This window comes from Telopea speciosissima, chromosome 7 (genome assembly GCF_018873765.1).
Source record: "Telopea speciosissima isolate NSW1024214 ecotype Mountain lineage chromosome 7, Tspe_v1, whole genome shotgun sequence".
NCBI classification, from domain to species: domain Eukaryota; kingdom Viridiplantae; phylum Streptophyta; class Magnoliopsida; order Proteales; family Proteaceae; genus Telopea; species Telopea speciosissima.
Genome location: NC_057922.1, coordinates 8,515,887 through 8,734,299, shown reverse-complemented (window position 1 = coordinate 8,734,299; position 218,413 = coordinate 8,515,887). Strand labels below are relative to the sequence as shown.

General features: G+C 38.0%; 16 protein-coding genes and 1 long non-coding RNA gene across 22 annotated transcripts; 7 read left to right on the top strand and 10 right to left on the bottom strand.

Moving 5' to 3' along the window:
- Window positions 1-6,019: 6,019 nt before the first annotated feature.
- LOC122668176 (putative methyltransferase DDB_G0268948) lies at window positions 6,020-7,805 on the bottom strand. The gene is made up of 2 exons (XM_043864771.1): window positions 7,662-7,805; window positions 6,020-6,661 (listed from the first exon to the last, which is right to left on the bottom strand). The coding sequence occupies exons 1-2, from the start codon at window positions 7,803-7,805 to the stop codon at window positions 6,020-6,022; spliced, it is 786 nt and encodes a 261-aa protein (XP_043720706.1).
- Window positions 7,806-9,163: 1,358 nt separating this feature from the next.
- On the bottom strand, window positions 9,164-16,091 carry LOC122667781 (F-box protein SKP2A-like). The gene is made up of 6 exons (XM_043864207.1): window positions 16,001-16,091; window positions 15,019-15,288; window positions 10,091-10,439; window positions 9,851-9,992; window positions 9,363-9,754; window positions 9,164-9,312 (listed from the first exon to the last, which is right to left on the bottom strand). The coding sequence occupies exons 2-5, from the start codon at window positions 15,261-15,263 to the stop codon at window positions 9,384-9,386; spliced, it is 1,107 nt and encodes a 368-aa protein (XP_043720142.1). The 5' UTR covers window positions 15,264-15,288; window positions 16,001-16,091; the 3' UTR covers window positions 9,164-9,312; window positions 9,363-9,383.
- A 6,429-nt stretch (window positions 16,092-22,520) lies between these two features.
- On the bottom strand, window positions 22,521-29,803 carry LOC122669839 (ACT domain-containing protein ACR3-like). The gene is made up of 7 exons (XM_043866709.1): window positions 29,655-29,803; window positions 29,481-29,526; window positions 26,859-26,973; window positions 26,689-26,756; window positions 24,407-25,027; window positions 24,079-24,183; window positions 22,521-22,905 (listed from the first exon to the last, which is right to left on the bottom strand). Exons 1-7 carry the CDS (start codon window positions 29,723-29,725, stop codon window positions 22,582-22,584), a joined length of 1,350 nt encoding a protein of 449 aa, XP_043722644.1. The 5' UTR covers window positions 29,726-29,803; the 3' UTR covers window positions 22,521-22,581.
- Window positions 29,804-31,651: 1,848 nt separating this feature from the next.
- On the bottom strand, window positions 31,652-33,568 carry LOC122669835. Its single transcript, XR_006334085.1, has 2 exons — window positions 33,315-33,568; window positions 31,652-31,752 (listed from the first exon to the last, which is right to left on the bottom strand). It is a non-coding gene; the product is annotated as an uncharacterized LOC122669835 (long non-coding RNA).
- A 16,360-nt stretch (window positions 33,569-49,928) lies between these two features.
- LOC122669156 (SAL1 phosphatase-like) lies at window positions 49,929-61,716 on the top strand. Of its 2 annotated transcripts, none has more exons than XM_043865841.1 (9): window positions 49,929-50,156; window positions 51,787-51,862; window positions 54,591-54,664; window positions 54,779-54,984; window positions 57,227-57,437; window positions 57,525-57,623; window positions 58,735-58,888; window positions 61,161-61,389; window positions 61,425-61,716. In XM_043865841.1, the coding sequence occupies exons 1-8, from the start codon at window positions 49,962-49,964 to the stop codon at window positions 61,328-61,330; spliced, it is 1,185 nt and encodes a 394-aa protein (XP_043721776.1). In that variant the 5' UTR covers window positions 49,929-49,961; the 3' UTR covers window positions 61,331-61,389; window positions 61,425-61,716. The 2 variants fall into 2 exon arrangements, with proteins under 2 accessions (XP_043721776.1, XP_043721775.1); XM_043865840.1 differs by having other exon boundaries at window positions 61,161-61,395; window positions 61,431-61,716.
- A 3,663-nt stretch (window positions 61,717-65,379) lies between these two features.
- On the bottom strand, window positions 65,380-66,449 carry LOC122669157 (NAC domain-containing protein 104-like). Its single transcript, XM_043865842.1, has 3 exons — window positions 66,296-66,449; window positions 65,904-66,175; window positions 65,380-65,649 (listed from the first exon to the last, which is right to left on the bottom strand). Exons 1-3 carry the CDS (start codon window positions 66,447-66,449, stop codon window positions 65,494-65,496), a joined length of 582 nt encoding a protein of 193 aa, XP_043721777.1. The 3' UTR covers window positions 65,380-65,493.
- Window positions 66,450-78,354: 11,905 nt separating this feature from the next.
- LOC122669193 (histone deacetylase 14) lies at window positions 78,355-100,968 on the bottom strand. The gene is made up of 9 exons (XM_043865885.1): window positions 100,922-100,968; window positions 100,131-100,390; window positions 97,963-98,037; window positions 90,193-90,294; window positions 87,513-87,584; window positions 81,918-81,974; window positions 81,392-81,643; window positions 79,169-79,350; window positions 78,355-78,867 (listed from the first exon to the last, which is right to left on the bottom strand). The coding sequence occupies exons 1-9, from the start codon at window positions 100,956-100,958 to the stop codon at window positions 78,567-78,569; spliced, it is 1,338 nt and encodes a 445-aa protein (XP_043721820.1). The 5' UTR covers window positions 100,959-100,968; the 3' UTR covers window positions 78,355-78,566.
- Window positions 100,969-105,607: 4,639 nt separating this feature from the next.
- On the bottom strand, window positions 105,608-107,782 carry LOC122668174. Its single transcript, XM_043864770.1, has 2 exons — window positions 107,455-107,782; window positions 105,608-107,328 (listed from the first exon to the last, which is right to left on the bottom strand). Exons 1-2 carry the CDS (start codon window positions 107,780-107,782, stop codon window positions 105,608-105,610), a joined length of 2,049 nt encoding a protein of 682 aa, XP_043720705.1.
- A 632-nt stretch (window positions 107,783-108,414) lies between these two features.
- Window positions 108,415-111,635, top strand: LOC122668173 (disease resistance protein RPM1-like). The gene is made up of 4 exons (XM_043864769.1): window positions 108,415-109,584; window positions 109,736-111,243; window positions 111,451-111,503; window positions 111,622-111,635. Exons 1-4 carry the CDS (start codon window positions 108,415-108,417, stop codon window positions 111,633-111,635), a joined length of 2,745 nt encoding a protein of 914 aa, XP_043720704.1.
- A 3,430-nt stretch (window positions 111,636-115,065) lies between these two features.
- On the top strand, window positions 115,066-117,117 carry LOC122669191 (ABC transporter G family member 5-like). The gene has a single exon (XM_043865883.1). It carries the CDS (start codon window positions 115,085-115,087, stop codon window positions 116,990-116,992), a length of 1,908 nt encoding a protein of 635 aa, XP_043721818.1. The 5' UTR covers window positions 115,066-115,084; the 3' UTR covers window positions 116,993-117,117.
- Window positions 117,118-122,016: 4,899 nt separating this feature from the next.
- Window positions 122,017-124,264, bottom strand: LOC122669189 (putative pentatricopeptide repeat-containing protein At1g77010, mitochondrial). Its single transcript, XM_043865882.1, has one exon. It carries the CDS (start codon window positions 124,211-124,213, stop codon window positions 122,168-122,170), a length of 2,046 nt encoding a protein of 681 aa, XP_043721817.1. The 5' UTR covers window positions 124,214-124,264; the 3' UTR covers window positions 122,017-122,167.
- A 135-nt stretch (window positions 124,265-124,399) lies between these two features.
- On the top strand, window positions 124,400-126,292 carry LOC122669192 (pentatricopeptide repeat-containing protein At2g22070-like). The gene has a single exon (XM_043865884.1). The coding sequence runs from the start codon at window positions 124,439-124,441 to the stop codon at window positions 126,152-126,154; it is 1,716 nt and encodes a 571-aa protein (XP_043721819.1). The 5' UTR covers window positions 124,400-124,438; the 3' UTR covers window positions 126,155-126,292.
- Window positions 126,293-127,953: 1,661 nt separating this feature from the next.
- LOC122669188 (pentatricopeptide repeat-containing protein At3g26540) lies at window positions 127,954-130,368 on the bottom strand. Its single transcript, XM_043865881.1, has one exon. The coding sequence runs from the start codon at window positions 130,273-130,275 to the stop codon at window positions 128,140-128,142; it is 2,136 nt and encodes a 711-aa protein (XP_043721816.1). The 5' UTR covers window positions 130,276-130,368; the 3' UTR covers window positions 127,954-128,139.
- A 10,669-nt stretch (window positions 130,369-141,037) lies between these two features.
- On the top strand, window positions 141,038-142,643 carry LOC122669194. Its single transcript, XM_043865887.1, has 2 exons — window positions 141,038-141,847; window positions 142,410-142,643. Exons 1-2 carry the CDS (start codon window positions 141,108-141,110, stop codon window positions 142,468-142,470), a joined length of 801 nt encoding a protein of 266 aa, XP_043721822.1. The 5' UTR covers window positions 141,038-141,107; the 3' UTR covers window positions 142,471-142,643.
- Window positions 142,644-153,026: 10,383 nt separating this feature from the next.
- On the bottom strand, window positions 153,027-157,059 carry LOC122668172 (disease resistance protein RPS2-like). The gene is made up of 3 exons (XM_043864768.1): window positions 155,737-157,059; window positions 154,263-155,597; window positions 153,027-153,119 (listed from the first exon to the last, which is right to left on the bottom strand). Exons 1-3 carry the CDS (start codon window positions 157,054-157,056, stop codon window positions 153,027-153,029), a joined length of 2,748 nt encoding a protein of 915 aa, XP_043720703.1. The 5' UTR covers window positions 157,057-157,059.
- A 13,312-nt stretch (window positions 157,060-170,371) lies between these two features.
- LOC122666963 (TOM1-like protein 3) lies at window positions 170,372-198,097 on the top strand. The gene is made up of 10 exons (XM_043863101.1): window positions 170,372-170,396; window positions 171,072-171,221; window positions 173,598-173,676; window positions 189,452-189,550; window positions 189,646-189,759; window positions 190,370-190,518; window positions 195,424-195,505; window positions 196,866-196,951; window positions 197,035-197,226; window positions 197,323-198,097. Exons 2-10 carry the CDS (start codon window positions 171,112-171,114, stop codon window positions 197,963-197,965), a joined length of 1,554 nt encoding a protein of 517 aa, XP_043719036.1. The 5' UTR covers window positions 170,372-170,396; window positions 171,072-171,111; the 3' UTR covers window positions 197,966-198,097.
- Window positions 198,098-200,048: 1,951 nt separating this feature from the next.
- On the top strand, window positions 200,049-217,265 carry LOC122666962 (pre-mRNA-processing protein 40A-like). Of its 5 annotated transcripts, none has more exons than XM_043863098.1 (30): window positions 200,049-200,126; window positions 200,243-200,335; window positions 200,438-200,509; window positions 200,628-200,963; window positions 201,051-201,236; window positions 201,424-201,500; window positions 201,711-201,780; window positions 205,906-205,958; window positions 206,407-206,464; window positions 206,563-206,936; window positions 207,030-207,099; window positions 207,209-207,307; window positions 207,391-207,459; window positions 207,545-207,622; window positions 207,748-207,834; window positions 207,920-207,954; window positions 208,061-208,166; window positions 211,041-211,121; window positions 211,212-211,304; window positions 211,375-211,428; window positions 211,520-211,636; window positions 211,780-211,878; window positions 212,842-212,889; window positions 213,000-213,092; window positions 214,569-214,676; window positions 214,777-214,841; window positions 214,938-215,040; window positions 215,716-216,021; window positions 216,139-216,272; window positions 216,987-217,265. In XM_043863098.1, exons 2-30 carry the CDS (start codon window positions 200,303-200,305, stop codon window positions 217,015-217,017), a joined length of 3,135 nt encoding a protein of 1,044 aa, XP_043719033.1. In that variant the 5' UTR covers window positions 200,049-200,126; window positions 200,243-200,302; the 3' UTR covers window positions 217,018-217,265. The 5 variants fall into 5 exon arrangements, with proteins under 5 accessions (XP_043719033.1, XP_043719032.1, XP_043719031.1 ...); XM_043863097.1 differs by having other exon boundaries at window positions 201,051-201,252; window positions 201,419-201,500; XM_043863096.1 differs by having other exon boundaries at window positions 201,051-201,257.
- The last annotated feature ends 1,148 nt before the right edge of the window (window positions 217,266-218,413 follow it).

Here is a 218,413-nt window from a genome sequence, read left to right as displayed (position 1 = left end):
GTGTCAATCGTTTCGGTTCCATGCCGTGATGTTGTGATCCAAACCAAATCAAGAATCAATTCGGTTCTGGAAGTGGAAATTGAGTCCAAACCTGCTCGGTTTGGTTCGATTACGATTCTAATTCGATTTTTCAATACGGTTCCAATTTTGTTCTCCAATACAATTCCATTTTGCTAGGCTGTCAATTTTTGTTATCTTGCTATATTCTCAAGAAACTTCATTTGTATAAATAAAATGCTCACAAAACCTTTAAGGAACTAGAAATAGTAATAAATAAATAAGAATCCCAAGTGAGATCTCTATTTTCAAATCTTATCTTTTAGCTTACCCATCAATCAAGTGAGAGAAACACTTCAAAATTATAGTTGCAAAAGGAAAGGCAACACCATAAAAAAAAAAAGTTACAGGATTTTGGATTTAAGTGTGGTATTCGATTCGGTTTCGATTCAAATCGATAGTTTTTAAAGTGAAACTAAAACGAATCAAACTGAATTAAATGCTCATATACACGAACCGAAACCAAACCAATTTATTTGGTTTGATTCGATTACTTCGGCTCGTTTTTAGGTTCGGTATTCGATTTCGGTTTGATTTTGACAGTTTTAAGGCTCTTAAATTTGTAGGTACCCCCAAAACATCTATATAGTGACTTTATTTGGGAGACACTCTAAAATCTAACTATTGATATAATTGACTATGATGGTGTGTTGAAAATTGAGAAAAGGCTTATTCTTCTTCTTCTTTTGGCAAAACCGGACCCATCAACCTACAGATCTACCGTGTTTGTTTTCAGAACCCTAGTTTTTTCCTTCCAAAGTTCAATTCTTTAACTTATAGGATAGTGAAGAGAGTTAGCAGGTTGATCATTTATTTAACTTTCTTAGGTACTGGTTTCCACATCTATGTCTATTTTGTTTGGTGATGCTTAGCATGTTCTTCACATTCTCAAGTGAGGAGGGGACATTAAAATTTGAGCCACAAACAGCGCTAGGACCAGATCAGGATTGTCTTTAGGGAGCCCAACACCCAGGGGGCATCCAGCGGTTGAGTTATGTCGCACATATCTTGGTGTACGCCTAAGGATGTGTGCAGCATAGCCCAATAACTGACAACACCCTGGGTGTGCTGGACTCCCTGGAGATGAGCTAAATTCGCTAGGTCCTCCTAAAGAGACTATTTCTTTAATATTTGTGTAAGAGAACCATCAACCATATCCTTTATTATTATTATTTTTTTTTATTTTTTAATAATTTAGATTTTAAAAACTAAAAGGGCCAGGCCGGATCTAGATCCTCTCTAAGGAGTGTCAAGGGGAATGCAACAGCTGGACTGTGTCGTACACATCTCGGGGTCATATTACTCTGTCCACTACAATATGAAGTCGATCATAATCTCCCAATTATTCCCTATACCCAAGAAATCCAAATCTTTTGTTCAACGTGGGTGAAGGAACTGCCTACTTTATTTTTTTGGTTTTTGTCAAATACCCCTAAAAAATGTACATTTGTTCAAATGTACCTCTACAATTGTACAAATTGCAAACTTTCTCTTACCTTCAAAAATACTATAACACTTTGGTCCAGTCCGTTAGTTTATGTTCAAAGGCTGGATTTTTTTTACCATTCTTAAACCATTATGTTTTGGGTAAATTACGTCACCCTCCCCTGTACTTTGCCCTAATTACACGTTCCTCCCCTTGGTTTTCCCACCTTACGTTTTGACCCCTTATGGCTGACGGGGTTAGGGTGCTGTTAGTTAATGGTTTGAAAAGACAATGTTATCCTTTACTAACAAATTAAAACTGCATTTCCAATTCTACCCTTTTCATCATCTTCAACCTAAAATACTTCTTTCTTTCCTTCTCCACCGCCAGCACCACCACCACCGTCACCGTCACCGTCGATGGTGATATACATGGTGATATACGAGGGTCTAACCACCTACCAATGAAACTCAAATTTGATATTAACCAATTAATGGCCAAACAGAAAGCTCATATTTAAGGATCCCAAAAGATGGTTTCAAGAGAGCTTGCACCAGAAACCGGAAACACCTTCTACAGATCAAGCTCATTCCATGGTTTCAGATTGATTTATGAAATTATTAATTATCTGTCCAACAATTTTTTCTTCGTACTGTGTGTGATTATTGCCCTCCAAGGACACCTACATCGATCCAGTTTTGTGGCCCATCTGGGCTGTGGTCTGTTGGCAATAAGAAATCTCCATCTCAGTCTGGTGGTATCCTGTTTTTTTGGCCTAGTTCTCTTAAGAACAAAAATACATTTCAGAAATTCACAGGTGCATAGTTGAACCAATTGTATAAGTCTTGATTCAAGACCAAATGACAAGTACTTCTAAGTTACCGAACTGCTACAGAAAACCATCTATAAAAACCCCTCACCTGAAACCCCTTCCTAAAACACTCATTACTAGCTTAAACCCCTACCTGAAACACCTCCTTGAAACCCCCTGTCGATTTCTGAAACCCTGTTACTAGCTTCAAACCCCACCTGAAACATCTCCTTGAAACCCCCATTACTGCGCTGCTGATTCCTGAAACCCTAAAGGGTATCGGCAGTGCACTTCACCGAAATAGCTCCTCTCCCTGAACCCATACTTGCCAATCCACCTCCCTAAAACTCTGTGCTCGCATCCCACCTGACCTTGCGGGTCCATTGTGACCTGCAAATTCGGGAACTAAAAAAAATAAATAAAAAATAAAGCTGTTTCAGATGCGTTATGGGTGTTTGATTGAACAGAGCTTGAAGAAGACGAGAACTCCTCTCTTGTCAATGATGATATTTGTTTAAAAAACAAAAGAAACCCCTTGTTTTAGTCTTTCATATGCACAACAGGGGTCTTAGATGGGTTCTTTCAAGGGTTATTTTTTGGCCAGCTCTGGTATTAAATGAACAACAACAAAGGTGGGGGTGAGGCCGTGAGGGAGGGACAAGGATAAGTGGCGGGGGTGGGGAGTTGCAGAGGGCAGAGAGTGAGTACCTTCTGATCATCGACGATTTTAGGTTAGGAGGTTGCAAGAAAAGGGGTTGTAGGAGGAGGAGGAAGGAGGGTAAAAGGGTTGCCTGTGGTTAGGGTTTAGTGAAGCGGAGAGGAAGAGATGGAGGAACTCCATTTTTGTTCTCGCCGGAGTTTGCCGGAGAAGGGGTTGGACGAGGAGGAGGAAGAAGAAGAAGGGTAAAAGGGTCTATTTATATGAACCCAGGTTAGTTTGGGGATTAAATCATAAGGGTAAATGGGTCATCTCACAAGGATCCAAGGTTAGTTTGGGGATTATAAAAAATTTTAGTACGCCACATCAGCATTTAACAGACGGACGCTAACGACAGGGGTGTAATAGTAATTTTGTTCAAAATAGAGGGGAGGGGTATGTAAGGTGGGAAAATCAAGGGGAGGAACGTGTAATTAGGTCAAAATACAGGGGAGGGGGATGTAATTTTCCCTTATGTTTTTCTAAACGATAGAATGACCAAACTAGCCCTCACTAACCATTTTTGTGTTATCTCTTGCTCAGCTTCTACATTCTTTCCCTTCTCCGCTCCCCTAACCATCTCTCTTCTTTGTAAAAATTCGCTTCAGATTAAGAAGAGTTTTTAGAAGAAACCCAAGAAAACCTTTTTTTTCTTCTCTTCCAATTCTCTTTGGGTTTGTCTCCGCCTGCTTGTGCGGGGGGATTATTGTGTTTGTTTCGTCAATGGCTGTTCCTTCGAACGTCCCTGCACCTGCTTCGCTTTACGTTGGGGATTCGACAAGACCCTGTTTCTATTTTCATCACTACCCAAGACGGTATCCATTGATTCGACAAAACCTTGAAATTTCTTTGTTTTTTTTTTTTTTTTTTTTTAATTCTTTGTCTTCTTGAATTGAATTTGTTGGATTATAATATAATGCTGGTTCTTCTGAATGATTGTCGGGTGGGCGATTGTTCTGTTTCTTCTGTTTGTTTTCTTTCTCTTTCTTTTATACCTTTTTCTTCTGGTTCGTTTGGTTGAACTAGTTGCTGCTATGTAATTTATATTTTGGCCGAATTTGATTTATTTATTATCAATTAAGAAGAAGAAGATGGGGAATGAAAAAGGCTTTTACCTTTACCTTCGATTGGATTGTTCTTGTTTTATTCTGATAGTTCTCTTTATTAATTGTGATCTTCTGCTTCTCTTGGTTGCCTTCTTTCTGTTGATTAGCACACTATACTGTGCAAGTCCTTTTGTGGGTGCACTTGTGTTTTTTTTATTACTCATGGAAAGGGGGAAAAGAAGAGAAACAAAATTGAAAGATGTATCCACCTTTTCCAGTCTTCTTTGTCGGAAACCATTTCTTACTGTGCTTTTTTGTTTTGCTTCTTCTTCTTCTTCTTCTTCCCCTCCCTCTCGTGTTTTTAATAACTTAATTTAATTTTTTTTATTGACTTATGTTTTCGGTCCACCTGTGGTAATCAGCAATCCGTGCTATCGAAAAACTGAATCACACTCCGTTGAATGGGAAATCGATTAGAATTAAATTCAGTTGCAGCTCCTCTCAGTTACGTGGCATCGGCATCCTCTCAGTCACAGCTCCTCTCACAGCGAACATGGTGGTTAAGAAGGAAAAAGAGATAGCTAGGGTTCGGTGGATTATGAGTTGCAGAACAGACGTGTTCCTTCCCTCTTAGGCTGATTACCACCTCTCTAAAGGTCATATGTGGTTAATGAGGGCTAGTTTGATCATTCTACCCTTGCGGCAGAATGGTCTAAAAATGGTCAAAAAAATTCAACCGTTTGAACATAATGTTCCAGACTACCTGATGTTAGGGCCAATTAACCAATTGGATCCAAAATGTCTAAGCTAAAAGGGTAAAACTGCTAAGTTGTCATGGCTATCAGAATCAAACCACCTTCACAAAAAGGGAACCAAATCTCTATTGTCAAAAATCCCACCTACAGTGCTCATGGTTCTAAGTATCGATATCGTATCGTTCGAATCGGGTAATACGTATCGGTTTTGCTAGTCATCGATACTGTGTTGATACCATATTGGTAGCACGGTACGGACAAGGGGTAAAATGGTCAGAAAACTCATTTGTTAAGAAAATTTAGGGATATTTTTGTTCGATACAGTCGATCCAGGTTGATACCGTATCGATATTGTATCGATTTTGCAGATTGCTGATATCCGTTCCTATACCATGCACTAAAACCATGACAGTACCCCTTGCAACCCTTGAAGTAGTCCTTTGACCTCAATATACCCCAAAATAAAGTTATGCTCAAACAATATATCAGTAATAGTTATGCTCAAACAATATATCAGTAACCCACTAAACTGAGAAATAGAAGGATCAAAAAACCCAAGGGAGATTGATCTTGTATTGGTTGTGTAGCATCTAGGGATGCCGGAGGAGTAGAGGGTCCGAGCACCCACTATAGAAAAGAGGACACCCATCTGGTGTCAATTATCTAGCCAGAGGGAAGTAGAGGCCCCATTTGTAATTGTTACACTTCTTACTATTAGATGTGCCCATAAATCTCATGATAGGTACCCAAAGATTCATATTGAACTTTGATGGGAACTTCTCTTGATGCAATCATGCGTTGATTTAGTCGTCACTAGAGCCACAAAGGACTATCTAAATTGTAAGACAAGATATTTAACCTAAAAATTTAAATTGGGCAAGAGATCTGTACTTGGTCGCATGGTTTCTACACAAATGTCTGGGTCAATGGGTGAGCATGCCTGGGTATCTACCCAGGGGATAAAGGCATCATCTCACGTTATCCTGTGAGAGGGTGAAGGAAACACCACCACCAAGTAGAGATTTTTTTCTCAAATTTAAAATAGAAAACCACAAAAATGATAATGTGTATTATAACTTGCTAATTATTACAGATAACCAGCATAACAACCAATTAACGGGTTTGGGTTGATCCAAGGTAGTACACTTGATTGCATAAAAAACCCTCATAAAAATCCAACTGGGCCAACAACAATTATTTGACATTCAAGTAGTGGGCTTAATTGGCTTAAATCCTTGGTTTTCCTGCAATCATAAAAGCCTTGCGATTCACAGTTCTTGTCAAATTAGAATGATCATGACTACCCCATGCACTCTCAAACTCTTTAACCACATCTTCAGTTAACAAATCAACACCACGTTCTTTAGCTGTTTTGAGTGCAGACCATGAGCTTAACAATTTCAATAACCCATCAAATGACAACTCTTGAGGCAAGTCAAGCATCAATGGATTACCTTCTGATCCAAAACCCACACTCTCGAATGGAAAAGGAAGTGTTCTATAAGAATCTCTAATGTAAAGATAGTTTGGATTGAAGTAAGGCATAGCAGTCTCAATGAAACGATTCATGACTGAATCGAAAACCGGATTTAGGGTGAAGTGCTTGTAACCCCAAACAGCGATTATACCTTCGGGTTTTCTTAATACGCGATTAACAAGAGAATAAAAGCTTGGTAGATCGAACCAATGTACAGCTTCAGCCACAGTGACCAGATCAACTGACCCTTCACCTCCTATCAGTGATACCAATTCATCTTCAGACATGGAGAGTGGGGCATGAACATAACGAACCTTTGGGTGCGGCATTGCATGCTTTATTTGGCCTTCACTCACATCTGTTGCAATTACTTGTTCATAGTGCTCAGCGACCTATAAAGGCAAAGAAACAAAAATGAAAGGTAATCATTAATTTAGAATGGCTGAGAACGCTACTTGATTGCATGGCCCTTACGGGCCAGCACAAGGACAAATGGGAGCCAGCACCCAAGCATCCAATATGAAGGGCGGATATGGGCATAGATTCCATCCCATACCCTCTCACATGATGAGCTGTGAGGCCTATGTGAATTTCATGTGGATAATATTGTTCTTTGCAACACTATTGGTATGGGGTGTACCGTGTACTCCCCCATCCCCTCGCACACTCACTCCCAATGCGGAACTGAGTAATGTCTACCAGATCCCATGAGATATATATATATATATATATATGTGGTTGGGCCCAAGATTTTACCTTAATTTTTTTAATGTTGGATTGACTAAAGACCTGGTTTTCCAGGCTAAGGAATCAGCAACTTGGTTTTGATGTCTTGGAACAAGGAACATTCTTCAAAACAAAAAGCCAGATATATAGGATGTCTTGATATATTGGAAGGACCTCCAGCACTGATGGTCGCAATTGGAGTGATGAAATGATCTCCTTGTTATCAGACTCCTTGAAAGCAAAGCAGGGAGGGGGAGTATATGGCATGCTGCATGCAATGCAAGAGGATTGTCTCCAACGTGCGAGGTGGAACCTCAGGCAGCCACTTTCAACGAGTGGAGCCACATAAAATTAAAAATAAATGATTAAGACATGTGGGAGAATTCATGGTCTCTTTTTTCAATGTTATTGGACCACTTCAGCATGCCAATTCCGAATTGTTATCTCCTCCAATTCTTCCAACTCCTCACATGGGGCAAAAATGACCATCTTACACCCTGCCTGAAAACACTACCCAAGATGGGGTCAACTCCCCCACCCTATTAGAGGAATTGGAGGTGATAATTATTCGTCAAATCTACACTCAAGTTCTGCATATATAAGATTGATTGTAATCCTAGTTTATTTGAAGGAGGAAAGTAAGAATAAGAAAAATGAGGGGCTAACCCCAATTGCTGCTTGGCCATTGCCGGTGCCGGCATCCCAAACCAAGGTCCGATTAGGGGTAAGCGCTGCAAGCTTCGAGTACCATTCGCTGGGATACGTTGGCCTTGCGTTCACATATATCTCCGGCGCGAAAGAAACAGCCATCGATGGATCTCTTTGATTGCTTTCCCAACACCGGCTGGGGAGTGGGGAGAGGAAGTGAAGAGAGGTGTGGGTGGGTGGGAAGTGAGAAGTGGAATTTGATTAAATAAGTGAATCTACGAGATCAGAGCCCAATCAAGCTCAAGAAATGGCATGGAAACGGCCCTTGCTCTCTCTCTCTCTCTCTCTCTCTCTCTCTTCCAATTAATTCTTCCTTTCAGTAGGCATGAGAGGAAGTAGAAAAGTCTCTTCCTATAATATATAGTCTTAAAGAGTTAGAAAATTTACTTACGTATGCAATAACGTAAGTGAGGGAAGGTTAGGCGTCATTTTGCACACAATTTGAGCACGAGATGTGTGATCCATGAAGGTTTTACCAGTCTGAGTTCACTATTGACCAGAGCTTCAGAATATGGGCCTGGGCCAGGCCCTAACCCCCTAAAGAGAGGTCTATTATCCGATCCAAGTCTTGCTGAGCGGGCTATCCATGCAGCATTTTACTTGTTTTTGGGCCGCAAACTACAGAATAGTGACCGCACACAGACCCAATTAAGACCAAAACTGCAGATGTAATCTTCTACTGTTCCATAACTCCTCCATCCCCTTTGTATTAATGACTGAGTCAGTGTTGTCCATTCATGGACAAATTAAGACCAACCCATTATAGTCTGGAAAATTTCTTAATGTTGCTCTCTACTTTGTGCTAAGTCTTGTACTCTTTTAAGTTCAGATGTAAAATATTGTTGCCTCAAGAAGTTAAAACAGAAATTACTTCCACTAAAATGTAGTTCCTAAACATTTCCATTTTCTAATCTGTTTGTAATATTGAAGATTCATAATGACCTTTGTTCGATCGTGTGAGTCCCTTCCACGTTATACTAATGCTGGCTTCATCTTTGTTTCAAGTCATATATTCAGAATCTTAACTTTTTTTTTAAGGGGACAAAAAAAAAAACAGAAAACTACAAGGTTGCTTTCGCTGAATGGTCCATGACATGAGTTACACTTCTAATGCAAAATCGAAATCAAGTAAGAGTGAGATGACCAGGTGGGAACCTATGACCAACTAGAGTGTATAAATGGTATTAGGTTCAGCAGCCCTGATGGTTACTTCTATGGAGATGACTGACTCTCTTTACTGTCATTGGCTTGGATTGAACCAATATTTTAGGTGGTCAAGTTTGGTGCTGAAGAAACACCTGCGTTTCTGGTTTTCCCATGGCCCCTGATCATGGTGGGACTTTATAACAGGATTGAAACTGAACCATGACCTAATGTCATTGCCAAAAAATGTTAATATCCCCATTTAGGCAGATCACATCTTGGAAGCCTTATTGCATACAAAGGAACAAAGATTCAAAAAGGCAAGAGGGTAGTGTGATGTTCAAATAAAGTTTGTTAATGCAGAAGTTATAAACATAATTCCACAGTCCAACAATTGCTTTGAATGAAAAAACAACTATTCCTGGCCAAAACATCAAGCACGCCTCATTGTGAACCATATGTACAGGGATTGGATTTTTTTTTTGCTGGGGGGGGGGGGGGGGGAGGGAGAAATGTTCTTGAGATTGCTTGGTTCAATCAATGTGCAGGATGAGGGAGGCTCACCGCACGATGGGCTTGAATAGAACAGGCACAGTGCACAGATGCTAGGTTGAGACAACCGCTCTTTATGAGGGAATGCCTTCCGGGGCATGTGTGAAGTGCAGGGAATGAGTCGCACACAGCCTGAACAGCTGAAGGAGTCAGAGCCGTGCACTGGCTGATATTGAGGTTAATGAGCCCTTCATCCTCGTTGTACCCATTTTCCACAGATTCCCACAGCTCGTGCTTGCTCTTCACCCGACTGTTGGCCAGAGAATACATGGCTCTGTCTGTAATATACTGGCAGTAGTACAGGCAAAGAGATCTCAGATGGTGGCACCTATCTGCCAATGCTATTACACTCTCATCTGCAGCAAATCATGTAAACAGGTCAAGACTTCAAAGCCAACAAAGCAAACACTCGCCTGTACTAGCAAACAACATATCTGACAGGTTTTGCTCACCTGTTATGAGGATACAACCACACAAGTCCAGGGCCCTCATATCCGGGCATCCAAGTGCCAGGCTCATCACTCCTATATCAGTTACACCCTCACACCAACCCAGATTCAGAGACTGCAACTGATTGCAATTACAAGCGATGGCCTGCATAGGGAGCAGCAAGAGTAAATAAAGATCATCACACATACAGAGGCAAAAGCAACTAAAATATCATTCCCTGTTCAAAACAGAAGACCATTTACCTCCAGAGCTCTGTCAGATGCAGCTCTTACGCATCCACAAAGATTTAAGAATTTTAAGTTTCTGCAGAAGCCAGTAAGATATGCAAGGGCAGCATCACTCAAGGCTGAACAACCACTGATGTTGAGCTTTGTAATGTTAGGACATCCAAGAGCTAATGCATATAAGGAACGATCAGTGAGCTTGAAGCTTTTGCTGAGATCCAAGTCTTGTAGATCATGGCAGAAGTTTGCAATGCTCTCAACCACGTTATCCTGGAGCTGTGGTTTATTCTGGCGTAAAGTTAGAGTTTGCAGTTTGGTGAACTTGGGGGCAAGTGACAACAGAAGGTTGTTCATATTGTTATTGCACCTGAATAAATGATAAAATCATTACATGACTCAGAGAAATACGGCAAATCCACATGATGTGCATAATTAAAAAAATGTATGAAGCAATGCAAATGCTTAGCACTGGAAGAAACTTAAGACAAATAGTCTCTGCACAAAGAAAAGTCACATTGACATAACCAACTAGGAAAACAGATTCAAAGGGCACTCAAATAGTGTCCAAACTAGCATTACACCCCCCCCCCCCAAATTGCTACCTATCTTGTATAAAGCACAGAAGAAATTATCACTTGAAAAAATGATCCTATGCCTCCATAGTCCATGCTTATATTGGATGCTAACATAGAAAGGAGACGCAGCAAAATGGTGTTAAGTAAATCAATGGCCGCTAAAAGTTTAACTAGCTTAAACAGTATCTGAAATGAGTTTTTCAATCAAGAGCTACACACAAAAGTGAAACAGAAGTTCGGACAAGCAAAGGAAGGCAGAAGTTAGGAAGCTTCCCCTCCTTCAATTGCTCTACATGCTGAGGTTTTCCATATTTGATGAGAACATATTTACTTTAAGGAATGTAAGAAATTTCACGGTAGCAAAATCTCAAAAAATTAAGACATGCTCGAGGAAGGCCTCAGTTCCTCTTGATAATGCATCTTGAACATCAACAGTGTACTTATCTGCCTCAATTCTTCTTGTATCATACGCTCAAACATTGATGGATTAGACTGGACTGCGATCAGTGAGATGGAAATTGACCGCAATATACTTGATGGCAATGCTCAGCCCAAGTTTTAATATCACAAAACTTTATACCGTGTGACTTACTGGGACTTAATCTTAGCAAAGTTGCTTTATTCGGTTCTTCACCTCATTTCCACTTCAAGCAGCTAATGGAGAGTTTTAATAAAATCATAAAACCAAACAAAGCACCACCTATAAGTGGAGAATGGCTCACCTGTTGGATCATAATTACAAAATTAATTCAAATTTAGTACTGCACTCATGCAAGTATTATGTACGTGGCATGGTAACATCTGTTCAACCAATGAAACACCTGGATAGACCCAGTTTCTCTATCATCTATGCCCTACAAGAAGTAAAAAAGATGAGAACAAAATTCTCTCTAAATTTTAAAATCAGTACCATCCAAATATTTTGTTAGAATCACCACTGAAAGAATACAATATAACAATCATTATGTAAGCCACTCATTATAAGGATGCAATAGCCTTTCCTTTTCACCGTTTCTTTCTTTCTTCTTTTTTCTCCTCTTCTGTTAATAACTCATTAAGATTTGCTTTCACCCAAATTGCTAACCATCTTAACCTGCTTAGCTTCTATGTCTCATCTTCAGACTTCTATACTGAGGAGGTCCATAGCAAATGTGCATGATGAATGCAATCTTTTTGCTTGTTAATTTCCTAATCAGTAAAATCCAACTAGGATATCAAGCAACTGCAATTAAGTATGAGATTATTCGAGCTAACTTTATCCAGGCCTTACAATCAAGTAATAGTTGTGATAAAATAAAAAAGAAGTGTTGAAACTCCCAGTACACTAAATAGATAACAGTTTATCAGCTTTTCAGTTTTAACAAGGAGGGAAGCATTAGATATGAAAAGTTAAATCACAGAGTTTCCATCAAGAGTCAACAATGTTAATCACTCATGCGTCACTATTTCCAAAACATGAAATTAATGGAAAATTATTGGGACCTCGTAACCAACATGCAAACTTTTGGATTCAAGGAAGTACAAAACAGGGCTCCATGTTTTTCTTTATATATGCCTTGTCTCGAACAATATAGCATATGCAAATGCACAAAATTAATGTACTCAAATACAAACTATGCAAAGATTAACCTATCAGAGGTCACCTCAGCTGTAGGAGTACCTAAAATCTGCCCAAATCCAGTAATATCATGTCCTCTCTTCCACCATGTTCGGTAATAAAACAATTCAATTATGCAGAGACTAACCATTGGAGGTCAATGCATGTCCTTTCTTCCCTTTTCTTTTTTTTTTTTCCCCCTTCTAGGATGGGCGTAGGGGTAGCTCACCTATCGAGAACTAAACAAGAAATCGTCCACACAACAGTCTAGTAAGCAGAGTGACTCCAAATGTCCAGGATATCACCCTCTAATTTCATTCCAACTCCATGTGGCAAAACAGAGCTTTATGCTGTCCACGTTTGATGTAGGAATTTAAAACTTTAACTATTGGAATAATAGGGGAAAAACCCAAGAGATGGTGGACCATACAGTCAAGGTGGCTGTTATAGTGTTATATCTGACATAGTGACATGTCACCAATCCAGTGGGTCCCTTTCTAATGGACAGCCTGGATCAGCAATCATCATTCCACGTGGTTAATTTCAGGGATATTGAATAGGATACTCATCCATAACTGTCTCTTAACTTATAGAAAATTAAGAATTTAAGATCCAAATCAGTATTTTACATTTTCTCTTATCTTGTATCTGCCACTTCAGGAAAGTTTCCTTCCCAAGCAGCTTTTAAAATAGATCTAAAAATAATCCTCCTGTAAACTTCCAATCCATCAGCTTACTAATTAAAAATATATAACAAGTCCAATTACATTCATCAGTCATCACGACAGCTGAAACAAGGAAATTAATGATGCCACATTTCTTAATGTACTTGATTGAATCCCTTGATAACTAAGATGCACAGGTGCATAAACATGTGGAATAACCAGATGCACAATAGCATGTCTTAAGATGACTTTCAGTTTTTCAGCTAGATGATCATAATGATAGGAAATCAATTAACAGAATAAGCCTAATGTAAGAGCAAAGTGATACATAACCGTCACAATGAATAAGCAATTTTTAAGCACTAACAAGTAGACAATTATGCTCCAAAAAATAATAAATGCCAACAAGGCCTCCCAAATAATCGGCCTGGTCCAATAAGTCATTGACAAATTTTATCATGGAATTTTCACAGCTTCTACAAATAAAATGCCAACAAAGAGCAGTCTGACTTAAACCAAGATTAAAAAAAAAAGTGATCAGATCCGCAATAATAGACAACTTTTTTTTTGGGGGGGCGCCGGGGGGGGGGGGGGAGCAGTGGGGGAGGGTTTTTCCTGGTCCCCTCTGGGAAAAAAAAAACAGTTTACACAAATAACCTATTGTGATACTTAGGTCACACCCACCAGGAAGCGCAAACTAAAGAAATACAAAGAAAAAGATGGACACAGCTAAAATTTCCACGCAAATAAATGGGACATGTTCACTAGCGAAGAAGCGGTTCTGCACTCAAATGCTGATCAGTTTGCACAAAAGCAGCATTCTGCAAGACAAAGGGGTCAGAGCCACTCAGGGACCCAAGGCTCCATGATCCAGCTGACTCAAATAAATTTCTAATTACAAAGTTTCAGTATTAAGACTATTGAAACACAAAAGCATATAAATGGCATAGCAGAACCAATGTTACAAGATTGGCAACAGATATTGAAAGAGTGAAAAAAGGAAAGGGAACAGAGGATGCTGATAATAATAGAAATCCAAGTTACAGAAAACAATATAAATTTGCTCCAAATCACTGTCACAATCATATATGAGACAGTTCCAACCTCAGAAATTACGGCATGTACCCATGTCATAACTCATAACCCAGACCAATTTACCATTCATTAGTATAAAAAAATTTCACAAACACTAGCTTACTCTTCAAAAATAATTACGATTTTGTAAACACACAAATAGCATATCATACCCCCTAATGTTGGGGAAAAGGTTTATTGAGTTGGCAGGAATATGAACACCATGATTCTTAACAGTGCCTTGATGAGATCATAGTGACAAGTAAATGACACGGAGAAAATAAACTGAAGGTAGACCTACTCAAATAATATCCTACATTTATTTTGTGTGTGTGTGTGTAAGAGAGAGAGAGAGAGAGTGTGTGTCTATGTAGTGTTCGGGGGAAGGGGGAGAGGAAATAAACTCTCTAGAAAAAACATGACAGAAATCCAAATTGCAGATTGTTCACCATATCGATCTAAACTTTCATAGCGCAAAGATGAGATAAGTCCCTAAACAAGTCAAATTACTGGGAAAATTATCTTCCTTCCATAAGGTTTCAGGTTGCCCCTGGAGAAAAACAGCAAAAGGAAATAGAAAATAAATTACCTAACCATAAACTTATAAAAAAGAAGAAAAAGGGGGAAGGGGAAGGGGAAGTGGGAGGGGGAGGGGGGGGGGGTTGAAGAAAAATGACAAGCATTATGCGCCCATACGTAATTCTATTCACCATGAAAATAAGCAAACCGTAAAGAGTAACAAGAAAGATAACAATAGATTCCATCCAGAACACATCCCTCCGGGAATCTAAGAAAGTAGGAATACAATAACATGCATTACAAGAAAGAACAAGGAAGAAAACAACCAATACAACCAACAAAGTGCATCAATCTCTTCCAAAGGAAAAAAAAAAAAAGAAGTGCATCAATGGCATTAAACAAAAGAAAATGAAGACGTAGTGAGACGGAAAATTGCAATATCACCAACTAAAGGGGCATTCAAAACCACAAATGAACTGTAACAGGGGTTCAGGAAAAAGGGAGGAGGGGCTTTACCATGACAGGCAGAGTTGAGAGAGCCCTAAGCAAATAGCATCTCTCCAGCCAGTACAGACCCCAGAAGCTATGATCACAGTCCGATCATCAACAAGCGAAACAATTCGCAACAAAAGCTCCATGGGAAGGTCCTTCCACTCAGTCAACACTCCTCCTCCACTCATTTTGCCTTCTCTACCACCAAACACTACAAGCTTCTGAAAGCAAGATTCTAAATCACCAGTTTTTGACCCTTCCCCAAACATAATCACTTGTCAAAAGCTCCGCCTGCTGCAAAAAGACAAACAGAGAGAGGCGTGGAAAAGTGAGATAAAGACTGAGAGCACATGTTAACGAATTTCAATACATGAAATTCAGAAAAACTAGGAAAAACGAGCAGACCCATAAGTCTTCCAAATGTTATGAATAGAATTTATCACTGCCACCAAAAACCCTCAAGATCATAAATTTTAGATACCCCACAATATACTAACAGACAGACTCTTCATAAGTCATATAAAAAAAAATAAAAAAAAAATTACACGTATTTAATTCACAATTAACTTAAAAACCAGGGATTAAGGTTGCAAAATAAGATCAAATTCAACCCTTCTTGTGATTTAGGGAAATGGCACCTCCATTCGAGATATCAGCTCCTCAGCCTCTCAATTAGAAAGCAATTAAACATATATTTGAAAACGAAGAGAAACTAATAAAGATGAACAACGACAGTGGTGGGTAAAAGCGAAACACAGAACCACCAGATAAAACTGGGATCAACTGCAAAATCAGTAGTCCCAAACGCCACCCAAACAAGAGGAAGAAGAAACGGAAAACAAGCACAAAAATTCCGGAGAAATTCTTAAAAAGCAGAAGCTACTTTAGAAAGAAAGAAGAGATTTGAAGTCGAACTCAAAACGGAAAAGTAAAATGATCTTAAATCGAAGAAAAATGAAACTATTTGGACTAGAATAAAGGGTGAAGATAAGAAGAAATGAATTACCTTAGTTTTTTTCAGAGCTTCCAAAATCTTCTCAGGAATGAACGAAATGAAAGGGTGAAGAACGAAACAGGTGAGATGAATAAGAGAGAAAACTCTTCAGAACTGAGACATGAGAGAGAGAGAGAGAAAAAAGAAGAGAGGGAGAAGTAGGGTTTATAAAGAGAGATTGTGATTTTCTGAGCAGTTCTTTCTTACGTCTACGCTCTGCACAGCTCTGCTTGAGAAGAAAAAAAATTAGATAGAGAGAGAGAGGAGCGGGAGAAAGATGACGTGCACGTGAAAGGACGGAAAGGATGACGAGTGGATATCCACGTGTCGGTCTGTAGGAGGCTGATGAAATCGAATTTGGGTGGGACCCATTAAAATTGGGTTATTAAGAAAGAACGAGACCGGATTAGTGATGACGATGAAGGGAGAAAAAGGGTGGAAAACGATTAAAGTAATGAAAGGAAAGAAAGGGAAATGCAAAAAAGTTACAGAAATTAACGGGCTACAATGAGAGATGCAAATGATGGAGTGGAAGAAATTAATGGAATCAAAGGAAAAAGAAAGAGGCCAGATAAGATTGCTGTTTAAAATCGAAACCGCGACTTATGAGTGGTGGGTAGATGCGAAGAAACGAAGCATCAGTGCATAGAGCATTCTCTCCCTCACTTCCTTGTTTTCTCACAATTATTTTTTTTTTTCTTTTCTATAACCCTCTAGAGTGAGACCTTCAATTCATAATAATGATAAAGGAGAAAGAATGCTATCCGGTTGTGCACCCAGCATGGCAACCATATCTAGATACAGAAACTTTCTTGGGCACCTGGAAATGATCGTCTTACCCTCATGTAAAGGTGGAAATTCTAGGTGCTCACTAAATGCACGACTAGGGTTCTATTCTCCTAATGATAATACTATATATTGTCATTAGTATAGCATGGGAGATTCCTCTTACATTGACAGCACCGAGAATCCTCTCCCATCCCTTACTAACTTTAATTATCTAAATACTTTATTTGTTTTCATGTTATTTTACTCGAAAAGTTTGAAGTAGATTTAACCCTTTAACTGCAAAATACTCTCATCATGTTTGGTGTTAATTTTTCTTTCAAGGCACATCTACAATTCTCAGATTGAGGTCGCATTGATAAGTTACTTGTCAAGTTTGATGGACAATCTCAATTATATCATGTTGAGTTATGTTTGGGGGCAGGTACACGCCGCACCCAACGACCGATTAACGTTTCCATTATTAAAATTGCAATTTTTTGTGGTAATTGTACTTTTCACGGGTGGGTAGAATTGTGGCGTATTAAAATCCTCTGCAGTACCGGCGGGGTGGCAGTGCACATCCGGCAGCACAGCAGAGACTATGTGTGCCATGTGTGCCATGTGTTCCACCTGGCCTCTGCTGTGCCATTGGATGTTCACTGCTGCCCTGCCGGTACTGCAGAGGATCTTGATCCAATTGTGGTTGTATGACCTTATTCTTATAGTTAACTCTAAATTACCTAAATTGCTTTTTATTATTTAAGCTTTTTTTCTTTGAATACCAAGTAATTGACTTTGCTCCTCAACTATAGTTGATTCTTAATAAATGGCCTAGTTTTAGCTATAACTCAAAGGGTGCTGTGATAAAAGTCTTTAAGAAATTAACAAAAATAAGGCATCTTAAAATAATTGACATTGTGCTTTAACAAATAATTGGAGTAACCAACAAGGATTAGAAAAGTTATAACTAGAATGAGTTTTAAAAAAAAGGGGAAGGGTTCTTTGAGCCTAAGGTGTTTCTTACGTTATCTCAACATATAACTTGTATTCATTTAAGAGAGAGAGAGAGAGAGAGGGAAAAAAAAAAAAAATGAAAATGTATATATGAGAGCATAGGAAACGCCTTAGGCTCAGAGACACTTTTTTCTAAAAGAAATTATAACAATAGGAATTTATTTTATAATAACTTGCAAGACAAAATAACAAATGTACTAATATGAGTAAAAAAAAAGGGCAATAGATCGCTGCTTGATCGTGTATTACTATAATTTATTTTATAACAATATTTTTTTAAGTAGTAGAACTCCAAATTGGCAAGGTTGTTTGAATATATGATTCATACCAAGAGAGGGAGCTCCCCTCAAAATTTCAGCTCAATCAGCCAAGAATTGATGGAGATATGGAAAGGAGAAGTAGGTTGGGTTGGTTTCAACAAACAGGGGTTCAAAGACGAAATAAGGTTCTATACTTCAATTTTTGTTTCCTAAAGATTGGTTTTTAATCCGAATTGGATTGCCAGATCCTCCAATTCTGATCTCTAGCCCAGTCAAAACAATAAGAATCAAGATTGGTGATTGTTGATTCCGATCCGAATTGGCAGATTTATTGATCTGATTCACGATTCATGAAACCATGCGAACCTTCTCATGGCCGCTTAGAGAATTTTTTTCAAGGATTGTCTGGGATAGTGATCTTGTGTCAGACACAAGATGGGGGTGAAATGACCACCCACATCCCATGAAAGGCGAAATTATTGCCCTTATTGATGCTTGCACGCATGTTCCTACTGGCCCCCTCGCTGACGCTGCCCGCACTCTCAGATAGAGAACATATTCCCAAAGAAAAAGTAATGGATTTAATGTAGATCTCCATAGACTTGGCTGTGGACCCTGGTTGTTTCTATCAGGGCCCACAATACGATATGGGTGGCAACTGCCAAATAAGCATGTCTTCACTACCCACCTATTTGTTTGCATTTTGTTTTGTCTCTTACGTATTTGAGAATGTAGGAGCAGACCAACTTGACACTCAACAAGCCACAAGCCAAAAGGGTAAGGTTTTAAAAAGTTAGATAAAGATTGCCAATGAACTTGCTTGGGTTCCTAACCAGGTGCATCCTTCACCCACAATGAAAAAAGTTGCAGAAGTGACTGAGGAGATAGAAGATTATTGCTTATGAATTATTTGAAAAGCATGGTTCAGGCTCCAATAGGTGTTGAGTCCTAGATAAGCTAAGTTGCAATGTGGGCTCTTACAGAAAGAAACAAATAAGATATGTGTTAGTTCATGGTTTCAGATATTCTAGTTTACAGTTTAAATTAATGTTTTGGTTTTCTTTTTAAATTAAGTTGATAATGTATCTTATGCCAAATCTGGGTTACATACCTTATCATTACTTGGAACAATTAACACTAACAATCCAAACTGGTGCTCAAACTTTGTGTAAATGTGAATGTGATGATTTGATTGAATTTGTTAGAGGTGGTGGATGCTTTTAGGGAGATCCAAAACATGCATTATTGATATTTTATTCTATTTATCTTCTTTTTTTATTTTATGTAATAGGCAGATTTTACAATCTGTTCTTAGTTGTTTTAGTTATGTTTCTTCTTTCTATTGGCAAGAGGTTTTCCTTCCTTTACTTAATTATCTTTTCTTAGAATTTTAATTTTATGGTATAATATGTATTTATTTTAATAAAAAACTGCATTTATCTTATATTTATGTATTATATTATTTTATTTTTTGTTGAAAAGTGATTTTTCAGGTAATATATATTGGTAAGAATTCAATACATAGTGGACTATATGTTTGAGATGGATCATCAAACTTGATATGCAATCAACCACGTGTATTTCTATTCACGCAAAGTGAGTAAACAATTTTCACTCTGTTTATTTTTTTTTTAATATCATTCACACATGTTCATGTGGAGAAAGGGCCTTGTAACACCGATGTGAAAGGAAAGCGAATGGAAAGGCCCCCACCAGCCCAGAAAAAAACCACTCCCCAGTTGTCGAATGTTGATTATGTTAGGATCAATGACTTGTTCAACTTTCTGTGGTCGACAACCGGATCAGAGAAATGAGTACTAATCATCGATACACTCCTCTTTCTATCTTTCTCACGCCTTTGATCAATAGGAAAGCCAAGGGCCGTTCAGTGGTTCATTCCTGAAATGTATTCCATATGAATAATAGAGTGAACCATGTCACGTCAAAGATTTTTTTTTTAAGTGTTGTATGTCGAATTTACAATTAGTCTATCACTAATAATCTTTTTTTTTTTCTTTTTTTTTTCTTTTGTCATGTTTCAAAAATCTAGGTCACACCAACAAAACAAATGGGTCACTTTTTTCTTTATTTTTTTTCCTAGGAAAGAGGAGTGGAGTGGGAATCCACCATGCCTTTTAGTTGAATGTCCTTCCATCATTATATTTTTCATAATTGTCACATCACAATTCCATTATTCTTGAATTTTGATGGATATATTGTTGACATCATCATCTAGATAATTGTCGAATTTTAGGCTGATCCAATTTATCTACGTGTGGTTCTATAATTCATTTCAAAATTTCAATATTGTCTAAATATTGGTTGAACAATAGCGGTTGTTGAAAGACAAGAGAGAAAAGCCCCCCACATAGGGGGGTAGTTTCTTCGTAGAATCAGGGATGTGGAATATATATATATTTGATTTTTGTTGATTTGTAAGAAGATCATATCCACTATCAATACTTGTTTCATTTTCTTAAACTTTATTTAGTTACAAGGAAAATTAAGGGAAAAGGAAGTAAAAATTTTCAAACTTAAAAAATAAGCTTTTGTAATCATTACCCAACATTATTTTAATTTACTAGTATAACATAATTTAACTGGAGGAATCAAAACCTTTGAATAAATTTAAAATATTCTACAACCTAACCATATGAAGAATTGTATTAACTTGTAGTTGTATGTTACATCAAATTACGCTACATAATTAAACATTTTCACCATATTTTTAGAACATTAAAAAACTTATTATTATTATCCACACACCTCAATCCACTCTTTCACTTTTATTAGTAAGTTTTAGTTAATTATAGAGACTATTAAACACCAACAAAATAAGATCTTTAATTTAGGATATTGATGAGTAAATATTGAAAATTTGTTTACAAACCATATTGGGTAAAAGATTCTTTCACAACTATTGTGATTAACTTCTCTACATGATTGACCTTTTTGAGCCATTTGTCAAGTCAAATGGAGCCCCAATTTTGTGGCCAGGTAGACTATAGGCCTCATGGTCTGCTAATACAATCAGAATTGCCACATCATCACGGCATGTGATAGAAGTAGGTGGATCATCCAATGTTACAGCTAACACATCCAAATATGCCTGACTACGCTAAACCATGTAATGGACATTATAAATATCCAACCCAAAAGCTCAAATTATTGGGTGGAGGGACTCACAGGTATATGAGAGGACAGAAGGTCCCAGGGGTAACTAATGTGGGGCCAAAACAAAATTGCATACACGTGCATAGATGAACAATGGCAAATTCTGGAGACACCTACAGCAGGACTGGAGAAAACCCGCTTCAATACCATGTAAATATCCATTCAAAAAGCTCGAACTATTGGGTGGAGGAACTCACAGGTATATCAGGGGACAGAAGGTCTCAAGGATAATCAATGTAATACTATTCTCCCAAAAGACATCACACCAAATTGTAAACATTATGTAAAAGAAACTACATAAAAAGCAATTACATAAATGAGTGTTTAAATGATTGCTGACTAAAATTGAAGAGCCTCAATGCAATTTCTAAGCTAATCAGTATTATGAAAGATGAATTTTTCAAAATTATCATTTCTATTAAACCAGACATGCAATTGAAAATTGAGAGAGAGAAAGAGAGGATCAGTATAGGTAGCTGACCACCGAATTGAATTGTGACACTTGGATTTTTTGTCCCTGCTGTCCTAGACTGATTCCTAAAAACTTGATTATAATGATTCGTATTCATATGAACTTAGCCCTAGGGGTTCATATAGCCTTTGATTATAATGAAGAGGATTCCCCTTAAAAAAAGATTTGGAAAGTTAATTTCTATCACCATTCATCTCATGGTTACAGTGCTATGAAAGAGAATTCAAATGGCAGAGAATATCTTCAAAGCAAAGGCTATTTGTCCTCCCAAGTATGTGCCCCTCATTCAAATATTAAAACTTTTTGACCATCTTCAGATTCACTATCTTGTACAGAAGATTTGGTTGATCTTCATGCAGTAATTCAATATTACTCATAACTCTTAATTGTTCTCAGCCTATTCAACCCAAGGGCATATAAAAAAAATAGTATGGACTCTATGGATGGAGAGGTGTTCAAGAATTTTTGAAGATTAATTCAAGGATAATTTAGAGATTATCAATGACATTTGGTAGCTCATGACTGGTCCCAAGTTACTGGAGGTCTTTCGGAAGTTTCAGCTTTGTTTTTTAGCCAATAACTGCAGAACTATGATTAGCTATTAGTTCTACTGTTATGATTTTCTATCAGGTTGGTGCCTATTTGATGCACTGTAAGCTAGAATTCTCTCTCTCTCTCTCTGCCCACATCCTACATAAACTAATTACATATTTGTATCTGTTAATCGATGGAAGCAGCAAATAATCAATCAAGTTATTTACTCAAAAAAAAATTTAATCAAGTATTTAATGCTCCATTAGAACTATGCAAAAACATGGCCTTTTGGCTGTTTCCACATTTTCCCCCTGAAAAACTAGTATGTTTTGTACATTCAATGGAGTCTTATGTGAGCGAAGTGACCTGTTTCAAGCCAAGAATCGGTCAAACAAACTCCCAAAGAAGAAGCTTGTCTTGCCCCATCCCGTGGACTCAGGTGCCTCGGCACTGCCTGTAGGGAGTTTCTTCACATCGAGCATCATAGTGTGCCCAATTTCTTTACGGAGCGCATCGATAGTTTTCATATCTACAGGATTCCCAGAAGCGTCACTTACATAGAAGACATTCATGGCTTTCTCCCCAACTGTTGTGACACCTGCTCTTGTAACAGTCAATCCATTCTCGCGAAAAATCCTAGTTACTTCAGATAGCAACCCTACTCTATCCCTTGCACAAAGCTCTAAGCTTAGACCCTGCAATACATTCAACAAGGAGCTTATATCCCAGATTTTCAAATAGCATGGCCAAGGTTGAGTATATTTTACAATCTTAAACTATCAACACAATAAAATTGAAGTGGCATTGCAAGGTACAACAAGAAACTCGAGGATATTTTATTGTAGTCATTACTAAAACTTTTTTTTAAAGTAACAGACATAGCTGGAACTTTAATAAAGCATGAAGTTAAAAATAAAATGGCACTACTTATACATAGATCATATTAACAGTCATGAATGTCTTTAGGATTGGTAGAAATTGATAAGAAAGATATCTCAAGATCCAGCTAATATAGTTTCATCAGGAATTATGAAGCCAACCAGGATGAGGGAAGGGAGAAGAAAAGCACAAAGTTCTACAGTTAGAAATGGTAAGTAGACTGGTCCTAGCCTCTAATTATGCTAGACAATCCTGTTATTGGTACTATATACAAACAAGTAAATTATGAAGGGATGCAATTCCTACACTGGATCAATTGAAAATTCCAGTCTTAAGACTTGGAGTACAGAGGATGAGATAGTAAAACGCCTATAAACCTTCACAACTTGTAGACTTATCAATTCTTGGTTGAAAACAATTGCCAGGTAAGATGCTTAGGTTTGTAAACTTGGACCCATGAAGCAACTACAAAGCTAAGGAAAATGTATGTGATAGCCATGCCTGATGAAGAAATTGTATCATAACCGATGAGTGGAAGATTTCATCATTTAATCCTTGTTTATGGTGAGTATTCCACAGGGACCTTCAACATGAAGAAAATGACCCTTTATCTATATGTCCAATCAGCACAAATAGATCAATTTCAGATAACATACTAGACAAAAGGAACACCCAAGAGAGAAATGGCACTACATGGAGAAAACAAGTGGACAACTGCACTTGGTACCACCTACAGAATGTAATAACCATACAGGACTGAACCACCTTACACAAAATATGAAGAAAACATCTACCACACAGACATCAACAGACTACAACATAGCTTGAGACACTGAAAACATAAAACACATAATGGAACACAACACTTTATGCTACTAAATAAGAGACACTGAAAACATAAAACACATAATGGAACACAACACTTTATGCTACTAAATAAGCAAAAACAGAATGAAGGTTTTTTAGTTAAATTTGGAATTGTCCCTCACCTCACATACTCTTCGTTGAATTGCAGCTTCAAGACACTTGATAACCCTTTGCTTCTCTCCTTCAGTATCAAGTATACAACCATCCATATGACGTATATAATACTCCTATTAATTCCCATAAAAATGAATTTAATTAGTGACTCCACTCGAAATTCTTAAATCCAAGTGCCACCCCTTGGATGGACTATATCCTGAATTGCAACATCCTTTAGATTGAAAAGTAAGAATATAATACTTAAGAACACTTTAGACAAAGTGCATAAAGTTGGACATTGATCCAAAGATGGTTATTATTGTGGACAGTCATCTAGGAAAACTTCATGTGTACCTGTAGTGCATAGGGGCCACTGGATGAGATGGAGGCATGAAAAACAACATACTGCATGTCTGTTAGTGTACACACAATGTCAAACAACAGTTTTGGCCGATCTTTGCATCGAACATTCACCATTGAATACCCCTTGTCCTCACACCGGTCAACTGTGATAACTGGCTGGAATGTAGGTGCATAAGCCTTCTCTTCTGTGACCCCACCATCTTCATAGTCCCTTGCAGCAAACATCATTTGGTGGAGACGGCGGTCCATATGGGTGGAATCCATAGAGAAACTGGTGCGAGCTGCTTTTCCATCATCCTCTCGCCCACGTACAATGTTCTTGAGCTGCTCCTCCATTGCTGACAATCGGATTGGGTCTTCCACAGCGCAACCTGTGGTGTCATCGTTGATGTAAAGAACGCATGCTACATGCATGTTATGGGTCCATACTTCAGCGGCAACCACGTTGCAGTGGAGGTTAGTGAGTACAGCTGAGATCTCTGATAAGAGACCTGGGCGATCCCTGCCAATGAGCTCAATGGCTGTATGATCACCAATGGAGTGCACACCCACCCTCTTCCCTGGCCAAGCCTTCACCCCATTTGTCACAGTGTGACCCTTTGGTCCTAGAGCCTATACACACAAAATCACAGAAATTTACTCATCCACATAACATACAATGAACGAGTTAGTATTATTCTTGGCAATCAACAAAAACTGTGAATCATGCTGCATAAAGTCTAGTATACAGGTCCATTATCCATTGCAACTGAGTTTCTCCTCAGAAGTAGGTCCATAGCGCTGTTGATCCCTTGAACTAACCAACTGTGTTTTCAGGATTTGAGATGGCTGGGCATTCTGCCTCTCAAAACCCGGACTCAGTCTGACTGACTGACAGTATAACCATCATTGGATCCATTCGAGACCAATAGGTTGCTTGCCTGAGAGAATTCCATGCCACACCATTGCAAAGGATACGCAGGATGGCTCAAACAGAGCCAAGAAGGCTCTCATTTTCAGATTCCTGGATAGATGGGAGTGCTATAGAATGTTAGAAGAAGCACCCTATTTAGTTGGGATAAGGCTGAGTTGTTGTTGTTGAAGCACCCTATCACATGACGGCCCCCCATTGAATCAAAATCGTTATTAATTTCCTTTTGACAACTAGTTCTCTGAAGCCTGTGATAATGTGTCATGCTTTGGTTTCAATATATAGTCAGTAATAGTCCTAACATCTAGCCACATAATAACAAAAAATTGACCTGGAAACTAAAATTCACTTGCTCTGTATTTGTTTCTCTGTAAAATATTTTATGGAAATAGAATTATTATTTATAAATTTTATTTACATATGCCCACCATTTGACATTTTTTTTGTTGGATATGACTAATAAGCACATTTGAACATGATTAACTGAGGGAAATAATCCTGCCATATGATGAGGGTGGAATCCCATATAGGTGCCAAGAGTATCAATAATCAAACTGCCATCACTATTTTAGTAAAACAAAATCCTGAATTTTGAAATGGATGTTGTCTTACAACTTTTTGTATATTGCATAACAGTTCAACAGTTTCCATCTTTCTAATCCTTATATAATTTTGTATTGGTTTTCAACAAATCCTGTAAAGTATTTTACGGTTGAAACAAATGCAGCCTTTAAGTACATTTCCCAATTCTACTGATGAAGATTGCCTCATTAATAAAGCTGATGATTTAATCACTTCTATGGCCTTATTGGTACCCAACTAAACATAAAACTATTACCCCAGACTCACTCATTTTACTCTGAGCAGATTCTGACTAACAATCCAAGGTTCTGTGCATTAGTATAGATCTCATTTGTTAATATTTGCAGCTAGCCTCATGTATTTTGAGGATACAAAGAAGCAGCACTTGGGGGGCGAGGGGGTGAGGCTAATGCAGTTACCCTTGACCTCTGTATGTCAGCTGAGCTATAGAGTTTTTCCTTATTAGTAGGACTTATTATGTCCATATTATTTCCTTTGGCAATGAATCTAGCCCAAGACAATGACTGATTTACTTACAACAGAATAAAAAAGGTGTACCTAGTGCACAAGGCTCCCGCCACTGCTGGGTCTGGGAGGGTCAGTGTGTATGCAACCTTACCCCTACTTTTGTAGGGAGGCTGTTTCCAGACTCGAACCCATGACCACTTAGTCACAATGGAGTAACCATTACCATTGCACCAAGGCCCGCCCTATACTTACCAAAGAATGTCACCTACTATTCTCTTTTTGTAGAAAATTGGAAGAGATAAGGAAAACTTACATTCTCTATGTGTTCAATGGTTCTAGCATCTGTAACCTTATTCCCTTGCTGGTCGGTAACGTGAAACACTGTTGATCCAAAGACCACGAATAAGCATCAACCATACGTGTGTGTGTGTGTGTGTAAGAGAGAGAGAGAGAGAGAGAGAGAGAGAATGTTTTGCTATATACCGTCCATAAACCATCCACCATCGGAAGAGATGTAAGCTTTGGAGATAATGAGATCGAGATCTGTTAGAACTTGGACTACTTCCAGCAGTATGCCTGGTTTGTTCATGCTGTCCACCTGCAAAACCATTCCCATCCAGCCACCAATATCAATCATAATGTATCACATATATTAGAAAAAAGATTTTCTTATTGACAAATCTTAAAAATAAATAATTTATAACCTCGTTTTTTGATCCTACATCTTTTGATAATGAGAGAATGACAAGTTACTTTCAAATTATTTTGAACTCATACATTTAATTTTAAGGGATCAATACAAATAAAAACGAGTAACACAACTAAGATTTGGAATCCCAGTCCAACATGCCACATGGAATGCGAATGCATGCCGATACATGGAGAGACATATGATTGAATTAGACTTTAAATTCACAACATGTCTAATCTAAGCATATCATCTGTCCATGTACCAGGGCATGTTAGAACCTTTTTCCCCTAAGATTTTACCCAAGAAAGATGATTTGGGCACCACCCATATCTTATAAACAGGGCACCCTACCCACCACCCCTTCTGTGTGTGCTGCAATATTTTGTGGCTTTGGATCTTCAAATGACTAAATCGCCCCTCTTCTGTTCCAAATCTTTAATTAAAGATTGATTTAACACAAAACATTTGGATTCTCCACTTTCCTCTTGAAGCAAGCTCTTTCCATGTTCTTATCCGGCACTGACAACGGGTGCGGCGGTGACGGCTGCAACTCTACTGGCATGCTACCGACCAACGGACGGAACAATTGACCTATGATCAGATGTGAATGCTATGCTAAATCTGAACTTGAGGAAAAAGGTTCTCTAAGCCGGGAGGTATACTAGCATCCTCTCTCTCTCTACTTGAAATGATCTCTCTGCTCCCCCATATATGAAACTGTGTCATCGCTCAGTATTGGTGCGCTTCCATGCTACCGCCTTAATTCCCCTAATTCCTCTAATAAAGGGAGGTGGATCCCATCCGGGCAGTCCCCCCTCCCAAAAAATAGAACAGGTAAACGTCCCACCCAAATCACGGCTCCCCTCCTGAGGCTGTCTTCAGGCCGTACGAGAATGGTTCACTAAAAATGACTCCTAATAGTAATATGTATTGGATCTATCATATTAAGGTGAATCTCTTTTATACATACGTAATCCATTGACGCTTATCCCCATATGCAAATTTTCCATGTGTTTGGGCTATAAGCCCAATCCTCCCTAAGCTAGCCCAACTGACCTCAGGTTGGGATTTCTAGCCCTAGCCCGGCCCATGAGTCAAACATCCAAACCCAAATCAAAAAAATTAAGTTTTATTACATACTGTTTACCACTTTACCATTAAAAAACGACAAATGCATTTAAAACGCTTAGGGTGAGTTCGGTGAATTCCAACTGATGCCTGATCTAATCGTAGATGCTATAACTCGGAATCAAATTGATCCAGATCCTCTATTGCCGAGCTGTTCGGTAGGACCGTGCTACTTAGACACGGTGCTGCATGCAATGACTGCCTTACCTCTACTTGGGTAAGGCGTTTGGGCAGAGGTAAGGTGGACATTGCACGCAGCACCATGTCTAAACAGCATAGTCTTGTCGGGCAGCTCGGCAGTAGAGGATCCAAATTGAGTCAATAGAGCATGGTTTTAGTAACTAGTATTTTATCAACCAAATAAGCCAATTCGTTTCCATATCGGCGGAAATCAATGCCAATCCCTATTGGTATCGGCAACCACTTGTCACTAGCTCCAAATTTCCAGAAAGCCACGTTGGATCAAACAAAAGTACGAAACAAAAAACGTGTTAATCAGTAGAAGGATTTGCATTCTCGGCGAGACCTGAGATTGAGCAGCCATCGTGCTGCGCTCAACTCACAAGTTGCCACATTGGATTTCATGCTGATTCAATGATTGATAGACGAGCTCCTAGGTTTTTTAAATTTTGAATGACAATTTTGAATTTTGAATTGAGCTCATCTAACCATTGGGTTGATATAAAATCTACATGGTGGCCTGCGAATTGAGCGCAACACGATAACCACTCAATCCCAGGCCGCAGAGGATCTAAATCCTCATTAGAATGAGACAAGACCCATAGAAATTCCCAAACTAAAGGACAACCACTCATTATTACAGATAAAAGAATCGGAAGCCCATTTTGTCGGATTTACAAACATCGGTCAATGCCGAGCTCAATTCTGATTGATCCCACTCGGCTGATTCTTTTCCAAGTTTAGGGTTTGGGCATATTTTGGCTGATTACTCAAGACCCAATTCGGATCTGATCTTGATTCCGAATTTAGAATCCTTGCCTACAATGCATGATTATCGTCCAGTACTAGTTCTTTAGGGTAATGATCAAGCCTAGAGAATAAGAAAACAGATCCTCTCTAGTGCGTCCAGCCCGCATCGGACTGCTGTGCAATGCATTAGGATGCATGCTGGTGCGCCAGCCATCCGATGCACACTGGACGCGTTGGCGTGCTGGAGAGGATCCAAGTCCAGGGAATAGGACGATGTCACATATCAATTTTAGTGAGCATGAGCAACAATGAGTTTGATGTAATTTGTATCAATAGTGAATTAATAGGGATTTTACCTTAACCAGTGTACAATCCATGCAAGTCTCATTATCTATAGATACCCTGCATTATGAACGCACGTTAAGACAGAATGAAAGCTTAAGTTAGAGCAAAAGAATTACAGGAATTCATGGATTGTAATTTGAAGGGTTCAAGACATCAAAAGCAGATAAGAGTGAAGGAGGGCCAACCTTGGAGGATTTATGCGAAGGTTCAAGTTTTCGTACTCGGGATCGAAATAGGGCCAGCAAACTCTATCCATCTAAACACACCTCTTTGTTTCTTAGTTTCTCTTCTCCAAAGCCAATGCCACACTCTCCTAGTCTCTTGAAAAGTCTGTGAGCCACAAAAGGTTTATTGAGGCACATTATAAGGCTGAGCGTAGATCTTTCTAGACTTCTACATTAAAATTTCCGCACTCATGGAAGATGACGAAATTTTGCTGTTACACTAGTAGCAAGAATGTTCCTGCTACAAGGCTGGCAACCAAGGAACTGGGATCTTAAAGGGCATTTTAGAAAATACCAAAACCTAGAAGAATATTCATGAACCCAAAGGGGAAGTGAATTATTCCATTTCCTTGGCTACTAATCTTGTAGCAGGAACATTTCTGCTATGGGCATAGCAGCAAAAAATTTTCCCATGGAAGAAGGTTCACCCACTATGCTAGGGTCTTAATTACTCACTCCATAGTACAGCGTTGGAAATATTCCTTCCACTAATCACAATGCCCAATCAAAGAAGCTGACAGCTATCAGCTAAGGAACTTCTCGTGTCAGTATGCGTGGAAGGAAACACGATCTTTAAATTTTAAATTAATCGTATTAGCTGTCTTTCAAAATATTCCAAATTTCCAAATCTCAACTTGAAAACTAAAGGTCTTAATTACTCGCAACATAGTATGGGGTCGAAAATATCCCTCTCACTATTCTTGGTGCCCATTCAAAGGAGTTGACACCAATCAGCTAAGGAATTCCTCTTTGTTGTGGGTGAAAGGAAACTCGATCTTTAAATTTTGATTTGTTATCCTTGAAAATATTCCAAATTTCCAACTTCCAATTTGGATTCTTTTGTGTCTTTGGGCTCGAAATCAATGAAGCCAAATAAGAGCATTCAATATATGAATCATTCTTTCCTATAAAATAAAAATAAAATGAACATTCTCATTTTCAGCAACAACAAATGAATGGATTGCATCAAACTAATAAAAAAAGGAGAGAGTCTATAGACGACAGTCACGACACTCTAGTAAGGGCGCGAATTACAAATTAAATTTCTATAAAAAAAAAATTAAAAATTGAATCGAACCATATAAATCAAAATCAATAAATCATTTACTAATTAGTTCAATTTTAATTTTAAGAAGTGAAACCATTCATTAAACAATTTTATTTTGGTTTTGAAACCGTTTAACCTTTGGTTTTGAACTCCAGGATGCTAGCTGTTTCCCAGACCCTGTAGTGAAGGGAGTCTCGTGCACTAAGTTTGTCCTTTTTAGAACCATTATGCTGTTAAATCGATTAAACTAAACTAATTTAACAAAAAAAAAAGGTAACCCTAACATTTTATATACGCTCTCTAATGTTTTGTATTGGATTTACATCATATATAAACTGTTTTTATCTTAAGTCAAAAATTGGGCACAGATGCCATGGTTCAAGCTCAACAACATGAGAATTTTTTTTATAGGTCCTGAAAAATAGATTCGCTTCTAATTGGACCTAAAATGGTTAATTCAAACCGGCAAAAAATTGAAATCAGAATCATTTAGAACGCATTTAACCGAAACCTTTTTAATTGTCTCTGATTTGAAATATTGAAACCATTTTCGATTTTGATTTCTTCCCATTATACTATGAACCGAATCAGAACCAAACCAATTAACACCCTTCAGTTTAATGGGTGTGACTTACATTGGGCTCCACCATCCATCACTTAGTGGATGCCCTGTTTCCTTGGATCCTATGGTGACTTTTCCTGACGAAGTTTTGCTCTTCCAAAATTGCCACATCATCGTTCAATATGTGGGTCTATGCGATAGTGGAGCCCACACATGCAATGGCAAAATTTTAACCCGAAGTAATGGGAAACCGCTCAAAGTTGATCCAAGGAATAAAATTGAGGAACAATCAAAAGAAAGACGAATATAAGAATAAAATGTCATCTTTCATAGAGAGAGAGAGTAGTACCGTAGTTGGGTTAAAGGAGGCAAGGAGGCTAGGAGCAGTCGAATCCAACGGTCCTAAACCAATCTCTTAAATATGCTTATTACATGATGAACACAATATCCTGCAACAAAAAAGAAATCAGTGCAAAAAAAGGTGGTTTAGCATGTGATTCCCAATATAACCTGCTACATAATATCATTTTAACCATAAAAGAAAGAGACAAGACATATGCTACTTGTCCTTCCAACCATCTCTGTTCTCTGATTTTTCGCTCTGCCTAAAAGTTCCATATGGGCCTCCCAACCAACAACAAAGCCTTTTTGAAATGGACAACTAAGAAAGTGACACTATTGGGCTGGGCCAACTGGGTCAAGCCCACTCACCTGGTCCAAACCCAGATACTACAATTCGATTTTATCACAGCTTTTGAGGAATATTTGGAGAAAAGAATTTTAAAAGGAGAGGAGGAGAAGCACTGAAGCAGCCAAGGCTCTAAAGTGAGAGTGTCCAAATATGCTTAAAGAGCCAATAGAGACTTAGACAGTTAAAAAGGTAATGAATTAGAGAAGATCAAGATTGGGATTGGAAGTTGGAACTAAATATCACTTGAGATTGATTTGATTAATTGATAATGAGCAACATAATTAAAAAAAATTAAGACTGATTTGATTATTCTTCCTCAAAAAACTCAAAAGATTTTAAGTCTAATCTTCCTTTATTCTTGATCAATCTTGATCGTCTATTCAGTGTTCCATGGGGCCTACTTTCACTAAATTAAATGGTCAACAGCAAAAGTGCACAATCTATAGTGATTTCCACAGTTCACAAGAGTGTAGTGGGGGGAGAGTTGCTCTAGAGAAGTCGATTGATCTCATCATGAGATGATGAGGTATAACGCCTCCGGCTTACTTTAGAACTTCGACCAAAGGGAAAGCTGGTTTTCGCAGCAACAGAAGAGAGGAATTGGCGGAATCTTCAATTTTTCAAAGAAACAGAGTCAATGCCTTGTCTGTTTTACAGAAAAGACAGAGAGAAGGAAAATCGTCTTTTAAGACATAAGTTTCGGAGAGAAATAACAAAAGAGTTGTGTGCGTAAACAGGAGAAAACGTGAATTTTGACAAGAGAAACTTTTTGTTTGTTGATTTGGCATTTGGATTTTGGACTACAAAATACACTATCGAGATTTCAAAATTTTACTGACATTTCTTGGAGATTACATAACTTTGTGAGACAAATCTGCAGATTTCTCACGTCTGCAAAAATGGAAGCTTACTCACTCTCAGAACAAATACCACAGGAAGAAGAAAAATAATTCGAATTGTTGCGGAATAACCACGAGATTCCAGAGAAAACAAGGAGAATCTCAGAAGACAAACGAACTGCGAAAAGATTTCGTTTTCTTATTTAAAATCAAATTCAAAATCATCCACTTAATCGGACGAATTTCTCGTGTATGCGGAAGGCGACAGAAAGTTCAAAAACCACGAAACTCTTCAATTTGAACAAAAAAAAAAGCACCTGCAGAGCTTCGGAAACGAAGAAAACCGCTCAATCCTTCTTTGTCTCCTTTAGAAACGAAGGAATCCACGAAAAGATGAAGTTTTAAAGATGAAACGGAAAATAACACAGACAACACCTGAAAGAAGAAGCAGAAGAAGAAAGAAAGAAAGAAAGAAACTCACCTTTAAAGCTTTACAACCTTGCCTCGATTGCTACTCCCGAAACATCATCAACAAGAGAATTTAAATATATATCGCTTTCGAACTAGTTTCAGGCGTAATTCTGCTTTCGACGTCGGAAGAGCACTTGCAGAGAAAATGCTCTATTGTCTCTCTGGTTCAGAGAAGCTTTAAGGGATAAAAAAAATCCAAAATAAAAATTAAACAAAGAGGCGCTAACACAAGTGATGACTCGACACGATGTCGGAAAGCCTTTAAATAATTCACGGCCAAAATTAAAAGAACCAAAAATTAAAGGATTTTAATTTTTTCTTTTTGGTTTTTTCGTAATTTTACAAGTAAGCCATGACGCGGCTACCGAAAGCCTGACTCTGTAGAACAGTTGTAAAAAGGACAGATTTCTGATATTTTTAGTTCAGGCTTTGTCGTTCTTGTTGTCTTGAGTAATTTCTTGATCCTATACAGCTGGGTTCACGTAGGCTTGCCCTTTCGATAACTAATGCCGGTAGGACTTGGGACCTGGTGTGGGACCATTGGTGGGTTACCATAGTGTACGCGTGCCGACGTGTGAATCAAATGGTTCTTTTGTTGGAGTGAATTTACGAAGATGCCCATGATGTGTATAAAGTGATGAGTCGAATGAAAAATATCCTACTGTGAAATACGCTGACGTGTTGATGAGTGGGATTAATAGTGTGGACTTCTGGCTTTGCACAAGTGGCCTTATGAAATTCATATTAATATTTTTCTAGTGCCCCTATGATTGAATGTATTGGTGGTGATGATGATGATTTTATAATAATAATATTTTTTTGACCCACTTCAACAACAACAACCAAAAAAGAAAAAAAAAAACTTTTGTTTGACTTTGAACTCCATAAGTTTGGAGAAAGTTTTATTCACCCGTAGGAAAGAGATCCTCTCCAGTGCATCGGATGGTTAGAGGCATTCGTGGTCCATCCTGGAATACCCACCACATCCTAGGTCCACAAAACCTCTAAAGGAATTTATTATTTTTCCCCAAATACCCATCCACAGTTGTGTAGTTAATGGATTCTCATTTATTATTTTGTTTTGGGTAGCAAGATTGTCATTCACCATGAGTGTAAGAAAACTCGATCCCCTAAGTTCTCGATGTTAACCCTCTTTCCAAAAGGAGAAAGTTTTCTTTCACTAGACCATCTTAAAGGTCACAAACCCCTATAGTGTTTTAGCATGTTCTTTAAATTACCCTTTTGATACCTTTCAATGCGTATCCAAAGTTTCAATTAATGGATTCCTATTCACGAGGCTTAAGGAAAACTTTGTTCATATTTTATAATAGAAATCACCTAAACAGTGGGAAAAAAAAATTATTTTTAAATGGAAAAAGAACATTGCTTAGCTGTGTGGGTCATGCATAAATGAACTCGCAAAATTATCACCTAGCTTTTCTTAAAATTTAAAAAAAAATCCATCTGTGTTAATGATCCTATGTGTGCTCTAATTGATCCTGCAATAGGGGCAAGTGCTACTTGATCAAGCAACAATCTCTTTCCTATCACCCCACCTTTTTTTTTTTGGAGAAAGTTTTCAACCCTCGTGTGTAAAGGAAAAATACACCCATCTACAATCATGGTTTGGTCTCTCTCTCTCTCTCTCTCTCTCTCTCTCTCTTAACTCCCTCTTTTCCCCACCCCTTCCAACTCCCCTCCCCTTGAGCCCTCATCGTCCTTGCTTCTTCTTTCCCACCCCCCCCCCCTACCTTTTCTTTTGGAAAAAGTTTTCAACCCTCGTGTGTAAAGGAAAAATACACCCATCTACAATCATGGTTTGGTCTCTCTCTCTCTCTCTCTCTCTAACTCCCTCTTTTCCCCACCCCTTCCAACTCCCCTCCCCTTGAGCCCTCATCATCCTTGCTTCTTCTTCTGCACTCTCATGTTATCTTGATTGATCTACTCATAGGGTGTGTATCGCGGTTGGGTGATATATACGTAGACCAGCTTGCCCATCTCCCATTGGAGCTGGTTGAGCATGTCGATCAAAGCAAACCCCAAGCTAGTGGCCTCAAGGCGGCCAATCGTAAGAAAGATCTGGACTCCTACATAATTTGGGCCCACGGCTAATGTTGATTTTTTCCTTTTTTTTTCTTTCAAGATGCCCTTTTCGTATGGTCAAGAGTCATATCATATGACATCATCAGTGGACTGAAGTTCTTCTTCTATTGGTGAAGAAAACTTTTGCTTAAAAATATAATGAAATTTGTATTAAGGTCTTTTTGGTAGAAGTCATAGTTTACAATTTGTTGGCGGTAAAAGATTCGGAATAGACAATGTTTGCATAAAGATAACCAACCTCGATGTACGGTATCATTTATCTTATCATTTCCAACCACTAAAAAGATTCCAAAGTACACATGAGAATGATGCCAAAAGGTACTAATTGACAGGTGCTTCTCAACCAAAGATTGATTGGAAACATATATGCCCAATGAACTGGGATTTCCCTGTTGGGTCCAGGTATTTGGGAATCCGAAACGGATACAATATCGGTCTTGGTTAAATCAATACCGATTTGGATATGTTTGTACCGATTTATATCGGCCTGTAAATCTGTAACAGTGAATAGGTCAATCCAATCGATACTAATACTGATTCAAATCGATCGATCCAATACCAATTCTTCAAACCATGGTTGGGTCAGGTTATTTGGGGAGATTAGAGCATCTATCGTTTAAAAAGGATAATTAGCTTCTTCTTTTTTTTGATAATAAAATGATTTATTGAGAATGAATTCGTGAGCAACCTAAAATATACTGATCACAAAACTCATGGAGCCAAGGAGAGGAATTTGGCCATTCTATCTTACTAACTTCTTCAATAGAATAATTTAGAACTTTTGCGGATGTTGGTAGAATAATCTCACTTTTAATTACACTTAAAATTATTCGTTTCCTTGTACAATTGTGAGTCTCTTTTTACCCAATAATTTGTTATTTTTGGTAGATATTTACATATTTTCAGAGTAAGTCTTGATCTTGCTTCGTCCCGTTTTGTAAGTCTGTGCATCCGTGAATGTGTACACAGTTATGTCCTACCTACATGTAAAAAAAGTGTTGGAAGCTTTTGGGTTAAATATTTACAAATGGAACAATGTAGAAATATTGGGGAGAGGGTTGGGCTCAGCCACTAACTTTCCTGGAGCTAGCAGTTGTGTCCCATGAAGAGGGTGAAATAGGGGAAGACAAGGGATCATTTCCATAAGGGGTGTGAGAGAGACAGACTCAGTTGGGCACAGTGAGAGGCTGCGAACAAGTCCAGCCTTTACCCAAAATATTTAAATGAAATTAATTGAAAAAAAAAACATAAATAAATTATTTATATTCTTTTACACTTTTGTACAATATTTCTCTTTGTTTAGAATTAGTGCAGTGATTTCAATAGTATCTCTTTTTCGTCCGAATTTATATTCTTTATTCTTGATCACGTGGGGGCCAGTGAAAATACACGCAGAAGTATCAACATAGTGGGTATTTTTGTCTTTCTTACAAGGTGAGGCGGTTATTTCACTTCCCTATGTGTCTGGGCACAAGGGCCACACTTCCCCCCCCCCCAAAGCACACACACACACACACACACACACACAAAATCTTTTAACAAAGTACTTGTGTATGAACTTCATACACTCAATTTTCATCCTCTTACATGTAGAAGACCAAGAGTCTCACTATGTCCAACAATATAAGATCGTTTCAAGCACTAGTCCACTTTATGATTGATTATACTAGATGTTGTATGGTTGAAATTTATCAATTAAAAGATACATTATATTTTAGGATTAAGTTTCCCTCCATATATAGAAGACGGTTTACCCGCCATCCTAGGGTTCACAAATCCCTCCTAGGATTTTATTATGTTTCAAAATACTCTTCTGATATCCTTTCCCGCTCTCTCCCGCCTACTGTGAATGGAATTTCATTCATCATGGATGGAGGAAAACTCGATCCTATAGTTTATTGATCTCATTCACCGTGACTAGAGGAATACTCGAGCCTATATTTTATTGGATATTTTTTTGACACATCAAAATGCCTTTAAAAGTTTAATTTTGTTAGGGGCTTAGGTCTCATCCTCAAAAGCTAGCTGTTAAGGAGAGGGTGTCCAAGTACTTATTAACCCACCCACATCCCCTTTCGTATCCGATGTGGGACTATTTTTTTTTTTTTTTTTTGTTTTATGCGTGGATATCCCAACAATCTCCTCCTCCACGCGGATGACAAACACGTGGAGTCTGAGATTTCGATCTCCCCCTCCACGCGGGAGCTGATGTGGAGCCTGAGATCAAACCCCGAGAACCCTCGGTCAAACGAAAATTTTCACGGGCCGACTTTGATACCACTTGTTAGGGGCTTGGGTCTCATCCTTCAAAACTAGTTGTTAAGAAGAGGGTGCCCAAATACCTATTAACCCACCCACATCTCCTTTCATATCTGATGTTGAATTTTTTTTATTTTTTATTTTTTATTTTTTACCTTATACATGGATATCCCAACAAATTTCATAAACAGCACCTTTGAAACAACAAAAATGTAGACCAATAGAGTGAAGCTTATAAATTCTAGATTCAAGGTATGCAAGGATTGAAAATGCCGGGCATGATGGTTCCACACTTTTCATTCTCCCACTCCCACTCCCACACCCACTTAGAGGCTGAGATATTGAAGCAGATCAATGCTAGAGCATTTGAAGAATCTGGCTCAAGATGACAAATGGGAGGCACCACAGACTAAGGTCGAATATGTGTGGTATGACGTAAATGTCGCATAAATTTGCCTAGAGCCATTACAAGAAAAGCGGGATAATGCTGCGCTTTGACTAGATTTTTACGATACTATTGTTTTACTGACGATAAAAGTGAGTTTTCTGTACTCATAGGAAAAAATACCTCTAGATGTTCCTACCTCAAGGACGGAAAATCGAGTGCTGCCTTATTTCTTCTCTTTTTCCAATGCTTTTTCTGAAGAGATGCTAGTAAGTTTCAACGGTGGCGTTTGTTTTTGGAAGCTTAAGTTACATCTTAAATTTAAATTATTTTTTTGATATATTTTATATGTAGGGATTTCAGTCAAAATTGTTCTCTCCAGATGGATCTCGAGAGACCCCACTTGTGTTCTTTGTGGATCATGTGTTAAGTCTATTTGGTCTTCTTTTTTTCTTTTTTTTTTGTGAATAATCAAAACGGATTTGTATTATAGGTCCTCTGATATTTCAATTGCTGCTTTTTATGTTTCCTTCCTAAATGATAATTTTCTTGATAAACAATCTCTTGGTTAGTTAGATTCTGTTTTCATTGTCACTTGCTATATTATTTGGGATTTAAGAAACGAAGTTAGGTGTGGGCAGGTCATCTAAACTTGACCCTTCTCAAGATCTCCGCAAAATTCTTTCCTTTCTCTTCCTTCATCCCCATATAATGTCCAAAATCTTGATAATGTCCAAAATCTTGATATGTGCTCCAATTTGCAGTGTCTCTACATCTTTTCGTGTTATGAAGTTTCCTACTTTTAAATAGTTCTTAGCTCTCCTTCACTTTTGCTTGTAGTTGTACCATATCTAATGTTCGGAGAATATCAATAAAGCTTTGTAGTATCTCAATATTTTGTTATACAAAGCGAAAATGTCAAATGTGTCTAATCAAAAGATTATTATATAAAAAGTTTTTGAAGATAACTTGTTACTTGTTAGGGACTTGAGTAGAACTCATCCTCAAAAGCTAGCCGTTAAGAAGAGGGTACCCAAGTATCTATTAACACACTCACAATCCAATTTATATCCGATGTGAAACTATTTTTTCCGCTGAAGATAACTTGTTAGGGACTTGGGTAGAACTCATCCTCAAAAGCCTTCAGCGTGAAACTCCAAAGATCTTTCCTTCCATGCAGGAGCTGCAGAGATCTTTTGACTTTCCCCAAAGTTTGGCCCTGCCATATCCTGACTGTGCCACAACCTTGGTTCTGATACCACTCGTTAGGGACTTGGATAGAACTCATTATCAAAAGCTAGCCGTTAAGGTGAGAGTACCCAAGTACCTATTAACTCACCCATACTCCAATTTATATCCAATGTGGGACTATTTTTTTCGCTTTCTGCGTGGAATCCCAACATAACTTTCATGCATGGAATTTGTTTTTCTTTTGATAATAAAATCTAATCATTCTTGGTAGGGAGTACCATGTACATTTGATACTAAACTAAATTCACAATTCTTAAAAAATCATGTTGAGGAATAAGATTTTATATATTAAGTGTAAGGGAAAAGGAACGCTAACTAGTGTTGTGTGGGCATGTACCTGTGCCCAGTCACAACCTGGCACGAAAAGACCATCGCACTCTTGGATCTTTCCACCTTTCTAGGGGATATAGCGATGTCTAGGCGTAGGTACACGCTTAACGTTCTTTCTTCCTAATTGAAATGAAGTAAATAATCTCGCTTGTACGTATTAATGGGGAAAGTAATTATTTCACTAATATATAAAAAGAAAAAATTAATCAATTTGAAAAAGACAGCTCGAGAATTGATGTAATTAATTAAAGGGGAAAAGTTCTTTGTCCGGGAGTGTGGCCTACGCCAGCACTCCCATGAGTCTATCTCTCTCCTCTCCATGTGAAAAGACATCTCTGCCCCTTGTTTTAAGGAGGAGAGAGATAGACACATGGGAGTACTGGCGTAGGCCACACTCCCGTACAGAAAACTGCTTCCCTTAATTAAAAAAGTTTAATTGCAAGATAAACAAGGATAAATAATTAGAAAGAGAATTAGGGCACGACAGAGAAAGACAAATATGAACAGGAGGAATGGGGACCTAATTAAACACAGCTGCTCAAAGTGGTGCAGTGGGATCTGCTCTTTTTTTATTTTTTTGGTGGGGGGGGATGTTTGGCCCCAAGATTAAAGGGGATCCACAGATAAAGGAACTAAGTTTCCTAAATAGCTGGAACTTGGTTCGCTAATGGAGTAATGGTCCCGCTTTTGAACCATTAATAAAGCATACACCAAAGTAAAAAGTAGCTCTATGTGTGATTACTAAGATTTTAAAAAAATCGAAAAAAAGCCACCAACAAAGAGTTAGAAGTATATTAATAAAAGGGGAAAAGAGAACACCACTCGGTTGCGTAGCGGACGCTACCCCTGCACCTTGACAAAGGGGTGTGCAAAATAACCGCTACACTCCCTGAAACCCTGGAATGATCAGGAGTGAGGTGGTCATTTCGCACACCCTTGTGTCAGGGCATAGGGATAGCATGTCTGGCACGACCCGATGGCGTTCTTTCTCCCTAATAAAATTTAGTTTTGTAGATTATTTTTATGGATAGATACAACATGATTTTTTTTTAAAAAAAATACATTAGAAACTATTTTTAAAATTTTAATGAATTTGAGTAAAATACTTTATTTTTTTCTATGCAATTTCTATTGCCTTTAAAACAAGGACTGAGTTTTTCTTCACCCACGATTAAAAGAGACCGTGGGATTCGGATGGTGTTGTAGAGAGTGTCAGAGAACAATGGAAGATATTGGTAGTAGGCAGAGCATTTACGATCCTAGATGGATTTATTTTTGCCTTAAAACAAAAACATATAATATATTGGGAAAGTTAGTTTTATGTTGAAATTGCATGCGGATTGTGGGCACTTCCCTTCCCACCGAGACTACTGTTCACTTCTCTCAAAATGTCCAAATTACCGCACCCCTATTTTCAGGGTTCCCTTAATACCATCTCCAATGCCCTAAACGGCAAAACTGCAAAAGGTGATGTGCACCAATGGAGAAAGGTTATGTGTACCTGTGCTTAAAATCTGGATCCATATTGTATATTGAAACAATGGAGAATTATTGTTTCCCATCTACCAATGGACTTGGTTCCTGTGCATCCGGTCAGTGGGGCTGCATGTGCAATGCCAGACTCAAGGCAGTGCATTTTAACCATTTTACCCGTATCCAAACGTCTTGTCCGAGCAGGGGTAAGGCGATCAAAACGCACCGCCTTGAGCCTGGCGCTGCACATGCAGCCCGGATGCATAGGATCTTTTTCGTCTCCCAATACTCTTTATTAAGTAGAATCCATTTGGTTTTAAATTTGTAGGGAGATTTTGAGCGTTTCAATTCTTTGAAAACTTCAAGGGCAAAAGTTCTTTGGAGGACGTCCCTCCTCTCATAATAGGGGTTGAAATGACTTCATACCAATCAAGTCTTTACCTTTGTAAAAGGTTTCAAAAAATGGAAACGAGAATCAAATCGACCAGTGGTGATTTTGATTTGAATTGGTCAGAACTAGTTGGAATCGGTCAAAAACAAAGTAAAATCGACGGGAATCGGTTGGATTGACCATGACTAACTTCGACCTAAATTGGCTCGAATTAATCTTAGCCAGCCAGAACTGATAGAATATAGAGTAAAATAAGTAGGAAAAGGAATTGCATTACCAAAAAAAAAAACAGTAGGAATTGTTAGGAATCGGCTGGATCGGTCTCGGCTAATTCTTATTTGAATCAGTCGATTCACCAATTTTTAAAACCGTGCTTTTACATCTAAAATCTTAAACTTTTAGAATTTTCCACTTATTTGTTTTAATGTAAAATACAAATAAAATAAGAAATGGAAACAATTTATATAAAATATCATTTGCACATACAATTTTACAATGACACAAACAAAATCTAATTTTTTTTTTAAAAAAACAATCATCTTAGAATCACTTCCTCATTTCCAAATGGTTGACCACAAAAAATCAATTAGAAGAATTAAATAAATGTTTCTAACAAGAGATATTCTATTAAATCTTGTTAGGTATTTAATCGGTACGTCAAAAAGCTTCAGAACTAATGGAACACGTTAAATCAAACCCTTTAATCCAATTTAACATCCATACACTAGAGTGGGCCCCTATTAAACATAGACTACCACGTTTCTGTAACCGTCGTCCTCGACGGTTCTCACTCTAAGTAACTTTCACTCTAGCGATAGATAGTCTTTTTTAAGCGGTTCCACTCTGCTCCATAGTTTTTGTCTAGCAGTAAGTAATCTTTTTTTGACGGCTTTCACTCTACTCCAGATAGGCCTCTCCTATGTAGTCATTTCCGTGAGTCGAACCCGTGACATGGTGACTGACTCTGATATCAAATGATAAGTGCAAGATAATCTAAAAATAAAAAAATAATAAAGAGAGAGAGAGAGAGGAAATAGGGACTTGGGGTTTGCTTTACAGGCAAAGCAAGGGCGTCAACCTAGGTGAAGAAGCCTACCTCATTTCTAAGAAATATATTAAAGATTCAAAAACTTCCTTCTTCCATTTGATCCTACTAATAACTAGGGCTGCTAAAGGTAACCGTTACACAATTTCTACGGTTTAATTACCACTTCCATTACAATTCCTCCCACGAATTACAACTCACTTCTAAAATAACCCCACCTATTACCAAATAACTAAGTAAAATATACCCAAACCATAATCTAACCATGATGCACGTAACAGTTCTATCCCCTTAAATTTGGTCTTGTCTTGAAGACCAATTTTTTAAGAATTGAAATAACGAATAAAATTAAAATTATTCCACCGGGTCCCAGATTTTGATAGGAGAAATCTCAATTGACAAAACAAGTATGGTCATCTCATGGCAGAAAGATTTCATTGTAAAGACTAGTATCATTTTGAAGGAAGTGGTGCTTGATTTGTATTGTTTTGGATTCTTCTTCTTCTTTGTTGACGGCTTTGAGTGCTCTCCTATGATAATTTCAATTGGTAGCAAAGAGTCGAATTTGTCGAACAATGCTTGTAATTTTTTCATGATTTCATCAAACAAAATCAATTTTTTTGTTTAAATATCACGAATCTTATTATCATTTTACTCTATAACATGTGGATTAAAAGACTTAATTTAACGTATTCCATCAACTCTAAACCTGTTGGCATATAAGTTAAATACCAAACAAATCTCAATTTTTTTTAATAAAAATAAGTCAAGATTAAAGGGTGGGAAAAATGAGCAAGTTGCAGAGATTCCGTATTATTTCGGACCCTTTTGGTGCTCTTGGATTCGTTGAATCTCCACCTTTGAAGGTGACTCAGCTTCTTCCCCTATTCGCCAACTTAGTCGTTTTCCTGCCGTGTCAAACTGACAAATGCTGGTTTTCTTTTCCTGAAAAAATGATAACGTACGACATCACACATGGATATAGTGTACGGCCGCGGCATGGGACCACTGCAACTTTCATGATTGAGATTTGAGAATGGTTTTTCTTTTTCAATTAATTAATGGCGATGGTGACATCTAGTTCGATTATAAGGCCTACTGGTGATTGAGTGGAACGGTGTTCACCTAACGTAATCCTGTTGAACCGTTGGATTGAATTTTATGCTTATATTTAAATCTCTCATTATTGGGGAGCATTATTTTTTATCTTCGGCTCAGATTTGATGATGTGAAACGGTTTCATTACTTTACCAAAAAAAAAAAAAGGTTTCATTGCATTGACACGTGGAAAAATTTTACTGAATATTTCGAATTGGGATGTGTTACAAGATCGTAGCCGTAGCCGGATCCAAATCGTCTCCAACGAGGCATCCAACGGTTGAGCTGGCTAGCACACATCCCGATAGATGTCTAGTCAGCCCAACTGTTGGGATGCTCGTTGGGTGTGCTTCTCATTGGAGAGGATTAGGATTCACCGTAGCCTGGTGTGATTTAATTTGGCTTTCCTCTAGCCGTGGAAAGAGCTGGAGGGTCCAACCTAGGAAAAACACTCAAAAAGAGTGTGGTTTTGGTCATTTCAAAAGGGGGGGGGGGACCCAAAGTGGACCCCTCTATGAACCCCCCCTATTTTTGCGTATTATTGTTGGGCTGGACCCTCACTCTCCCGCCACGGCTGGAGGAGAGCCAGATCCAAGAATCCTGTGTGACCTGGATCAAAATCTTTCCATTGTTTGTTAAAATTCGATTGATCAATTAAAGAAGATATATAAAAAATACAGTCAAATATTTTAAAAATTATTTAAAAAATATAAATTGTTAGACTTATAAATTATATATTAACATTATATATATTAATGATAAATTATAAAATATTAAAGTAAGTTTTTTCCTACCCAAAAAAATAACTTTCTTTACTAATAAAAAAAGCTTTTATAATGTGTCACTTTTTCATGCCAAAAAAAAAATGGTAAATGTGTTTAAAACATTTCCTATCTTTTGGCCTTTTTTACCATATAATTCCCAGCACCCCCCCCAAAAAAATAAATAAATAAATAAAAATGAAAACGACCAAAAAGGCTGTATAAAATACGTTTTAGCTAACCATGAATCTGACAAAAGTTGTGATATAATAAGATCTCTTTATTTTTTGGTAGAAGATATAACAAGATCTCATACCGAGCACTAAATTAGAGATGTCATGTGGAACATATTTGCTAGAATAATATTAGAGATTCTTTTGACCAAGAACAATAAAATTTACACAAACAAGATTCTAGAGATGTTTTTGGCCAAGAACAATATTAGACAGATCTAACGTTTTACTATTTTCCATATGGCAGTGCATGTTTTAGTCTATGTGATAAAGGATCAGACACACATCATTTTTTTTTTCTTAAGGGGGGGGGGGGGGGAATAGGGAGGGGGGAAGGTACTAGCCATGAGATTTCGAGTCCTAGTGAGCATGGGCATGAAGCGCACCACAATTCACCAACTGCACTAAAGAGGTGTTGGTACTAGACTAGCATTTCATTAGAATTTTTATCCGCTGTTGTGCACTGCAGCGCTGCTGTGCCATCATGCGGCGTAGCAGAGGCCATGTGTGGATAGCGGGCCCCACTGTGCATACATGGCCGCTATTGCACCGCACAATGGCACAACAACGCTACAGTGCACAACAGCGGATAAAGGTCCCATCTCATTAGTACAAGTTTAACCTAAAATGAGTAGAAGAAGTAACTAAAATTACAAAAGATGCTATCTTTTTTATTTTATATTGATCTCCATTTGATGGTATTTTAATAATTTACTAAAATTTAAATCAGAGTTTGAGTAACTTTCCTTTCTTACGTTGGACTAAAATTTGGCCATTGAGATATATGTGGCGTCCTTTATCACATGGACTAACACATGTATTGTTAAGTGGCAAATAGTGAAGCATTATACTTCACTAAACATAGTGATGCCTAGATAACAACACCACCACCAACACCTCAACCTTATCCCAACTAAATAGCGTCAGCTATATGGATCCCAAAAGTAACATAAATTAATAATATAATAAAAGGAAGGAACACACAACAATGACACAAACTCTAGGGCATCGACGCGACTTAGCATGAACTGCATCATAATTGAGCCTTAGGCCTCAAGAAAAGAGTGTATTAACACCATCGTCACAAACATCATAGCCCAACTAAATGGAGCCGCCCATGTGGATCTTCTCTCTCCACTCAACTCTATTTAAAGTCATACAAGGAACAAGGCCTAAGGTAAGCATGTCTTTCTTCACCGCTTCTCCTATGGTTATCTAAGGCCTGCCTCTAGCTCTTTTGTGTCCCTCAATCTGGATTAGGTTGCTCGTTCAAACTGGGGCATCTGATGGCCTCTATTGAACATGACCATGCCACCTCAAATGACTCTCTCTAAGTTTATCATGTGTCGGAGCTACTCCAAACCAACTCTAATACAGTCACTTCTTACTTTATCTTTCCTAGTTTTCTCCCAAATCCATCTCAACATCATCATCTCTGCCATACCAAGTTTATTTATATGACACTTCTTCGTAGCTCAACATTTTGTACCGTACATCATAGCTGGTCTAATGACAGTTCAATAAAACTTTCCTTTAAACTTTAAAGAGATATGTCGATCACACAGAACTCTGAACGCATTCTCTACTTCATCTACCTTATTTTAATCCTTTGGGCAGCGTTGTTTTCTATGTCTTTCTCCTTATTAACGATTGATCCCAAATATCTAAAATACTCATTTTGTGGGATCTTCCTCTCACCATTATTCCCGTCTCATTATCCGTCCCAGTGTTGCTAAAGTTACACACCATATATTCGATATTTGTTCTACTTATCTTCAAGTCTTTTAATTCCAAGATTGGTCTCCATAATTCCACTTTGGCGTTAATCCCTACTTAAGTCTCATCCACCAAAACGATATCAACTGCAAAGATCATATACCAAGGGATCCCTTCTTATATGCCTCTAGTTAGATCGTCGATGATAAGCGCAAATAGATAAGAGCTTAAGATTGATCCTTAATTAATGTAATCCAATTGAAATTGGGAATTAACTGCCCAATTAGATAGGACCCTCGGGATCAAAACTTATTAGACTTAGACAATACAAATGACATTGATAGATATTTGTAAATCAACCATGAGTCACTCACCAGCAAATCAATAGATATATGTTTTCCAATAAGAAAAAAAAATGGCATTCAGAACCACTACATTTCTGAATGATGAGATTTATTACAACACTTTATATCTTATGATTAGATTCTAATAAGAAGGTATCTCAATATATATCCATCCACTTATAGCATTGAATTATTGATCCCTTGCTTCTCAAAAGATTGAATGATTAACAATGGATATAACGTATACTACCATTATGAACAGCATGAATTGACATGGTCTCTCTCTCTCTCCCCCCCCCCCCCCTCCAAAACAATCTCACAAGACCCAATAGGATTATGACACCTCATATATTTGGTCATAAAACAATTGTCACAATCATAGGACATGTGTCACAATCTCAGAACCATAAGCTTGTGTTTCAACCCTTTTCTACCTTTTCTTTTCTTTGGACTTATTCCACTAATTCTCTCACTCTTAAAAGAGCCCCGGAAGAGTACCAAATAATACCTAGAGAACCAATAAACTTTCTATAGACACAGAGAAAGAAAGAAAAAAGGCCCATTTCTTTTTTCTTTTGTTGGTGTCAAGTAAGAACTACAGAACAATGCTACATGGGCTACCACTTAAAAAGGGGAGAAGAACAGTACAGTACCACATGGGGCCTACAACTTAAGAAGGGAGAGGGGAGAGAGAGGGATTAATGCTTGCAATGGCATCGGTGTAAGGAGTTAATCTTTGCGCGGCTCCGATTTCATCATCGGAGACATTAGGTTTGGATGCTCTGGCTCTGTTAGGGTTTGGTTCTGATATCACTTGTTAAGGACTTGAGTAGAACTCATTCTTAAAAGCTAATCGTAGATATCTCTACATCGGACTATTTACATCCAATATGGAATTATTGCTTCCGCATTCTGTATGAACCTCAACACAAACCACTCGAACAAGAGGTCATTAGCTCTTTCACTCGTATATGATCAGGCTTTGTGTGGAGTTAGACAAAACCCTAATTATTTTTTAGATCATATTGAGAAGAGTGGAGACTACTGTTGTTTGGTCTAGATGACATAGCTAGCCTCTTTCTTATCATGATATGTTCTTCACTCCTCACGGAGGTAGACGTTGTAACAATCACCACCTTCTTCATAAGGGACTTTGAGGATAGAAATTTCGCTGCACTAATGATTTTTTCTTTTAAAAATATGTTATCCTAGGGTGTCAAAAGCTAGCCCCAACTGATAAAATCGAGTTGAACTGATCAAAACGAAATCGATATGAACTTATTGGATCATGTTTTGGGTTGGGGTTTTGTGACATCGAGACCAAATCGGACTGCATTGAAACCGATAAGACACAGAACCAAGTTATCAGCAAAAAAAAAAAAAAAAACACATTTTGTTTATGCTTAGGAGTAGTTTTACATGGTAAATCAAAATTGAACCCAAACCGATTGATTGACACCCCTATGTTATCCTGGCTCATCTTGGGCTGTGTTCATGTGTTTAGGCCTTTTATGGTTTTACCTGATTGGTAGACTTGCATTTTTTGTTGGGCTTGACAAACAATTGTAAAGGTCTAAGAGAGAATAGGCCCAAGCCTGGCCCATAAAATGGAGGAGGTCTCTTGTGACTTGAGCTAGTGAGGGTTGATCCATTCAAAATTTCTCAAAACAAAAAAACCAAAGATATCATAAAGTGTACATGGGTGTATATTTAGAATTGGGCTAAGTCTCATATGGCTTATCGTTATCGTGTAGGCCCAAGCCTGGCCCATCAAATAGAGAAAGTCACTTTTCTTTTCTTTTTTGGTAAAGAATAGAGAAAGTCACTTGTGACTAGAACAAATGAGGGTTGTGTAGCCACTTGGGAAAAAGTATAAAATCATGCTTCATCAATTACCAAAACTCAAAAATCAAAAGAGGAAAAGACAAAACACCCTAATCTCAATTTATCATCCCATGAAATATTTCTCAAAATCTCAAATAGAGCCTAAATCGGCTTCAAATAGGTTAATTTGTATCCGAGTTTAGAAAGAGTTAGATAATTTATGTTCGACTTGAATTGGGATTGGCATTCGTAATGTGCTCCTTAGTCCGAGCCCTAAATCTTTGTGGCTTTGTCTAGTTCGAAGGGAAGGGAAGGGAAATTAATTTTTCAAGGAAAATATAAATTTTTGTAATCATGATTGTGTATCGATGGAAAAAACTCTTGCTAATTATGATACAGGAAATAGTTTTTTGTCTGGGAATGTGGCTTACTCTAGCATTCCCATGTGTCTATCTCTCTCGTCCTCAAAATCAGGGGCCAAATGTGTATTTTCATATGAGGATGAGAGAGATAGACTCATAGGAGTGTTGGTGTAGCACTCACTCCCTCCCGGATAGAGTTCTTGTTCTCTTATGATAATCATATTTACAAATGGAATCCATATTTTTTCTTTTTTAAACAAAAAATTTAGTTGCAAAACATAATAAATCTACTAAACAAATTTTTATATATTTTCAAATATATTATAAAATTATTAAAAGTGTACCTAGTGCACGAGGCTCCTGCCATTGCATGGTCTGGAGAGGGTCATAATGTATGCAGTCTTACCCCCACTTCGTGGATAGGTTGACACCAACATTCAAACCGGCTGTGACCACTCGGTCACAATGGAGCAACCTTAACGTGACCACTTATACAATTATATTTAAATAATAATTATAAATAAAATTATAATTTAAGTTTTATTTGTTTTTATTTCATTTTTTTCTCCTTTGCAACTAGGCTGAGCCACAGAGTGGTCCTATCAACGATATTGTGTCTGTTATTGAATGCTATCCTTGCTCCGCATATGCGAATTATGAAACAATCATAAATTCACACCATAGGTGAAGAAAACAGACACTCCATCAAATTAACCATGCGCTCATTAAAGAGCAAGAATGAAATTAGTTAAAAAAATGAAACAGCTCCTCAGTTATTTATATTTCACTAAAATAACCTGCAAAAATCAAATCAAACAATTTTCTGAAATAGAAATCATCCTATGAAATTGAAATAGAAACCATACCAAATCAGGCCTCATACATCAGACGGTAGATACTGGAGTTGCGAGTCTTGCGACTGACATCACAGTTCTTCAATCTCATCTTCTGATCTTCACATCTTCCTGCCTGTGTGTGATTGTACATTTGTACCTTTCCCTGGAGGATATGTGAAAGTAATGCGTAATAGAAAATCTACTGTAGCCCGCCGATATACAAGGGTGCTGTAGACCCGCGAAGAAATGGCATCAACAATTGTCAGCTTTTCAGGGTTTAAAAGTATAAATTCAGTGAGATCACCTTTCTTCGCAAAAACCAAAGTAGTCAAGCCTCTTTTGTCTCTCCTTCTGAGAAAAGCCCCAATTGCTTCAATGTCGTATGAGAGGGAGCTCGCTGCTGCGAAGAAAGCGGCCTCTATTGCTGCTCAACTGTGTCAGGCAAGTTTTTACATGTTCGTTTGAAGAAGTATTGAAAACCCAGTTCTTGTTCTGCTCCGATTGATAATTGGTGTTCTTTGCTTGATTGAATTTCTTTCTTTCTGTGGTTTAGTAGTGTTATTTAAGCAATACCCACATCATAAAATGGTACTTCCAGTAAAACCCAGATGTAGGATTGGCCATTTCGACATTATTATTACCCTTTTTTTTTGTTTTTTCTGTGGTTGTGCCGGCTGGGGTAGGCAGAGGGGAAGATTTTGATTTCTCTGATTAGCATAAGCTTTGTCCTGTGCTCATTTCTTTTGGAACCTTTCTCCTCATCAATTATTTTTACTCTTCGCAAATCGTCATTACCCGCATCATAAAATTGTTCTTCTTATACAAAATCCCTCTTCACAGATGCTGTGGAATTACCGTTTGTGACGCTTGAAATTTGAAATTGTATAAAAGATCCTAGAATGGAGCCAGACTCTAATCAGTAACTGCCACAGTTTTTCACATATGCTGGTACATCAGTGAGACATTTTTTGAGAACTCCCATTCCGAATGAAATATAGAGAGAACGAAGTAAGGAATAATGACTACCATAAATAATACTCAACTCCATTCAACTCAACTAAGACTTTTCCCAGATAAATGGGGTTGGCCACAGGGATCCTGTTTTGCCATTCAACTGTGTTGTGAGGTACTGTTAGTAGTCAAGCCTGAGTGAATAGCATGAATAATATCTCCACAAAATGCTATTTCTTCCCTAGTAGCTATTGAAATCGGTTCCAACTTCAGCCATTCTAATGGACAAAAGCTTCCCCCCTGGATTTTTTTGCTGAGCAGTTTAGATGGATAAGTTCTGATTACGTCTACAAATTCTTCATTAATCTTAGCCAGATTACATTACATGGATTAAAAGGACCAACTTAACATTGTATGCGCCCTGTGCTTTCAAATATTTCATAAGAAAATTCACAGGTAGTTTGTTGGGGGGGGGGGGGGGGGGGGGCTGGGGGGGGGGGATGTGGTCTACAAACAACAAAAGGAGTTACATATCATAAAAAAAAGAAAAAAAAAAAGGGAAAATCGCACCTACAAACTCGAGTTTGATAGGTTAGTTTTAGGAGGGCTGCACTGTTGCAGGTTTCAGTTCGAGTGTTCAACTTTGGAAAAGCCTTCAAATTATTATAGTATACCTAGGTTCCAAAATTGATGTGCAATTTTATTCGGATAAACTTCCTCAAACAACTTTCAACTTTGTCAAGGCTGCATAATGGATGACATGGAGTTTTCTCTCTGAACACAATTATTCAATAGGTTGTGAATTACTCTATATAAAATGCATATGGTGGATTAGAATTGCATTCTTTAATTTTTTTTTTTCACAGACGTCATATTCATTGCATATTTTCTGTGATGATTGGAACTTTTGACTATGATATTGAACTAATCAGGGCCTCAATTATTGAGATTATTTATTTATTAATTAATTAATTAATCATGATTGTTTTGAATTCTTAAATTTTTTATTTTAACATTAATAACCTTACTTGAATATATTGGTGGCCATTTTCCTTTCTGCAAACATTTGCTTAATGTAATAGAAAGAGTAATATGGTTTAATTGATGTTTGTGTCTCCAGAAGGTGCAAACAGCAATTCTAAAGTCAGATGTCCAGTCAAAATCCGATAAAAGTCCTGTTACAGTGGCAGATTATGGTTTGTAATGACTGTCTATGCAATTTTATTCCTTTTCTTTTCTTTCTTCTGCTGATTAGTCATGTCATGGTTTGGTTGAAGGAGGAGAACATTTAGTATCTATTAATATATTTGAAAAGCTGCTTTCCACTTGACATTATTGCAGTAGAGATTATGTGTGCTATATTACATAGCATACAGAATATAGCGGCATTTTTTATTCTTTAATTCATTTTTATTTGTCTAGCTTCCATCTGAAACATGTTGTGGCCTGTTCCTCAATTCATAAATATGCATATATTGCAGGGGATTCAGAGCCATTAATGGTTCACATTGAAAAACTTTGGAGATAAAAGAAAATTCAGCTAGTAAATAGTCAGTTAAGATTGGAAGGAAAAGGCAATGTAGCTCTTCTTTGTATTCTTACCTTATCTCAAAATTTGTAGGGACTTTCGGATAAAGTTCTATTTTCTAGTCTGCATTAAACATAGTCTGAAGTCAGAATTTTAAATCCAAAGACCATGCAGTAGGTTCTGTGACAAATCCAGAGAAAGAAAGGAATAACACTTGCGTAGGAGAAAACAAGAAAAAGAAGAAGAATCGGAGGAGGATAAGGAGAAGGAGAAGAAGAAGTCGTAGGAGAGGAGAACTGTAACTGAATTCCCCAACTGAGGGTGGGCCTTGGTGCAACAGTAAAGGTTGCTCTACTGTGACCAAGTGGTCACGGGTTCGAGTCTGGAAACAGCCTCTTTGCGAAAGCAGGGGTAAGACTGCGTACATTATGAACCCCCTCAGACCCCACTGTGGCGGGAGCCTCGTGCACTGGGTACGCCCTTATATCTATCTATCTGTCTATCTATAGATACCCTTGGCTGTGCAAGTCCATTTAGTAAAGTCCTGCAGTAGACAATAAGAAAGCAATACAAAAGACAATAAGAAATATCACTCCCCCTCAAGTGATGCAGGATGATGAGCTTGAAGAGGAGGAAGACCGGAGCCACAACAGCCTGCCCTGAACTTCATTGAGCCAGCCCCTTTTTGGCCCCTATATGGGCCAGCAGTGGGACCATACCCTTGGTTGTGCAAGTCCGTTAAGTAAAGACCTGCAGTAGACAATAAGAAAGCAATACAAAAGACAATAAGAAATAGCACTCCCCCTCAAGTGATGCAGAACGATGAGCTTGAAGAGGAGGAAGACCAGAGCCACAACAGCCTGCCCTGAACTTAATCGAGCCAGCCCCTTTTTGGCCCCTATATGGGCCAGCAGTGGGACCAGCATGGTCTGCATTAAAACCTCTGGTGGCTTGAGTTTTAGGCCCAACTAATGGCCAGATTTGGGCCCATTAAGGGTCCCCTTAAGTGACTTGCGTGGGAGGCTTTATGGAGATTTATTTTATCTTGGTTTCTATTTTTAAGTAGCCATTCAGTTTCTGTTTTGATGTAACTAGAAATTAGGGAGTATGCTTGGCTAGTTTATATTTTTATTGGATTGTTATCTTGTAAGGAATTTTCTCCTCCACACAGGAGGAGAGCAAAGAAGATTCCTTCCGCCCAAAAAAAATCTATCGTTTTAGTTCTTCATTGAACAAGAAAAGACATCATGGAACAAAAGAAGCAGTAGAATTATTGCGCACTTTCATGATCCGTTGAAGGACTCTCAAGCCAACAACAAGAAGATGCAGTCACTGGTTTATTTGCTCTGATACTATGTTACAACTGCTTATCCCAATAGCTCGAGCTGTTAATTAAGGGCCACAACAACGCATATCAATACACATCAACACCCCTACATGTGCAGGCCCACATACACAACGCTCTGCGTGTGACACATCACGTGGCAGCAAGGGGCACAAAGCGTAGGGGCATAACACCACCTAACACAATCTTTGTACATACCAGGGATTGAACACTCGACCTCCTGGCTCTGATACCATGTGGCAAAAACCGGAGAAAGAAAGGAACTAGACCTACATAGGTGAAAACAAGAAGAAGAAGGAGAAGAACTCCTCTAACCGATGGTAGGATAGAATTGAATTCCCCAACCGATAGGCAGCATATATATAACCCTTGCTTGCTAGTGCAATTGCAAGTTTGCCCCTTTTAATTAAATACCTACAGTAAACAGTAAGCAAGCAATACAAAAGACAATAAGAAATAAGAAATAACACTTTAACAGGATCACTAGGATGCTTTTCGCTTAGGAGACCAGAGGTTGACACTCAATATGGTCTCTCTTCCCCCCAGTATGTGCATCCACAATGCATACAACAGGAGGAAGGAGAAGTAAATTCCCATCCTATACTCACCATGCAATTCTTCCTCTTATCTTTCTCCACATAAGGGGCCTTCACTAGGGTGATAGATTTTTTACTTTTTAATATATTAAAAAAAAAAAATATTAAAATCTGGCTCCCAATTAATTAAAACTTTCACTTTTTCATACTTTTCATCTGCAATGGTGATTTTTTCGCTGCTATGGTATTGACTGAATCTAGCCATTGACTTTAGTAAAGTCATCTGATATATTTGTGAAAATACTTTACCATTAAGTTCAAGCCCAAAAAATAAAAGTGAAAACTGTCACTTGCTCAGATGTTCAAACAATAAGAGGGAAAAATGAGAACAGTTTCCAATGCTTCTTGTGGCTGTTGTTAAGTGTTACTTTTTCAGCTTTTAGGTTGATAGAATTCCTATTTTTCATAATTTAATATTTATTTTTTCCAGTCGATGCTTCGTCTTATTTTTTCAGGTTCACAGGCACTAGTTAGCTTTGTGCTGGAGAGGGAACTTCATTCTGAATCATTTTCGTTGGTAGCTGAGGAGGTAATATGCAGACTCATATTATTGTTAAATTCACTGTGCATGTGATGGATCCAGTGGCAATTGTTGTTAAATTCTTCTGTAGAAGCTAACAATATGATTTGAGTACCTCTCTAGGATTCAGGAGATCTCCGCAAGGAAAGTGGTCAGGAAATGCTGGAACGTATAACAAAACTTGTGAACGAGACCCTATCTAGTGATGAAACATACAACATATATCCATTGTCAGCAGAAGATGTGCTTAAGGCCATTGATAGTGGCAAATCTGAAGGGGGTCCTCTTGGCCGGCACTGGGTTTTGGATCCCATAGATGGTACTAAAGGGTGAGTTTAATAGCTGAAATGGATAGTTTCTTTTGGTTAAATAACCATTTAGCAAAAATTTAATTCTCACTGTATAGGAAAATGTGGTTTGGGTTATTGATGACATGGCAAATTTATTTATTTTCTTTCTCTTTGCTTGATTTCTTCTGTCTCTCTGTATGTGTATGGACTTTTGTCCACAATAAGTTCTATGGGACTGTTACAATTAACCATGGATCCAGTGATAAATAGCTAGCAATGAGCATCTGTTCTTAGCAATTCATCTGGAGATCTTTTCCCTTATTATTTTGTTGAAAAAAGTGAAGTGGATTGATGGCAACTGTACCTTTTTTTGGTTTTGTTTTGTTTTTTCTTTTTTTTTTTGTATTCTTCTCTTCTCTAGATGTATCTAGTTATTTCACAGACAAGCTATATGCACTCCATTTGTATGCATATATGGATAGATAAGTGATGTAGACAAGCTGCACTACAAATAGTACAGCCACAGGAATAAGAAAACAAGGTCCATACTTAGGACTGAGGTTCTTCAACTGGACTTTGGTTCAGTCCAGGCCAAGCCCATGGGTCTGGGAGTTTGCTGGTTCACTCGAAACCAGAATCGTAGGGGCTATGTTGGAGTTTCCTTTTGTTATTTAGGAGCTACTACAGGTGACTGGTTTCTATTTTGGTTACTTGGCAGTAATAGGCTAGTTTCTATTTAAGTTGTTTCTATTTTTTAGTTGCTTGGTGTACAAGGTTTCAATACTACATGTGTGGGCCTATTTTATTACCTTCCTTTCTAGAGGTAGTACACTTCTCTCTATTTGGAAGGGACCTTAGAGCCTTCCAGACGATTTTGATAATGAATGAATGTTGGCTTTGTGCCCTTGTTTCTGTGAGATGCTCTGCTGGTTAGTGAGATATTGACCAAGGCCTTGGTCATGTCCCCTTCTTCTTTCCTTTGTTTCTACTTCAATTTTCTACAATCCTAGTGTATGTGAAGCTGTCCGAGACCCTTCTGAAGTTGTGTTATTGCCTGCTGGTACCATTGGACTAAAGTGGTGTTGGTGATGAGAGATCAAGAGCAGACCATATTTTCCACTCTTCCATATCCTGCGGTACTTTTCCTTGAAGTTTCATCGCAGCAGTTTTCTATCCCTCATATCTTCCAATTTGCCCAGCAGATTCTTGTAGTGTTTTGAAGAGTTCTTTACTATTGGAGGACTTCTGCTGACCAGAAGTTTAACCCATTCTAATGGTTACTTATGATACAAATAAGTAAGTTACTAAATCTGTCCCTACTTTCTAATTTCATGCCTTTGTTCCTATCTTTCAATCTAACTATCAGTTTGTTGACATATTTGGAGAGATATATCTAGGCATCAATCCCTACCTTTGGTTCTAATTTGGTGTTGATCTGTCCAGAAGTTTGTTTGATCTTGATTGTTGCTAAATCTGAGACCTACTTTCTATTTTTTGCTCTCTCTATTATAACAGCCTATCTAGCCATTGGATTCCCATCAAACTTGGGAGTATTGTTCCACTATCCTATCTCATGACGTGAGTCCATTGGATTCCCATCAAACTGGCTTGTGAGTTTAACTACTTGCTGTTTTAGTGAGTCTAGCCCTATCAACAAGTCTAGGGAGAGGTGCATTTAATCATTATTATACTATTCATGGATAATAACTTATTCATTATGTGTAAATATACATATTCATCTGGCAGATATGCTAAAATAGATGTAGACACACTTCATTTTCCCAATGCAATTATGCTGCATTGGCATTCTTTATTAGCAATAGATGGATAAGATGTTTGCTGTTCTTTTTTTATTTCTATAAAGGGATGAGGAAAACAAGATACTGAGGAAGAAGTATAGTATAAGTCTGGAAGAGTTTGGCTGTCACCATTCACTACCATAACATAGTAGTTACTTATGTAACTGCATGCTTAATTTAACAATAAGAAATTCAGAAAAATACCTGATTCTTTAGTGCTGAAGTAATATTATATTCTTTCAGAGATTCGCTCCATCTTTCTGGTTTGCTTTAGATTTATTCTCAATCAAAATCCAAATTTAACTTGTTTACAAATGAAGGGGATTCCATGAATTTTTCTTAGTGATTTCCCCTTTTTGTTACTTGCCCGTATACACTGTTCCTTGCAGTCACATCAAACTGTTTATATGTTTCTGTTTCTCTGTGGCACTCTATGAGCTTCCTTTGGTAGGTTGTCTTATATTCATGAGACTGGATTTTAGGTTTCTAAGAGGAGATCAATATGCAATAGCATTAGGACTGCTAGATGAAGGAAAAGTAGTTCTTGGTGTTTTGGCGTGTCCAAATCTTCCTGTTGCAAGAATGGGTAGTCATGATCAGCATTCTTCTCAAAACCAAGTTGGTTGCCTTTTCTATGCTAAAGTTGGTTGTGGCACCTATATGCAGTCCTTGGATGGTTCTTCACCCATAAAGGTTAATACACATTCGAGATGTTTCAGTAGTTCATTTCTAGTTGGTCGCTGGGTCTTTGATGATTTTAAGCTTACGTTTGTTTTTCAGGTGAATGTCAGTGCCATTGATAATCCTGCAGAGGCATCATTTTTTGAATCATTTGAAGCAGCGCATTCCATGCATGATTTATCTGGTTCTATAGCAAAGGTACTATATATGTCCCCTTTAGTTTGTTATTCTTCCTCCTTTCTGCTTAACTTACTATGTGTCTAATGTTCAGAGGAGGACCAGGATCTACCGAATAAATGGACTCTTATTTTTATCTCAAAGTACCTGTGTTGGATCTTGGATGACTTGGGTGTTGGTATGGGATATGCGTTGGATCTGTCAAATCAGTGTTTATTTCTTCTCCCCCCCCCCACCCCCAGGTTCTAAAATTTGTGGGTTCGTTACATACCATTCATTGGACTTGCACATAGTTGTCAAGGCGATGCCTAGGCGGGCATCTTGAACGCCTTGGTCGACTTTCTTCTGGACCCCCTCCAAGTCTCCAACGCCTTGGGTTGCCTAGACGCCGTGGCAACTATGGACTTGCATATGAAATAAATTACGGCTGGTAGGCTTACTAGGTACTATTCTAGTGATTAAAACTTCAGCTGATGTCTAAACATTTGTATCCACAAACTTTTACACATGAAAAATCTTCCATTGGCATCCTTAATGGCTTGTTGAAAGCTCATAATTGCATTCTTTTGTTGCTGAATGTTTTTCAATTGGATATATTAATGGTTGAACCTAGATTGTTAATTACAGCATGCTTTCTAACTTGAGATTGTTTATTTATAGTTTGATGTCTGATGTGTTCATGTACCCATAGCCAGTTGGAGGATTGTTATTAGCCAAGTCCTTTTATCTAGTTTTAGGGCCTGGACAGATCTGGCTCTTACCCACATCAACCCAGAACCTGCACCTGAAACCATGAATCCTGGTGATTACTTTTGTGTTTGTTTCAAGATTTTAATGGATAGTTTCTCCCTTTTCGAATGAATACTTGAAAAAAAATACATGGTGGTGATCATCTGTTAAAGCTGATTTTTCTCCTAGTCAATCTTTTGGTCGGGTCCAATCTATGGGGGGGTCTCAAGACTCAAAAACATTGGACTAATGTGAGTTTGTTGGCCTGGACTGTTCTAATAGTCTTCAAACCCTTCAAACCATAAACTAAAGATTTTTACTTGTATGATGTATCTATCTCTATATGCGTTACTTCATGTTTATATGTATTTGATTAGCCACTAATGCTATTTTTTTTCCTTAGAAACTTGGTGTCCAAGCACCTCCTGTTAGAATAGATAGCCAAGCAAAGTATGGGGCATTATCCAGGGGAGATGGAGCGATATACTTACGTTTTCCTCATAAAGGATATCGTGAGAAGATATGGGACCATGCAGCTGGGTCCATTGTAGTTACAGGTATATTCAAAAACTTATCCATTAAAAACAATTTCTGCTTCACATTCCCTATTTTGGTACTTAGTACTTAAAGTTGGGGAGAAAAGTATAATAATATTTTATACTCTTTGTATGTGGACTCGGAAGTGATTTTCTTGTTCAAGTTGTTGGGAGTATTTAGTAAATTTTCTTATTTGGTTTTGCACATGTTTGTACAAACATAATGTTGTGTTTAGTTGTTTTTTCATTCGCAATATAGTAAAACACCCTGCAAGGGTTAGATGTTTTGACCTTTCAAGGGAAGTCATGCATGACCTACGTATTAAATAGCATATTTATGTACCAAATACTGAACATCAGTGAAAATAAATAAGGTTTTTTTTAAAAAAAAATCCTAAAAGTTTTCAGCAGTAAAGTAAAAAAAATGAATGTACTTGGCAGGCTTCTTGCCCTAAATGAAGGGGTTTAGAGATTGGGGTGGTTAAAGTTAACAATTTCACCCTTCCTAAAAAGATAGATAGAATCACTTTTAGTAACTTTTTGTTCTTTTGTGCCAAAAAAAGAAAGACATTTATGCTTGACAAACAAGAAGCAATCCAACAAAGACTAATCCACAACTAGTTTTTTTTTTTTTTTTTTTAATTAACTGATTTTTTTTGAGAGAAGAAAAAATAATATAGCGGTATTGGAAAAAGCTTCTAGCTTCCCCACAAAGCACAGGAAAATACAGAAATGACGATCTCACAGACCCTATGCTCACAAAAAACATCCTTGGCCTTAGCATCCTTGCCTCGCCAATGCGTCTGCTAAATCATTTGCTCACTGCAGTCTCCATTGGAACTAGGAGGTCACTTGGGAACCCAAATGTCTTAAATGTCCAAAGAAGTGCATGAATCTCCAAGTTCCCTTCTCATGATCCCCATCAAAACTATGAGACATTGTGAGTCTCCCTCCATAATAATGTGGGAGATCTGCTCTTAAATAGCAAATTCGAGCTCTAGTACACACCTAGTATTGATTGACCTATTTTTCCTTTATCAGGTAAATAAGCTACTGCTAGTTGAGTTGATCCATTAATTATTGCCTTTGTGACATGTTACTTAGGTTAATTTTCAAAGAAGCTTCTAAATTTAAGTTCTTATGTTTCCATAAAATGCTTAGAGAATTGAACTTGAGGCTGTTGCTCGGTTGTTCAGAATTCTTCATTTCAACCTCAAGATTGCATGATTAGAAGTCCAGCTTAATTGCTGCTTCCGTTTTTGTTTTTTTTTTTTTGCTTTTTCCCTGGGTGGGGGGAATTATGTTTAAATAAAGCATTCAGCTCTGGGAAATTGGACCCTAGGATTAACGTTCTGTTTTATGTAAATGAGATTTTCAAAATAACTATAGAATGGTTTGAAAATCAAGAAAATGGATTGAGAAATGTAGCTGAATTTGAAACTAGATAAGTCTTTTTTCATTGAAATCCTTATCCAACTTCTGGGATTGGCTATGTGGATATTGTTATGCCATTCTTCTGTTAAAAAGCTGAAGGAAGACTCGTGGTTGACTTTCAGGCCTAATATCCAGAACCTAAAATGGTATAGATATTTATAGACACAGTGATGTGGATGTTGATATCAGAAGAAGGAATATGGACTTAATTTCTGAATCAAAGAGAAACATATGAATAAAGATCGTCTATTCAGGATGTTAATAGTTGACATCATTCTTCTGGAACTTTCAGCTTTTACTGAGTGTGAAATTTGATGAAACCTAGTTATGTTTATGAAATTTCTACAACTGAAGTCTGTGAGAATGTGCCCTTTTTTTTTTAAATTTTAATATAACAATGATGTTGTTGTTGAGACTGGAGAAGATGACTGATGATACAAAGACGAAACAAGAAATTTGTAATTGAGATTCGTTGAATCAACCAGTGCCATTTGCAGTTTTATATCTTCCAATATCGGTGCATTAATTATTTTATTCTTGGAGTTAAATAAAAGATACGCCCTTTTGTTCTTTTCTGGGGATCAGGAACCCACTTCGAGTGCCTCAGGCTTGTCACCAACGTACCAGCCTGGTATCACAGTTCAAAACAAGGTTCGAAAGTTGAAACCTTCTAGAGGAAACATTATGACTTTGAAAGCTGTCTGGCAAAGCTTGAGAAAATCTGTGTTTCATGCCATATTCCAATTGTAATCATTATAATTCCTTCCTTTGCAATGAATATTGAGATTGCATTGTTCCTTGGAAGTGAAACTACTCTTTTCTCCATATATAATGACTTATGTTTGTTGATGTTTTACAGAAGCTGGTGGTGTGGTAACAGATGCTGCAGGAAATCCTTTGGATTTCTCCAAGGGTAAATTCCTGGATCTAGACACAGGCATTATAGTCACCAACCAAAAGTTGATGCCTTTGCTCTTGAAGGCAGTTCGAGATTCTCTGACTGAAGCACAATCAGCTTCATCCATGTGATTGCTTTAATGGTAGTTATCCTCTTTCACCAATTCCTCTAGCTGATTTAAATGGCTTCATCAGTGAGTCAAGGTGTTTCTTTTTGTTTTTTGAGTCTGTATTACTGGACGAGAGACGTTTGCACTCGATGGAGATTCACTCCATGTGCCCAATGCATTTGGGAAGCAACTCTTGTTAGCTGCTATAATACTTTGTTCTATTGTTTACCTACTGCAATTCAACAAGCTGCCCTTTTTCTTTTTGAATGACATGCTTCTTTTTGCGCTTTTAAGTATAAAAATTCTAAATTAATATGAGCTTTTATTGTTGACATGATTGATGAGAAAATTCATTAGAATAATGTACAGCAAACTTGTTTCAGTTTCATATCTTTCTTTCCAGTGATACAACAGTAGCATCCTGCTCTGTTCTTGTATTTGAGTAAGGATTCAAGTATTGGGATTAGATCAGGATTGGTCTCTAGTAGGATATTAATTCCCTAATGGCTCAAGATCAAGTAAGGATCCTGCCAATCTGGATTGGGATTGGGATTGGCAGAGTCCAATCTGATCCTGAATCTCTAGTTGTAATCCTTGGATTAGAGCTTAGTATCTGAACTGTCAACCATATTTATGGTGGGCCTTCAGCAATTGTACTGAGTAGCTTTATTTGAGGTGATTAATGATTTTTTTTCCCGGATCCATTGTTTGAATGATGTTTATAACTTGATATCAGTTTCTTGGTAGGATGATATTCATACCCCTGTAGACTGTAATAGTTACTGTACTCTCAAAGGACACAGATCCTTAGGGTTCACAGGTCCCTCCTAGGGTTTTAGTATGTTTCAAAATACCCTTTTGATACCCATTCCCTCCCCTTGGTGAATGGGATATACCATTCACCGTGGGTGGAGGGAAACTCGGTCCTATGACTTATATCCTCATTTTCTGTTCATTACTAACAATTACCTGAATTGGCTTAAGCTTCTGTTGGGAGGGGTTTAGCCTAAAAAAAGAAAATGTATTTACCTAATAAATCAACAGGTAAGGCTGGTAAAGCATAGACAATGCTTATTTAACTTGTAATTCATGTTTTTTAACCATTGGCTTCGGAGATTTTGAATCGGCTGGGTGAGAAAAATCTTGAATTTTTTTTATTGGGCCACTCTAAGGCCCACCCCGAAGTAGTTCTAATTCGAGCCCGAAAATTTTCATAATGGGCCGCCAGGAGTTGCACCCTCTAGTTAACACCATGGTTTTAAAACTGAATCGAATAGGCAGAGTCGGCCGATTAGAATCGAAATCAACTGATATTTCTGCCCAGGCTCAGGGCGGGCTGGGTTTGGCCTTATTGTATCATTAGACCATTAGGTTAGTCGGAATAATAGCCAACTTTTTTTGATAGGTAGGTCCCAAGGAGACTGAACTCATGACCTTTTAATTGGAAGTGTTGCCCCCAGCCAACTAAGCAATTCGGATTCAGATCCTCTACTGCCTTGGCCCTTGTGGGTAGCAAATCTGAACTCCCTTGTGGGTAGCTGCCATCGTCCTGCCGCCATCACATTAAAATGAGGCTAAAAAAAAAGAGGTTAGATTGAGATTACCCACTTCAATCAAACAATTCGAGTCGACCAAAACGGTTGGTTTTCTAAAATAGGATGGTTTTGTTTGGGTTTATTTTAGAAAACCAACCATTTTGGTCGGCTCGGGTTCTCTTGATTGAAGTAGATAATCTCAATCTAACCGTGTTTTTTTCAACCTCATTTTAATGTTTTAAACCTCAACCGTTGGATGATAAAAGAACCACGTGGCGGGCCTGAGTGTGATAGCAGGACGATGGCAGCTATCCACAAGGGCCAAGGCATTAGAGGATCTGAAGCTATTCCATGGGTAATAACCAACTTTGAAATATCCACTATCTTTTTTTTTTTTTTTTTGGTAGAAAAAATATCTACTATCACTCTCTCTTATTTGTAGACTCTCATTTCTTCTTATTTGTTAGATTTAAATAGCAACAACACGTTTACCCGAAAAAAAAAAAATAGCAACAACACAATTCCCAACCAGATGAAGCATTTCCGAATCCGGATCAGCTACCCATATGGGGACAGGTGGGGACAGATCTGACCCCTCCATGGCCCGTGGGTCCCACACCCCCATGAAGAGTTCTGATCTGTCCCCACCCATCCCCATGTGAGTAGCAGATCTGAACTCATATTGATCATAACTCATAACCAACTTTGAAAATTCCCAATCGAGCTCAACCAAGGCCTCAACCCATGCCTAGCCCGATCCTAGCTCGGGCATAGGAATTTTAACCCTGGAGCGTCTTTCAGCCTGAAAAGGCCACGCAGGCCCTACTGGAATTAAGGTGGGCTTAAGGCATGCTCGGGCTCACCAGTCAAACTTGCACCCCTAGGAAGAAGTGTGTGGGATCCAGAGCGTCTATGGCCCACTGCCCGTAGTGGCCTGAGCAGCGCACAAATAGGGTGCAACGCAATGACCGACTTACCCTTACTTGGGTAGGGATAAGGTGGCCATTGCAGCGCACCCTATTTGTGCACCGATCAGGCCGCTATGGGCAGCGCGCCTTAGTGGATCTGAGTGCAAGTGTGTGTGGGTGTTTTTTTTTTTTTTGGGGGGGGGGGGGGTGTGGTCCAACCTTTATAGGTGGCGCCTTTCACTTGGGTTACTTCCAACTCTCAAGTGGTATTTCCATTTGCACATTCGCACTACTTTGTCACTCATGAAGATCCATTTTATCTAAAAGATGATTTCCTCCTACTACTATTCTTCCCTTCTCATCTTTCCATGTGGGTGTTGGTTGACTCCGTTACAGAGCTTGCTTGACCTAGATAGATGTGGTTCCATGGATTTAACATAATTTAGCTTTTCTCAAAAGCTACATTGGTGGCCCAACAATCTTTGTTAGTTTCTGTTTCTCCAATGTAAACCCTAAATATTAAAACTCACAATCCTTTATATATATATATATTTGAGCATGTCGTGTTCATCTCGGTTACTTCCTCTTCTTGTCTATTTCACACACCAAGCTTTATCAACAAGTTGTGTTAGGCCCAAGGCGGCCATGCTTTTCTGCAATCATAACTGTTTTCAATTTGATTTGAGAGAGAGAGAGAGAGAGAGAGAGATTTTATTAAACAATTTAGAGACCTCTCTATATACCCTTCTCATACATGTATGTATGGATGAGATGATTAAGAAGAGTAGTGGTTACGAGCTTATGAAGCAATGGTTAATATTATTGTAAGCATTTCTTTTAAGAAAAAATGTCATTGATTACTAAAATGACAGAATTACCCCACCTTACTTTTGAACTCAAGAGGGACCTGCCTATAAAATTACCCAAACACCCTTGTTTTTGTTGGACTAGATCCTCAGCTCCCGCCACGACTGGAGAAAAACCGAATACTAGCGGAAGCACTCTGATTGGGACAGCAAACTGCCAAAATTTTACTTCAAATCTGTTTAATGAAAGGATATTGGAAGAATAGATGATCTCTACTTTCCAATCCGATCAATAAAAGCAACAAAATGAAAGCACCACAACCGACCTTCTGATGAGATGGTCAGCTGATGGTGATGAGAAGTATCTACTCTCTTCTCTTTTAATTAAGTGTTTGTGGGTCATCTTCCCACGTGTTTATAATGAGCAACAAAGACAAGAAACCTAGGAAAGGCTTTAAAGCATGTTAATTATTATTAATATTTTTTGTTTTCATACTAAGCATGTTCCCTATTGATTTTATGGTAATCACTAGGATTAATCAGACCATTTAAAAAATTAAAAAAAAAAAAGACAAAAAAGCTAGCTAGGCAGGGCCAGGTTCACAGTTAATTGGCGAACTTGTTCTTGCAGTTGTGAATGCTTACAACATTTATGACAAGATGCAAACCTAAGCATGCACCCATGGAAGACAAGGCCAAAAAATTAAAAAGCTAAAAAAAGCCAAAAATAAAGCTAAAAAGCCTAAAGGAGGAATGGTAGAGCCGTAGAGGCAAGGAAAGACAAGCAAAGAGTGAGATCAAACTTTGTTGCAAAATGTTTATGATTCTCATACTAATAGGAAAATTAATACAATGTTACAATTGGATTAAGCCCTTCAAAAGGATATAAAAACACATCTTAATAAGTTGCTTAGTTAGATCATAGTATTTTTGGATTTAATTAGGAAAACTAATTTCATCAAGGTCATCTAATGACAAGAAAACTTCATCTAAGAATGAAAGCTCTGTACCATCATCATCTTCATCAGAAAATCCCCCTTGAGAACCACCTTTCCTCTCATAAGCTCGACAAAGAACCCATTTGCTTGAATCCTGCCCATTATAGTGGATATTAATTAATTCACTAATAACTAACTAATTAGGCTATGTTTGGTATGTATTTTTGGAATGCATTCTAGGTCGATTTTGCATTTTCGGACAATATAAATATATATTTTTATCATCTAAGAATGCAAAATCGACCTAGAATGCATTCCAAGAATCAAGAATGCATACCAAACACTGCCTAAGTATTTGCATGAGAACAAACTAAAATGTTTATATATCCATATATAGTCCATACTTACTTGTTTATTAGTTTCTCTTCTTTTGGGAGATCTACCACTTGAACCGCAATCGGAAAGGCGATACTCTTGCATTATCCAATTAGTTTTGATCCCGGCCGGAGCTTCGCCGATGTAGAACACAAGATACTTCTTCATACCCACTTTCTTATTACTATCATTTGAGACTATAGGTTCATCAATACCCATTGATTTCCAATACCCATTAGTAGAAATTCGGTTTGGAGTTCTTCTACTAAAGAAATACCATTGGTTTCCTCCTTGCAATGCCTTACCTACACTCAATATCCCAATATATAAGGTCAAATAGAATCATAAAGGATTAGAGAATAAAGAAGAGAAAGAAAAAAAAAGACAAGTATTGAGAGGAGTAGAGAGATATATAAGTTTCAAACCATTAAGTTCCCATGGATTGTATGGATAGAGATCAAGATCAGGAATTAGGTCTTGATGGCAAGGTATGATTGATGCCTTACTATAAAGAAAGTGAACTATGAGTTCTTCATCAGTTGGGCAGAACCTGAAACCAGGAGGAAGGTTATCTCCCATCTTAGTTAGTATCAATATGAAGAAGAAGAAGAAGAAGAAGAAGAAGAGAGGATATATATAATGAAAGAGAAGGAAATTAAGAAAAGATTGGAGTGAGAGAAAAGGTGGTTTGATCAGAATTCATGGATAGAGAAGAGAGATTTAGAGTTGATCGTTGTGGAGTGAGGAAGAGGCGGCTAAGGGAAAGGGTAAGATACTTTGAAAATTGAAATAATGGGATGGATATGTTAGGGTTGAAGCCTCCTTTAGCCATGGAAGAGGACTTATTAGGTATCTTTCTTTCTTTCTTTCTTTCTTTCTTTCTAAACTTTGAGAAGACAGAGATAATAATGATGATGTTGTTGTGTTGCCTTTGAGCTACCATTAAATTAAGCTATACTTAATCCTACCATGGTTTGCTATTCATCCACGTGTACACTGTTCTTGATCAAACCTAGACCCCACTCAATCTTTAGCCCTATCACCACATAACAGAATTCTTAATTTTTTTTAGTTATCTTAGGAAGGAAGATTTTTTTGGAACACTGAGATTCTGTATATTATAATATATCTAAAATTGATCTCAGATTTCATGGCTTCATATGCACTACTTGTTTAATATTCAACATTTTAAATAGGGATGTAAACGGATCGGATTCGATTCGGATAGTGCTATATCTGTATCCGTGTCCGATTAGTTTTCGAACAGATTCGGATAGTGCAAAACGGATACGAACACGGATACGGATCGAATATTTTATCCGTTTACATGTAAATATAGCTTTTCGGATAGTTATATATAGCCTATTCGTATCCGTATCCGTTTAACTTTCGAACGGATTCAGATAGTGCTAAACGGATACGGACACGGATACAGAAATGGATTTCGGCTATTCATTTACATCTCTAATTTCAACCCTCCAAATTAATGAATAGAAGCCCTTGATATCATAATACCCATTTTATGTTTTTTAATTTTTCCTTCTTGTGAATTACATCATTGGTTTTAGTTTAGACCTAATTAACCCATAGAGAGCATAACAAGAAGGCTGGATTTCTGCCTTGGGTTGGGTCCGATCCATTTATTGGGCCCATCTACGCTTGTGTTAGTACATAAACTAATCAATTAACAATAGTGTTTTAATATTAGATAACTAAGGACCATGGAGTCAGTCATGAATGTACTTAGATCTTTAATTTTGAAAAGAAAAAAAATTCCCTTCTTTAAGTTAGTAATATAGAAAATACAAAAAATCAATGAATCTTATCTTTTGTAGTTAGATCTATAAGACTTTTGAATTAGAAACTCAACGATTCCAACTGATTTTCAATCAATTTGATCCAATTTGAATTCGAATTGATGGAGGTAATGCTTGTTGGGTTCAGTTGGTTGCATGGTTTGGGTTAATGATCTAGTTGGGTTAAACAGTGGAGCTTCTAATGGTAATTGGAAGAGGGTACAGTCTTCCAATGAGTTGGAATCTTCCAAGGTGGTTGAAGTCTTCAAGTGAGGTGTAGTCTCCAAGAGAGTAGAGTGGTCCAAGAGTGGAAGAGTACCAATTGGGTAGAGTCTTCCAAGTGAGTGAAATCTTCTTAGAGTGAAAGAGAGGGGAATCTTTATTCCAACTGGGTGGAGTCTTTCTAGGAGGTGAAATATTCCAAGGGTATGTGAAAGAGGAGTCCTATAAAAGGAGAGAGGTGTATTTCAAAGGGGGTAACAGTGAGGATCTAATTAGTGATCGAGATGTCAAAATGGGAGGAAGGAGGCTGAGAGAAGGGTGTCCAATTGGGTTTGAGAATCAAAGTCGCAAGGTTTGTATTCTTTTCTTAATCCTAATAAAAGTTTGATCTCACTCAGTGAATGAAGGAAGTTTTCTTGAACCACATAAATTTCTTTATCTCTTGTGTGTATGTGCATGTTTTTATTTTCTGTGCTCGTCGTTTTGGCCTATAGTTTTTGGTGTGTTGTGTACAATTCTATGGGCACATATAGTTTTGTATTAATTGTATGTTATACACAACTTATGATTTTCTTACTAATAGGAACATTAATGCAATAGCATAATTTAAGGAATACATATAATTTTTATGTTGGGGAAAAGATCCCCCACAATACCAGTGTTCGGCCTGAAACTGCATGGCTCAACTGGAAATAATGTAGCACCCCTTCTAAAAAGTCTTAAATATTCCTTATTTGACAAAGTTTCCTATGCTACCCTCCTCCTCCGCTCGAAACTACACACAAGCATTTGAGGAAATCCTCACCCTTTTATGTATTATATACAAATTTCATGCATTACTCACGTAATAAAAAAAAAAGGGAAAATGTTCTTTGTGCCGGGGGGGGGGGCGTAGGCTGCATCCAGACACATGGGGGTGGGTGCAATGACCACCCTACCCCTTGAGTGGTAGGCACATGTGAACTAGGCGCAGCCTGTGCTGCGGCATAAAAAATATCGCCCCTAAAAAAAATAAAAAAATAACATTGACCATAGCAAGTGAGAGAAGTGTACAAATGGTTACCTAATTAGGACAAAGAACCAATGACAACATCATTTCTGTAGGGAAGCTACTATGGAGAAGACATCAGAAAAATTAAAATGGTGGTAGTAATGGTCATTTCAAGACAAGAGACCAATACCCTACCACCATCACAATAAATATCAAAAAATCATCTTTAATTTTGAACTTTTCTCAAATTGGAAAGCTAATAGTCATGGTCATTTCAAGACAAGAGACCAATGCCCTACCACCATTACAATAAGCAAAGAGTTCATTTTTTTTTTTCAATCCTTCACAAAACTCAAAAGTAGTTAAAAATGGAATTAGAGAAAAGACAGTTATTTAGTTTTCTTTCATTTAATTAGCTTTTCATTGTAGCTTAATTTAACTTATAAAAGATTTGTATTATTGTGTCCTTAATTAGAAGAATGCATATGTTTGTACAGATCGAGATGAAAGCCCACCAAACTTTGAAAGTGATACATCTTGACAGGCCACAACAGTTAGGGTAGTTTTCAGTCTACACCATAGTTAGTAAATTTGCAAATAATTTGGAAAAAATTTTATTTTATTTTTATCTAAATTTGAAGCAATTTTGAATTGATTTAAAATTTTTAAAAATCCATGTTTTATGGGAGTTAACAAATAATTCGTGAACAATTTGGGTTGAAAACAAAATGTGATACGATAAGATAGAATGCAATAGAAAGAAAGATATTAGAGGCACGGTCCCAAATTGAATGGGTGTGTCACGAAACCCAGTGGCTTTGAGCAAAGTGGTTGAAACTCAACGGATAATGAAACTTGAATAAATTGGACTCCAAAAAGTCTGTCGTTGAGAATATTTTTGTGAATAATTAGGTTTGAATTTTTTTTAATCTTTACAAAAATTTCAATAAAAAATAAATAAAAATAGGCGAGTATTCTAAAATGCTTTTTCAAAATAAAAATATAATTTTAAGGAAATTGAACACTTTTTTTTAACCAAAATTTCAACCTTAAATCATTAATTTTTAAAATTCTTTTTTTTTTTGACAGAATTTCTAAATTAGTGAAATAAATTAAACTCAAAATTTTCTCCTAAATTATTCCATAATGGTGTAATCATGATTTGTCAACTATCCTAAATGTACAGATGGCCTACCAATTGAGCAACCTTTTCACTTAGAGTGCACAAGAACTTAAAAGTAGTTTTCAGTTTACACCATAGTTAGCAAATTTGCGAATAATCCCGCCAAAATTTTGGTTTAGCCAGGATTCAAACCAAATCCAAATTGATCTTAAAATTTTAAAAATCCATATTTTTTTCTAGTTTCACAAAGAGTTTGTGAATAATTTGAGAAACGAATAATGTAGCCTAAATAATTTGGACTCCAAAAAGTCAGTCCTTTGAGAATATTTTGTGAACACTATAGGTTTGAAAATTTTTGAATTTTACAAAATTTAAACAAAAAATAAAATAAAATTGGATGAATATTCTGAAATATTTTCAAATTTTCAATAAAATTTTAAGAAAAGTGACCGAGTTTTTCTTCCGGAGTTTTCAAACATAAATGATTAATTTTTGAATCATTCCAGATTAGACGACATTTTACCGTAACAAAAAAAAATCTTCTTTTGTACGTGACGAAATTTCTAAATGAGTCAAACAAATTAAACTCGAATTATTTTCCTTCAAAATTATTTCCAGAATCATGAATCATCAAATATCCTAAATGTATAGATGGCCCCAACAATTGAGTGCACTAGAAATTGCTAATTTTGGCTTGGTTCAATAAGGATTTGTATTTTTGTTTAAATCTTCTAGAAATTATATCTTTTACAACAATGAAAGGACTTGCAGAAAGCATGAAAGCCTACCAAACTTTGAAACCAATTTGTCTTGACATGCCGACAATTATAGCAGTTTTTCAATCTACACCTTAAATGTATGGAAAGCCCATCAAATGAACCGCTTGAATGAAATAGGAATATTACCATTAAAACCAAGAAATTTGAATAGAGATATGGTTGTCATACTGGTGTCAAGCTCATAGTTGACATGGTATAAAACTCTATCAACCACATAGTGAAATTAGGTTATATTGTCGTACATGATATAGACAGTGTCTTCCTCGCTAGGGAATCTGCTAACATGTTCATCTCCTTAGAATGAATAGAAACCTAAACCTAAATATGAAATTTTTTTTTTCCCCCACTTTTCTGGACTAATCTGATCTATCCAATCTAGAATACTCTAAATATTAGTATCAATCATATCCCCTTATTATTGACATGCAATTTCTATACCAGTAAACAATAGAAAAAAGGTTCTCTAAGCGGCTACCGCTGGGGCAGGGGTGCTAGCACTTTTGTGTCTATTCCTTTCCTTATCACATGAAATGACCTTACTGTCTTCTTATGTACGATACTATTTTATCACACCTCACTGATGTACTCCTCTATACCACTTGCTATATTAAATTGATAAAGAAGATTTTGGCATTAAAAAAAAAGAGGGCAAATTATAATTGAACCCCTCCAAACCTAGTGGGGTCAGCTTTAAACAAGCATGAATTCTAACACAAACTTCACGGGTCATTAAACCATCATGAATTGAGTAGTATGGTAGTGGAACTTGGTGCTTACTGACTTGTAACTTATCCTCAAAGGTTTTAGGAGCCTTGATCGGTATAGGGTTGGCGATGTTGGGAGGGTCCTTGACTCTGGGGCTGTGTTTGATATGCATTCTTGGAATATATTTTAGGTCGATTTCACATTTTCAGATTATAAAAATAGTTATTTTTATTGTTCAAGAATGCGAAATCGACCTAAAATGCATACCAAACACAGCTTTGATGTATCGTCTGTTAACTCACATTCTCTCTTTTTATTGGAGATTACATTGAAGTCTGTTGAGTAAAGAGATCATTTTTCCGATCAAAATGGAAACTTTTGAGTTCACATTGTTGTATGAAGTAGTTACTTAAACAAGCCTTGTACCAAAACAAAAAAAAAAGTTTGGCCCTGTCAGTCCGAGTCAAGGCCGGGTTTGAGACCAAATCTACATTTTTTTTAACCTATTTTAAGTCTAAAGGAAAAGACTAGGGTTGCAAGTTTGGCCCTGTCGGTTTGACCCGCCCTGACCCTCCTAGCCTGAATAAAGCTTGGGCTGAGATACCCTGGCTCTAAGGACAGGTTACGGCTGGGAATTTCTGGCCCTGAGTCAAGGCCGGGTTAGGTCAAGTTTGAGGCCTTGTGCTGAGCCCAGCCCGGCTTAGCCCGACTTCTTCCTTTTTCTCCTGTTCTTTCATCCATTCATTCATTATTCTTCCCCCTCCCTAATTAGGGCAATCAGGGTCAGCCCAGCTGAACCCTGAGGGCGGGTCAGGATTGGATTTTTCAGACCCTGAGTCAGCATCGGCCTGGGCCTGGGCCTAGCTAATGGGACTCAAGGTTGGGTCAAACCCCAGTCCAACCCAACAAGCTGAGATGCTCCATCATTTAAAAAATATTTTGGGATTCTAGAAGTTTTAAAACTTGTACAGGTGCACTCATTTTTTTTGGGCATTAGGCAACAATCTTGGTCTGGGAAATCTTTTTTCATGACCCTATTTAGGGGAGGCTCCCCTAAATGGGTTATCCATCATCAATCACAAGAATGGCTGATATTGATGACTTAAATTATTGGCTTTATATAAACAAGAATGAGTTCTCATACAAATTTTATGTGTTATTAAACCATCATCAAATGAGTAGTAATTTTATTACCCTCATAATTTATCAAAAAAAATGAGTAGTAACTTGTAACTTGTCCTCAAAGCTCTTAGGAACTGTGAATGAGAATAGGGTTCGCGATATTGAGTGGGTTCTTGACTCATTAATGTGTCAATCACTCACTTCATCTCTTTTTATAGATTCGTTGAAATCTGTTGATGTAAAAGATTTAAGGGTCCATTCACTGCCTTTGTTGTTTTTCTTCTTGATTTTAAGTTAGATCTCCTGAAATTTTCTCATAAAAAAATCAATTTTTTTTGGGTATTAATCGAAAACTTCCCTTTCAGATTTGATATTAGAGCCTGTAAGATGGCGATTTTAGTTGAAGTTATATTTTTTGAGTTTTTTTTTTTTTTTTTTTGTTGGGGGTGTGGGGGTGGGTGGAGGGGGGCATTAATCAAATTTTAAAATTAAAATTAATCATATGACCCACCATGCAATAGATTTTTCCCTGATTGTCCAAATCTTGACAAAGATTTACCATCGATATATAGCATTTGATGTAGTACCTTTGAATTAAAACTTATCAAACGAGTCAAGGGTGATGTTGACAATATGACCATAAATTTTGAGATCCAACTATAACATGTCAATTGTCAACTGGAAAATTCTTAAAGGTCATTTAGGATTATGGTTGGCTTCCTAAGAGTCTAGGAAAAGTGTTTCCTACGTTTGCCTATCATTGAATGGTGTATTTTATCCCAGTCATTAGATGTTGCTTTAATCTAATGGTTGTAAATAAGTTAAAAACCCTATATAAGGGAAAATTTCCCTTCAACGACAAATCGAAGGTCAGCATTACTTCTCCTCCTTATATGTTGAATGTCCAAAATGCTCTTCACTCTTCTTTGACACGCATCTAAACACAATGATGGTCACTAATGAAGGAATTCCTCATTCACCATGGCTTAAGGAAAACTCGATCTTTCTACATAATTGAGATGACTGTATTATTCATTGTTTTAGAGATTGTGAGGGAGAAAAGGAGTACAAAGGCTTAGGAATTGGGTTTGGAATTAAACTTGATTACACTTGTATCTATTTAACAGTTCTATCACTGTGAAGATGGAGATCGCATCCCATGGACATTGAGCCGAACCACGTCAATTCTCTGTGTCATTTGCTTTGATTTCTAATTTACCAATTTTTTTCTCTACTAGTCGTGTAGGTTAGTGCTCTTATTCTCAACATTATAGCATTTAACATTATTTTTTTTTTAAAAATTAAGTCATTGGATTAGCTTTAGCCAAAGCCTAATCGACTTAATTCAATTAAACTTAAACTTGACTTAGGTTCCAAATTTGTATTGTTGATTTAGTTTATGGGTACCAAATTAGCTTAAAATGTCTGATTCCTTGGTACTGTAGTTTAACTCTTTTACATACCATTATTTTCTCACCACTAAATAGTGTTTAAGCTATTGATAATCACATTTACAGTTAATAAAATGTGACTAATTATTTGCTTGCGAGTTACACATGCTATGATGGACTTAAAAGTTGAGTCAATTTGATTTTACTGCACCCCATTAGAGAATGTACTCACCTACATTGAAAATGAGACAGCCTACTATCCTATAAAAAGCACAAAAATAAAACATCCAAACGACAAAATTTATGGTGATAGTCAAAATTGAAAGTTGGCTATCATGATACCCTAAATATGCCTCAGCTTGGCTGTGCTGGGCATGATTCGCCAAAACTTAGACTTGTTTATATATGATATTTTTTTATTAACATCCGTTAATTAAGGTGTCAAATAATTTATAAATTTTGTCATTTTAAATGTGTATCCGAAAAGTGAGCAAGGGGAGGGTGGGCCTTAGTACAACAGTAAGTTTGCTCCATTGTGATCAAGTGGTCACGAGTTTGAGTCTGAAAACAGTGTCTTTGTGAAAGTAGCGGTAAGGTTGCATACATTATGACTCTCCCCAAAACCCGCAATGGCAGGAGCCTCGTGCATTGGGTACGCCCATTTTTTTTTATTGATCCTATCCTGTCTGATGAAACCGCAAATCATCATCTTGTTCTAACTGTCCCTCTTACGGGAAATTCTTTTCAGGCAGACCGAGAGGAGAGAGAGAGGAAATAACAAAGAATCATTCGAAGTCAATGCACTCATGCTATCCACTCAATTAGGGCTTTTTTGTAGGGTTATTTTTGTCTAAAGGTGGGGCATATAAGGTAGAATTGGTGTCTTTAGTGATCGAAAAGTGAGCAAAACAGTAGCAACTCTTGAAAATGATATAATGATAAAATATATTTTTAAATTATTTTGGAAACTTTTTTTCAACCTTGACTTAGAAGAACTTTTGAGAATAAGACAAGGGCAATCAAAAGAAGGTTACATGATTCAAAGACACTCATAGAGGTGTCATTCAGACAATCCCTCTATGAATATCGATCCAACATACATATTATTATACCTATGTCGTAATTTATTACCTTTTACAAGTGAAATTAAACATTACCTACCTAGGTTCCTATACGACCATAGTAGGAATCTTTCCCACATGCTCAAGATAAATGCCAATAGCTGGCAATTGCCTGATCAAATAGGGTTCAAATTTTGTGGGTCCCCTACTAACGTGTCAAGTTTCAATTCTTTCAAAGTTTGTCATGTGATAAAATAGAACAAATGAAAATCCAACTATGGGAGATTGCACAGTACTGGTTGAAGTACCATAAAAATATATCGAGAAATACATGGAGATGTCTATCAATAGAATGGAGACCTTTTGATTGAATTAGGGTTTGAAATTTGACATGTGACTAAAGGAAAAGTTATGATCATGGGTGTTAACATGCTATATCATCGATGATGATCATCATATACTTTAGTGAAGGGTTGGATTATATAGGCCCCACCACATGATGATCTCAAATTTGCTTATGTCACACACACTCAATATATGCGTCAACATTTCATTACTTCTCCTGTGGAGGGGGAGAGGTTAAAGTTGTCCATTATTTAGTGATATGCTGACCAACTACAAGTCAATCACTTGTAAAGGAAGCTAAGGAATGAAGCCAATTAATAAAAGCTCTACCTATGCATATATATATATATCTCACTTTCCCTAAGACTCACTTTCTTCTTCCACTACTCCCCTTTTTCCCTTCCTTTAAACCCTAGTAATCAGAGTCCCCCCACACTGGCAACAATGATTGTTAAATACCCACATCATTTCCTTACCCACAAAATTTTAAACCTAAACACTTTATTTCTTTCATTATATAAAAGTAGATTACTATGTCATAAAACTATTTTATTTATATTTTTTGAGGTATTAAAGAGAAGAAAAGTGGGCAAAGTGCCCTATAATAAGGAGGAAATGCATCTGTGATTGGTGATTAGTGCTATATTAATGTGCAGGTTCATGCACTATAGAAGATGGAACACCCAACAAAGATGACAATGCATGAAAAAATCAGCAAAGTAATTGCATCAATCAAGTCATCATAGTGACCATTGTGATGTAACTAATATGATACTATCTAAAGGTAGACACTCCTCTTGACCCACCAGCCCACAATGGTCTAAGTTGATTGTTTGTTTTTGATGCAATGAATGTGTTCCATGGTCAGGAATGAAAGGAAAGTTTAGATCCACATCAGTCGGGTAGTGTCAGTTACTATGCTTATGATGACCTTGAGAAGGTCCTTCCACCCTGAAACTCAGGTTTATAGGCTGAACGCTGTCAGATGGTATCAGAGCAGGTTGATGCAGTGAGTGCATTCCATCCCTAAGAATGGGAGGGGAATTTAGTCCCACATCGATCGAGTAGTGTGCGACTGTTCAGCTATACGAATAGAATTGACATGATTGATAGGTTTTACTGTGTTTGATTGCATGGTTTTGTTGTTGAGAATGTATAGATTGCTGATTACTGCGATTAACATCCACGACATTGGAGATCACCTTCTCAGTAGCTGCATCACTTTGAATTGTGAAGGTTGGGGAATAAAGGTTACAAAACCATTAATTGTGATGATACCTCTATAGATTGAACAGGTTTCTCACCCACAAGTGAACCTTCAGGATTGTTGATGGAGTGGATCAATCTATGGATAGAGTGGTATTGGTGGGTAGACATAAAGAATGCAGTCAGAGATGTGGATACACTTCCAGCCTCATGCTTAGGAAGAACAACAACATAGCATGGTTTCAAAACTCAGATCGGAATTGGCTGAATCGGCTAAGTCGACTCAAAATCAATCAGGACCAATTGTGTTTAAGCTCGACTCTATGCATACTGAGTCCGATCGTAATAAGCCGATTCAGCTCAGAATTGATGGAGACCGAGATCTGTACTCAGTTCTGAGTTTTAAAACCTTGCACTTGAGAGAGATTTTTGACAAATAAAGGATGAGGAAGTGTCTTATCAAAATTGAGAATTTAAGGGGGAAAGCCTAGAAGTAGTGTTTTTATGGTTAAGAGGAGTATCTTTACTGGATGGTTGTAATGTCTATGCTTGTCTTTTTCCAAAATATAGTCCGGCCAGCCAGTTTCAATGAAAAACATAGTGGAGAATCTTTCAGCAAAATCATGTTTTATGTCACATAGAGTTTGCTTTTTTGAGTTTATAAAGGACACACAAACCACAGTTCACAGCTAACAATAATATCAATGTGTGGAAAGTGACATTAAGCACTAAAATTGCATCAAGTCGTTCTCTGTAAAAACTTTGACTGTCAATACTGGATCAACCAACACTGTATGAGTATCCATACCATCTTCCAGGAGATCAATGCAAGATAATAGTTGAATTTACAGAAAATTTAGTTTTATACATATAAGCATAAGGAGATTTCCAAGGGTTAAGTCTTTTGACTCCCCCCACACCGCCAAGTAGGGGTTCAACTTGGGCCGAGCACAACCAAGAATTTCTGGGCTTGGGCTAGGCTCAAGCACAGAAATCCCAACCCAAGGTCAGACCAGGCTTGGCTTTGGGTTAAGGCCTTAGGCTAGGTCCGGCAACCACAGGGAGAGCAGAACTTTGTGTATGTATTTATATATAAATCTTCGGCTTTACAACTGTTTATATAGGATACCCCATCGACCTCACCCATTCCGTGAAACAAAGGATAGTTCATTCTTGGGGTGAATAAATAGAGACGACTGCTACGGGATAGACAGACAAATGAACGATTTGAAGACCTATTGATTCTAACAACTAATTGCAGAGTTGATCATTCGGACCCTTCTCCATTAGGTGTTTCAAGAGATGATGTCAGGCTAATTGACTTGAAAAGAATAAGAATAAATATCCTATTGACCTCTTATGAGGTACTGTATTGTAGCAGAATTATTTGCAATAGTCTGCAGGAAAAGAGTTTATGTGTTACTAATTTATCTTTTTATTGTTCAAGTAAACAGATCTACTTGTACTTTTAAGATGATTATTAGCACAGCACTAAACCAAACATTGCAGCCATAATTTTCTGATCAAATTAAGAGCAAACATCTAATACCTAAACCAATCTCAAATATATGATATGGGTTGTTTTGTCTCCATGTCATGCTCAATCTCATGCCTATTTGATGATGTTTCCAATGTTCTCCAGTCCCTTTCCCCCCTCCCCCTCTCTTACTGAATAATCCTTGCATGTGCAATAGTTATAGGTAGACCAATAAAAAACATATCTGAGACAGTAAATATACAACAAATACATAAATGTAGATTATCACTTCATGGATCTGTACTTTTTACATATTCAAACTATACAAAATTTGACAAGGTAATGTGGTATACACAATGTCACATACCAAGTATACCATATACACAATCATAAACATCGGAATACAACAATAATACGTTTCTTTAATAAATAAGAAACAATGGAGTAAAAATATGGATAGATTTATATGCAGATATGTTTAAAGGGAGTGTATGTATTTGACTCTCTGAATTGCTTCTTTCACCTTATTAGAAGGTTCCTCATACAGGATGGCAGGATCATCAAACGCAGACGCTGAGCTTGGTTCACCGAGAAAAGCCCGGAATGAGTCTGCCACAGAATATGAGAGAGATTGTAGATTGTACCCACCTTCCAGGAAAAGCACACAGCGGCCTTTGCACAGCTCTTTCGCAAGTTGCTTGATGTTTGATGCAAGCATGTAGTAGGTTCCTGTAGTAAATTGCAGGCTGGCTAGCGGATCCAACACATGAGCATCATAACTGAATCAATTATTGAAAATAAATGTAAGCCTCTGAACAGGGGATTGAGAATGATCATTTATTATAAGTTACATATAATATATATGGACGAAACATGCAAAACAGTTAGTGGTAATTCAAAGTTTTTGTATAAATACATCCAGTTCAACAAGAATCAGCACTATGGAGTTCACATATTGGAAGTCTGTTTAATTAATATATGGCCACCATGAGGTTCCCAGAAAAAAGGGAACTAAAAAAGATGAGGAAGGTTGAAGGAATTCTTAATCAGAATTTCAATGTCAGGCAACAAGCAACTCACCCTGCAGAAACGAGAATGATATCTGGCTTGAACCTTTGGGCACATGGTACAATGACTTCCTCGAAAATAGATCTCATAGCAGTGTCACCCGAGCCTCCTGGTAAGGGCAGGTTCAATGTTGTTCCCTCACCTCTACCATGACCAATCTCATCAATCTTACCGGTCCCAGGGTAGCTTCCAACCTGCATTTGTAGATGAATGTATACTGATTGATCAACATGCATGTCTCAGAAAGCTCAATGGAAATAGCCATCTTTAGAGAAAGCATTAAAGTTTCAAGATGTTCAATTGACTCTGCACCAAACTCCTGTTTGAGACATGAGTTGGTATGTCTTTAGCCTTGGGTGAGTTGGTCGACTAAGCTGACTTTCTTCCCAAAGATGGGAAGTTCCCTAAACTTGAGCTAATTTTTTTAACCACTTGATGTAGGAAAATCTAGAGGTTTAAATTTCAAGGACTGAAGTACAAGGATGAAGCATAGCTTGCACACTGCGTAGTCGACTCAGTTACTCAAACGATTTGGCCTGAATCCCATGCTTTAGGGGTCGAGACACTGTTGACTACCCAGGCGTAAGACTGCCCACTCAACCGCTTGACTAGGCTCTGTGGGCAAGATGTCCAATTCTTGCAGGTCAAACTGCAAGGATTGATGAGTTTCAAACCAAAGTATCTCAATTCTCACCTAACAATTAGAGTATTTACCATGGTACAAAAAGGGGGGAGGGTTCCAAAGGGATCAGCTCCCTATGGGCTCAAGTGACAACTTCTCACTAAACACAAACTTTTCTTCTTTCCATTCTCTCTTTCTCCAAGAGTTTTACATCCTTATATAGCAGAAGTGTTGCTTGCCCAAGAAGCTAGATATAGCTTACTTAAGACAGAAAAAATAAATTTTCAAGAAACTATTAAGTAGCTTTTGCCTTGAGGAAACAAAAGGCAACTACAAAATACCCTCAAGCAAAACGGTGAGAATTTCCCATCCTAGTACCAATAATTATATATTGCCCTAATTAAACATTACAAAATACCCTATAAAGGAAACAGAAATTATAATATCCCTAATAAACACAATTGAACCCCAAGTTTCAAGTAGTGAAAATATCCCAGAAGTAAACCCAAGACAACTATATACCTTGCTGGTCCAGTTCTCCATCACCACTGAAATTCAAAAGTAACCCAATACACCATTCTACAACCATGGATAATCACCTGTAAGGTCCTCTCTGTACTTTGATTAGAAAAGCCTTATCTGGGAATAGTTACTCCTCTCTAACCTTGCAAATTTGATATGAGAAAGACTTGAATGTATCCTATGCTTTCTCCAGAATCTTCAATCATTTATAATCAGATCAAGCCACTGTGTTCCTTCACATTCATTCATGTTATAAATGCATTATACCATGAAAAGAATGGAGATGGACAATAGGTTGAAGTTTTATACTAATACCTTAAAGTTACAAGTTAAAAATATTCTATAGGGAGAAAGAAAGCAACATGTAAGTAGATGGGGAAGGATGGCTCTGGTGCCTGCATATTTTCCCATATCTACATCAATCGTATGGCCCACCATCCATTGCAACTTTTCCTTGTATATTCGAAGGTCCAAATCTCTCAAAGATTTGTATCTCTAACCATTTAATTTTTCTTTATTTTGCCAAGTGGCAAAGTCTGTTCGGATTCAAACTAAGAACATGCAGGGGAAGCTGGGCCTTCGTGTAAGTGAAATTGGGAACTGACCCACCATGTGTCAGATATGCTGAGCAGTATACGTTGAGATGCAAAGCAACACTGTTTGTGTTGCTACAACTCTTTCATTTTATGATCTCTCAACTTAATAATCCTATTCAAGCACATAAACATGTTTTGTTAGCTAAGTGAACTTCTTGCAGGTATAAATGTAAGAATATGGAAGAAGAAGAAGAAGAAAGCCTGATAATTCAAATTATTCTTCAATTTTATGCATTTGTACAATGTCCTCCAGAATCCATTTCTTGAGAACAAATCTACAAAGGAATGCTAGATTTGAGATTTCCATTGTATAACATTGCATCACTAGGATGTTGGAAGGCATAAAGAGGCACCACCATGTGCACAAATAAAATGAATATGTTAACAGCAGGTAAGATTAATAACATATTTAGCTGAACAACCATGATAACATCGACAAATAATCTATGGAAAGTCGGAAACTACCAACAGCAATGTAACCAAGTATTTTCTTACCTGATGAGTTGAAAGGAAGAATATATCTGGGTCATCATAGAAAGCATCATTTGTTCCATTCCCATGGTGAACATCAAAATCAATGATAAAAACCCGCTTTAATCCATGAACTCGTTGAGCATAACGAGCTGCAACAGCAACATTTCCAAAAACACAAAATCCCATTGGTCCTTTTGGAATAGCATGATGACCTGGGGGCCTTATCAAAGCAAAACCCACAGGTGGATTTTGGTTGATCTTTGATGCTGCTACCTGAACAAAACCACACCCACAAACTTTCGGCAGATAGGGCATTTCAAACAAGACTTAGACTGGTTCACAATCACAAGAAGCATCTAGATTTTCATATACTATAGTTATCATCATCATAAATATAAAGTACCCAACCTTGCAATGAACTAAAAAATAAAAGAAACAAAGTTATAGCTTGGGACATCACCACTGAATAAATTTTAGATTAGAAAAAGAGATAAATATCAGATTGGAATTTGAACAAGAAAATTATTGATATAAGTTGGGACATCACCACTGAATCAACTAAAGAAATCCCCGCTCCAGCTGCAATGAGTGACTCCTGAAATGTCTGCACCAGTATGTCAACAATAAGACAAGCTCATACAGAATCACCAAAACTGAGATTAACAAATGGTAGTTAGGTTTTGATGGCTCAAATGTAGAGAAAGATAGCATGATATATGTTTTGCAGGAAGCGCAATGGAGAAAAATGTATGGAAAACTGTCATGTTACTTTTCTGATAACAAATTTGATATTTTGTGCTTCCATTACAGATGTTATATGATTATATCATAGGTCCAAGGCTTACCAAGAGATGTGTGCCACTGGAGTGCACACTACAAATCTAGGCTACAGGATAATCAATGTTTGTTAGAGAGCATGCCTGAGATCACCACGGTTTGTGAGCCTTTGGCATTCTGTGCCACAGATACAAACAGAGGGTGGTGCGGTTGAGGGACCAGATAACAAGCAGACCATCAAGAGAGCTACGGGAACTGGCACATACACCTTGGAAAGCCTCAAGTACACCACATAATTCTTCACATTTTTTATATACATCTATGTAAAGAAAAATGCGAAGAATAGGTCCAAACCATCAAGAATTCAGGGGTACAGCCTGTCATAGATCAACATCCTACCACTGTATAAACCCCAATTCATGCAAAAATGGAAGCCAATGTCAATACCAAAGCTGGCCCAGACATCTAAGTTCGACCAGTTTATTTGACCAGCTATAACTAAGGCACTGTTGATGGTGAAACACAGAGAGTGGTTAGAGATAAGAAACTAACTGCAGTGTCATAGAGTTGTTCTCAACAGGTATTTCTTAACTAGGTCTTCATTCTGCATTGATAGAACTCACGGACTGCAATCAACCAGCCTGGCAATGCTAAAAAAGTGACAGAATTGATTGGAATTGGCAGGTCGTTAACTCCTGCAGGGTATAAATGGTTAATATTCAGTACAATTAGCTAGAAATGTGAAGGACTAAAGAGAGGCTTGATTGTTACAAAGTGGTTCCTAACTGTCAGCAAGGTCAATTTGGGGCTCTATTAGATGGCTAGACACAAGGCGCTTGTATGAATCTAAGAAGGAACTAAACTAACCTAGATCTGGTCAGTACAGTACTCAAAAAGAGGTTGGAGTGTAACAAGGTTTTTCATTTTCCATTTTTGGTTCAAAATAGTTACTTCGACAAAGAGATGGAAATCTGTCTGTAAGTATCATAGCAATTCAATTAACACAAGATGTTTTCCATCCCTTTACTAGCATATAGTGCTCTAAAATTGACTCACTTTAATCTTTCATCTTACGTCACACAATCATTACAAGAATAATGGCAGAGGCATCAATCCCTGCAAAATTATTGATATGTGGAAGGGCTGAGATGAGCAATTCAAAAGCAGTAAGAAAATCAAGAAGGGAAATATATAAAAAGATGTACACACAAATCTGTGCACTCATTTAGTGATCAACCCAACCAATGGTCAATTTTCCTAAAAATTCAAAAACCAACCATTCTTCCCATCAGGAGTTTATATAAATCAAGAAGGGAAATATACAAAAAGATGTACACACAAATCTGTGCACTCATTCAGTGATCAACCCAACCAATGGTCAATTTTCCTAAAAATTCAAAAACCAACCATTCTTCCCATCAGGAGTTTATATAAACTTACTCCATGACCAAGGGAAACACAATCCCCTATCCATCAACTATCAATATGTGATGCATGAGCTTTCTAAATAACACCCATTTCAGATTCTAACGATCCATGGAATTTGGCACAAATTCCCCAAGGATTTTTAATGTTTTAATCTTATCACTTGAATCATGAATGATGTACATAAACATCTAGCATGTATTATCAATTCTTTTTTCCGTAATAGAATATTTATAGGCAGCAATGATGAGGTTATTAGACATATTTATGCCCTAAGGCCCCTAACTAAGTAAACAATGCAGTGATAAATGTATACTTCTCCCATAGATGTACTTGTATCTATAGTTTGGGTAACTCCCCCTACCTTAACAAAATATTTGATTTTTTCTCGGAAAAAGGAAAAAGAAAAAAAAGAAACTTCATGCCTTGCCTGTACATAATAAAGTTCAAGCTATCTGACATAATTCTTACCACTGAACAAAGGCGCCATTTCTTATACATAAGTTAAAGACATTAGTGACTCTGCAGGTCCTAAATTTTGGGCTCATTGAATTTGACACCATACCTCCGTAAAATTTCTAAATCAACCTGTACTAGGAAAACATGCAATTAACTAATCAATCACTTAGCACACAATAAACATCTTTATTTTACACCACTTTATCCGTTCAGGAGTCCACACCACCATCTTCACAGCCAAAGTATGCAGATGATGAAATTAGGCTTATTTCTTTAGTATTAATGAAACTAGAGAAATTTACTGACCCCTCCCCTGTACTTTGCCCTAATTAAACTTTCCTCCCCTCTACTTTGAATTGTTACACTTGGACCCCTCTACTTTCAATTATTACACTTTACTTTGCCCTTCCGCCCCATTCTCCTCACTCATAAGAGGTAATCTAGAGATGTAAGTCAACATAGGGAGAACAAAAGCAGCAGTCTTCCCCGAACCCGTTTCTGCAATCCCAATCACATCTCGCTGTTGTAGCCCAAGTGGACTTGCAGCCATCTGAATCGGAGAGGGCATCTGGCCCCCTGCCCTCTCCACCGCCTTCAAGAGCTCCAGACTCAACTTGCTCTTAGGAGAATTTTGCATAGGCCTGGGAATCCTCGATCCCTTATAGGAAATATTGAAATCCAGTCTGAAAATTCTCCAATCCCTCTTCGTCATCTCTTCAAGCTTCTTCTCTGACCAGTGCCGATCGATCCTCATATCGAAAGTGCTGCACAGAAGCTTCATCCGGCCTCTCCACAACCCCTTCTTTCTTTCTAATCTCATCTCTCATCTCCTTCTCATTCTTTGCAGCAAGCTATTTCTGCTATCGCCAATCTATTCCAGCACGAAACTCTCTATTGCTTTATTGTTCATCTTCACTACCTATTGATTTTGTTCCTTCTCATAACCAGCATTTAGTGTTTAATTGGTTTATTGGTCAAGACTCAAGACACATCATTTTGTGGAACTGAACCTTAAGACTGGTGTAGAATCTTTCAAATGGGTACTTACAGTATGGTTAAGAGGGGGTTGCAGGGGGTGAGGGCGGGTGGGGTTGCAGGAGGAAGAAGAAGAAGAATAGTATGGTGAGAACGGCTTGATCACCGAGGGAAGTGGCAGCAAGATCAGTGATGTCATCAACGATGGGGTGGGGGGGTATGTTGGGGATTAAAATTTACTCCTTGGCCACGTCATGACTTAACAGACGGACACTAACGGGCTGGGTCTAATTGTAATAGATTATACATTGTAGGGGAGGGGGGAGTAATAATTGAAAGTAGAGGAGAGGAAAGTTTAATTGGGGCAAAGTACAGAGGAGGGGTCAGTAAATTTCTCAAGAAACTATGTATTTCTTTTACATTATTGAAGATACTACTGATCCTGCAAATCCTACTTTTAAGGGATAACTGAACCGAATTCATTAGCCATATATGATCAGATTCTGGTTATGAATTCTAGATTGGAATCAGAATAGAACGGGTGGATTCAAGCACCCTGATTCTCAAATCTAACATGAATCTCACCCGATTCTGAAATTAGGCAAAAGTTGATTGTTGGATTTTCACAGTGATTCTGGATGGTTTATTAGTAAATCCTTGAATCTATGAGTTTTCTCCAAATTCTTAGAGACAAGTGAGAATCTGGATTTTAGAATCTCTTCAGATTCACAAAATCCCATCCAAATACAACTGTCAAATTCCACATGATACCTACATCATAGCAGCATACCATCAATTAATCAATAAACACAAACAGCCTTACTTAACATCATCTGCATCTAAGGTATCTGCAGCACCATTCATACAGTCAATTAAGTAATGCAAAATCGACCTCGAACTAATAATGCCAACAAGAAATCAATCGCAGCAGAATTGCCTCTAGGGACAAATCAGAATCGATAATAGAATTTTCTAACATTTTTTTTCTTTTACATATGAAAGAAGAAATAAAAAGGATATGACCAAGGTTTCACCAGCTGGCATGCGGGAATGGAATCACCGCCACATCCAACCTACTGAATCACCACAGGAGGGTCTGATTGGTATCACCACCAAGAGGGCTGGAACTGCATCACCACTGCACCAACAAGGCTGAAGCCAAAACTCACTTTTTTTTTTTTTTTTTGCAATCCTTAAAAGATCCAAACCCATTTTCCTTTATTTATAACTTCATAGAACCAACAAAATAGGAAACCTCTAGTACAGTAGGAGGATCCCTTACAACTTAAGTCTTCCTTCAAAATAGAAACCATCTAGAACATTACAATATAGAAACTATGGCTAGATTGTAGCATATCTATCCAACCCTACAAAATGGAAAGAAGCCACAAAGTGAAACCCACAATCCCTATAGTAGCTGGAATATCTTTAAGAGAATATTCCCCACTCAAATCTCCTCTAGATACAACAACAACAACAAACTCAGCCTTATCAATGGGGTCGGCTAAATGGATCCAAACAAACTAAGTAGGTAAGACTGAGGACTAGACAAAAATAAGGGAATGAAGAGATAGAAAAAGAGGGAAGGGAAATGAGATGAGAAGTGAAAATTGGAAAATGACAAATGAATGATGTAAAAACAAAAAGAAAAGTGACAAATAAAAGTAAGAGGAAAGAGGTACAGTCCAGGAAGTCAGGAGAATCTCAGCTAAATAGGGTCTGCTACATGGATCCTTCCCCTCCAATAGGCTCTATCCGAGGTCATACCTGGTACAAGACCTAGACAATGCATGTCCTTCCTCACAATTTCTCCTATGGCCATTTTAGGGCTGCCCCTTCGCTCTTTTTTCTCCTTCAATCAGAATCAAATCACTCCTCCTTACCGGGGTGTCCCTAGGCTTCCGTTGAACATGACCATACCACCTTAAACGACTCTCTCGGAGCTTGTCATTGATTGGAGCAACTCCCAAGTCAGCTCTAATACGATCATTCCTTACTCAAATCTTCTCTAGATCTTCTAGAATATTCTCCAAATCTCATATAGATCTTCTAGAATATCCTCCAAATCTACTCCCTATGATCTGCATCATTGGGCAAATGATGGGGATAGACTGGTAAGCAGAAAAGTAATATTATTGTACAATGTAATAAAATATTTTACTGAGCAGTGAGACTCTAATCAATTCTTTTAAAAATGGACATGTGAGTGTGGTCTGGCCAATTTTTTCTGCTCATGTTATATTTAAAGGGAGAGGGTTCTTTGAGCAAGTGGCAAAGAGGAGCGCACCAATTAGGAGCAACAAAATGGTATCTCATATGAGGAGAGAGATAGACACTAAAGTGCTAGTACACTCTACATAAGCGGCTTAGAGAACCTTTTCCCTATATTTAATTTAATAATCATTTGACAAGTTCTAAACAAATTAGGTGCTGCTCAGGAACATGGCATGCTAAACTTCACTAACTCAAGAGAGAAAAAAAGAAGCAAATAAGTCATGTTTCTTACAGTTGAAGTAGCATATGTTGGTCCAGATCCATCAATAAAGATAATACCTTCGTCAGATGCCCGAGTCATAGCCTACAAAACATGCAGTAAGCATATAGTGAATATAGGTTTAACCGAATATTAGATATAGTTATGACAGAAAAAAATGAAGCAGGAAAGTCAGAGCACCATAGTATGGCCGCGTAAGGAGCATCAAATCTTCTCCATACCAGCAGACTATGAAGATACAAGACTAGTAGAAGCATCCAAATACAGTATTTATTAATTCTTCTGCCTCAAGAAGTGTTGGATTGCCTCAACCCTCAACGTTGCTACCACTAGAAATCTTAATTCTCTTAGTTTCCCTACTGGACAAAGATTATGTAATTTGGCCTGATTTGATTAAATTATGGAGAAAATACTAATGGATTGCAGGTTCATGGTGAGATTCCTAGTTTGAACCCCATCCTTTTTTCTTTTTCAGTTTATTTTCATTTTCCAGCTGGCATTTATCATAAAGATTTTTTTCTGGGGAACTCATGTCAAAATTTTACATTTTGCCGAGCACAGAACTTCTTCATTCTTAATTGCATTAGGACTTATGAATTGAAGTTAAAAAATCTGGAAAAAAAGAAACAGGAACAAGAAAAAAAAAATCTCAGAAAGAGAATGTATGGCTTAACAATTGAGAAATTTCATAATATATAATTTGTTCAATTGACCTAAATTTTTATGGGAAATTTACACATACCTCCCCTGAGGTAAGGCCTAATTACAGATCCACCCGTGAGTTTTGGATATTTACACATACCTCCCCTGCTTTGAGTACTGTATATCCTTTATCTTGAGGCAGGTTAGTATATTTCACACATACAGATATAAGAGGCATAAGGTCCAAGTGGTAGGTAAATGACAATAACTTAAGACATCAGATAATCCACTCCTAAGAAAAAGCATCTATACCTTCAGATTTAAGATCCCAAGGAAAAGTTTGTATGTCCTGCAAGACCTACCCAAGTGATGAGGAACAGCCTGTAGTTGAACTATTTGCATACAAAGAGGAAAATGCCATCCACAAGTAATCAAGTTTGAATACTTTCTAACGTAGAATACCATACCACGTAAAATACAACAATATAACCTTGTCCCAACAAAATGGGGTTGGCTACATGGATCCTTGCTCTCCAGTCAGCTCTATTTGAAGCCATATATTTACAAGTCCTAAGCTATGCATGCCTTTCCTCACCACTTCTCCTATGGTTAATCTAGGCCTGCCCCTGGTCCTTTTAGTTCGTACAATCTGAATCAAATCAGATTCAGATCTTCCTATTGCTTTTGCCCTTGCTCTGCAGTTTGTAAACGATCTTCCTGACGGATATGGTCAGATAGTATTCACTACAACCACTGTCATAGTTGTTTTGACAGTATGTGATCTTATGTTTTCCTTGTTGAGCTTAAATCCTTTAGGCTGATTTGTTGTTGAAATTGGGTACTACAGAATTCAGATGCATTTGTTTCTCTTAAATCTGATCATATGAAGTGCCTAGATAACTTATTTATTATATTTTAATAAATGTAAAACAATATCAGGCTGATTAGGTTTTGCTCCATTACAACCTTACTGTTGCGGGCCTTGGTGCGACGGTAAGGTTGCTCCATTGCGACCTAGTAGTCATGGGTTCGAGTTGGGAAACAATCTCTCCGTGTAGCAAGGGTAAAGTTGCGTACATTATGACCCTCTCCAGACCCCGCAGTGGCGGGAGCCTCATGCACTGGGTACGCCCTTTAATGTCAGGCTGATTAGGTGTTGAAATTGTGTACTACAAATGCCTTTATTTCTCTTAAATTTGATCATATGAAGTGTACCTAGACAAGAGCAATCCATCTTGAATATGAATCAAATCGCTCCTCCGTACTGGAGCATCCCAAGGCCTCCATTGCACATGGCCATGCCACCTCAAATGACTTTCTCATAGCTTATCCTGAATCGGAGCTACTCCTAAATCAACTCTAATATGGTCATTCCTTACCTTATCCTAGTTTTGCCACACATCCATCTCAACATTTTCATTTCCACTACACTTAGTTTATCTATTTGACACTTCTTAAGTGCCCAACATTTCGCACCATACGTCATAGCCAATCGTATGACAATCCTATAAAATTTTCCTTTTAAGCTTTAAAGGAGTATGCCGATCACACAACCTCTCCACTTCATCCATCCTATTTTAATTCTATGAGCAACATCAACCTCTATATCACCTTCTTTATTTATGATTGATCCTAGATACTAAAATAATCATTTTCTGGAATTTCCCCCTCATCAATAGTCACCACCTCATGAACCGTCTTAGTGTAACTGAAGTTACACACCATATACTTCGTCTTTGTTCTACTGTAGCAAGTAGAATAAATGTGATAAATTGAACCAATACAGACAAGGACAAAAAAAAAATGTCCTCAGGTTACAAATTCCAAAATTAGTATGGCGAATCAGAGTATCAAATAAAATAACTATATATTATTTTAAACAAATTTAGGTAACCAGACAACATAATGAAAATTGTGATCATAAAAGACATCGAGAATTTTCCATGTCAATGCAGTTTCAGTCTTTCAGATAAAGTTTTTGTAGTTCTTTTCCATAAGATTGATAACAAAGGAAGAAAAAATAGAATCCAAAACAAAGGTAAGGGGCTACCTTCTCAAGACCTGATACATAAGCCCTTGCATGAACACTTGCAATATCATCTACTGAAGCAGGCCTAAAATTTTTAAGTTCAATGACCTCTGAGCCACGGTACTAAGATAAAAAATGAATACATAAATCAGAATAAAGAACAAGAAGAATTAAATAATAGGTCCAGAAGGGTTCCAATCAGTGGTACGAATTCACATAAGTTGACAAATAACTTTCACGTAGAATATTTAACAATAAAAACACAACACGGTTGTCTCCAAGTACACTTTCTTGCTTATGTAGTGTTGACACACAGAGAGTTTAACCACTATAGTTATAAACACAGATAACCAATTTCTTGCAACTTTCTCATCTATTTATCAATAAATTTGACAATGTACCACCAATGAAAAATGATATATAATCTTAATATCACTAAATTTTTCCCTTCATTTTCAGTTCTGAGTGAGCACAAACTGCGAACAGTAAAGAGAAGAGCACTGGAAACAGAGCTTGAAAGAAAAAGATTGTGTTGGAATTGACCCCAAACCAAAAATAGATCAGATAATGCCTTGGCCTTGATCAAGATCCAGATTTGCATTCTAGATCTCATTTCCAATGTGTGTACGTGGACCAGGAAAGGGCACTTGGGTTAGGAACTGAATTTAGGAATGGATGAAGAATCAGAGAGGTCAACCTGTATCAGAACTGTCAGTCCACTTTAGCTAGGAATCTGAATATGTATAGTAATTTTTCATTAATCTGTTGATCTAGATTGGGGCTATAACGAGAAAGAGGAACATTACAAGCATCGCAGATTCACAAATGCGAAAAATTATATATAATCTTAATATCACTAAATTTTTCCCTTCATTTTCAGTTCTGAGTGAGCACAAACTGCGAACAGTAAAGAGAAGAGCACTAGAAACAGAGCTTGCAAGAAAAAGATTGTGTTGGAATTGACCCCAAACCAAAAATAGATCAGATAATGCCTTGACCTTGATCAAGATCCAGATTTGCATTCTAGATCTCATTTCTAATGTGTGTACGTGGACCAGGAAAGGGCACTTGGGTTAGGAACTGAATTTGGGAATGGATGAAGAATCAGAGAGGTCAACCTGTATCAGAACTGTCAGTCCACTTTAGCTAGAAATCTGAATATGTATAGTAATTTTTCATTAATCTGTTGATCTAGATTGGGGCTATAACGAGAAAGAGGAACATTACAAGCATCGCAGATTCACAAATGCCTGAGAGAATTTAAACTATGGTAGTTTCAAAGCATGCATTCACTTCAACTCAAGTAACCCAAAAACTGAGATGTTCTTGAAGGGTTTTTGTTAACAGGAATAGAATTAGAGCTGAATACTTGGATAGTCTAAGGTAGACCCCAAGCCATATATTTATAATAAGGAATAAAAAGTAATGGACAGCATTGTCCCTAACATAGCCAGCATGGCTGTACATGAAATAAAAACAGTAAAAAGTCCAGAATACCCACACGGTTTGTGGGTATTCTGGCCCATACAATCCAACACTCCCCCTCAAGTTGGAGCATATATGTCATGCATGCCCAACTTGACTAAGATAGGAAGAAACACTTTGCCACTTAACCCCTTAGTGAACACATCAGCTAATTGATCAGCACACTTCACAAAGAGAACACAGATGAGTCCGGCTTCGAGCTTCTTTATGATGAAATATTGCTAAACCTCCACATGCTTAGTACAATCATGCTGGACAGGGTTATGAGCAATGCTAATGGCTACTTTATTATCACAATAAAGCATCATGGGAAGATGGACAGCAACACCAACATCCTGCAGGATGCAACAATCCTCTAAGCCACAAAAGTTCACATATTCTTTGTGCTATCGCACGAAACTCTGCTTCGGCACTAGACCTTGCCACAACATTCTGCTTCTTGCTACGCCATGTGACAAGGCTTCCACCTACAAAAGAACAATATCCAGAAATGGATTTTCTGTCAGTAAAGTCAGCCCAATCGACATCAGTATAAGCTTCAAGATGACCATTGGGAGATAAAAGGATTCCTTTTCCTAGAGCAGACTTTAAATATCGTGAGATGCGAAGGACTGCCTCCATATGAGAGGAATAAGGATCATGCATAAACTGGCTTACCAAACTTACAACAATGGCTATGTCTAGGTCATGTGTGAGAGAGGTAGATTAGTTTGCCCACCAATCGTTGATAACGACCTTTGTCAACAGGTTCACCTTCTTTCTCCTTAAGTCTTATAGTAGCTTCCATAAGAGTATCTGAAGGATGACAACCTAGCAGCCCAGTCTCAGACAATAGCTCTAGGATATATTTTCTTTAAGAAAGAAAGAATCCCTTTGAAGATCGCGCAACCTCTATCCCTATAAAATATTTTAGACTTCCCAGATCCTTTATTTCAAACTCATAGCCAAGGAAGAGCTTTAATTTGTTGATCTCATCACCATCATTTCCAGTCACTACAATATCATCAACATAGACTATGAGGATAGTTACCTTATCACCAACACGTTTGATGAACAAGGTATGATCAACATTGCTTTGCTTGTATCCCACAGAAACCATAGCCTTGTGAAACCTGTCAAACCAAGATTTAGGTGACTGCTTCAACCCATAGAGAGCATGCTTCAATTTACAAACTTTTCCCCTGGTAGTATCATCAGAGAAACCTGGCGGATGTCCATATAAACCTCTTCCTCTAGCTCTCCATGGAGGAAGACATTCTATACATCCAACTGTTGAAGATCCCAGCCAAGATTCACAGCACAAGATAACAATACCCTTACTGTGTTAAGTTTTGCAACTGGTGCGAAAGTCTCCTGGTAGTCGACTCCATATGTCTGAGTAAAGTCTTTTGCAATCAGACGTGCCTTGTACCGATCCACTGTTCTATCTGCCTTCTGTTTGACCACAAACACCCATTTACATCCCACTGGTTTTTTCCCTGGAGGAAGAACCACAAGATCCCACGTATTATTTTTTTTTTTAATGCTCTCATTTCTTCCAACATTGTTGCCTTCCACTTTCCATCTGTAGATGTTTTCTGCCAATTTTTAGGAACAGAAACAGAAGAAAAAGATGATGCAAATGCACGAAAGGAAGGAGAAAGAGAACTATAAGAAACAAAACGGGATATGGGATGTTGAGTACAAGTCCTAGTAACTTTGCGATGAGCAATAGGTAGGTCGGAAGAAGAGGTCTTACCAAGAGAAGAAGGGTCTGGATCTTGAGCTGGCAACTGGATGGGTATTGGTACTACAGTGGATTGAAGTTGCACCCTTTTGGTGCTTCCCTTTTTATAGGTGATAATGTTGGAGTTGTCTATTCTCTTCCGAAATTCACCAATAGTTCTCTGGACTGGAGTCAGCTCCCCCTGAATAGGAACATCAACACTATTATTTTCCATGGTCTCCCCGTGTAAAGGATTCCCCTCGGATGAGGTGGGAACAGCCAGAGAAAGCTAGGCAGCTGTAACGGACTAGGCAGTAGCCATAGGGGGCTAGGCAACAGCCGTAGGGAATAAAAGAGGAGGAACCTCAAAGGAAAACACATATTCACTAGAACTCTCCTCCTGAAGAAGTGGTGAAGAATAATAGAAAAGGGTTTCATGAAAAATAACATCCATACTAACCAAAGTACGATGGGAAGGGGGATGGTAACACTTATAACCTTTCTGGGTTAGAGAATAACCCAAGAAAATACAACGTAATCCTCGAGGTTCAAGTTTTCCTGGAGATTTTGTATCTCTAGCATAACACACACAACCAAACACTTTAGGAGACACAACAAAGGAGGAACTCTCCATTAAAACTTCAGCTAGACTATGGGATGCAAGAACCCGAGAAGGTAATCTATTGATGAGATATGTTGCAGTGAGAACAGCATCTCCCCAATATTAAGAGGGAACATGTCTAGCAAACATCAAAGCTCTGGCCACCTCTAACAAGTGGCGGTTCTTTCGTTCAACCACACTATCCTAGGCTGGGGTATCGACACAACTAGTCTAGTGAATAATGCCATGATCAGCCAGGTATTTTTGAAATTGAGATTCTTTATACTCTGTTCCATTATTACTTCTCAATATTTTGAGAGTAGCCTGGAACTGAGTTTGGACCATTTTATGAAAATGCTTAAAACATGAAAAAACCTGATTTTTTGTGTGCAAAAGATACACCCACGTGTTCCTAGAGTGATAGTCAATAAAAGAAACAAACCAGTGATGACCAGAAAGAGATGTTTTACGACTAGGACCCCAAACATCAGAATGCACCAATTGAAAACAAGAAGAACTCCTTTTATTTGATAAAGAATAATTTGAACGTGTTTGTTTGGCCAAAACACAAGCCTCACAAAAAAAGTCATCCTTATTACATTGAGAGACCATACTAGGAAATAAATATGTTAAAATTCCTAATGGAGGGTGACCTAATCTAGAGTGCCATTAGTAAAGTTCAGAAGAGACCAAGGAGTTCTAGTGTAGCGGAAAAGGTGATGGTGGTGGAAAGGGATGACCATCTTCAAACAGGTACAATCCAATCGTCTTCTCAGAGCCCAAATCCTGAAAAACACAATGGGAAGGAAAAAAAAGTTACTTTGCAATTAAGATCACGAGTAATACTACTAATGGAAAGAAGGTTAGTAGTAAAATTAGGAATATGTAAAACAGAGGACAAAGGAAGAGAGGAAGTGCAGCTGATGATTCCTTTTCCAGATATGGAAGAAAGGGAACCATCAGCTACTTTGACCTTGTCTTTCCCAGAAGTGGGAGAATAACGATGGAATAGGCTAGAGGAACCGGTCATGTGATCTGTAGCTCCAGAATCTATGATCCAGGGATGGGAAGCTACAGAAGCCCAGTGACCACCAAACAGAATACCTGACCGGGCAAAGTGTGAACCTGAAGGAGCAGAGGAATTGGCAGTAGCAGCGGATGTAGTAGAGGCAGCAGCAGCAGAAGACCTTAGCACACATAGGAATGCCTGTAGATCATCCAGGGATAGACCAGTGTCAGTAGCAGGGGTTGTGGTAGCAGACTCAATGTGATGAGCTTTGTTCTTTGGCTTTTTCTTGGAAGCCCTTTTAGCTTCAAAGTAAGCTGGTTTCCCATAAAGTTTCCAACACTGCTCTTTGGTGTGATAAGGTTTGTGACAGTGCTCACAAACAACGGTGCCAACAGTAGAATCACCAGGAGAAGAAGTGCCAACAGGTGCATGAGTAGCCGAGGCAGCAGTCTGGAGGGCTGATCTGTCAGTAATAGGAGGGTGCAACATAGCAGCCCTACGGTTTTCCTAAGAGGAAACTAAAGCATAGGATTGTTCAAGTGTGGGAAAAGGTTTATGGCCCAACACCTGAACACGAATCTGGTCATACTCCATATTCAAACCAGCTAAAAAATCATAAACTCTGATCTTGTCCACATGCTTCTTGTATGAAGTAATGTCAGCAGCTGTAGTAGGGTGATAATCAGAGAAGTGGTCCAATTACTGCCAAAGGCTACGCAAAGTAGCACAGTATTTGGAGACAAATAATTCTCCCTGAGTAGTGTGAAGACCTTCTTCCTTAGTTCATACACCTGGGCATCATTGCCAAGCTGCCCGTAAGTCTCCTTGCAAGCAGCCCAAATCTGAGAGGATGTATCAAGGAGAAGAAACCCATGCGCAAGATCTGAAGTCATGGAACCAATGAGGTAGGACATGAGCACCCCATTGTTGGCAAGCCATCTGTCTTGAGCATAACCAGTCTCAAGTGGCATAACACTGATGCCATTAATATGGTCAGTAAGGCCACAACCAACAATGGCAAAGGAAGCAGACTGAGACAAAAACAAGTAATTGGAACCATCCAGTTTGATTGGATTAGGAGGAAAGGTATGAAAATCTGATTTGCCTTGGTCATCACTAACAGAATTAGCAGTCAAAGTAACTGAGTCACCCATAATCGCAGAGAAGTTGGTGTGATGAGAAACCCAATAGAAAGGCCAATATATACTCCGGAAATTGAAGGAGAAAGTCCCTTGAAGATGAGGAAATAAATCTCCAAAAAACAGCAGCAACAGATAAGGGGATCCCCTAGATCTATATTGTCAGGGTTTTGAAAAAAACCCTATCTTTGCTGAAATCGATGGAGAGGAAAATCCTTCAAAAGAAACACTGTTTGGGGTTGAAACTTTGGTCGAGTGGAGTTCCAAAGGGACTGGATCAGTCCTTCAAATATCAGCACCAACAGAAATCTGTAACTCCAAGATCGATATATGTCAGGGTTTTGAGAAAACCCTAATTGTTGGAAAAATCGATCCAAGGAGGTCTTCACAATGGCTGGCTGAAGATAGGAACTTGTTCACAAAAAATCTGCTGCAGTTCGTGATCTTCAATAAGAGGAATTGGTTCCAATTGGTTGAGGTGGAAGCAATCCAACAACCTTGAAGCTTCAAATATCGCAGGCAGGGAGGAGGTTCCTATCGATCAAAATTTTCCTTGCATTGAATGAGACGAGAAAGGGCAGCAACTTGATCTATTGATCACCTCATCAGTGCTGCCCTATTGGGAGAAGAGAAAACAAGGGAAGAAAGGGAGGAAGAGAGAGAGAGAGAGAAGGGAAAGAGAAGGCCGAAAAAAAAGAGAGGAGAGACCCTAATTCGAAACCTGCTTTGATACCATGTTAACAGGAATAGAATTAGAGCTGAATACTTGGATAGTCTAAGGTAGACCCCAAGCCCTATAGTTATAATAAGGAATAAAAAATACATGGACAGAATTGTCCCTAACATAGCCGACATGGCTGTACATGAAATACAGACAGTAAAAAGTCCAGAATACCCTCATGGTATTCTGGCCTCTACAATCCAACAGTTTTTTTCTTGTTTATTGACCTCATATACCAGTTTTCTCCTACATCAATAAGATATTGCCACAGTGTGGTCCATCTTTTTTTTCACCATGTCAAAATTGAAGGGGGAGGTTTCCTATATGAGAACATAGTTCTACCATGTGGCATGCCCAATGAAGCTGAAATTTTGGGGATAGGTAGATCCCATTGACCCCTACTCACATGGTCACATGTCAAGTTTCAGTTCAAACAGAGTTTTCCAAGCAAGGTTTTAAATGTCAGTGTCAAGGCCGGTTTCGGTCATGCCCAAAACCGAGACGTGCCGGATCTTGTTTAGAGGTTTCGATCCTGAGCCTTCCTGGTTTGAAACCCAGGTTCAAAACTGGGAGATTTCAGTCAGTTTCGACGTAGATTTAGTTCCATGTTTCCAAGTGGCAAGATAAAACTGGAAAAACTCAGGACTAACAAGAGGGTGCATGGACTACTCAGAAGGTGCACAAACATACATGGGAGGGTATGCAATACACGTGAAGGTATATAATTGATTTTGAGACTGAAATTTGACAAGTGGCCAATCCAATCCATTCTCTAGATATCCAACTATCAGAATTGCCACATCATTCTTCCACATGGTAGGACTAGGAGGTGCACTTAGGAAATCTCTCCAGATGTGTCCGACTAGTAAATTTTTGCCCAAATGGAATAACAAGAACAGAATATATTCACTGATTTAAAGAGAACATGCCTAATTTTCTACATAGAGCAAAGAGGAATATAAGACTGGCTACCAAGCATATCAAAACATGATCCTCCATACACTTTCTCCCACCAGTTTGCAAAACACCTATATAGTGTTATAATTGAAGGACAAGGCAGACTTATGAATAGAAGTGAAAGACAGCATCGAAGGAGAAAGTAAACTATTAAATGAATCTTGTATTTCATACCTTTGAAGTGAGCTCCATCTTTTCAAGAGCATTCACAATTGCAGGGACTCTAAAGTGCGATTCCGGATGTGACTCCTGTTAATGATAATTCGAAGAATGTAAAAGAAAATAAATAAAACAGAAAGCTTCAAAGGCCCCAGCACCATGAAATGCAATAAATGTTAAGTAATAACATGTCAGAAGAAAATTATTAAAAAAATGTCAAGAGATAATTTAACCATTCAACTCAATATTTTATTTAGCAGTTATCTAAACTTTAAATGGTGGGAAGAACAATTCTCATTAAGACCACATCATAAACTAAGCACCTGGATAGGAACTGGCAAATTTTTTCTTGGTTTAGCTGAAAGCTAGACCCCAGATTTAATGAATCTCAAGCTTTTCTGGTAAACCATCAAGTTTAACAACTGAATCTGAAAGCACATTTACTCTTGCTTTTTATTTTCTTTCCCTTCCATGGAGTGTACATGTCTAAAGTTCTAGTTTACTCACATTATGCAAAAAATGTGGCCTACGGAAAGAACAACCTGACCACAGAAATTCTCTAGAACATGGGAAGGGCTCCCAGGATATTGGCTAAAGTGCAATAGAGTGGGCCATCATGGACATCAGCTGCAAAGCATGGTGTTTTGACACGACTGCTGGTGGTAGACAAACAAAGCTTTATATGTTTCCATCAGTTCTGGAAGTCCTGGCATATTGGTCAGATAATAATCAAGTCACACTTCATGGACGTTTAGATTAGATTATCATTGATGCAGTCAAGACTGCCCAATTGGGCTTAGGAAGGCTAGATTTTGGGCCATGGATAGGTTCTATGAGCCTTAGGACACTTGTTTATAGGTTAGTTGTTGTATTGGGCCTTCAAAGTCGGGGTAAAGTTAATACATGGGATTAGTAGCTAAGTTAAGTGATTCAGTTATATTAGGATACTTAATAGCTTTCAAGACTTCTGTTTTGAGTCTCTTAAATCAAGTCAGTATAAGAGAGTGAATAGGAGTCCTTTTATGAGTCAGTTTAGGAATTTCAAAAGGTTTTTATATATGTAATATACCCTCATCAGTTAAGCATGACTTGAATAATAGAATTGAAGCTTTTTCAATATTTTTTGAGCTGTTGAGCTCTGCAAACGTGGGAGAAGACTCTTCTTCTGGCCTATTGATTTCTTCTTCTTTTTCTCTTCTTATGGTTCTGAATTCCATATCCAATCAGGTGCTATCTCTTCTCTTCTACTTTTTATTTTCCTCCTCATTATTAATTCAAATCTGTGGTACCCCTGTTCTAGACCAATCTTCAGATTGCATTCTTCTTCAATATCTCTCTATTACTGGTTTGTTTTACTTCAAATTTCACTCACTAGTTTCAAATCTTGTTTACTCTGGTCCTGATTATTAAAGAATACTGGTCAATATTCCTGTTCCAGTTCTGTTATTAGTTTTTCAAGTAGCACTAGGACTTCTCCGCAGAGCCCTATTCTGTTATCAGAATACTGTCAGATTTTGCAGGTATATTCCACCAGCAGAACAGATCCATCGACTGAAACTTTAGACCACTCTGACATTCCTAACTGAAGCTACAAAATTTTCCTTAATTCTGGTCCTGTTTTCTCTATCCTGCGATCCTGCTAGTTTAGTTTCTGCTGGATTTTTATCGCTCGGAATTAGTTCCATAGTTGTCACTGATATGCTTTGGCATGAAAGAAATTTTCTGCTACGATTCTCCTCTTAAAATTAGGATTTTGGGATTATTGATCTTAATGCACCTCAATAAGTAACCAGAGCAGGACCCAACCTAATACATGCTAAATTGAAACTGATAACCAGTCAATCTAGAAACATAACTAGCTAGCAAATATGCTGCCTAATTTTTTACATATATGTTTTCAGTAGAACTAGTGACTAGTGAGTGAATATTGGGGTTGAGGATACAAGTTGCACCAATAAGATGCGGAGCTTGGATACTATAAATATAGAAGCGTTGGCTTTGACCAACATGTGATGACTCATAATAATGGAAAATATTTAACAGGCATAAAAAAATAAAAAGTACAGTACATTCAACAGCTAAATTAGTTAATTTATAAGATTCCTTTCTTCCAACATCTAGAATGTATTATGATTAAGAACATATTGGCAACAGTAGCAGACTTCATTTCAACATATACATACCTGGTTATGGCCCATAGCAGGAGCTACACAATACATCACTTTCGCGTCAAATAGTTGTGTATCCAAAGGGGGTACATATGGATCTTCGCTAACACCACTTGAAAAAGAATTAGAAGCACCAACACATTTTGAAGAATAGTTTAATTCTGGCCTCAAACGCTTGTGGAAACTTCTCAACCCCACCACTTTATTTCCTAAACAAAATCTATACTGATTCTTCTGCTTACATAACTGATGGCACATCGAAATTTGCAAAAGTCCTGCCGCAGTTACAAATGTTTTTCTTGTTAAGAAATTGTTATTGAACATGGCAACCAAAAAGCCAAGAAGACCCAGAAACTGCAGATAGCCGTAAAAAGAAACATAAAGCAAAGAACACCCATCAAACATATGAAATGAAAATAAATAAAAGAGAAAGTTTTCCTTCATCCATTCTGAAGGAAACACCCAATGAATTCATCTGAACCCAGACTACAAAACCGTTTAATTACTTAAAATATTGCACATATTGCAGGATAAATAGCTCCTATTATCTACCAATACAAATCCTCCTTTCAACCCCACAGGTTAATCAAAAGAAGAAGAAAGATAGGAATCCATGCAAGCTAAGTGAGGAGAATTACATTTGGAATTCATGGTCATGTTGACATAGAGTTGGTTGAGGTTTGTTCAGTGTCAGCTCCCTAACTTTCTCGAATATTTTAGACACAGAGAGAGAGAGAGAGAGAGAGAGAACAAATAAAATGAAAGGCTTAAATGGTACAAAAAAGGTTCAGTTGCAGGAGGAATACCTGCAGAGGCAGGGCGAAAGATTGTTTGAAGCTCCATGCGTGCCCCACGCTCGCCTTATTCTCTGATTCCAGAATTTGAAGACGGAAACCAAAGGAAAGACGATTCTGATTGCTAAATGCTAATTACCAACCAAAAACGGACCCGAAGGGATAGATTGGCCAGTATAGGCCCACTATAAATTGGGCTGGGCCATATAGGTTCCTGTCCAGTCCAGTCCAGCCCAGCCATGATCCTTCAGGTTTCAACCCAGTCGATATGATGCTAAAGCGAGGGCTCCTTGGAAGAGGTCACGCAGTTGGACTTGGACCATTAAGTTCAGATCTTGGCCCACCAATTAGCATGGCTACAGCTCAGCCCAACATGATCCAGGACCATCAAAACTCCAGAGCATAAATGTGCAACTCAGGCAGGTTGGTTCCAACTGCGGCCAAACCAAGCCCAAGAACACATTGAGCTAAATGAACAAACTGTTTCTTAGGCTGTGTTTAGTATGCATTTTAGGTCGATTTCGCATTTTCAGACGATAAAAACAACTCGGTTGGTTGGGCTTCATTGATTAGGCCAACCAGATTGAACCCAACCTAAGTCCAGCATCCAGTCAGTTTCATATAAATATTGTTAGGGAAAAAAAAACTGTCTGGCAGCGGAGCGTCTACGCCCAGACATAGGGTGGGAAAAAATGACTGTCCTGGCCCAATGAAAATCCAAAATCTCGCCCTTGTTAGATGCTTCAGTGCATGCTCCCACTGACTATAGGGGCCATGCTTCTTGACAGAAAACTCTTCCCCATATTGTTATGTGTAGGAGAATGTTTTCTCTCTCTCTCTCTCTCTCTCTCTCTAGCTTTACAACTATTCTCTATCTTCCCCCCCCCCCCCCTCCTCCCCCCATAGTTGTAGCTTGTAGTTGGCCCATGAGCCCTTGAATAGGATAGACCCAAAAAACAAAATGTGGAAGAGATAAAAAGAGTGCACAATTATTGAAGCCATGGCTTTAGCACAACCCATCGGCAAGGAAGCTTGGAAAGGGGAAGGCTAGCTGGAAGTGCAATGTGGTCACATAAAGGGTTGCATATATACTCATAATCTCATATTAAAGGGAGGAAAGACACAAGATACTTTTAAATTAATCGAGAGCAACCTTCAATTCCTTCCTGTGGAAGGGAGAGTTTATTATGCCTCTTTCCCCCTATTCTGATTTCTGAGTCTGGTATGACCCCTCAGTGTAAGGCTGATAGTTCTTTTGTTGCTTCTTTGGAGGAGCTTTTGGAGTCTGTACTAAATGATGTCATCGTGGATCCAATCTTGGAATCTCCTTTCCTTCGCATTCTTGATTTGAAGCCTCTTTCTGCCTACCTTCCGCATGACTCAAATGCATCTTCAAAGCACATTGAAAAATATGATGATTCTAATGGCACTTGAATCTATACTTCTAGGCAAAGTTACCGCTTAAGATTTGTTCTACCTTAGCTTCGAGAAATAATAAACTTAATCTGTGATTGATCATATCACTTCCCTACTCTTGATGTATCATCCTTTGGAAAAGAACATATGCATTCGAAGACAGTTCAATACTGGCCCCATATTGTTTCTATTGTTGGAACTTGGAGGTACATTATGAGACGAGTCAAATCTTTGAAAGAACTTCAAGAAGAAGCTGAAGAAGCTTGAATACCAAGGGTGATCAATGGTTGCACTTTATTCAAGTATACCGATGAGGATAAATAATTATTTCTTGGGAAAAATAATTTTGTGCGGGAATGTGCGCGTTGTGTCCAAAGTCTGTTAGCAGAAATGCATTGAAAACTTCCGTTTTAAACATGTTTTGTCGTATGCCTCTCAAATATACGGTAAAAGGCAAACGGCAAACATTCCTGTTTTAAACGTTTTTTACGTTCTCCTTTTTTTTGGCATTTTTTAAGACCTTGGACTTAGCTGGTTATATCTCTCTCTCTCCTCTTGACCTCTTGACCTCTTGACCTGATTCTTTCACAGGCATAAAGAAGACTTGAAGGGCTACAGTTTTCATGATATTATTTTCAACTCAAGGTCAATGCACGGATATCAAAAATAGAAATATGTATTTTTAAAAAAAATTCCTCAATTTATATGAGAATGATGCTTTTTTTTTTTGTTTCGTTTTTTTGAAATATAAACATTTAAACCTATACCATCCGTTTTTCGTTTTCTACCAATTTCTATTTTCTTTTTATTTGACCATCCGTTTGCAATTTTTTATCGTTTAAAATCTGTACAGTAAGACTCTGTTTTTTTGTCGTTGCTATTTTTAATTAGTATGGTCCAGACGTAGAGGGGACACATGGACCATCTGGCTCCATGAAAGACAGAAATACCCACCATGTTAATGCTTCCACAAGCTCCCATTGTCCCCACACACACATCGGGGTCATGCTCCCTCATAATGAACTCTCTCCTTCTTTCTTTTTTTGATTTGTCCAGTGCTCCCTCAAATTTCTCTTTTTGCCAATAAAAAGAACAAAAAAATATGAGGAACTAATATTCTTTTGATGATTTTTTGGAGGTGTGAAACTTCATGTATATTATTAGATCATTGATATTGAATTACATCTGTGAGAAAACTTGAAATCAAATAGAGGGGGGCAGTGTTCTCTGCGTGGGACACGGGCCAATGAGGGAGTCTTGGTTCAAGCCACAGACAATGGTTCATCTCCAGAGTATACAACAGAGAGATAATAATGAACCGAAACCGAAGCGGGTTTGCAGCAGGGGCAGTAGTGGAGGTGGGCGATGGCAGGGGAGGGGTTACACAGCAGGGTGAGGGCAGTGTGGTAGATGAGAGTAGATCGGGTGGAGGGCAAGGGTCTTGGGATCGGGTTGATGGGGAAAGAAGAAGAAAGGCAAATCCAGATTCCAGAGATTAGGGTTTAACAAATGGATATCAAGAGAGAAGAAGAAGGAATTCAAATCGTTCAACCCAATGACGAAATCGGCGACAATAATCAATTCAATCCAAGTAAGGACAAATCCAGCACTCGTTATTGGGTAAGGAAGAAGAAGAAAGAAGAAACGGAAAGGTGTAAGGGAATTTTGGTCACATCAGGTATTTTACTAATGCTTTGTTTGTTTAAGCGGTAAAATTTTACTTGAAAATTTGCAGTTCAAAAAATTTGATTTTATAAAATTTTGGGAGAATGTTTTGCTCGGGGCTGCGAACAGACATAGAATTTTTATCCTCTCAATTACACTGCCCGTACTTGATGTCAAGTACATCTAATAGAGGGAGGTGAATCCCACGTGGATCCCACCTTGGGCAGTGTATTCGGGCAGAGGATAGGATAGTCATTTCTGCTTCCTCTGTTAGATGTTCTTGACGTCAAGTACGGGTAGTGTAATTGAGAGGATAAAGATCCAATGGCGGTGGGCGCAATGACCACCCTACCCCCTGAATGACAGGTCCATGTGTTTGGGCGCACCTTGCACTGCGGCATAGAAAACATGAGCCCTAAAATTTTACATATATAAAAGTGTTCCAATGCTTGTTTAAAAAATCTACCGAGTTTGAAAAATAGGAGAGGTTTGAGTAATTGTCAGAAAGATAGGGGAGGTTTGAGTAATTGTCAGAAAGATTAGGGGAGGTCAGAGTAATTTACTCTTAAAGTTTTGATGGGTTATTCTTATGATGTTTTTTCTCTGAATCACCTTGAGGTGGTATTCAATTGCCGTCTTGCTGAGACTAGTTCAATGCAGCAAAAATATTTCATAGTGTATTTTAGAAACCCTTGTGATGTCTTCTTTGAATCACTTATTAAGGTTGTATATATAGTGCATTAATGGCCGATTTGCTGCTGTGGCTCAAGAGGTATATCATAATTTTCAAGTGGCAGCTATTTTGCACCTGAATTTGATCCATGGATAATACCTGCCCGCCCAGTCTCTGGCCTCATAAACATGGAACTAAATCTCAGTCGAAACTTGTAGTCTCGATCGAGATATTTTGGTTTTGACACTTTTTGAGATGAAACCTAAGGTCAATATTGGATTGTACCAGGTTTAGACCAGTTTCAACCATATTTTGCATATTTCAGTAGTTTCGACAAGTTTAACAAAAAAATATCGAGTTTCAACTGCCCAATTTTGTAGTTCTGACGAACAAAAAAATTTACCAAGTTTTGACCTGTTTTGATGAGTTTCGATGGATTCAACCAGCACAATTTCAATAATTTTGACCAATTTCGACTGAAAAATACCACGTTCTAACCATTTTTTGATAATTTCGACCTTCAAGGAGTTCGAGCAGCTCAATTTTGGTAGTTTTGACCGAAAAATACCGAATTTTGCCCAATTTAGATAGTTTCGACCAACCCAGAATATTTCAAAATTTGGCCCCAGAAAAATATCAGGTTTCGATTAGATCTCGGTCGAAACTTAGGAAACCTGAAAAATCTCGGGCCAAAACCAAAAATCGAAAACTAATGAGATTTAGAACCTAGGTTAGTTTTAACACCAACAAAAGGAGGGTGATAATTAAGAATGACATTAGCTAAAACACACATGAACAAGTCTAATCAAGCACAAAAAAACCTTATTTCACTTCTAAGCTAGAAATGAGATTATTACACTCTTTTCTGCCTTTCTTTTATTGGAGATAATACATTCATAAAGCATGCATCTCAAAATGAAAGCATTTCTGTGTTGCTCCTTTGCTCATTTAACTTCAGTATAGCTGGTTTTGAACTCACCAGATTTTATTTGATAGTGTCCTCCCATACCAAAATGTGCCTCCATAAGCCACACAAATGTGAGAAGCTCTCCTCCAACAGCTAAAGTCTGAGCATGGTAATTTCCTCTGCAATTACGTGCAGCATAAGACAACATTTCAATCCATACATGACTTGCAATCTCCCACCTTTCATTTTCAGGCAATTCCTGCAATTTTCTGGCTAATTCAACTGCATCCCATAATATGGACTTGCTTTTGTCTCCCTTCACTTCCTGAGCTCGAACATAAGTATGCACCATCATTAGTGATTTGATAGCTTCAAACTTATCAATTTCCTCAGAAAACTTATTATCTCTTCTTGATCTGGTCATTCTTTCTTCCTCAAAGAACTTGTTAGCTTCTTCGCAAGTATCTCCATGTCGTATCGCCGCTAATCCTGCTATGGAAGACATTGTAATGGGTCGTGAAAGTAGAAGATACAACAAATAACGTGATATAGCTTTACTTGCTAAACGATGATCAGGCAACATTCCTTCTTTTTTCTGATTTGAGGAATCATCTTCTTTTATTGATGAATTCACCTTTTTTTTCTGCAACTTATAGCAAATTTCTGTGGATAGATGCCACATAATAAGGCTTTCATCGAATTCGGCATTGATGATCCATTCCGGCAATGAACAGTTCCTGGGAAGCTTCATTGCCCATTGGCCTTTGCGGGTGTTGAGTCCCTTGTCCTGTTCTTTGGATTTTTCCTTCAGATTTCCGAAGATTAGTTCCTTCAAATCGTCAGTTACCGGTTTGTATTTGATGTAACTGTACTCATTGCACATTTCCTTCAGCCCCAAGATATCCTGAAATTTGTCCAATTTCAAGTGCTTGGGCTGATAAACTATATAGCTCAACAAACTGTACTGACCCATTTGATTAGACCAGCGGTGTTTGCTGAACCGACGGACTGCGGAAATGATTTGGAAGACTGGCTTCTCAAGCCATTCGGCCAATTTCCATTTCAATTTCAATTTTAATTTTGATTTTGATTTTGATTTCGCCTCTTGTAACATGACAACTGTCCAATCTGAGAAAATCAGCATTCCGATTGAGACAAATTCAATCACTAAAGCCCCGGCAAGTAATATATACGAAACAACGATGTCTTTGTGCTTGAATTGATGATGTTGCTGCTTATAGAAGAAGAGACAGAAAGCAATGAGACTTGAAGAGGAAGTGATCCAACGGAAGATGTAACCTTGGGCAGTATGAACTACGAGTGATTTTGTGTAGAGTATGTCATATGCGTAGCTCAATTCAGTCTCAATCATGTTGTAAGCTTGAGTTGAATTGCAGTGAGAGAAGATGGACATGCTGAACTGCCGATCTTGAAATGTGAGTATCAGATCAACAAAGAGACGTTTGAAGGTTTGAAAGAAGAGATATGCTCCATATAGTAGTTTTTGTTGATCTTTTGGGTCAATAGAAATGGAATTCGATGATGGGTCTTCCAAGACTATTGAGTACTCAGGTGGATTCTGGTTCTGCCTTCGGACAGTTAACATGCCTGGGTTGCCTGCCCTGAGATCAGATGAGAAATCCTCCATGACAGCAGGGTAATTAGGCCCTGCATCACGTTTCTTAATCAGAGAGTTTCTGAGTCCGCCCATGCTAGCCTGCTTGAGTGACCAAGTCCTTTCGCCATACTTGAGAACACCTGCAACAAGCACAAAAATTGTAGGGAGAAAGAGCTTGTTCTGTGTCTTTAGTGACCTTGTGAAGATCTAAGCTACAGCTATAAATTGAAAAATCAGGCCAAGAAGATGGCACAACCAGAGCTGACTGTGTTCTAAGGAGAAAGCTGTGATGGTATCAGGGCCACCTAAGTGAAGAAGAAGGAATGGTGTCCAGAAAGCGAGAAAATCAGGGTTATACCATTGATGACGTGAATCATTGAGGATGCTTGAGATAATGCCTAGATAGAAAGTGGCAACCCAATCTGCAGCTAGATAAGCCATCCACAGAACAAAAGCCACCAATTTTGAGGATCTTCGTTTTCTAAGGTTTGCAGTGAGACCAAGGATGATCTGTAGTAGCAAGCTTAACAGAATTGAGATTTCGAGTTCCCATTTGTTCCAGAAATTCTTCAATCTTTTTTGCTTCAGTGCCATGAATAATGCTCTACTACTACTTGTTATCTCTTAGTCGTTTATTTGCTTGGACATATTATTAAACTTTAGGGGTTGTTGTAACATTGGTCTCTTTTCTTCTTCATGATCCATTTTCTTTTGTCTTTCATTGTTCTCAGTTCTTTGCTTTAAAATGAAGAAAAGAAAAAGTAAAAAGCCTACCTAGGGCCCTCATACTCACACTTGGTGTGTGCAAGTTTTCCTCTTTGCAAAGAAAGAAACCCAAATGAGCTTTAATTAAAGGCTTCACAGCTTTCAACTTTTCAAATATGAATCCCAAAAACAAAAACGAAAACAAAATCAAACAAGAGGGCTGCATAGGAAACAATTCCAGAGATCCATGGCGAGCATGGATCATTATGTGTTCATGTTATCTAAGGGTGAAAACTACACAAATCCATATAAGGTTTGGATTCAAGACTTTTTAAGTGTTCCTACTTGTGGCTAGCTCATGATCACATAGATTTCTTTATTTTTTTTTTGTTTTAATGTTTTCCTTGGTTTCAGGGTCTCTCTCTTTCTCCCTGCTGGCAGAGTTTCATCATTTGGTGATCCTGATACCTGAACTGAAACTCTGAATTCCCAACGCCTTTGATAAGCTCAAAGAGGCAAAGATGGATTTGCTTCCAGCCATGCTCTTACAGCAGAAGTTGGAGTATTACCTGCACCACCCCCGTCTACTTGTCCCTGAAGTGCGCAAGGAGTTCGAGTATATCATACGCAGTTTAAGTTACACGAACGTGAATCTTAGAGATCAGGATGTAAGAGCCTGGAGAAAAGCACTTAAGGATTTGGAAGACAAGGTCGATTATATTATGATATTAATCCTGAGCCTGAGATCACCAATGTTGGGGTTCGGCCACCATCAGCTTATTCTCTTCATATTCCAAAGAAATTTAAAGAAGCAATTGAAGGAATTGCCTGGGTTAGGTGAAGAAATCCAAAAAATTCAGACAAACGGCAGTCCATCTGTTCCAGATAATGCCTCTGAGAGTACTCAAGCCGAAGAACAGAGCTCCTCAACCTCGTTGGGTTCTATAAAATATGGAGTAAGGCCATCAGCGTATGATATGACGACTGGGACAAATGCAACGCTTATCCATGCTGATGTTGTGAATAGGATTGAGGATTTGTTGCTGAATTATGGAGACAAAAAATTCAAAGTGATTGGTGTGATTGAGAGAAAGGGTATTGGGAAGAGCAGACTGGTTACTTATGTCTACCAGAATGAGGAAGTAAAGAAATTTTTCGACTGTTATGCTTGGATTTCAAACCCTTTGTCTTCCCAACCTGAGAATATCCTTCGGGAGATGTTACGCCAATTCTACTTTGGATCCCCTCCCTACACATTGGAGACGATGGATCAAAAAACCTTACTATCAGCAATCAATAAATGCTTGGTTAAGAAGCGATTCTTATTGGTTCTTGACGGTGTTTCAGACTCTAAAATATGGGGGAGTGTTATCTTACCTGCTTTCCCCTTTGGTGGTCAAGTTGCTCCACTTGGACCGATCGTTTTCACAAGTAGTTTCAACCATGGTAGGATCGTTTTCACAAGTAATTTCCCACATCGCAGGAACTTCGACGCTAAGGTGAACCAAGTTTATGTCCAAATCCACCTCAAGGCCTTGATGCAAGAGGAAACAAGATGGGATCTTTTCTGCCAACTGGTGTTTACAGACACAGAGCCTCCCGGGAGTTGTCCACTGGAGCTAGAAGGGATTGCAAGAAGGATCACCGAAAAATCAGGTGGTCTGCCTTTTGTGATCCGGCTGCTTGCTGGGGTCCTGCGGGAAAACAGAAACCCCGAATTTTGGCAAAAAATGTCTTAGCCAATTGGAGGGATTAGATGAATATTCTAGAGATGATACACTCAAAGAAATATTGCTCAGCTATGATGCATTGGTTTGACCTCTTAAATCATGCTTCTTATAGTTAAGTATCTTCCCCAAAGACATTGAGATTCCATTGGAGAGGGTCATTCGGTTATGGGTAGCTGAAGGCTTGGTGGAGGAAAATTCAAAGAGAACAGCAATAGAGACTTCCATGGCCTACTTACAAGAGCTCATCAACAGGGAATTGATTCAACCGGGACATGTTGATGTTAAAGGAGATCTGAAATCTTGTAAGTTTGATGATCAGATTCGCAGAGTAGCGCTTGATATCATTGGATCCAATGTGCGAGTCTTGGTTCAAGCCACAGACAATGGATCATCTCGAATTGCAGCAGGTATCCCAAGTTTGCGTCTCCTTTCCATTCAGGGTAAGGGCATTGAAGAAATAGCATCAGATAAAAATGATGCTCCATGCATACGCTCTTGCATTATCTCTGGAATAAGTAAGTTACCATCCTCAATTATGCGTCGATTTCAACTCTTACGAGTGTTGGACTTGGATCTCGATGGCTCAGATATCAAAACCTTGCCAAACAGTTTGAGTACTCTAGTACTTCTAGTATATCTAAGACTGAAGGGCTCAAGCCTCAAGGAGGTTCCTGCCTCTGTTCTGAAGAATCTGATCCGTTTGAGATACCTGGGGTTGAGGAGAACTGGAATTAGAGAGCTTCCTGCTTCCTTGTTACAGTTAAATGAGCTACACACCTTGGATGTAAGAGAGACAAAACTGAGGACACTGCCCCATTGCGTGTCCCGACTTCCTCAACTGCGGCACATATATCTCTGTAGTTCTTTTAGAAGAGAAGTTGTGGAGATGCCACTAGGAAAGGAGACAGCAGAAGAACGATTACTCGAACTCCAAACACTTGCAGGTGTGAGAGCTACTACTGACTTGATAGAGGAACTAGGAAGATGGACCCAACTCCGAAAACTTTCCATTGGAAGAGTAGCAGAAGCTGATTCTGAAAAGTTTTGTGATTCCATCGACAAGATGAACTTCCTCCGATCACTATCTATAAGATGTGAGATAAATGAGACCCTACATATGGGATCTTTGGCGCGCTCCATGACCAATCTCGATACATTAAGAATTGGTGGTTCGGTTGAGGCCTTAAACTCTGCTATAAATTGCTTCCAAAACCGCTGTTGCTTATTCTTGTGGGATAATCTATTCACAGATGATCCTCTTCCAATGCTACAACGTGTTCCTAAGCTCATGGTCCTCAGCCTGGCTAATAGTACTTTCCAAGTAAAGGAAATAAGCTGTGATACTGATGGTTTCCCCGAGCTAAAGACACTGTCCATTTTCCAGCTGAGAAATCTAGAGAATTGGAAAATAAATGGACTGCAAAAGCTCGAGTATCTTTCCTTTGGGCATTGTCCGGATTTGAAAGAGCCGCCTCAAAACCTTGAAAAACTCCTTAAACTCCAACTTGTGAAGGTTGCAGGAATGGATGAAAAATTCAATGAGAAGATGGAAAAGATTGGCAAAGATTCCAAATATTCTTTCAAGGTCCGCAGCATTCCATTATTCAAGCATGATTTCGGGTGAGTTAGCTATAGCTATAACCTTCAGGATTCAATCATAATGATACAATATATATATATATCATGTTCTTTAATTTCTTGCAATCTAACAAGTGGATTTTGTACACTCTTCCCTGAAATGATTCTGTCTTCTTAATTTTGAAAATTTATGCATTAATTTTTAGAAGTAATGTTTTAATCCAACTTTTTCTTTCTTTGCTTCCATAGAGCCACCGAGCAAAAGCACATGACAAAGCATGAAGAAGTTTCAGAGGCTTCTGGTGAGTTTTGATCAATCAATCAATTAACTTCTGTAAGTTGTTGCATGCCTGCACGTGTGTGTAATGTGTACGTGCGCTGACATCAGCTTGCTATGGTGGTTTGTGCTAATATTTGTAGCGGCAGAGTCTTAGGCTGGTCTCGTGTTTGAGTCCCCTACCTAAGGGTGTTAAACGGTCCGGTTTAGTTTAAACCATTTAATTAAACGGCCTCAATTTTGAAACCATAACCCAATCATTTATAAACACTTTCACAGTTTCGGTTTAATCTGCATCCAAACTAGAACATTTCCTACATATCCAACAGTCAGATATAGGCATACAGCATAACTCTTAAGTACTTTCCACACACTAATGTCTGGACAATTTGGATCCTCTGTTGCCGCCTGCCCGTGTGGCCGGTGTGCAGCCTCACACAGGCAGGGTGTGGACTCCACATGGATCCCACTCGGGCAGGGTGCTCGGTCAGTGGGTAGGGTGGTCATTTCGCTCCTACCTGTGTGAGGCTGCACACCGACCGCACGGGCAGGCGGCTGCGAGGATCCAAATCCATGTTTGGAATGCCTTTGCCACGGAAACCAATAGTAGGTTTGTAAAGCCTTTTTTTGGTGGGTAGAGATGCACTTGAATTGAGCCTCCAATTTCAAGTTTGATCTAGCATTCTATAGATTATGGCGATCAAATTGGGTTATTCTACCACCTGTGACCACCATTATTGCCACCTCCAATCCATTCCAACTAGTGTTTCAATTAGAATCGGTGAATCAGATCGGGGGTTGTCCGATTCAGATCAGATTTGGCGGTCATCGATCTTGATTTCTGATGAGTCAATACGGCCGATTCCTGGATAAGAACACCAGAATCGTTGGAATATTCCTAGGATCTGTCGATTGTAGAGGTTTTTCAGACCGAATGAGCTGATTCTGATCTGAATCGAATTGGAATCGACACTGACTGCTTCCATCACCGATTACATGTTTTAAAACCTTGATTCCAACTCATCCTGCTCGTCACCTCAACCACCCACCAGTATTGCTATTCTTGGATTCGAATATATCTCCAATTTTCACCATAATCTAGGGTATTTGGAAGCACGAAATAAGTTTATATTTCAATCCCAATAGATAGGGCAAAATGACCACCCAACTCCATGAAGGGTGGAAATTGTGTCTTTGTTGATGCTTTTGTGTGTGCCCGTATTGGTTCCAACACTAATGCAGGAGCCACGCTCCTGGACAAAATGGCACACACACATGTAGTGTATCAACATTAAACTAATTTTATCGAATCTTGACTCTTTTGTTGTCATACAGGCTCTAAAGGATCCCTGCCCACCTCTTCCTCAGATGCACATAACAATTCTAATAAAAAGTAGAAGAATTCTAGCTCAAATGAGGAGAGTTTGCTTATAGCATCGGCTCAGTGAAGAAAATCCAGTACTTTTGCTTTTGTCGAACTCATTCCTGATGATGAACATGGGCTTCCTGGAGTCCATTTACTTTTTCTATTATAGAAATAAAAGTTTCCTTTCCTCTCTTTGGACAAAAATAAATGTTTTATTTATGTTATAAATTCTATTTATAATATTCTTGCTATAATGATTAACATTGCAAACAACTGCTAGCTCGGTTGGTTGGAGGCATTTGCAAGTTGAGTGCATGCCCCCAGGAGGTCAAGGGATTCGATTATCCAAGATTGCATATTGTGCCAAAAAAAAGCACCCCTCTCTCCCCTCCTTACCTTGTAGTTGGCCTGTGGGCCCTTGAATAGGATAGATCCAAAAAAAATGCATTCTAGGTCTATTTTGCATTCTCAGACGATATAAACAACTGTTTTTTTATCATCCGAGAATGCAAAATTGGAATGCATACCAAACGTTGCCTAAATCAATACATGAAGAAACCAAACTAATTACAAGACAATTTTTACATTGACATAACTATGAATTAGGAGCTATTTACTACCCAAAAAAAAAGTTGGCTGTTTAGAATGGGGTGGAAATGTTGTGGGACTAGATCCCACAGTATTGGGTTGGGAAACATGGGTAAGATTTTTACTTTTCCCATTAACAGTAATCAAAGTCCCACCAAATAAGATAGGGGTTGGATTTTTAAATGTCACGTCAGCAGACAAAATATTTAATATTATTTTTTGAGTTTTTGTAAATTCCACCCCCCAACTTAATCAAATAAGATTTGGGGTGGGATTTTAAAATGCACATTAGGACTTTTCCACCCCAATTCTCCTCCCCGTAGGTACCCCTCAAACAAATCCGCAAACAAACGAGTCCTGAGTGGTATAAGGGCATTAGAGAAGTTGGGAGTTTTGAGTGGAAGTGGGCTCACCGGTCACGGGCTGGTCTCTGTTTGAGGATGCTATAGTTTGAATGTCATTTGGACTTCTTCTAAAGGTTGGGCCAAGTGGCCCCACTAACCAGAGTTCACGGGAGGTTCATATCAAGTCCAGACAAAATTCCCTCTGGTTACCACGTGGCCAAATCAATGCAAAGGAATTCTGCCATCACAGAAAAAAGCTTCTCCTCACCCGGTTTTGTCCACAAGAAAGATTCATTGCCACCTCATCTTCCTCCGTCCCCCGTCCCCCCCAAAAAAATAAAATTTGCCCCTCTTGTATTGGGACTTTTTCATTTTAGGGATTTGGTCCACCCTTGATCCGGCCCATTATTTTACCTGAACCTGGGCCTTGGAATGTAGGTTCGATATATTGAGTCAGGGACTGCGATTGGGTTCTTCTCTAAATTAGTGGATGTTGGTGAGTATTCTTTCTGGTTTAATCAGTTCGTTGGCTTAACTGGTCTTCTATTTGGGCCGGGCTCCAAACAAGACCCAATCCCTTGGAAGTTATTGAATCCAGGTCATAGAGGACTTATTTGGTAATTTACATAAAGTAGTGGGGACATATGCAGTGAGAAATCTCTCTCGATAAATATTAGCCACAAATAAGGTTTCAGTGTTTTATGTGATATCAGCCAGAATCTACATGGGACCACCAGGTCACGGCCTCCCCCAGCTCACTTCCCTAGGTTTTAACAATGTTTCCAAAACTCCATTCGTACTTCTGTGTTGCTGCTTTATTCTCACCCAAAAAAAAAAAAAAAAAAAAGTGTTATTATAATGACAAATTTAACCCCATCTTCTCAATAAATACCATGTGAGACAAATTCAGGATGGGACCCCCAAATTTCAATGCCTCTTGACCTACCATATCATATATATCACTCCTAATTAAGCAACGAATTTACATTTTGGTAAGGTCTTCATGTAGTTACGATTCAGTTTCGCATTACTTTGACTTGAAACTTGACATGTGAACAAAGAACTTAAATTCAAACAAATATATTTCTAACTCGTATCTTAGAGTCACACGGTGGACTCTATGCCAGGGTAATTTACCAAAATTACCCTTCATGGTACACCACCAGCAAGGTGCACGTGGATTATATGTAAACAACCGGAATTGCTAACAAATTTGCAAGACAAAGGTTCACGTGAACCATGTAAGTATACAATGGTCATTATTGGAATAGAGAGAACTAATGGAGAGACGAGGTGAAGTACAGGTTCATGAGTTTAAGATGCTCAGTGCAAAGAGACACATTCAAGGAAAGAAAACTTTCAATGAAGAAACAAGGCTGTGAGATAGAAGCAGTGGGCATCAACTACAAGATCTACACCCACCAAAGAAGAAGATTTAGATACCCATTTAAGGTTCTCAGCATCAGCAGCAGCAAAGAACAAGAAGAACAGCTCGAACAAGAAACCACAGGAGCCGAACCAGAGTTCCGGCACGTTCTCAAGAACGTTACTTGCAGAGCCAAACCATGGGAGATACTCGCAATTGTCGGTCCAAGCGGTGCCGGGAAGTCGACACTTCTAGAAGTCCTCGCCGGTCGACTCACCCCTCAAACCGGCTCATTCCTTGTCAACCAGATACCCATCGACAAAACCCATTTCAAGAAAATCTCCGGCTACGTCACCCAAAGAGACACCCTCTTCCCACTCCTCACCGTTGAAGAAACTCTTACGTTCAGTGCTAAGCTCCGGCTCAAGCTCGAACAGGCCGATTTACACTCCCGGGTCAAGTCCCTGATGGACGAGCTCGGCTTGACTCACGTTGCATCAACCCGAATCGGAGATGATTTGGTTCGCGGAATCTCCGGCGGTGAGAGGCGGCGCGTGTCGATCGGCGTTGATGTAATTCACGACCCCAACGTCTTGATCCTCGACGAGCCAACCTCAGGTCTTGACAGCACCTCAGCATTGCAAATCATAGACATGTTGAAAACCATGGCCGAGACACGCGGTCGGACCATAATCCTGAGCATCCATCAACCCGGGTTCAGAATCGTGAAGCTATTCAACTCCATTATCATGATGGCTGACGGCGCCGTTTTACATCACGGCACCGTCGACCAACTGAGCCTCCATTTACGGTCCATGGATCTTCAGTTACCTCTTCAGGTCAACATCGTTGAGTTCGCTATCGACGCCGTCGAAACACTCCAACTGCCACAACTGTCACAACAACCGTCACGAATTCGAAGCGGTAATTCTACCCTACAACAACTTTTCCAAGAAACCGTCGCTAATGCTCGAATCGATCTTCCTTACAGGTTTGCTAATTCGAGATTGAAAGAAACGGTTATACTCACACACAGGTTTTCCAAGAACGTGTATCGAACAAAGGAGCTATTCGCTTGTAGAACGATCCAGATGCTGATCGTAGGGCTAGTATTGGGTTCCATCTTTTATAATCTCAAAGACGATTTTTCAGGTGCTGAAGAGAGGGTAGGTTTGTTTGCATTCGTACTGACCTTCCTGCTGTCGTGCTGCACAGAAGCTCTCCCCATATTTCTTCAAGAAAGGGAGATTTTCATGAAAGAAACCTCATGCGGGAGTTATAGGGTTTCATCTTATGTGATTGCTAATGGGCTCGTTTTTCTGCCATTTCTGCTAATCTTGGCCTTCTTGTTCTCTGCTCCTCTGTATTGGCTTGTGGGTTTGAACCGGAGCTTCACTGCTTTCATGTATTTTCTGCTACTGATATGGTTGATTCTGTACACGGCTAACTCGGTTGTGGTTTGTTGCACTGCTCTGGTGCCCAATTTCATAATTGGGAATTCTGTGATTTCAGGGGTGATGGGTTCGTTCTTTTTGTTTTCTGGATATTTCATACCCAAGAGTGGAATGCCTAAGTATTGGGTTCTTATGCATTATATATCTCTGTTTAAGTATCCGTTTGAAGGGTTTTTGATAAATGAGTTTTCTGGCAAGGGGAAGTGTTTGGAATACTTGCTTGGTGAGTGTGTAATGAATGCAGAGAATGTGATGAGGGAAGAAGGGCTTGGGGAAGAGAGTAGATGGAGAAATGTGGTGGTCATGGTTTGCTTCATCTTGGTTTACAGATTCATCTCTTATGTCGTCCTTAGGTGTAGGTGCTCTTGCAGAAGTATCAATGGAGGCCTTGCTTGAATCAATCATGTCACATGGTACTGATCTCTCTTTCTCTCTCTCTCTCAAAAGCATGAAAAATAGAAAAAGAAAGAAATGTAATACTAAAATCTCAGTTTTACTGATTGATTCATCAATGTCTCTCTTTTTGTTTCTGTTCTTAGGCTATGTTTGGTATGTATTCTTGAAATGCATTTTAGGTTGATTTCTCATTCTCGGATCATAAAAACAACTTTTTTAAGGATCGGGCCCTCTATTGGCCAAGATTGGCATTGTATCAGTCCATATAACTTCGGATAAGAACAATATTGGCTTGTATCGATCCATGTCGACCCAATATTGGTCCGTATTGGTACAGATCGACCTGCAATGTTTTCTATAATTTGATATGGATTGGATTGGTTTGGCTGATCTAGGACCAATTGGGAATTGATATTGGTTGATATTGGCCAATTCGATACTGATTCTTATAACCATGCTTGGGATTGTTAACACATGGACGTGGTACACTTCGTATAAACAGTTCAGAGAGGCTTCACACGTGGAGAATGGATCATCTACACGTACGTGCAGAGGAACTGGACTCTAGGCATGAGGCGGAAACTCGTAACATTCAAGAAAAGGAAAGCAACTCTCAATCCATATCCTTTTTGCTTTGAGAAATACCTACAATACACTTTGAAAATGACAGTGGGTGGGACATGTGTCGAGCATTGTACGTTGGAGTCCAAGAAAAAGGTGCCGAGAACAAAAGATAAGAAAAAGGTGTGGAGAACAAAAGAAATGGCACATACGACTGCACTCAACACCTGTTCGTTTTTGAATGGATGTGGAATGTTAAAACCCCACCCTACCAGAAGGTCTTGGGTTCCTATTTTCTCTTGGTTTATTAGAGATCTATTAAACGAATGAGATATTGAACAACTGCTTAATCAGAAGGATGCCACATGGAATTAGCCAGATAGTTTGGATACGCCATGTCATCACTACAAGTGGCAAATTTTGGGTAGAACATCTCAAGGTTTTCTATAGGTGGTTTACCCCTAAACTTCTTTGCCAATTGATTTTCCCTATTTCAGTTGCAGACAATAAGACCAATCCAAATCATATTATTGGCTTAAGGGCCCATTTGGTTTGGGCGCACTTGAAAATTTATTCTCCATGCGTGTTCTCTACTTCTCTTTAGCACCCTTCATCTGTCTTCTCACCCACTCCACTTTGTTTTGCTTTCTTGTTCTAAAGCTCACATGACAATTATTGACTGAAGTAGCAACTCATGGATTTATTTTGGGCCCCAAAGTAAGTTGCCATATCAAGATTTCTGGCTGAAAAGATCCATTGCTCATATAAACAGAGTTCAAAAAGTTTTGCAGAGACTGAAGGAACTAGGTAACAGAGGAAGAAGGATGTCCAAGAAAAAAAATTTTCTTCCTCCCAAAGAAAAAGATGACAAAATCTTGATTAGTTTTCTCAGCAAGACAAAATTGTCTTTAGTCCTATCCTTATCTTTTCTTTTGCTTCCTGTGTGCTTTGATGAACTAGCACTTATCCTTCTTTCTGGGCACGCAAAATTTGACAGTAATTTTTCTATTCCGATTCTATGCATGTTGGGGACAAATGAGCAACCACAGGAAGAAATCAAACAAACTATCATAATATGAGAAATTTAACATGATTCTTCATGATGCGTATATCCACCCAAAAGAATCAGAGTTTTTTATCAAATCAGAAAAGAAAAAAAACTCTATACACCACTCTGGCACTCTCCATCTTACAAAATCCCCACAATTAAAATTTTACCCCGTACATGTAATGGACCCAAAACCCACCCCAATTACAAGTACAGACTCAACAATAATTATGTGGACTCAGAGCATACAAGACACACTCAACCCTAACCCCAACCCCAACCCTAACAATGCAATGAATCACTGGTGAACCAAATTCTAAAGTTCTTTTAAAGTATTGTCGAACTGAAATAATTTCTGCTTCAGTTAGTTTACAGATGAGATATTAGTTTGGTTTCTAAGCTTTGGATAGTTGAAGCCATAGCAGTTAATGCAACCAACTTGTAGCTTACCTGATTTTCTTTCATCCATCATATACTGCCTACAACAGGAGTGATTTCTCATAGCAAATGGCGAATTGAATATTCTATTCCAGCAACTGAAGTGATTAATTTCTATTTGTAAACAAGAGGTTAATTCCAAGTTCTGTCAACTTCCAGATCTCCAAAGTAGCAGTAAATTCCAAGTTCTAACTATTTCCACATCTCCAAAGTAGCAGGTTTACAAGGTCCCTTTCAGACATTCTCAAGTGTAAATTAAGCTATCTTTAGATATTCAATGTCGGAAATCCTGTTAATTTAATTAATTTATAATTATTTAACTTAATTCTGATGTAGAGCAATCATAGAAAAGGTAATTCCAGTATTGTACCCAGTGCACGAGGACCCCGCCACTGCGGAGTCTAAATAAAATCGGCTTTACCGAAAGAATAGAAATTTATACAAATTTAGGTGAAGGTTTAAATTCCTACTAGTTGTAAACAAATCTAGCTACCTCATCCATCATAAGCCAGGTAACTCCCACCCACCCACCTGCAGAACAGAAGATTTCCAATTTTATGTAAGTAATGTGTTAGAATACATGAGTGGTGCATATTTCAGTTACTCACCACTATAGCAATTGTAAGGCCATTTCTTCTCTTTCTGCAATGCTAGGGGGAAACAATATGAGCTTCAAGTTAGATTACAGATGCAAAGTATCACTTTGGTTTCTAAGGTTTACTTAGTTCAAGCAATAAAATGCAATCAATCTAAAGGTGACCTGAGTTTTTAATCAACCAGAATCCCAACAGTGGAAGAAATCAGGACCATAGGAGGAGTCATGCCAAGACAAGGATGGCTGAAAAATGCATGGAAATACATGAGAGAAACTTGAATAAATTTGAGTTAAAAGATTTGACAACTGGTATATCAAGGACGTTATCTAAATATCCAAAGGTCTGAATTGCCAATTATCATCCTTCCACATGGCACAAACAAATGTGCAGATTACATAATGTTTTCTGCTGTGTGCAGAATAGAAAACCTTTAGTTTTAATATAATGTCGAGCTGTCTTTTATTGTGGATCAGACTCAAAGCCAGTACAGAACCTTTGCCACAGTCATTTACTGCTAGACACCCCCCCTCTAAGTACTTGTAGAGCTTGAAGAAACTATTTTTGGGCAAGATGGGTCCTTGGTCTTCATCCTCTAGCCATAACAGATAAATCCAGTTTCTAGCTGCACATGCCTCAAGATGGATCATTGGTCTTTATCTCAAAGCTATAATAGACAAATACATTTTCTATATGCAATTCCACCACCTCATAGCAATGGCACTGCCAACATTACCGGCTCAACCAAATTCCATTCTCACTGAGAAAGTTCTTTTTCTGATTCTTTTTTTTGCTTCCCTTGATTTGCTACTTGAAATATGATCTTTTCTCCCCCTAAATGCAATCCTTGAGTTGTTAATTTACAACTCTTCCATAGAAAAGCTGAATCAGAACACCGAATACCTTTGAAAACTTTTCCTGTATCCAAATCATAGACGGTTATCATTGTCAAATAAATCAGCAATGCTTGTTCAAAGTTTGTCAGTTAAATCCAAAATCCATTCATGACTGAGTCTCCAAAAGTAGGCAGTGGCATTGAAAAGGCAAGAGTATGGATGGTAATGATCAAGCAAGTCGGTTGCCATTTTGGTATGCTAAACTACTTCGAAGAAATTCCTACTAATGACTGATGCATTGCTTGAAACTGTCAATCTTCAGTTTAGATACTGCAACGGTTCCGACCCCAATTTTAATCCATAAAAGATGACATATGAGTTCATAACTACAAGAAGGCCCTCATGCAAACGAGTACATGAAAGTGTCATAGAAAGCACCGTTCTCTGTTCGTTTCCCTGATTGTCCCGATTATATAGATTAAAGTTGACAAGGCCTTTTAGAATAATGTGAAACAATAAACCCCAGGGTCCACTATAATCATGTTGATAAAAATACTGCGAACTTCTGTATAGAATAACAACTTGAGCAAGACATTAGGTTGACTCTTCCATGACACAATCATCCATCAGGTTTGCCTTGCCATACTCAATTATCCATGTAACAAGGAAACAGAAGAGGAGAACAGATAATCGCATGAATAATCAACTCCTGTTATCTTTTCTGCTTCATTCTTCCCCTTATCTGAAACCACATTTTGAGCTGTTGATAGATACACTCCAGAACAGCATATCCTGGTACAGCAATCTTAATATTGATAAAGATGGCTTTGCCTCCATGACGCAGTATTTGGTTCACCCTAAAAACAAAGACATGGTTCCTGATCCTACTTCTCTGCATCCACTCGCCTTCTCCAAATTCCACTTGAATTATACCCTTCATCCCAAAAACATCCTAGACAACAAGAAGAGAGGAGTCCAACTTCAGCATCCTCTCTCCAACTCTTTCAAAGAGTTTCAAGCTCAAAAGAAAATCCCACAAATACAAATTCGTGACCCCTAAACTGAAGCACTTGGCTATGGTACCACACTTAGGTTATTCAAGAGAATTCTAGTGCTTCACACATGCATCCACTTCAAGTGAAACACATGATCATGGCATGGCATTCCAAAGTCTTCTCTGAAACCAATATAAGAAAAAAAATTCATTGAAGGATCAATCAACTCAGATTTGATTTTACACTTTCAAGAGCAAGTGTGACTTGAGTCAGATTCAAAATGGATTATGGTCCCATGCTCTCCTGGAAAGAAGAATGAAGCAGAGCGCAGAACGCTACCAAGCATGAACCCTGTTGGCCTGAAGTTCTCCGTCAAGGTGAGCCAAAGATCTCCCTCAGCTGAATAATCAAATTGAAAGCAACTGAATCCAATATGTGTATCTCTTCAAAGAGGAAAAGTGAATTCTCCAGTCTGTCACATTCTGAAAGAACTAGGGACAAATCACCACGTGAGACATAGACCCAAGTTGGAACAACTAGGGTTCATCATTCATAATGTGAAATTACCAAATCAGGACCTTATGCCAGGAAGTTGAAGAGGGAGGGGAGCCATGCTAGCATAAATAGAGCAAAAAATAGGAGTCCAGAATGAACCATGACCCTTCAAGGTGTATAGAACAAACACATTGATCAAATTTTCTTGCTCAGCTATCCACCCAACTGCGACCAGGATTCTTTCTGATTCTCCTATCTTGCATCGTCTTTCTAACTTGTGCAGATTTCTCCCAATCCCCAGAAGTCGCATATAAGCTAGCCAGCTGCACATAAGCACTTGAATCAACATAATCAAGCATAATAATATACTGTGCCACCTTTCTCCCAAGCGCTTCATCTCCATGAGACATACATCCTCTCAACACCGATGACCACATGCTTGCATCCGCTTCAAATGGCATCAGGTTAATGAGATCCATTGCTTCCTTAAGGAAGCCTGCACGGGCAAACAGGTCAATCATGCATGAGTAGTGCTCAATCCCTGGCTCAATTTGATACTCCCATTTCATTGAATGAAACCATATCTTTCCCTCCTCAACTAGTCCACAGTGGTCACAGGCAGACAATACACCTGTGAACGTAATGCCATTAGGACGAACACCAGCATATATCATCTCATCAAATAACTTCAATGCTTCAATCCCATAACCATTTGTAGCATAACCAACCAACATTGAGTTCCAGGGGACCGCATCAATTTTTGTCATTTCTTCAAACAGTTTTCTTCCATCTTTAATGTTACCACACTTGCAGTAGAGATCAATGAGGGAGGTGGAGATGATCTGATCAGACTCAAGGCCGGTGACAGTGCCTCGAGCAAAGATCTGCTTGCCAAAGTCCAGAGAACAAATGCTAGCACAAGCACTAATTGCACTGGCCAGGCTAACCTTGTCCATCCTTAAATCTAGCCTATGCATCTCACAGAAAAGTTTTAGAGCCTCAACAGCACAGCCATTTTGACTATAGCCCACTATCATAGAATTCCAGGAGATCAAGCTCCTAACGGGCATTGTCTCAAAGACCCATCTTGCATCTTCGATTCTTTCACAACTGGAGTATAAAGATATTATAGAATTGAGCAACACCGTGTCATAATTTTTCAGCTCGCCAAAGAATTTGCAAGCATCATTTGGTCTTCCACACTTGGAGTACATGTCAACAAGAACACTAGAAATGATAATATCATGAATAACCCCAACTTTGTAACAATGAACATGCATTTGCTTACCATTGGTAATATTGCGCATGCTAATGCAAGCACTTAAAACACTGGCGAGAGTAGAGGTGTCTGCTTGAATTCCATCTCTTCGCATCTTAGTGAAGAGATCTACTGCTTCCCCTACTTCATTATTGGCAACATATCCAGCGATCATGGAGTTCCACACCACGACACATGGGCTACTTATTCTATCAAAAATTCTTCTGGCATCACCCAACCTACCACAACTTGCATATCCAGTGATCAATGATGATACAGAGAAGTCATCTGATTCCGGCATCAATTCCAAAGCACGACTCGCACTATCCAAATCCCCACATTTCCCATACATGTTAACAAGGGAACTCCCAAGCACCAAATCAAACTCCACATCAGTGATGAGAATGCGAGTATGGATTTGCTTACCCCAATCAAGGGCTGCAACATTGGCGCAGGCACCAATAACTGTCGCGAGAACAAAGGTATCAGTTTGCGATGTTTCGCCAGGCTCTGAACACAAATCCTTAAAGAGCCTCAGAGCTTGTTCTGGATATCCATGGCGTACGTACCCATGAATCATTGAATTCCATGCAACCCCATTTTTGACAGGCATTTCATTGAACAGTCTTCCAGCTGTATCAAGGTCACCTGATTTTACTAGACTTGAGATGACTGCAGTCCATGAGAAATCATTCTTGTGGGGCATGGAATTAAATAACCCAAGTGAATCTTCCTTGTTTCCAGATTTCAGGTAGGCCTCTATCATAGTATTCCATGAAAAACAGTTTCTTTGAGGCATTTCATCGAACAACAACCGCGCATCAGTCAAGTCACCCCACCTCGTATACAACTGCAGTAGGTAGTTACCGATGAATGTCACAGAATTCAATAGACCCATTTTGAGCAGATGAACATGGAGCTGCTTGCCTTGCTTGATCGAACGGCTACTGTTGCAAGATCGCAACAGATGAACGTAGAAATGGAGAACAAGGTCCATTTTCAACAATTATGAAATCATTCTCACAAAAAGTGAGTCTCCGAATTTCTAACTGAAACTGAATCTAAGGGTTAAAGACAAAAAAATATTGCTCCAGTTCATCCAGGCAAAATAAGTATCATTAGGTAGGGCCCACTCGTGGTGGGTCCCACTGAAATTTGAGACACTTTGGGTGAGTTATATTTAGCAGTACTCTTGGAAGTTGCTTTTACCGTTGGAGTTGTAATGCTCAACGGCAGCACCAAAGTCGTTGATCCTATACATCACTACGCATCCCTTATTGAGAAGTGCCTCGCAACCAGACATCTGAAGCTGGGAAGACTTATCCATTGTCATCTAATCAAAACTGCTCTCAATGTCAACGTCTTCCTCGCTAACCGTATCATCCACATGTACTCGAAATGCGATTCTATTGAAAGTGCTCACAATGCTTTTGATGAACTCCCAATCAAGAACACGCACTCATGGAATACAATCATTTCTGCTTCTTGTAGATTTGGTCTTTTTGATAGAGCTCAGAATTTGTTTGATGAAATGCCGGAACCAAACCTGGTTAGCTATAATTCTATTATTTCAGGGTTAAGCCATCATGGGTCTCACAAACAAGCGATTGATGTCTTTAAGAAGATGCAGAAACAGTATAATGCTCTGCTGATTGATAAGTACACGTTTGTCAGTATGGTGAGTACTTGTGCTAACTTGGGAACACTACAACTCTTGCGTCAGGTCCATGGAGCATTGGCTGTGATTGGCATGGAAATAAATCTTATAATGTACAATGTTTTAATTGATGCATATGGAAAGTGTGGTGACCCTGATGCTTCATACAAAGTCTTCAGTCGAATGGCCGAAAGGGATGTTGTTTCATGGACTTCAATGGTCGTTGCTTATGCAAGGGCATCACAACTAGAAAAAGCCCATTGGATATTTAATCAGATGCCAGTCAAGAATGCCATCTCGTGGACTGCTCTAATCACAGGACTTGCACAAAATGGGCGGGGAGCTGAGGCATTGAATTTGTTTGAGCAGATGCAGGACGAGGGTATCCCACCTAGTGCATTCACTTTTGTTGGTCTATTAAGTGCTTGTGCAGATCTGGCGCTCATTGAACGTGGAAAACAGCTTCATGGGTGCATTACCAGAAATGGTGATAGAAGTAACCTGTTCAATGTGTTTATATTTAATGCTTTAATTGACATGTATGCCAAGTGTGGTGATATGAAATCAGCTAAAAGGTTGTTTGAGAAAATCCCTGAGAAGGATATCATCTCTTGGAACTCAATGATCACTGGATTTGCTCAGAATGGATATGGGGAGGAATCACTCATGGTATTCAATAAGATGACAGAGGAAAGTGTAATCCCAAATCATGTAACATTTCTTGGGGTGTTAACTGCATGTAGCCATACAGGTTTAGTATCCAAAGGAAGACATTTCTTAGAGCTGATGGAAAAGGACTTTGGTGTATGCCCAAGGTCAGACCACTATGCAATCCTGATTGACATGCTGGGACGAATGAACAGACTTGAGGAGGCAGTGGAGCTGATCAATATTGCACCTCATGGACCGGATCACATCGGGATGTGGGGTGCACTATTGGGTGGTTGTCGGGTCCATGGAAACTTGGATCTTGCAAGAAGGGCTGCAGAAGCTCTCTTTGAACTAGAACCTTGGAACGCTGCAAGATATGTTATGCTCTCAAACATTTATGCTGCAGCAAAGAGATGGGATGATTCACGTCGAGTGAGGTCACTCATGAAGGAGAGGGGTTTGAAAAAGGAAGTAGCTTATAGTATTATTGAAGTGAGAAATGCTAGACATTGGTTTGTGGCAGAAGACAAGTCCCATTGTCAAACAGAAGAAATTTATGAAGTAATCAATATCCTAGCAGACCAGATGAAGGAAGCAGGTTTTCTACCCTTTCCCCATGATGGCCACTAATTCATTCTTGATGAAGATGATGGATTGTTAACTCAAGTATGTAATGAATAAACTCTCTTGCTCTTCTTTTTAATAAATATTTAAGGTACAGTTCTTGGTAATATAAGGATGAAATTTGAAATTCTTTTCTATTACCCTCAAAATGATCCACAACATTAGATTTTTGGATTATGTTTAATTTGACCTGCATGTCCCAACTACTTGCACCACATTACATGAGAGATGAAGGGATAACTGAAACAAGACGGAGAAAATTAAAAAGGAGCTCCAATATATCATTAGTTCCTCTTTTTCCCCCTTACATTCATGACCCCCATAGCCGTAACAATTAAATTCTGAAGTTCTGAATGCACATCACAAGTAATTCATTCAAGTTACAGTCTCTTACCTTTGATGGCAAGAATTATAGTATTAGAATTCATCGTTATTGAATCCACAGTAATAGGCCTTCTCAGTGACCACATGGGCATGTTTGTACCAATGATGACAACACCGCTGTAACATTGTCAGGATCACACCAGCTATCGAATGAGAAACAAAAAGACCACACAGGTAACTTCTTCAGAAGTACAGGGGAACTGAACACTTCCAGTAATCAGAATAGATAGCAGAAACATCCAGCATCCATTAATGAGAATATGATCTATTCTGGAGATCTGAAGAGATCTGAGATCTACCAAGGCTTTGTAAACAAACTGACCAGGCAAATTCTAAAGAGAAATATCGGAAACAAATACATAAACCTTGGTAAAATTAAAAAACACCAAATCAATCAAAAACATAGTTTTATAGTGAATTCACCCATAATTTTTAAAACATCCTCCTTCCTAGTAATAGGAGCACTTGCAGTAGCCATGCTGCCCTGATTGAAACTTCAAAACTGAATTGGAAAAAACTGCTAGAGCCTTTGATGGCTAAGAGATTTGGAGCAGCAGGAAACCCTTATCTAGTGATGATGGTACCATTTCACCTTCTCCGCACTCTTTCAAAATGTCATCAAATGGGTCTCCCCTGATGGCATCGGAGATAGCAGCACTAGCATTCTGCTCTAACCATTATCAACTCAGACTTCCCTAGGAAGTCTAGATAGACTAGAAGTCCCTGTTGTTGCAGTTCTCTCACAAACTCCGTATTCCAACAAGCAATGTGTTACTCCACAAAAGCTTCCTCACTTAGTAGGAGGTACTGGGGAGCAGACCCACAGAAACATTTGAATATCCTTGGGAGAAGTCCAAGTTTCTCTAATACCAGGTGTCAATCGTTCTTCTCCTAACTGTCCAAATTTGGTTTTGTGCTTAACCTAAACTTCAATTTTTATACAGGCTGATTAATGGTCAACAATTTATTGGTTAAGAAAATGGTAATTAGAATTGAGGGTCAACCATGTGTAGGTTGGTGTAACTTCTTTTGTTTTTCTCATTGTTTCAGTTATGTGTGTGTTTTATTTTATATCGAAGGTCTTTTCCCACATCCTTCTGTAGTCTTCCACTTAAATAAAAAGCAATATATCAACCATTCCATTTCCTATGTAGTCCCATGAAGTGTAATGTTTTCAACCATCAAGCACTGTAATTAACTTCACCAGACAGCATGAAAGAACTTAAAACTTCTTTTTCTTTGTTGAGAAATAATAGGTACATTGAAGGAGAAAGTATGTGAGTAAGCATTAAAGAATTGATAATTAAATAGAAGATCTTGGGAATACTTCGGAAACCATCGAAGTCAGTAATAAGTTTTGACTTGAGGCATATGAAATTTTAACAAAGCTTCTGGCCTATCTGGCAGAGGTGGAGACTATATCCAGCTGACTTCAGTCACTCTTCAAGTTAAGAATGCTCAGCTCCATAATGGCAAGGAAATAAAATGTTTCAACTTTCAAGAATGAAGATTAACTGTAGCTTTGCATAGAGAGATTCCGGATCAAATAACAGCCTCATGAGAGAAATCCATGATTAATAAGATTCCTGTGCTTCTGCATTTAATGATCACAACTTGCCCAAATCAGGTTCAGACAAAGTCTCAAATCGAAATGGAGTTAAGGGTCTGAATTCATTAAGGCGTTGTGCAGCCCATTCTCCCAACCTTGAATGCTCATGTTCTCTACAAGCATCGAAGATTCTAGTCAACATTTCTACAGTTGGATCAAATGGCATTCTCTTAATAAAATCCTCAAGCTCATCAATGACACCATACCTAGCAAAGAGCTCAATCATGCATTCATAATGCTCTAGCCTAGGTATGATACAGTACCTATCACTCATTGAATCGAAATACTGCCTACCAATATCAACAAATCCCTCACCAATACAAGCAAGTAAAATCCCTTGAAACGTGACATGATCAGCTTTAATTCCTTCCTTCTGCATCAACCCAAACAATTCAAGAACATCCGCACCTCTTCCATTGTGAGCACACCCCAAAAGCATGGAGTTCCATAAGATCACATCCTGTGAAACTGCCTCTTTAAAAACCTTGAGGGCATATTCAAGACACCGGCATTTAGAGTACATGTCAACCAAAGCTCCTCTGACAACAAGATCAATCTCATAACCATTCCTGATCATGTACCCATGGATTTGCTTGCCTTGTTTAAGTGTGAAGATATTTGCACAAGCTGCTAAGAGGGTTCCAAATGTGAACTCACTTGGTGTTGTCTCCCATAGCATCTCCCGAAAAATTTCCATAGCTACTTCACTCTGATGATGACGAGCATAACTACTGATTAAAGAATTCCAAGAAACTCTATCACGCCAACGACCCATCTCAAAGAACCAAGCCCTAGAATACCTAAAGCTCCGACACTTCCCATACATGTCAAGGAGTCCATTGCTAACAAAAAGATCAGAGAAGAACCCATGCCTATAGACAAACCCATGAACTTGTTTCCCTAATTCAACATCTGAACTCCCCGCACACAGATTAAGGATCAAACTGAGTGTCACGTGGTCAATATCATTGGTGGTTTTGCGCATCCATAAGACAAAATCCAAGGCTTCCTCCCACTGAAGAAACTTTACATACCCTGCCAACATTGCATTCCAAGAGACTACACTCCTTTCAGGCATCTTATTAAAGAGCTCCCTTGCCTCTGCAGTCCTCCCGATTGTTGCATAGCCTGACACAATTGAAGTCCAAGAAATCACATTTTGCGAACCAGGTTGATCAAAAAGCTGACAAGCATCCTCCAAACCTCCGCATTTTGCATACATATTAATAAGCGAGTTCATAACTACAGTATCCTCTTCGAAACCAACCTTAATTGCAACGTCGTGGATCTGATACCCCTCGTTGAGTGCAGAGATACTTGAACAAGCAGTAAGAGCATTAGAGAATGTAAAATTCAACTGCCTAACATTTGCCTTGACCATTTTGAAAAACATTGTTATTGCTTCCCTTTCATCACCCATCTCAAGATATCTCCTAACAATCACATTCCAAGAAACAGAATTCGGGTTGGGGATCTCATCAAACATTCTACGTGCATCACCAATAATCCGGCATTTCCCATAAACATCAACCAATGAACTGCACAATATCACATTCCAGCAAAGACCATATCTTATAATAAGCCCATGCACTTGCCTGGAAAGAAACAAAGATAAAATCACAGCACAAGACCCAAGAACACTAGCAAAGGTGATTTCGTTAGCAGCAACTCCCAACTTATTCATACGGGAGAACATTGTTAATGCCTTCTCAGCAAAGTCGCCTTGTGAATATGCAGTGATTATCGCATTCCATGACCCACCATCTCTTTGAGGCATTTCTTCGAACAGTTCCCTTGCATCCTTCAAACAACCACACTTTCCGTAAGCTTCAATAGCTCGATTGAGAAGAAAGATTGGTGGGTGGAGATGGAAAGTTACAAGATGGGATTCAACCTTTCGGACTTCAACAATTGCAAGACTGGAAGAGCATATTTTGAAGAGACGACCGTAAATATAAAAAGGGACAGGTACAGGAGAAGCAAAGAGGGTTGAGACGGCTTTTTTGAGGCTACCAGATTGGAGGTGAGCTTTAATGGACTTGGTAACGGCAATAGAATTGGTGGGTGGTGTTTTGGTTCTCTGGGTGTTCTTCTGAAGGAGACGGTTAAGTACGGAGGCTGCATTCACACCCATGTAAAACAAGGCATGGAGGGCGGGATGTGTTCAATTCAAATCTTCTAACTCCATGTAGACCAACGTTCACCTTGCACTGGCTAGCATTTTGGGTCACTTATACACACAAACAACAGAGAGAGAGAGAGAGAGAGAAGGATACTTCCCAGTCCCTAGAGAGAGACAGAAGCGATTGTTCTTGCTCCACAGAATCAGGAGGAACGCTTAAGCTTTGAGCAGTAGTGCAGTACTGCGTAGTATTTACTTCTTAAGTGTTCTAATTCGTGTGCTTACTGATCAAATAAGCCTGATTTTAGATAGTGAATGAAAGAGTGTGTCGCCAACAAAAGCTATAGGTTGGAGCAAGGTTCGTAATCCAGGTATCGGACTCGGAATCGGTCAAGGGCCGATACCGATCCGAATCGGTCAAATCGGTTTGAATCGCTCAAAAATGACCAAAATGTTTTAATGTATTGGGATTAGATTGGTCTAAAATATTGCAAATCGGTACGGATTGGTCAAAATAACAAAAAATGACAAATATCCGATTAGATAGGCCGATCCAACCGAGTTGACCGATCTAGGAAACGATCCAAGAATACCTTGCCAAATTGGTCTAATTTTGGGACTGACCTTGGCCGATATCGGTCAATTGAATATGAATGAATGATCGGTGAATCTGCCAATTCTCAGTGACCGTCCGATCTGAGTGAGTCTTCGGTCAGGGTTTCAAATACAAAGAATCAGATGGTGAATCAGCCAATTCGTAATGAAATTGGACACCGATCCCAATTTCCACTAATCTTAATCACTAGAGCGTGAATCGGAATTGGGATGGTGATTCCTTAATTGATTCCTGATTCAGGCCGATTTGAATCAGAATTGACTCTAACCGATTCCATCACCGATAATGCATTTTAAAACCTATCTCCGGTTCAACACAATAGATCACCGAGTCCATTCAAAATTATTTATTTATTGGGAGAATGTTCTCTGTGCCGAGGGCGCAGGCTGCGCCCGCACATGGGGGTGGGCACAATGACCACCCTGCCCCCCTTAGTGGCAGCCCATGTGTCTGGGCGCAACCTGCGTTGCGGCACAGAGAACATGAGCCCTTATTTATTAATCAAAAGTCAAAACAATGAAAGAGGGAGTTTTTCTCAGTGGCAAGTCTATCTTCTTAGATTGGCACAAATATCTGCAACATGGTGGATTGGATAGACTTAAATTTTGTGGACAAGAGTTCTGAGAAACTAGTGAAAAACTATGATGTAAATTTCTCCCTTTGAATTTATATATTTTACCTTTTTCATTAAAAAAAAAACTGAAATTTTTATAAATAAAAAAGGATAAAGAACGCCATCCGATTGTGCAATGCGGTGTGCCCAAATACAATTGCGTGTGAAATGATTAACGTACCCCCATGAAAGGCAGAAAGGCCTAGGGGTGCGTCAATCATTTCGTGTGTGGTTGTGTTTGGGCACAGGTACACGCCGTGCTGCGTGACCAATTGGCATTCCTCCTATCGATATCGATATCAATATCAATATCAATATATTGGCCGAAACCACCCATTGATACCACATACTAATTAATACCTTGAGATTTTTTTCTTAATCTTTTCATGTGGGAAAATGGAGCAGCTAAATTTTCAACAATACACTGCAAATGTTCACAGAAATTGGACACAAACTACAGAATAGTGACATATTTAGGGTTATGAAGGAAACATTGAACACCTCTCTTCAATCCCTGAAAGAACAAAGAAAGAAAAGTCAGCCCAACCTATAACGGTTTCTTCTTTGTTCCTTCAAGAAACGCGTTGACACTGTGAAAGACAATAGAAATAGATAAAGTCCAATACTTCCCATCTGTGCTGGTCTTGCTCCCTTAGACCCTCTCAGTTTCAGAATTCCAACTTTGTGGAGAAAACTTGATTTGATGATGAAGATTTAAAATTGAATTCCAAAAGATTATTTCAATTCCAATACGAATTCGAAGTGAAGAAAAAATACAGTAAAGAGTTGAACACTTCCACTGGGTTTTAAACTCTCTTTTTTTTGGATAATGACTTGAGAAGACCAGATGCCAAGAATACCTGACTATCTACCAAGAGAAAATAGACTAAACAGTTTAAGTGGATGGATGAAGTGATTGACCCGTCACAAAAAACCACCTTAATTGATATGGGTCAATAGGGAAAAGTGATTTAAGTCATCACCATACTCAAGGAAATTGGAATACTTCTTGGTGTGAAAAAGTTATGAGTTCGATTGAATTAGACTTTGAGCTTACAGCTTCCTTTAGTAAAACAAAACCCTTTTAGCTTTTGGGGGTGGGTAAAATGACCGATGGTGGAAATATCGTCTCCATGTGTCTGAGCATAGTCTACGCTACAACATAGAGAACAACGATCTTTTTTTTTTCTTCTTTTATTTGGATCATTATTGAAGTCACAAACTCACAACTATAGTGTTAAAGAATAAAATGATTGAGTTATTTCGATAACTAATCGACATGGTTGGTCTTGGTGTTCCTTGTTGGAGGAGTTGGAGGTGGTGCTGGAGGTGGGGCTTCACGATGGTGATGGTGTTAATGGTGGGTGGTGGTGGTAGTATTGAGTATATAAAATAAGATGATGATTTGGGGAAGATGAGGGCATTTTGGTCTTTTCAAATTTTAGCAAAAAGGTCAGGACAATTAGGTCGTTTCAAATTTTAGAACAGATAGAAGAAATTGTAGATTGGTCATTTTTTAGTATTTTACACCTGGTGTGTGAACTTAAATGGCTTTAAGGGGGTAAAGTAGGGATGGTATGTGGAATTTTCAGTGGTGGTACGTGGACTTGTCAGAACTTTAGGGGGGATACGAGGAATATTGGGTGCATTTTAGGGAGTGCGCGTATTTAACCCTTTTTTTCTTCTTCTTTCATTTGGGTCATTATTGAAGATTTGAAGTCACAACTCACAACTCTAGTGTTTTTTTTTTTTCTTTCAAAATCATAAATAGATTTAAGCCATTTATTTCATGGCATTTTCTATCTAAACTTTTTGTTCTTATTCAAGAATTGGGAGAATGCATAAAATTAGAAGTATCAATAAGTTGGTTTGGTCCAGTTTTGGTGATGTTGAATCGGTTTCGGTATGAGAATGGATGAATCTGAAAACAAACCAATAATGGAAGGTTTGGTTTTGTTTCGATTCGGTTTATTTTGGTTTCTTATTTCTGTTTGATAATCAGGTTCGATCCAAGTTTGAGTTTGGTTTACCATATCATAATTATGGGAAAATCATTTTTTTTCCTATCATTTCCGGATTGGTATCAGTTTGGATTTTTTTTCCTAGCTAGAGTACCAAATAATTAGAACTAATCTAATCTTGTGAGGTTTAGTATAATCATTAAACTTTGCAACCACCATATATATAAAAGCAAGAAATGTGTACCACATGTTTGAGTAATAAAATGGAATGATTTATTTTATTTAATGTTGAGATTAGTTTATAATTCTCCATAACATGTCTACGATTTGAAGATCTTTTCATTGCACTTATGTCACATGATAATACCAATTAGGCAAAACTTCTAGATCTTGATAATAGCTTATGCGTCATTTACATATTAATATATGGATCGAGTTTTTTTACACTCACGTCTCCCTTGATCGATGGGTTCAAATGGTGTCCATAGGGTACAGGGAAACAATGAGGGATGTTATAGACTAATCATGAAAACTTATGGGTGGACGAAAACTCTCCTTAATATGTCATTAAACCCATTACTCCAACATCACTCCATAAAAAATGGACATGCAGGTGAAAAAAATGGGTACTTTACAAGTTTACTTGAAAAATATTAAAAGAAAAAAAAAATACACTATAAGACAAGATACTGATCAAAATCAATTGATTCGGATCGAAAAATCGATCAATCCAAAATAATAGAAAATCAATTAAACTTATCTCTTATCGCAAAATCTATAAGAATTTTAAATAAAAAAATTTATAAAAATCTTTACCTCTTTTTCTTGATTCCATTTTCTAAGGTTTCAACGATTCCAACCGATTCTAATTAACTGATTTCAAATTATTCAGATCCTCGAAATCAATGAAATCTGATCATGTGTCCGATTCTAGGTTTTTAAACCTTGGTTGTAAGCTAACATATAATGAATGTGGTTGTGAATCCTATTGAGAAAAAGAATATGGTCCAAACCCTTTTATAATTCAACCTTCTTAAATCAATCTCTACATTAATCAATATAAATAGTAGGCAAGAATATTTCAGGGGTACTTCTGTAAATAAATTGGGGGCTTACTACAATTCTATTTTTAGCATGATGACCTTTATATAGTCTTTTAAGATAATTAATAACCATTAATTTACTAATTTGAAATTATTTCAAAGATGCTTTATATATTATATTATTTATTAACTAAATAATAGTGTCACTTTTTTTTCTTTTTTCTTTTTTCTTTTTTTTTGGGGGGGGGGGGGGTAGGTAATATTAGTGGCACTTAAGTATTAAGGATATACAAATATATTGTCATAGCTCTTTGTATCTTTATATATGTTATAAATTTTTAAGTATCATGTGTGTTTGTTCTTGGGTGCAAAGTGCCATTATGTTTAATATAATATATAAGGGAAAAGGAATGCTAACCGGTGCTGTGTGTAGGCATGTACTTGCACCCAGATACAGCTTGGCGCGAAAAGACCACCACATCCCTATACCTTTCCACCTTTTCAAGGGGTATGACGGTCTTTTCTTGCCAGGTTGTGTCTGGGCGCAAGTACATAGCCACACATAGCACCAGTTAGCGTTATTTATCCCAATATATTATTAATGAGCTATAGTGTTTTTTTTGTGGTCCATCTAAGAAGGATTTTCTTTGTGTTCTAAAACCATGAGGCAGCTTTCAATAGGGAAAGTTCTATGAATATGCAAAACTCTCATGGTTCTCTTTTAATATGTCAAGTTTCAGCACAGACAAAGTTGTCGACATAGCAAATAAAGACCGGTGCTATGTGTAGGCATGTACCTGCACCCAGACATAGACTGGCGTAAAAAGACCGTCGCACCCCCTGGACCTTTTCACCTTTCCAAGGGGTATGACGGTCTTTTCGTGCCAGGTTGTGTCTGGGCGCAAGTACACGGCCACACATAGCACCGATTAGCGTTATTTATCCCAATATATAATTAATGAGCTATAGTTTTTTTTGTGGTCCAGTTAAGAAGAATTTTTTTCGCGTTCTAAAACCATGAGGCAACTTTCAATAGGGAAAGTTCTGTGAATATGCAAAACTCTCATGGTTCTTTTTTAATATGTCAAGTTTCAGCACAGACAAAGTTGTCGACATAGTAAATAAAGTTTTTAAAATCAAGGATTATTAAGAGAGTGAAAATCAAATACCATACGGCCACACCTCCTAGTTTGTATCGGTTCCTTTCATTTTTTAGAGTAAAAGTAAGAGAGATACCAAGAATAGCAACTATCAACCGAAAAATAATACACTAAACACTAAACAGTAAACAATGAAGGTGGGTTGGTGAGTGGGTGGATGAAGTAATTAATTGATTATATTAGATCTGATGATTAAAAGGAGGTTTTTTTAGGTTTAGGAAGGGGATCGTTGACAGATTGCATGGTCCCCGCACCAGCGCAGAGTGATAGCATGCACAATGGCAACCAAAAGGTGTGGGATTTTTTTTTCATAGGGGAGGGGGGGGGGGGGGGGGGGGGGGGGGAAGGAGTCATTTCTCCTCATTTCTCCTTTCTTGTGTTCATGCAACTTGGTTGGCAGCCTTTTTTTTTCCCCTTAGATCGGCTTATGAGTTGTGGCTGGTTTTGATTAAACTTGATTCTAACCAGAATCGAACTGAATCGAACAGATTTGGTTTGACTATCGATTTTTTGAACCACTTTAATTCTCGATTTGATTTCAGATTACGTTAACACTCTTTGAAGCTGAATTGATTACCCAATTCGGATCGATTTACAACCTTTTTTTTTTTTTTAGGTTGGGTGAACGATTTACAGCCTTATGGAATGCATACAAATAGATGATGCCATTTGGGCATTTGATTGATTTAAACTCTGAATTTGGATATTAATATCTTGTTGAAATGGATTGACTTCAAATAACAAAGACAATATTTCTTCTTTTTATCTATGAAAATAACAATATATTAGCCGGGTTTGTCTTAATGTATAAAAAAAAATTTTTGTGTACCATGCGTATGAGAAATTATCTGGAGTTTTTTTTCTTTAAATAATAATTATTTTTTTTTTGGTGCGCCCAAGGGGATTTTATAGAATGATGAGAAATTATTTTCAAAGTCTCAATAATAACATAGGAGATGTCTTTGATTTGAAGATACCTATTTTCATTAATTACACTTGGTGTACCACGATACCAACTCAAAACTTCTAGAACCTACTAGAAGAGCTGATCGGATAATAATAATGGCTTATAGCCATTACCTCTATGATATCATATTGTTTATAATATTTGTCAAGGAAGAAAGAATGTCATCTGATCCCGCCAGAGCCTTGATATAGGGGTGTGAAATGACCGCCCCACCTCTGATCATTTCCAAGGTTCGAGAGGTCCAATGGTTATTTTGCACTCTTCTATGTCAAGACGGAGGGGTGACGTGCACTGCGCGACAGAGTGGCGTTCTCTTTCCCATTTATCAAAGTCAAAACGGTCACAAAGAGGTTTCTATCATATTTTCAATCTTTATGCATTATACGTTTCAACTCTCAATCCCAACCGTTCAAAGCCATTCAAAATAAAAGCTCACCATCTAATAACAAACTAATGCCAAGTCTGTAACAAAAATTGACACAAAAAAATTAATAATTGTGAAAAACTCATTGAGGAGGTTGGACACTTGTTAAGAGGAGAGCGTGTGTCCAGAGTAAATCATCTGCACGTACAGATACAGACTCTTGAAGTATGGCTACCATCTTTACATTGTAACTTAATGGTAACATGAATTTTCTTGTTACTTGGTCAAAAACTTCGTCGTACGTGAAGATAGCTGTGGTGGATCATACATACAGGGATTTGGATCCTCTAAGGCCTAGGGTTGAGCGGCCATCGTGTTGCGTTCAATTTTTAGACCGTCACGTCAAATTCCTTGTTGATCCTTATCGATAGACGAATTCTAATTTTTTAAATTTTGAGTGACAGTTTTTAATTTTGAATTGAGTTTGTCTACCAACCATTGGATCAACATAGAATCTGACATGACAAACTGAGAGTTGAACACAGCACGATGGTCGCTTAACTCTAAACTGAAGAGGATCCAAATCCTACATACAGTTGGTTATGTCGGCTCTACACATATCACACAGGTTGTTAAGGTTCACAAAGCAACATAAGAAGCATCGTCTAATCAACAAATGTGATAACTGTTGCCCACATTCTCTACCAAAGTGGCCGCGTTTGACTCATATGAATCATAATTCACGAGCTAAGACTTCACTTTCATTAGTTGCATTTGACTATGGACAAATAGATTGATAAAAGTGTTTTTTTTTTCTTTTTAGGAAAAATTTATCAAAAAATATTTAAATTGGGCTATGAGTCCCATGGTTTAAGAGTCAAATCGGAATTGGTGGAATCGACTCAGTTTCGATTCTCCCCCATTTGAGTTCTGATTCTCAAACCTTTCTTTTGAATCGGGCTTGAATGAACTTAGATTTTTATTTTTATTATTTTTTTCTTCTAATCAGTAAAATTAAAAAACACTAAGCATAAAACTAAGTAAGATCTACAAGACTTTTGAATGAAAAACTCCAAAAATCAAATATACATTAAAAAAAAATCTTTGTTTATTCTTCCAGATTCTGTTTTCTAAGGTTTCGACTGTTTCATATCATTTCTAATCCAATTCAAATCAAAATCAATGGAGGTCAATTATTTATCCAATTCCAAGGTTTTAACCATCGATTAACAATATGTCTTTTATTTATTTTTGGCAAAAGGTTTTATACATAGCCGTGAATGTACACAGTCGTACCTTCAACCATTAGATTAGAGAGAGAGGAATGTATAATTACACATTTAACCCCAACACGTCCAACAATTGAAAAACACGATCATGTACATACATGGCAATGCATAAAAACTTTATTCTTTATTACTTTATTTTTTAGGGTTTCACTACTTATCACATTAATTATGTGTATTAGGAGTTTAGAACCTAAAGTTGGATGATGGATTCAACCTAATGGGGGGCAGTTTTCTGTACGGGAGTGTGGCCTACGCCAGCACTCTCATGTGCCTCTCTTTCCTCCTTAAAATAAAAGGACAGAAATATCTTTTCACATGAGAAAGAGAGAAATGAACTCATGAAAATATTGACGTAGACCACACTCCCGTACAGAGATCTTTTTCTCTTGATTTAATACATTGGTTCGTTTCTTTTCTTTTTTAATTTATTTTTTGGGTTTTGCAGTTCTAGATGGTGCATTTATAATTGGAACTTTGAAAGTGAAGCACTCACTTAGCGGCGCCCACTAGTGTGGGACATGTGAAAACATATTTTTTTGTTTTGGGTATCCACATGAACCATGTCATCAGTCATCACCGTCACGCAAAAGACCATCGATGGGGAGCAAAATAACAAAAACACCCCTCCCCCCAAACCCCTTCGACGAATCGTGGATGCGGGTGGGTTGCCGTGCATGGATTCCCTACACTCTATCCCTCCCCAATTTATTTTGATAAAAAGTAGAATCAAGCATAAAATAGGAAAAAACTACATCAAGGAAGATACACTCCTCTCTCTCTTCTTATAACAATAGAAACATATAAATATTTTTTCTTGTTTAACTTTAAATCATAATTTTAAAGTCAGGTTTTGACTCAAACGAGTCACCCCAAGTCGAATAATAAAACATGAAAATATGAAACCTAATTAGGAATCATGAAAAGTCATCGAGGTTTAAGAAATGACAAGACCAATTCCGAGTTATGTGAAACTCACAGTTTAGTTTTCTTTTTTATTGGATCATATACTATTCATAGATCATAAGTTTGGTTTACAACTAAACAAAATCTCATAATTTTTGCTCGTTGTCTTTAATATTAGCTCTTTTTTTCTTCTCACCTGTGTAGCAACTATGGTCTCACTCCCTTCTCATTGGAAGGAGAAGAAGAAACTGAAAAAATATAAGAAAAAAATGATTCGCCTTGATTACATTTGACTCGTTCGAATCATCAGGTTTTGAAAAAGGCGAGTCAAGTCGAAAAAACCTAATTTTCTAATGTATATTATATTTATGGGGGTGAGTTCTTTGAACCTACAATGTTTTCTATGTTTTTATCTATTTTTTAAGAAAAGAATGTGAAGAATGTTACTTGATCGCGTGGCTCTTGCACCTAAACATGAGCATGCAAAATTATTGTTCAATACCTCCTAAAATAAAAAATCTCATCTGTGCCGACGCCCCTATGTGCACTCTCATTGATCCCCATACTAGGGCAGGATCTACGAGACCAAAGAGCAATTCTCTTGCCCTTATATTATATTAATGGGGGTGGGTTCTCTGAACCTACAATATTTTCTATATTTCTTTACAATGAAAATTTTTAATTTATTTTTTAAAAAAGAAAAATAAAATAAAAACTCCCATGTGAGAAGGAAGTGAAAATACCATAGGTTTATAGACACTTTCCCAATATTTATATATATGCATGTATGTATGTATTTGTTTGATTAATTACACTTTGGGGATTGTATTCCACACTAATAGCAAGAGGGAGGTTTTCCTTAGCGGTCCACCAAAAGGTATAAAATCCTTAAAAACCATGATCATGGCATGAGCTCCATCTGGTTGTAAGAGCAATAAAGAAAAATTAAATTAAAATTATGATGTAAATTTTTGTAATAATTACCCCACATAATTATGTAATTAATTTCAAATCTAATTATTAAATTTTACTTTATTTTACAATCATGTCTCTTAGATTTCAAAAAAAATAATTAAGACTGCAACAAAATCTTTTCTATTTAAAAAAAATAAAGAAATACAATTACCAAATATAATAAAACTTTTAAGTATATTATACAATCATGATTACAAAAAAATATTGTTTCTCTTTTTTAAACCAATCTCATTACCGTTCACTTCCTTTTACTTGTAACCATATTGACCCTAGTGACCAACCTAATGTGACTGAAGAAATAATTTGATGATAACCGCCTAACATAGCTGCCAATGTATGGTACAGTAAAACCTATCCTACTAGGAGGTCTTGGGTTCATTTGACTTAGAATCAATTTTGTTTGGGCGAAAATCATGTATCGTCCTAAATTTACTTCTAGAGAATCGCCATGTCAATGAAGAGATGATGACATGACATGGTGGACATATGGTTCATATGATCCATCTCATATAAACATATCAACCAACCAAAAGGGACAAATGATATGAACAAAAAAAAAAAACAATTTATTGGTTGCGAGTTCTCATTTGCACGGCTGAAAAAGTTTTAAGCATACCTTCACCAACTTGAACTCTTAAATCAGAATTGATTATTAGGCAAAAGAGTGGATTTCATGAATAAAGGACACGGCAGTCTTTCTGAAGCAACAAACCCACGAGGAGAAGACATACTTGGAATTTAAAAGATAACCCCCATCTAGAAGCCTTGACTTTATGTATCTCACAAGCCACCATCACCCTCTGTGTAGAAAATGACTTGGACTTTGTTGGGCCAGGAGGCCAAGGGAAGGTCGGTCATGATAATGAATCCACACCCAACCCTTCTTCTCCTCAAAACTACAATTAATAGTTCTTCTTCCATTCTCTCTTCATTAGCCCTTTCAAATCTCAACCATGCCTGATCTCCGACGTGGGTTCTCCGATAACTATAGCTATTCAACGGATTACAGCATCCGGGCTCGAAGAACAGCTCAAAACTACCAGAATTATGGGTATTTTGATGGAGGTGGGATTGAATTTAGAGCAATTACAGAAGGAGAAGATGAATCTGGACCACCATCACCAACACTATGGAACACAAGCCCGTCTAGAATTCCTGAAGCAGAGGCTTCACTTCTCCACCACAACAGTCTTTCTCCGACATCTCGGAGACTTGCAATCGCCCGAGGCCGAAGGGAGATCATGGAGATGATTCGAAACATTCCAGAATCTTCTTATGAGCTCTCCTTGCAAGACCTTGTGGAGAAGCCATATGTGCAGGCTAGTGTAGATAAGAAGACTAGTAGTGATCCAAAGATACAGAGTGAGAGACCAAAGAGGAAGAAGAGTCAGGAAAGAAATAAGAGGCCGATTGGGAGAAGTGTGAGCATGGAAACTGCTGAACCTGTCCTGCTTAAGATGTTCTTCCCATCTTCTTTGGGGTTGAAGAAGAAGAGCTTGTCAATGGGTACAGATTCTAAAATCCCACCCAAGTCTCCAAAGTTGGAGACACAACAGAAAGATGTAGATAAAGAGTGGTGGAAAAAACGGTACTCATTTTCAGGGGACAGTCATACCGGTGTAACAAAAAGCAATAACAATGGAAGCACTGGTAGCAGTGGAAGCAGCAGCAGTGGAGGCAGCAGAAGAAGAAGGTATGTAACTGATTTCAATCTCTGCATGGGAAATCATACATCAAATATGATTTTCAAGAATCATTAAATACTTCAATTTTCTAAAGAAATCTCACAAGTTAGATTTTAGACTATAATACAACAAACAAGGGGAAAAGGAAAAGAAAATTTTGGTTAGAACCTTGATTTCCAGTAGAACCCTTTTAGTTATCCCCCTTTTCTTTCCATAAGTAGAAAACTATGATTGTTTCCCCTGCTTCATCTCACATGTATCTGAAATCTCTCTCTCTCTCTTCCTTCTGTCTTTAGGAGAGGATCTTCCGAGTAAGATTCACTTCAAATTTGGCTCTCTGAGGATTGATACCAATTTCAGCCTGAAAGTAGTTTGAGTTTGCATATCTGACAATATAGGATTTTTGTTCACTTCTTTGTTGAAATACAAATTTGGACCTGAAAGTATTTCACATTGTTAAATCAAACTCAGAATTTGCAAATCTGACATCATGGGCTTATTGTTAATGCATTTATACATTAATTGTCATATATATACTTAGCTCTTCAACAGATCTTTCTGTCTGTGCAGCAAAATTGGTCGGTTAGCTCATTGCTGGTCTTGCTTCCAAACCAAAGACAAGACCTTATGACTGAAAGGCTCCTTCCTCTTTTGAATGAAACACCACCAAACAGAAGTGTTTTTGTAATTATCTCCCTAATATTACTTACAATAGCAGATCAGAGGTCTGTACTTAGTCACTATTTCAGTTAGTTTTCTTCAATTACCTCGTCTCATTTTCCCACTATCTGGTGAGAGATGAGTGGTGGAGCTTATTCAACCATCAAGAACTCAAGAAAATGGAGAAACATAATAGGGGATCATGGAGCCTGAGATTGCTCAAGAACAACTAATCGTTTGGTTTGTTTAATGGAAGTTCTCAGCAGTATCAAAACATTGTTAGTGATATTTCCCTGCAAAAAGCCAAGACTCAAGAATTGCCAGGAGAGATCAACCTCACAAAGCAAGTAGTAGCAAGAAGGCTTGTGATAAAAAAAAAAGTTCTCCAGAGCTGTGGAATCGACGAATCAACCTGCAATGGAGGCTCTGAATTTGTAATAATCAAAAACGTTTCAGGGGGAGAAAATATGGTGGCTTATCTGTCTACTGACTGTTTCTTGAAATCAATCAAAGGGAGCTGGGAACACCAACATGGCCAGGTTCATATCAAGAAAAAGATTTGACTAGTTACATGTAATAGCACTTTGTTATACTTTTTCAATATTAATAAATGAAATCAGCTTATAATACAAAGAAAAAAGAATGGAACAAATCGAGGAGCTTTGTAGATACTCTTATGTATATACGGATCCACCCTGTAACCCACAAATATTGTCTGGATCCAAATGGTTTTTTGGGGGGCAATTACCATCACTCTTCTATACTCACCTTGTGTATATACTGGAAGTCTCCTACCCTAAACTTCTTTTCTGATTCCTCCAGAAAAGCAAAGTTTCACCTTTCCTCTCCTCTCGTGTTCCCCTCAGCCGTGCCCACTGCCGCCTGCCACCCCTTAACCTGTCCTCTGCATCTCCCACCACGTCAGCCCGCCCCTCCCTGCCTCCCCCTCCCGTTCCTTTCACAATCACCGCCCCCACCCCACTCTTTTTCCTCTCCCACAACAACCACCCCCATATGCAACCCCGCCTAAAATGCCTCTATTGAGCTTTGATCCCCTATAATGAACTTTTTTTTTTTTTTAAAAAAAAATCCCTAAAACCAGAGCCAGAAACATCAAAAGTAAATCTAACCAGAAGTGGGTTATTTCTACGAAATTGATCTCATGAAGGTACCTCGAAGATCTCTATTCAACTCAAATCAATTCGTATAGTCATGGTAAATTTCCCTATACCTTCTGATGGGTGTTTCGCAGGTGACGGAAAAGACTGAGCTCAATGTATCAATGAAGATTCAGAGTAATCTCTCTCTCTCTCTCTCTATGAATGTATTTCAATAAAGACTCATTGAGTGGAATCCCCAGGATCTTGCCGGCAGCAAAGTGCAACCAGCTTTATACCAGCAGGGAAAAAGTTCGTCAATTCGTCATGGGATCAAGACTAGTGGGGAAAATTTCCATGAGACGACTTGCATCTTCCGAGTTACTTAAACAGCAACAGTTACAGAGCTTCTGGTTGGATTCCTAAACTGACTAAAAGCCCAAGTTGTGTTACCAAGGCGGGATTAGTGGATGATCCTGTGGTGAAGGCATATATTGGTCGGCTCTGAAATGTGCAGGACAAGCACTCAAGGTTTTAAATTGCGGAAACGGAGACAGAATTGGACAGTCACAATTCGAATTTCAAGAACCCTAGAATCCGCCTCCAAATCCAAAAACATGAAAATTTTTAGGATTTTGAGTGTGATTCGACCGTATCGGATTGGTCAAAATAAAGTTTGGTCACGACCGATTCTATCATGAATTTGCCGATTCAACGAATCCGGTTCCCCATTTTTAAATCAACAATTGCATTGGAGAATGCACAGGCAAGTGACGAAATGGCATTGGTATCAGCCGATACTGATACGGAACGGTCTGTATGGATGTAGATCAGATAGATTTACCCAGTTTCCTTCAAAAAATTGAAAGTTTACATTTTTTCTCTTATCTGTACCAAACATCAATATAGGATCGACAAGCAATCGATATCAGTCTCCACTAATACCAATACAAATCAGCCTATCTGATATCGGTCCATCAAAACCATGATGATTAATAGATGGAGGTAGTCACAGCTTTGGGAAATCAAAGACAATCTGCTATTGTATGCACTTTAGTCTACAATCATCCAGTTTTTGGATAGGTGTCTCAACATTCCTAGTAAAATTGTTAGAAAACCATTGATATTAAAAGAAGAGGACAAAGAGATAGCCTGAGTCGAACGAGAACGCTCTGTCCTTAAGACAATATTTACACCATATTATTACACTGGGTTGCAGCAAATCTGCCTCCCAAGATCAAACAGGCTGGACTGATTACTGATTTGCAGAGACAGTAATCACTTGAAACTATCAGAATGCCTGACTGACTGAAATTGTACCACAAGAATTGAATCATTTGGATTGTACATTTCTCCTCTATTTATAGTGGTGGATGTATCCCTTCAAGACACCTCATGAAATGGATGTGTCCATTAACATGAGTAGATAGGATTAAAATATTCTAATCCAAGCACTTATATGTAAATGTCTCTTGAAAATATCTTATGATGTAGGTGTGTCTTTTGGTTCAATGGATTAGATTAAAAGATTCTAATTCAAATGCTATGAATGCACCTATACAAATGGATATGTCTCTTTGAAGATACATGTCCCTTAGCCAAAAAAATCAGGCCAACATTGAACCAAAGAATGACCCAAGACCGTCCACGTAATTATTAAAAAAATTCCAACAATTCTTAAGATTGTTAGAAAAAACACTAATATCAAAAGAAGAGGACAAAGAAATAGTTTGAACTGAACGAGAACGCTCTGTCCTTAAGACAATATTTACATCCTATTACTGCACTGAGTTTCAACAAATTTACCTCCCAAGATAAAACAGACTAGACTGATTACTGATTTGCAGAGACAGTAATCACTTGAAACTATCAGAGAATTGAGAATTTGTTAATGCCTAACTGACTGAAATCGTACTACAAAAATTGAATCATTTGGAGTATCCATTTCACCTCTATTTATAGTGGTGGATGTATCCCTTCAAAACACCTCATGAAATGGGTGTGCCCATTGACATGAGTGGATAAGATTAAAAGATTCTAATCCAAGCACTTATATGAAGTGTCTCTTGAAGATATCCCATGGTGTAGATGTGTCTCTTGGTTCAATGGGTTAGATTAAAAGATTTCAAAGTGTTATGAATGCACCTATACAAATGGATATATCTCTTCAAAGATACATGTCCCTTAGCCAAAAAACTAGACCAACATAGAACCAAATAATGACCCAAAACTGCCAAAAAACTAGACCAACATTAAACCAAAGAATAACTCAAAACCGTTCACACAAATATTGAAAAAATTCCAACAACCATTACCTCCTCCATCTTTCCAGCCTCAAATATTCCCACAAGAACTTCAGCAATCCAACACATATTACTATGTACATCAAGGCTTAATCTTAATCTGGATAAGCATATCTAACAATGTCTGCAATCTTGTAATTAAACTAGCACTTTCACCCTAGACGACGACCGATTGGCATCTATATCATATTTTAGATCATCCAATGGAAGATTGCAGCTTAAGAAGCAAAGTAAGCACGAACAAAAAACATTGAACCTCTACGATTTCGTAGCCTTTAGATGACCACCAGTGAAGTCAGAAAGATCAAATGGCAACCCATCAATCCTTCAAACAGCTGGTACATCACAGGAGAAGATGCCATGTAAGAACATTAAGCCCTTGATTGCGACGACCCAGCTTCGCGTCTTCTCAATTTGTTTAGTAAGAGCCCATATAAAAGTTTTGAAAGAGGAAGAGTTGCGGATCCAAGTCAAGACTCGCTGCACATTCTTATAATTGACAGAGTTCATCGTGGCTGATGGCTTTTGCTGACCGCCGATTCGAACTCTGGGTGTCAAAAGATTAACGGCAGTTCTTAACGAATACATTCTTATCCTTTGCAAGCTATGAACCACATGGCCGCTTGTGCAAGAGAACCTACAATAATCACACCAGCCTCTTCCTTCTTTGATTACACTTCCCCGATATTAGATAATCAAGGTTCACAACAGGACCTGAAACTTCACAAATTTAGCAATAGTTGAACCAAAAGATACAAATATTACTTATAAATTTATCATTCTCATCATCACAATCCTGTACGAGGACTCCTCTTACCTTTCCCCTGCCCAAGAATTGCCAAATTATAACACATGATACATAGGAGAAAACTGAAACAGTCAGTGTAAATGAAGATTCTTTTACCTGCTATACACAGGGACAACCAACCAGCTGACTTTGGTAGAAAAAGAATCCTTGGGAGATGACTCCTCCGTTGTGTAACACTTCACTTGTTAACAATCAACTATGTTTGTAAGTTCTTCGTTAGCAAAAACCCAGAAGTTACCCATCTGGAAAGAATGCATCCACTACAAGCTAACCACATCTTATCCTATATGGTAAGTCTTTCTTGTTGACGGAAAGAACTATCTGGAACAGTCAGTGTAAATGAAGATTCTTTTACCTGCGATACACAGGGCCAACCCACCAGCTGACTTTGGTAGAAAAAGAATCCTTGGCAGATGACTTCTCTGTAGTGTAACACTTCACTTGTTAATAATCAACTATGTTTGTAAGTTCTTTGTCAGCAAAAACCCAGGAGTTACCCATCTGGAAAGAATGCATCCACTACAAGTTCACCACATCTTATCATATATGGTAAGTCTTTCTTGTGAACGGAAAGAACTATGGAACATGTACTTCTGCATCTGCATACAGCTCTAGGTTCTCAGAAATCGACCGGGTTTGCAAATGTTTACAGTGGGTGTCTGGAATCATCCAAAATTTCGATCAGCAAACCTGATGGAATCAAATTTATAGTTGAATGTCGAACAGGAGGAAAGGAAGATAATATAAAAAATCCAGCCCAATCCAATGACTGGATTGACTGGTACTGATGACCGAAAAATCTGAGATCAGAAAGAGCTTTTCTTCTGAAACTGATATAAAAACTGGGCAGAATAGAGATGCGTATTGACCAAGAATAATAAGTGTATAATCAAACCAACTAGGATGAAGTTCAGAAAAAGTTACATTAGTCTCCCACGCATACACTGGAACTAGGGCTGGAACTTGAAGAAAATAATGGAGATGTGGGAAAAGCTTCGCCACAAGACGCAGCAACAGAGTTACCACAGCGGCCAAACTCACTAAGGAGAACATTCTTCCAGCACCAAAAATCTTTGGAGGCTGCTGTCCTCTCTTAATTTATAGGCTGTGATCATTACAACCAAATAGGAAACTCTCTGATATAGTGAGAGATCCTTTACTACTAAGCAATAATGAAAATTATTAACTCCCTAAAACAAAATGTCCTAAACAACTAAAAAACAATAGAGTTTAGGAACTCTACACAAATAAGCAGCCATACGCAGGCCCTGTTTTGTCACATCTCTCAAGACTGAACTGAATCAGCTCTCCCCAGCTTGAAAAAGTCGTCCTCAAGTTTTAGTAAGTCAAGGGGTAAGCTTGGTGTGGTGCACGTCCAATTTCAGCCTATACAAGTACTCTGCCAATTCATGATAGTTGGGGATGAATTCCTCAAGACGTGGCCCTTTCTCCTCAAAGAGCTTGGGTAGAATCATAAATTTTGTGTTCTCCATCTAAGGCCTGATATTACATTCGAAGGAAAGTCCTATTAGGCTGATTTCATGCCTAAAATCTCAGGTTCATCCAGTGTTTGGACTGCGAGAAACAGCCAGGAACAGAAAATAGAAAGTACATATTTCACCAAAATAGGTCAGGAAATTTAGAATAATTTTCAATCAACAAACCTGATGGACTCCAATAAACAACACTAAAGGAAGAGAGATTGCTCGGTTTGTTGTCATTTATTGAAAATACTTTTTTTCCATACCTTTAAGATTTGAAGCTGATTGCCCCTTTCCATTCTTCCTTTTTTTTTTTCTGTGTGTTGAGTTGTGCCACCACTACCAACAATGGCGTGGAATCTTTTTGTGGAAAAAGTTTGTGAGCTAATTTTTTTTAGCAACACCAACATTTTCAACAAAAAGATTCCATACTGAATCTTGTGGTTGTTTGTTCACTCAGAATTGATTGAACATAATCTCTTCCTGCAAAGGGGATCACAAACTTTGTAGCCACCGTTCTGCTTCGTTGATCACAACTTTGGATGCACTTACTAACGGAAAACCTCAACAATACGAACCTGATACAAAGCTCTAATTAGTGACTCACTGTGTTTGAACCAACCTAAGCCATCTTATCGCTTATCTTCATCACTTACCTCATAGCTGGAAGGAAAGGAAAAAAAAAAAAAAAAGATTTGCTTTAAGCATTTTAAGTTCTTCAAAATAACAGTGATAAAGGTACAACGTCTAACTAAAGCAAAAGGAACATCACTAGTATAAACTAGAAAAAGACCCTACAGATCATCCGTCGGTGGACCAAATTCAGGTGTACTCCTCCAGATTTTACCTAGGGTTTTGAAAATAAAGCTCATAGATCCATTATCCGTAATACTGGGATAGTTTTGGCATTCATTTATCATAGATGAGGGAGGAAGAAGTAGTGAACTCACATGGAAGTTTGTAATTTGTAAAGACACTTAATCTTGTCTCATGTTCTCTGAATCAACATACGCTTTCCTTTAAAAGCCAGAGACAACTTTCTTTCACATCGTTTTCATCTTGGAACAACTTATTTTCGTAACCCTAGAGAAATTTGTTGCGGCTGATTCAGTAGTGAAAATCACAGATTTTGTACGGCTGACCAAATTTCGAATCTGTGATTTTCACCACTGTGTCAGCTGCACCATATCTCTCGTCGACCACCCTCATCGCTGATCTCATGCATCAATTCATGTGTTGTTGTTTCCAGCTTCCTCTTTCTTCAACATCTTCGACCCTATTTTTAATCAACAATTTCGACATGGAGCTATTCTTTTTGCTCGTACTCAGTTCGTAGGTTGTTCGAGTTGAAGACAACATTATCGACTTCTGAACCAGCGCTCTCTGCTGATGCTTCAAATCCTTTTGCTTCTGTGCTTCTTTCTAGTTTTCTTCGTTGGATCAAAATAGCCTTACGATATCAATGACTCACACGCACCAATATATAGAATATATATATATAGAGAGAGAGAGAGAGAGATGAAGAGTCTCGCGAAAATAAAGATTCCGGATGAGGTCTTCGTTCAAGGACCTGGGTTGTTGCGACGCGTGGTGATCCAAAGAGGTACCACCAATGTATATGTCAGGACCAGTCACCTGTCCCATTATTGTCATTTACGAGGGAAAGAGGGGTATTTATAAAAATAAAATTAAAATGTGATTGACTCTCACATGTAGGTTCATCTATTGGTCCGTACAATGATTCATTCTCATCCAGAGAGGTACCATGATGGGCAATCTGGCTTTCAAACTAGAGAATGGATCATCTGCATGTACCAACAAGTGAACGTATATGTGAGAGCCTACCACCGATCATCTATCCTATTCTAACCATTTATAAGGGGAAGAAGGGTTTTTATGAAAATAAAATTAAAATATGATTGGCTCTCACACGTATGTTCACCTGTTGATACTTGCAGATGAACCAAACTCTTCCATTTATATCCCTCATATTTTCTTTTAGGGGGGATTTATCTAGACGGATGCAATATAAGAGGTATACAAAATGACCATCACACCCCTAGAAAGACAAAGGGGTGCTACAGTTATTTGGTATGCCAATAGATAGCACTCTAGAGCACTAGCTGCTGTTTTAAAAAATGTATTATGACTTTCGTAACTCCGCAATATTTAGGAAAAAAATTAGAGGAACCTAATTGGTCATATCTTATCTTATCCTATCCTAGATTATATATCAATTAAATGACACCACCTGTAAATAAGCTTACAAAATTCCTCATCTCAATAAAAGCAGAGAGATGGTGGTCCAGTGATTTGTCTGAAGCAAGTGGTGGTCGGGCCCATAAACAGTATTTAGTTCCACCTGAGAAACCACCGATCTGTGACTCTCTACTCTCTACTCTCTACTCTCTACTCTCTACTCTCTAATCAATAGTGAGCTATATTTCTATCACTAACAGATTATATTTATTCATTATTACCCGATAAATTAACTTTATATGCTTCAATTGGCAATATCCAATTATAATTACTTTATTGTGTAATTAAGAAGATTTATTTAAAATTATTAAAATAAAAATAAAAAAACGAAAATAGGTGAGAGCAAAGTAGGATGTTAACCTTTATCAAACACCAACTCACTAAAATGGGCAAGAGTTTCTTTCAACGCCCGTCTCTACTTATTCTGGCGAAAGATGGGAGCCGGGGAGGGGCTAGGAGAGCGAATGAGTAGAATGGTTTTTTTTTTTTTTTTTGGAAAGAAAATGGGTGGTCACATAACCTATTTCCTCATTAAAATAATCAAGAATCTTATCCCAAAAAATGGAGAAAGATTGGGTAGATGATTTTGGAGAAGATGGATTGTTCAATTACGTTTTAACTCTTTGTTGTAAAATTTACTTCAAAGCTTTTTTGTTTTTATTTCTAACAACATCCCTAATTGTAGTTTAAGAGGGCAGTGGGTGTCTTTTTTTTTCTTTTTTTTTTTTGATAAGAAGAAAACTAATTAGATTAAGTTATAATTAAAATATGAAATACAGACAGCAATTTTAGTACATCTTGCTTGATTTGCCAGCTTATGTGCTAGATACACAATAGATCTGTCTTTTTTAGATAGCAAAAGGTACGAAAGTTTCCCAAAATATGTCGAATATCCCGTAGGATGGTGAAAATCTCCCACGGCCATTGTCTTGTTGGAGGGTGCAGCCAATGAACCAGTTCCTCGCAGTCAGTTCAGATGTTGAGAGATGCATCTAGGGACTCTCCTATGTGTTGCAGCCTGAGTAGCAACCCTTGAGTTTCTGCCTCTTGTGCTATTCCTGTATAACCAAAATCAAAGTATGCACAAATGAATGAATTATTGCGAAACAGCATGGCAGCCCAACCTACTTCTTTAGTTTCTGCCCGAAAACTAACATCACAAATAATAGTTAGGGAGTCAAGTGGGAGTGAACGAGTTAGGTCGATTTTACTGAGGTAAACAGGTGATGGACTAGGAGTGACATCAGACAAGGTTGATGAAAAGAGTTGATGGTCCTAAATCCATTTATTAATATTATGTAGTATTGTCAAAGGGTTTGGAGAGGCTTGATTAATCCAACATCTATTCCTCTCGTTCCAAATGAAGTAGCAGGTTATTGCAAACAGGAGAAGAAATATTTACAGTCAAATTGCTGCCAAGGGGTTGGGTATGGATAGATGTACAAAGATGAAAGATGGAATCGGCTTGTAAAAATTCAGTTCTAACCCCCAAGGGTCCAGCAACCCATATATGTTTGGAAATATTGCATGAAAGAAAAAGATGCCAAGGTGTCCTGGATAAATAACAAACCCTTGTTACGTTAATAATTTAAGAGACATTCAAACATTTTGAATAAAAATTTAAATTGTGTAGACTAAGTCTGGGTAAAAACAACGCGACTAGGTCATAAATCATCTGAGTCAAATAAAACTCGATATTTTTATCAAAGTCATGACACATTCAACGAGTTTAAGACTCGGTATTTTTACCAAAGATATGACATAAAATGGGCTTAAATCCTTGTTTTGTCTACAATTGTAAAAGCCTTGTTAATCAATGTTTGTATCAAATTAGATCCACCCCATGCACTTCAAACACTTTAACCACACCTTCAGGTAACAGATCAACACCATTTTCCATACCTGTAGGGGCTAAAGATCTTTTAGACCTTTTCCTCCGTTCTAACCATCAGGTCTATCTCTCTTTAGTACTTGTGCGTCTGATAGGGTCCTTTCCAGGAACCATTCTCCAGAGGCCAAGAACTCAGCAAGCACGATGCCCTGTTTCCAAGGAACAAACTCTGCTTTGGTCCAGCCTTTGCAAAGCTGAAGCTTGCAGTCTTCTCCAAGACATGGCCAGTCAATGCAGCTCCTAGGGGGAATGGAATGCCATGGCTCGACCCTATACAAAGCTCTAGCAGCTTGAGGAGATGAGGTCCATACCTTCACCATCCCTTCTGATAGACAGCATCACCTGGACAGAAGAATGGAGATTGAACCGGACCGGAATAGAAAAGAAGAATCAAGAAATTCTCTTTCACAAATCAATAACCACATTTAACTTATTGGATGATACAGTTTTAAGTAATCTGGTTTGAAAGGAATAGACAATATGTAACTAAGTAGTAACTAGTAAAGAGAGTTATCCACCTGGTACACAATAATTTTTCCAAGATAGAATTCATCCACTACAAGCACAATATTTTTTCCAAGATAGAATTCATCCACTACAAGCATTAAACTTTAGTACCAAGAAAGAAAGGGGGAAAAAAACCTTCCATATTGTTGAGGATATGAAGAAACATACCTAGTCTTCGCACTCAGGATGAAATTAGCTCTTCTTCTTCTTCTTCTTCATCATCATTATCATCTTCATCCTTTCTCTGCTTTTCTTGTTCTTCTCTTCTTTCCTCCTGCATATATAGAACTCTACAATTATAAAGGAGAAGACTGGGGTTTACATATACTAAATGAAAATATGAGAGAGACAAAGTTGAAAGGCTTTGAAACCTAGTTGAGGAAAGACTAGATTCATTAAAGAAATTTTTGGGGGCAAAGAACTAATCTAAAATGGGTGTATATTTCAAGGAGAATGGATCATCTACACGTATCAATAGGTGAACGTACATCTCAGAGCCAATCACATTTTAATTTTGTTTCCATAAAAACTCCACCTCCCATTGTAAATGGAAAAAATAGGAAAGATGGTTGGTTCTCACATGTACGTTCACTTGTTGGTACGTGCAAAAGAACTGGTCTCTATTTCAAGAACGTTAAATTATCAATGACCAATTAGAATAATGTGAGCACTTATATAAAAACTACTAAGGCCTACAAAATTACATAAATTTATTCAACTTCTATATAATTGCCACCCATGGAAGACACCAATCCCATGATGTAGGTGAGATCTTTTCCTCACTCAAAATCATTCTTAATATGATTCATTGTTATATGCAATCTAAAATGGGCAAATACAACGGAATTCAAGTAAATCTAATAAATAAGAGTTGATATTAAATTTTATTTTTTTTTCCATTAAAACAAATATAATCTAAACACATTGTAAACCAAGCAATGGAATCAAGGTGAGATTCATTTAAAGAATAAAGACTTTAAAAAAAAAGTATGATTTTAAATGGGAAAAATATATTATCAAGGAAAACATAAATTAAACAAAAGGATCAGCATAACAAACTAAATCAATGCATTCTCTTCACTCATCTCCCCCCCCCCCCAAAACCCCCATAGTATTTAAATTCTATATATTACTAAAAAAATGGATAAACAAAGCCAGTATTTAAGAAAATTATCAACATTTATCAAAGTAAATTAAACTTTATGCATTACAATGCACAACTAATAATGGTTGGGAGCAAATATTATTTAGGTTAAATCATATATTTCCTTACCGCTTTGATAAATTAAAAAAAAAAAATGAAAAATCATTAAAGCATTTTTGAATAGTTAATGATTATTAATCTAAGATTCTCAAAAGGAAGAGGGGACGCTAGAAAAGAAAGAAATTAAGAGCTATTGGATATATTTACACATACCAATCTCAGTAGGCGAAGATATGAGTCTGTCACCTCGCCGCTGATTTCATCATTCAACGATATATTTGCATGTTGGACTCCAAACGGGGGTCTCCTCAACTTAGGACAAAGATAAACATGCACTCCAGTGAGAGATGGCCAATTCAAATCCAGATCGCAAATGGCTGTCAATTCTGGTAGCTCACATAAATGCATTTCCTTTAAACTTGGAAATGCATTGATTTCCAAGTCGTCGTCCTCCTCATCTGATACTATCTTCACCAATTGAGGACATCGATACACCTTTAACCACTTCAGCTTTTGTAGCAGCCGTGTTACACCCTTAGTGAAAAGCACCTTCAGATTGGGACATGCCTTTATTAGTATTTGTTCCAGATTAGAAAAGCACCCAGGCTTTGGAACCCCACAACATATTGTCTCCAATTGATCTAATCGATCAAGTTTTAAATATTTTAAGGTTTCAAATGCTGCATTCCTTTCCACTTTCTCTACAATCAGTAATGTCCTGAGATCTGGACAATCTCGTACTTCTAGGCTTTCAACGGCATGGGTTGGAACACTTGTCAAACCCTCACATGACATGAATTTCAAAATTCCATTCAAATCTAGTAGATCCGACAAAATTGAAGGATCGATAGTACAATTCTGCAGGTGTAATTTACGGATGCATTTAGAATGAGCTAATACTGGCTTAAACCCACGGAGAACACTCGTTTTCCTTATTCCAGTGCTGATATTTGTCAAGCGAGTCAATTGGGACAATTCCTCTACGCCATTGGTGGACCATTTTAACCCGCTATCGATAGTGTTCAACTCCTCTAGTTTATCCAATACAGATAACACCGTACGTGGTATCCTCTTGAGCATTGTAGTGTACTCGATGTCCAGACTCCTTAAATTGTTCAACCTGTTCATCTGCACTGGTAGTTCTCTTAAGTTGTAGCAGTCAAACAAGTCTAACAGTATGAGTTGAACCAACATTCCAATTTCAGGGGGTAAATTTTGTAGTTCCATACAACCACGTAATCGCAACACACGGAGATTGACAAGATGGGATATTGAAGATGGCAAAGTTTTTAGCATTAGACAATTGCTCAAATCTAGTATCCGAAGTACAGGCATGTGGTCAAGGAAGTGCACTTGGGGTATGTACTCGATATGATAAATATGTGAAAGGACCAATGTGTGCCGTCGTGGACATTGATCTAGCAATTGAGGTAATGATTCCATCAGATAATTCTTCATCAATGAAATCTTAGTTGCTTTGTGCCATTCTGAGGTATCAGGTGCCTCAATTATTCCATCACTAGCCTTTGCAATGAACTTGGGGTGGCACTAATTCGATGTAGTAGGAGATGTGATCCAAATACCTAATTCATGCATTACATCATGCATTTTAACTGTATTAGGGTACATGCCGTCCTCAAGCATGGATGAATTTTGAAGTTTTCCAACCAAAACATCTAGTTTATTTTTTCATCTCTTCTAGTCGATGTAACTCGGATAGAGTTTCTTCACAAATAACAAAATCAACTAATTCATCTTTTCTAATAAAGTAATCCTCGGGAAATAGACAGCAATACAGGAAGAGGGATTGTTCGATTTGTTCTAATTTTTCAAAACTATACATGAGAATTGAGAAAACTTCTTCCATACCTTCAAGATTTGAGGATGTCTGCCCCAATTCACGAATAGCGTCTTTCCATTCTCCCTCTGTTTCCCTAGTTGACATTGTACCACCAATAACAATGATGGCTAACGGCAATCCATCACATTTTTTAAGAACCTCCTTGGCAAGGGGTTCTATTGCTGGTCGGGAGGTAATGTCCTCACCAGTTTTTTTAACAAAAAGATTCCATGCTTCGTCTGGTTGGAGTTTGTTCACTCGAATCAATCGTAAAACATCTTTTGTTTCAAAGCGAGTCACAAACCTTGTAACCACTGCTTTTGATCGAGATGCAGTTAATATTTTGCAGCCGCTCCCCTTCTTTGGCATAGGAATGTAAATTTCTTCAAGATCAACTGGCTCCCATATGTCATCTAACATCAACATATACTTCCTTGTTTGACGAGACAATTTGTCTTTTAGATCATTGTCATCTTGCCAATTTTTCAAACCAAAGCATTCAGCAATCTGTTTTCGTATTTCATCAAAATTTGGTGCGAAAGAGACAGTAGTGAATATCACGGATTCAAAGTGATTGGTCTTTCTAAAATGCGCATGGACGTGTCGTAAGATTGTAGTTTTGCCTATACCTCCCATACCGTACAACCCAACAACAACGCACCTATCATCGATCACAGCATCGATGATCTCACCCTTTAATTTCTTTGTCGCTGTTTGTCCCTCGATAGAAACAATATTCATATTCCTCCCTATCGGCCGGGGTGGAGCCACAGTCCAACCAGATCTTGGGTCTTCTCCATACAACTTGTCAACATCTTGCTTGACCTTCAACACTCTTTTGCTCGGCTCATAGCTTGACCAGCAGAAGCAGTTAGGACATGAGCCTCTTCTTTGCTGGTACTCAATTCGTAGGTTGTTGGCGTTGGATAGAGCATCATCGACTTGACTGAACCATAGATCTGCCTCTGCTGATGCTACTACTCCTTCCTGGTTCATTGCTACTTCAAGTTTTCGTCGTTCGTCCCTTCTCCTGGCATCCAACTTCCCTGTTGTCTTTCCTAGTTCTTCAATGTTCTCCCTTAGGTTTCGTAATACCCGAAACTTAGCTGCGATAGGATCGACTACATATGGGGTACAACATCCCAGTGCGGAGCTTACGATATCCATAATTCGCAAGCAAGGTAAAGAGTAAGAAAGAGAGAGATTCTTGGTCCTTTTGCAGATTGCAGGAGGCAAGAACTTATCGAGCGTTGCGGATTGCGATATCGAAACACAAATGAAACGCCAAAGGCAAAAGTAGTTGATTTAATTTAGAGGGAATCTAATTGGTCGTATCTTATCTTATCCTATATTAGATTACATACCAATTGAATGACACCAAGTGTAGATAAGCTTAAAGAATTCCTCATCTTTATAAAAGCTGAGAGAAGTGGTCCAGTGACTTGTGTGAAGCAAGTGGTAGGCGGACCCACAAACATTATTTAGCTCTTAAATGTGAAACCACCGGTCTGTAAAACTCTCTACCCTTTAGACAATTTAGGGGTGTCAATGGGTCGGTTCGGTCCGGTTTTGGTTTGGGTTTTTTGATTTTGGTGTGACTTTTATAGAAATCGAAACTGAACCATTAATAAATGTTTGATTTCAATTTCGGTGCGGGTTTGGTTTCGTATCGATTTCAGTTTATGATAATGGGTTGATATCGATTTGGATTCGATTCGATACCGATTTTATATAACTAATTAACTAGTAAGGTCCAGTTAGTATTATTATATTCCAAATGCAACAATATAGAGATTCCCAATTCATATCTAACTAGTAAATGAATTTAAACACAAGTTCTTACAGGGGTTGGCTCAATATTAAACCATAAAAGAATAAAGCAAACTAGTACAATGGATGCTCTATAGTAATTATTATAGAAGCAAGTTTCCTGGCATTAAAGTATTAAACCATGATCGCATATAGGATGAGAGAACATCCATAAAATTTATTTGTCTCAGCATTTTATCGGGTTGGATCGGTTAGATTTATGTTCGGGCCTAACGGTTCGGGTCATCGGTGCACCATCGGGCTAACCCAAACCGAACCAAAACCAATTGTTCTCTGGATCCACAAATTGTTCCCAAACCAATAAGAGATCGGTCCGATGTGGTCCGGGCTCGTTCGGACCGATTTTATCGATTCGGGTTGGGTATTGACATCCCTACTGGCTATAGTCAATGGTGAGATATGTTTATACCAGAATCAGATTTCGTTTAATCATATGATTACCGATAAATTAAATGCTTTATTACCTAATTAAGAAATTCTAATTTCAAAAAACGTATTCTCAATGGCTCCAGCCAACAGAGATAGCGGTTGTTTGCTTTTTAGACTTTGTAATGCACTACGTGGGAATGATTGTATGATAACCTTTACCGAACACACCAATACCATTCGTTTAGAATAACTATAAAGCTACTTAGCATCGAGGGTTTTTACAATGTGCGGCACCATTTCCCCCACTAAAATAACCAAAACTCATTAAATAAGAAAAGGAATTGAGCTCCATGTCCAGCTCTTAGCGTACGCCAGTGAGTCCCTGGTTCCATTTCTTTCTTCCAATAATGAGGGGCAAATATATCATTTCACAAGAGTGAGAAGAAAGATGGACAGAACGTTAACATACGCTATGTATAAATGAGTGCATTCGGTAATATTTTCCATAAGATTGCTTTTAGGGTTCTTTTGTTTTATACGAATAAAAAAACATCGCAAATATGTTTGGACCATGGTTTTAGCAATTGGTACTAGTACTGTTACTGTTATGGATGGGTCAGTATCAAATGATCTTATCCCCATTTTTCTTTTATAAAAAAAAAAAAAAACAGTTTTTTTTTTTGAATGATTTTAGCCACGATCTGTACCATTACACTAATACGGTATCGGATGGGATTCAGAATCGATCTCTATTGATACTAACACAACTGATCCAATGCCGATTACTTAAATCATGATTTGGACACAGATTCGTTTTAGGATTTAGATTGTTTGCGGATTGTAGGTTATTTATTTCAAAATTAATAGAAAACCAAGGGAAAACCAAAACTGATCAAAAAACCCTCCCGGTTTTGGTTCACTAACCAAACCCAACCTAGATCTTTTCTTCTTCTTCGTCATTCAACCAACGGTGAAGGTCCTCGTGTTGAGACAGATCTTTATCGTCCCCAGAGTGCGCATCGTGCGGTGCAGTAGCGGCCATGTGCATAAGGTGGGGCCCACTATGCATACATGGCCGCTGTTGCACCGCACAATGCGCACAGCAACGCCCCCAGTACCGGGGGCGATAATTTTCTTGTTGAGACAACCAGGGTTTTCAAAAACACAAAGAAAACAAAAGACAAGAAGAAGCTTGAGACAACCATGGTCGTAGCTCCCTTCTCAATCTTCTATTTTTTCACTTTTTCTTCTTCCTTTCATCAACCGATCCCCACTTCTCCATCTTCTTCTAGATTTCTAAGTCCTAACCCTCCATAATTGCCACCACCACACACTGCCCTGTTCCAGGTATGCAATCCACTTGATCTAAGCAATTGAATAACATCTTTTCAAAGCATGTTCATAAAACAGAGTAAAGATCAGTAGTAGTTACCATTAAATTCTTATCATAATACAATTTAGTCCTCTGGAAGCCATTGTAAAACCACAAGGCCTCATCAGGAGCAAGAGAACCTAAAATAATCACAGCAGTCTCTTCCTTCTTTGAATAACTTTTCCTCAATATTAGGAAATCAAACTTCACAACCGGACCGGAAACTTCCCACATTTAAGAGGTGATTTTTGAAGCTTCACAAATTAGGGAATAACTGAAGCAAATTAAAGAGAACAAATATTACCTATCATCAAAATTTTATCTTTCTCATCACCACAATTCTGTACGAGGACTCCTCCCTCTTTACCTTTGCCCTGCTCAACGATTGCCAAGTTACAAAAATGATGCAAAAGACAGAATTGAATCAGTCAGTATATATAAATGAAGATGCTTCTATAGACAGGAAGAAAAAAAAAATCCTTGGCAAATGGCTTCTCTGTAGTGTAAGAATACAATTATTTTTCTGCTAATTACATAAATTTCACAAGAGAATTATAAGTTATGCATATGAAAACAGAATGATGGAGTACATGATTTAAGGGAAATACAACAATTACTTGTTATTGAATAACGTAGAGCTGTTCTTCGTCGTCGTTAATTGTCCTCCTCCTCCTCCTCATCTTCCTCATTTTCTTCTTCTTTTTCCTTTTCTTCTTCCTGTATGTATAAAGCTCTACAATTAGAGTGGAGAAGGTTACACACACAAACACATATTTTCTTCTTCTTGCATATATCGAGCAGGTGAACCGAAGGATCCATTGTCAAGTGAGAGTGATACATTGGAATTGATTGATCTCAACAAATGAATCTTGATAATTTTTGGGGGATAAAAGAAAAGATATAACATAGGTATCATAAGAGCTCAAAGAAATTAGGGTAAATTACACGTCACCCCTTGGTTTTCAAACGAAACTCAGATCATCTCTTGGTTTTTGAAAAAACTAAAATCACCCCCTCTATAGTAAACAGTATTAGTCTGCTATTAGTTATTGGTGTGAAAGGACTATTTTACCTTTGTACTAAAATATTATAATTAAATTTACAATACTACCCTTCTTTCATCTTCAACATCGGTCAAGGGTAGTTTAGGAATTTAAATTTATTTAACTGGCTGACATCATCACTTAACAGCATAAAACTAATGGTAGGGACTAATTTGTCATATTGGGGTCTAAACCAGTGGGTGATTTGAGTTTTTTCAAAAACCAAGGGATGATCGAAGTTTCGTTTGGAAACCAAGAGGTGACGTGTAATTTACCCAAAAAATTATATTAATTTTGGAAAGCAGTTTTCTGTATGGGAGTGTGGCCTATGCTAGCACTCCCATGTGTCTATCTTCTCCTCCTTAAAACAAGGGGGCAAATGTGTCTTTTCACATGGGGAGGAGAGAGATAGACTCATGGGAATGCTGGCATAGGCCACACTCCCGGACAGAAATCTTTTTCCCATTAATTTTTAAATAAAATATAATGACTAAACATAGGGAATGTATAAAGGGAGGTTCATATTTTAAGGAACTAATTCTTCTCTATGGAAATTGAAGGATTAGAAGAGGGGAGTAAAACATGTTGGAGAAGGGGAAAAAAAAAACATATTTGCTCTTATTACTCTTACCGATTTCTTTTCGATAATTGACACTAGATCTGAATGTTGTGCTCCAAACGGGAATCTCCCCAAGTTTGAACAATTATCAACAAGAGCTCTATGAAGAGATGGCCAATTCAAATCAAGATGACATATGGTTGTCAATTCTGGTAACTCACATAAATATATTTCCTCCAAACTTGGAAATGCATCAATTTCCAACTCCTCATCTGATACTATCTTCACCAATTGAGAACATCAATAAACTTGTAAAACTTCAACCTTTCGGCTTCTTCTACAATCAGTAATATCTTGAGATCTGAACAATCTTATTCAGTTAACCATCTACAACCAAGAGTAGGTGCGGCACTGCAGGTGCCATGTGTGCACAGCGGGTCCCACATAACACACATGGCACCTGCAGCGCCGCACGATGAGTATAGCAGCGTTGCAGTTACAGCAGTGGATAAAAATCCCTAAAAACAGACTCCAAAATTTTTTTTGCTGCCGCCTGGGATTGCAACTAAAGAAATGGAACCTTGAAGTGTATTTTGGAAAAGGGTAAAGTTGTTTGTAACCAACCCAGTTACAATACACTTTTGTAACCTCTCTTTTTTACCCTTAACCATATCACTTATATCCTCTTTTACATAATATATCTTGCTCCTTTGAGTAAATGAGTGCTTGGAGGGAAGCACAAATGCATTAAAAGGCCAAAATTATTAGCTGAAGTCCATGAGTCAGTAAAAGTTCAGCACAGGAAAAATAATTCATTACCCATTACACGAATAAACACAAATTTGCATTAGGAATCACATAGACATTGAAAAATGGAGGTCTGCAACTGAAAACCTCTCTGATATTATGGAAACCCTTTAAGCAGTTGCTTTGGGTTAAAAAGGTGATAAGGTTTCACCAGACTAAGGAAACTTACCCAAGGCATTTCATGCAAAATCACAAATATTTTGTCACAGGCAAGGAAGGAATATCATAGTAGAGCTCTGGATTACACGACTACTATAACAAACTAAAACCTATCCTGTGCTCAAAATAGTTGGTAAAACAAACAGAATATGAATGAGAAGCTTAAACATCATTTTGCTTCAATGATAGACAGGCATAGAACCCAAAATAGTCAGAAAAAAATCAAGATTTCTCAATAAATCCATAAACTCCATACCTTTCGGCTGAATCCTTCAAATTTTAGGGATGTTGCTCCAATTCCTAAGACACATGGGAGAAAAAAAAATTCAGATCTAGTCGGATCTTCACACAACAACGACCGAGAGAGAGAGAGAGAGCGAGAGAGAGATGAGATCGACCTGGTTTACCTTCTTCGCCTGCTACTTCTCTTCCCTTCTCTTCCTCAGATGTATCGCAAGCTTTTGCCTTCTAACCCAAAATCACGGGTTTTGACGATTGATCCCGACAACTTTTCGTTCTTGTTCTTTACATGAAAGATTCCTCCGGTCTGTTCTAAAAGATCAGAAAAACGAACCGTCAAGCCAAACATAAATTCATGTTTTTTTGTTCTTAAAGAACGGAAAAAACGGTACTGAACGCCGTTCAGACATTTACCAAACGCTACTAAGAAACCACAAAAGCTAATTGATCTAAGCAATTGAATAACTTCTTTTCAAAGCATTTTCATAAAACAGAGTAAAGATCAGTAGCACAGTTACCATTAAATTCCCCGATCCTGGCCCACCCAAACAAGGGCTGAGCTGACTAGGCTTGGGTAGGCTGGGCCACCCAATGCCACCACTACCCAAAATAGACCTTTTTGTTTCACGCTAAAGAGCTTCAATGACTGTATAATAATGCTCCATTAATTAATTTGGGTATGCAAGTGTAAAGAAAGCTTCAATAAAATGAAGTTGTAAGAAAGCAAGAAAAAAAAGATACATGGTAAATAGAAACCTGAAAAATAAATAGAGAACAAGCGTTAAACTATAGTACCAAAAAAAACCCCTACTTCTATTTACCAACCAAAAAAAAAAAAAAAACCTACTATATCGGGAGGATATGAAGAGACATACCTCACCTAACACTCAAGATAAAGTTAACCCTTCTTCTTCTTCATTATCATTATCGTCGTTGTCGTCATCATCATCATTATTTTCTCTTTCTTCCATTTTTTTGTCCTGCATGTATGGAACTCTATAATTATAGTGGTGAAGACTGTGGTTTTCATATACTCTATGAAAATATGAAAGAGTGAGAGAAACAAAGTTGAAAGGCTTTGAAACCGGAAAGACTAGAGTTATTAAAGGAATTTTCTAGGTAAAAGAAACAGGTCAAGGTTAAAACAACTATAGATTAACATACAGGTTAAAAAATGGCCTAGAGAGAGTGGATGTCAATGTTAGATTCATAATTGGTTGATTTGTCAAGATTCATGATATTTTATTATAAAAGAAAAGATACAATATAGGTAAGTACTTTATAGATGGGTGCAAATATTATTTAGCTAGGTTAAATCAAACATTTCCTAACCCCTTGAAAAAAACATTAAAGCATGAATTCTCAGAATAGTTAATGATTATTATTAATCCAAGCTTTCTCAAAAGGAAATTAATTAAGGGGGGAGAAAAGATCCCAAGATATTACCGAAAAGAAAAGTAATTTGATATTATTACACTCAAGGTTTAAAGTATCGGTATCGGGTATCATATTGGTCGGGCGATTTTAAAAGACATCGTATCGGAGATACGTATCGATCGATACAGAAACGCATGAAAATGATCAAAATACATATGGAGATACACGTTTTGACACAAAAAATAATATAAACAAGCAATATGTCATATATCATGCATATACATTAAGAATTGTAAATAATGTATAACCAGACAAGTGCAGCACTTTGAAATTATTATAAAAGATGAGATTTCTTACATGCAGAATCACTCAATTGGCATTAAGAATGTTGGGGTAGATCAAACTCATGTCTGTAAGGGTCTTTAAGAATAAGACCAACTAGGATGATGTTGTGTACTGACTGAATATAAGCACAATACTAACCCCTAAGGAAGCCATTTTCAGTTTTGGGAGAAAAATGGTGGATTTGAGTTCAAATCTTTGCAAATGTATACAAAGCATGCATCTAATAGTTAGTTGAACCTATTCTCCTTGAATCATAGCGAGAAAAAAAAAAAGAACTAAAATGCAAGATTTAAAACAAAAGATCAAGTTTTTTTTAAAAAAAAAACTACCTTTCCTTTCAAGTGTTGAATATGTCTTGTATTCCAAGGATTCAAGTGCGATGTGGATCCGACCCAACCCGACATATTTTGTGGCGCGACCCGAAGGGAGAAAAAGTTGAGATTTAGTTAGTGACGCGGAGGGAGAAAAATTTTGGTGGTTCTGGTTCGTGTTTTCTGAACAACATGAAAAATGAGCACATGTCTCTTTAAGTATCGATATGTATCGGTATGTATCGATTGATACATATCGATACGCATCAATATAGTAAAAAAATGTAAAACATTACGTATCGACACGTATCAATCGATACATATCGATACATTTCATACATTTAAAAAAAAAAAAAAGAGACGTATTGGTCAGTATCGTATCGACATTGACCGATACCGATACCTATCGGCCGATACGATACGATACAGACCGATACTTAAAACCTTGATTACACTTACCAGTATCTTATGTTCAAGATAAATTTCTGTCATCCAACTATCGATTCTATCATGTAACACTCAGATGCTCCCACATTTCTCCTTACATGATCAACATAGTTGGAATAGTTGTTAAATTGACCCCTTCCCTGCTACAATTATTAGAATCCATCGGTACATCATGAGACAATGCCTTCATCCTCTGATCATTCATGTTTGCAAACAAAAAGTGTAATGTCTGAGGCCTCTGTTTAGGAACCATCTTAGCATGCTTCCTAGGTAAGCCTCCCCGAGAAAGCCTCCTGTGAGCTGGTGGGATGAAGGAGCCCCCATGAGCTACATTTGAAGATCCGTCATATGGGGCATCTCACTCCGGTGAAAGAAACATGGAAATATTCAACATCAAGAAACTTCAAACACATATATAAGCTCCATGAATCAAAAGAACCAACAACCAATGCACTTCCCTTGGATGCATTTCAATCAAAAAAGTTGCTGCTCACTTGCACATCATTATGAAACACGACAGAATCAGTATTTTGAGTCTATTCCCCGCCAGGAATTCAATCTCTTCTGCTTGGTATTACCCATGTGGTTATTTTTGTTGATTTCAAGGACAAGATGCTTCCTTCACACAATGACTGCAAGACTGAAAGCTCTCACATTAAAATCACTCCATTTAAGAGAAAACAACCAACATTATCATCTACAATTCACAAACTCGAAGTTGTTTAGTGTGCTAAACATGAGAAACCCCAAAACCGTAATAATGTTCATGAGGGCAAACAAATCTCCCATAGACTCAAAGCAAACTCCAGGGGAAATGAGAAAAACGTGTACCAAGTTCCTAAAACAACAAAATTCATGCACAATTACATTCCGTATGTTTAAAAGGTAATGTTATGATTGCTTGTTTATAACCAGCTAAAGTCCAGCTTTGCTACCGGCACCTTCAACAACATCTCTAACTTATACAAAGGCACAAGTGAATCAAGTGATATGGACGATCCCTCAAATCCTTATTACCAACTATCCAAGCCTCCCTCTACCTTGTTAATAGATGTTCATGCCAGAGGAGAGAAACCCACACAACATGCACTACTAAGCCCCCCCCCCCCTTTTGGCCCCATCACCTATGCCACCACAATGTCCGTTAACACATGTTTTTTTACAGATGTGTTCAATTTCTAAACAAAGTCTGAGTTTGTTGTAAAATTTTAGCATTCCACAACAAATACCACGTCATTTTACTAACAAATTAACCAAAATATATGGTGATAGGCATTGGTATTAGGAATCAAAATATAAAAATACCAAAAATAAATAACACACCACCATTATTACCATGCCAACAAAATGGCCTTAGATGTTATTACAACCACAAAATGATGCCACATTTGCACATTAGCCATCTTAAGTCAATCCAAAACAAAAATACTACCTTTTAGTCATTCCCAAAAAAACTACGAACTTCAGTAAACTAGTACCACCGCTGAGGGTTTATATGCACAACGAACTACTTTGCCACATTTTGTATGCCCACCGAATGCTTAACCACCTTCATTGTGGCCCATGTAGAGATCTTGTGGTAGGGATTTGTTGCTATTGGTTGAAGCTATAGGCAACGGATTAGAGATATGTTGATCCAGTGGAGGGAAAACTAAAGTTGTACTTTCACATCCCACAGTTGAACCCAATGTAAAACTGAAATAATGTGTGGAACTGGATAAAGGGGAAACTTCCCCAAGTTCCCATTGTTAAGTTTGTATATGGAAACGGGAAATGGGAAATGGGAAATGAGTCTGTGAGAACATATAATTACCTGAGTGAGAGGCCAACATGCTCCAAAAAGGTTGACATTTTAACCCTTAACCCATGCTGCAAGCTCTGACCTACTACTTACCAGAAACAAGCAAGGTTCTGACAAAAGCCAGATGGCTTACAAAGAAAAGCAGAAAAAAAGCAAGAAAAATAGGTGGGGGAGGGGGGAGATGAGTTCAAGAAAATGACCATACATAAATGGGAGCAGTAACAGTCCAATTTGGAGGATTGACATTGCTGCTGCTATGGATCAGCCAATTCCTCATATGGAGAATCCACAAGCGTAATGGAAATCTACTGTCAACATCCCAGTCTTTGGGTTTTGGGTGGGATTTTTGGTTTTCTATAAGTACGAGAACAGCCTTCAAAACCCATATTCAGCTACTAACAAGTAAAGGTCGTTGAGAGTTGAGAATAACAAGACAAAATATTCAGAATAACTGGAAGGAGTTAAGCATATTGAAGTATCATAGGAAAAGGCTAAAAAAAACATATGAGCAGAGAACCAATTGACAAGAATTTGAATCCTTCCAATATTTCCCATCTTGGAGAGGGCTCGTATCATTCCTGGTCTGAGTTTTGGAGAGATTTCGAATGGTTAAGGAAGAGAAACATATTCCCTACCGTGGCGGGTGAATGATTCATGATATATTGAAGGGTTCAATGTCGTCAAATCAAAATGATGAAGGCTTTCAAATTTGTAACCCCTATAAGCAATTAGGTTTTAAAAAAAAAAAAAAAATGATTAAATGATGGTGGATTGTCATTATACAACGCATATTGTTTCCATATCCAAGGAATTTATCATCAATAAATAGCAATTGTATTAGTAATCAGCCCCTAGTAAACTCCAAAGGAAGGGCTTTTTGAAACAACACACCTACCAATTCACTCACAATCAACCTAGATTGATTTTTATTAGTCTCTGTTACAAGCTACTCTCCATGAGATCAAGGTCCAATAGCTAACAAATGTTGTTTCATCCTACAGTGACTGGTTTCTGGTACAAAGGAAATGAAGAGAAGGCGATATGATTCATGCCACTGATTTTTTCTTCATCAAGAAGCTAAATCACATAACTTGGATGCTCATATCTTCCATAGACACTGCCATTCAATATTTAAATTTACAGTATGGCTATGTTGGCTAGCATCAAAGTAACTCATAAGTTAACAGATATTAAGTTCACAAAAGAAGAACCTTGCGTATAAAAAAAAATTAAAAATAAAAAAGATGCCACAGCTTATCTAAAACTCTTCAAGTAAATGAATTGGATGAAAACAGGGAAACATAAGATAAAACTGCACAATCTGTTTATATCTCACTAAACAAACACAAATATTTTCAGAAAACTGAAAATCCTAAATAGTTAAAAACTCACAAGCAAGACGACAATTCTTCCGTTGGGGGATCCCTCGTCCATCTTTTTTAGCTTTCTCCTAAAATATTTCTTGGCGTCCCAAAAAGCGGAAAAAGAGTGTTAAACCCAGACAATCTATTATATCAAATTCATCTACCATCCTCCAAGTTAGCGAATAATTACGGGATTAGATTAAAAAAATTCTCTACAGCTGAATCATCATTATGGCATATAATCTAATCAAGACATGAAATTAACTTCTTATCAATAAAGATTCTTCAGGAATAGAGAAGAAATCAATCTTATAACCTCACTAGTATATGTGAATGGGGGAAAAAATAAAGTAAATCCCAACCAAGATTTCACAAAGCTACCATACGAATAAATGAAGGAAAAGAGATACAAATCCACGCCAAGATTTCACAAAGCATTGAATTAAATAAAGGCTCATAGGTTCTCCCTTGATTCCATTGGGGCATTACATTGAACACCAACTAGGCTAGTAATCAACAACACTAGAATCAACTAAACATGTATTTTTTTACTCTGTTTATAGGTTGAACAGTAATGAATTGAATGTGCCAGAAAAATAATCAACAACCAAAAATAATAAAAAAATAAAATGTTATGAAGTGTGAGTTAACTAACCAGTATCAGTATGAAATTCAAAGGAACCACCGGGTGTCGGGAATAGCACAAGTTTGATTGAGGGGAAGAAAGAGAGATTAAACTCTTAATGTTGGGCGTCGTTTTTCTTTCTCTTTGTATGAATTCGAAGGTGGACGAAGGCTGAACTCTTCTCCCATCATTCTTCCAACTTCGGTAGAGTCTCTCTCTTGGAAATCTATTATTCGATCGCTGCTGCGCTCAAACCGGTGAAAAAGAGAAATCGTACATTTTAAAACCGACTGGAGGAACGTATTTGCCCGACTCGCATAGACGATGGCATTGCGTAAATTCGTTGAAGTAAAGTCAATGTGGATAGTTTTGTAAATAAAAACTTAATAATGGTTAATCATGTAATTTTTCTCAAAATTCAATGAACGAGAACTTGGGACCTGAGACTTTGGATGTACTCCATTAATTAAGGATGAAATTTCATTTTGATTTATTTTGAGACTAATCATCTATTTGTGAGTGTGGACATTTTAGGAAACTAAAAGTAGATAATTCCAAAATAATTAAAACATATAAACAATTATAATTTTTTAATTATTAAAATAAAACATATAACTATACACAATTCAATTCACTTTCAATTTTAATTTCCATTCTAAAGTTTTGATTTTTTGACCTAAAAAATCCGATAACAAAGCCGTTTGCATAATTATCTTTAAAACTTTGCACTGCATTGATGATCCAATCTTTGATTGATCTCCCTTTCCGCCTGATTAGAGGGATAGTCAAATTAGATGTTGGGGCTGTCTCATACAAGTTGTCAAGATCTTGCTTCAGCTTCAACACTCTTTTGCTCTCCTGATTACGTGGTAGACAAAAGCAGCTTGAACATGAGCTACTTCTTTGCTGGTTCTTCTCTTGTGGCTTGTTAGCTTTGGATAGAGCACTATTACGGTTAGGATACTCATCATCATAATTCACACACACACACACACAGAAGTTGATGGGTAAAAATTAAGTGAGGCCCATAGAGTTCAAAATGTATTCAAATATACTTATTTACTCGTTAGCCTAGTGAGAAACATTCTCTCAAGTAAGTATTTGTTTCATCCCAAAGAATTGAATCTCGTTAGAAGCTATATGGACCAAACTTACATAGTCCAATTGTAACCATTTAGTATGAGCTCATTTATAGCACGTTTTGTAAGAACCCAATTATAGACTGATACTGTTTATAAATAGGACTATACCTACCAATGATGAGCAATTACTTAAAACGGGCCGATCGCAGTGTGAGATCTTAAAGTAAAGGGGATTGATTTGGCCAGACCGAAACCGGCCGGACCGACAGATTAACACCCTTGCTGGAAGCCACTAAACCGAACCAATGACTAATAAAGTTTGGTTTGAAAATTTTAAAATCGATAAATAACCGATTCGGTTTTGATTTAAGGTTCGTTAGATCGTGAAACAGAACCTAATCCTAACTGATAAACAAAAACCGAACGGATTTATACAGTTACACCCTTCCCTCGCAAGTAACGCGTTCACCAAGGCAGCACATTAGAAAATGTTTTTCAATTTGGGGAAGAGGAAGATAGGACTGTAAATTGAAGGAAAGGTATGAGAGGAAGAATCGAAAGATCAAAGAATTAAAAATCAATTTCCAAATTCGCGATTTCCGATTACATTCCTTACTCTTGCACAAGGTTTGCAGATTTCTTCCTTTTCCGTTTGACACAGCTTACTTTATCTTCTACACAAATCTATGCAACCACCCAGTAAAGCAAATTCAACTACTTCTGAACCCTTCAGGACCAACTGTTCCCCCTCTCTCTAAAACATTGTTTCTCGACAGGTTAGCTATGCAAGATCTTATCTAGTCTTCAAAATTTTCTCATCTTGTTTTTCTTGGTTTTTATTTATATCACCTGGCACGAATCCGGAGTAATTGAAGATTTTCTTTTGGGTTTTTGTCTGATTGTATCATAGCGTTGATGATATCAGAAACAAGCAGATAGTTGGGTTTTCATGCTTTGATTCAAATTTTTTAATGTTGGCATGTATTTTCTTGTTTTACTGTTCATTTTGTTATAGGTTCTTGATGTTATGTTTTTCCGTTGTTGAGTTTTCATGCCTTGATTCGAATCTTTTAATGTTGGCATGCCATGTCTTGTTTTACTGTTCGTTGTCTTATGGGTTCTTGATGTTATGCTATTCGACTGCGACTTTCTTTAATTGCCTTCTGATGAATTGTGGTGGTAAAAGTGTCATCCTGGCGAAAATTATTACAGTCTTAATTACTTGCAACGATCTTCTGAAGTCTGATAGTCTGATGTATTTTTAGTATTATTTTGGTTGAAATAGATATTTAATTCAGGTGATTTCAAATTCTTTTGTAATTGATTTTTTCTCATGGACAAGAAATCCTTGTATAGTTGTTTTGGCTTAGCTCGGTGTTGCTGTTTTATTAGTGCTTGACATGCTTCTGACTGAAAATTTGGGTGTTCTTTGTGGTTGTTTTTGTTTCTAGCAGGTACCAACAGGTAGCTGGAGTTGGATAATAAGCAAGCATGGCAAATAATGCTGTGGCATTTGTAGAAAGGGCAACCAGTGATATGCTGATTGGTCCAGACTGGGCAATAAACATAGAGTTATGCGACATTATTAATGTGGATCCTGGGTATGATTCTTGCTCTTTGTGTCTCTTTATTTTGGTAGGTTGTTGTGCAACGTTGTACTTCCCTCACTTTTGGTTTCTCTGTCTTTGCCTGCAACTCTCCTTTTTCAACTGATGACATTCGTTCTGAAATGCCTGTCCTCTTGAGCCGAAGTATTTGAATACTTGCCTTTGTCTCTTCATACTTTTTGGCCTACGAGTTCACTACTTCATGTGCATCCCCTGATGTTTGGGAGATGATTAGGATCCAAGCTTTTTCCAAAGTCTAATTCCCTTCTGTGATTTATTGCATGCCAATATTCGTACACTGCCTGCTATGCCTTGCATTAAAGGTCTTACTGTGCACGCCATTTTGCAATATGGTAATAAAAAGAAATCTAAAAAGATGTAAAGGAACCTGACCTTTAGATTCAAAGCTCCAAACTCCACAGCCTGATCATTTTGGAGACATTACCTCTTCAGGCTGTTGAACGTCAGACAATTCTCCGGTCTTGAAATATCCCACTCACTTGTCCATGCTCAGACCTAAACCAAAAGCATATCCTTTAGCAGTCTAGGAAATAAAGGGCAAAGGTATTGACACATCCTTTGCTTTGTAGATGAGTAGATCAAAGAATGTTGATGCGGTTAGATCAATTAAATAGGATTATTTTAATGGAAATAAGCCCTGGGTTGGGTTATATATGTGTTGGGGTTTTAGTCCAATGGGCTTTCATTGTAATGGGTCAGTTTAATGGGTCTATAATCTGGGTATAGGCTAAGCATACGGGATTAGTTCAAATAGCTTTATTTCTTTATTTTAATTATCATTAAGTGTTTTAGTTAGACTGGATTAGGACTCTATAAGTTCAGTCCTGTTTTCAGTCAGTTTCCTAGTCAGTGTAGGTTACCTTATTAGTTAAGGATTGCGTTAGGCCTTTTTCTTTTAGTGTTTGAGTCTATTTTGAGTCTTCTATATAAGTTTGGAAGGGAGGCCAACATTGTATACAAATTTGATATATAAAGTTGTTGCTTTTGCTGCTCTTTTTCTATATTGAAGATCTCTTGTGTTTGATCAAGAAAGCCCTTGTGTGATCGAGGAAAGGGATTGGTGTTTGATCCAATTAACACCTTGCATTGAGGAGCCCGGGTGGATCATCTTATGCTCTGTTCTTTTGCTGCTATTGTGCTACTGCGTTTCTTATTTTTCTTCTTTAATCACTGTCATTAACAAATAAGTACACTTCTGAGAATTTTTTTTGCAACTAGAATCCTTGCTTGTAGAAGATCATATGTTACCTTAGTGGTAAAATTGATTTGAGTTTGACCTAGTTCTGACAGTTGGATCTTGAGATATTTCTGTTTTCCAATTCTGACCCTACTCCCCATTATAGCTACTGTTTAAAATTTTCTACCTAAATTGATTCTAATGTTTAAGCTATTGTTTATGCCTAACATTATTGGATAGATTGTCCATTACAAAATACAAACCCTAGTTCCTGAATTCTGTTTTCATTGTTAAATTACTGTTTTACCCATATTCCTACTTGTACTAGGATTACTTTATTAGCTGCTAATTTATCCACTCGATTGTGTTCAAACTTTGAGCAACTATTCCTCTACCTACTGAACTCGATTGTGGTTATAGGACCGTTCAACCATCTTATTTTGTGTCATTGATAATCTCCCCAAATGGAATTATTTCTCTGTGAAAAGTTCTTGTTTGGCTACTGTTTTGATCAGTCAAATTCAGTACTACATTACATGTGCTCTAGAATGTACAGGCAGAAAACTGTTGAGTGTTAAGGTTTTGTAAAAAATGTTGCATATATGATGGCTAATTACGATTTTTGAGCTAGTAAGGTTAAAAGTTGAATAGTTGATTCCTTTGAGCACATAATTCATTCTAAACCTGACATTCAACCAAAAGTGAACGGTATCATGCAGTTTGAGTATGTTTTGGTTTTATACCACTATCAAATCTGACGTTAAATGTGTTGTTTGATTGTTTGGTGAGTTTGCATTTATGTCCCTTTAGTAATTAATTATGTCACTTTAGTAATATCTTGATCACCATCCCCAGAGATTTGTACCTTCAACTCTCTGACTTGTCAGAGGTTGGTGTCTTTAGGGCTAGTATTGTGAAGTGCCTGATTTTCTGAAACACCTCTTCTGTTACTGTTTTCAGCTGTCATTGTAGTGGCATTTGTGTCGCTTTTTCTCCATTTTTCTGGATTAGTTTTGCCCTGTTGGTTACTTCATTATCTTCTACAACTGTCCTATTTATTGTTTCTTTCCTTTTTGTTATTTAGCAATATATTATCTTTTGTACTGGCGTGCATTCATTTTGATTTTGTTGCCTTATTTCACCTTGAGTTGTTTCTTGATTCAAATCTGCAGACAAGCAAAGGATGCCCTGAAGCTACTTAAGAAACGACTGGGGAGTAAAAATCCCAAAATACAAATTCTTGCGTTATTTGTAAGTATTTTACACTTCATCGGTGTCACAGAGATTTATTGTTGCATAATTGGTAATTTCAACTTCATAAATATTTTAGTAGGTCAAGATATCAGGATCAGGGACTATTTACATGTTGCATTACGGTAATAAAATAAAGGGAAATTGACGAAACACCCCCTGAAAATGGGTCGAAACTCGGATCACCCCCTGAAATTTGAAAATACTCAGATCACCCCCTGGAATAGAGCCCAATACTCAGATTCAACCCTACCATTAGTGGTCCACCGTTAAACGATGAAGTCAGCCACTTAAATAATTTTTAAAACCCTAAACTACCCTTGTATAATGTACAGTTACAATATTATCCTTGCAGAGAAAACCCCCCCAAAGTCTAATGTTTTCTTCTTCGTTCTTCACTCTCTTCCCAAATGACCTGCAACTCCAAAACTGAAGTTCGCCGGACTGAAGAAAGACAACGAATTTCCTCTTCTTCCTATTTGCTTTTCTTCTTCTTCTTCTTCCGCCAGCACCACCATCATCGCCACCACTGCAGCCGTTGATCCTCTTCCACCGCCATGGCTGCCACCAATCAAACCCTCTTCGCAGCAGCAACATAAGAGCTTTTTTTGATCTGCCATCCAACCCCTCACCCCAGCTACTGTACATCACCACAGTCCCGCCATCATCCACCGCCAAAAAAAATGCAGCGGCTCTGCTCTAATTCGTATTAGCATCATTGTCCAACATGGGTTTGAGGTTAAAACTTAAGAAAATCTAAGAAGTTCCATGCAATTGCCGGTGAAGATGCGAAACCCACAAACAACCAAACCCTTAAAAAAAAAAGTTAAAAAACGAAAGTGGAACGGAGAAAATAATATTTCCTCTTTTCGTTCAGATGAAGCTTTTCAATGGGTTAGTGGGTTTGTGGATCAGCAGTGCTTTGTGAATTATTTACCGCATCCCTTAGTTTCTTCCAGGAAGCAAGCTTCTAACATGATTGCAAGTGATTTTCCCCCTGAACCACATATTTCCTCTTTTCGTTTCCCCCATCTTGGAAAAGCAGAGCAGAGCGAAAGGCTCAATTTGTACAGTCTGCAGATGGGGATTCAATTAGTAACAACAGGAAGGTTTTTGGGTTCTATTATAGATCCGACTCTAGATTTATTTTTTTATATTGATTACACCTAAATTTTTTTTGGTTTTTAGCCCTTTCCTGTCTTTTAGCCCTAGAAGAAGAAGAAACGCAGAGAGGAAGAAGAGGAGATTTGTGTTTAAAGGTTTCTTTTCAGCTTCTCTTTGCGGGGTTATTGAAACCCTAAGTCGTGGAGTTATTGAAACCCTAAGTAAAGAGAAGCAGCGGCAGCGGCGGTGGCGGCGGCGGTGGTGGTGGCGGCGGTGCTGCCAGCGGAGTTGCAGGGAAGGGGTGGGGTATCTTAGGTTGAAGATGAAGGAAAGGGCAGTATTGTAAATTTAATTCTAATGATTTAGTACAAGGGTAAAATAGTCTTTTTACACCAATAACTAATAGCAGACTAACACTGTTAGTGTAGAGGGGGTGATCTGAGTATTTTCAAATTTCAGGGGGTGATCCGAGTTTCGACCCATTTTCAGGGGGTGTTTCGTAAATTTCTGTTTCAATGCCCATTCAAAAGGTGGTTGAAAGGGGCTTTGGCAGAGAAGTTTCTTTAGATGGTTGAGATATCCAGTTTGGTGGTCAAACTTTGATTATTTAACTTCAGCCCCTTGATGTTGTTTCACTGTTCATTACTTTTGGCTGAATTTTGAGGGTCTAATATATTCATCAGTTTGTTGATTCTTTTTAAGTCGTTTTCTTTTCTTTTTATTTTAGTTATTATGGGGTTGGATGCAAGATATGTAAGGTTTCCTTCTAGTTTTGTTTTAATCCTATTGGCTCTTAGGGCATCTTTTAAGTAGGGATGTAAACGGATTGGATTTGGCTCGGATAGTGCAATATCCATATCCGCATCCGATTAGCTTTCGGACGGATTCGGATAGTGCTAAACGGATACGGATCGGATATTTTCTCCGTTTACATGTAAATATAGCTTTTCAGATAGCTATAGCCTATCCGTATCCGCATTCGTTTAGCTTTTGGACGGATTCGGACACGGAAACGGATTTCGGCTATTCATTTACACCCATACTTTTAAGTAATTGTTTTAAAGCTATGTTCCCCCCCCCCCCCCATTTTTAGAGGGAGAGCTTTTTAGATTTGTAAACGGATTGGGCCTTAGGCCATATTATTTATTAATGAAAACGTGGGAGGCTCCCCCACAATTTAGGCTTTGAAAAAATCGATCTCCTTGCTGCTGGTTATCTCTTTTGAGAGTGAGTCTTGTGAGTCATATCAAGACAACCTTGTGAGTCATATCAAGGTGGAAGGGGTAGGTGGATTTCCTACGACTCCTTGCATCTTGTAGATCGGGAGGTTCTTCTTCAAAACTGTCTTCAAGGTTGCTGCCATTGAAGTTCTTCCATTACAAGTAAGTTATTTACAGAATTCTGCAAATAACCCTTCTCCTTCTCATCCTCTAACCTAGACCTACATTCCCCAATCGATCCCCTAAACCCTAGCTTCATCTACTGTCTTTAAAACCCAATTCCCTCCATTAACTTCAACCTAATTTCATCCACAGCTCTGTTACCATCATCCCTACAATTGACAGCAGCCACTGCCCCATTCCACTATTGCAACCCTAATTTCCCTTAAACCCTAATAAAGCCCTACAACCCTTAAACCAGCCTAGACATAACTCACCATCAAAATCACACCATAATACACTTGAACCACCCTCTCACTGCCAATATCACTCGACCAGAACCCCTTGACCTAATTCCCCCTCGAAACCCTAGATCTCATCATTCCCTTCATTCCCAAAATCCCAAAACCCTAAACCTAAATTTTCTGAAATTTAAAATCTCATTCAAACCTAGTTCATTAAAACCCTTAAAACCTGCCAAGTTTTACCAAATAAAACCCAACTCCATTCTCCCAAGTATAACCCTAGATCTGACCTAAAATACCCCAATCTGTCCCAATCGGCTAGCAGTTTCAGAACTTCTGTTCACCTGGCTCCTAGTAGGATCCTTTCCTATCTAGGACTACATTAACGAGATTCAGTTGTTAATTGAGTGCTGTAACTGATTTAAATCACCCTTAACCCAGCCAAGTGGTTCTTCATTGGACCAAGCTCTTTTGGTTCAGACCAACACATTCTTGGGTGTTTTTGGTTCACTAAAAACCAGCATAAACCGTAGCCTGCATAGAGTACTAATTTTGTTTCTTTGTTATCTAGTTAGTTGGATGAGGGTAGAGTTTTAATTTGTCAGAGTTCTATTTTATCTTCTTTCCTTTTAAATAGTTTAGATAATATAGAGTTTTATGTAGTTAAAACACTCTAAATTTTTCCCCACGGATTGGAGAGTTTCCTTTTTCTTTCTTTCTTTATTTCTTCTATTTAGGCACTACTTCCTACATAGAGTATGAGATATAAACCCTCAACTCCATATATAGCTTGTAAGAGCCATTGACCTTGCAACTATTTTTATTTTAATAAAAGAGATGGTCTGTGTGATTCAACTGCCCAATTGGTAAGATTCCAAACACTGGTAATGGGATTTCAACAAGGCCAGGTGAAATGTCTGGTCATATCCTCCTTTTCTGAACCCCTTAATTCACTGTTGAAGTTCTGCAATCAGGTCAGATCTTATTTCCTGTTTGTTTCTTCTATCAGTTTCTGCAATTTCTAGTAAGCTCTTTGCAGATTATACTCTGTTTTGAGTGGTTTCATGTTCTTTATTCTTAACTGTAAGTCAGATCTAACCCAAGTTCTTAGGCTTCTAGAAAACCCATCATAGTGTCTTATCATCTTATTCCGGTGATCCCAAAGTCCAGCTAGAGTTTGAGTCGAAGTCAAATAGCATTATGTGGTTAGACATAGAATGTGAAATGTAGAATGGTAATAAATCACAGTTGATTTTTTTACAATAACCAAATTGTTGCTCTTCCTCCCTAGTGATATAGCCAGGCTTTTGGAGTATTATGCTACTTTATTGTGTTCTGTTACTGTGTAAATTTTTCTTACATCTCTCTCTTTTCTTTCTCCTTATTGGTGTTCATTGTGAAGTCTGTTTATTTAAAAGAATTATAGTCGGTCTAGATTGATATGAAGAATCCAGTATACTTGGGAATGGTCAAGTGGGGGGCCAAAAGTTCCTGGGGAAGAAGTGAGAAAATATATGAATGGCTTTGAGTTGACAACAACATGGACTTAAACAGAGTTGAGTCATGAATGGCTACCCAGGACCCGTGTAGCATACCCCATTTGGTTTGGAAAAGGGTTAATTGAGTTGTGTTGGTGACTTGAGCCTCTAAATCCTAATGACACAATATCTGGACGTGATGATGAGAGTTTGCATTTTGTGGTATGATTTGCCCCTTGGTATCAAAAGAAGGATCTTGAATAGATATTCATTTACAATACACGTCTCTTTTTCTGCAGTATCATATGTTATCTGCCAAGTTTTTATAGGTTTTATAAACAATGAGATAATTATATGGCCATTTATTGAAGAGAGATATATATCACCCTAACTGCAGTAAGGATTCTGCACTACTTGAGTAGTTGTTGTGTAACTTTCTTAATACATTTGGTTTCAAAATTAAGGTATTCCTCGGGTAGCCCAGTTTGTGATTATTTTGTCTGGATTTTACTCATCTTAGCAACCGCTTCTGTCAATTTTACATTTGTCAACATATTTTGTAAATTAGATAGAATTTTCAGAATGGGAACACCAGTAGGCAGGTTTCTTGTATATCACACAAACATTTGCAATTATGTTTGCGACTTCAAAACTGGTCTAACCACATGTATCTTTGTTAGATATGGGCCAGAATACCGTGGGGGGTATTCTGAACTTTTTTCCTCTTTATTTATTTAGTTGTTTGTATGTGGTTTAGTCCCACATTGCTCATGTACATATGTTTATTCTTTTATTACTCTTATAAATAAAGAGGTGCTTGGGGTGACTCATATCATCCAAGCCTTTCCCTAATTTTAAATCTCTCTACATGGTATCAAAGCTGATTTCGAATTAGGGACCAACCCCATCGATTTTTTTTCTCCTTCTTCTCTCCTCCATCGTTTTTCCCTTCTTCCCCTCCTTGTTTCTCCCTTTTTCCTAAGGGCAGCACTACAAGAGGTGGTCGTATGACCTAGTTGCTGCCCCTCCCAACCTCTTTTCAGTTTTTTATGACTTAATTACTGCTCGATAGCTGCTGGACCCTCCCTGCCGCATTGAAGTCTTCAAGGTTTTTTCTGGAGATCAGCCCCTACCATTATTGAAGGCTGTTCTTCACTTATTGAGGCTTCTTCAGCACCTTTTCCAGCATCTATTCAGCATCTCTTCTCCTTCATTGAAGACCTCCACTCCCATTTGATCTCCATCTTCAGGGTTTTTTCCAAAACCCTGACAATTGTCGACTTTGGGTGTGGGGCTGCTTGTTGCTGCTGCACTTTGATTCTTCTTCTGCTAGGCTGATTCTATAATTACCAGGAGACACTCGGCTGCAATTTTTGGGCTTCTACAATCCTGTTTTGAAGACCTCTCTGAGATCGATACACACTTACAGGGTTTTTTTCAAAACCCTGACATCTATCGATCTTGGGGCTGCTGCTGCCCATTGGACCTGAATTTCTACAGGTTGTTTTCTCCATTATAAAGCACCAATCAACTTCAGTTGCAGCCTTTTATCTGCAGTTCTGTGCCTCACTTGTCCCTTTATCGATTTCCACAATTCAGGGTTTTCTTCAAAACCCTGACACTATCGATATAGGGGTCTCCTTGTGCTGCTGGTTCTGTTTTTTGGAGAGGTGATTCAGCCTTTATTTTGAAGTTAACATTGGACTTATTTGCTGCCAAGTATGGGTGATTCGATCAATTCTTCAGCTACGTCAGATCAGTCACTCAATGATGGTCACAAGACAGAGTACCACAACTTCCCACCAAATCCTATTAAACTTGATGGCTCGAATTACCTTCTCTGGTCCAGATCTGCCTCGTTTGCCATTGCAGGCCGTGGTCTCACCAGTCATATTAATGGCACTTGTGTTATGCCTATTGAACAAGAGCCTACTCAGGAAAATTGGCTTGCCAATATTGGTGTTCTGAGGTCTTATTTGATAGGCTCTATGACTTCTGATCTACAGCATAACTTTCTTCTTCTGGACACTGCCTCCCAGATTTGGGCCGCCTGCAAGGAAACATATGGGCAACTTGGCAATGATGCCCAAGTATATGAACTCCGGAAGAAGGTTCTTCACACCACTCAGGGTGAACTTTCAGTGTCCAAATACTATGCTACTCTCCGTAGTCTGTGGCAACAGTTGGACCATTTCTCAGACTTTCACCCTACTTCAGTGGCTGATATTGCTTCCTATAAGAAGCACGTGGACAAGATCAGAGTATATGACTTTTTTGCTGGTTTGAATGTGGAGTATGATAAGATCCGTGTTCAGGTGTTGGGCCATAAGCCGTTTCCCACACTTGAACAATCTTATGCATTGGTGTCTTCGAGGAGAACCGGAGGGCTGCTATGTTGCACCCTCCTATTACGACAGATCGCTCTCGAGGCTGCTTGCCCGCCATACTGCTCCTAGTGGCATCTCTTGGTGATTACCTACTAGCCGATGTTGTTTGTGAGCATTGTCACAAACCCTATCACACCAAAGAGAAGTGCTGGAAACTTCATGGGAAACCAGCTGATTTTGAAGCTAAAAGGGCTGTCAAGAACAAGAATAAGCCAAAGACTAAGGCCCATCAGATTGAGACTGTTACTGCAGCCCCTGCTACTGACCCTGGTCTATCCCAGGATGATCTACATGCACTCCTACGTATGCTAAGGTCTTCCGCTGCTGCTGCCTCTACTACATCAGCCATCGCCAATTCATCTGCTCCTTCAGGTTCACACTTTGCCCGGTCAGGTATTCCATTTGGAGGTCATTGTGCTTCTGTAGCTTCCCATCCTTGGATCATAGATTCTGGAGCTACAGATTATATGACCGGTTCCTCTAGTTTGTTTTACAGATATTCTCCCACTTCTGGGAACGACAAGGTCAAAGTGGCTGATGGTTCTCTTTTTTCCATATCTGGAAAGGGAATCATCAACTGCACTTCCTCTCTTCCTTTGACTTCTGTTTTGCACATTCCTAATTTTACTACTAACCTTCTTTCCATTAGTAGTATTACTCGTGATCTTAACTGCAAAGTCACTTTTTTTCCTTCTCATTGTGTGTTTCAGGATCTGGAGTCTGGGAAGACGATTGGATTGGGTAAAGTGCACGGTGGGCTGTATCTGCTTGATGACGGTCACTTCTCTCCACTACTATTACATTCTCCGCCACACCAGAACTCCATGGTCTCTTCTGAACTCTACCAGTGGCACTCTAGGTTAGGTCACCCCCCTTTAGGAATCTTAGCTCATTTATTTCCTAGTCTGGTTACCCTTCGTACTAAGGATGATTTTTTTTGTGAGGCTTGTGTTCTGGCCAAACAGACACGTTCGAATTATCCCATTTCAAATAAAAGGAGTTCTTTTTGTTTTAATTTGGTGCATTCTGATGTTTGGGGCCCCAGTCGTAAACCATCTATTTCTGGCCATCGTCGGATTGTCTCTTTCATTGATTGTCATTCTAGGCATACTTGGGTATATCTTCTGCACACAAAAAATCAAGTTTTTTCATGTTTTCAACATTTTCATAAAATGGTCCAAACTCAGTTCCAGGCTACTCTTAAAGTATTGAGAAGTGATAATGGAACAGAGTATACAGAATCCCAATTTCAAAATTATTTAGCTGATCATGGCATCCTTCATCAAACTAGTTGTGTTGATACCCCTGCCCAGAATGGTGTGGCCGAAAGGAAAAATCACCACTTGTTAGAGATGGCCAGGGCTTTGATGTTTGCGAGGAATGTCCCATCTCAATATTGGGGGGATGCGGTTCTCACTGCGGCCTATTTCATCAATAGAGTTCTCGACTCTCGTAGCCCCTCTAATATTTTAATTGGGAATTCCTCCTTTATTGTGCCTCCCAAGGTGTTTGGTTGTGTCTGTTATGCTAGGGATACTAGATCTCCTGGCAAACATGAACCTTGAGGCCTCCGTTGTATTTTCTTGGGTTATTCTCCAACCCAGAAAGGTTATAAGTGTTACCATCCCCCTTCCCGTCGTACCATGGTTAGTATGGATGTTATTTTCCATGAGTCCCTTTCTTACTATTCTTCGCCACCTCTTCAGGGGGAGAGTTCTAGTGAAGTTGTGCCTTTTGAGATTCCTCTACCGGAGGTTCCTCAGGCTGCTGTCCAGCTTTCTTTACCACCCATGGTTGTTGCCCAGCCTACTTTACCACCCATGGTTGCTGCCCAGCCTTCTTTACCACCACCCACGGCTGCTGCCCAGCCTACTTTGGATGGTCTGGCCGTTCCTCCCTCACCTGATGGGAATCCTTTACAGGGGGAGACCATAGAAAATAGTGTTGTTAATGTTCCTATCCAGGGGGAGCTGACTCCTGTCCAGAGAACTATTGGTGAATTTCAAAAGAGAATTGACAACTCTAACATCATCACCTATACAAGGGGCAGATCCAACAGAGGGCAGCTGCAATCCACTTTAGCACCAGTACCCATCCAATTGCCGACTCCAGACCCGGATCCTTCATCTCCTGGTAACCCCTCTTCTTCCGACCTACCTATTGCTCATCGCAAAGGTACTAGGACTTGCACTTTACATCCCATATCTCGCTTTGTTTCTTATAGCTCTCTTTCTCCGTCTTTTCGTGCTTTTGTATCTTCTCTTTCTTCTGTCTCTGTTCCTAAAAATTGGCAGGAAGCATATACAGATGGAAAGTGGAAGGCTGCAATGTTGGAAGAAATGAGAGCACTACACAAAAATAATACGTGGGATCTTGTGGCTCTTCCTCCAGGGAAAAAATCAGTGGGATGTAAATGGGTTTTTGTGGTCAAACAGAAGGTTGATGGGTCAGTGGATCGGTATAAGGCACGTCTAGTTGCAAAGAGGTTCACTCAGACTTATGGAGTTGACTATCAGGAGACCTTTGCACCAGTGGCAAAACTCAACACTATCAGAGTGTTATTAACTTGTGCTGTAAATCTTGGGTGGGATCTTCAGCAGTTAGATGTAAAGAATGCCTTCCTCCATGGGGAGCTTGAGGAGGAGGTACATATGGACATTCCATCAGGCTTCTCTGATGACAGAACTAAGGGCAGGGTCTGTAAGCTGAAACATGCTCTCTATGGGCTAAAGCAGTCACCTAGAGCCTGGTTTGGCAGATTTCATAGGGCTATGATTTCAGTAGGTTATAACCAGAGCAATGCTGATCACACTTTGTTCATCAGACGAGTTGGTGACAAGGTTACTCTTCTCATAGTCTATGTGGATGATATCGTGGTGACTGGTAATGATGGTGCTGCTATCAGGGATTTAAAGCTTCTTCTTGGCCGTGAGTTTGATGTCAAAGTTCTAGGCCCTCTCAAATATTTTCTAGGGATAGAAGTTGCTCGCTCTTCAAAGGGCATCTTTCTTTCTTAAAGAAAATATGTCCTTGATCTATTGATCAAACAAGGTCGCTAGGTTGTCATCCTTCGATACTCCTATGGATGCTACTACAAAACTTAAGGAGAAAGAGGGTGAACCTGTTGACAAGGGTGGTTATCAGCGGTTAATGGGCAAACTAACCTTTCCCACACAAGACTTGACATAGCAGTTGCTGTAAGTATGGTGAGCCAGTTCATGCATGATCCCTATTCCTCTCATATGGATGCAGTCCGTCGTATTTTGAGGTATTTGAAGTCTGCTCTAGGAAAGGGAATCCTCTTATCTCCCAATGGTCACCTCAAGATTGAAGCTTATATTGATGCCGATTGGGCTGGTTCTCTTGACAGGAAATCTATCTCTGGCTATTGTTCCTTTGTGGGTGGGAACCTTGTCACATGGCGTAGCAAAAAGCAGAATGTTGTGGCAAGGTCTAGTGCTGAAGCCGAGTTTCGTGCGATGGCCCAAGGCATTTGTGAACTTCTATGGCTTAAAGGATTATTGCAGGATATTGGTGTTGCTGTCCATCTTCCCATGATGCTTTATTGTGACAATAAAGCTGCCATCAGCATTGCTCATAATCCTATCCAGCATGATCGCACTAAGCATGTAGAGGTTGACCGACATTTCATCAAAGAAAAGCTTGAAGCCGGCCTCATTTGTGTTCCCTTTGTGAAGACTACTGATCAACTTGCTGATGTGTTCAATAAAGGACTGAGTAGCAAGCTGTTTCATCCTATCTTAGTCAAGTTGGGCATGCATGATATATATGCTCCAACTTGAGGGGGAGTGTTAGATATGGGCCAGACTACCGTGGGGGGTATGCTGGACTTTTTTCCTCTTTATTTATTTAGTTGTTTGTATGTGGTTTAGTCCCACATTGCTCATGTACATATGTTTATTCTTTTATTACTCTTATAAATAAAGAGGTGCTTGGGGTGACTCATATCATCCAAGCCTTTCCTTAATTTTAAATCTCTCTACAATCTTGTTTGTGCAAGATATCACTAAGTGCTTTATGAATTGATATTAGCGTGTCTGAGCTTGAGCAGTGGATAGCATCAAATATGTGTACAATCTTAGATGAATAATTGAAATGCTTTATGAGGGTACCAAGCCCATAAAAAGATCAAACTAGACCAAACTCATGAGGGAAAAAGTTTGGGAATTAAGCAAGATTTTGTGGGAGTAATTAAAGCAGGATCTCTGGGGTGAATGAGGACTCCTTCTTATGGAAGATTTAATAACTGTATATCTGGTTTTGTTTTCTTGTGTATTTTATTTGTTGTTGGTGCTTGAATTAGGCATCAACTGGATTATTCACTTGCTAGGTTTTTTTTTTTTAGAAAAAATAACTTTGGTATCATGGATTTATAGGGTATCAGGCATTCTTTTTGTAGTTCTGATGATTGTCTCTAGGATTTGATGATTCAGATGTCAAAAACACTCAACAAAAATTGTGGCGAGAATGTATTTCAGTATATTTGTTGAACGTGATATATGCATGAACTGGTCAAAATTGTGAAGAAGAAGGTGCTTTATCGTTCTTCTTCACTATTTTGATCAGTTTGTGCAATATATCACTTGCAAGGTAGCCTAGGTTTAAAAAAAAAGGTTTTGTTTCTCTTGTATCTTTTATTTGTTTGTAGTGCTTGAATTAGACATCTACTGGATTATTCACTTGCTAGGTTAATAAATCTGGTATCATGGGGTTTATAGGCTATTAGGCATTCTTTCTGTAGTTCTGATGATTGTCTCCGATATTTGATGATTCAGGTGCCAGAGACACACAACAAAAAATTGTGGCGCGAACGTATTTCAGCATATTATTGAACGTGATATATGCATGAACTGGTGAAAATTGTGAAAAAGATGGTGCTTTATCCTTATCCTTCTTTTTCATTATTTTCACCAGTTCGTGCAATATATCACTTGCAAGGTAGCCTAGGTTTAAATTTATTTTTTTTGTTTCTCTTGTGTATCTTTATTTGTTTTTAGTGCTTGAATTAGGCATCTATTGGATTATTCACTTGCTAGGTTCTAAAAAACTTAAAACAAAAAACTTTGGTATTATGGATTTATAGGTGCATGCTATTAGGCATTTTTTCTGTAGTTCTGATGATTGTCTCCGGGATTTGATGGTTCAGGCGTCAGAGACACACAGCAAAAAATTGTGGCGAGAACGTATTTCAGCATATTGTTGAACGTGATATATGCATGAACTGGTCAAAATTGGGAAAAAGAAGGTGCTTTATCCTTTTTTTTCACTATCTTGACCAGTTCGTGCAATATCACTTGCAAGGTAGACTAGTTTTTTTTTTTAATTTTTTCTCGTGTATCTTTTATTTGTTTTTAGTGCTTGAATTAGGCATCTATTGGATTATTCACTTGCTAGTTTATAAAAAAATTAAAATAAAAAACTTTGGCATAATGAATTTATAGGTGCGTGCTATTAGGCATTCTTTCTGTAGTTCTGATGATTGTCCTCGGGATTTGATGGTTCAGGCGTCAAAGACACACAACAAAAAATTGTGGCGAGAATGTATTTCAGCATATTGTTGAACGTGATATATGCATGAACTGGTCAAAATTGTGAAAAAGAAGGTGCTTTATCCTTCTTTTTCACTATCTTGACCAGTTCGTGCAATATATCACTTGCAAGGTAGCCTAGTTTTTTTTTTTTTCTCGTGTATCTTTTATTTGTTTTTAGTGCTTGAATTAGGCATCTATTGGATTAATCACTTGCTAGGTTATAAAAAATCTAGTATCATGGATTTATAGGCGCTATTACACTGCGTTTGGTTGCATAAATTTCTAGATGTCTGCATTGATTCAAATGTAACATCCATAGATCAGAGTATCTGTGGATGAACGAATCTGATAGAATAACTGTTTGGTTACCCTGATTCTGAAACCTGAATCTACCAGAATAACTGTTTGGTTACCTTGATTCTGAAACCTGAATCTACTAGGATAACTGTTTGGTTACCTTGATTCTAAAACCTGAATCTACCCAAAATGTGATAAAATGCAATATGAAATAAAATTAATTATACTAATTATTTTATTAAATATATTCACAAATAGAATATAAGTATTTAACAAATTTAGTATTTTTAACTAGTGAATATCAATAACAAGAACTAAACCATTCTAAAATTACCTTAACTGGATATAAGACCTCAAACAAAAAGGCTGAGAGTTATCATTTTAAAATTACCTTAATTGACTATGTTTTGAACGGTTGAATAAAAGGGTCTTAGTGGATTTGAACCAGTATCCCTTGGAACATGACTATGTTCCAAGTGCTCTACCAACTTGAGCTAAAGACCCATCAAATAGAGTTTGAAACTTACAATTTGACCATGGTGAATCTAATTTACAGCTAATTAGTATTATAAATAATGTTGGGTGCTTACATGGGTTAATAAGGTTTAATTAAAGTATGAGATTGGGTTAGCTTTTGATTAAGTAGAGTTTAAGTGGGATGGTATAAAGCGGTAAATTAAATTTGAAGGTGGCTCAGTGTATTCAGCAAAACAAAAATGAATTTAGGAACTTAGGAGAGAAGAAGAATGGTCTTGCTGCTGTGTTCCTATAGAACTAAATGAAAATCTGTGAATTGGAATGCTGAATCAGTGAAAATTGAAGAATAAATGGAGCTGGAGACGGTATACTAGAGGGCTGGAGATCTCAATTGAAGAGAAGCAAAGGAGAATTGAAGAATAAGAAGAAAGGAAGGTAAAAGAGTTTCTTATTTATTAGATGGTTAGATATTAAAGAGGAGAATAGGAAGTTGAATCACTTTCTTGTTTGATTGAAGGGACTACTCTATCAACTGGGTTCTTGAGGTGCTGCACCACTGTTATTTGAAAGGAACTACAATCTGGACTTGCTGAATCTTATGATTCCCAAGGGATTTATGTGTTAAAGAAAGATACTACTAGATTCAGCAAGAATTTCAGAAGAAAAGAAGAAGAGAAGCTGAATACCTAGGAGTTGCTGTGGAGCTGCTGTGTTCCAGTGGAATCAAATGAAAATCTATGATTTTGAATCAAGTCTCTCACTCAACCATACAGCAACAATGTACAAGGATGTATAAGGTTTTGGTTTCAGAATGTGTGTAATAGAAACAGGGGTTGGTGTATAGTTTATACAGCTCTGTTTATTTCTTCAATGAAAGTTCTTTCTTTTTCTTCTCAATCTCATCCACCCACCCACATTTAACTTAGCCAAATCAAAGGGGGCACTCTTCAGCTGTCCAGCAACTATATGCCTATACCTACCTACCCATCCTTAGCCTTTCTCTCTGTTACATACCCATACCCTACATAGGCATGCCCAGCACTGTAACATCCCTTCAAGCTGCAAGAAGTGCCAAGTCTATAAGTGCATCTAAACTTTACCAGGGTTCAGGTATTTTACATTAATTTTTAGTAGAGGAAAATGAAGATACTTTTATTTTATTCGTCAGGATTCAAGTGGCTTCATTTGGGGATCAATATTGGATTTCTTAGGGTTAAGAGAATCCAGACCCAACCTCTGGCTTTAATCAAGAGTCAAATACAATTTGAGATACAAATTGATACTTTAAATCCATTTTATGGTAGATATAGCAAGACACTAGGAAGAAGATGGTTGCAGCACATGGAATCTATATAAAACCAAGGATGCTGGCAATAACATGTTGAGATTAAGAATAAATAAATTGAATAAAAAAAATTTTTATGAGAGTTCTCTGAGTTTCATCTAATGACCCCCAAGCATGAGGTACCGAAAACCATTACAATGAGCATGTCCCCAACATAAAATCCAACATTAACTACCGAAAAACATTACAATCAGCAAAACCACAAAATAATCAACATAAAATTCAAAAAATCATTAAGAATAGATGAAATTTGTGAGATTTATGAAATCTAGAGTTCAACCATGAGAGAAGAACGAAGGGGAAAATGGATTTTTTGTGCAGATTTTGAGCCAATAATGGCAACAAAACTCGCAACCTTCTGCTCATCGTTGAACCCTAAAAATTTTGAGGACCAAGGAATAGGGTTAGGGAGAAGACGGGCGAAGAGACAGTGAGGACCAAGGTTTCGAAGCAATACTTGGAGAGTTTAGCAAGTCGATCGAGTAGCAGAGAGTACAAAAAGTCGATTGAGTAGCAAAGATTTGCCTGGGCTTTGAGTTGTAGATGACTTGAAAATATGCACCAAGAGCTTGTGAAGGGTTTGTAGAGGAGTTGAGACGCAGGGTTTGAGCTCCAACGATGGTCTTCCATTGAAGAAGATGGTCTTCCATTGAAGAAGATCTTCCCGGAGAGAGCAAGAGAGAGAGAGACGGACACAGAGAGATAGAGAGAGTGAGAGTGAGAGAGAGGAAGGAAGTACCTGCTCAGGTCTTACTTGCAGATCTTCGAACGATTGCTCTTCAGGTCTCGCTTGCAGAGATCTTCGAACGGTAGATTTTTAGGTCTAAAAAACAATCGATTTTTTCCTCGATAATTTCTGCATCTTCAGATACATGACCTTTTATACCCTGCCCCTTTAAGTTGTGCATCTTTGGATTTCACCTATTGAGGTGAAATCTCAACATTCCAATTTTTACACTAAAACGATGCATCTCAAGATTTCGTGTATCTCCGGATGCAAATCCATTTTCCCAACCAAACAGGAAAAAAATTTGAGATTCATACATCTGCGGATGTAACACCTACGGATTTACGCAACCAAACACACTCTTAGGCATTCTTTCTGTAGTTCTGATTATTGTCCCTGGGATTTGATGATTCAGGCGTCAGAGGCTCAGCAAAAATTGTGGTGAGAATGTATTTCAGCATATTGTTGAATGTGATATATGCATGAACTGGTCAAAATTGTGAAGAAGAAGGTGCTTTATCCTTCTTCTTCTTCACTATTTTGACCAGTTAATGTAATATATCACTCGCTAAGTTTAAAAAAAAAAAGGTTTTGTTTCTCTTGTGTACCTTTTGTTTGTTTTTAGTGTGCTTTGAATTAGGCATCTATTGGATTATTCACTAGATAGGTTTCCTTTTTCTTTTCTTTTTTTTGTTTAAAAAAAAACTCTGGTATCATGGATTTATAGGCTATTAGGCATTCTTTCTGTAGTTCTGATGATTGTCTCCTGGATTTGATGATTCAGGTGTTAGAGACACTCAGCAAAAATTGTGGCGAGAATGTATTTCAGCATATTGTTGAACGTGATATATTGCTTGAACTGGTGAAAATAGTGAAAAAAAAGGTGCTTTATCCTTGCCATTGATTTTTATTTTTCTCTGTTTTTCTTTAGAGTGTTATTTCTTCTGTACTGATTTGTCCAAAAGTTCCACCTTGCAGCCTGACTTAAATGTAAGAGAAAAGATATTAATCCTTATAGATACATGGCAAGAAGCTTTTGGGGGACCTGGAGGAAGATATCCCCAATACTATACTGCATACCATGAACTGAAGGTGCTCGAGTTAACCTTTTTCATTTGTCTTGTGTAAACTTGATAGATCTGTGTCATCTCTCTGTCAAATTATCTCATATTCTCCATTGTTGGAATCTGCTCATTTTATTCTTAATTATCATACCATTATATTGGGGCTCTGGTGCTTTACGTTTTCTTTCATTCACTGTCTTGACTTGTGGCTGTCTTTCTAGGACCATTCATGCCCTTGGCGGAATATAATTTCTGCTATCTTGCATGTCTGTTGGTTGATATGGCTGCACATACAGTCTAATCAGTTTCCATCATTGTATGACTAAGCTGGTTTTATTGAAGCTATCCATATTATACCATGAAATATTATGATATATCAGATTTGTGTGTGGATTTGAAGCATGTAATTCCCTCCAATTTCTCTGCGACGTCCAGTAGAGTCTTTTCAACATTGCCAATGGAATTAGTTAAGAGTTCCTTCAAGCTCAGTCATAGTTGTCATGTCTTTACAAGTATGAGCTCAGTGCTCTTATTAATTGCTGGTTAAATGTGAGAAAATGAATTACTTGTCATATTGATGAAGAAGGCATATTATCCTTAATATTCATTGAGAAAGTGATCTTATCAACAATTAACAGTCTGCTGGAGTAGAATTCCCACCCCGAGCAGAAAACAGTGTACCTTTGTTTACTCCACCCCAAACTCAGCCAGTAGTTCATTCTGCTCCAATGTATGATGATGATGCAGTTGTTGAGGTTTCTCTTCAATCTGACACTTCTGGTCTCAGGTACTATTCCCCCCCCGTTTCCTGTTACCATTTTCATAGTTTTATCCGATAATAATATACTTTTGTTTTTTTGGTAAGAAACTGAAGTTTTGTACAATGTACTGCTCTTGGTTTCTTTTAATTGTGTAACAGCAGAAACTATGAAGAAACCAGAACCGAGAATGGGAAGACAAGAAGAAGAAGTGGAGAAGAGAGGAGAACTGTCAAGAGAGTGATCGAACTTGTCAGTCCCTCACCCATGCTTTATTTATATAATTGAAACTCCAAATAAAGGGAGGATAGTTAGGAATCCTAGTTACAAACTTACAATATGAATAAATCAGAACTAATCTACCTACTCCTAATTACAATAGGAATCAAGATAAAAACATAAATAAACATGGACTAAACAGTCCTACTAGAACTAGGACAGCTCCTAAATCTTAGAACAAGAGAAGGAAACAAATATGAGGAGCCAATCTCGATCAGATGTAATATTCTGATTGAGATTGACTTCCCCCTGCTGTTGCATGATAATCTTCAACACTCCCCCTCAAGCTGGAGCGTCCAAATCACCTAAGCCCAGCTTGGAACAACTTTTGCGAAATGCAGGTCCAAACAATGGCTTAGTAAACATATCACCAAGTTGATTGGTAGTAGAAACAAAGGGAGTAGAAACCAATTTCTTCATAACAACATCACGAACAAAGTGACAATCAACCTCAATGTGTTTAGTCCTCTCATTGGAATACTGAATTACTTGCAATATAAATAGCGGCTCGATTGTCACAAAACATCTGCATAGGTTGAGTAATAGAAAACCCCAATTCCTGGAGCAATGATTTTACCCATATCAACTCAGTTGTAGTGTGTGCCATTGCTCGATATTCAGCCTCAGCGCTCGATCAAGCAATAGTAGTTTGCTTCTTGCTTTTCTAGGTGACTAGATTACCACCCAAAAATGTACAATAACCAGTAATGGAACACCTATCATTATCAGCACCAGCCCAATCATCATCAGAAAACCCAACAAGATCAGCATGTCGGTTAAGTCGATAAATAAGACCCTTACCAGGAGCACCCTTTAGATATCGCAATACACAGCAAGCAGCATCCCAGTGATTTTCTTTGGATGTTGCATGAACTGACTAATGACTCCAACGACAAAGGATATATCAGGGTGACCGACAGTAAGATAAATAAGTTTCCCAACTAACCGTCTATACCAATGAACATTGGAAAAATTCTCACTATCCACGGACCCAAGTTTTTTATGAGGATCCATGGGACTATCTGCAGGTTTAGAAGCAAGCATTCCTGTATCAGTTAGAAGATCAAGAACATATTTCAGTTGAGATAAACTGACACCTTTCTTGCTTCGCAACACTTCAATACCAAGAATATATTTGAGAACACCCAAGTCTTTCATCTGGAAATGTTGATGAAGAAATGCTTTAACTTGAGTAATACCAGAATTATCATTTCCAGTTATAATAATATCTTCCACATAGACCACCGTCACCACCATTTTCGAACCTTGACGAACAAAAACAGAATGATCATAATAGCACTGAGAGAACCCAACTTTAGTGACAATAGAGCTGAATTTATCAAACCATGCTCGTGGGGATTGTTTCAACCCATAGATTGCCTTACGAAGTTTGCAAACCTTGGTAGAATTCTCCCCCTGAGCAACATACCCCGGAGGTTGCTCTATATAAACTTCCTCTTGAAGATCACCATAGAGAAAAGCATTTTGATAGCCATCTGATATAAGGACCAAAAAAAAAAAAAAACAAATTGCCAGAGAAATAAGGATCCGAACGGAGTTCAGACAAGCAACTGGAGAGAATGTCTCAAAGTAATCCACACCATATGTTTGAGTATAGTCTTTAGCAACCACGTGGCCATCAGCCGCTCAACAGAACCATCTAGATTGTATTTAATAGTATAAACCCACCGACACTTAACAACATCCTTTCGAGATAATAAAGCATCCATCTCGGTGTCCATAGTAGCCTTCAAACTAGGGCTGCAACAGGGTCGGGTTGGGCTGGGCTTTTTAAAACCCTAGCTCAACCTTGAGCATAGTTGTCACGGCGTCACGGCCATCCAAGTCGGTGGAGGGGTATCTGATCGATATATCGAAACTTTGCCATAGTTATCAAGGCGGGAAGGCGGCCATGGCGTTTTAGAGGGTAAAAAAACAAGGCGACACCGCCATGGCGCCCAAGGAGTCTGGACGCCGTGGCGACGCCTTGATAACTATGCACGTCGCCCACCATGGCGATCATGTCGACCGTGGCAGAATTATAATTAATCTGAAGTTGTAAAGGAGGAGTGGCAAAACTATAATTAATGGAAATCAATTTAATAAAGAAAATAAACCAGGAAGTGGGATAGCACGTTTGATGGGTAAAGGGTATACTTGGAACAAAATGGAAAATAATAGATGGTGGGACTAAAAGTAAAAGAAAAGGGTAATGTTGGGAACTAAGGAAAATGGGTTTAATAGATAAGAAATTGAGAAACAAAAAACAAAGGAATTCAGTCTTCTTCAACCTCACGACTCCTCAGCCAAAGAAGGAACCATAACCCAGTGGCAGAATGGAAGTTATTTCGAAGGTGGGCCTTCCTCATAAGAACCCAATCGATACGAAGCTTCAGGCAAGAGTCGCCACAACCTGTTCTCTCAAGGGCACCGAGAATCTAATTGAAAGAACCTGCAACCAAGAGATCGATGGAACTGAACCAAATCTGACGGTAGTAATGGAGGTGCAGGTCTGATGTGCGATGGAGCCTCAATGTTGAAAGGGGTTGAGCCAAAGGTTTGGAAGGATGAATCGCCCAGACCTATGAGAAATAGCCCCAAAATTCTGCTGGCAACCGAATGGTGAGAGCAAGGCTAAAATAGGAGATTTAGGGAAACAGGGACGCCATGGCGTTGGTCGATATGACCATTTCTCTAGCGCCAGGACGCCATGACAACTATGACCTTGAGTCCCCTTAGTTGGGCCCATGCCCACCTTGACCCTGACTCAGGGCCTAAAAACCCTGATCTTGACCCTGACGGACCAAGCCCAGCCTAAGCCCACTCTGATTGGCCTTGATTAGGCCGGGCTTGGCCTATTGGCCCTAGCCCTGGCCCTTACCCTGACCCTGACCCTGACCCTGACCATGACCCTGAACCTGACCCTGGCCCTAACCCTGGCACAAAAATGGTTTAACTTACCAACATGTGAAATGTTACATGTAATAAACCTATATTGACCTCCTCCATTAGTCAAGCCCACAGTTCATGCCCCTCACTCGGCTCCTGCTACAATAGGCAAATTAAAATAGCTGAATGTTTATACAACAACACAATAAAGGGACAGATTCACATTAATCTGGTTATTTTATTATGTTTCTTTTTCCTTGGTACAATAGCTAGGACCCATTTTAAATAATTATATTCCTTGATCACATGTATAATAACTTCTATTTTTTTTATAAATAAAGAATTTTCTTCACGGAGGACAACCCAGAAATGATGCTTCAATGAACCATAGACACATACTAGAATACTATCACAATAAACAAATAAGGTACAGAAATTGTACACACCAGCTATACATTATTTTACTCCCCAAACCTGAAGAGCAGCTAGTCCTGATAACTAAAGTTGTTCCCTCAAAGTCCTTACTTGAGAAAGTTGAGAAATCAAGGCCAAGATCAGCGACAAAATCAGGTCCAATACCAGGGCTAAAATCAAGGTCAAAATCAGGGTCAAAATCAGGGGGTCTCATCCCTGACTCAAGGCCAGGAATTTCTGGCCCTAACACGCCCTCAGGGCCACAAATCTTTAGCTCAGGCCCTGTTCGGGGTCAGGGCGGGTTTGGACCGACAGGGCCAAACTTGCAGCCCTAGCAAAATATCAAGGGGTCTCAACCCTGACCCGTCCCGACCCTAACTCAGGGTTCTGGCCTAACACGCCCTCAGGGCCAGAAATATTTAGCCCAGGCCCTATTCGGGGTCAGGGCCATGGTGAGAGAATGCCTCATGGTGGGTGTGAGGCATAAAGTTAGTAGACAAAGCAGAAACAAGTGGTGGAGAGTGGGAAGGAAGATGAGAAATGGAACCATACTGCTCAATTGGACAAACAATTAAGGATTTGTGGGGTTTGTGAGTACAAGTACAAGTACCTTTACGAACAGCTATGGGTAAGTCGGTGGAGCCTTCAGCATCAGAGTCAGATTGAGTGGCGGGCTGATCGGTGTCCGCTGTAGTAGTAGGCAAACCTGGAACATCAGAAACAATAGGGGTTGGATCAGGTACAGTTGGTGGAATAGTGGAGGCCGGTACGGGAGCAGCGGTTGAGGGTATGGTTGGTGGTCGACGGCGGCGACACTGATCAATTTGTATTGGTTGAAAGAGTGGAACGGTGAGAGGTAGTGGTGGACCTAGAAGATCTTCATTATGGACAGTGAATGGAATAGGAGTAGGAGAAAAATAAGGGGTATTTTTCAAAAAAGGTAACATCAGCACTAATAAATTGTTTATTAGAAACGGGATTAAAGCATTCATACCCTTTTTGAGTACGAGAGTAACCAAGAAGTAAACATTTAATGGACCGAGGAGATAGTTTATCGATGGAAGGATGAAGGATGTGCACAAAACACACACAACCGAAAACACATGGCGGAAAAGAAAATAAAGGACGATCAGGGTAAAGAAAAGAAAAAGGAGTTAAGTCTTTGTTTTGTTTTTTCTTTGGCCCTATCTTTGTCAGCTTGGGGCTGCTTTTCTGTTTGTCTCCTGTGTAATTATTTCTCCTTTCTACCTGATCAAAATTTATAGCTCACTGGTTATTTTGCTTCATTTGTTTTACTTGTATTAGAAAAGAATCTTTGTTACATTTTCCTCCCTGAATTGTCTTTAATGCAGCTTGCTTGAGATTCAAAATGCTCGTGGACTAGCAGACGTGTTAATGGATATGCTTAATGCATTGGATCCAAAAAGTCCTGAGGTACTTTTTTTTTTTTTTTTTTTTTTTTTTTTTTTCCGTTTGTGTTTTTTTAAGGTTTGTAAAAGATATACAGTGCATCAAATATTCTGCTTTAAAAATCCTGACCTAGTTGCTTCTTGATTCTTTTGCTAAATTTATTTTTCAAGGATGCAGGGTTTTTGCCTTTTGTCTTTCTTTGAAGCACTCTCCTATGAGCTCTTTTGCTGCGGAGTTTATCTCTATTGAAAATTGAAATCCAAAAATCCTTTTGTGAAACAACACCACCTTAACTTTAAATCTTGGACTGTCATTTGAGCTGCCATTCAGACCGGCAAATTGCATTTTCTTCTCTACATAAAATGTTAATGCCATTTGAAAACGTTATCAAAATTTTTGTGGGTGAATAAAGAATTCATTATCAAGGAGGGAGAATATGCAAAGGGACTCCAAAAAGGGGGAAACAGAAAGGACACGGACTAACAAGCCGGCCAAAGATGCATCCACCCTTTAAGGGGGGAGGCATATCGAATAATGCAGTTAACCGATTCGGTCATATTTGAACTATCTCCTACTTCAGAAAGCTGACACTGAGACAAAGCTACTAACTGATACCATTAAGATAGTCTACTGTTGATAGAACCTCCTAATATTCGAGAATGACAATGATCAACAAGTCTATATAGGGCCATATTTGTTTTTCATCCTAAGCTATATGTATCTTTTGTCACTACTTCTCCCAGAGTCATTTTAGGTCTGGCCCTTGTTCTTTTTGCTCCTCTAATCTTGAACTACATCATTCCTCCTTACCGGTGCATTTAGAGATCTTTGTTGCACATGTCCATGCCACCTCAATCGACTTTTTCTCAACTTATCACGATTCAGAGATACTCCTAAATTATCTCAGATGTATTCATTTCCTATTTTATCTTTTCTGGGTTTCCTTGTCATCCATCTCAACATCTGAGTTACACTGGTTTTGTTTATATGTTGTTTCTTTAACACTGAACATTTAGCCCCATACTTCATTGCTGTTCTTATAGCTATCCTATAAATTTTTCTTTCATTTTCTTTTTGTTGGGGGGGGGGGGGGGTGTGAGGGGCGGGGATTGGGACAAACAAAAGTTGTGAGCTGTTGACAAAGTGACAAATTCTCATTGTTTTTTATGGGTTCAAAAAAAATACTTTAACTGCTGTATTCTCCAAATAAAGCAACGCAATGACTCATTTGTGATATAACTTTTAGGACTTCACTTATTTGGAATGTGAGATATTCTCTTTGGATTTTATTCATTCCTTATGCAATCGTAACAATCTAGTCAATCATCATTAGTGTCTTCTAAAGTTTAGTTTACTGACTTCTGATTTTGCATCTTCTGTGCAGGGTATAAGGCAAGAACTGATAGTTGACCTTGTTGACCAGTGCAAATCTTACCAGAAGCGCGTGATGATTCTAGTGAACAATACTACGTATGTAATTGCTTTAAATTGTTTGTAGGTTTCTCATCATTTAAAAATATTAAAACCAACTGATGTCATTGCTTTCATTTCAGAGATGAGGAGCTTTTATTTCAGGGGTTGGCATTGAATGATGAACTGCAGCGTGTGCTTTGCAAGCATGATGACATGGTGAAAGCAACACCTAATGTGAGTGGTGGAGTAACAGAAACCTCATTTGCACCTCTTGTGAATGTCAACCATGAGGATGACGAATCAGAAGACGATTTTTCACAGCTAGCTCACAGGTGAATATTTTATGGTCTCAACCCCGTAGTTTAAGCTTCTAGAACTATGTTGCAAGTTCACAAAGCTTAAATAACCATTGCTATTAAATATTGCAGGTCTGCAAGAGACAACGCACAGGGGCTGGCTAAGAAGCCTGGCAATAGTAAGAATGAACAGCATGTTAACCCACCACTGCTTCCTCCACCCCCCTCATCAAAATGGCCAATTAGTACTGATGCTGGCAAGGTTGATTATCTCAGTGGTGATGCCTATGGATCAGAAAGATCCTTGGAACCACCAGAGCCGAAACCCTCTGTAATTCCATTTCATTCAGACAACACACAGACAAGCTTTCTATCTTCCCCTCCATCACATGCAAAGGACTCAACCTTGTCTTCTGAGTTCTCTGGACCACCCAAATATGATATACCTGTGCAAACAGCGAAGTCTACAGAGAAACTACCCCCCACCCCTGAGAATGTACAGTCTCCAAGCCCACTACCACCCCCACCTTCTAAATATAATCAAAGACAGCAGTACTTCGAACATCAGCAAGGTTTGGCAGGTGGTGCTTTGTATAATGGTAGTGGATCAGAATTTTCATATGATGGGTTACTTGGACAGGCACAGAATCTTTCCCTTAATCATGGAAAGACAAACTCTCCGGACTCATCGACCTCAACAAAATCAGAGGATGCCCTGTTCAAAGACTTGGTTGATATTGCGAAGGCCAAGCCATCTTCATCTAAACAAAGGTAGTCACAGGTCATATTGAACTTTAGTTAGGGACTCCGGATTATGGAGTAGTATTACATTCCATGCATACATACATACATACATATTGTTTCATCTGGCTTGCATTGAATAAAAGTGGGCAGGAGCAGTTGTCTATGTTGTGATGTAGGTTTTGTATGTTGCGGATGAGAGGTGTATTCATCAGAGATGGAGTAGATGAATGCGAATGTATAATATTGCTTATCCATTTGAACCCTTTTTTTTTTTATGGGTGAAAGGAATTTTAGGGAATCCCTTGATTGCATCTATGCTCGTATACCACAAATTCTGACATGTTACATATTTAATGGATTCTCTATTATCCAACAATCAATTGAAACCATCATTTTGATTAGAAGTCCTTTTGGCTATTGCATAGTCATGGTTTTAGTGCATGGTATCGGAACGGATTGGCTGTATCTGACTTATTTACCTCTGAATCTCCTTTAAAAAACAGTTTTTGACCATTTTACCCCTTGTTTATACCGGATCACCAATACGGTACCAACAATGCAGCACAGTATTGGGATCAGTTACGATACCGATACCTCAAACCATGTGTTGATTTGCATGCATTAAAAAGAATTTTACTCTAGGAAGGGGAAGATGTTTTTTTTTTTTTGGTGATTAAATGCTCTAAATATAAACGGATTAAATACAGAATAGATAAGAATTGGATGTGATCGGATCCGAATATAAATATCCCTTAACGGATACGGATGCGAATCAAATTTGAATTTTCGACTATCTGTTTACATCCCTAACTTGTGTAACTCAGACCTTCTTCCCCTCGATAGATATGATTCATTCTCAATCCATGTCACTCAATTGTTGTAGTCTCATGATTCTCATTTCCTCATTCCTTAGAATTTGTTGAATCTTCAAATAGGTCCACTAGACTAGAGATTCTTCCTTGATGCGACATACTATAAAATTTTAGGAATTTTTGCCACAAATATCATCCTAAAGACCTCATCACATCTTTAAAACCTTATATTGAATATTAACAATATCATTTATTATCATGAACTTACAAAATTTTAGTGAAGAAGAAGAGGAAGAGGGAGGAAAAAAAACCTAAACAATGGTGGAATTGAATAGTAATTAAAAAAAATAACAATAGAAAACAAGCTGCAGAGGATGAAGTGAGGCAGTGGTCAAAGAATAAGCGAGCGGGTTGAAAAGCAAAAAAATAATAAAAAAAAAACACTACAAATTGTAACAATTGGTATATGATTTTGTGAATCACGTATCGATCCCTGAATGTGCAAAGAGAGTCCTCTCTCTCTTCGTACGAACAGATGAGTCGGACTTTTACAAAACAAGTAGGTTTACAAGAAAATTAAGTATAAAACAAAGTTATATTTAGTTGTTTTGTAATATATTTTTTTATCTAATGGATCTAGGTAATTTTTCCTATTATATAATGCTTAAAGGTGATAAATAGTACCATTTCGCTAGACTACTAATTGTTATGTACCAATTACAACAAGAAAAGTAAGTGTAAAACAAAGTTAAACCCATTTGTTTTGTAATACTTTTTCTTATATAGAAGATCTAAGTAATTTTTCCTATTAAGGAATGATTACAAGTGACAAATAATACCGTTTTGCAGTTCTACCACCCGTTGTTTGGAATCTCAGTGTTTAGATTGAATCGGTGTCTCGAATCAGATCGAATCAGATTAGTGTATTCGATCGATCATCTAGAATCAGATCAAATATGATGCAATTGCTCATGTTTTTCTTTTAAAAAATAAATGTTTTTTTTTTGTTTTAACGTTTTTACTATTGTCCGTACAGGTGTATCGGTATCAACCGATACTCATTCGATCCAATCAATATCGGCTGATTCGATCCGAGATTAGGAACCCTGCTAGTACCACCGACTAGTGAGTACAAAGAGTACAAACTACAAAGGCAAATAGAGAGGGCAAAGAGCATGGAGGCCCTGGACGCGAGAAACTAACGTGCCCTTAGATCATCATCCACGTACCCAACCCACGAGCACAGCCCTTCTTCTATATTAGCTCTACTCAGAATTCTCGTCGGCCTTTCAGATTTTTTTTGGTTTTAGGGTTTGTCGACACTTCGACGGAGAGGGAGCTCCATACAATAAGAGGAAAAGATTCTCGGTCGGTCTAAAGGTGACAGTTCAGATTAACTAGAAACACTGTGATTCTTGCAGCTTTTTGTTCTCTCTGTTCACTTTTTTTTTTTTTTTTTTAATTGTTTGGTAATCCTTTTCGTTACATGGTCGTAGTTGGCGTTGGGATTTCGCTGACTTTGTTTTCAGAGTACAAACTTCCAGGTTTTGGGGGAAATGGCGAATAACCCTCAATCTTCTGCGGCACAGGTAGGAAAAGAAAATTTCCTTTCTCTTTAATGTGAGCCCTTGTTCGTTCTTTTGCTGTTCTGAAAACTCTAATAAAAACATAAACATTGTTGTCATGGGAAGCCACTTCGACCACCGCCTATAGTAGGATCCGCTGGTCCTCCTCAAAATTTTGCTCCATCCATGTCTATGCAAGTAATTGTTTCTTCTCCTTATGAATTTCGAGTTTTATTTTCCATTATTAAATGTCGGTCAAGTTTTGTTTAGCGAATTTGAGGATGATATAGCTTGCGAAATTCAATATTTGTTTCAGTTCCGCCCTATGATGCCAGCGCAGCAGCAAGGACAGCCTTTTATGTCTGCTGGTTCGCAACAGTTTCGGCCCGTTGGGCAAGGTGTTCATATGTCGAACGTTGGAATGCAGCATACTGCGCAAGGTCAGCAGCTTCAGTATTCTCAACCAACCCAGCAGTTGCCTCCAAGGCCTGGCCAACCTGGTCATGGTATGCCACCTTCATCACAGGCAATTCCGATGCCCTTTACCTTTTCATCTGTGTCACCGCAGCCTCAGCAAAACGTACAGCCTATGGCTAATCCTATGAGCGGTGTAGCTGGTAGCATTGGAATCCCTCTTTCCTCGGGTTACACTGTAAGATTTCACTAATGTTTGATGTGTCTGCTTTGGGTTTTTGAGAAGTTCTCAGTCATTAACTGTGTATAATTGGGTTTCCCACAGTTTACTCAATCATCTTATGGCCAGCTACAAAGCAACGTTAATCCCTCTAACCAGTACCAGCCAATATCTCAGATGCATGCACCTAACATACCAACTAGTGCTGGGGGGCAACCTTGGCTCACTTCTGCAGGCCAGAGTGTGCCTCTTGTTACGCCTGTCCAGCAAACTGCTCAACAACAACCTGTGGTAACGGCTGCCTCTGTTTTAGTATGACTTTTTTTGGGCAATAATTCTGCCTTGGTTATTACTTATTACTAATGTGGCTAGTCCTTCTATGTTAATTGTTTACGCACCAACATTGTTGGTATTCGTTTGAAACTTGAATGTTTATGTGAGAAAGAGGCACACATTAATTTTCATTTTGGATTTTCAGGCAACAAATGCTCAACCAGACTCCAGTCAACAGTCTGCATCAGATTGGCAAGAACATACATCTGCTGATGGGAGAAGGTATGTCATTGTCACATATGTAGTTTATAGTGTTGACCTTTCATCGTACTTGGTCATTAAATTTTATTTTTTTTTGGTTGGAAATGGCCAACTCATTTGCATTTCTATGTTATTTTTTATTGACAATAAGTTTTTGTTCCTATCAAGTCCATCCAGTTTTCCTTCATGGGTTGATTTTTCTGAACGTTCTTTTGTATCTAAAATTATCAGATATTATTACAACAAGAAAACAAGACAGTCTAGTTGGGAGAAGCCTTTAGAATTAATGACACCTATTGAGGTGAGTCATATTACTTGGAAATTACTCTTTGCATGAATTAACAATTTCATATGTTATGGTCTCTCAGTCACATGTAAATGCTTTGCAATATGTATATATGCCTTCCTTTTTGTGGTAGTGGACAATGTACCATTACTTAAGTTGATTAAAATTGTTTTATTGGAGATTCTCTGTTCCTTTGCATGTTCTCCCACTGGTATAGATGTCATGGCAAGTGAGGAGAAATAAACGATCGATCTATATGCTCAATTTTGAAGGAGGGGTTGCACTTCCTCAAGGCAGGCAATCATTGCTATGTACCCTTTAATTTATCATGTAGGGACATTTTTCCTATGATTTGGTGTTTTGATATGATTTATTATGGCCAGAGATTAGTGATGGCTACTGTTCTATTAACAATTTCAGAGTCTTGTCAAGACGTTTATCTGTGTACTTTTTCTTTCAAACTTCCACCCTTTTGAGACAATAGAGAGTTGTTGAAAAATGTTCTTAACCAATAGACAGTATTTCTGGAATAGGTGGAACACCTTACACACCTGTACACCCCTGCATTTTTTTATGCATCTTATTATGCATTTAATTATGGTTGGTCTTAGATGATTTGAAGGTAGTGTCAATACTTCAGCTCTTACATGTGTTCAATTAGCATAAAGTTATTATATCAGGTTAGATTCAGCTCCGAAGATATAGATTGATGCTTTTTAATTGTTGTATATGATGAACTTGTACACTGTATATTAAATTATTCTGTATATCTTACTAGTTTTTTTTTTTTTTTTTAACTGACAGCTACATGTATTTTTTGGTATTTGAACATCTATTTTGACTGGTTTATCTTATAGCCTCAAGTTTGTTAAAATTTCACTTTTGAGATGCATTATTCATTCTATGCTGCTTATCTTCACGTGCTTTTGTATATGATTTACTTGACTTCTATAGCTTTTAAAGGATTCTCACAGGTACATGTTGTGCTACTCAATTGAGAGGTATGAAATGCTATGGGTCTGTGCTGCTTGCCATATCTACTGTAACTGTTACTTCGTAAATCAGTTGTGATAAGGTGTTTCTCCTGTAAACAAGAATCTTTTGGTGAGATATGTTTCTACTCTGTAGAGTTCACTGCTCTTTTGAGCACCCCATTTGTCTGCTTGTACATTGGTGTCAAGATGATTACCTAATTCTTGATTTTATGATCTTTACGGATGTTTCTACTTCCCATTTATCATCTTGTTGCTGTACGGAGAAAAAGATACCAGTGATGCGATCATATCTCTGTAGTGTAAACAGAAGCAGAATCTGTATTCAACTTTATAATTCATTGTTATATTAGTCGTTGGATGATTCTAGAACTTCATCTTTCAATTGGTAGCTTATCCTCAATAAGTACCTCTTCTCTCATGATTCAAAAAGGAACAGTTTTCAAATTCTTGGAACCTGTGAATTTCATATTGTGATTTTCTGGTTTTTTGTTTGGGCAAAGTTCTTCAGTAACTATTTCATCTGGTTGGTGTTTACATTTGTTAATAGCCATATTATATCATGTCATTTTGTGTAGATCTGTTTGGCATTCTTTTTCATGTTCGTTAGCTTTTTCAATTGCATTTCCTTGTACTCGGTCATCCTCTCTTACTTGTATAGTCATTATATAATCCAGAGGCGGTCAGAACTGCGTAAAAAGGGAGAACAATCCCAATACTTACTTCTAGACAATGGTAAGGACCGTAGGAAGCTAATGCCTGTTGGTCATATATTAACATCTGTAGCACTATTTTGGCTTGCATATTTTTTTCCACCATGGAGCTAAAAGAGCCAGGGGAAGACCTAAAATGACCTTAGGAGAAGTGGTGAGGAAAGACATGCTTAGCTTAAGCCTTGTATCAAGTATGACCGCGAATAGAGCTGATTTTAGGGCAAGGATCCATGTAGCCGACCCCATTTAGTTGGTATAAGGCTGAGTTGTTGTTGTGTTTGTGTTCTTTTCCAGCATGATTGAGTTGTCAACCAGTGACTTAACGTACATTGAAATGTCTCTTCACCTTGCCTTCCCTGAAGTGACCTAGGCTATAAGAGACTTTCTGGTGAAGTTCTGTTTGAAGTATCAACTTGATAATTTTATTTGGTTTTAGTGATCAGAAAGTTTGGGATCAATTTTGGAGTGCTAGGGTTGGTTGGATACTTGGATCTTGTATTAGATGAATTTTCTTTTTTCCTTTTCTGTATAATGATATTGCATTTCTTTTTTGGTTACCTTGGTCTTCTGTTATTATATACATTCATTGAAGTCTAATACATTTTCTGCAGTCCGAATGTACTTTGCTTTTGAAGCTATCACCTTTGCATTTTATCCTTTTTGTTGCTCATGTTTATAGTTTATTGAGGACTGGGTGGGAGACATATCCTTTAAGTTTGATCTCATGTTTTTGTTCACTGCAATAAAATATAACTTCTGCTTATATGTCATTGTTTTTTTGCTAAAGATATTTATCTTGTTATTACTTTGCAGTGTGTTGAATATTCTTGGATTCCTTGATGTAGTCTATTGAGCATTCATCTTTATTACTGAACGCATGATTACCTTTTGATATCTAATTGCTAATTTGTGGATATAGACTTAAGCTGCTAGTTTTTATTCTAATTTTTTCTTTATCCTTTTCCTTCTTCAAGTGGTCTACAAGGGGAAGAGGTTTTTGAACTCATGTATGTAACACCAGCACTTGCAAATGCTGTCTATTTGTGCAGAACTTGCTGAGGACAACTTCATGGTTATATGATTAGTGATGTCAACCTAACATAGTCTGATCCAATATATGATTATCAATGAAGGTGGCAGTACCACCCGCTTCCACATGGGGGAAAAAAGGAGAAAATGATCCCCCGTCTCTTTAAATTTTGGTGGGGGAGTGATGAGAAAATACTTCCTCGCTACTATTATATAGTATTTGTTACAGTTGCACTAAGATGAATGGATGAGCGGCAGTTGCTCAAAATAGTTGGTGAAACTCTGATTGAACTCTTAGAGTCATAGTTGTCAAGGCGACGACTAGGCGTCCAGGCACCTTGGTGTCACCTTGCGTACAGGTCCCCTCCAACGCATTGTGTTTCTTAGACGTTGTGAAAACTATGCTTAGGATATTTACATGAATGGAAGCTTCCAGTAAGCATCTTAGTCTGTAGGGCTTTCTCTATCTTAGAAAAAGAAAACGGAAAAAAAAAACATTTTCAGACCTTAGAATTAGATTGAGAGGGCTGTTCGAATGGGTACACCATTTGAGCTATTGATGTTTGATGATATTTATGCATCTTCAACTCTTCCTTTTTGGGAATTTATTTGGAAAGCTACCAGCCTACCACCATGCTTACAAGAAGTTTTCTGGTTAAAAGAATTGAATCCTCGGTGTGGGTGCCTTTTAACGTGTTGCATGTTTGAACACAATGCTAACACCTGAGAGGTCTCATATGTTCGCATCACCTCAGGGATGTAAGCAAACAGAAGTTGACAAATGTGTACTTCAATATCTGCCATGAACAAAAGAATTTACTATTTTCTTAGAAAACTTTCTGTTGTCTTTTCAGGGTAGTGGTTGCTCTAAATTGTTGTTAGTCATCTCACTGATGTCATTTCTGGTTTAGGTTTCTTTTTTGAATAGTTATTGATATCTTTCTCGTTCATTTTGCCAGTTAACTCTGTTGTTGATCTGCGTATGGTATGCATATTGTGATACACTTCCCTCTCTAATTGCTACTAGATACATTTCTGCATATTGTTCCTTAAACTTATTCAGTTGTCGGCTTCCATGTATCTCTCTGTGCTTACCATACTTTCTGGTTCAAAGTACATTTTGCGTAGTGCATACGCTGTTATTGTGTCTGTATTGTCCCCCTTCTCTTGGAACCCCCAAATCTTCCTTCTCTCTAAAGTTTCTTATTACATTTTGGTGCACCCACATTATTATTTTGGTTATTTAAGTTGCCAGATTTTGTGATAAATCAGTTTTTTAGGACTTGGCATACGGTTTTGTGTAGTTTATCTTATCATATGATGTTTGCTGGATCTCTCTTTCTTGAAATTGTTTAATGATATTTTAGTCTCAATCTTGGCTTACTAAGTTTCTGTTACTTTCACAGAGGGCAGATGCGTCCACTGTCTGGAAGGAATTTACAACTCCAGAGGGCAGGAAGTAAGTGATTGATTTCACAAAGGCTCTGTCTGGTTGGATGTAAAATGTTAATGTAGAAGTTTTAAGAGCAGACCAATAGCATAACAGAAAATGGCTAGGCTTAAGATTTTAGTTGAAAGTGAAGTATATTTCTTCATTCTCATACTTAAATATTAAAAGTTCGCTTCAGTAATTTTTTTTGATTTATTACATAAATATTGCTGGTAATCATTTGAAAAGTTTTCATTTTGTTTCTGATTTAACTTTTAAATTACTTCTCAACATTTTACATTGAACTATAAGGAACCTAAAATTTTTATTTGGGTAACATATCAATAAAAAAATTCATTAAAATTGTTATTTATAAAAGAAAAATAGTAGAAAAATATGGTTGAGTTTCTGTTGAGTTTTTTTTTTTTTTAATTAGGCTGTAGACAGTCTTGATGTCAATATGTTGAAAATTGTGCAGGTATTACTACAACAAGGTCACTAAGCAATCAAAATGGACAATACCTGATGAACTGAGGGTATCTAATAATTTTTTTTTGTTGAAAACAATAGTGTCCTATCTTTACTTTTTCTCTTATCTTCATTGATAACATGCTTTGTATGTATTTGTCTCCAGTCAGCTCGTGAACAGGCTGAAAAGACTGCTAGTCAGGGTCTACAGTCAGACGCTAATGTGGCTTCTAACTCCTCGTCTTCTGTCGCTGTTACTTCAGCTGAGCCACCATCTGCTGTGGGAATTTCAATTAGCTCTTCCTCCACTGTCGCAACTTCAGGGGTAGCATCAAGCCCGGTTCCAGTGACACCTATTGTTTCTTTAAATCCACTCCCTGTTGTGACTTCTGGATCACCTGCTATTTCTGCTATACCTTCTGGTGCTACATCAAATGTAGTTGGGATTCCCTCTCCTGCGGCAGCTGTCACTCCTTTACAATCTACCTTTTCAGGGGGTGCTGGGGCTCCTCTTGATTTGGTCAATGCGACGACTCCAACGTATGTTCATGTTTTTTCAAGATAAACATCTGCATATGTGTTTGCAAGAGGCTTTTAATTTTTGTTCTCACCTTTACATTTCAATGCTTGTAGAACCAACTTGGAGAATGTATCTCAAGGTATTGCAACTTCGATGGATGGTGCTTCTGTTCAGGATTTGGAGGTATTATTAGTTATTTTTTGTATGATTTAAAGTATTCCATGTGCCACCCTGTATGCTTCTTTGGTATGTTTTAACTGAGAGAAATATGGATGTTGTCTATCCCGTGCAGGAGGCCAAAAAGGGCATGGCGGGTGCTGGTAAGATCAATGTTACTCCTATGGAGGAAAAAACTGTTGATGATGAACCATTGGTTTATGCTACTAAGCAAGTATGAACCTTAGAATTTACTTTTTATGCCAATTTATTTGTGTATGGTGGGAACTCTAGCTTCTTACATTTTACAACTTTCAGGAGGCAAAAAATGCTTTTAAAGCAGTCTTGGAATCTGTAAATGTTGAGTCTGACTGGACTTGGGAACAGGTAAGTTAAATGATTTCACCTTAGTAATAAGCATGTTTGGCTTCTATGCAAATACTTGTCATTGATATGAAAATGTCCTCCTCAGACTATGAGAATTATAATTAATGATAAAAGATATGGTGCTCTGAAAACCCTTGGGGAGCGAAAGCAAGCTTTTAATGAGGTACTGATTATCAAAGATGACACTAAATTTACATGCTTTAATAGGAGTTTTGACATTTTGGGCATATTCAACTTGTGTTTCTTGATTAAATATCTTTTTTTTTTCCTATATTGTTTATGGTCTAGTACCTGGGCCAAAGGAAAAAGCAGGAGGCTGAGGAGAGGCGCATTAGACAGAAGAAAGCAAGGGAAGAATTCACAAAAATGTTGGAAGTAAGTTCATTATACTTTCAGGGAACTCTTGCTGTTTGATCTCAGGACCCAGAATGATGATAATTTTGCTTGAATTGCTTTCCAGGAGTCAGAAGAGCTCACATCATCCACAAGATGGAGGTCCATTACTTTTCTGATGCTTTTTTGTCTTATTTTGTTTTAATGGTTGTTAACTCCAGATAACATGGCAAGGTAGTTCTAATCTAATGTTTTGGGCAATATTCAGCAAAGTGATAAGCATGTTTGAGGATGATGAGAGGTTCAAGGCTGTTGAGCGAGCTAGAGACCGTGAGGATCTTTTTGAAAACTATTTGGTGGAACTTCAGAAAAAGGTGAAGGGTCTGCTAGTTATTGGTAGCTTAAATTGTTAAATTGTTGGTAATATACCTCATTTCAATGAGAAGAATTAACAGCAGTATCAACTGTTGAATTCATTCCATCACGTGAATGCAGTTAAATCTTTAATATGCTTTAAAATTTAAGAATAAACTAACATATAAATCTCTAGTATGCTTCGGGATATAAAGTTAATTCATCAAAGCTAACACATTAAGTCCATTCATCCCTAAGGGGGGACGGGGGAAGATCGGGTGCCATTATGATGAAGAGGTGGATTGATTTGATCTTTATGTAATTTTCGCACTTGATTATACCAGCATTGTGTACCACTGAACTCAACAAAACTTTATCCTGACTAAATGTGGTTGTCCACAAGAAATCTGTATTGCCATTCAACTTTATCTGGTAGACCACAGAATGGGGTTGTGTACAAGAATTTTGAATTGCCATTCAACTATATCTGGTATACCACACAACATGTGAATAAGGATGACTAATGCAATCATTTTAAAATGTGTCATTGAGATCTTCAAAATCATCAATCATGAAGGCTGAAGTATCTATCTTTGATGGTACAATCATTTTAAAATGTTTGTGTCATTGAGGTCTTTAAAATCATCAATCATGAAGCATCTATCTTTTAATGTTGCAATCATTTTAAAATGGTTGTTTCATTGAGGTCTTTAAAATCACCAATCATGAAGCCATGTATCTTTTGATGTATAAATATGGCTATGGGTTTTTTCTTTTTTTTTTTCCATGTTGTAATTCGAATCCCTTTTCTGATTAAAAATCAACAGTCCTTCTATTGTGATTTAATTCCTGCAGAAATCATCCTTGTTTATCACAGATGCTTTGCTCAAGCTTATAAAGTGAAAGTCAATGGCACAGTCTTTGTGCATGCACACACAATCACATAGACATGCAACACGTGCATGCACACACATTGAAAATTTTCAAATTCTGTCCACATTGATTTGGGATCTTATTGATTGAAAATTTTGACTACAAGTAGAGTTTTACAAACCTGGTCACTAATGGCCTGCTAAGATGATGGAAATATCCTGCAAATATAAAAATTACTTTGGAGTTTTTTGCTTGATTCTTTTTTGCTTTATTCAGAAATGAACTTTTTCTCTGTTATAGTTTCAGTTGCAAATGATTTTGAACTTTAAGTTTTAGGTCTGTTACATGAGTTGAACTATGAGAAATGTGAGAATTCTCGACTTCATTAAGGTTGCTATACTCCCTTCTGAATGATGATTGCCTAGTGCATTTCTGGTCTAGCAAAAACTTGCCGGAGAGATTGTGATATTGTTCAAGGCTGATTGTGGGTGACACAGTAGCGAACAATTTTCCCAGAGGGTCGTCTCTGGCAGTTCTATCCTTGTACTAATTGCATGACATAAGGGATACTGAACTGGTTTATCCTTATTCAGAGTAGTTACTGAATTTTCCTTTTGGCCAGTAGAATTTTGATGGGTTTCTAGAAGCCTAAGGTTACTAGGTTCAGAAATCCAATGAAACCAGAATTGCAGTGACAGGTTTAGAAACAAGATTGCAGGAAAATAGCAATAACAGAAGTCTAGCTGAAGCTGAGGTCAAGTGCTCTGTCTGGATAGGAGAATATAATAGTAAAATTTAGGCCCAATCAGTGGTCAGATTCTTAAGATCTGAAGATTCCTACTTGAAGTAAGAATTCTCTAACTGGAGAACCGATGGGTAATCTGGACAAATCCTATCCAGGTATCATTTTTAACACAATAAAACAGATTTATTGATATGCGAAGATCTGAAGTCAGAAGTAGAAACAGAACCTGAACTTGAAATCCAACTTGAATTAGGAAAACCAGGAAACAATTCCAAGATGAAAATTTTGACTGCTCAGAAGAGTAACCGATTGGCATGTATGGAAGCAGAATTGAAATCCAATGCTTAGATTATAAGTTTAGAGAATTCTTTGTTGGAGTAGGAATTCAAGAAACAGAAAAAAAAAAGGATTTTATACTGAAATCAAATCTAGAATATTAAACAGTAATGCAGCAACTTATATTAACCATCAAGCATCAAGATTTTAGCCAAAAGGATGGTGTGCAGAAAATAGAAAGTAAGTATTGACCTGCTGTTTGATGGAGGAGAGATATAGAACAATATGATATTTGTTTCAGGAATCCCACCTGAATCACTAACCTGGTGATGCAGAGCTAACTAGAACACCTCACTTGGAACCAAGCCTACCTTGGCATCCCACCAAGGGCTTCACTGCATCTCACAGCAAATAGGTGTTTTGAGTCTCACAGATTGAAAAGGTTGAAAGCCAATTCCATTTATCATTTTCGTATACAAGGCATATCCCATACATGCTTAAATAAAAAAACTCAAAACAGGAATTAAACCAGGCCTAAAACCCCTCTAGCCAATAACCTACCTTGGAGGTATTGTACTGCTATTGAAACCCAGCTTAAAATAAATGCAAACAGCATAAAATATGGCTGGACTCATAGAGACTTAATCCAGCCTAACTAAAACACTTTAACGGCAAATAAAATAAGAAATAAAAAATTTAACATAAACTAATAAAGTAAATCCCGTATTCCTACCTCCAATCCATATTTTTGGTCCATAAAAATGGCTTATTACCAAAAAAAAAAAAAAACCCATTCGATCAAAGGCCCAAGACAAATATAACCCAATTCAAGTCTTATTTCCACTAAAATAATCCCAATTGTGTGTTTTATCTGCATCAAATTTTCTCTTAGCATTTGAGCTTCCTAGAAAATTGGTTTTGCTTTTATGGGTATCTCTAGGTTGTGAATAAGTTCAAAACTATTTAGAATTTTCTTACTGTTCATGTCAACATTATGTAGGAACGAGCTAAAGCTCAGGAGGAGCAAAAGCGGAATATAATGGAGTTCAGGCAATTTCTGGAATCTTGTGACTTTATTAAAGTAAGGAGATGTTGAACTTCACTCTTTCTATTTCCATTTCCTGTAGTTGGTAGAAGTTGTGATTGATGCAACTTTACGTTTTGGCTGTAGGCAAACAGTCAGTGGCGTAAAGTTCAAGATCGCCTAGAGGATGATGAAAGATGTTCTCGCCTTGAAAAGATAGATCGCTTGGAAATTTTTCAGGTAATTTGCCTCATTTTCCAGTTGACAGTTTCCAATTGAACTTTGCACTCATTTGGCTTGTTTTGTACAGGAATACATACGTGACTTGGAAAAGGAAGAAGAGGAGCAGAAGAAGATTCAGAAGGTTTAGAAAAAGAACCCTCTTCCTATGCTTATGGTAGCCGTAACTTCCTGTGGTCTGTATTCTTATTCTGGTCTTTGTTGTCCAACTGCAGGAACAACAGAGACGAATTGAGAGAAAAAACCGTGATGAATTCCGTAAGTTGCTGGAAGGACATGTTGCTGATGGGATGCTTACAGCTAAAACTCGTTGGCGTGACTATTTTATGAAGGTATTCCTGCCTATCGCTTTTGTATTTGGGCTGGCAGAACAGGTTCCTTTTTGGTGGATTGTTTCTGGTGATGTTTTCCATTTCATTCTACTTCCCCATACCTTTCTTGGATCTCATCTGTTTTCTGTCATTTCTATGTCTAGGTTAAAGACTTACCTGCATATATAGCAGTGTCATCAAACGCCTCTGGTTCTACGCCTAAAGATTTGTTTGAGGATGTTGTTGAGGAATTAGAGAAACAGGTTTGATTCTTATGCATAATCCTTGTATTGTTAAACAAATTTAATCCACCGAGTAATATGGAACGACGTCATAAATACTCCTGAATAATCATATTGCTTATCCTTAGAGAGCACCCCTATATTAGTGCATCCTGATCATGGATTATATTGACTAAATGATTGGTGTTCATTATTTTCTAGCAACCACTGATAAGATATTTCTGATGTATCCACAGTTTTGCTTAAATATTTGTCACTCAGTGAATTAGTACTTAATTCTGTAAATTTTCAAAATAACGGAATACTTTTTATTAAATTTGTGAATAGTTTGTGATGTAATTAATGGGATCATTAATAATTTTCAATTAACAGATAAGCACATTACTATCCATTTATTGTTTCTCGCCCTCCTGATGAAGTGGTAGCTGGAAATCTGTGTTGACAACTTGTTACTGTAGTATTTTGACATGGTTACTTGTAGATGTGGGAAACATTGTTACTGGAACACTGTAGATTTTTTAATCTTCTCAATGAGGTAAGGGGCTATACAATTTCTTTGTCCTATCATTTGATATTAAGCATTACTTAGATGCCAATTGTCTGAAACCCAGGCTGTCTCTGTTCATCAGACACACATGCACGCACGCACGCGCACACACACTGACACACACAGGTTTGGGGTGATTCCAGATGGTCCAGGTAGGGTCTCAGGACACTGTTTAATGCGCACGCTTTTTTTGGGGGGGGGGAATCCCTTGTGAAAAGCGACTCGATCCATCTTTTGACTAATGGATAATATGCTAGTTTTTTTTATGTGATGCCACCTAATATCTTTAGAATGGAAGGAGAAACATGACAAATCAAAGCACTCTACAACTGCAAATAGAACTTAGATATGTGTGTATACAAATGTCAGAATGATTATGGACTGAAATAGTTATGGTTATTCTGCTTTTGACATATTTTCTGTGGTTCCCTTGGCAGTATCATGAAGACAAGACTCGAATAAAGGATGGAATGAAGTTAGGAAAGGTAATGACTCATATAATTGTTGGTCAAAGTTATGATCTGTATCTATGAATTAAAGTAGGTATAAATGTTTGTGTGTATGAAGTAGAAACTGATGTTGTGTCTGTTCTCAGATAAATATTGCATCATCGTGGGCTCTTGAAGACTTTAAGGCTTCTATTACCGAGGTTGTAGTTTCTCACGCCGTATCAGATATCAACTTGAAGGTAATTCTCAGTTCTCACTTCTTCTTCATCCCTTTGCGTTGCCTGAGTGCCTAGTGACCTGTCCTGCTGTATGCATTTGCATAACAACATGCACACATTATCGAAAAACAATAGCATATGCTTTTGCACATATGCACTCACGCATGCGCAAGCATACTTACAACCTTCCATGTGCTGGTAAGTGGTTATGTGGTACAATATGTAATCAATAGTTGATATTGTGTTGAGAATATTCCCACATTAGCTTAAGCTTCTGGGTTGGATAATTCAACAAATCAATTTTTAACCTTGGCCTGGATTTCCAATGACTGACAGAACATGGTACAGGATTTAACTTGTTTGTTTTTGGATTATTGTGTGCTTGTATCATTTCCTAGGAATTTAGTTGAATGTTGTATTTATTTGCTTGAGTTGCCTTTATGAGTAGTTGGTTTTTTTTTTCTTAAAGTGAATGTTGCTATTGTTGGCTAAATTGTCTAAAGATGGATGGTTTGGTAACTTGGCTTAGTTTGTGCCACTGCAACAAGTTATTGTTTTGGCTGACACCAAATAATTGCCGCCTTCTTGGTGTTTGTCTCTTTACGAGTCTTCTCAGATTCTTTTCAGCCAACATGGTTTGTTGCTTTTATCATGTGATGGTTAGTTGACTTCCATTTGTTTTATGATATCAAAAAACTTGCTTATTTATCCAATGGGTTACATATATTTTTAGTTTTTCACTTGGTATTTTGTTATGTACATGTGTCTTTGGGGTTGGGGTGGGGTAGGTTCCTCTCTTGAAGATGTGCTAATCATAAGTCTCTCTGGTCCAAAAATAGTTCTGTCTCATGCCATTTCCTTGTGTATATTTTTCAAAGTTCACTCCTGTTTACAACCATGATGCTTTTTCCGCTTTAATTGCTTCTTTTTTTTTTTTTTTTTTGGTTATGTTCATGTACATTTGAATACAATTGATCATTATAACATAGTTGCTCTCTTTCTTCATTGTGAATTTCCTTATTTTTGGATCATTTGACATACAGATCATGTAATTTGTAGATTTCCTGTAATTTACCCTCTTCTAATGTGTTCTTTCTCTCTCTCTCTCTCTCTCCATTATAAATTTTCTAATTGTCGGATCATGATGCGGCTTGCATCTCACATTTTGGATGAGTGAATCCATTACTCTTAATAGTTTAAGATTTTTATTTTTAAAAAATTCAACTCCTGATGACTTATCTCGTCCAATGGATCACCTTGTAGCTAACATCATGGTTTTATATGCTTAGCCTTATTTTATAATTGGCTAAGGTTCTGAACAATTTTATGTTAGCACTTTCATCCTGTCTCTAGCACTGGCTTTATGACAGTTGATGTACTTTTCCATATCTGTTTCTTTTAATCAATGCTTAGTTTGCATACAGTGTACTTGATATCTCATATCTGCCTGTGAAAAAGGGTCAAATGTGATGTTTGTATTTCTCGTACTGCTTGCAGCTTATATTTGAGGAATTAATTGAAAGGATCAAGGAGAAGGAGGAGAAAGAAGCCAAAAAGCGTCAACGTTTAGCAGATGATTTCACTGACCTGTTACATTCTATCAAGGTCTTAAAATAGTAATGATGACATTCATTGAGGAGCAATGCTTGATCTAATTGTAGCATTTGGTGATGCAAGTGAATCACTAATTGTTTCTCTTTTGTAGGAAATAACTGCATCTTCGGAATGGGAAGAGTCTAAATCAATTTTTGAAGATAGTCAAGAATATAGGTATGGCACACTAGTTATTTTAATGCTATTTTACACGTAAGTCCTAACTTTGAACTTCGGGTTTTATGTATCTTCTGGTGATATTCACTTGGTTAGAGCAATTGGAGAAGAGAACTTCAGGAGGGAGATCTTTGAGGAGTATGTGACACGTTTGCAAGAAAAGGCAAAAGAGAGAGAGCGCAAGAGAGAGGAGGAAAAGGTATCTTAGTTATTCTAATATGTACAGGGATGATTCTTGTTGTTTGTATTATGACCAAGGCATGATTCTTTTTTTTCTTATTCATGGCATGACTCTTTTTGCTCTTATTATCGCAATGTTATATTATTTGGATAGTTGATCATTGGCTTCTACTTGTGGTGCACAATGTCATGAGATTCTGTTGAGCGATTCAAAAAAAAATTAGGAATGCTGTGCAATTTTCATTGGAGCCATCCAGAAAGAAATTCCTAGCATGTTTTTTAAATTATTTATGATGGTTGATCAAAATAGAAGCTGTGTAGGCATATCATTTTTATTCTTTCTTCTTTTGTTTTCTCATTTGGCTTGGAACTCAATGGGGGAAGATTAAAAGAATTCTTTTTAATCACCACTATATAGAATGGAAACCTGATTCAAGTCTTTGATGATTTTGTTTTAGGTCCGAAAAAAAAATCCTTTCTTTAACACTGCTGCTTTCTTTTCAAGTTCTCTGACAAATTTTTGTATTCCAGTTAAGCCTAGTAAATCACACCCTACAGCAACAAAATAAGTATGCAGTCGACTGATGTTATTATCCTAATCAAATTTAACAATTTCTGTTTTATTGTGTTTATCTGCTTAATATCCTGTCTCTTTGTTGTAAACTATAATTTTCTGAGTATTGTTCTTATGCAGGCCAAAAAAGAAAAAGAAAGAGAGGAGAAAGAGAAGAGGAAGGAGAAAGAGAGAAAGGAAAAAGAGAGAGAACGTGAAAGGGACAAGGGAAAGGAACGATCTAAGAAGAATGAAACAGAAAATGAAATCGTCGATATAACTGACAATTATGTCTCAAAAGAGGAAAAAAAGAGGGAGAAAGACAAAGACAGGAAACACCGGAAGCGACATCATAATACAGCAGATGATGTTAGCTCTGAAAAAGATGAGAAGGAAGAGCCTAAAAAGTCCCGTAGGCATAGCAGTGATAGGAAAAAATCGAGGAAGGTATGCTGAAGAGTTCATTTATCGATAAATTAAATGTCATGGAATATTAGACTTCTTGTGATTACTTTTGAGCATCTTGAAATTTTGTTGTAATATATGTTGTTATTTATGGGGCAGCATGCATACTCTCCGGAAACAGATAGTGAAAGCAGGCATAAGAGACATAAGAGAGATCACAGGGATAGTTCCCGTAGAAATGGTGGTTATGAGGAACTTGAAGATGGGGAGCTTGGAGAGGACGGGGAAATCAGGTAATTTGTTCATCCCTTCCTTAGTGATTGATAATTGCTTTTACTCGCTACTATTGTTTCTTGTCTGCAAGTCTTGTGTCGATCAGCTTACTACAATCCTCTTCTTTAATATATGACTTATTAAGTTATTTACAGATATAATATGATCAACTCGTCTTCTTCTGTATTTGTTACTTGTTAAGTAAATCACATTTTTTTATCCTTCCATTATAGTGAGGTTAGTTTGGGTATCAATTCTGCCTCCTTCCCCCAGCAGAACCTTAGTTTGGCATGGATCTCTTCTGGTTATGAATGAGAAGGTATGTGATGGCATTAAACAGGTGACCAGTTTATTTACAGAAGCAAAAACAATCCAAAATTTTAAAACTTGTAGCAGAAAAAATGAAAGGAAATTTGAATCCATCCTGACTTGTGTGTTATGTTTGCACTTTCCTGTAACCAACTGCTTCCTGGGGATAAGAGTAACTTGATGGAGAAGTGAATAATGAATGTTATGTGGGTCTGCTTTGTTTGTGAGGGAATTAATTGGGGAACCAGCCCACTAAGGGGTTTACGTAATTTGGACTTACTTTTGGCTGTTCTCATTTAAATTTGGGCCTGAGTTTTACTGCAATATTCTCTAATAAGTAGGAAAATGGCATCTGCAAGCATTTATTTACATTTCCTCAATTTTAGGCAAATGTTATATTTATGCTAACAAGTGAGTTGAATCAGATCGCGAGGATACACCAGAAATGATGATTAAAGATGCATAGAAGTATGAGTCTGAAAGGTTGCAGCAGATAAGGTAATGTGATTTTTGCTCAGAAATTCTCTCTGACCCAAGACCCTGAAGATGATTTTATTTTGCATTTTATACAGGCTATGGGTGATTATCTTGGAAATTTTGCAATCAATTTGTTTGTTGAGGGAGATGAAGGTTGTACAACTGCTTTAAGAAATGAGCTCAGTAAAATGCTTATTGTCAGTCTATCTATAATGACCATGTGGAAATAATTGCATTGTCATTTAAATCTTCACATGAATTAAACGATCTTTTTAGCCAGTGTAGATGGTATCAACTCCCATAAAGCCTGATTGTTGATCCCAACGACTTTTTATGGGAGTTCACATTAACTCCCGTAAAGCCTGGGTGTTGATTCCAACCACTTTGGTCTGTCTTGTTCAGTGTCCAGTAGTCAACAACTTATATTTTGACTCGTCCTGGTCTATTTTGCTGATCAATACCTTCCTTATTAGCAAACGAGTGAAAGTGGTTTATCTGTATTTTTTGCGAACCATGTAGCTTACTTAGTATGCTGCCTGTGAATTTCCTTTATAAGAGTCCTGCTGGATCTGACAAGCTCCAACTTGTTTTTTAGCTAGACCTAATGGCACTAGTATATAATATTGTAGCCCTGCTGTAAATGTGACTAGAGATCTGAGTTGTGTTTTGTAATATGTAATATGTTTGATAAGATCTATTTCCATTCGTATAATGGATTCTAGTCAATTGAAAGAATCTTCTGGTCAATCGCATAAGATTCTGGAAAAAGATCCAATGAATGTGAAAGAATTGAACGAGAAATCGTATGAGTTCAAAATCTCATGTACAGTTTTGTAGTACTGTGCTTTATGAAATGAATTTCCTATTAGAATCAGTTTGTTAAAAAAGAATCTCGCCTTCCATCAAACATTTTGGTTTTTTCTGGGTACTCATGTTCAAGTACCGATGGATTTGTTGTTTGCTTACTGGCTTCATATAATTCAGAAAACTCCAGTTTTCTCAAAGCCTTTTATATTGATTCTTTTGTCCATTTAAGTTATTTGTTTACTATTTATATTATTATTATTTACATATTATATATTGTGCATGATCATTGATTATTTGAACCCAACTGCTCGTGATTTGGATGTGGACCGCTGTTGTGCTTTAGATGTGGATTTTTTCTTAGTATGTGATTCAAAAGCCATGAATCAAACGAGATGTTTATATTATACAGAGGGGGGGTAGGTGGGGGGTGGGGGAGGGTGAACATTTGGCCAATCAGATCTTCTAGTTCAGAACAGCACTGGATCACTAGCCCCCGCTTAAAGTTGAGATTAGAGGGCACAATTTGGTCAGTTCTGACTGAGTTTGCATTGATTGTGCATATCGTCTG

Coding starts and splice junctions, on each gene's coding strand:
- LOC122668172 (XM_043864768.1), bottom strand. CDS start 157,056: ATGGATATCGTAAGCTCCGCACTGGGATGTTGTACCCCATATGTAGTC. Junction 155,598..155,736: donor ATCGACTAGAAGAGATGAAA/AAATAAACTAGA, acceptor ACATCGAATTAG/TGCCACCCCAAGTTCATTGC. Junction 153,120..154,262: donor ATCTTCGCCTACTGAGATTG/GTATGTGTAAAT, acceptor CTATATATGCAG/GAGGAAAGAAGAGAAGAACA.
- LOC122669189 (XM_043865882.1), bottom strand. CDS start 124,213: ATGGACCTTGTTCTCCATTTCTACGTTCATCTGTTGCGATCTTGCAAC.
- LOC122667781 (XM_043864207.1), bottom strand. CDS start 15,263: ATGTTTGGGGAAGGGTCAAAAACTGGTGATTTAGAATCTTGCTTTCAG. Junction 10,440..15,018: donor TCTCAACTCTGCCTGTCATG/GTAAAGCCCCTC, acceptor TCATTTATTCAG/GTGCAATAACAATATGAACA. Junction 9,993..10,090: donor CATCTGACAGAGCTCTGGAG/GTAAATGGTCTT, acceptor CTCCCTATGCAG/GCCATCGCTTGTAATTGCAA.
- LOC122669156 (XM_043865841.1), top strand. CDS start 49,962: ATGGCATCAACAATTGTCAGCTTTTCAGGGTTTAAAAGTATAAATTCA. Junction 50,157..51,786: donor TTGCTGCTCAACTGTGTCAG/GCAAGTTTTTAC, acceptor TTGTGTCTCCAG/AAGGTGCAAACAGCAATTCT. Junction 57,438..57,524: donor ATGGTTCTTCACCCATAAAG/GTTAATACACAT, acceptor TTTGTTTTTCAG/GTGAATGTCAGTGCCATTGA.
- LOC122668173 (XM_043864769.1), top strand. CDS start 108,415: ATGGATTTGCTTCCAGCCATGCTCTTACAGCAGAAGTTGGAGTATTAC. Junction 109,585..109,735: donor TGATCCGGCTGCTTGCTGGG/GTCCTGCGGGAA, acceptor TGCTTCTTATAG/TTAAGTATCTTCCCCAAAGA. Junction 111,244..111,450: donor TTATTCAAGCATGATTTCGG/GTGAGTTAGCTA, acceptor TTGCTTCCATAG/AGCCACCGAGCAAAAGCACA.
- LOC122666962 (XM_043863097.1), top strand. CDS start 200,303: ATGGCGAATAACCCTCAATCTTCTGCGGCACAG. Junction 201,501..201,710: donor ACATCTGCTGATGGGAGAAG/GTATGTCATTGT, acceptor TAAAATTATCAG/ATATTATTACAACAAGAAAA. Junction 214,842..214,937: donor GAAGATAGTCAAGAATATAG/GTATGGCACACT, acceptor TCACTTGGTTAG/AGCAATTGGAGAAGAGAACT.
- LOC122668174 (XM_043864770.1), bottom strand. CDS start 107,782: ATGGCACTGAAGCAAAAAAGATTGAAGAATTTCTGGAACAAATGGGAA. Junction 107,329..107,454: donor AGCTTTCTCCTTAGAACACA/GTCAGCTCTGGT, acceptor TGCTTGTTGCAG/GTGTTCTCAAGTATGGCGAA.
- LOC122666963 (XM_043863101.1), top strand. CDS start 171,112: ATGGCAAATAATGCTGTGGCATTTGTAGAAAGGGCAACCAGTGATATG. Junction 171,222..173,597: donor ATTATTAATGTGGATCCTGG/GTATGATTCTTG, acceptor TCAAATCTGCAG/ACAAGCAAAGGATGCCCTGA. Junction 196,952..197,034: donor ATTCTAGTGAACAATACTAC/GTATGTAATTGC, acceptor CTTTCATTTCAG/AGATGAGGAGCTTTTATTTC.
- LOC122669157 (XM_043865842.1), bottom strand. CDS start 66,449: ATGGGAGATAACCTTCCTCCTGGTTTCAGGTTCTGCCCAACTGATGAA. Junction 66,176..66,295: donor CAATCCATGGGAACTTAATG/GTTTGAAACTTA, acceptor TATTGAGTGTAG/GTAAGGCATTGCAAGGAGGA. Junction 65,650..65,903: donor GAAGAGAAACTAATAAACAA/GTAAGTATGGAC, acceptor TATAATGGGCAG/GATTCAAGCAAATGGGTTCT.
- LOC122669839 (XM_043866709.1), bottom strand. CDS start 29,725: ATGGATAGAGTTTGCTGGCCCTATTTCGATCCCGAGTACGAAAACTTG. Junction 26,974..29,480: donor TGGATTGTACACTGGTTAAG/GTAAAATCCCTA, acceptor ATGGTTTTGCAG/GTGGACAGCATGAACAAACC. Junction 22,906..24,078: donor TTCAACGAAGAGTATGTGAG/GTGAGGGACAAT, acceptor AATGTATTGCAG/GGTCTAAGCTTAGAGCTTTG.
- LOC122668176 (XM_043864771.1), bottom strand. CDS start 7,805: ATGGCTGTTTCTTTCGCGCCGGAGATATATGTGAACGCAAGGCCAACG. Junction 6,662..7,661: donor ATGGCCAAGCAGCAATTGGG/GTTAGCCCCTCA, acceptor TTGCCTTTATAG/GTCGCTGAGCACTATGAACA.
- LOC122669188 (XM_043865881.1), bottom strand. CDS start 130,275: ATGGGTGTGAATGCAGCCTCCGTACTTAACCGTCTCCTTCAGAAGAAC.
- LOC122669193 (XM_043865885.1), bottom strand. CDS start 100,958: ATGGAGCTTCAAACAATCTTTCGCCCTGCCTCTGCAG. Junction 87,585..90,192: donor ATGTATCAGGTCTTGAGAAG/GTAGCCCCTTAC, acceptor CATGTTTTGTAG/GCTATGACTCGGGCATCTGA. Junction 79,351..81,391: donor TCTTCCTTTCAACTCATCAG/GTAAGAAAATAC, acceptor CTACAAATGCAG/GTTGGAAGCTACCCTGGGAC.
- LOC122669192 (XM_043865884.1), top strand. CDS start 124,439: ATGCTCAACGGCAGCACCAAAGTCGTTGATCCTATACATCACTACGCA.
- LOC122669194 (XM_043865887.1), top strand. CDS start 141,108: ATGCCTGATCTCCGACGTGGGTTCTCCGATAACTATAGCTATTCAACG. Junction 141,848..142,409: donor GGAGGCAGCAGAAGAAGAAG/GTATGTAACTGA, acceptor CTGTCTGTGCAG/CAAAATTGGTCGGTTAGCTC.
- LOC122669191 (XM_043865883.1), top strand. CDS start 115,085: ATGAGTTTAAGATGCTCAGTGCAAAGAGACACATTCAAGGAAAGAAAA.